Genomic DNA, 282,547 nt, shown 5'->3' with positions numbered 1-282,547 from the left:
TGGGGTCTTAAATGGGGTCTGGGAGAGGTGGAGCCAGACTCCACCCCTTCTGGTCACACAGGTGCATTACCTTCACCTGTGCTGCTGCGGCTGACTCAGTGCTCACCTCAGGTGATCGATCAGTGGTTCAGGCCCTGATTCAACAGTTCCCGTACAGAAGGAGATCTTGACAGTCTTCTCCCTGAAGGCTTCATGGTTTGCCCTGTCAGGAATTTGAGGGATCTTAAATTCAGCACAGGAAAGCTGCAGCGTGGAAGACTGTGTTTTCAGTTGTGATGTGGGGTTCAATCAATTTTAACAAGATTTAGGGTGCAGAATTGGATGCCACCTAGGCTTAATAGTGTTTCAGGCTGTCAGTGGTCTGGCCCAGATGCCCTCTGCTTGCACGATGCAGCTTCTGCTGTGCTTAATCCTGCACACAGCATGCAGCAGTTACTGGCTCACCGCAGGTTTAACAAGAACCACAGACTTCTTCAAGTCTCTTTGATAAAACCATATTGAACTATGCTGGTTTACCACAAATAAGCAGGAAGGATAGGCACTGGTGGCAGGGATGTGGGAGGCAATGCATATAAATCGGGATGAGAGCATAAACAAGGTGTGTGGCAAGCTGGGTGCCTGTGCTTCTTTTTAAACTGTTAGTTTACAAACAAATGGAAGGATCAGGTCAGCTGTGTGCCCCTCTCCTCTCGGTGTGCTCACAGGGAGCTCTGGGCTGCCTGAGGTCTGCTAGGAGCTCATCTGTGGTGATGGTGCCCACCCAGGTTGCAGCTGCATTGCTGTTCTCAGCCTTACAGCGAAGGGGAGAGGACAGCTTGGGAGCAGCTGATGCAGTTTGCTGAGTCTCTGTGGGCAGGGCAAGCCACTAATACAGGGAGTGGACACTTGAATCCCAGCCAGGGCAATACCTGAGCTGTTTCTGCAGGCACACTTGCTTCCTCATCTGTGTTGTGAGCCAGCTTTGTTCAGAGAGCATGGTTGGGATTATGCTGCTCCAAGACTGAGCTTGCAGAGGCTGCTAGTGAGTGGGTGTGCAAGGCTGCTGCTGGATGGCAGTGACTGCTTCACCATGGGTGAAGCCTGATGCACTAACTGCAGCTCTGTGGTGCACAGCTGGCTTGCCCGTGTGCTCAGAGTACAGCTTACATCATGGTGCATCCAGAGGCAGCCCTTCTGGAGCAGCTCCTTAGCCTGCAGCCATCTGAGTGCCTGGGCTGTGCACAGCACTCTGAGAGGGACAGTTGGCCCGGCTGGGACTCATGAGAAAATCTGCAGTGAACGAGTGCTGTGCTGTCCTGCATAGCTGAATGCACAGTGAGGATCACAGGCAGCACTGCAGCAGCAAGACTTCCTCCTTCGTGTAAAACAACACAGAGGCCAGGAATTAAAGGAATAATAAATAGCAGAAAGTGTGAACCTGAAACAATAACTGTCAACTCCCATGTGAGCTCTAAGATGCAGGTTCTGCCTGAACTCTGGCTGGCTGTGCTGTGAAAACCACTCATGTGAGAACCAAACAGTGCTCCTGAGAAAGGCTGCAGATACCCCTCTGTCGCTCTCCTGTTTGCACTTGGAAAGTAAGTGAAACTCATTGGGTGCAAAACTGAATTTGTTGTGGAGGTGGTGAACTCCTGTGGTGCTGCAGTGTCACGGAAGGGCCAAACCTCTGTCTGCAGGGCCTCTGTGTTGGTCAGATGCTGTGGGGCTGAGATTGCAGCTCCAGCCGTGCAATGGGGAGGGGAGCCCAGGGACTGTGTCAGTGAGGTGGTCCTTCTGGCTATGGCTGCCCACCTCCCCATTATGTCTAGGTTTTAAATCAATGTCTTCTCAGTTCCATGATGCAACATACCCTCTGAACTCCAAGTTACACTCTAAGATAATTTTTTTGCCCTGTTTTCCCTGCACTAGCAAACTTTTCACCCAGCTACAACAACAGTGCCCACTGCCTGGCCCCAGCGCTCTGGGAGAGGAGGCCTTTCTCCAGAGGGAACAGACAGGCCTTTGTCTCCTTGGCAGCAGGAAGAAGCCTCAGTGTTGGTAGACACGTTCTCCATCCCCACCAGGCAGCACTGAGTCACTGATTTCCTTTGCAGCCAGAAGGCCTTTATTCCATGCATGCCTGTGGGCCACTTCTGCTGAGTGGGAGAGGCAAACTGTCCCACCACACTGCCAGGCCTCGGGGTCAGCGTGACAGGGGGCTCTTGGGGAATTTTGCTACTACACTTGGCAAAACACAATGGCATATTCTCTAAAAATGCTAAAGCTGTGATGATGAGATGTTGCCAGCTAGCAGAGGTTGGGTCAGGTCTGCAAATATCATCTGCAAGTCTGTGCTGGATCCTCCAGCCTTGGGCTGCTCCTTGTCTTTCTGAGTTAACAGAAAAACATGGTGATCTAGCTGTGGTCACTAGATGCCACTGTTGCTCCATACAACCCCTGTTCTGCTGCCTGAAATCTGCAATGAGGGAAGGAACTGCTGACACAGTTTGGTTGGGAGATTGTTCCCATCTTCGTTCCTGGAGCGTTTACCAACTCACTCACCCTTGTTTTCCTGCTGCATCCTCCCTGCTCTGTGTGACTTCTCAGTAAGCCTGCTAACCTGGAGCAGTGAGCCCAGGGCACAGCCTGAGAGTATATTTGGAAATAGTGTCCATAGCAAAACAGCAAAATACTTACAGGCTTTCTCATTTAATGGCATAATAGAGATTAATAAAATAAAGGATTTTTTGTTAATTTTCAGTGATAACAAAGCATGCCTAAACTAACAATATCCCTTCCTTAGATGCTCACTGTCATGCCTTGGAGACCTTTCTTTTCCAACCCCCAAACATTTTCACATTTTGAAGACAGCCCATGTTTGTGTCTCTTACCTGTGGATCCTGTGCCTTGAGAATTACTTCCCCCACTGTCCTCCTGCAGTCCACCTGCCTGTCACCAGCAATTATTACTTCCTCTGGTCCAGCTGTGCCCCAGTCAGGACCCTTGCCAGCTTCCTAGCAAAATGAGAGGATGCTTTGATTTACAGTTGAATTTTTCATGAGCTTGCACTGCAAGTATTAGTGAACAGGCATAGGCAGAGTCATGTGGGCTTGACACAGGCTTACCACACACATACTGTCTAGTACACTGCTAGGAAAAAAAGCACCAGTGAAATGCAGGTAAGGCAAACATCCTCGATCCATTTAGGGATTTAGGCTCTTAAAGCAGGACAGCATGTTATTAAGATACTTAAAAGGAAATGCGACCTTCGCTCAGCTGCTGCACAGCAACATAGATGCAGACACTCTGCAGGTTCCCTTTTTGGCTCAAGCACTCCTGGAGCATCCAGCACTCTGCCTTCCCTTACGACATCTGTGTCCTCTGGCAAATCTGTTTGTGAGCAAAAATGTAGTCAAGCTGAAAAACTGACTCTGAAAAACTGACTCTAACTCTGAGATATGCCTGGGACACCTCAAGCTGTTACTCACCATCCACTAATGAATCCCAAAACAGAGTGAATCGTGATGTGGCTGAACAAAGCCAAAAACTGATGGATTTTGGTCATTAAATCAAAGTGTGCTGAAGAGTGCGGTCATTTCTAGATCTGAGTGCAGTTAGTCCAAAAATGTCTGGAGAAATCCAGCCATTTGAGGTTTTTAACCTCTGTTTGGAAATGTGCTTCAAAGAAAGAAATCACTTCCAAAATTTCTTTTATGCTCAGAAAACATTTTTTCCCTTATCCACCCAATGATGTCCTAGATTGGTGTCTGCAAGCTTGAGCAGTTGCCATCCTGATAAGCAGTGTCTTAACTGTTGAGCATTGTCTATTTCAGGGTACCACGACTGTTTTCTGTGCCTTCTGTTGAGGTGGCACTGCTGCAAACATACAGCCGAGATCCACAGTATGGGCACACGGCTGTGTGCCAACTGTGGGGTTCATGAGGGTGAAGGGGAACACCCTGCTCACTTCTAAAATGGCAGACAATAGTCTTACTGTTTAAAAAGACAGAGATAGAGGGGTCTGCGCATCCACTGGAAGGGCTCAGAGCAAGGAGCAGTGAAAAGGCTCTCTCAGACAGATTCGTCCACTCGGGCAGCAGAGGGAGACCTGGGCCCCAGCACCTGCATGTGTATAGATGTTACAGTAAGTGGTGATTATACGAAAAGAGGACAGAACTCCTCTGCAGGGAACAGCCTTCGTGTGGGGCTTATTTCTTTAGATTAACGGAAAAAAGGTTGAAAGATGACAATGACGTAACTTAAATACGCATTCTGCGTTGAGACCCTAATAAATCTCCTGGATTACTGCCTGCCCTGCCTCCCGGTCATGCAGGTTTGGGAGGAGCCCAGGTGCACTCTTCACATTTGCTTACAAGTAAGAAACTCAGAAACCTTTGTTCATGCCCAAATAGGTCAACCTGTGCGCCGCATCTGGCGAGGAACAGAGCTGCTTCTGACAAAACTACGAACCAGATTCATGTCTGTTTTTCTGCCAATCCAATCTGTTGGCCTTCCCTCTACATTTCATGCTTTTGCAGTTAGATGATCTGTCAAAAACCCCAAACTTCAGTTGAAGGCTTGTCTGTTAGTATCACATCTACGTAGCTGTATCTGCTAGATCAGAGAATAGAGTTTGGAATATTTCTCACTGCTGTTGAGAGCTAAATGGAAAAACATAACGAAAATCATTTTATCTGCAAGTCATAGAACTCTGAGCAGGAAAGCTGAAGAACTACACAGAGGAAGTTCTCTGCAAGGCAGCAAAGAACTTTAATACTTGTGAAAAACAGGAGCTGGCAGAATGATTTTGAGCACTGCCTACTGGCCCATTACCCACTAATAGATTTTATGTGTATAAAAGTGTAGTGCTGAATGAAATTCGATCGATTTGACCCTGAAAGAGTGTATAGATCTAATAGGAAAAGTGGACTATTATTTCATGAGGAATGTGATTGAAACATTCTGGATGGATTTTGCTTGATACAGTAAAACTGAAATAAAGGTTAAAAAAAAATCTAACTGTGTTGACAGCTCACACTCACTTGTTTTATTAAACGTTGTGATTTTTAGTTTCTATTTTTACAGTGCTTATGTTATGTGGTCTAACTCAAATCATTTGTTACATATTAAACAAACAAAAAACCTTACCAGTTGACTTGGAACTTCCCAATGCTTTGGCATTTTAATTTTCAAAGAAGTGTTGGGGTTTTCTGCTCCCAGAACTTCATTGTTGAAGAAGAGAGGAGGAATTTGTCCTTCCCTCCACTTGGCAAGCAATGCACGTGTTCCTTTCTGTAAACAGCAGATTAATTTGAGCAGTAAGCAGCCCCCACTGGCTTCTGGCTTTTACTAACTGGAGGCTGAGGGCTCAGTGCAACAAAAACTTGAGTTGCCCACAGAATAGCTACTCTGATTCAGCTGAAAGCTGAGGAGGACTTTGGTCTTTCTTAGAAAATAATGATGCTTTTTTGTTGATTATTCTTGTTCCCAACAAAGACAGAACTGAACTAATCTCCCAGGTTGGGATGCTCATAGATGTCCAAAGTGAGATGGGATTGGCAAGAATACAATGCACAGATAAATAATGAAGTCATTAAGGGATAGAGAAGCTCTGAAGTGATGGAGTGGTTTTTAGGTTGAAGAAAAATAGGTACATAAGATCTCATTTTGCTTTAAATGTTACCCTTCTTTTCTTCAGTAAGCCGTAAGTCAACTGCTTGCTGTGACTTCAGCAGAAAACAATCTCTGTCTTTTCTTTCCTGCTCATAGTCATCTTGGGCTCAATAGAAAGCTTTCTGACTTGGATCCAACTGTTTGTTCAGTTTAGAGGAAATTTCTGATGCCATTCACTATTTCACAATGGCACCAAAAGCAAATTTGTCAGCACAGGAACTCAATTAACAAGTTGACAGAAACACTCCTGAAACTGAAGAGGAGAAGGGCTCTTGCAAGGCACAGCTGGCATGTCAGTGGGTGAGGTGAAGAAAGATTAAGCCAGAGAAGTTGTCCTGCAACATGGGAATAAGAAAAATGGATAGACAGCATCTGAAGAATAACAGAACAAAGCAACACAACAAAACCAAATTACTCAGTTTTTCCACCCATTTCCACTGTCTTACTTGCCTGTTGTTTACAGCCCAGCACCTGGACTCAGTGCAAGCTAATCCAGAGATTCAGATTGTCTTTGTTACCTGAATAGGTTTTCTTTTATGCCTGGTGTTCTTTGACACAGGCACGTATGTACCTAAATGAGTATATATAAGGGATGCTCTGAAAGTACTTCTTCCAATTTACTGTGTTGGTCCACCATGTCAGAGGCAGATGTTGGTGGTAGGACAGTAGAGGCTGAACTTTCCCATCCATACTCCATTACATTTTGATACCATATGACAGATGGCAGCAGAGGGGTAGTCTAACAGAATGGTGTCTGACATGGACGTGTGCACAAAGTAAAGTTGTAAAATGTTACTTCCACTGGTACAGATTTTTACAAGCACAGCACAAAGGCTCTTGCTCATTGCTGGCAAATATGCATAGCTGATGGTGGTGACTACATAAAAAAGCAGTGTTTTGTAACAGAATTTGCTCTAATCAAACGGTGTTATTGTGCTTTATGTATTTGTTGTTGTTTCCTTGGGAAAAGGTATGAGGCATTACTTTTGGAGCTATCTATGTATATCTAGGACAGACATGTATCTCCAAATGGTCCAAGGAAAAATATTCCCCTTTACCATTGTCTTGGGTAGCAGTAGCTTCCTGTTACATGGCTTGAAGCTATGCTATTGCAGAGCTTCTCTCTCTATCTACTCTAGAATGATTGCCTTGTTCCTGAGTACCCTGAAACAACAGATGATGATATATGTTCCAGAAAGCAGACTTGAAAGTTGTTTCATACTTAGGTCCTGGGAATTTAACTGCAATGAGCCATTGTAAGGCGCTAGACCTGAGGTTCCCACCCTGTGGTCACAGAAAAGCTGGCAGATCACATGGTAAACAGTAAGGCCTATGGTACATTGCTTTAAGCTGCCTCCAAGCCTTTGTATGGCATCACATCACATACATCTTCAGGTGTCAAGTAATGGCTGGAAGATAATTCAGTGCAACTTTGTTTTCCACTCTTCTTTTTCTAAGCACTAGTCCAGATAAATAAGAAAGCCCTTGGATTTTCTTTAAGTAACTCCTGCCATAATAGCTGCAGTGTCCTGGTTACACAAGACTAAACAGAAAGGGGTTTTTTTTGTTTGTTTGTTTTTGGGTTGTTTTTTTGGTTTTTTTTTTTTGAGGGACTTATAGATGGTCTCCTATTTCCTAAAAAGACATCATGCTTTTTGAATTTCATGTAAAACTGTGCCAAAGCTCTGAGAAGAAAGACTGGGGGACAACGCATCAAGGAAGTGGGGTTTTATCTGCATTCCCTTGGGACATTTCTTATCAGTACGGGATTTGCACTTGACTCTTTTGAGTACCAAGAAGGCTTTCTATATCTCTCACGAGAGAAGGATCAGCACACTGACCAATGAGCATAACACATCTCACTCATATGTTCTCTATTAGATTAATCTTTTCAGACACCAAAGGCTCCCTTAACTTTACATCAAAAGGTCTCGTGTTTCATACAGTGAAGAAACTGATACAGAGCAGTAGATATAGCAGTTGTTTTTTGTCAGTGCTCTGGGAACGAGTTCCTGATGTGTTCTGCATTGTTCATGTTGCACGTGGGAGCCATGCCAGGTGGACAGGTGCAGAGGGCTTGTAAGCTCAGGGAGCATCTTCTGGGGATCATCATTAAAGAAATTTGATCCAGTTACAAGGGTGGCAAAAACAGTTCCATCCAAAACACGTCCTTCTGAATTTCATGTCAAATATTCTCCTAGCTCCTTCTAAATTTCAGTCCTCTCTGTGCTATTGCTTTGCCTGGACACTTTCCTCTATAACATTTGTCCCTAAAAAACATTTCTATCCCTTTCTCCTCCAGTGTTCGTAAGGCACCAATATCCATGCAGAGAGGCAGAGAAGCATTTTGTTTCCTGCAAAACAAGTGATTATTCTGGGCACTGTGACTCAAGAAAACCATGTTAGGTGGTGCTGGTTTTAGATTCCCATTCTAGTTCTCATTGTGTATGTTTGCTTCAGAAATTCAGATAAAATCTTACCGTTTCTATCCCTCACAAACAGGTATGTACTGAAAGTTTTATTTTTTGGAGTACAATCTTGTTAAAATGTCTATACCAGAGTTAGTAGGTAGGCTGGAGATTTGCCTTGAAATCTACTGATCACCTGGACAATGCAGTAGGGAAATGTCACTGTGCGTGTCCCATTCTTACACTCTTTCCTAGACATCTCTGGTCACTGACTGGCTAGCAGAACTCTTCAGTTAATCCAATACATCTGTTACTACAAATTAGTGTTCTGTCATTAAATCTCTTCCCTCTGACCCAGAATCATTAAAGAAGTATACATTTTTACACTCCTTTTCTCCTTCTCTTTCTTCTGTTGCTACTAGGCAAGGTTGGAGGTCTTGTTCTTGGTTGAACCTCTGCAGGTGTTTGCTGCTTTGAAGAATGGAGCTTTCAATTTCATGCTTTCTACCCATGACCTTTCCTCTTGGTCTTCTGTTTCTAATTGTACTCTTCCATTTGCTTCACCATGTATCATTCCTTGGTATTACAATTAATGGTAGCTTTGAGGAGAAACTGTAATTAAATACTTAATTAAATAATGCATAACAATATATAATATAACAATAGACATGACAGAAACAACGAAGGAAATAGCTCCCAAGAGATGGAGGAGGATGACCCAATCTGTTAACACTATTGATTAGTCAGTCTTCCCATTAACAAAGTGCTATTACTAGTCTCTACCAGAGTGTTAGGCTAACTTATTTTAGTCCTCTTATAGGAAGGTATTCCTGGAGTGTTACTTGCTAGACAAGTTGTTCCAGTTTTCTTTTTAATCACTTGCAGTCACCACTAAGTTACTCGTAGTTGTTATATTATGTCAGCTACTCTAAAGGTAAAAGAAATGAAATTAAATGATCTTTTTGTTTACTTGTTTTGTTGTGTTTTGTTTTGTTAAAGGAAGAATTGCACAGCTGGAGAGTGCTCAGATCCCTGCATACCATGGTCACTATCCTTACTGTTGGTGATACCACAGTACGCTAGAAGGATCAACAAAATTGGTATTTGACTATGTCAGGTCGAATATTGATAGCAAATGACATCCAAAGAATTTGCATTACAGTCTGATATTACAAAGATAGAAGGTACTGGAATTTTATCATTTGAGAGATGTGGGCATGGAGAAGTTAATTGACTTGTTCTGTATGTCACAGTGAGCCAAAGCCAACAAGAAGCTGAACCCAGCCGCTGTCATTTCAAGGCTCACATACTAGCATAAAAAACGTTCCTTTGCTACAAAACCAACAAATTCAAAACAAAAAAGATTCCTCTTGGGTATGAGCTGGTAACGTCTAGTGTCCATAACTGGCTCTGTCTTCTAGAGACCTTTACCATTTTGTAATAACTGTGGGATTTTGTTTCGTCCAGTGCTTGATTAATCGTGCATTTTTGTGCTCTGATGCTAAAGCTGGAACTATCAATTTTATAATATGTTTATTTACTTTTTAAAAGCACATAATTTAGTTTACAGTAAGATGTGCCCTATCCCTGAGTTTTCTGCATTCAGTCACGCTTCTGGCATGTCAGTAATAACCTCCTGCTTTTTCACAGCATCTGGATGGTCCTCCATCTTATATGACTAAGCTTATTTCTCTCGAGTCTGTTTTGACATCAGTCTATTGATCTAATCCCTGCCCTTTGAAATCTAAGTTGTACACAAACAGTTTTATTTACTGTGCAATTTTGTAAAAGCACAATGTTACAGGTTTATTACTTTACCAGCTTTAACTGATTTCCCTAAGCTTAGACTGTTTCTCGTCCCCACTGTAAAGTTTGTACTTTTTCTTTAAAATTCAGTTGAAAATCTTCTGTTGGAACAAAGAAAGGTCATTCTTCATGATGGAAAAACTGTGGTCAAGAGAAGACCAAAATATTTGAGGTCTTAAGAGTAAAATTGTCTCTGGTGACTTATCCAGTGGAGGATACAGATTTTGGCTCGAGTTTTTGATTATGCCTCTTTTGAGGCAGACATCCCCTGCTGATTTCACACAGAGATTCAGGCACGGTGAAAAAGTACTTGAGTAGGGATCACCATCTGAAATTAATAAAATATTTTTTCTTCATGTTTCCTAAGTCCTTGGAACTATGTAAATGATGCCAATGTCATAAATGAGGTATTCTTTACTCTTTGTTTAAAATTAATGAGCGTTATGCAGTCATTACTTGTCCACTTAAGTAAGTCCATCTGTAAAGTGAAAAGAGAGAAGTCAGGCTTAGCCATGGGGCTTACCGACCAACTTCTGTTATGCTTCATCAATAAGATTTACAAAAAAACAGACAGATTTTCCACTCTTTGAGGAGGGAGAACGTATGTTGGATTGAGTGATAGTTCTGAGGGTGTCAGAAGTGTAGGATGCCATTATAAATCTTTTTGCCTGTGAAGAAAATTATACATCAGTGACTATGTACCTGATAAGCTCCTTCTTAGAGAAGGTCTTTTCTGGTATATGCAGAACTTATTGTGTCCACATATTTCTGGAGTGATGCTTACCATTTTCCCAGATTTTGACATTGTTAGTGATACGAATGATTTAGATTTTATCTATGGGCTGTGGTTTCGTGAGTTTAAAACAGTGGCCACTCTTTGTATTTAATCCAGATTAACTAAACCCCTTTACTGACATGAAAACGTAAATAATTACCTTGTCTGGATAGTTCTCCTTCCATTTTTCCATCCAGCATTTCAGAAATGCACACTTAATCATTTAGTGATTTACAAACCCAACTTTGAGAACTGAAAAGGAGGCAGACAGCAGAGTTCTTTACCTTTTATGATACCCTGGGCCTACTCAGTTTCCTGTTCAATTTAATCTAAACTCAAGAATAATATTCTATTCATCTGCTCCTTCCAAATTTCAGAGCTTTAACAACAACAACAACAAAATGAAGGGCACTGCCTTTGGTATATGAAGCCAGAGTGAGAATGGCTGGGAAATGTGAGAAGACAGAGGAATACTTCTGAGTGCAAACTACACAGGAACCAGAAAAGTCTTCTGAAATGTGATACGAGAAGTTCAATGTAGGGAGTTATTTCAGTGTTAAGAAAGGCTATGTGAGTAGTTTGTTATTCTGCACCATAAATGATAAACTAGGAAATAACAATGATAATCTTGTCTGAGTCCCTGTCTAACACATCCACACATACTCCCACTCTGAAGTGCAACAGACCACATGAGGGAAATCCACCCAGCTTTGTTTTCCTGTGAAGCCTGATTTCAAGGGATAGGCAATGCCCTTCAGATGGTGGCAGTTCCAATGGCTAAGTGTCTCTGCTAATTGCATGGTATGCTTTACCTTCTGTGTTTATCTAAATGGAAATCCAGCAGAGGCTCAGAGAAGCTCTTTCCAATACCAGATGTACTTAGCAAGTACATAGCTAAGATTGCAGCTTCCCATGTATTTAACTGTCTATTTTTACAACTTATCTCTGAATTTCCAGGTTTTCAGTGCTGACCAAGCAAATATGTAACTAATTTAGGCAAATAGAAATAATTTCAACAATAGAGGCTGAGAGAAGCCCACATCAGACTGTGCACCTGTTGTAGGGTATGATACTGTAACATGGAAGAAATTGGCTTAGACCGTGCTCTTCACCAAGGGAGCATGAAAAGCCCTGCAGCTGGGCTCTGCAGGAGGCCCAGTAAATGCCAAACAGACATTATTTCTTCTCATCTGCCCTGTGAACTGTGCTGCACCATGTAAATGAGGAATTTGGGGTTTAGGTGATTTGAAAACCTGCATTTCCACAGGAAGGAATGTTATCCACTGTACTAACTGGCAGCTTAGATAAGATCTGGTGACTGCCCACAGGACTCAGATAATGTTTCCTGGTGTCTGTGGCTGCTAAGGCTCACAGTCTTATGTTCTCCTTCCTTTAGTCATCACTGAAAAACTGTTGACTGGAGCAGGGCTGCACAACCTTGCAGTACTAGAGTGAGATTTTTCTATCTTTATTTATGTCTAATTGATCCAGTTTCTAGTTCAGCTATGCCACACAGTGGTCCTTTGGCACTGTTGCTACACTGGTTGTCAGTAAAGCAAAGCAATCCAGTGGTTTGCAGCCTTGGGATCTGCCTTCTGTTAGCCTATGTGGATCAGTATTATACTACCTTCTCCCAGGGGATGGTCTGCTTCCCACATGGTCAAGGAAAGGACAAATGGATCTGCAGGACTCAATTGTCCCTCTGAGTGTCTCAATCAGCTGGGCAAGAAATGGTGTCAGCTTACACTTGCCAAAGGCTTAGCTTTCCTTCAGAAGGATGCAGAGTTAACTCAGCTGAGTCTTCTGGAACTGTTTAAGGCAAAGCTTTGTGTTTTGCTTTCCTGTTGCATGAGCTCAACTTGTGGTACAGGTGAGGAGATATGAGCTGTCTGGCAGAGGTGGAGGTGCAGTCACCATCATAGAACAGACATGAAGAACGGAGAGGTTGAGTGCTCTGTGTCACCACCTGCTTCTCCTGAGAGGCTGGGAAAAACTGTCTTCTTGCAACCTAAAACCACGATGCTCTCTGCGTCGCCCAGGTGTGAGCCTGCTGGGTGCTCTGTCAGACTCAGAGATGTGATTAACTGGCAGCCTATGACACGAGACTGGGACAGAAAAGGGACAACAACTGAGCATGGCTGCTTAAGGGAAGAAAAGAGAAAACAGAGACAAGAAAAGATATGGGAGGATTAAAAGCTAAATATTGGAGTTTTTAAATCTTCAAGGTCAAACATATTTTTAAAGTGGTTTGGAAACAGTTCCCCTCCACAGCATTCTTCCCAAGTTCAGGATAAAATACTGTCCTCTAAGACAGCAATGCCATCATTTCTCTTCAGTAATTAAATAGCACCAATATTAGGCTTCTTCTCTGTTTTGCTCTATTAAGGAAAGTCCTTTTCTGCTCTCAGACATGTCAGACATAAAATTCTACCTTTGTGTTGTTGTTTTGTTGTTGTTTTTCTCTTATTATTTTTTACAGCTCTTATTTCCTAATCTGTATTCAGTGTTATCAATTTATCCTTTCATTCATTTCTTCTCTTAAAAAATGTTCTTAGCTTCTTTTGCTTTCCTTCCAAGTCAGGTTTTGTAACAAGCACAGCCTTTTTTCCCAGTTGTGGTATTGTGGCTTTCTTAGCATCTAGTGAAATACTCTTAAATACCTCCTAATTACCAGCTTTCTTTTTAGAGTCATCTCCCAGCTGACTTCAGTCAATTGTTTTCAGTTTAGTAGAAAGTTGACCCTTTTCAGGCCCTGAGGACATGTTTACTGCTTTGGACTCTTATTTTATTTACACAGAACAAAGGTAATCAAATCATAATCTCTGACTGCTAATCTACCACCACCTCCTACTTATGTGAATGGCCTCTGTGTCAACAGAGGGCTAAATGCTTCCCACGTTGGATATAGTATTTGAACTTGTGTGTTGTCTGATTTTCCTAAATAAGAATGGGCTTGTTAGGGAAGTGAAAGCTGGGGGCAGATTGGGAAGTAGCAATCACAAGATGGTGTACTTCAAGATCTTGAGTGGAAGAAGCAAACCAAAAATCAGGATTGCTAGAGGAGGGAAGGGGGGGGGAGGGGAGGGGAGGAGAAAGAGAAGAAAGTCTCATAAGAGAGAAATAAGAGAATATCTCATATTTGAATATCTCATATTTTCATAGGAATAAGAGAAAATCTCATATTTGCAGCATGAGCTCCTTGAAACATATATTTCTTCCTTCCTGAATAGTGCAGATAGGTCCTGAAGGAGTCAATTGCCATTCAAACCTCTGACCTTAACATGAATTCTATGGCCATGGAAACAATATAAAACTTTTCTAACCACTCACACTTTGTGATTATTTTTTTCAACATCCAGCAAAACTCATACACTTTTGTAGGTCTCTGGAATTGCTTATACAAAGCAGAGCATTCTATACAAAAAGAGATTGACCTTTAGGATCTCTAATTGTCAGAAATCCTCTGAAGTTACTGAAAGAAGAATTTCAGTGCTACTGGTAGGTAGAAACCTCTATGGATACAGCATCTAGCCACGAGCTCTAAGTCTGTTTTGAAATCTTTAACACAAATTATGAATAAGCCTTCCTTTATACTCATGATCACCAACTTCCCATATCCAGCAGAATATTTGGGATTTTTTATTCTCTTTTATTTGAAAATCATGAGCCTTTCCATTCCCATCAGGTAAATAACTGCAACTCTGTCTCTCCAGTTAAGCCTTCTTGGCAGCATTTTTGCAGCTCCTGGCTGTCTGGAAGCAGCTTTGTAGTAAAGGTCTTGGGAGTTCTGGTAGATACCACGCTGAACATGAGCCAGCAATGGCGTCCTGGACTGCATTAGAAGAGTGTTGCCAGCAGATTGAGGGAGATGACCCTTCCTCTCTAATGAGAAAGGATGAGGCCACACCTGGAGTGCTGGGTGCAAGTTTGAGCTCCCAGAACAAGAGAGAAATGGACATGCTGGGTAGATTCCAGTGAAGGTCCACGGAGAATATTAGAGCATGTTTCCTATGAGGAAAGGCCAAGAGAGCCTTAGCCGTAGTCGATCTGGATGGGAAAGAGGTAATTTTTTTCACAGCAGCGCATGTGGTGAGGTGTTTTGTTGTTGTGACTAAATCACTGAATGTGATTTTGTGACTTGGGTTTGTGAATAAATTAATAACACAGCAGTGGTTTGACTTTTGCTGAGTACTGCCTGCAAAATGTTGTGGCTTTCTCATTCTTTGTCTCTGCCCCCACAGCTGTAGGTCGGCAAGAAGTTGGAGGGTACATTGCCAGGACAGTTGACCAAGATTGGCCCAAGGAATATTCCCTGTCATACATCATACTCAGAACTAAGAGCTCAAGGAAAGGAGGAGGAAGTGAGCATGCTTGTGGTCATGGCATATACATTCCCAAATAACTGTCTACTTAAGAAGAAGGAACTAAATATTGGCCTGCTGATAGGAAGCAATGAGTAAGTTCTTTATTTTGCTTTGCTTGTGAACAGAGCTCTTGCTTCACTTATTGTTCTGTCTTGATCCATAAAGTCTGGAAGAAGACTTGAGTTTCTCATGTGGTAGTGAAGTCTGAGCTTCTAGACCTTCTCTTCTCATAGAAATTAGCAGAGAACAGAAAAGCTTTAACTTTCTTAATGTTAAACACTGAAGTTAAAAACACTGAAGTCCCCAAACGAACTGTTATGTCTCGGTGATTGAAAGAGCACTGAAGTATCAGTGCAAGGCTGGTATCAGTGTTTGGGTTCCACCTACTGACCCGTGCTTTGAGTTCAATCAAATGTGTTTTATCTGTTGCTGTTTCCACAAAGCTGAAGCTGAGTGCTCTCTCTGCAAGCACCACTCCACTTCACTGGCTCCTTGGTTATGGACCCAAATATTGTTCACTCACCCTTTATGTCTGACTTATTTTATCTTTTGCAAAATATTAGAGGATATGAAGAGTTTGTTTTATAATTACTTGTATATATCTGTGGTTTTAGTAGTGGGAACTGAAGAACTTACTGAAGGACTTGCTTTCTAGCTCTCTTTGTTTCTATCACAACAGTTGCTAAAGCACCAGCTGAACACTGCTAGCGCATATAGCTTTTCTACTTAAAAGCCAAAATGACTGATTCACTTTGAGGCAGTGAGTTGTGATTGTTTTTCATTTTAACTCTATTTGCTGCTGAAGGATATGTTTGTGTGTTCTAGTGAAACTCTATCTGGACTTATAACATGCATTTTAAAGAGGAAGGTATCTGTTCCCTAGGCATGTGTGTGGTTGGTACAGTCTTCCTGAATTTCTGCAACTGAAGTTATTACTTCCTAGGCTGTGAAACACTGCTCAGCACACAAAGGTTGTTGTGAACTTCAGTTATGATAGAAATGTGTACTTAAGTCTCTCCTGGAGATGCAAAAGGATATTTTTGCTTTGCCTCATGTGCTCTTCCAAAATGGGGTCTCCACTTCAGAGACCTGTTATAATGAAGTATTTTCTAATATCCCATGTAAATATCAGCCCTTATTCATGGATGTAAAAATAAATGTAGCCTAAAGACTGCAACATCCTTGGGAACATGCTAGAGATGAGTTTTCTGGGACTCTGTTCTTCATGTCTATGCTGTTGTGATGCCTCAGTGTGCTGTGCTGCCTTCTGGAGCACAGCATGGGAGTCAGTGTTAGACACATACCACTGTTACCCAGCGCTGTGGTAGGTCCTGTAGGCACTGGCAGAACAGATAACTTACCTACCCATGCCTCTCCTGCCCAGGGATACACAAGACTGCTTTTTCTCTAAGAGATCCATGTTTCTCCCCTGGAGGTAGGAGCTGTGTGTGTTTTGCTGCATAAAAGAGGTAAATTTTAAGATAAACATGGGACCATTCAGATATAGTTGAAACTGGCTCAGGATTAGCTGAGATTTATCTTAGATTTGGGATGTCCCTGCATCTGGGAACAATGACAAACAATCCTGATAACCCATTTGCCCTCCTTTGGCAGTCCACCACAAAAGTCAACTTGCCCTTCTACTACAGACTTCTGCAAACTGTCCTGCTTCTTCCCCCAGAAAAAAAAATGCCCCATTGGCTTCTGTAAAGAAATGTCTCTTTTTCCCTGGGTTTCCCAGTCTTCAAAAAAAAGTTCAGTACAAGAAGTTCACCTAAATGATAAAGCTGAATCCATTTCTGAATGTGTTAAACATGCTGCATTAAGAACCCCTTTACCAACCCTCTTGCAAAGGCCTTGGGAGAGAAGAGGAGCACAGTGTCCCTTCTTGATATGTAAATAATGTTGGATGTTTGTCTGAAGTACTCTGTTCCCTGTAATTGCAGTTTTGACTTTAGGACTAAAGACAGTTTGTTTACTTTAGTTTTCTAATCTTGTTCATTCTGTTATGGAATTGTGCACATTATTCCAGTTGTAGCAAAGCAGTCCATAGCTTCTTTACATACCATGTAGCCAGTCCAAACTTTTGGAAATCCAAGGCTTGGGGCTTATTTTGTTTACTTTGCTTCTTTTAAAAGGATACTTTCCAAACAAAATGCCAAACAAATTTTCCTGTGGCCTTCCTAGATTTGTTCTGCTTCAGTTAAAGAAAGAGGTAGGGCAAGCTAAAGTCTGTTAAGAAACAATGGGAAAAAAAAAAAAAAACAGAATAATCCACTTTTTCTGAGTTTAAGAGCTCCCTAAACAAAAGCAGCAACCTCTTAGGGTTTGAATCTGGATGTCCTTGAAATCTGTGTCTGACCTCACCTCCCAGAACAATGAATCCCCTCACAAAGCAAGTGCCAACTATTAGCTGAGTGTTCATTTGAACTTCCTCCAGCTCGAGAAGAAAGGGAAGCAAGAAATTCCTCTTAAGATGCCAGCGGGTCTCCTGTGTGTGACTGGCAGCTCTGAGGGATTCCAGATGGTTTAAGCCCTTCTTCTGAACATATCTTTTGATCTCACTTAAATTTCCTCCTGATTTCACCTGCTCTGTGTTTACCAACTGGAGAATATACAGGTGAATGTATTAATTCCACCACAGAGTACAAATGGATTAAAGGGAATTGATGTGCAAGATGGTGTTTGTGTAGTAAAGCTAATACAGCTCCCGCTCTACTCTGTGACTCAGAAACCACAGTATAATTTTAACAGACAACACAAACAAATGAAAAACCTTCTTCATCCTGTGTGTGTTTTCTAAATGATACAACGTTTACTCTTCAATCTGGTGGTCACCTAGAAAGTCAAGCAAGTCCAAGAAGCATTTTTAGAATTAACTTTTGTGATGGCGTATTTTATCCCATTCCTTGTTTACATATTTGCAGTTCTCTCTGTTCATAAATGCAGACAAAGCCATCCTTCAAGCTTTCAAGCTATGCTTAGCTGTTGGACTTTTTCCATAAGGAGTAGTAACAAATAACAGCATTTGTCCTTATGACATTAGTCTTATTACATTAAAGTTGTAGTTGAGCCCACACTCGGTGGAAGGACATGGAGTGAGGATCATGCTCGGTATGGCCCGGATGCAAGAAGACCTCAGAATCAAACAGATGGACAACACTGATGAGCTGGGTCCTCACAAAAGAGCTCAGTCTGCAGAGACAAAGGCCTTCACTGTCTGAGACAATGTGCACCTTCATCTGAGAAAGGATATTCTTGCTCCATTGAAACTGTATTGTAGATTGCCTCTTAACTTCAGGGTAGGTAGGCTCCCCATCTCCCTGTCACCTGTGTCGTGTGGTCTCTGTGGAGTACGTAAGTTCAGAGAAAGATGTTTCACCTTTCTGCCTCAGTCATGGAGGCGTTCTTGGAGTATGTGTTTGTACATCACTTAACATAGTCTAAGTCCACAGCACTGCAGTTTAAAATAGATACTTAAAGCTACCGTGGACTCAGATAACTGTCTGTCAGAACTGGGCAAGATACTAGCACAAGTGCACTGACACAAATGGGAATGGCAGTCAGAGAAAATTAACCTCATCCCAGCTCAAACCAGGACAAGTATATTGCAGGATAATTTCACCTAATTGTTAGCAGTGCCCAGTCTTGAAGATGCACACAGCCCCTACATTGTGTTACAACTTCAGACTTTCTCTGACTTCAATGGGAATTGTGGTTACGGAAAGAACAGCCACTCAAGGCTCAGGTCTTGATCTTAAAAAATACTTGCAACTGCAAATATGAGATTTGTAGTTTTTCTGATGACAATAGGAAGATCTCAAGTTTTAGAATAATCAAAAACCTCTGGAAAGGAGTACAATGGATGACACTACTCATAGAAAATAGCTCTGAAAAACCTGTGTAGATAAGGTTTGTATATACTGTACCTCTGTGGTCTAGAAGAATAGAGCTAAAACAAAACAAATTGAGTTTATCCAGCAACATCTCTGGATATGCCCTATTTTTTCCTCCTGTTTTGTTGCATTTTTCTGGAGCTTCTCTTTCCCCCACTCATAGTCTCCTTCCACAATGCATTGCTCAAAGACCTCATCATCAAGCAGTACACTTAACCATTAGTCTCATCTTAACATTTCAAAGTGGAATAACAGGGGCTCCCTGCCCTCGTCTGAATGCATTCTGCTTCCTCAGCTAGTGTGCACACATGCAACTCCCATGCCTGCTTTTCCACCAGCCTTCTTGCCCTAATTTCACATCTGCTCCACTGCTTGCATGCATCACTTGGTGTCTGCTTTGGAGGATGGGATGGTCAGATCAAACGATATGGCAGACTAGCCAAAGAATACACAATGCTTAATGACTCTTTTGTTTCTTAAGTAAAACCCCATTTGTGTTGTGTTTCAGAAAGATGCAAGCCTTCTCCGACCACATGATTCATACCTGCTGGAAAAATACTGTTGATTTTCTAACCAAGTAACCCAAACACTCTGAGCTTGCCCTGTCTGACCATTTGCTTCAGAAGAGTCTAGTCAGAGCAGAGTAGATGTTTGTAGCTGACAGTCTTCCTGACGCCAAATCTAATTAAAGGAGAGAAACAGACACTTCTACAGCCTGATTTTCCCATCCTAAACAAACAAACAGAGAAGTCATCCCAGCAAACAGGGGTGACTGGAGAGGGATCATGTGGCAACCAACATCTAACTCCCTGCCCAACATCAAGTGAGATGAGACCTACCATTTGTTGATGGCAGTCACACTTGCTCCTTGTCCTGACCCAGGGGGATGTCAGTGAGGATGCCACTGTTTCCTTATTTTTACCTAATGTGGTGCCCAAACCGGCTTGGTGAGAGGCAGCTGGTGGCAGAGAGCTGGGCCTGCAGCCATTCCTGTGGCTTGAGCTGGAAAGGCCTCCCTGGCTGTGGCATTCACTCACCCATTCACAGTTCTGCTGAGTGAAGTGAGGCACCTCCTCTTGCTCCCTTGGGTGCTGAACAAAATGCTTTTCCAACATTTCCAGCTCACACTGCTCCAGCTGCTGAGGGTTTCTCCTCTGAAGAGAACCTCTTCTTTGTCCCAATGCACCAAAACAGCCTGAATATGTGAAACCTGTAATGGTCAGTAAAGGGGACAAGTAACATTCTCACAAAGTGATTCACCAGAACTTTGTGCTTTTTTTCCCTTCTTCCTTTTCCATTTAAAGCTGCACTTACACCACAATTACACCAGCTAGACAGCTCCAGGTTCTCTTGACCTAATTATGAGAAGGCTACACAATTATATGAAATATGACATTTGATTATGCAGACATCCACTTCTTTGGTTTTCACACAAACAACATGGTGACAACATCCTTCCTGCACAGACCCTCAGTGGAGGCTTTGGCCTGCAGCTGGTGGATGATGTCAGTTTTCAGCCTTAGTCAAGTCTAGCAGCAAGTATTGCTCACCATTTTGTTATGGTAAATATTCCAAATGTTACACGCAATATGGAACAGTTTAAAGATCAGGAATTTTGAAGCATAGACATAAAAACGAAGCACTGTTATTTACACTGTGTGGTAGACCTATCTCCCAGCTTTGGAGTGCGTTGGTAGTAAAGCCACATGGGCCTTCACACATGCTCCAGAAAAATGCTCATATGTTGAGTTTATGGGCTTGAACATTCTGCATGGCATGGAACTCCTTTCATTACCCAGTATTCAAAATATTTTCTTAGAAGAAAAGTGGGAAAATAAATGTCTGAGAAGAATAAGCAGATGTCTGCTGTTAAAGGTCAGTATGTTATACAATCAAGTTTACAATAACTACTTTTAAATATAAACTAACTTCTGACCAGGATTTTCCAACATACTTTGAAATCTGCTTGTCATTCCCTTTGTAATTTACAAGTAAACACCATTGGAGTGTTTTATAATTTGAGAAATATGAGAAAGGCTTTGTTCATGAGAGACCACTTTGATAAAACTATGTGCCAGAAGATTTTTGTTTCTCTTGATGAGACTGAGCAAACTGTTCTGCAGCTTGACCACTCTGATCTCATTGCTTAAACGTATTGCAAACAGCTATTTGAGTGTAGTGTCTTTTTTTTTTTCCCCTTTAACATGGCATAGCTTTGCTAGCCTCTGAACAGAGTGGATGTTGCAGGCAGGCTTCAGCAGAAAGGAAAGATCTCTTTACTCCTGACAAGCCTACAAAACTTACTTCAATCACTTAGAACACTCTCCCTCGCATCTGTGAACCTATTTCTCCCACGGCTTAATCACAAAGTCAGAGCAGGACCTTGGTTCCCCTGGCTTCAAAGTTTGAAATAATTTTATAGAATAGTTTCCTCTCATAAATAAATGGCTTTTTTAAAGTTGACAAATGATAGTGGTTATTGCTATGTTCTCCTCTGAGAATGGGATTAGTTTGGATATAGCTCACTGAAGTGAGAAGTCCTGCCCATTGCATGGTACTCCAGGAGTGACACCTCTTCTGTCCATCTGTCTGTCCCCCCAAACATGGTTGCCTGCAGACTTCTGACTGCTTCCCAGTCTTGTCCAGCTCAGGGACAAGACCTCTTCAGCTGAGTGCACCAGCTCAAAATGGTCACAAGGAGGCAACATCAAGACTTCCTCATCTCAAACCCATACAGGCAGAGGAGGGCAGAATCTGCTCTACAGCTTTTGTAGGCTTTTGTAAACTCATTTATTTTTGAATGGCCATATTCCAAAACATTTTTGCTGTAGGAGAGGGGGCAACAGTAAACCCTGGGCACTGCTAGTGTTTAAGAGGATAATAGTAATGAATGAAGTCTTGATAAAGCTGCTTGGTTGTCAAATTGGACCTGGCTGGGCCAGGTGGCCCTTTGGAAGGCAGTTGTCAGGAAGTAGCTGACAGAACGTGGACCAATTGGGATGCCATAGAGACCAAGTAGAAGTCTCAGCGTTTTCTCATTCTGTGAGTGAATAATTGGGATAGATTGGGACAGGCAGGGAGAGATGGAAGAAAAACACTACATGCAAGGCTTTCTTCTTCAGAGAGAAACTCCACCAAATTGTAGCAAAATTTTGTGTTAGATCATGTCCCATTGGATTTTAGTTTTAAATGGGAGATAAAAGTAAACTTGTTAATGTTCTGTGAAAAGATCGCTGAAAGAGTGATTTAAGAGGAAGGAAAGCTAAGCCCTTTTCCCCAGCCATCTATATGTTTATCATATGCACATGTGAGTAGACAGGGAGTCCTCACCCTGGGGAAAAAACTGAAATACAGGAGAAATTCCCAGAGATTTGGAAAAAAGATGGAGCTTCTGATCTTTCTTTTCTAGAAGCTCTATTCTCATGGATCCCCAGACAGACACAAAAAGGAAAAGACAAATTATGTGGTGGAACAACAGCTGAGTTTCAAAAGCAGTGTTCGGCTTAGAGGACTTCATGTTGGATCCCTCCCTGGGAACCTGCTGGGACTTCCAGCCCAGCTCCAGGCACTTCTGGTTGTATGACTAAGTTCATGAGCAAAGTGAAGCTTTGATCTAAACATCTAGAAAGGGGGTTATCCTCAGGTATTTGTGTATTTAACAGGAAACCCTCAGTGCTAGCAGAATGGTGCCAGGCAGGCTACTGGACCTGGAGCCTTACCGAACCTGGTGCTCACAAAGTAAAAAAGTAGAGTCAGGACCCTGAACTTCAGGAGAGCAAAATTCTGGCTGCTCAAGTAACTGCTGGATGGGATCTCCTGGGAAACTGTCCTTAAGGACACAGGTACAGAACAGAGCTGGCAGCTCTTTATGGACACCTTTCTGTGAGCACAAGAGCTCTCCATCCCCCAGAAGAAGAAATCAAGCAGAGGAGGCAGGCGACTGTCGTGGCTGAGCAAGGACCTGCAGCTTAAACTGAGGGAAAAGACAGAGATGTACAGGAAGTGGAAGCAGGGTTGTGTAGCCTGGGATGAATATAGGGATATTATCTGCATGTGCAGAGACAAGGTCAGGAAGGCCAAGGCACAGATGGAGCTGAACTTAGCAAGGGATGTGAAAAATAACAAGAAGGGGTACATAGTAAGGTACATAGCAAGAAGAGACAGACCAAGGAGAATGTTCCCCCTCGGACAAATGAGGACAGAGAACTGGCTTCCTTAGACATGGAAAAAGCTGAGGTGCTCAGTAAGTGCTTTGCCTCAGTCTTCACTGGTGGTCAGGCTCCCTGTGTCTGTCAGGACATGAATCCTCTAGGTGTAGGTGAGAGGAGCTGATTCTGTCCCACTGTAACAGTGGAGCAAGTCTGAGACCTCATGCAACCGAATTTATCTAAGTCCATGGGGCCAGATGATATGCATCCTAGGGTTCTAAAAGAGATGGCTGATGTGTCTGCTGAGCTGCTCTCCATCATATTTGAAAAATCATGGTTGTTGGGTGAAATCCATGGTGACAGGAAAAAGGGAAACACTATTCCCATTTTTAAGAAAGGGAGAAAGGATGACCTGGGGAAAAACAAGCCAGTGAGCCTCACCTCTATGCCTGGGAGCAGACACTCCTGGTTACCGTGCTAAGGCACATATGAGACAAAGAGGTGATCTGAGACAGCCAGCATGGCTTCACCAAGGACAGATCTTGCTTGACCAATCTGGTGGCCTTCTATGATGAAGTGATGGCACTGGTGGACAGGGGAAGAGCGACGGACGTCATCTACCTGGACTTCTGCTAAGCCTTTGACATGGTCCCTCACTACATCCTTCTCTCTAAATTGGAGAGATATGAATTTGAAAAATGGACTGTCTGATGGATTAAGATCTGGTTGGCTGGTTGCAGCCAAAGGGTTGTGATCAATGGTTCTATGTCTGGGTGAAGGCTGGTCACAACTCTTGGGACCAGCGCTCTTCAACATCTCCATCAATGACATAGACAATGAAATTGAGTGCACCCTCAGTAAGTCTGCAGACAAAACCAAGCTGAGCGGAGCAGTCAATATACTGGAGGGAAGGGAAGCCATCCAGAGGGACCTGGGCAGGCTGGAGAAGTGGGTCTGTGTGATCCTAATGAGGTTCAACGCCAAGTGCAAGGCGCACTTTGGCTGGGACAATCCCAGGTATTTATACAGACTGTGGAAGAACTCCTGGAGAGCAGCCCTGTGGAGAAGGACATGGGGGTCCTGGCAGATGAGAAGCTGGACATGAGCCAGCAGTGAATGTTTGCAGCCTGGAGGGTCAGCTGTATCCTGGGTTGCATTAGCCAGGGGGTGGCCATCAGGGACAGGGAGGTGACTGTCCCCTCTACTCAGATCTTGTGGGGCCCCATCTGGAGTCCTGCATCCAGGCCTGGGGCTGCCGGTGCTAGAAAGACACAGAGCTCTTGGAACAGGTCCAGAGGAGGGGCACTAAAATGATCAGAGAGCCGGAGCACCTCTCCTGTGAGGAAAGGTTGAGAGAACTGGGCTTGTTTAACTTGGAGAAGAGAAGGCTCCAGGGAGACCTCACTGTGGCATTCCAATACTTGAAGGGAGCATATAAACAGTAGGGGGAATGATTCTTTACAAAGATTGACAGTGATAGGACAAGGGGGAATGGTTTTAAACTAAGATAGGAGATTTAGGTTAGATGCTAGGAGGAAGTTCTTCACTCAGAGGGTGATAATGGACTGGAACAGGTTGCCCAGAGAGGCTGTGGATGGCCCATCCCTGGAAGCATTCAAGGCAAGGCTGGGTGTGGCTCTGGGCAGCCTGCTATAGTGGTTGGTGACCCTGCCCATGGCAGGGGGATTGAAATTAGATGATTTTTGAGGTTGAAACAGACCCTGAGTTTGATTTGCTTTCCCGATAAGAGTCCCAAACAACCCAAATGTTCCTTCAAGCATTTATGACTCACCTGGGGATCGTTAAAGCCTCTCCCCTTGTCCTTCTGATACTCTGAGGCTTAGATTTGAAAAGGATATGTAGCTACTTGACTGTTGGGTGCCAAATGCAGTATTCACTTCATAGATTCCGCACCAAACCTGTTATGCATCGAGGCATTAATCCCAAATTTCAGTGCTTAGTTACACTCCCTTTCCAGCAACTGACATAAAATGCCTCGTCCAGTGAAGTTCAGTCCCACAGCTGTTGGTGTGGCATTAAGCATTCACCAGCACTCATTTCATGTGCTGTTACGCTCCAGGCATGGCTTGAGCACTGGCCACCACTCCTCTCTCACAGTTAGAAGCATTTTCCTTAGACCTTACAGTCTCCTTCTGGATCTGAGAGCGCTGAGCAGCTTTGAGGCTGTACCCAACCACAATACCATGACTGCTTTGCAGGTGCCAGTGAGGAAACCTAAATATTTCATGGGACTTGTAGCTGTGGAAAGAATATTGCACATGAATCTGAAGCTGACAAAGGCTCTTCCAAGACCAATGCAGTTATCCAAGGCCCTTGAAAAGTCTCCTCAAATAATCTGAGATCTAAAAATGGGTGTTTCTGAGTACTTTCATAGCCACAAAACATTTTTAGCATCTTGTTAATTGCATGTTTTGCAGGAACATTTACTTTTGGCTCAGGAAGAGACCACAAGATGCACTATTTGTTACTGAAGTGGTAGCCTTTTTGCCCTAGGCACCTTACTTCAGAGGAAAGATGCTTCTCAAAACAGTTTTCAGTCACTGATCTTTCAGTTGTGTCGTACATAGGTGTGTTTATGACTACCCTTATGCAGGATGTCATAGGTAGGCTTTAAAGATTTGCTCACTCAAGGGCAAATGGACAAGTCTAAGTGTGTGACAGATAATTATTAACTTTATTTACTATATAGTAAATGTGAAGATTTATTGAGTTTACTAATTAAAATTTCAGTGCATGGCTAAGTCAACACAAACTGCACAACACTGCTTGCTTGTGTTAGAATGAACTCAGTTTAATAAATTAACTTACGTGGTGCCTCTTCATTTAGGAGAAAAAGTATGAGGTTACGGAAAGAAACCACCTACTTCAGGAATTATTCAGGTAACAAGGTATGCAAATAATGTCATGTTTTGTTTCTTTTTTAATAACTGCAAGAAAAGGATTCCCTGAATGGGGACTGAACTGGACAGAAATGCCACTTAACGCTCTAAAGAACAGGAGGAGGCCAGGTTACTAAGCAGTCACACTCGGTCTGTGAGCTTGGCTTGCCTGGTTTAACTTGAAAACAATAATGCACACAAATAAGAACCTGAACTCCTTCCTGTAGGGTTTCCTGCCCTGATCTCTTGCTTGAAGAGACAATTCATGTTTTTCCTCTCTCAAAACAAATTAGGCCCACATGCCAACATGACTTAGTGATTATGTAGTAATTACCTTGAATATTTATGCAGGATTTCAGCAGATAAGCTCAGAGTGAGTCAGCGGAAGGGTTTGATTCTCCTGCACAGTTCAGTCCTTAACTCCTTAAAAACATAGTTTGGCTTCTACTTAAACACTTTCTGCTTGGCTTCAATTTCACCAAGGCTTCTATGCCATCTGTGTTATTGTTGTTATTGCAAGTGACAATTTTACGAGCAATTCAGTGTTTGAATACTTCTGCTTGCCCTGGTGAAGACTATTTCAACTGAGAGCCACAGACTTTGTCTTGATGTGTTTGAATGTGGACGTTAAATCAGAGACAATAAAAAGAGATAAGATTTGAATTAGAAGAAAGAGTAAACCAGAGTTTAAAAGTAAAATGCATGCTTTGCATAACTCTCATGTGAAGGCAACCAGAATATTTGTATCAAATTATTTTGCTTCAGTTTCTCTGACATGATTGCACTTCATTTTTGTTGTTGTTGTTTTTGTTTTCAGAAGGCACAAGAGCAGATTTGCATCTTCTAAATCCTGCTTTTGTGTCTCTTGAAATGAATAAAAATCTGTAGTTGTTCCAGATTGCTTTTTTTTTCTTAATTTTCTGTTAATGTAGAGTTTTTCTTCTCTCAGTTCTACTCTGATCTATCAAATAAGGATCTGAGATGACTTAGTTTCCAACACTGACAGTGAAATGAACATTTTATTACAGCTCGTGGCATCCTTTCATAACTTTTAAGCATGCAAAAAGCCTGCTTTTGTGCAGTGAAAAACTTCTGTTTCTCCAGAGTATGATTGCCACATACCTGCAAATGAATTGTATACATCTCCTTGCAGCTCCGTAGTGCTGTCACAGTGCACTTCTTCTTCCTAAACTGAGTCTTACTGTCTGTCGGGTTTGTGTGACAGTTGCACGTGAAGCACACAGGGCCAGGTGCCACATGGCAACAGCTTTCTCTTCCGGCTGTGCTGAGGAGCTCTCAGCTCCTGCACTCACACCTGTAAGTACTTAACATAAGAAACGGAGATTTCGCGTGCTTCGTTGCGGCAGCAGAAGCCTGAATTGGCTGCTTTCAAATGCTGCAAGTGTGTGGTTCAGCCTGTGCCCTAGTGAGCTCAGCTGTGCAACTGCTCAAAAGAACTATTTTTGACCTGTCTGTTCTGGTTTGGCATTTTTTTCCCCCTCAATATCTTTGTTTTTACACATCTATTTTTTCTGTTTTCTGTGCTTGCTTTCTGTGCCCTTACATTTCTTTAATCTATTTTTCTCGGTTTTTTTCTTGTCCTATTCAGTAATATTTTTTCTTGTCCTATTCAGTAATATCTCTCCTTTTCTCTCACTTTTTCTATCCCTCCTGCATTGCTCTTGCCGTTCCCCCAAATCTGCCCTGTTCTGGCTTTTTTACTCTCATACCTACTTCTATCCTGCTCTTCTGCCATAGCTGGCAAACAATTTCTGTCAGGCAGCCCAGCCAAAACTGCAGCTAAAGGTAGGCATTTTTTTTCTTTTTCTTCCTTTTCTCTCCTCCCCTCTCCTCTCCTTTTTTAAACCAACTGGATTAGTAATAATTGCAGTTTGTCGCACATTCTCAATGGGAAAAGTTTTGAGAGTAAATCTCAGTCAATCATCCTCTGGCACGGGAATAAGCACCTTGTTTAGTCTAGGGGCACTACATAAATTAGCCTTACATCTTTGCTTTCAAGCTGTACTTGAGCTCTGTTTGGTAATTGCCATTTGCATGCCAGAGGGATTGCGTAGGGGTGCTACCCGGATCAAAGTTGCATTCATCCAGGATTGGGTGTATTAGCTGTAATTAGTAATGTAATTTTAGGAGACAATGCCACATTTAGAAGATGAACTGAAACGGCAGCAGCACTTCAGCAGAAAAGCAGTGATGGTGCAGCCTGTTCATCTCCCGGCAGCAGACGCTAATTGCAGTGGGAGGTATTCATGTTATACAACCAAAAAACCTGATGTATTTCTGAACTAACATGAAATACTGTCTGAATTGTAGGTATTTTGACTCTTACCAGATGGAAAGATAGTACTGCAGGGAGTGGATATTTTCTTTGCATTAACAGGGAAACAGTGGCCAGCGGTCAGAGGAAAGCAATGGGATTTGAGTGGTGTTTCAGGTACCTGTGGTCCTTATGTCAGCTTGCTGCTCTTCCCCTTCCAAAGGTGGTCATGCTTGGATAGTTCCTTCTGTGCTCAGGGAAAAAAATACCAAGCCAACATCCCTAGATTTCACCTGACACTTTTATTTTTTATTTTTTATTTTTTAATGAATTGAGTGTTATAGTAGGCATTTTTTTTTGCCCTACAAGGTCACCTCGCTCTCCTCTCCATTCACTTCCCTGCTCTGACCCCATGTCCAGTGCAGAGGGTGGCAACAGACCCTGAGGAGTCTGTAGGGTTATGGACATTGTAAAGCCCAGCTTTACAATGCAAACCACGCAAAGTGGTTCACTAAGGATAGGTGGGATTGTGACTACTGCAGAATATGGCCAATCATGGTCAATTTGTGTCTCAATTCACCGTGGGCCCTACAAATGCAAAGGTATCCAAAAAAGTGTGTCTTTTGGACGTGCATGTCCAAGGGACTAAATTGTTTTCAATTCTGAGTGTTTTCAGGTACAGATATGGAGCAGAAGTTTGGATCTGAAGTTCCATACAATCAGGCAGAAGAACATCTTTGCCGTGAGGGTGGCAGAGCACTGGTACAGGCTGTCCAGAGAGGTTGTGGGGTCTCCTTCTATGGAGATATTCAAGACCCACCCAGCTGGATGCTTTTCTGTGTACCCTGCAGTAGAGAACAGAGATTCATTCCATCCCCTTAAATTTCTGTGATTCTGGGCACCACAAATTCTAAAGCACCACAGATGATGCTTGTACTTCCCAAGATTTGAATGGAGCAGTTCTGTATTTTTAAAAATCAAAACAAGTCTGAGGGAATTGCTCCCAGTCAGACTTGTCTGACGTGGGTGATGCTTTATGTTTCCTCAAACCCACCTGCACACACTGAGCAGAACTAGCGCACTGACAGCAGATACAGTTGATACCTGCCTGTGCTTTATTATAGATCAACAAGTCTGTGTCCTGTCATTATGAGCCATTGCAGCAGCTCGTGTGGAGGTACCTCTGGGGATCACCAGGTCCAAACCCCAGCACAGAGCAGGGCCTCCTGGAGCTGCAGAGGGCCATGTCTGTGGCCCCCCAGGGATGGGGAATCCCTGACCTTCTTCTCAGTGTTCTTGCAACAGACCAGAGTGAGAGATGGTGGAGGTGTTTGGTCCAACTAGATGTCACTATGATCAGTCAGAGGGAAGGGGAAGTTGCATGGGCTTCACAAAGTGCAGTTTTTAAAATGGATTTATTTAGTTAGTGCAGATGTTCTTGTGGATTGGGGTTTTGTTCTCCCCTGACTGGGGCAAACATAATATGAAGACAGAAATATATGAGGCTGATGTTCTTCCCTTAATATGCAATAAAATATAGGAAAAAAGAACTAAGAAAAATGACTGTTAGATTCTCTGAGAAATAAAAAATTACAAGTTATTACTTCTGTGCACAGATGAATCACTACAGAAGTGTGAAACTAATTAATTTAATTGCAATAACATTTTAATGTACTTATTGTTTTGGAATTTGTATTGACAATTGAAGTGTTCAATTCAAAAGTCCGACACTTGGCTTTTTTAGTGCACTGCATCACGCGATTGTCACTCTGTAAGGATTACTACTCAATTATAGATGTTTTCCTTTAGCACGGGCTCACTGGTGGTGGAGGCATTTATGTAACCCAGGCAATTTGGAACTTTCTTGGAGTCTGCAGTAAAATGCTCAGCCAAATGGTTTTGATAGTAAAAGGAACCTCTTTTATTTTCTTTCTTTTTTTTTTTTTAATGGGTAGATCACAATGGTGGCTGAGAAATCTTTGTTGCTCCCTTTTCTCCCGTCAGCAACACTCATATCCAGGCTGAATAAATCCTTCAACGGCATTCTTTGCTCGTGGCCGTTTGATGTGGTTCCAGCAGCTTCAAACACGGGAGACATCCAAACTGCTTAGTGCCAAAAAAGCTGAAACTGCACTACCATGGGAGCCTGAATGGCAGAAGGGCCACCTGGCATTGCCCTGCAGGACCCAAGGTGCTCACCCATCCAGTAGGCAAGAAGCTTCCTTAGTCCTTCTGCTCTGTGGCACCTGGACTGCCTTTCCTAGCTCAGATTGTACCGCTCCAAAGCAACAAGCCAGGCTCCCCACCAGCATTAAACCCCTATGCTGAAAGGAAATAACAAGAGTAAAAGCACTGCACAGCAGAAACACATGAGACAGTGATGAGACTGAGATTGCAGCATGGTCATGTTTGGCTGGTGCTACTGAGATGTTTGTCCAGACCAGTGAAGGAGGCAGTTGGTGGCTGTGAGCACCTCCCCTGAACAGAAAGTGACACCTCTGCTCGGCTCTAGACATTTCTGAATGCCACAGGATACTGGGGAGCCTGGCTTTGCTGGCAGGAGCACAGACATGCTCCAGCATCAGTGCTACCACCTCTGACAAGGTCCTGGCTGGCTGCAGCATGCTGATGTCCTCATAAACCAAGGCTTTCTTTCTGATGGCTGTGCAAACAAGAAGCCGGGTTTAACCGGAGCGTAGAGCTGTTGGTGGCTATAACAAATGATGAACTCTCTTCCCATTTTCCCAGGGCAGTTCAGTGCCCGGGTAAATCAGTGTGTACGTGCTGTTCCTGCTGCCAGCTGGCTGCTCCTGCCTGCAGCTGTGCCTGGTCGCAGCTCTGGGGATATGCCCTGCAACTTTCCCCTTGGCAGCACCTCCTACCTGCCACACTCACTTCCTTCAGTCTTTGCCTTTCTCCCTGCTCTGGTCTCTTTGACTTCAAAACATGACTTTCTGTTTTAGTTCAATTCTATGTTTATACTGGGCCAAACTGACTGGATACTGTCTGAACAGGGTGACCAAGGAGTTTTGAACAAAACAGCTTGTCAAAAATGACTTCTTATTTCCCATAACAGTTTGATTTCTTTTCTTTTTTCTTGACAAAACTGTCAATAGGAACCACTTCTTGAAAGTCAGAAGATGCAAAGCAGACCTCCAAGGAGCAGAGAATTTGAGGATCAGTGTGAAGGGCATCACTGTTCTTTGCTCTTCATCCCAAACTGTCTTCAGCCTCTCTTCCTGCACAATGGGACTGAGGGAAGTGCATGAGATCTATTGCTACCCCTACTGAACTGTGATGTAGATAGACTGTCTTCCTCAGCTAGTGTTCTGTCACCTTTCAAGAGAGAAAAATTCATTTCATAAACAAAAATCCCAAGCAAGAAACCTCAAATAGTTGCAGGAAACCACCAACAGAGGTATACAATATCCAGCGGAAGACCTTGCTGAAAACTGAACAGATTACTCTTGTTATATGTGGTTAAACTGGGTCATTAATGCTAAAACAGTTCAAAGCATAAAATAAATTCTGATTTTCTTCTGTCAAAGTTTGTGGTTCGGTGTTCACACATTCTAGGCTCCAGTTAAATGATTTACTGTACAGTTTAATGCCTTTCAGCTGTCACTTGAATAAAAAGATCCCTTGAACAGTCTGCCAGCAAACGAAGGCAGCACTTGTTCAGGGTGGATTGTGGCCATGGCTGCAGAACCCAACTTACCAAGATATGCAGGAACAATCATATAGGCCACTGTGACCCATGTGTGGTACCCAGCAAAGTGAAGGCCACCTTGCTGCGATCGTATCTGAAAAAACACTTCATTTAAAACATACTGAGACATTCACTTTGCTGTGGAGCTTTTGCAAGCAACTGCCTTTACAACAGTTTGTATCATAAGCATGCTGCTCTTCTTTGTCCTCCTTTTGAACTTTTCTCTGCTCCTGGTCTTCCAGTGGTGTGATTTTTTGAAGTTTTCCTTCACAACAGCTTTTTAAAATCCCAATTCTTACATATCAACATACTGAGGAGAAACTGTTGCCATGGGACAGTGAAAAACATACTTTAGGAGCAAGGAAGGAAATAAAAAGGTACAGCATTTCAGCAATTACACGCTGTAGTGTTTGGCATATCTCCGAGTTCTTTGCTTTGTTTCTAGCTGAAGTGGTACTGTGCCTCTCATGCTCAGTGTGGGCATGCTCAGCAGTGGGTAAAGCTCTCAGCAGTGACCTTGGTCACTGATGGGCTTCAGCCACCACCACAGTGGGGACATGGCAGCGCCCAACACAGTGCCGTGTTCTGCAGAACAGGGAGAGGAGAATATTTGTGTCACCTGAAACTGTGGAGTGCTTAAATGTATAACATCTGGATTTGGCCTTAGTTCTGGAGTTATTTACCATTTTTTATGTTGACAGCCAGAACAAGGAATGGGTGAGCACGGTGTGGAAAGAACCAGAACCTTATCCGGTCTCTGCATCAGGACCCCACATCACTGTTAGCCAGTTGTGTACCTTTTAGTCATGGTTTTAATACTCAAGTGATGCAGAGTCTGCTGTAGTCCAAGGTAAAACCTAATGGTTACAGGTGCATGATTAAAAAACATAACCTTGAATTTAGTCTGAAATTTCCCTAGATTCCATCTTTCAACCCCACTGGGCATTTTTCTGAAAGGGAGTTGATCCAGTGGGTGGCTGGGATGCCTTGTAAAGATCTCCTCGCTTCAGCTGATCTGCTGGGGGGCGGGCTGGGGTAGCTGACCCAGCAGAAAACACGTTTTCCTTGAGGAGGTATGTAGGTGAGGGAGAGGCCTTTCTTCCAGCAGCAGGAGCTATGTGGCTGGCTCTGCTGGTCCTGTTGAATTGTGTTCAAAGCCTCTCAATCCGCCACACTTTTACATGATTCTGAACAGTTCTTGCTGCTTTCTTCTCAATTCTCATAAATTTTCCAAGATCTCTTTTGAAATCCGGATACTGGAAGCAGGCTCTTTTTAAAAAATTTTTTTTTTCTTTTTTTTTCTCCTGGAAATAGTGCAACACTTCTTTAATAACAACATCTGGCTAGGATCTTTAAGTCTGCCTGTCATGGAAGATTAACATCACTGGAAGGTCCTCTTGTGCCCTTTCATGTGAGCACTGATACAGTACTGTATGGAAGGGGAGAGAGCCACTGTCAGATCTCTGCTGCTGCAGCACTCTGTGCTGTGATGGGTGACTCAGCTGGGAGGGCTCCCTCAAACTGGGACAGTGGGCAGGATAACACAGCTTAAGATGCCTGTGACTCTGGGAGGATTTCAAGGGCAGGAGCTAGCAAGTCAGACAAACGTTCATGCATTCAGCTGAAGACACTTCTGGGCTTTGCAAACATCCCATAAAAGAGCCTGGTCAGGTTTGTGCCCTGCAGCTGTGTTTCCAGACTCAAAGGAAAGAGGAAGTGTTTCATAGCAGCTTCAGAGGAAGATTATTTGCCTCTAATAATAACTCCAGAGATGTGAAATAACACTGTTGTATCATTGTCTGTTTGTAAGGGGAAGAAGCCTGAGTTCATTGTTACATGATGGACAGATGGTGGCATTAGTAAAGACAAGGCTGTGATTACTGTAAACAGCTTGCAAGGTTTTATAAGATCCTTCTCCTCATTTCTCTTCCCTTATTTCAAAGACACATTCATTGGCTGTCTTTTAGGGACCTCACTTGTTGAGCTGAGTAACGTGGGCAGTGCACACCTCCCAGTTAGCCACTTTTTCCTTGTAATTAGAATCTCTTTTCTGGGATGCTGACACATACAAAAGAAATGCTTTTTGCTAGGAGAGGAAACAGAGTTCAAGATAAATGTGGGGATTTTGCGTTCCTCTTTCTGTCAAGATGTTGCATGCAGCAGACCGTTTTCTTTTATCTTTAACTCTTCCAGAGCAACCTCTGCAATGTATATGAGAGCACTGCAGCATAGTTAGAGCTGTTGCATGAAGACATGCCAAATCCACTTAAAAACTGAGCAGGAACCTAGATATTTAACTACCTTCCTGGCTCTTTTCAGGTACTTTCTGTACTCAGCAGCTCACCCATTTGATTTAGGTATTTGTGTTACTTATTTGCTTCAGAAAGAATGGTCTCTCTCAAGCAGAACAGACTCGTCTGAGTGATCAAAACCTATTTCAGTCAAAATACAAACCGGCTAACTACTTTCTTATTGTCCCCTAAATCCCCAAGGAAACATCACACTGAAGGCATTCTGCAGGCCACACGGCTGCTGCTCTCTGCTTGTGGGAGGTCCACGAGGTGTTGGGAGCAGCTGTGGTAGGTGGTGCTGCAGGGGGAACTGCAATCACACCCAGTGTTACTGCGGCACTAAGTGGCTTCTCCAAACAGGGCAGGAGTGGGATTTTCTGAACCAAAGCAACTCTCGTGGATTTTCAGTTACGTGGTGTCTCTCTGACTTTTGTTCGTGTTTGTTTGAACTTACGTAGTTTTAACTCACAAGAAAAAAGGGGTGATAGAGGGAGAAAACCTAAATTGAATGCTTTGATATTACTAAATGACGCACTGTCAAGATGTTCATGCACAGCTGCAGAGGCCCACAGGGATTATGGTGATCCCAGTTCAGGCTCCTTGGTGGTGACAAACCACATCAGCTCCCAGAGCACTAGCCCAGCCACCTCCCTGGGGCTGCTGCCCTTAGCCAGCACGATCGGCAGGACTCCATGGACTCTGGGAAGTTCTTGCTCCCACTGATCTCAAAAGAATCCCGAAATGGGGATCCTGGAAAGCCCTCAATCTCTTTTCCAAATGTATCAGTATAACTGATGACATCTGAAACGCTGGTAATTTTGGTGGGGAGAAAGTGTAAAACTAGGGCAGCATTTCCATGCATTTCCAAGACAGTTCATTCCTTGTAGGAATATGCATTGGAACTGGAACTGTCTCCAGTGAATCACTATCTTACACGTGATAAATAAAGTAAAGCAGTACAGAGTCAGTAGTAAGTTTCCAGTCCAGAGAACACTCCCTTTTCTGTGGAGAATGGAACTTTATTCCTTCATGTAATGAAGTGGCTTAAAAAACTGAGTTGAGTTGTGCTAAGCATGAACTTCTTAATGGTGGCACCATCTGGGAGATGTATAGGTGGGGAACTCATTCTCCAGGTAGGGAAGATGAGAGGTTGTACCCACAGCAATTCCACTCTTGCTGAGCAGAGGAACTGTGTACACTGAAAGCAGCCAGGGCTTTAGCTGTGCTTTGATTTTCAGCTGGGCAAACCATGGGCCAGCACACAAGGAGCTAATGTTGTAGCAAAGTTTGTCCAGAAAAGTCTGATAATCAGACTACGAGGAATAGGAAAAATGCCAGGACAGGATCACGGTCGTCTGGGCAAGTTTCCTGGGAGCTGGGTAGCACAGAAAGTTGAAGCGTGGTGCAGTAGGTATAAATGATGTGAGGTGGCCTTTCCCAATGCTCCCTGCTATAAATGGGGTCCCGCTGGTCCTTGGCAAAGTGTGAAGCTTGCTGGGGAAGTGGCACAGCTGTGGTGAATGTTCCAGGAGGGCAGGAAGCAGGTAGGCTGCACAAAGAGGGCTGTGGTGAGGCCTGAGGAGCTGCATTGCCACCAGCACATGGGGAGGGCCTCTGCTGTGGTCTATACCTGCTGCAGGGAGCAGCCATGGGCTGCAGAGCTGGCTGTGCCTGCGTGCTTGGACCACCAGTGTGGGAAGCATGAGGCCAGGGCTGGGATGGAGGTGACAGTCTGGAGCCCACCAGCCATAGCAGTTACACATCTAGGTCAAGAAGACTCCTGTCACAAACCTGAGCTGTGCCCTGTCCCAGAAGGCCACACCATGCTGCTCTTGTTAGTGCCTCAGGTACAATGGGGCTGTTGCCTCCATACTCTCTGTTCCCCACTCACATTTATACTTGAACTGGACCCAGAGGGCAGAAAGATGGTCTTCTGTGGAGCCAGGCTTATGAAGTAGCATCTACAGGCACAGTGCAGGAAATATAATGTAGGAGCAGGCCTTTGAGAGCTGTCCTCCCTCTCTGGCCAAAGTATGCCCTTTTAATTGGCCTCTGGGTTCCTTCTCAAGTATGACTTGCAAGACCAGGCTACTAAAATAGTCTTTTTACTCATTATGATACATTTTGTGCACCAAGTCCAGTGTATTTATTTTTTTAATAATAGGTCTCCCAGATTGTACTACAGCAGTCAGTATCTGTTTGTTGAAATATATATTTTTTTCCACCCCAGAAAGAAGCATCTCCACTGTCCACATCACATTACAAATGTGACTATTAGGACAGAGTGCTCAGACTTCAAAGAGTCTGAGCACACCACGAGATAAGAGCATCACTCTGGAGTAGTATCAGTATGAACAGATGATTTCCTCTTCATCTGTCTTCCAAAGCAGCACCTGAAAGGAAGGCTACAGAGCAAGTGAAAACAGAATCTCTACATCTGGGACTCTGGTTGGGAGTGGAAGGGTTTCACATGGGGACACAGGACAAAACCTTACACTTCAAGCTGTACAATGCCCGGAGCTACCAGCCAGTACTACTACCACAGGGACTAGTGCAGCAGCAGGGAAGTGGGGACAAGAAAAGCGGTCCAACCAACCATTGGTTTATGCAGAGAAGACATTGCCCAACCCAGTGCTGGTGAGAGTGGAGCAGGTCACACAGAGCAGTACTCAAAAAACTAAAGCAGCATCTTTATTTTATACATAACCGTCAGTACAAAAAGTTTATTATATAAGAGCTGTTTTGTTTACAATATATTATATTGCTTCAAGCCAATGCAAAAAGTTCATACGTTACAGTTCTACTTTGTTTAAAATATATTATATTGCTTAATTGGCACCACTGCAGTGTATTTTTAATACACAGAACTTTGCGACATTTTAAGGCCAAAAATAATGCTGAGTTGAGTAGTTCAGTTTTTAAATTAGGTAACATTCATTTATTTTCCTTTGGGAAAAATCTAAATACATAACAAAACTGTAAAAGACACCTTTCCATTGTCTTAAGCAAACTAAAATCTGCAATCATTGAAATGATTCAGGTTAGCATCTAGGAAATTTTCTGCTTGAATCTCTTAATTTTTGGAAAATGTTATATTGCAGATATGCAATAAAAAACAATGAAATTAAAACATAACCAGAATATAGTACAAAACACCATCCAAAGCACTGAAAGAAGAAGCCTATATAATCATGCTACAGAAGTATTTATAAAACTTAAAAGGAATAGTAAATATCAGCTCAGTGGTTTATAATGAAGCTAATAAAATTCCAGCCAGTAATCTAAACTGCAGTAAACAGCGTTTTAACATCCCATCCATGAAAGGTTAATGAAGGCTATGAACTTTGTGTAACGCGAACCATTTCAGATGCTGGTGCTCACCAGATATAATTGGATTCGGGTGGAGCATGTCTCTCGTCCGCCTTCTTGGGTGAAGGCGTGTACTGCCTGTGCTTGGTGCTGGCTGGCCTCAGGGCACTCAGACCGCCGGCTCCGTACCCTGGAAAATTACCCAGCTCAAAGGAACAGAAACCACAGTGGCAGCCTCATGATGCGCTGCTAATATTTCAAGTGGAGACAGTCCCCCAGCTTGAACAAAGGCTTCTAATGCACCTCACATGCATGCGGTCTCTTCCCCATCCTCTCCCTGGTCTTGGAAGAGCAGGATGCTGTTGGGTGGACTTAGCCCAAAAAGATCAGGATCATCAGGCAAGCTTAGCACCAAAAGGCTGGGACAGTCAGCCCACTTGGGCTGCCACATGGTGCAGGTTCACATCTGCACAGCCCATGCCAGTGTGTACAGTAGGTGTGAGCCCAGCAAGCGTTAAGAGGTGCCTTGAGCAGCCCTTTGGGGGACCCAACATTAGTGGGGTGAGCTGTGTTCTGCTTTACAGAGGGATGCAAAGAGAAAGAGCAGCGACAACAAGTCGTCTGAAAGTAGTTTGAAAAAGGCTTAGCAGAGCTGCTTTGTTGTTGCAAATAAAAATGAAACACAGAACTCGAAGTCTTGTTTTGACAGTATTTATAGTCTCGTTTACCCATCTCACTCTGTAAAGCCCATGGAAATAACTTTAAAAAATTAAGCCCAAAGTTTAGTGCTTTAACAACTTCTTTTTAAGAAAATAGTTTCCCTGAGGAGCCATTCATACAAACTTTCTAAGATAGTCCTCCTAAACTGTGATGTTAATGGCTATCAGATAGAATTTGGTATGAACTTGTTCAGCCTGGAAAAGGCTCCATGGAAACTTCATTGTGGCCTTTCAATATTTAAAGGGAGCTTATAAATACATGAGAGACTGTTTTTACATGGTCTGATAGTGTCAGGACAAGGGGGAACTGTTTTAAAGTAAACGGTGGTCTTTGAGGTCCATTCCAACACAAGCAATTCTATGATTCTATGACTCTTTGACTCTATGATTCTAAGATTTATTTGCAAAGCCTTATCACACGTGAAATGTAAAATTAAGTCTGAATTTGTTACTGGATATATCCAGTTGTATTTCAAATAATTTTATAATGCTACAGTAGCATAACATAAACTCATTTTAAAGACATAAACTTTGCTTTGAGACAGTATAATTTATATTCTGTGAAACATTGGCGAGGAAGAGAAGAAAACATGAAAGTTGTTAGGCACAGATTCTGTATAAGCTTTCAAATTTTCTCCCAAGTTTCTACAGAGCAATTCAGTTTTCGTTAAGTTTTAATCATGTTTATAACCTGGCAGAACTTTATGTGTAAAAATGCCAGTCTGACACTCGAAGGCCAGCTGACTTTACTGGGGAGTGCTGTGGGACTTACAATCCACTCCACTCTGCAGGTGGAAGACACACAAGGTCACCCCAGCGGCCTGGGTGACCCCAGCTCTAGACCTTGTGATACAAACAGAAAGGAAGTAAAAGAATTTTAAATAATTCAGAGGTTTTTTTAGAAGTAGTTATCATTATGGAGAATATAAGATCTTTGTTTTATTGTTTAGATTAATGAAGAAAAAATGGAGTGTGGTATCAGTGATGGTGGTAGAAAGGCTCTTGAAGCCATCGTGTTCTTATAGCACCTATAAGTGGCCCCATCACACACCCAGGGATTATTTTTCACTTACTTTTATTGCAGTGCCTCCCATGCCAGCCTTCTTTGCAGTGGCACTTGTTGGGCTCAGCACAGGTCCCATACAGTCCACAGCCAGGCTCACAGACAGCTGCAACAAAGCAGGCACACACATTGGACTTGGTGGCATTTCTCTAGGAGCATCTGCAATTGCTAAACCAACATGTTGCCACTGACACAGGAACCTAGGATGCAGGCCAGACTGGAGGGAGGCATTTATAAGATGTCTGGTCTTATCATTCTTTGCAGCCTGGTATATGTTGTATGCCCAGGAAGCCAATCCACCTGAAGTACTCTGACAACAGGCAGCTAGTGCTCTTAGCATGAGAGAGGTCCCACATGAGTCTACTGCTCATCTGAGGATGTTGATACTTACGTTTTGAACAAAGATCTCCTTGGTAGCCTTTGGAGCACTTGCATTTATTCTTACCCATGCATTTTCCTCCATTTCGACAGGGCTGATGGCATTTACCTAGAAATTAAAAGAATAGAAACAATCGCCTTAGACTCCAGCACCTACACATGACAGCTGTCTGAGAAGCCTGCCCCATGCCCAAAAATTCATCAAGCTGTGGGCTCAGTGTGCTCTGTGGATCTAGGGGAAGGCTCTTCTGCCAGTACACAGTGAGCACAAGCAGAATGCAACCTGGTGGCGTAAGAGATGTGTTTTAAGTAAAGGGAAGCTTGGGAGCTGACAGAGGGCAGCCTATTGCAGAGAAGCAGATCATCTGGGCCAGGCAGCCTGTGACCAGAGGCTGTAAAGCACCACAGTGCTGTGGGTAGTGCCGTGAGGACTGTTTCACGCCTCAGCTCAAAAACTAAAGGCACATTACAAAAACATGCCCTTCTTTTCCATTTGCACAGAACAGAGCATCTTTGATGACAGTAATTAGAACTGGCAGACATTTTTCAAGGCTTTTTGTCCAGAGATTATTTTCCCTCACATTCACATGTTGCCAGAAGAAGCAGCTGGTTCTGACAACATATGATGGTTTGCTTGGCCCTGACTCGCCAAGTGACAGGAGTTCCACAGTGATGGGGCAGAGCCACATTTGAGTTCTGTTGGGCCGAATTCTTACCAAGAAGCCTCTGAGGACTTCAAGACCAGGGACTTGTGTTAGATTTGTCTGTATTCTTTACCTAATAAAATCTCCACTGTCTGCAGGAACACAGCCCTCACAAACTCAGCCATCCCCAGTGCAGGGGGACAGTGGCTTCACTTCAGTGGCTACAGCTACAACTGCTGTTTTCTCACTGTCCTCCAATGCCTTTCTAATGATATTAACAGAGAGATGCACTTGATAATACGAGCATCAGCACTTCTCCTTTCCACTACTTGGTGTGCTGAAAAGTGTGAGTGCACTCATCTCACAGTGCCAGAGTGCCCCCTTGGGAACTACACATCCTGATAGTGCTGCTCTGCTCAGCCCCACCAGGCTTCTGTGATACACGTGTGCCTTGTCAATATAAAAGAAACACTTGTTCCCAATGTGCATAATTGTTTTAATAGCCCTGAAGCAAGTTCATAACCAGCCAGAAGAACAAGCTGTGCTAAGGAGAGTTTCTGCAGAAGCACAGTTTCCCCACAGAAGGCTCTGGAGAGGGAATCTGTGGGTATTCTAATTTGCAGGCAATTAGACCTGGAGTAATTAATGAGTGAAAGGAGCAATGCTAAGATAATCCAGGAATTTTACATGATCTTGAAGTAAATCTGGAGAATGTGGGTCAAAGCGTGTGGTACAGACTTCCACAGAGCTGTGTTCTGCAAACACTTGTCTCAGCACAGCTCAGTTCGATTGAGACTCAAATGTCTCCACAGAACAGAGGAAACCTTCTGCTATTAACTGAGAAATGGAAAAAGCAACAAAAGTGTTGGTGACAAATGGAGGAGGAATCCAAAAGGAAATAAGTGTTTGAATCAAACTGCAACACTAATTAGAGATGATGCATGACTATATCTAGAAAAAAATTCTGGAAGATAACGAATGCTTGCTAGTAAAGTAGGCTTGTCCCAGTGTCTTAGAAGATGATTCAACTATCAGATGAACACTCCAAATCTTTAAACAAGAATAGGAAGAAAACAACCCAACTGCTCAGTTTTTGGAAGATGACTCTATGCCTGTTGAGAGGTTTTTTCCTCTTGTTATTTCAAGACTCCCATGACTGAATGTAGCTGGTCCTGGGTCTAAGAAAGAGCTGAGTTTCTCCTCCAGTGTTCCTAAGTCTCATCCAGCACTTCTTGCAGTCCTCCACTGCTGAGCTAGTGCTAGGGCAGTGCCCAGAGGTGGTAGCAGCCATCCACCCTCCACAAACAACTGCTGTCCAGCTTCACAAAGGCCAAAAGAAGAGCATAGCTTTTCTTGTTGTCACCAATAGATTCCTGGTTTAGCTATGCATTCTCTGATCCTAAATATTATTCTTTGTTCTTTGTTTTTCTAAATATTATTCTTGGGTTAATATTTGTGTATTAGCTAATTGAATTTGATTTGCACTGGTAAGCCTTTGCAAGAAGCCAAAGTCATTTGCACCTGTTTCAAGTAACAGTAGACATTAATGAACTGCAGAGCCTCTGGGACAGCCCAGTTAAATGGAGTACACTAAATTATACATTCTGCAGTATCAGTTCTAAGAATTTGACTAAAAAAACCCAACAACACTGGCATAAAATAATCTAGACCTTGAGCTTTGAACTTATAATAAATAATGTGAGAAGTATCAGAAAAGTTGACTTCTGGGGGAAGAAAGAAAGAAGAGAGATTCTGTCAGAGGGCTGAATTTGAACTTGGTGGAAACAAAGGAAAATTAAATGGAAAGCCACTCTGTTGTTCTTCATGTCCCATGATCTGAATTTATATCAGGGTGCTATCCCAGTCAAGTAATTTAATAATAATATACCTTTACTGCTTCCATTTGGCTCAAATTTTGTTTAGTTGAAAAGGATATGTGAAATTCCTCGTAATGCATAGACATATGGTGAAACATTCATCTTCTTCTACACTTAAATACTCTGCAAAATGTAGGTCCCAAGTTATCTGTGTCCTTTTCTTGCACAGTAACTCATTGATCATTGACACTGGCTGACAGTATGTTATGAGTTTATTTCCATGTGTTTACGAGGATTTGCTGCTATACATTTCATGGCCGTGAGAAGAGCCTGTCCCTAGTGATGCATGCAAAGCAATCACCTTTCAGACATCCCAGGCCAAATGCTGCTGTCTGTGCTCCTGCGAAGACTCCCTGAAAGCCAGTGGGAATATTTACAGCAGAAAGGTCGGGTACAGTGGAAGCTTTAATCCCAGGAAGAACGATGTGGGTGTATGTTCCCCAAACCAAAAAGCTCATACATCATTCAAGTGTGAGAAACTATAGAATTAATCCAGTTTATCAGAGCTGTGAGAAAACTCTTCAGAGAGATCAAATGCCTGACAGCTGACCTCCCAGGTCTGCTCCAGCGTGGCCACACGCACCCCCAGCTTTACACAGCACAGTACACTTAGATCAACAGGGAGCTAAAATATTTTCAATGGCTTTGATGCTAACCTTCTGAAAATAGCAAGTCTTTTGATGTTTGCAAGGCGGATTTTCAAGTTGCTGTGTGAATGCAACTTAATACATTAATTGAAAGCTCCCAGCTTTTACAGTTCAGAGCTCTCTTCAGCACAAACTCCTCTGCTTCCAGCTTAGAGCAGCCCTATTGGAAGTACGGGCTCAAACCTAACCTGCTGTGCACTACAACAAATTGCAGCAACTTCCACATGGACTGGGCACAGAGCACTGTTTGCATACTTCTGGATGAAGGCTGCTGCCAAGCCCAATTACTAGTGACAACAAAATAAGGTTGGGGTGGAAAGGGCCAGCAGCGACTCAGACTTATCAGTAATGGTCTCACTGGAGCACCTGTCCCTCTGACGTGCCAGCCAGGAGAACTGGGTCACAGTGTATCTTTTAAACACCAACAACAGAATAAGTTGATGTAAAGGAAGGCAAGCACACAGAGATGCTACTCACTGATTTCACATTGGTCTCCTTCAAATCCTGAGGGACAAATGCATTTTCCCAGATAGAAACAAGTTCCTCCATTGAAACAGGTTGTTGTGCAGTTTGCTGTAAAAGATAAAGCAGACATGAACTAAATTGCTTATATCGACTCCCTCTGGCTTGCCCTGCAGCTTAACCCAAATAAACATTGCAGTTTCATTTGCAACAAACAAATAAGCAGTGCAGCAAAGAGATCCCCAAGGACTGGTTGTGTTACATCTTCATCAGTCCTCAAGCATTGCAGCTTGTTGAAGGACCACATCATTCCTGCTACTGAAGCTGGTTGTGTGTGGTACAAAGGGCATAGTCCAGGACTGGAAGTTACTTCAACAAGCAGCCACTTCAGCACAGCTCTTAATTAAAGCTTTGGGAGACTGGAGGTTTAACAGGAGGTAAACATGTAAGTTATTGCTGTGTGGTGACAGAGATGCTAGTGCTGCGTCTCTCACCTGTTAAACTGCCCACATTGTGCTAGATGTGACTTTTCACCAGCCACCAGGGATTCACATTAATCTCACGGTTCTTGTCCTTTGGGACACTGGGAACATCACGCTACAGAGCACTTCTGAAACGTTTTCAAAATGTAGTAGAGGTCTTATCAAGAACTATGTTCACGTCAGAAGGGATTTTACTCCAGCACTTCCTCAGGCATTCCTCAGGGCCTAGAGAGGTTCCCATTATTTTTCAGGAAAGCACACTAGGACCTTTTGCATTTACTGTCTACTTCATGTTGTGAAGCAACAAAAGCAACACGATTATAGCATCATTTGGGTTGGATGAAACTCTTAAAGTTCACCTAGTCCAACTCCCTGCAATGAACAGGGACACCGGCAGCTACATCAGGCCCTGCAGCCTGACCTTGAGTACCTCTGCATGCTCCCTGCAGCTCCCAGCCTGTGCCAGAGACTAGCCAGGAGGAATCACAGCACTGTGTCCTGCAAACCTTCCTTCACCACCTGCTTGGCTTTCCTAGAGGGGAATTAATATATGGGCATACAGAGTGCCTGCAGGACTGAGGGTTTCACAGCTGTTACCTTTGTCACAGTTGATGCCATAGAAGCCAGGGGGGCAGATGCAGAGGCCAGGGGTGATGCAGAGCCCTCCATTCATGCAGCGAGGAGCACATAGTGCTGAGCAGCAGGGAGAAAAGGAAAATAGTCACTGGCACGACAGCAGCTGGCTATTAAATGCTCAGTGTGCTGTCTCCTTAAGCTGCTTTTCCTTCTGTTGAATGAAACTTCACCTTTGCAAAGCACTTTCGTTAATGGTTACATCAAGACAGCTCTGCTTTCTACCTGTCAATCTGTATGCAGCATTACTAACATTGAAGATTGAGTCTGATTCCATATGTAAGCAGAAATTGCTTCTTGCATACTTCAGTTCCAAGCTGGGGACAGCAAAGTGCCTACCTTTACCCTCTGGATACATGAAGTCCCACGATACCAGTACTCTCTATAACTGCATTCTGGTGCTTAGCTGGTGCCTCAATGCTGCAAACAGGACTGTTTCTCCCTGGGGTGTACTCAGAGTAATGCAAGTGTCAGTGTCAGTAACTTAGTGGGCCTCTCAGGCAGAGTCTGTGATGAACCATCCTTCCGCCACTGCCTACCTAGCCATCAGCACAGCTGCCTGATTTTGTGGAAGGGAGCCTCTAATGCAGCCAAAGTATGCTGAACACTCCCCCAGGGAGGGTCCCTTTCCAGAGCCCCTGTGCTCTCCCAGGGCTCCACTGCAGTTGTGGCCAGCCCATGAGGCTCTATGTCAAGGAGCCAATGTTTCATTTGGTAGCTACCCAAAACTGGTACAAGCAGCAAGGCTGCATCTGTACTGACGGGTTTGACAGCACCTGGACAGAGTCAGCCAGGGGCACAGGATCACTAATGCTGTGAAACTCATTGCTGGTGTGGCTTTGTCCTCAGACTGCCAGGGCACAGTCACAGGGCAAGCCAAGGGTTTGGCTTTAGAAGGCAGGAGAGTTTATTAACATAAAAATGCAAACTGCCTCATGCCAGATGTCCTCCAGGGAATGAACAGTCCCTGCTCCTTTGTATTTAATATTCTGGATGTAGTCAAAGTGTCTAGGACCTGAATGAAGGATGGCATTGAAGTAGGATGCCCACGGGGGTTCTTTGCTCCACCCTGGGCTGCCACAGGGAGGGACTCACACTGGGAAGGGAGGGAGGAAGAGATAGGAAGAAAATGTGTTTTCTCGCCTATCCATGCCAATTTCCTGCTCCCTTGGTCCTGGAAATGTTATTTGGTGGTATTAGTCAGTAATGGAAGGAAAAAGAGAACTCTTTCCTTCATCTTCCTATCTTCTTTTTCAGTCTGCCTTCAAATTAAATCTTATCTCCATATAAACTGGTGCAGAACAGAAGATTCCATGCTTGGTTTTCCAGCTAGTCCTCACTAGCAGAGGAACTTTATTTAATCTTTTTGCCAGATAGATGCTCTGTGATTAAGGACCTACTAACTATTGTGTCAGTTTTTATTAAAAGCAATCCCTTAGAGAGAAAACATCTTTCTGTAAGCAGCTAAATTTTCCATTGCAATATGCACCATGACAGTAATTCACTTAGAGGTGTAGACCCAAAATATGCAACTTTAGAAAAGGCCATTTATATTTTTAGGAGTACAGCAGCTACAGTTTTGTTGAGATTACGGTAAAGAGAGTCGAGAGGATTTTACCTTTCTCACAGTGAGGGCCATAGAATCCATCCGGACATTCACATACGTGTCTCTCGTTGCAAAACCCTCCATTTCTGCATCCTCCTGGACACTCCGCTTCATAAAACATAATGACAGTCTTAATTGGTGATTACATAGTTCAGCTGTCACTTGTCTTTCAGTAGGACCGATAGATTCCTTTGATAAAACAATATCAGACGGGCAAATGCTGGCAGTAGTGAAGTTCAGCTAAGACTTTCTAAAGAGAAATTGTGTCAATCTCCAAATACAGGTTTGAGCTCATGTGCAAGAAAATGAGTGATCTGCTGGATGCTAGATCATGCACACCTACTGCTCTGCTGTTTTGCTCATGAATAAGTAATGTGGACACTGCACGCTCCAGTGCTGACTTCCCCACAAGGAAATGAGCAGGAAGCTGGTGCAGGACCTGCACTGCTGGTCAGACCTGCCCTTGGTGTGTGAGACCACTTTGAAATTCCACAGCCTTAAGTGGACTGCACTGCAACTTGCATTGCATTAATTACTACATCTGTTGCTACTGAGGTGACAAAGTGATGAAATCTGTCTTCAAATGAAAGAGACAGCTTTGAGGATAGATGAAAGGAAGCCAGAAAGGGAGATGAAAGCATTCCTGTGTAGTGATCCTGTATCATCATCCAACTCTTATTCACATCTCAACTATTGATCAAACACTGGTTAAAGCGTTTGGCAACACTGGCTGGATTACACAAGGATGAGAAATACATCTGTGTATGATCACCATCCTCAAAACATCGGAGCCCATCAAGCAAGAGGCAAAACAAATTGAATCCAGTGGAACCCCACAAAAGCACTACTTCCAGGCAGCGATTCCTTAACAGTGCCTTCTCAGGTCTCTCACAGGCAAGAAGAGAGAGGCAGGAGAGGCTGAAATGCAACGAGTTGTGATCTGTGGTACCAGTGCCACAAAGCAGCTCTACAGAGTAGGCATGACCTCCTCATATGGATGCTATGCTGTGTGACACCCTGAATGATGAGGTTAAAAATACTCTGCAGTAGACCAACACTCAGACAGCAATCTTACTGCAGCCTTCTCAGCTCAAACTTGAAGATCATCCTTTAGACAGCAGTTAACTGCAGTATAGGCCCCATGCTTTTTTTGCCTTTGGTCCCCAGTGCTGTAAGTATACATGGCTGATAACACCTGCCGACATTATCCTCATCTATTCTCCACTGGCTTTTCACCTGCTTCCACCAAGAAAAGGTGGCACCCACCACCCAGAGATTGTACAGATGTGCCATTGATTCATGTCATTTCCAAACCGAACAATACCTGAGTTCAAATTTAAGCAGTTAACAGCCTTTAAAGTGCCCTTGATTAAAGTGACAAGGAATATCAGAATGTATATTCAAGTGGTTCAGGTTCCCTAAGACATTTTCACAGTCCACAAAGAATCTTTAAACTAACTCCTCCTATTAATGCAAGGGGAAATATAACCCTAAACTTAAATGCATTTGAATGCTTTTCCCTCATTCTTTGTCAGGTGACAGATTCTTTATATTTATTCACAAACAAACTTAATTTCTTGAAAATTTGTCTAATAGCTGATTAGAGCCACAGGAAGCCATGGCAGCTCAGTATTGCTTTCCTGCTGCACTCATGGAGTATCTCTCTACCGACTGAAATACTAAAGGTAACTACAAGATGAAGCAAGAGGTAAAAAAATCTGAGGTACCAGGCTGGAGGCTGGATGTTGTGTGCAAACAAATGAAGGAGAGAGGATAAAATCTTTGATTTTAAAATGCTCTTCTACCTAAGGTTGTAGGTAAATGGGAAAGAAAAAACAAAAAAGCGTAACTTTAAAAATAATGCTGTTTGCAGCGGTAGTAATAGCAGGAAAGGCTCTTGTCTCATTTGTTCTAACAGTATACTCTAGGACTTATTGGAAATGTTTCTCTTCTTGTAGCTGAATGCAGAGCTGCAATTCATTATGGAAAATGCATGCCATTTCAAACAGAAAAATAAGAAAACACAGTATTTTGTGTGGTCACCTCTTTGCCACAACAAAGTCTCTTCACTGCCACAAAATCGTTCCCTCTTTCTGCTCACTTCCTCTGTGGGGGCTCCTCTGGCTGCCCACAAGAGACTGGAAACAGCGACCCGGGGCCCAGGCAGGAGGAATCCAAGCTGCTCACCACAAGCAGCAGCTCTCTGAGGGAGGATACCTACCCTACACTAATACAAACCAGTGAGGACATCCTCGTCCTTCGCAGTGTCTGTCCCCAAGTGTCATGGCGTGCTCCCCACTGAACAGAAGGCAGCAGTGGGAGCCACACCGACAGGCACAGGCAGAGGTAGGTGTGACGGCTCCTCTGCCCACCTCTGCAGCTTCAGGACTGGGCCAGTCATCACCCTCAGCTTTCCTGAGTTATATGCTACAGTACTCCTAAATTTTTAAGTATTTTTCAGATTAAAATAGTAATAACAATAATAACGAATGGCACAGAATCTGTAGCTTAGACAGAAGCTAGGAAGAAACTGAGTGTGGATGCCTTCCAGGATTAGATGCATTTTTTCCACAGTACAGACCCGTAACTGCTGCACCAATTAGTTGACCTCAATGTTATTTCCAAAGTTTATTAAGGTCAATATCTTTGAATTGAACTGGAAATGAAAAGGTATGAAACATTAGGTGTTGTGCTTACATCAGACACAAATTCATGCACAAGATCTGATTGATTTTGCTTCCGTTCAGCTCCCTCCTTCCTTCTTCTTCCTCTCCCCACTTCTTCTCTCCCTCCTCCTCTTTTCCCAGGCTAACTGGGAGCAGCAGGGCTTCAAAGCAGGCAGAAATTTGGCCATTTATTTAGGCGCAGTGAAGGTTCAAAGAACACAAAGCTCCTGCTCCCGTTTCTGCTCTTTGAAGCCACCCTCTGGCCAGTGTGAAGAAGAAAGTGTGGGACTGGGAGCTGACATTTCATAGGAGAAGAATAAAAATCCTGCTCTTTGTACATCATGGGTTGATTTGACACAATTGCACATGGCGTGGGATGGCTGCCTGATCTTAGATACTGAGTTTTTCAATTTCCACAGCCTCAGTTCAAAGTGATAATTACAGCTGTTCTTGGTGTGTCAAATTAATAAAGAAAGTCCTATCCTATTACATAGCGTTTATAGTTCATAGATTGGCTGAGTAGACAGGTTCTCTGTTCCCTGCTTTCCAAGTAAACACAGTGATAATTTCATAATGCCCTTCCTCTGTCAGTGCTTCCTGTGTGTACTTCATGACAGCCAGGACCAGCTTCTGACACCTGCTTTGAGTGCTGCTTTAGTGTGCAAACAATTCTACCAAAATCAAACCAACAACATGCATGCTGAAGTGTTAACAAGAGAAGAAGGAATGCTCTCATTGGCTGTAATGTCTCAGCAACTTTGTAAATGTCAGAACAGCAATATATGCTGCTGAACAGTGCTGCATCCAAACCCAAACGGTTGTCATCCTGAGCTCCAGAGGAGGGAAGCTAACTATTGAAAAATATTCCAATTTGTGCTTTTTGGATTAACTTGGGTTATGCAAGTTCAGATGTAAAGAACTGCTGAACTATGACACCAAACAGCATTAAGTGAAGACTGTGTCAACACTACAGATCACAGAATTCAGTTCTCTACATTACATGTCGTGTCTGAAAACATGAGCCACAGCATGTTAGACACTGTAGTGACTCTCCTCTAAATGCTTCAAAACATTTGCTCACATTTGCTTCTCATATGATGTATCTCTATCAACATCCCTGATATGATGAACTGTGAACAGGAGGAGGAATGCCTCCAACCCAGTCTGCTAAGTGAGATATTGTTTGCAGCAAGAAAAAGCTTAGTAAACACATTGAAAATGAGCAGCAAATGCAAACGAACAATGAATCTTTGTAAGAGAGCCAGAACATCCTGGAGTTGAAAGCCTTTGCTGCACATTGCGTGACCACAATATTCTGTAGCCATTATCCCTAAGGAAACAGAAGAAAGTTAGGTGACCCAGTCTGACAGTCTTGCCATGTCCTCATTAGCATTACCTTGCTGACAAGTTTTAAAGAAGATGGCGTTCTGAGGGGTCTGGAGAATAATGTTGCCTTCCGCGTTCATTATGATCACGTTCACTTCAAATGCAGCCACTCCATCTTGTTTTCCAAGGCAAGGAAACCCAACCTGAACCACTTAAAGGAGAGCAATAACAATAATATTTTGTGTTTACTTGCATATAGATAAAGCGACGCATAGGAATACTAAAAATAAAGATAATAAGTGTTTACGTTTCAGCCTTAGAGCACCACCACTGATGAAGAGGTGTCATACAGGGGTATGCAAGTCACCGTATTCACAAACAACAGCAGCAGCACGGGAGGTGAGCCTGGGCTCACTGACTGACACAGCCTCAGTGTTGGCAGCACAGACAGGAATCCTAACAAACACACTTCTGCCTGCAGACAGCAATTACCCACGCGGAGGTATCTAAGGATACAGTTTTCAAAACCTCCAAAGGGAGCTGTAAGCCTACATTTAATTTTCTAGGCTGCCTCAATCCTTCTGAATCTCGCTTGCATGGGTCTCATGTGACTTTTGCAAGAAGATCACACTCATTTTAGAGAAATAGTTGCTTTGGGTATGTTTTGATGCTTGGGATCTTGCAGTTAATACTTAAGTAAAACACTGATTTAATCAAAACTTTCTCCATAAAGTGCCGGCAAGATACTGCAGTTAAATAAGATCATGGTTGCTAATACTTGAAAAAATTACAGACTCCCATCACTGTGACAGAACTTGTCAAGTGTGGTGATATTTGGAGATTGCCTTTCCAGGAAAAGTATTCAAACACTTTTGAACTACAAAGAGTCCAAGTAAATAATTAAGGCCAGTAAATCTGGAGTATTTTAATGAGGAAGCGGGCTGAGAGCTCAGAGCTCTGGAATGCTCCTCCGTGATTGTCTCATGTGATCTCACGTAATCTTCAGATGAAATGATTGTCTCTTTTCTTCAAGACTGGCTCTTCCTAGTTCCTTTATAAATTAGATCCAGCTAATAGTAATTGTTTATTCATCTCTTCTGAAACTGGCCTGGGATTTTTGAACAAAATATTGACCTAACAGCCTTACATTTGGTTTGTTTTAAATTGCTTGTTATAAAAAGTGTTGCAAATCATAATTGGGTAATTTTTGTTATTTGCTGCATTGGTACAATACAGAATAATTTATTGCTGAAACACATTCTGCTCCTGGTCAGTTCTGTTGCAGTTTTCATCATAAAACAATTTACTTGTTGAGGCACTTTTACATCAATTTTTTAAAAGACATTTACAAAGAAGCATGTAACCATGTGGTAGGAAGAAAAACTTACAGCAAATAGAAAGCGGTTTAAATGGTTCTTAAACTGTACTAACCTTCCTACCACTCAAGTGCAGGAATTAATTTAGTGCATAAATGAAGCTGTGTGTGACTTAGCTGAACAAATCACTGTGGGGAGTAAGATGTGGCAGAAATTAAACAATGGCACTGCATCAATTCCTAGACTTCACTGCATTGTTAGCAAGCTCCATCTCTGTTGAATGAGCAGAGATGTTGCTGCACCTGAAGAAGGCATCAGATGTGCCAGTTGATGTAGAGCTACCTTGCCACCAGCACACACCAGGGGAGGGGGAGGAGGAGGGAGAGGAGAGAAGAGCTAATCAGCCTCTGCTGTAGAGCTGTAAGCTCCAGTGGATAGCTCAGAGTGTGCAGCCAAGGGGAAAACAGTAAATGATAAGATCCTAAACCAGAGCTTGTGTTTTTGAGCCTGAATGCCTGAGAACAGCAGCTGATGCCAGCTTAAAGTAAAATGCCCACAAACTGAAGCCTCTGAGAAACAGAATAATTGGATAACTATTCCTTACAGCAGTCAAAGATTTTGTTCTCCAATAGTTGCACAACTTAACCAATAATAAAGTTTTACGTAAATGAATGTTATGCAACAATTTGCACAATTTTCTGCTGATTTCTCTACAGATAAAAGCTTCATGTGACTTGGCTCAGACAAAATACACCGCTGTAGTCAAGCAAGGCACTCACAAACTGTTCAGTGTCAAGCACCACGCAGGCATTTCTTTAGTGATAAGGTTCAAAACTGCAGCTCAAATCAAGACACATAGACTTTGCTGGATGTGAGATGTTTGTAAAGGAACACCGACTATAATATTAACAGAACAAACCTGATGGTTTATGAGGAACCATTCCAAGCAGAGGTATATTTACAGTTGGATCAGCCATGATGCCTTTATCCAAAGAGCGCAAGGACAGGAATTCGTAGAAGTACTCAGCCTATGACAAAATGCACGAGAAATTGCTAGGTATTATAATGGCATTCGTGTAAGCAAATAATTTAGCAGAAGCTACAGCAAAAAAATATTACCACTTTTTATTATGCCATTCACTGGATTTGTTTCCATTACTTCCATTACTTACTTACCTAAGCATAATTTTTTGTTAATTTCTTCTTATTTCAGGAACTGCAAGTGACCATACAGTAAACAGCATACTTGTATAATAGGAAGGAAAAAACACATGCAGTGAACTGAGGTTATATACAGAATATGTTTTTTTTACAGCCCACCCTTCTTATCTGACCACAAAGGAAAAAAAAAGGGAAAAAAAAAAAAAGAAATGAAAAAAAGAACATTGGACTAATTCTTACAGCTGCTTTTTTGGGCAGAACTGACTGGTGAGCCTGGAAAACTTGCCTGCACCATGAACACACCTTAAAGGACATGCCCACGAGCATGATGCAGCTGTGGTGTGAGAATATCCAAATTTGCCTTTTGCAGATCTGCACAGTACAGTGCATTGCCCTGGGGAAATGGTGCTGAGCGATGAATGAGATGTTACAGGAGTGCTGTGCTGGGACACATACATTGCTTACAGCTCCAGCACTGCCTGGTTCAGTCTCAGCTCATTGAGTTGTTCCAAGGGTGGAGCTGAGAGCTCTTCTACAGAGCAGGCTGTGTGTCACTCAATATTAACTCTAACATACATGATTTCTTCTCACAATCCCCAAAAGCTGCTGGCATGACTGAAAGCCACTTCCCACCACCTTCACATTACTCCCTATAAGCACCTGTGCAATTGAGCAAATTGTAGCCCTTGCCACTTTCTTCCAAGGGAGCCCAGCCTCTCTGTTGAGTCACCTACTCAGCATTTCTTCATATTTGATGCAAAGTAAGATTCCTCTTGTCTAATGCCATGCACCTGCAGCACGCGTAGATGAACACCAAGTGCATCTGAGATGCATGCACCTCAGCAAGTCACTGCTGTGAACAGACATGGGCACTCCTAAGCTACAGCCGCAGGTGCTGCAGTTGTGGAAATGAGCCCTTTCCCCAAAGTCTGCCTTCTCATTTACCCTGAAACATGTAAACAATTACAGGTAATTTTATCTTCTCCTCTCAAAAAAGCAGCTGAGGCCTTAGCATGGGCACGGGTAAAAATAAATTTTCATGTAGCAACTCACTGACGATATATGGTATGGTTAAGCCTCCTTTTTAGCTAGGTATGTGAAGAGAGATGAAAACTAAATTTTTGCAAGAACTCTGAGCCAATAAATGGCAGTTAGTTCATGTCTGTGAGGTGGCAGTCAATGTCTTTATCTAGAAGATTGTCATTTTTAGGTCATAATCAGTTTATGTCTTATGGCATGAGATCGGTGATCAGCCACAAAGATGATTAAGGGACTGAAGCACCTTGGAAGAGGCTGAGAGATCTAGGAATGTTCAGCCTGGGAAGGAGAAAGATCAGGTAGGTCAGGTGAATCTTATCTGTCCATAGCAGTAAAGATGGAAGCAGGTTCTTCTCAGTGGTGATCAGTGATGGGACAGGAGGCAATGGGCTCATCAAGAAACACTTTGTGTTACTGTAGAGTGGTTGAACACTGTCACGTGTTTCTCAGAGAGGCTGCAGAAACTCCATCTGTGGAGATATCTGAAACTCAGCTGATATGGTCCTGGGCATCCTGCTCTAGGTATCCTGCTTGAGCAGGAGGACAGGTTGCTTGATCTCAAGATCTTCTCATTTCAGATCAGCCTCAGCCTTTCTGTGATTGTGTACTTGAACAGAAGCTCTAACAGCTTGTGAGGGACTAGAGCCGTATAGCTCCTGGTGGCACCAGCAAAGCTTTCCAAAAATGGATAGAAAGATTGTTGCGGAATTCCTCATCAGCACTGGCAGCACATCCACTTGCTTTGTGGAGACAACAAAGTGACCCCACTTTGTGGGGGCTGTGCTCTGCCCAAAGGTTATTATGTAGGCATGGAGGCCTCAGAGGAGGCCTCACCAAACAACAATAGGGAAGGAAGTTATGGAAGTTGTTCAGGGTGGCTTAAACACATGAAGCATATGTGGGAGGGAGACAGGACATGGAGAGAAGTAGTAAAATAGGAGATGAAACTTCAAGTCTGGGGTAATATTCAAAAGGCTGCTTTTAATTAAAGAATTTTCTTTTCCAATACAATATACCATGCCAAAATATGAAAACAAGCCATAAAGTCTTAGATTGTGAACATTTTTGTTTTCAAATAAAACTTTGGTTCAGAAAAATAATTACATGTCTCCACACAACTATAGAATACTACAGTGACTGAGTCAATGCTGTACTGTCTGTTTCTCATTGGTTAGCTTTGATGTTTGGTTATATCTAAACCAGGTCATAATGGGCTGGGATATTAAAACATTATGTTCTTACTATTTTAGTAAACAACAACTGGTAACTAAACCAAATAGCTTCGTTCCCTTATTTCCACTCTAGCCAGGCTGCTGTAGCAGGTCAGTTTGTGAACCAAAGCCCTTATGTGTAGAAAATGGACTGGAATTTTATTTTCTGGAGTTAAATGATGCCTAAGGACAAAGACAAAAAGTTAGGTGTGGGAAAGGCGACTGATGGTGCCATGAGTCACAACGCTTACTGCCTTTCAAGAAAGGAATTCTTTTAACCAGGACAGAGGTGCAGCAGAGATTAATGCCTAAGGCAGGAGATAAGTTCTGCTCACACATTAAAAAGATGGGAAGAGATGCTGTACAAGCAACAGGTTTCTCAGAAGAAAAGTGAGTCTGCATTAGGGAAAGATTTAGGGTAGTACGGTTAGGTCATGGTTAGACTCGATGATCTTTAAGGTCTTTTCCAACCTGAGTGATTCTAGGATTCTAGGATTCTGTGATTCTATCACTCTCTCACCATTTCTGTGCATCTGCTTAGTTTTCAAAAACTGACCTTCTTGACATGGTGTTATCAAAAAAATTATGGAACATTGCAAGTAGACCCAGCTAGAATGATTATGAAGTTAAGAAACCATGTGCTACAGGGTGCATTTGCAAATCACAAGTGTTGGGACTACTTCGGTCAAATTTTAACTTAAAGAATACTATACAAAATCAGTCTAGAGAGACTGCACAGTGAAGGAGAGTAGTTCAGCTCCTCAAACCTGTCAATCTGAAGTTTGTCTGCCATAAATCCTACCAGTTTTGAAGCAATCTATCTTGACACAATCTCCATATCCAGTCTCCAGTATTGTCCTGGTGTAATTTGAGTTGATTGCCAATTAACTTGCATTAATCAGCATGACTGAAAAGCAAACAACACATCCTCAGTAAATATTTACCATGCTTCAGCCTAGCATGAAATTTAATCATGATGTTTAATTGAAGAGATAGGCCTGTGCAATTAAAATCTGAACATTTGGGTATTGTATAGTGACTACCACAATTCATACTGTAAGTGGTCTTTGTGAGTGACCTGGTAGTGCAAACAAAACTTCTTTGGATATTGCTGAGAGATAATGGGAAAAAAAATACAACCTAGAATCCATTTTCCTTTATAGAAACATTCTCGTGACTTTGTGTCTGAAGCCAGTCTGTGTACTGTCTGGTATTTGAAGGGCAAAATCTGGTACTAAGGCTAAATAATGCTGTTATAAGAGGTGATGGAGGAAATCGGGTTTGCAATAAGGTGTTGATCTTTGACATGAATGGGAGAGATTTTGGTTTTGACCTGACTTCTGCATGAACCCAAGGAAGAATACTCTTTTCCAGTGCATGAACACTTTGTATGGGACCCTCAGAAAGGGAGGCAGGGTGATCTGCAGACCCCACGTGCGCAGTCTGGTGACTTGGTGCCTCCAGAAGCAGGTAGCCCCACATGGCCACCTCACAGCCACTTCCCATGTGGGCAGAACCCTAACAGAGGGAGGAAATTTCATTTTAGGCAAATAATTCCACGGGCAGGATTAACTTTTATGGACTTTCAGTGGATGCTTTCTATAAATCAGAGGAATCTAAAAGGTTATAAAAATAATGAAGCCCTCTTAACAAGTCAACATCTGTCGGCAGTTTGGTTTTACACTTAAAATTCCTACAGAACTCATTTCTTCAGGGCAAGATCTACTGCATTATAATTTTCTCATCACTTAAATGCCATGTTGTGCCTACTTTGTTTTTGTTTCATATTTAATCAAAGCATTCACAGGAATGTGCTTTACGTTCTCTTCATTTTACATGAAAGTTGGAGGATTAGAAGTAATGGTTGTACATTAAAGTGAAGCAGGGTAGCTTAAACTGCTGTATGCCACAGCTCAAGAGCCTAATGAAATCTGCAGCCTTTCCAACAAAGAAAACAGAAGGTGTGTTAGCTTTGCAACAAGAGGTAAGAAATGAACCGTATTTCCTTCTCATTATTTTAAAGAGATTTTTGCTGAGCATTCTGTTCTGCTGTCCATTAAATGGCAAATATACCCTAATGCCAATTTTCTTCATTTAAGAAAAGAAACTCATGAAAAGAAGTTCTTTTATATCCCAGATCCATAGAAATTTCTGGCTATGTACATCTTAGAAGATTCTAGCATGCCTTATACATAGCAGATGCTCACAGCTGCATATGCCATACATAAAATCACAGTGAGGCAACGTATGTGTTTTTTAGGTGTTTACAGCATGGACCATTGCTTCTCCAAGATAGTAACTGCATTAGGTCAGAGAAGTGTGTCTTCTGTGTTCCAAGATGAAACACGAAGCAAATGAGATGAATTTCAGCAAAGAGGGGAGGCTCTAGCTGCACTGTGCATATGGGGCTATTGAAGGAGTTTGGCCGCAGTTATGAGTATGTCATCAGCACATTTTGTTATTGCAGTGCAGTCTAGACACTGCTGTAATGAACAACATAATGATCCTCCTTAGACAGCAAATAAACCATCTGCCTACAAGGTTTTGTTTTTCTGCCAGAGGAGGCAGCTTGGCCTTACCTGCTACATCATCCCCTCCTGGAAGGTGGAACTGAAGGAGCAGGATTAACAAAAAGAGAAATGCACACAGAGAGGAAAAATAGAGATATTTTTGTTTTTCTAAAGAAGTACCCATATTAGAATTCGACAAAATATCTCAAAGATAAGTACAGTATGTTACAATGTTCATTACACACTGATGTACTGAAATGTACAGCTCTGTGGAGTCTATCTTGTGCTGTCTTTCTCACATTAAGAAAACTTAAGGACTGAGGAAAGTCCAGGCATGAGGATCAAGACATTTTAAACAATGGAGTGAACCCCTACATGCAACTTCCAGCAATAATCATTTGTGGTTCTAATGGTTTTATATTTCATGAGAGGAATGGTACAACAATGGTGGAGTCACCATCCCTGAAGGTGTTTAAGGAAAGGGTAGATGTAGTACTATATTGGGCAATACTGGAGGTGGTTAAATGTTTGGATTTTATGATCTTAGAGGTCTTTTCCAACCTCTATGATACTATGATTCTAAAACCTCTCTGATTTTGTCCATGGAATATTTAACTGACGCTTAATGTCTTCTGTGGCACATCATTGTGGATGGCAGATCACACCCTTCAACGGAACGATTTAGAAAGCTGGAAAATAAATGTTACCTGATTAGTACCAAAAGGAGCTCCACATTTTGGAAGATGATGTCATGGGGTTCCAAGAATACTCTGTACAGAAGAGATAGACAGAAAACTGTGCAGAACATATTGGCTATTCCTCCAAAAAATGAGACAAGATGTTCTTCAAAGTGAAGTAATATGAAGCTTGGTGAGGCCACAAAGTAACAGATTTAGATTATGTTTAGCAATTAGGCTTCTAGCAGTTGTCTACTCTTCGGATGATATGGAAAACAGGAGAATACTTGGTCATTTTGAGCTGATAAACTCTTGTTAAACTCTGAGCTCTGGAAGTTCTCTAGCATGTGAAGAAGTCATGGAAAACCCACCCAGGACTGGAATTAGACTTGGCAGAAAGAGTGGGACTCTAGAGGGACACCAGTGAAAAACAAAGACCCAAATACGTCAGGATGGCTTTGAAATTCATCTTCACATGCAGCAAAAGCAGACTGCCTGAGATGCACTGCCAAAGAAATGCCTATTACTCCTGCCATAGAATCAAAGGATAGGATATCCCAAGTTGAAGGGCCCCACAAGGATCGCTGAGTCCAACTCCAGGACCACCCAGCACTCAAATCATATTTCTGACCATTAATCCACAGCTAGACTGCTAATGAAATACAGCACTGGTGCAGGTTGGAGCCAACCCATTGATGCAGGAACAGCATGGGACTGAGGCTCAGAGTGCAGGGGCATACTCCCCAGGGCTGGTGCCTCAAAAAGCAGCACACAGACAAACAGATTCAATTCCAAGCAATTCACAGGTAAGTATGAGTACACTGCTGCAAAGGTATGAAGTTACATTACACTGACAGCTATTCATTGCGGGAAGATCAGATCTTCCTTAATCATTCTCAATCTTGCTTTACTCAGAAGCAAATGAGAAAGGGAGAGAGTGCAACAGGTTTGGTTCTCCCTTTTAACAGGTTTCCTGTAACACATTTTATTCCTGCTTCACTAATTACTTTCTAAACAATTAAAGAGACCAGGTTTTGAGAAATATGTACAGCTAATAACATCTTGTAAGTCTTTAGCAAGGAATGACATTTTTCAGCATGAACCAGGCTGGAATGCACACATATGCCCTTCAGATCATTTTCTACCATATCTTATGGATGAAAATAAAATCTCTCTTCAATGGGGAAGAGGAGAGAAGCAAGCAGCACACAGAAAGAAGAAACAGTATTTAGAGCTCTGATTTAAAAAACAAAAGATGCATAACCCTACATTATTTTCAGATATTTGAGGACATACAGTGCTCCAGTATCCAGAGAATTAGTGAAAATTCTTCTGATGAACAGTTATTTATTATTTTGGCATAATCAGGGCTAATTCATTCTTTAATCACCGGGTGAAAGATCAGTGCTGTCTGCAGAGGGGATTTCATGATCAGATATGTTCAAAATGCCAATTTCCTAGTGCTAATGAAAAAGAGGGAAATTAGGAAATTATTACAATTATTACTGCTCCCTAGAAGAAAAAAAGAATATACATATATATATACACACACAAACATACATACTATCTAATCACATTAGATCCTAACAGAGCAACAATGTACAAGTCTGCTGTCTAAAACTGTGACGGATCTGCACAGCTCAGTCTACACTGAGAATACAATCTGAGTTTACTTTCTTCCCCTCACAGCTTGAAAGATAAATGAGGACCTGGGCTGGCTGGTCCTGGGGCTGCATTTCTATGTAGATTACAGACAGTTTACAGTTTCAGGCTATGGATAAATTTTTTTTGTAACTAATAAATTAGCCTCATTCCTTTCAGATAATGTAAAATAATTTCAATAAATCCTCTACAATTAGGGAAATGATTGCACTAACAAGTATTTAGACTAGTTTTGATGGAGATCTGAGCAAATATTACATTTCATTAAACAGAATCTTTTCAGAAAGCACAAATGTAAACCTTAGAGATGGTGGCTCATCCGATGTGATGGGAGAAAGTTCACAGTTGGAGAATAGGCTAATCCGCCTCTTGCACAGTGGTAAACATGGATAATGCGCACAGATTCATTCTGGCTGGGCTTCAAACTCTCAACTCTTTGTTCTTAAGCCTCCCAGGACAGCTTTGAAGTGGAGGATAAAGCTCCTCTAGCACACCATTACCAAAGAACAATCTTCTGATTATGATCTCATGAAAGTGTAATCAATAACTTACACAAGTTAAAAGCATGGCAAACAGCAAAGGTCACTTAATTGGACCATTATTGAGTCCATGTGTTTCAGTCTTGGCTTTAACTGGCACTCCTGTATCATAAATATCTCTCTCCAAAACATAAGCAATGATCTGTCTTGAAAATTATGAAATCTCACAGCAGCTTCTGTCAGACTGGACTCCTTCCAAAGTCTCAAAGTGTGATGCTTCCACTTGCATGTGTCTCAGAGAAAGGAAGCTTGCAGCACCTCAGGAGGTGAGGTTTTGTTGACTGCTCAGCAGATAATGGCCTTTGCTTGTATTCCAAGCAAGTGTGTAAAAGTTAGGGTGAATGGGTTTTGGAAAAAAATCAGCTCTTTTCATCCTGGTTCTTAGACTTTCCTGACATTGCTCTTTGAATGTCTTTAGCATGGGTTTTAAATGCCTCTTTTTGTGAAGATTCATTTTGCTCTTATCTTATAAGCTGCCATTCACCAAAGGAAATTCTAGATGCTACCGTGAAAGAACTAAAATCATTATTTAAATCAAACCTTTGATCAACAAATAAAAACAAACAAAATCCTGTGTGTGTTTACTGTGTACCTGAGATGACACTGATTTGCTTACTGAGAAAAGACCTCAGTCTGTGGACATATATTAGTGTAATATTTCCATGTGCCACACAGGCCCCCATATAGTTACAGCCTCTGCAATTACACTTGGAGTTCATCAATGCAAGATGAGCTTATCTTCACCATAACGTGGGACAGTATCGCCTTACCCCAGTTTCTGGTCAGGAGTTGAACTGTCCCTGCACACAGCTTTTCTGTCATTCCAACTATTACATAGGCAGAGTCTGTACAGCTCCTGGCTGCAGGCAGGGCTGCCATGATCAGGGCAATCCTTCACTCGAGGATAAGACAAAAACTGGCAGGAGTGATATCAGACAGGATAAAGCTGAGCTCACGGACAAATTTTTCACACAAACGTGCAGGAACAAACCCTACTCCAAAGCACGTGAAGTTCATTTTGTGAAAGTGACATCCTGCTAGGTGTTTTCACTCTGAATAACATGACCTATAAAAACAGCGTAAATCCCAACAGGGAGGGCCAGCAGCTGGGAGCTCAATGGGAGAATGCTTTGCAGAGGCCCTAGGCCTGTTTTTTGTTAGAGAACAAGCTATTGGGACAGAGCAACTGAAAAACCAAACACAGTTCGGTTACAGCAGAAATCCATACTTTACTTTGAGGTAACTCTCTGCACCTGGGATTAAAGAGTTTCCCCAGGATTAAGAGCTGCAGCTCATTCCTTGGCAAAAAGCTGTGGTGAATCTGGTCTACTGCCGCAGGCTGGGGCAAACTGTCCTTCTTGTCGCTCAGCAAGTTCCTGATGTGCTGACAATCCACCACCTCTGCCACAGTCAGAGGATGTTGGAGGCTCTCCAAATCCCCCCAGACAGCCCTTATTGACTAAATGAAGTAGGCGGCTCTGGGCTGAGTGTGGTCCAAGTGCTTTCAAGAACACCAGGGTAGAGCAATGTGCTGCGAACACCGCTGAGCTGTGAGGTCTGCTCTCCAAATCCATACTGCATTGCTGCAGCCCTTCCCTCCTCACATATGGCTGTGAGCTGAGCTGCCCAAGATGAACAGGGCGACAATCAGTCACTTCTCTCTGTAGGGTTAGTCTTCCAGACCAGCTTCCTGAGTGGCCACATCTTCAGTGGCATGAGAAAGGATAGGACGGGATGGGATGGGACAGGATGGGATGAAAAAGAAAATGGGGTGGTATCAGCTGATGGCCTGGGTGAAACCACAATGTAACCATGCTGGAAGGGAGGCAAAACTTGTCAAATGTTCTTATCATACCCTCAGATTTCATTATTGTAGAAAGGGAAAAAAACAATGCTGAGAACCATCAGCTACAAGGTTTCTCCAATCCAGTGCTGAAATCGACAGAACGTGTCCCAGATAAGACATGCACATTCCCAATAGTACTGTAGGCACAATGAAAACATGAACAATCCATACATGTGATTCTACCCTCATAAATATGAACTTGTTACTGTTCATCAAGGTTGTACACTGGGGATAGTTCAAGTCGACTCGGATTTGTCATACTTCTAACCTCAAGGCAGTGTTTATTAACAGGGTTCTTCAGGGCAGCAGTACTGGATTCCAAAGATGTTCCCAAAATGTGGTCCAGGAGCTGTACTCTGGGCTGAACACAGCACACCCCCTCAGCAAAGTGACAAACAGCCTGGGTTGCTGTAGAAAAGAGAGGACAAGTACACCAGACCAGGCGATCATGAGGGTATGTCACCTGCCAGGTGTGCTGAACCACCTTCCCAGCGCAGTGCCGGAGCAGTGGCACAGCTGCACAGAGAGGTGGTGGAGTCTCCTTCTCTGGAGACGTTCCAGACCCGCCTGGACGCCTACCTGTGCAACCTGGGCTAGGGAGCTGCTCTGGCAGGGGGTTGGACTCCGTGATCTCTGGAGGTCCCTTCCAACCCCTACAGGTCTGTGGTTCTGATCACGCAGGCTGTGACCTCTGTCAGCCGCAGGTGATGCTGGGCTGGGTACAAAGGTGAGGCCCAGGCTCCGCTTGCTGCTTCTGCCCCCGAGGTGCCGAGGCGATGCAGACCGGGCGCTGGGATCCGCGCTCGGGAGAGCTCCCCCGGAGAAGCGCCTCGGGCGGTGCGCACAGCATAGGGGCTCCCTCGTGCGGATCTCCCTGGAGGCAGCCGGCAGGCACCGGGCACCGGGAGCACCGCTCGGCTGGGGAAAGGAGCAGCACCGGGCAGAGCCCAGCGAGCGCTGCCGGCGCGAAAGGAAGGGGAATGCCACGGCTCGCCGACCGCGGGAGTCCTTAGAAAGGTTTTTAGGGAAATGTATACGGAAGAAAGCTCTCACACCCAAACCACGCTGATCATACGCTAATACCCATCCTCATTTTCAAAGGCGGATTTTTAAATGAGTAGAAATCTATTTTCAGGCTGTGAACGTGTCCCATCATTTTCACAGAAATGCAATGGTTGTTCCTTTCTTCCTATCATTCAGCCAGCTCACTGTCTGCTTCCCACTGCTCGTGAGTCTGCTGGCCTGGGGATATGCCTGGGTATGCAAGCAGCAGCATGGCACCAACTACACAAATGATGAACATCACCTGACTGCAACTGTTTGGCAGCACAGTTTAAAAGGGCCCTTTATGTAAAGAGGATATTCGCACTGGCATGACCCAAACCTGAGCTCTTATCAGTGGGCAGAGTAGCGTGCATGTCATCTCTTGCCTGTGACTAGAGGCCCAGATATCTGTTTTTCAGCTCTCCCTCCTCTGGGACGGATCCCAGCGTGCTGTGTGCAACCCAGAGTCTGCTGTCTCTGAAGACGGAGGTCCCTGCCTCAAATCCTGCAGGCACGGAGCAGAGCTGTCAGCAGCTACACGATGTACATGTGGCTTCATAAGGCAAAAGTGAATTTGGTCCAACCTGGTCACTCCATGGACTCTGTTTCAAAAGTTCAATTTATGTCTCAGAACCTCCACAAGAAAGAGAACTGGCTAAAGCTCAAACCTGGAAAAATGAAAGCAGTGTTTAATGAAGTTTAAAGGAACAGACTGAAGGTGGTACTTGTGCTGAAGCTGCTCAGTGGAGGTGATTATTTGCCTGTGTGGTTTTTAGTCTCAAATTCCCATTGACTATATCAATATTCACACATTTACAAGTTCAGAGTGAGTAAATAACATTTCATGTACAGCCTATCTCCTCCTGCTCATCTCACCACACTTACCTCATGCTCTCAGGAAAAAAAAAAAACAACATTCATAATGGCAGCACTGAAAGCCCTGACCTGGTTCTAATGGCCAGGATGGCCCAAGACCTGCTGCCTCTCCCCAGCAGCCATTGCTACAAGGGCTGCCTCTGCTGCTCTGCTACTGGGTCCTCTGCTCGGGCACCCAGAGCTGGTGACAGGTCTTCTCATTAGTGGGCTGCTGTTTAGGGAATTTGTTTTCCCTGGTGCTGGGCCAAAACCTGCGGCTGAGAGATTGCCAGGTTTGATGTCAGGCATATTTATTTCCCTTAGCATCAGTTGGGTTTTGCTAGCTGTTTACCCAGGCTAAGGGGTAACTTCAGAGGATTTGTGGGACCAGTTCTGAAAGCAGTGTTTGGTCTCTAAGTTACTAATGGAAGTAGCTGGCTGTGATGGCAGCAAGTGTTGGAGCAGCTGGAAGTTAATTGCCCACTTCTCCTTGTATGGCCAAAGAAGCTGGATTCCATCAGCTGGTAACAAAACAAAGCACACTTTCATACATAGAGGGAAAAAAAAAGTCAGGATTTTTCTTGCTTGGTTGAAACAAATCCATCTCAAATCTCTGTAAATCTTTACTAAGGCATTCCTATGCCACAAGTTTCTCTTCTCCAAGTCAGACGGACTTGTCAGGCCAACTCCACAGAATTTCTGTGCAGCTGAGTGGTCTCCTATGGATGGACTTTAAATGAGCAAATACTGTATTGGATTTCAGGTATCATAAATCTATAAAGACTTCTCAGTGCCTCCGTACAGCAGCATTACTATCTTTGCTATATTTGTAATACTTTTTCTGAGGCAGACTTTGGTTTGCTGCTTTGCTGTGATTGTACAAGCCAGACTCAGATTATAAGTTCATAAGTTCATAACTCAGATTAGTGCTACAGCCCAGCTTGTTCTGTGTTAACAATGAGAGGAAAGAGAGGAGAGCAGTTTATCTTGACTTTAGGAAGGCTTTCAGCACTTCCTTCCAAAGTCTTCACAGAAAAAGTGAGAAAGTGGAACTGATGTTACATGGACAGTGATAGGGCAGCTCCTTGCCTGGCTTTTAATGGGCTGTGATAAACAGCATGAAGTCCAACTGGAGACCAGTCAGTAGTGGTGTACCTCAAGGGTTCACACCAGCTCCCACACTGTTTAGCATCTTCATTGATGACCAGGATGTTGTGACAGAGTACGCACTCAGCAAGTCTGCAGATGTGATACATAACTGGGAGGGAATGCCTGAGGATTGTGTTCCATTCAGAGAGACCTCACCAGGTTGCCGAAATGGGCTGACAGGAACCTCATGAAGTTCAGCCAGGGAAAATACAAATCCCTACATGAGAGGAGGAACAACCCCATGCATCAGTACATACTGGAGGACCCCCAGCTACAAGACAGATGGAAGAAAAGAAGCTGTGGGTGCTGATGATCACCAAGAAGACCAAGAGCCAGCAACATATCTGTGTGGCAAAGAAGGCCAACACCTCCTGGGCTGCATTTGGAAGAATTCTGCCAGCAATTCAGAGGCTGATTCTTCTCCTCTGTTCAGTCTTGGTGAAACGCTCCTGGAGCACTGGGTTCAGGTGTGGGCTAGCCAGTACAAGAGAGGCCTGGATCTACTGAAGGAAGTCCAGCAAAAGGGCATGAAGGAATAGATGCCAGACAGAATTTTGAAGGCTTTTCAGATTTTGTCTATTTTAGCTCTTACTTCTATAAAGTAAGCGTAAAGAAAGAGGTTAATCTTCTACAGGTTCTTCTACAATCTAACAGCTCTCATTAGAGATCTGTAGGGCCAGCGTCACAGCCAGAAGCCCCATAGGACTGCCAGCCCACCCAGAACAGCTGCCAGGATGCCACCCATGGGGAAAATGACTCTGAACTCAATGCATGCATGCTTTCTGAACTGGACTTATGCTGCTTTACACAATTGGCTCATCTCAAATTGCCACAGATAGTCCAGATGCTTTTGGGGCATGGGTCTGAACAATATTTTATATGAGAAGAGCTAGTCTTTCATCATATTATTACATGTATTTTATTGCAATCACAGTTTACTATAACCAAGCTCTCAAAATGTCAGTCTCCATCAACAAAACAGCAGGGGAAAAATGTGAAGTTAACCACACATTCAGCAGCTTTTACAAAATATGACTGATTTTATGTTTCTTCAATCTACCTTCCAATAATAATAAGTCATTTACATAACAAAAAATGCCAATAAAACTGTCTTCCTGTATCCCCAGATGGCAACTGAACTTTATACACATCAAATATACTGCAAAGAACACTGTATGTTTTGTTATGGAAAGAATAAGGGTTTCAATACTACCAACTTTTTGTTCTTCACTGTGCATTTCGGGTGATTGTATTTTCCATTACATTTAGGTTGCATTCTGATGTAATAAGGAGTTTGGCCACAAATAAACACTTACAGTTCCCTGAACCTTAAAAAGGAAACAAACAAACAAAGAACTAAACAACAACAACAACGAAAACCGATACGGTTTAGCAGCAGAATAAAAAATAAATAAAAGCATACTTTAAAAAACGGATGAAAATGAAAAAAAGGAGATAAAGAAAGAAAAAAACCTTGGCAAGCTAAATGTAAAGCCACAATAAGATAAATCAAATAATGATTTGTGATAGATTTTCTTGAAAGCTGCCAAAATATTAGTACATTTTTCGTTAAATTCTTCAGAGCAAACAGCTGTCAAGTCAACGGGGCTAACAGCTGAAAAGATGCAAAGAAAAACCCATAGAAAAAGACAGGAAAGGACAAAAAAGGTGAATAAAAGTTTTGCATATATGTTTATGAATGAAATGTGTGGTAAATGGCTACACCAGAGCTTCACTTTATGAAGCTTAAGGAGATGTTTCAAATTGCAGCTTCCTGGAGTTGAGGGAAAGGGTGGGGAATAATAACCAAATGCATGAACCTGATGGTGTACCCAAAGGGTTTCGAGGTACTCAATACTATACTGCAGAGAGCCCAGCTGTGGGGGTAAAACTTACTCAACCAGCCTTGGTATCAGAGGAACATGGCAAGAATAATGCCAATTTTTGCATAATGCTCCAGTAAGGACTTGGAAAGCTAATACTGAAATCTCTCCTGAGGAAAAGTAGACACAGAGCTAACACAGCATCCAGAGAAGAGACAGCAATGTATTTTCAGGGACCAGTCAGAGCTCACCAAGTAGAAAATAATGACCTGGTCAGTACTGCTGAGTTTCTAGAGTGCTTATGACAACACCTCGGACTAAAGCCCCCAAAAGGTGTAACGGGATAAGGAGGTCCTCTGGTGGGTTTATCCCTGGTGACAACTGGACAGTGGGTCATCAACACTAGTAGTGAAAAGAGTTGACCAAAGCATCCCCAAGACAGCTGCACTGTTCAAAATACTGATCACAAATGTACAAGAGAGGATTTATAATGAGTTAGCAAAGTTTCTTGACTTAGGGAGCTCACAGCAAAAACCATCTGTGAAGAGGTTATTATGATACCTAATGGCAGGTTGGTAGGATCACAGAGGAGAATCAGTGTTGATAAACAAGAAGTGACACAAAGAGGGGAAAAAAATGTGAAACATAATCACTCATTTTAAATCCACTATTAGTATTACCCAGGGAAGAATGCCTTGATGATTATGGCTGGCTCCTTGGTGAGATCAACTTAGTGATCAGTATGGTCAACGGGGGAAATGGATTATGAGCATCTTTTAGGAATGCTCTAGAGAACAAAATGGAAAGCCTTCTTATGCCTTTACAAGTGTAGTCGTAAAAGGCTCACATCCTGAATACTGAGTTTGAGAAGCCTTCCTTAAAAAAAAAAAGAAAACAACAACATAGGTGATACAGAAATATGACTAGGGAAGATTCAGAGAAGGGTAAGAAAAAGAGTCAGGAGAATGGAGTGACCTGTAAAACAAAAGACTGAGTTTTGGACACCTCAGATGGGTACTGGAAACCCTTTGACATTGAAATAGATTATCACATTCAAAGCAAACAGAAAAGCAGTGTTTCACACAGCACATACAAAGTCATACAAGGTCCTTGTTTCTGCACCCATATCCTCCCAGCCAGGCCACAATATGGTAGGTACAAAACCCTACACCCAAACCTGCCTCCAGTTTCCATGCTGAAGGTTCTTCCTGTACTCTCTTCCGTATTTCCAGACACAGGATAGATGGTTGTGGATTGACCCGCAGAGTACTGTCTAGCTTTGGACATCCACTTCCCAAAACATAACCTTTTAAAAATTAACTTAGTCATCACATTGTGGATAATACCCATTCCTCACCATGTTCATTCCATAAGACCGTGAAGAACGAACAATTCAGGAGAGAACAGTATCAGTCAGAAAACATTAGAAAGCTGATCTTAATGTTGCCTTTGTGGTATCTCAAACAAGTATGCTGAATGTAAGAGTGGACTCCTTCCGTGGATCAGAAAACACAATTCTGGCCTCTTAAAAGGCTGCACATCCTCAACTTCCAACATTAAATCCTATAAATGTCAGGAGCTTTACCAATACTGTGGGAAATCATGCATTGCAGAATGACTCTCTGAAGACTCAAAGAGCTAAGATGATCAGTATAAAAGTGGAACCACTATCACCAGCTGGCATAAAAAGTAAAAGGGATAATAATCTTCCAGATTTACTTAAAATGTCTGTCTTGAATATTTAGGCCACGGTTTCCAAACTTCTGAAACAGGGAAAGTAGATTTTAAGTACTTGAAAATTAAAACTCAGAGAACTTTGGGAACTCACTGCTCCAAGCTTAGGTGCACAGTACCTACTACCATGCCTTGAAAGCTCTGAACTGCACCACATTCCTCACATCTGTGCATGGCCTAAGAAGAAGAATATGGTTTGGGGTATTTGTTTTATACGAAGATACAAACAAGTCATTCATAGCAGATCCAAAGTCTAGCTGTACCAAAACACTCTGTGGGAAGCCTGATACCAATAGAAGTAGTTAAACACATTTAGAAATTCTTCCAGGTAGCTCTCATTATCGTTAGTTTGTTCTTTTTCTTCTATGGCATTAGTTGTATTGGCATTAACTTCAGGTCACTACAACATTCTCCAGAAATTATCTGTAAACAGTTGATGTTGATGGAACACATCTTCTATTTGAAGAAGAGGACAGCAAAGCATGAAAACCTGTCAGCAATGTGTGGAGACAAATCTGAATTTATTCACAGCATAGAGCCTTGAATCATAGAATCATAGGGGTTGAAAGGGACCTCAAGAGATCATCGAGTCCAACCCCCTGCCAAAGAAGGTTCCCTACACCAGGTGCCCTGTTACTTCCAGTGCCTTTCAACTGTTAACGTTGTATGGTGCAACAACTTCTGCAGAAGTGGTGAAAATATTTTATTTCTTAATCTTTTTTTGTTAAAAATATGTTAGGATATTTATAGAAAGGACAAACAATGAAAATCTTGAGGAATGGTTTATTTAACACAGCTTTAGACTGCTGCGTACAGAGAATAATTGTGTAGTTTACACATATACCATGTAAATTACTATGGAAACCAGATGTCGCTTACACGACAAGGTGCCTTGTAACTCATCTCTGCTGAGCAATAAATTCCCTTTTTACTTCTTGGCAAAACTCTGAGAAACGTTCCTGCTGTTTTCTATCAGCAGATACAACAGATGGTTGGCACATGCCTGCTCTGCTAAGTGAAGTGGGATCTCTACAGCATTACTTTGATCCCTGGTGGCATGTCTACAACACTGAGATGCAAAATACCACAGCTGAACAGAATCTAAATATTAAAGGTTTGGAGTTGTGTGCTCGATACATGAGCCCCCTGTCTGAAAATCATGCTCACAGTGTGTAAACATCTTCACATTCCTCATTGGAATTTTGGTACAGAGGTCAGAAAACAAAGTATTTCCTCTGTTTGGTGACATGAAACCGCAGTGAAGGTACTACTGTAAGTCCCAGGAGTGCAGGTTTATGTGATTGCCTTGACCCAATTTCCAGAACAGCCCTACTTTTATTAGGAAAATAAATGAATTGCAAGTATAACGCATTTTCTAAGCTGAAAAGGATCACTGGAATCAGTGGGTATGAATAAGATTTTTATGAAAAGTTTGGCAGTTGCTCTGAAAAAAGTTTCCTTTGAAGAAATGTATGTTTTGAAATTCACCATTCTTTGTTTTCTTTTCATTAACCAAGCAAATAATAACGTTTGAAGGAAGCGAAGTTTTGTAACACTGCTGCCTTAAAATCTGTGGTTTATTAGCTTTCCTTAGGACAGGGCAACAAAACTCCTGGCATCGTTGGTGTTCCATTTGATCTTCACGATCAGGCTGTGCCTCAGTAAAATAAGGTAATTTCAGAGATGTCATGGAGTTATTTGGAGTTGATAGTCACATTGCTGAGACCAGCACTGGCCTTCAAGAGTTGGAATTATCTAAATTCCTCGAGCTCCACTTCAAAATACAGAAAGGATGCTAAGAACATACTGGTGATATCTATCCTCTCTCCTAAAGATTTTTGCTTTGCTCATTGCTAACTTTTGCTCATTGCTAGCTTTTTGCACAGAAGTGACCCAGCATTTCCCACAGGGACAGGTCCCCCTTATCTCCTGATGTCCACACTCTGGTGGTCAGAGGTACTCCCAGACTGAAGGCATTCCTCCAGCACCCAATCCCTGGTACACACATGCACACCTCCTGTCTGAAGGCAGGGCCACTCCTGCCCCACCACAAGAAGCATGCATCCGGCATCACACAGGTGAAAACATATAGTGCTTAAGAATGCAATTCTGCAATACTCTCAGCTTCTCATAACTTGCAGGTTACCTTGACTTCACAGAATAAGCAGTGATTCAGCATATGGAGACACATTTTGTTGGTTGGTTTATTTTTCCCTAGTATTTCCTAATATTTCATTGGTACTAATGAATTAAGGCAGAAGGCAACTGATGATTTACTCTGATAAACATTTTCTGATGAAAACAGCTTTAACTCTTTATGCAGTTTTTTCTACTGCATTGTACAGAACGCAGCTCTAATCCAGCCTTGAACATGTTACATTCAACATACATTTCTGAACTGGAATATGGACATAAACAGCAGAGCAGGACAGAAGTGTAGTGCCACTCTCTGGGTTGGATTATTTACCAGCCTACAGTTTGCATCACTAATTATCCCAGGACCAGGAAGGTGCAACCTGCCCACAGGACATTTACACCTGCTTTGCACAGGTGCAAGCAGGGAAACGAGGCAGAAGGGGCTCAGCCCCACGCAGCTGGAGCAGCCACTGCTGTCCTCCACCCACCTTCCCGTGCATCACTGCTATCAGGGCTGGGAACTGAGTCATGGTATAAATATAAATGTGTTCAAAGCCAGGTTGGATGGGGCCCTGTGCAGCCTGAGCTGGTGGGTGGCAGCACTGAGCACAGCAGGGAGTTGGAACTGGGCGGGCTTTAAGGTCTCTTGTGATCAAAGCCATAGTCAGAAGTCTGCTATGTGCAGACCCAAAAGGGCTCTGGCTGTTGACAGAGAACATAGCTTCTCTGAAAGAAATGCCTCCTATTTTGTTATGTTGGCCCACGCTGTCAGAGGTGGGTGTTGGTGGTATGGCAGTACAGGGTGAATCTTCCCACCAACATCCCATTACATGTTGTCACCCTATGACAGATGGCAGCAGAGGGGCACTCTGACACAAGGGCATCTAACATGGAAGTGTGGATGAAGCAAAGCTGTGGCACTGAATTCTTCCATGCAGAAAAAATGGCACCCACTGTCATTCACTGACACTTGCTGAATGTTCATGGAGACCAAAGAGTGGATGTGAGCAAAGAGAGGCACTGGGTGGTGACTTTCAGCAGTGACTACAACAACAGCAGGGCACCACCGCTGGTGTCAATTTTTATGAGAGTGGCATGCAGGCTCTCATTCACCACTGGCAAAAATGCACAGCTAATGGTGGTAGCTATGTTGAAAAATAATGTTCTGTAGCTGAGAATTTCCTCCATCAAAAAGTGTTATTGTGCTCTTTGTACCTCTTGTAGTTTCCAGGGAAATCAATAGGAGGCATTACTTTTGGAGTGACCCACTGCTGCAAGCCCCAGAAGCCTTGGAGCCCTAAAGAGATATATTCAAATCTCCCACGGGCTGCAGCAGTGAGAGATGACAGGACACAAGACACAGGACTCTCAGAAGAAAAGGTTTAAGTTCTACCAAACAGACGGTAACTGTATGGCAGGTAATGGCTGCTTTATAGGAAGCAGTGTAGTATTTTGGTGCCTTGTATGCCTTTATTCTGCCACAGACTACTTGTGGTTTTGCTTTTTCTTTCCCTTTCTGTCCTCTCCTTATCTTGTCTTCCCCTTCCCCCATCCTTTCCCAGATCCCAGACAGAGGTGTTCCACCAGAATAAATGTGACACCTTCCTGAATGCTGGGGAACGTCTAAGTACCTTTATACTTAAAAACTAAACAGCACTGAAACCTATTAGCACCTACAGTCTCACGTCTTCTCTATATGAAATACAGGAAATTCTGGAGAAGTTATATTCTTTTTGCCACAAGTAACTTCTACCATGTACTACTTGCAATACTGCCGTGAGAACTTTCCAACTAAGATGCATAGAAATGATATCTTGATGAATGCTTTTGCCCCATGAGCTGCAAAACCACACATCTGCTCATGTCCCTCCTCATCAGGTACAGGCTTGGGCAGCATGGGGGCAATGAGGATCTGCTTTCCACAGAAGATCAGGAGAACAGGGGGTAACAGACAACTGTACTCGAATGCCTCTAAGGGACTGCAAAATCCAGCAGGTTTGTGCTGCTGAAAAGTAGATGTTTTGTCTGGGATGTGAAGTCTATCCCTTTCTAACCCAGCTCCTCAAATCCCTGCAGGATGGAGCTCCTCCCATAGCTCAGGCCACTGCCTGAAATCCGGCTCTTCACCTGCAGAGGTGTGTAAATAACCACGGCCATAGGACCAGAGTGCCAAAGCTTGTAGTGAGTATACACACAAACTGACTTGTTTAAATGGGATTATAAACTCTGCAATGCGAAGTTTCTCAGTTTTAATGCCTCTTAGGTCCATAAATATCCACAGGACATCATGCTGTTGTAGGAACAGAATTGTCAATGATGTTACCTTGTCCGTGTACATATTTACTTGCTAACTGTCTTTGGTCTCACAGGAACACCTTAATTCAGCAGAGGGGTTGGCTGAACAGCTTTGCTGCAGCTCAGAGGGGTTTCACCCCACGGGCTGCAGAAGGAAAACTCATCTCTGTGCAGTCCATGACCCTTCACAGTGAGGGCAGTGACACATCTCTACCTCCTGAGCTGCCTGCAGGTGTCCCAACGGGTAGCAGAGCGCAGGGAGGGAGAGGAGGGAAGGGCTCAGCCTCACATCTCAACATCCTTCCCAGAACGGGGTATTTTGCTTGTGGCTGATAGAGAAACAGAGTGATAAACATATTCCTGAATTGCACAGATTATTTCTGTGATGTAAATTCCATCCCCTGGTGTACAAACTTGCTCTCTCTGCAGAGTTGGACGGAGATCCAACTACGCTGAGCAACTCCCTCGTTTTCTACAACATGGGTTGTTTCCAGAACCCCCAACCAAATCCCAGGGGCCTCAGACAATAGGGCAGAGCCAGGCAGGTCTGTCACCAGGAAGGGTGCTTTCACACAGCCAGAAACACAGCCACGGTGGTGAAGCTGCTGAATCGCACATTCAGGTGTTATTACTTGAAGACACACATTGTTTCACCTTTATCAAGCTCATAATAATACGTGATATGTAATAAAATATAACAGCAACGTTCAAGCCTTGGAAAAACGAATCATTTCACCCACGGGTTTTTTCTGCCAGCAGCCCAGCTACCTGCGTGAGCTCGCCAAAACGCATCGCGCTCATCCTCGCTACTTCAACAAAAGAATCCGCACGGAGACGCGTTGCTCTAACCCCGCAATTTCGCGATGCAAACCGGCAGCGAGAGAGTAGCGTGTACGTACCGGCACCCCCGCGCTCGGCGCGCACCGCGAGCGAGAGGACAGCGGCGGGCGGCCGCACGCAGACGGAAGGTGCCTACGGCCGCCCCGTCGGTGCGGCGGCTCCGGGGCCGTCCCCGCCTGGCAGTGCCCCGTCGGGTCGCACCGCGCGGCCCCGGGCTCGTCGCTGGAGGCTCCCCCGCCCGCACCTACCCGTCCCGTAGCTTGCCAGCTGAAGTTCATGGCGTGGATGCCGACGGGGATGGCCGGCATCCTCTGCTGAGCTTTCCTGAAGTCGTGAGTGAACGGGGCCATCTTCCCCTCGGACACGATCAGGATGTCCTCCTCGAAGCCTGCGGAGGGTAGAGGGTGCGATGCACGGCGCCGCGCGGCTGCGGGAGCCCCGCCGCCCTCCTTCCCTCCCGCTTACCGATGAGCACGCGGGCTTGCTGCGCGTCGATCCACAGGTAGAGCGTGTCGGGCTGCCGCGCCGCGGCCCGCACCCCGCACAGGCTGAGTGCCCCGCACAGCAGCGCCGCGCACAGCCGCCCCACCGCGCCCATGCTCCGCTCCCAGCCCCGGCCCGCTCCGCTCCGCCGCCCTCCACCGCTGCGCGCCGCCACCCGTGGGCGGGCGGGGACGGGCGGGGCGGGGCGGGGACCCCGCCCGCGGGAGTGCCCCTTCTTGTATTCCTTTTTTTGTTCTTGGCCAAGTCCTTACTTCGGTTTTACTTTATTTTATTTTAGCCGAGCTGTTAACAACGATCCCCCCCCCACCCGTCCTTCCCTCCAAGGACACGAGAAACACGCACGCTCCCCTGGGCACCACCGCTCTGCTCAGCACCACCGCCGCACCCGCACCGCCCCACGGGCCGCCCCCGGCTCCCGGTGGCTCCCGGGACGATGCTGCCCTCTGGCGGCCGCCATCCCCCGGCCGGGCCGCTAACACTCACTCGCACCGTGGCCCTTCCGTGGGGTCCGAGCGGCAGCGCTGTTCGATGGAGCGCATTCTCAGCTACAAAACACCGCTTTTTAACGCAGTCGCCAACATTAGCTGCGCGTTTTCACCGGCGATGAACGTGAGCCTCCATGCCGCGCTCGCAAACGTCTGCCCCAAGGGGCAGCACGCATCGCTTTATCCGGTGAGGGCTGCATCTCGGCCATTTGAGAACTCACATCACCTGCTCCATGGACTGTGGTTTTGACTCCAGCTCATAGTGGTGACACCACATGTTGTCACCGGTAATGATGCGATTCAGGAAACTCACTTCCATCCTCGTGTTGGTCCATAGCTCCCAACAAATGTGCGTAAGGGGTTCTTTGTGTTCCTACGTGAGTACGCATGGGACCCATCTGGTACAAATTTTGCCACTATCATTTCCAATGCATCGAAGCCGATATTCAGCTCCGTACACCTGTTTGAGATGCTCGTCACTTCGTGGTGTGGTTGCAGTTGTCATTCTTTTAATAGATTGTGGTGAAGTTAGACTTCAACGTCTTCATTCTTTTATCGATTCGTGATCAGACGAACCATTGCTGTCAGCCCGAAGGCATCAATTCCCCCTCATCCTCTTGCTGACACCTCTTCAGCCTCTGCCCCAGGGCAGCACTGAGCTGTGAAATAAACCTGGAAATAAAGGAAGTTCTTACTGAAATACAAGCATAGAAAACCATTCCCTCGAGTGTCTCGCAGCTCCGGCACATATGGGGCTGTGCAGTGCCTCCCAGTGGGCGCAGCTGATGCTGGATTTCCATGCGTTCTGATGGTGAAGTACAGGTCTCTGGGAGTATCTCATAGCAAGCAGTGCAGTGGAAAAAAAGACATCCTCTGTGCTGTCTGTGGCAGGAAGTGCAGCCTGTTCTCATGCACTGATGAATATCAGAAGCATTACATGGAGAAGAGATCACAGAGACCTCCCCAAATGCAGGCAAAACTTCAGTCAAAGACTGCACCGTAGGCAGAGCTGCCACCCACCAGCTCAGGCTGCCCAGGTTCCTGTCCAACCTGGCCTTGAGCACCTCCAGGGATGGGGCATCCACAGCTTCTCTGGGCATTGTGCCACAGCTTCACCACACTCTGAGTAAAGAATTTCTTCCTAACTTCTAACCTAATGTCTCCTTTGCAAAATTACTGCCATACTGCACTAAAGTGGAAAAAAAAAGTCTGTTTTACGCAAGTTGCTTTACTTACTACATCAACTTCAGAGGGTTAAACATCTACATATACTGGAGGAGCTAATGGGCAGATTTGATAATTATTGATCTCTGAAAAGGAGTGAAATGTGTGAGAGCTGTGTGATTTGTGGCTGAATGTGGCTGCCCAAAAGTCCCCAGTGCTCATCTCATACACAGAAGAGTAAGAGCTCAGCTTCAGCAGCCCTGAGATCATGCAAGTTTCATTGGTCTGTGACTTGCTTTGCTAGAAAGCTTTATTTGCTTGCAAAGTCGAGGTTAAAACTAATCACATAGTTAACATTTCTCAGAGAGAGAATCAAAAAGCATACTGAAAGCTTCTAGGAGCATTCTCAGAAAACTGTAGCCAACGTCTGAAAAGTCTGTCACGATAATATGGCCTTGGGAGCAGAACACGATTTACACTGTCCACCTATGATAAGGAAGGACAGGCACGGGGAGGGTTACAGATGCCACAGCCTCCAATCATGCCTTGCATATGGAAGAGCATGTGTGAACAGCAAAGTAGGAAAAGATCACCTGAGGTCATATGTTCCCCTCTGGCATCAAATGCACAAGTGAAGGAAGTAATCCCAAAATCAGGCGTTTCTGAAACTGCTTTGGGCAGTGCTAAGGGAAGAGCTGTGCAGCCCCATTCACTTCTTTGTCACACCTTCCACGCTGTGCAAGGCAGCAGGGCAGACAGCTGCAGGGGCTTGGCACAGAGCTGCAGCTGCACACGAGCCAGGAGTGGGGATGCTGTCCAGTCCTCAGTGAGGGCAGTGGTAAAGCCAGCATTGCCAAACAGGCCAGCCTGCCTGTCTCACTGCTTATCCTGTTGACACAGGATGCAGGAGCTGCTGAGACCATGTCCCAGGCACTTCCCAACCAAACCAGAGAGTGGCAGAACATCAAATGTGGAGTGGGGCTGCCTGTCTCCTGGATTTGTGCGGGTTTGGGGTGGTTCATATGGCACTGGGAGAGCTGCTGATTTCTTTGCTGCTCCTTTCCTGCCATGTTATATTTTCTTCTATTTTTTTCTCTGTAATTCTGCAGTGTGGAGAATCCAGCTGCCTTTATCCCTGCAACAAAACTCTCAGGTTCCTTAGTTTTGCTGCTTTTTTTCACTGTGCAGCCAGAGAGATAGAAATGCATGAATGAGACATCTTCAAGGAGTGTTTTTTAGGAGTTCCAGTCAACATCCATGTGCTGAAGTAGATCTGGAACACTGTGTATGCCTGGGGCCCACAGCACAAATAGAACATGGAGCTGCTGGAGTTGATCCAGAGGGACACGAAGATGATCAGAGGGCTGGAGCACCTCTCTTATGAAGAAAGACTGAGAGAGCTGGGCTTGTTTAGCTTGGCGAAGAGAAGGATCCAGGGAGACCTCCTTGCAGCTTTCCAGTACTTGAAGGTAGCTTATGAACAGGAGGGGTATCAACTTTTTACATGGTCTGAGAGGACAAGGGAGAATGGCTTTAAATTAAAAGAGAGAATGTTAAGGTCAGATGTTAGGTGGAAATTCTTTATTTCTTTATTTATTTCTTTATTCAGAGGGCGATGAGGCACTAGCATAGGCTGCCCAGAATAGCTGTGCATGCCTCATCATCTGGAGGTGCTCAAGGCCAGATTGAGTGGGATTCTGGGCAGCCTGAGCTGGTGGGTGGCAACCAGCCCATAGCAGGGGCTTGAAACAGCCTTACAACCTAAGCCATTCTGTGACTGTATGATACACTGAGCTACAGACAAAGCTAGATGGAGGAAAAAAATAACACAATGAAGTCATCTGAACCAGCAGAGAATTATGCCATGAAAATAATGAACTCGTAATTAGGGCCTATTACATTCCTAACTGTGGAATATTCCTCCTCCAGCAAATTATTTTCTTCCACAGAAGTTTTAATTTCTGTTCCTTGGGCATTCAAGTCTCAGTCTTTGTTTTCTATCTCATTGCACTTCTTGAACTTGCTAAGCTTAATTTCCCCCACAGGACAGAATGCGTCGCTCAGTGACTTTCTGCTGCAGCATTACTTGGAGAGGAGCAGACCAAGAAGAGGTTTTCATGTGGGAGGAGGCACAGAGAACCAAAATATCTGTACTGAAGGCAAAGGCTTTTCAATTCTTTGGGGATGAAGGGTGAAGAACTGGAGAATCAAATGCCAAGGGCTTTGATCCTGACATTCAGGGAAGAAAGCCAGGGGAAGAAAAGCAGTGCCAGATGCAGGAGAACAGGGTGTCAGCAAGTTCAAAAAGCACAAAAGGATCAAATCAGCAAAAGAATAGGATGTGCTTGGCATCAAATACAATAGCTACAACACTTTTTAATCACATTAACCTTCTTCCATATTTATTCAATGACACGTCTGAAAATTATCCAACCAAAACTGGGTATTCTCAGAAAAGAATAGACTACTGAATCTCTGCAAGGTCTGGCACTGCTTTCTGCTGAAGTCAGTGGATATAGCAGGAGACTTTGGGGCAGAGATTGCAGCAGACAGTGAGAGCAGGTGCATGAGTGATGCATAAAAGGACTTGCACATCTCAGAGAGCTGAGCACTGTTTTTTTTCCCCATTTTAATTCCTGGAGAAGGTCTGTGCAGTAGCCAAGACTCAGGAACATTGTTACACTATGCAGAGAGCAAGCAAGAGCCTTGTGTCCAGTTCTGGGCTTCCCGGTACAAAGAAGACAGGGATCACCTGGAAAGAGTCCAGTGGAGGGCTACAAAGATGACAAAGGACATGGAACACCTCCCTTATGAGGAAAGGCTGAGAGACCTGGAGCTGTTCAGTCTTGAGAAAAGAAAGCTCAGAGGGGATCTGAGCCACGTCCATAAATATCTAAGGAGCAGGAGGCAAAGGGACAAGGCTGGACTCTTCTCAGCAGTGGGTGGTGATAAGATGAGGGGAAACGGCCACAAACTGAAGCATAGGAAGTTCTGCACAAATGAGAGGTGGTGGAGTCTCCTTCTCTGGAGACGCCTACCTGTGCAACCTGGTATAAGGAGCTGCTTTGGCAGGGGGTTGGACTCGATGATCTAGGGGTCCCTTCCAACCCCTACAATTCTGTGATTCTGTGATTCTTTGATTTTTGGGTCCAAACTACACAGGCAGCACCTGAAGTGAGCACAGCAATCTCTGAGTATGTTTATTAATGTGTTGATGCTGTCCTTCACATACAGCATGGTGCTGACTTGCGAAGTTCTTCTTGCGCTCAGTACCCCCAGTGAGGGCTGTGGCTTTACCAAACAGGCTGAGCAGAGTGGGGAGTCAGATAACTCCAGTGAAGAAACCCAGTGAAGACTCAGTGAAGGGGATGATGGAGGAAATGGAATTTGTATGTGTTTTTGACAACCGACTCATTGTATCAGATACAGTTCTACAGCATTACCAGGTGTCAAAAGGGGAAGAAATAATGTCAGATTGTGGAGCAGCAGGAAGTTAAAACTAAATTTTGAGAGCAATGGGTGGATATAGAAACTGTTAATATATATACATGTCTGTAATGGTATTTAGTGACTTTTGTCTGGGATGAGTTTTTCGAAAGACTGTGACAACTGCAATAGATTTAAAAAAGGCCTGGATTAAAAGGGCCCAGACTTCCACAGTTAGCAGAAGGATGAGGAAACTTGTACAGCCAACACAGTGTCAGTATGAATGATGTAAAATGATGCAAAAAGTGCTGAACTGTGCATAGTAAATCAGTTCCTAAGGGAAGGACTAAGGATTAATACATCCTAAAGCATGGCTTTAATAAATGGTAATTAAAATAGGAAATGCTCCAGAGTCAGTAACATAAACCATGGAAAGCAAAGATGTGTTATAAAAGAAAGAATCCCAAACCAAATTACAAGACTATGATACAATATACGCATCAATGTCATGTAAAAGATATGGAAGCAATTGAAGTGCTTATGGTTTTCACAGAACAATTCTGCTTCCTTCGTGTATTTATTTTCTTTCACCAGATCAAAGTAGGTCCAGATGTATCTAAGAATGGGCATGTGGTTGTCCTTGAGCTGAGGATCCATAAAGGAGTGTGGAAATTGTGCCTGGGTAAGAGAAGAAATGAAGTTATGTTTAAGACCTATTGGATATTGTTTTCACTGAGATGACACAGTATTCTCACTGCCAGAGAGTTTAAAATATCTTATAAATATGATTGGAGTATTTTTTTAAACGTTACATGCTAATTTACATATGTAATATGTAGATTTTACCATTAATTCAAAGGTGCCATTTTGAAGGCTGGCTGGCTAAGATACAGCTGCCTAGTTGGACATTTATGGATATAATTTTGGATATAACAGCAAATGTACACTAAGATGAAAATGTGCATGTAAGATTTTGAAAATTTGCATGTGAGTAATTAATAATAGTTGTTACAATTTTTAGCTGGAAAGATTTCCACCCTGTATCTTTTTGGAAGAATTTTCAATTAATTTCAGTTGGATTTGTGATTAGAGTTTCTAGGAAGTGGTCTTCTATGCATCTTGAACATTTTGAACATCATGGACACACTGCAAAGGGCTCATTGGAAAGCTTGACTTGCACATCTTCTCTGAGCTACTATCTGAATTTGTCAAGGAATTAATTCAGTTTTCATGGCCACAAACCCACAATACAAGGCCTGTACTCTCATTTTTCCTCTTCTTGTCTTCTTATCTTACTTCAACCGTTAGATGTTTTTTGCTGTTAACAAGGTTATTCGCTCTAAAAATCTTCCTTTCGCGATCTAACACTTTCCCATTCAGCTCTTCTGTCTGTGCCTGTTTCAGCACATCTCTAAGGGTCTAATTATATCTACCCACTTTATTTCAGATTACGTTATGACAACTTTTTAAATTACATGGTTACATACTGTTGTTTTTTTTCCTCTGGATTGAGTAGTCAACTAGCATTTTATTTTTTGGTTGACTGACTCTGCAACGCAGAATGTTCTCTTTTGGTACATCTTTCATTTGTTTATAGCATATAATAGTAGTTATCTTGCATTTAATTTCATATAATTTTCAATTTTATTGTCTCTAACAAGAATACCATTCACAGTAACCAAGGTATCATTCTCCAAAATATTCAGCAAGTCAAGGAGCAAGAATGTGCTGGGAAAGCACTGGAATGGAACTGCTACTCTACTCTTCTATTACATTTTCCATCTTCATTCTTAAAGTACTTTCATAAAGATGAATCATTATTTCCATTTGCCTGTAGGAGAAACTGAGTCACCTGAAGAGGAAGTGATCTGCCACACAGCAAGGCAGTGCAGTGCCAGGAGCAAAGTGCAGGTCTCTGCTTCCCCTCTGGTGCCCTTGTGGCATGAGCTCAGTTCACAGCTGTCTTTATGACCCCAGGTGAGTCATTTGGGTCCTTTATTCTGCTAACACTGGAGTGCTTTCTTAATTTAAGCATTTTTAAAAGGTTACTCATAGAACTTATGACAAAGAAGAAACAGAAATGTGTAAGAAGTTTGCATCTTGCCCTGTGTCTTAGTTCTCTATCTGTAAAACTGTAGCATTAATATGTCTCTTATTCCACTGCTAGATTGCTTTGACTATTTTTGGATTGAGAGGGCAGAAAGCTATTTTGTTCTCATTTCTCACACAGCTCAGAACAGAACTCTCTGAATGCCTTCCACTTGTACATTGTCCACACATAGGGGTGGTTCATTTTTTTCTCACTGGTTCTTGGCAGGGGAGGTTTGCTTGTTCAGAGCACTGTTACATTAGGCGACATTTTATTTTTTTATACTGTATTTACTTTTTTTTTCCTGGAAAATTTTCACAAATAGTAATTTTAACTGGGGAAGCCTTTGTCTGTAGCTGATAAAAGGTAGTAAGTTAGATGAGCTTCAATCCTGTTACCCGCAGTGCACATTACCTGATTTGCTACTGGTCCCCAATTCTTCCGTTATGCAAGTGTTGTTTTCCTTTTCCATGGACATCTGATGCACAACTACTTGCAGTATGAATGGAGCTGTGAGAGGAGAGTTCATCCCTTCACCTACCACTCCTGACACAGTGGAGATAGAGAGGAGAATCACAGCTTTTTTCCCCTGCCCTGTCTCACTCCAGCTGCACAGCGAGCTCCTCCAACCATGTCCTCCAGATTTGCTTGTAAGAACAGCTCTGCACTGTCCTGCAGAGCCTCTTCTGTTACACAGCAGCCACTTCAGTTGTTACCTTCTAACTTATTATTTTGCTATTGCTATTCTGCTGTCCTCTGTTCCTTTTATCTTCTTTCTTTTTTATACTTTTTTATTTCCGATATTTTTATTGCCCATATTTCTACTGTTTCATATTTGTTTCATTTCTGTATTTTGTTTTTTTTTAGTTTCTTGTATATTTTTATGCTCCTTCCCAAAAGAAAAGAGATTTGTTCCACTCTGTCCCAATGTCAGTCTCATGAAGGTGAGCTTGAGATAAGACACAAAGCGTCGGCATTGCTTCTATCTGGCTATGCAGGGAGAGGACTAGGGCTTTGCTGCTCTGTGGATTTCCCAGAAGTAATGCTGGAGCTGATCCAACAATTTACAGTAAAAGGACTGCAGTTCTAATGCAAGTTCAATAAGGTTTTTCAGGTCACCTACAATAACCTAAATGGCTCATCAGATGTGTCTCTGGTCTGAAAAAATTACATAAAATCTTTGGCTAGGATGCCACATGGCACACAGTCCTGTTCAGGACGCTTGTTGCAAGGGTCCCTTGGGACTCGCTCCTGAGGGGTAAAGAGGTCCAGGAAGCCTGGATGCTCCTCAAGATGGAAATCTTAAAGGCACAGGAGCAGGCTGTCCCGGAGTCCCGTAAGTCGAGCTGGAGGAGAAAAAGACCAGTGTGGATGAACCGGGAACTTTTGTTGAGACTGGAACTGAACTTTTGTTGCGAGACAGGCCTGTCAGACTGACCTCGGTATCAGGGAAAGTTATGGAGCAGATGATCTTGAGGGAGATCACACGACACGTGCATGGCAACAAGGGGATCAGACCCAGCCAGCATGGGTTCACAAAGGGCAGGTCGTTCTTGTCCAACCTCATCTCTTTCTATGACTGGGTGACCAGACTGGTAGATGAGGGAAAGGCTGTTGATGTAGTCTACCTGGACTTCAGCAAGGCCTTCGACACGGTCTCCCACAGTATTCTCCTGAGGAAACTGGCAGCCCGTGGTGTGGACAGGTTCACTCTTCTCTGGGTGGAGAACCTTGCCCAGAGGGTAGTGGTTAATGGAGTTAAGTCCAGCTGGGGTCCTGTTACAAGTGGTGTCCCCCAAGGGTCAGTTTTGGGGCCCATCTTGTTTAATATCTTTATTGATGACCTAGACGAGGGAATTGAATGCACCCTCAGTAAGTTTGCAGATGACACCAAGTTGGGAGGATGTGTCAAACTGCCTGAGGGTAGGGAGGCCCTTCAGAGGGATTTGGATAGGCTGAACAGCTGGGCTGAGCTCAATGGGATGAGGTTCAATAAGGCCAAGTGCCGGGTCCTGCACTTTGGCCACAATAACCCCATGCAATGCTATAGGCTTGGGGCAGAATGGCTTGAAGAATGTAGAGAGGAAAAGGACCTGGGGGTGTTGGTTGATGCTCGGCTTAACATGAGCCGGCAGTGTGCCCAGGTGGCCAAGAAGGCCAACAGCATCCTGGCCTGTATTAGAAATAGTGTAGCCAGCAGGAGCAGGGAGGTAATCATCCCCCTGTACTCAGCTCTGGTGTGGCTGCACCTCGAGTACTGTGTTCAGTTTTGGGCCCCTCACTACAAGAAGGACATTGAGGCCCTGGAGCGTGTTCAGAGAAGGGCAACAAAACTGGTGAGGGGTCTTGAGCACAAGTCTTATGAGGAGCGGCTGAGGGAGCTGGGATTGTTTAGTCTGGAGAAGAGGAGGCTCAGAGGAGACCTTATTGCACTCTACCACTTCCTGAAGGGGGGTTGTGGTGAGGAGGGGGTGGGCCTCTTCTCCCTGATAAATAATGACAGGACGAGAGGGAATGGCCAGAAGTTGCGCCGGGGAAGATTTAGATTAGACCCGAGGAAACATTTTTTTTTCTGAAAGAGTGGTCAGGCACTGGAATGGCCTGCCTAGGGAGGTGGTTGAGGCACCATCCCTAGCGCTGTTCAAGAAGCATTTAGATGAGGTGCTAAGGGATTTGATTTAGTACTTGGGTAGGGATAGTGATAGGAGGATGGTTGGACTAGATGATCTTGTAGGTCCTTTCCAACCTTATGAACCTATGAATCTATGAACCTATGAACAGTGGACTTGAAGGACCTGGCCTTCACATGCAACCTAACACAAAGGGAAAAGGGAGACCTTTGGCCTGCAGAGTTAAGAACAAAAGAGCCCATAACTGGAGGACATCCCTCTATAACTGGAGCCCAGCGCTTCAGTTTCTGGGCATCCTTAGCTCCATTCTTCAACCAAGACACTCAACTGTGTTGACAAAGGAGCCCAGCTCTGATGAAAGCTTTATTTTGCTTACTTTTCTGTCAATCTGAAGCTAGTAGTAGAGGGAGAACGTTAGGGTTACAGCCACCTTTTCCTAAACAGAGGCCACGCATCTCGTATGACTTCCAGAATGATGAAACCTAATCCTCTTTGCCATGCAGTGCCCAAACACTAGGCCAACAGAGCAGGCATATAGAGTTCAGCAGTGCAAAGGATGAATGTGGCCTATACTTGAGCAAGCTGACCAAGAGTATTGTATTCGCATCCCATAAGCTGAAGGGTAAGCAGTGATGAAGTAAAACCTCCAATGCACCATTCTCATAGATGGGAATCGAGTACAATGTTGTTGTCTATACGTGGCAGAGAAACAGAATGTTCAGTGCATGCTGGAGACTCCTATGACGTGGCATAGAAGCTCTGGCTCATGTAGAACCAATCTGCCTTTAGAATGGAGATGCACATAACTTACCCGTAGGCCAAAATCAGCTTCTGTGAGCACTAAGTGCTCTTAATTTTTATGAGAAAAAACAAAATCATACAAATGCAGCATGTATTTGGAGTAGGAATGGTAGTCCTTAGAGCCAGTGGAACTTCACTCCCATTGCCTATGAGTCATTCTTAAGGAAGTTCTTTATCCCTCTATGGGAGAAATTTTCTATGCGTGTGGAATTATTGACAGAGAAAATTGCACAGCTTAAGGAAGTCTTCTAAATATGCAAGGCCCACACCACTAAGCACTAGCAACAAAAGAATTGATTCAATATTCAATAAAAAGCTGAAAGCAGGAGAGACTGCTATGTTTGTGGCAGTCTGCTGCTGAGATGAAAAGAGGTCCCATAGAAACATGGGTTCTGCTAAGGACTGCTGGCTTCCTGCCTGCATATCTTGCACGCATTTCTGATGGGTGGTCATGGAGGCAAGTGTGCACTTAAGAGACAGGTAATATCTCCTTCTGTGTTTTTAAGGGTGTAAGAGAGCAACTAACTGGGTGAAGTCTCTGCCTACAGTAATGCTAATAGATATTCAGAACACACTGAATTTAGTGCTTTGCTTACTCATTGAATAAAGTGAAATCTGAGCCTTTTGGAACAAGAATTGCATTACACAATTAGCCTTAAAATGAAAATGTAAAAAGGAAACTTCATTCATTCTGTTCCATGAACGATAGCTCTTCTTTTAAAGATTATTATATGAATGAAATAAATATAAGCTTTCAAGACATTAGCATTGGATCAAAGTCATGGATGGGACTGTAAACAGTGAGTTCCTTGTGGCTATGACTACATTGCTCTTCACACTGCTGCCAAACACTATCAAAGTCCCAGGGGAATGTGCCGTGTCTGCCCTTATATTAAAGACTGTTCAGGACATCTTCAAAGTATCTCCTCAGGTTTATGCAACATATCTGCATCCCACAGGGTACTGAGAGAGTAAGAAAGGTTCAAGAGCGTAGGAAATTAGGCATCTCTAAGTGCTCATAGTTCTGTCAATTTCAGGGTGATGGGATCCCTTCCCAGTATCCTCCAGTGGTTAAGGATGCCTCTCTAGCTTTTACGTTTCCCCAGTCCTTGAAAGCAAGTTTTTGCAAGAGGTACACAACAGAAGGAAAGTAAATGCTCACAACCCAGAAGAATGTATTGCCAGGACTTTTGGCCATGACTGTGTTAGCAAGGCATGATATATGTGCAAATAACCCTGCTGATTCCGAGTCACAGATAGGTGTTACACCTTACCAGAGTTTCAGAGAAGTCAAACAATATGAAAAATATGCTGTCTGATCACCAAGATCAGCTTCATCTTTTCTTTTTCAATTTTAATTGAAATACTCTGGAGGTAGTGATTTAGGGAACGAATGGCACAAACCATTTGTCATCCACTTCAAATGTGTGTTACAGAATCATCCAGTAGTCTTCTAGCAACGATTACTTTGAGACACAACAGGGCAAGAAAGCTTTAGGGGCCAGCAGCTGAGTGACATTTTGATACTGCAAGAAATTTATTCTCTCTTTGTGAATAGCTCTGAGGTGTCTTACAATAGCTGGTGTTCTTCAGCCTCCGTTCCTGGGGAGATGGACAGTTCAGCTTCAAATTTTAAAATAAATACACATAGCTGTTCTGCTTCCTGAGAAAAATACTGAACATACAAAACAAATTTTATTAAAAAGTTCAAATGTAAATAAAGTCCCATTTTGAACATAAATATATATTTTTAAGCCATTCTTAAGAGTGGTCAGTTGTGGTTTTTTTTTTCAATGCAGAGTCAGCAGTAGTACCTCCAGCAGACCCATTAAAATGAACACGATCAGGGATCGTCCTGATCACGGATGAATATCTAATTCAGAACATGTTATTCTACAAATCAGTACAGGTTATATGAAAGGCAAAGTACTGACTGCAGGAGGGGATTCTGTTGCCTAATAAGTGCTCAGACTTGACTGTTCACTTTTAGAAACAAGAGGTGCACAGCCATAGCAAGTTAACACACACTTTGTGGGAGCTGAACTGCTATGAGACTGCTATCTGGAGACAAACGGCCTCTTTCTGACATAATGGTATCTAACATGCTGTGCTCACACAGAGAAAGCAGTCCAGCACCAAGTGGGAAGTACGAACATTAGACTCTGTGTGGGTGCCCTTATCTTACCCACAAACCAGCAGCAATCCAAAGGCAAGTGATGGCATAAGTCTTTTGAACATTAATAGGGTGCCCTCAGGAAGGAAAAGCATATCAGCAAAAGATATATCAGCAAAACACAAGGTTACAGTAAGAGGCATGCTAATCCTAGAAAGGCAAACTGTCATTCAGAGAGTCTGAATACTTACAAAAATTCATAGATGTCACACAAACTTGAAATCAGGAAAGAAAGATAAAAGCAGTATTAAGATACTATTTCAAATCCCAGGTTTAATGAGTTTGGTAGGAACCTGACTGCTGACTTGCACAAGAACACAATTTCACGAGAAGGAAGAACCAGAGATTTCCTTAGAACATCAATCCTTAAAAAGACAGGGGGAGAATACAAAACATCTTGCTCGAAAACTGACAGACATATTTTTCCTGAAGAACAATCTCCACAGTCCCCTGCAGTCGTTATCTTAAAAAGATTATCTTTGTTTGGCATCTGCTGAAAAAATCTGCTACCTGGAGATACTGACACAAATCTATAGTAATAAACAAACACGGAGATCCGGGATTGGTGGTATCCCTACTTCAGTATCAACCAGAAGACATGTTTTTGAAACATTTCAAAATATTTTGGCACACATTTTAAAGCACGACTTGGAATATACAGACGTCTCAGTCAGCTGCTCTGTGTTATCTGCACTTTCAGGATGCAGTTCTGCAGGAGGTGATTAATTTATTGACAATTTATAGTATTTACTGCCCTCCTGCTGCCAAGTAAACAGGTCTATAAACTAATTAATGCCCTTACTGTAATAAGAAATGGGAACATATGAGTAATATTGGTAAAATCAAGGGATCTACACTTCTAGGACAGCACACACTTGTCTCATCAAAGGAGGGTGTCAGCACAAGTGCACTTGTCTCACTGTTATTAGACCTGGGACTGACTGCAGGTGCTCTGGGCAGTGTCGCAGGCATCAGGAGGTGAGCACGGAGTGTGGGGACATACTCAGCAGTGTAGCTCAAAGAGATGCTGGAAGGCTTGGGCTTCTCACTGTGGAGTGGAATGTTGAAAGCATTTCTCATGGCATTTGGAATATCAGATAGCCGTTTTCAGGTGGGGAGCTAAGTCAGTGAGTGTATGTATGTTAGTGGTTTAATGTACAGTAGAGCTGATTTGTGTGTTGGTACACACTGAGCTCAGTGTGTTGCTCCAAAGCAAGTCACTGCATGTGAAATGGTTCCCCTGCACATGGAACACAGCAGCACCACACAGCACCCCAGTAACCCAGACCCCTCAGCTTCAGAAAAGTTATGTTAAAGGTGGCTGAGAACAGATGGTTGGCTTTGTGCTTCCAGGTGTGGTTGGTCAGCAATTAAGGGTGGAGTACAGCAGTTAATCATCACAATTCATCATCATTATGAAGGATGGTTTCATGATACTCTCCTACCTCAGCCTTCAGCACATAGCTCCAGCACAGTTGTCTGAACTCCCGCTCTGCAAACGTTCCTCCATGACTGAGGTTAGCAACTTCAGTTCTGACATTAGCAGGCCACATCTCTCAATGGAGCAGACCAAGAGTGGAAAAAGTGCAACTGATCTTACTGCCAGATCCTGCTTCTGGACCACTGCGTGCGCATTGCTACAAGGCCAGTTGTAGTCCTACTGAAACAGAAACAGTGCTGCATTTATGTTGTGCTCATCAGCAGGTAGGCTGAAAGTTTGTCATTTGGAATGGACAGACAGAGGCTCATGGGTGAGAAGGGGACTTTGCAGCCTCCACTTCAAGGCCTGCATGCAAAGGGGCAAGCAGGAGGGCTGGCACACGCCTCACGCTGAGAAATGCCAGTTGGCACAACCATTCTGACAAACACACATCTGACAAACACACGTTGACATATGTTGTTAGCTTTCACGGTTCTGTATTTGAGCGTATTTTCCTAAAGAAAGCAACATGTCTCCAGGCAATGGTAGCCCTAACGAGGGCGATGCTCAGAGCGCAGTTTCCACGAGCGCTCATTTCTGAGCATATCACAGCAAAACCTCTCCTGGCAGCGCTGCCCGTCCTTCTACAAGAGGAGAGCTCAGCGAGGAGCGGGAAGAAGCAGGCAGCCCACGCGAGCCGCGCAGGTGGACTCTGTGTATTAAGTGCTGTGAGCGGCTGTAGGAGACGTTCAGTGCATGATGCGAGCGAGGTGCGCCCAAGTTTCGCCCTGCAGCACTTTTCAGGGGTCCGTCCTGCAGCGCAACCAGTTCCTGCCCCCGGCCTCCTGCTACACCGTCCGCTGACGGGAACCGGCCCAGCCTCTCCCCGGCCGCAGGGCAGGCAGGGCAGGGCCGCTCGCGGGGCGCCGGAGACACAGCCGGGCCGAGGCCGGGGCCGGGCGGCGCCTGGGGGTGACGGGCGGGTCTAGGCCACAGCCGAGTGCGCACGCGTCAGTTCCGGCGGGGAGCGCGGCGCGTGGGTAGGAAACGGCGCGGCGGCGGGGGAGCGGAAAATGGCGGCGGCCGCGCAGCTCACGGATGAGGAGCTCTTCTCGGAGCTGAGGCGCTTCGGCTTCTCTCCGGGGCCGGTCACCGAGAGCACCCGGCCCGTCTACCTGAAGAAGCTGAAGAAGCTGCGCGAGGAGGAGCGGGCCGGAGCCCGCGGCGGCGCCAACAAGACCCGGAACAGCAACAACAATAACACGGCGGCTGGAGGCGGCGGCGCCGGGAGTGCGGGCGCGGGCGGGCGGCTGGCGGGCGCCGAGCACCCCTACCTCCCCGGGGCCGACGGCGGCGGGCGGAGCCGCGCAGCACCCCCTGCCGGGAGCGGCAAAGTGCTGCTGGGCTTCAGCTCGGACGAGTCGGACGCGGAGGCCGGCCCCCGCGGCCAGGCCGGCGGCAGGAGGGAGCGGGCTTCGCCCCTCTTCCGCGGCGCGAGGCCCGGCAGCGGCGGCGGCGGCCCGGCCCCCCCGGAGGAGGTGGCCCGGCGGAAGCACAGCGCCTGGTGGGGGGCGGCGGCCGCCCGCAGAGCAGCTGCGGGCGCCTGGGAGCGCGGGGACGGCGGCGAGGAGGAGGAGGACGGCGGCGGCGACGAGAGGGAGGAGGAGGAGAAGGGCGAGCAGCGGCGGTGGAAGAACCGGACCGTGAACGGCAGCCGGCTGCTCGCCTGCGGCGGGGACAAGTATTCCGACTCGGAGGAGGAGGAGGCTACTACCCGGCAGCAGGTACCGAGGGAGGAGCCGGCGGCCCGCCGGCCCAGACGGAGCCTCGGCAAGTCCGCTCCGTTCATAGCGAGCAAATGCGCCGCGACCGGCGCGATGGAGGCGGGCCGGGAGAGGGCCGGCGGGGGCTGTGATTCCGGCGCGGCCGTCGCGAGTGACGGGGCGGCCGCTGCCGGGAGCCGCGAGGAAGCGGCGGCCGCGGCGGGGGGAAGATACGAGAGTCCGGAGCCGGGTCCCGCCGGCCCCCGGTACCGCCTCGGCCCGTCCAGGAGGGCCCCTGCCGCGCCGTCCCGGGAGGCGGACGGCGGAGACGGCGCCGAGCCCCCGGGCGCCGCCAGGAAGGCCACCAACAACCACGTCCTCGGCGGGGCCGTCGGCAGCTACGGCGCCGAGTCCAGGATCTATTCCGCTACCAACAGTCTCTCCCCGGGCGGGAGCGCCTCCCTCAGACTCAACCACTCCAATCATACGGGTTCAAATCACACCTACCTGAAAAACACCTACAAGAAGAATCTCTCCGAGCCCGAGGAGGAGCTTCTCCAGCAGTTCAAAAGAGAGGAGGTATCCACCACTGGAGGCTTCAGTGCACATTACCTGTCCATGTTCCTCTTAACTGCTGCATGCTTGTTCTTTCTGATACTGGGATTCACATACCTGAGAATGAGAGGTTCTGGAGTAGCTGAGGATGTGGGAGCCAACAGTAAGTATTAGGTCAAGGGGAAGGGCAGTTTCTTTCTGCAATGGGGTGTACTGCTGCTAATCCAACTCTGCGTTCTCAGGCAGTCTGTGTTGTACAGTTTGTGGTTCTGCTGTTGTATGAACTTCCCACTTAAGATGGAGTGCACAGAAACAGTCTGGCCTTCCCAAAGTGATGTAGTGAAGCTTGTTAGACGTCTGGGGATAAACCCATATCCCGACTATTCTCTTCTATAATCTGTTGATACCTTGTTTTCTAGCATGTTTTCTTTACAAAGCAGTTTCATGTTTTGTTCAATCTAGAAGATGCATGGTTAATAGACAGTCGACGAGGTAAGGCTTTTACCTGTTTCAAAGAAGATGAATGCTTGGATACCTGGGATTCATGCAGGGCAATTGTTTGGCTGTAGCTGTTAAGTAAATAAGCAGGTTGCCTTTGTGTGTGTCTGTTGAGGCTTGGGGAGGATGCTAGGCTGGGTTGTTTTTTCAACACTGCAACAGACTGTGCAGGCTTTGGACCTGATATATATTATTTTCTAATGTGTGCTTTTCTTATATATTTAGAATGAGAATGTGATTATACATTAAATACTGTTTTGTAGTTTGATTTTCACAGCATTTTTTAATCTCGTACTACCTGGGGGGCATCCTTAATACAAGGAAGCAACTTTTTGGAATGGATTTAGGAACTACCATTTTCTGTTCACAGAACATATGAAGGTGGAAGTGTACCATTTCCACCTGAGAAGGCTCTAATATCAGAATGAAAGATCGTACCATTGCTCATGGGGAGCAATGAAAAATTGTGCCAAAAGCTAGTTTTGCACTGCGAGACCATTAGAAGGTTTTTGGAGGTTGTGTTCTTGCAGTCATTGAGGAGAAATGTGTGGGGTGTATGCATGCACGTGAAATATTTCTTAATATTTTGTTGTGTAGATAGTAGGGCATGTGTATAACCATGCGTGAGCATGGTTACAAGTGCTTTGCATAGGATGATCCTGCTGCTGGTTTGGGATCTGCTAGACGTTCAGGGCAGAAAGAGCAGTGTGGTTTGTTTGTTTATTCATTTTGTCTTTCAGACATTATTTATTACATTGCAATAGCTATAATAGCAGAATAGTTTTTTATTTTTATACTTTTTGTGGGAGGAGTGGAGGCAAAGAATTTAGTGTATAGCAAAGTCAGTAGCAGCAAAGACTAGAACATGTGCTGTATAGTTCCTTTGACTGTCCATGCAGCTCTTCGTAACTGCCGTTCAGCCCTGTTTCTGGGAAGGTCATGAACATGTGTGGGCTAAGATTTGTTGTAACTGTTGGGAGTGTCCATACTCCTGTTCTGTGGTTAACTTCTGACCGAAACCTGCATAAATGGTTTTCTGTACTGATAAGCTGTGCAAATCCAGAAACGTGCTTAATTATTTTTCCTGTCCCAGTTTTAAGTTATTGAAATCTGATGATTTTAATATAGAAGATATTCTAGCCTGCTAGGGTAAACTCAACTGTGATACTCGGTGGTTAAAACTTGCCCTGTCATGCTGATTGGTGGAGCTGAATGTCTCAGCTATGTAGGCAGCAGTAATACTGAGAAAATAAATGTACTCTGAGCTCCTTGTCTTGGAAAAAAACCCTACCGTTTTAATGTGTGAGCTCTTCTACAGAAATCTGGGATCGCTCTCTTGAGTATATTGTTCTTAGGTTGATGTGAATGGAACTAGGATGTGGGGAATGTTCTTCTTTGCTTTGGTTTGGCTGCCCAGCCAAAGGTCTGGTGGTTCAGGCTTGCCTCAGGAGTTCAGTTAAGCCAGTCCTTGGCCTGCTTCTGTTTGTTCTATTTTCAGAGAACTCTAGAAAGCAGCTTTTCTGAGGAAGTGTTCTGGCACTCACATTTCTTCTGTCTTCCTTCCTTGCAGCGCTGGGCTTGAGGGTTAGGGCCCATTGGAGGAAGAAAACAGCAATTCTTGTGGCTTTTTTTCAATGTGGGAATGTGCAGGGAGTTACCTTGCACATGTGCTCAGGACACACTGAATGAATTCCTACTTCTGGAATGTATTTGTGTGGGGAGAACACAGTAGGTCCATAGAATGGATGAGAAAGACAAGACGAGCCAAAAAAGCACATCCCTACTGGGAAAAGGGAAGGAAACCAGTCTTATTTGGAGTGGTTCCCTAAGCTTAGTTTAACATCGTCTCAGTTAGTCCTTTAATTCTTATGCTTATGTGGGTATATTGTGTTTTCTTCATAGAGGTCGAATTGATTCATGCATTTATTATTAAAAATAATAGTGTAGCACATGAAACACCTTCTCAGCTAGATAATTAGATACTGTTTTTTCTGTCTTTTATTTGGCTTTTGGTGAGATTCCATTGGTTGCAAGTGGTTTCATTATGGTAAAACTTATTTTCAACTTGAGAATATTATAGTAAAAAAATTCAGGATTCGGTCCTGTTGGACTATCCATGCCTCCAGAACTATCACAGTTACCATGAGAATGTAAGAAGATAGGTGTTCATATATTTGAGCTGCTTTCTTTTTTTTCTTCTTGTAGGGAGTGGTACCTGACAAACTTTGAGTTGGTTGTCTTGTTCCTTTTCTGACATGAAGTTCTGTCAAAATAAGCTGTTATTCTGTGTGACACACTGAAAAACATTCATCACCAACTGCAACCAGTATTAAACCTGCCTTAAAATACGATGGGATTGTATGAACATCTTGCAGAGCCAGCATAATAATTTGTAAGGAAAATGGTCAGTTTGACTTTGATTTCCCAGAGCTCCTTAAACTCTGAAGAATTCATAATCTCTTCCTGTTCCATTTGTTTAATTTTGTGGTGTTATTTGGAGCCTTGCAAATGGCTGTTGGTGCTTCTGGGAGTTTGTTATGAAGTTAATTTTCAAGGAAAATTGATGCTAAGATCAGTGGGTGTTACTTTGAGGTCTGGTATACTTTCTGAAAGGTGAGATTGTAACTGTAGGTGCTGTTTTTTAAGCAGTAATATCAAATGTATGGCAGTTAATGTTACTTTCATGTTTTCTGCTCCAGATCCTTCGGGTAGGGAATGGTTGATGTAGCAGAGAAAAAAAAAAATCTTCTGTTTGAAATGTTATTTTGTATTGTCTTAGGTTTTTAAAGGAGAGGCTATTGAAAGTGGGGCCTCTTGTTGGTGTTTCTGATCTTTTCACATAACTTGGTATAAAATAACTGCTGGCTAAGTCCATTTGCTTCAACTTGTATTTTTAAATATTTAATTCTGTTCCATTGACATTCCTTTTTTTCTGGCTTCTAAGTATCTCATAACAAGCTTGAGTATGAAAGGCAAGAGGTGAACTATTATGTGCACAGGTCTGCAAATTACTACTGAAGTGGTGTGGCATTTCACAAATGGCTGTTGAAACTTGCCTTCTGAGATTGCTCTCTGAGTCTTCTTCAGTGGGAGAAGATGCATTTTAAATAAGAAATGCTTATGGAAGAGAATATAGTAAAAAGAGGAAGCGAAATTAAAAGATTTGGAGGGTTCCTGTGCAGTGTGGATATTCATGTTGCTCATGCACTACAAACGGTAGTGCGTATACACAACAACTTCTTCTGTTGGTGTATTAACATATAGTTTTACTTCACTTAGTGTATGTTGCTTTTAACTAGTTAGCAAATGTGTGTTCTGGGTGATACAAAAGGAAATCTTGAAGTGCACCTTAAAGAGTAATCTCTCTTGTAGCCAATGTCAGTGTCCTCTACGGTTGCTAACTTCTAGTTCATGGTCAGTACACTTAAAACGCTGGGCTGCCTTCATAAGGAAAAGTCAGACAGAATAATGAACTTTCTTCAGGGTTCTTGATGTTTTTTAACTCTGGAGTTCTTTTTACCGTGTCTGAAACAGCTGGGGGGACGGGACGGGACAAATGTGGTCAAAACATGAGAAAGAATGTACCAAAAGAGCACGAGTAACTGTTAGATAGTTCAGAATAGTTTGTCTTAGCTGGCAACTCAAGATCTTTCCTAAAGGTTAGAAAACAATCTTTATGCTGCGAAGGTCTATCTGAAGTGTAAAGCACAAATATGAAAAATCACATTTGGAACAAGAATGATGCAATTTCATGATGTCTGTATTTTAAAGAGATAGCTGTTTGATACTTCCTGTGGAACATGTAGAACTACCTTTGGAATATGGGAGAACTAACTTGGTGTGCAAAACTTAAAGAGTACTGTTTGCAGATGTGCACAAGGCTTTCCTTTTGCCATGATTTCAGATGTTCTTTAAATGTACTTTCAACATTACTGTCATGGGCTGTGTTTTTTTTTTCTTTTTTTGTGGAGTGATGAGAAATTATAACTGAAACTACCCTCTTGGGGAGTGGGTGTCCTGAAGAGCTCTAACAGGATCTGATAGCACAAGCTGTCAGTATCTGATTGAAAGTTTGCATTCAATGACATAATGTGTGGTAGTTTTAACAAAAGAATGTTTGGTTTCTGATGCGAGAGAGCTAAGGGCAATCTAGGATATGAAAGATCTGCAACCTTTTTGTGTTAATGGAGCGCTGCAGACAAGACGGAAGTGGGAAAGCAAACAGCAAACTTGAGTTTCTTCTGTAACAGCAGCAGTGGTTACAGTGGAAGTCTTTTAAGGAGGAGCCAGTGATACCCAAGGTCATACATTTATTGTAGCATTGTAGGAACTCTACTTTGCACTTTTCTGTAGCGTGCCAGTAGGAGAGGAGAATGGTAGCTGCAGTTTTTCTGTTGGTGGGGTCCACTGATGTTTCTTAAAAATCATATACGCTTAACATATGTTGACATGTGCTTCGTGTGGGAGTACTAGGTTGCAAAACTTTGGCTTAATGCTTACTCATCTGAGCTGTCAGGAGTGCTGGGGCTGTACCAAGCTGATCCCTGTCAGGCTTCTTGCCTTGTGCTTCAGAAATAGTATGAACACGTGAGCAGCAGGGCAAAGCTGCTGTTTGGCGGTCTTATTTGCTCACTTAACAAACAAGTAAATTAAGCAAGTACCTCCATTTTTGTTAATGAAAGTACTGTTCGAGTGCTGTGGAGAAGGACAAAGTCCTTTGTAATCATCAGGCATATTTCCCAGCTTCCCAGGTTCCTTATGTGTCAAAATCTCCCATGAGTATCTCTGTTCATTGGTCAACCAAAACACAAGTACTTTTACCAAGGGGAGTGAGTTGACGAGTCAAGATACGTTAAGAAGAAAAAGTGATTTTCAGGGGATTTCTGTTCTCTAAGAAATTTCATAGCTGTCTCTTTGTCCTGACTGTTCTTTGCTTGGCTCCTTCTGTTTTTGCTGTGAGGTTTAGAATTGCAAGAAAAGGTGACAAAACCTTTACCATAATTATAATAAATGAGGATACAGTTAACTATGCCTCTGGTCAAAGTAACCATCACGTCTTGTTTCACGGTTACTGACGAGTTTGGATTGAGCAAAATTTGGAAAGGATCAGTGTACTGGTGCAGAGAAACATACTGATGGGTGCAAGTACAGATGGGAGTACCACTGCACAACTTGCAGCAGACCTCCTATAGGTTCCTTCTGTGTAAAGGGTTTGCTTCGTTTTATAATGTTTGCTGTTGAGCCCTCTTATAAACAAAAAATGGTGAAATTCTTGAGTGAAACTGATGATGTAAAGACTTTGTAGTTGATGTCAGAGTGCAGTCTGTTCCTGGAAAATATGGAATTGCAAAACAAACTGGATGCTTTGACTCTCTGCAGGTATGGCTTCTTTGCACAGCTGGTAAGACAGCACCTTGATGTCGTCTCATTATTTCTACAGTTTCTGTCCAGGCAAGTAAATGGCTTGCACTCTCACAAACCTAGTCTGAGATACTGCTGATATTCTTCCCTAGAAACTTGTCAGTTCTGTAAGTTCAGCCCAGGTGGAGGAATTGAAGATATGTTGGTAATGGAGATGGAAGACTGAATCAAATATTTTTGGATAACGTGAGGATACTGTATGATGAGTAAGATATTTGCTTACTCTTTGTAATGAGGAAATATATTAGGGATGAGGAAACCAAGGCCCCAACCTCCTGTACTTTGCTTATGGTCATTTTCAGTGACATTGTTATCATTGTCTGCTTTTTCCCTGCTGCTGTGCTGTACTTCCACCCAAACATTTTAGTGTCATTTCTCATTTCCACTGTGTTTCCAGTGTACTGTGGAGAATGAAAGGATAAAGGAGTGAGTGAATGTCATATGTGCTAAGCATGCAGCTGGGGAACTCAACATGGTTTGTTGGAGGAAAATTATTGTAACATCTGATGTTTTGCAGAGAAAAGTCAAGTTTTCTGCTCATCTTGTAATGTGTATATCTTGCAAACAAGTGCCTTTTTGGAGTCTTAAATCCCATTAACTCTTTGAAGTGAACTGAGTTACACTCTGAATTGATGTAGAAGGTTGTCTAATATGGAGAGGGGAAGAGCTGGTAGGGAGGTTAAAAGGAGTTTAACATTGAATTAAGTGGCATTAAAGCCTACTAAGTAGATCAGTTGGATTTCAGTAATGATGTGGTAGATAAGTAAGAAGCATGACTCTTCATAAAGGAATGATTGTTTACTAATTCCTAAGCCCATTTGTCTCTGTTGTAGAAATAGAGGTCATTTACTTAATGGGAAGTCGGAAGACAGCATCTTAGATTGTATGTAAAGCAATTGTTTTCTAAGACTTCTTTTATATTGCATTTATTCACTTCAGATTTAATGCAGCGTTTATATTCAGGACACATCTTAACCTTTATTGAAAAGGTGCGGGAGCCTTTGTATTTGGACAGCGTCTTGGTTAAAGCCTCGCGAGTCTACCCTTGTTAATGCACTGAGTAAGGCTATTTCAAGAGGACTGTAGGGATGAATTGCACAAAACAGGCTTGTTTCTAAGGCAACATCTGAATCTTAATGTTCATTTTCTCCACAGAACACTTTCTGTGAAGGTCAGTTGAGTATGTGAATTGCTTAGCGAAGAACTTAGACTTTTCCATTATACCTTTGTTAATGCTGTTGGTTTCTGGATGTTCTCAGTAGACGGTGTTTCAGAACCACTCACCTTGACCATCAGTCTCCTCAGTAGCTTTGTCATTCTGTAGTTACATCACAGAACATTCCTCACTGCAGACTCATTTTGTGAGCCCTCTTCAGTGTTGTTGGGCTGCACAACAGGGACATCTCAGGTCCAGTGTTCCCAAATGTCACATCACATCTCTAACAAACTCAGCTTTATCTGAATGTGTTGGTTGAGCAGAAATGTAGCTAAACCTGATGAAAACCTGTTGGTAGAAATTGAGCAATGGAGCCTTTACTGCAAGTGAGAGATTCCAAATAACAGAGGGCACATTTTTGTTACTGTTGCTTTAAAATGCTCTTGGTTGTGATATATACATATATTTTCAATTCACAATATGTTTTCAGGGAAATGGAGAAACATTAGTTATGACATTTTCCGATCATCTCTGATGCTTGACCTATGTCTAGAAGTTTAGTGGGCCGTTTGTTCTTGTTCAAACAGTATTATTCAGACAACTACAGAGGGTATTTGTTAACTTTCCTGTGGCAGACTGAGTGGTGCATGTGTGATTAAACCCCTGCGAGGCCTCTTTTAGGCTTGGAAATCCTGTCAAAGAGTTACTGGGGAAGAGCCAGTCTGGCTGTCCTATTTGGGCTGTTCCTCACTCTTACAAATTCCTTGGAAGGAGTTTAGTATTACTTTGTAAATAAGAGAAAATGATTAATGAAATTCCTCAGTGTGATATTGAAGAGCAAAGTGTGATGTCAAGTTCATCCCTCTGTTTCTGTATTGGTTTGGACCTCATGTGTGATCCAGGGAAGTTTCTGGAGGTGGGAAGTGTTGTGTGATGTGTTTTGTTGTTTTTTTTAAATTTAATTTAATTTAATTTTCAAAGGAAGCTTATACTGCTCAGGGCGGAGTTTGCCCAGCTAAGAAAATGCAGGTTTCCTTCTGGACAAGAACCTATTCTCAATTCTTATTTTTGACTTTTTCTTTAAGCCTGTGAAGTAATGCTTATCCAGGAGCAGCTCTAGATAAAGGTCTTTTTCTCCTGAGTCACTGTGGGAAATGGGTAGTCTGAGCTGTATCTAAAAGATATTTCATGTTTGCATACTTCATATTTTGTAGAGAAGACGACAAACATTTGTTCATTCTGATTAAACGCTTAGAAAAACCTGAAGCACCGTTGAGAACATCTAAGAGAGCCCTAGTGCTGTATTGTCTGTACAGGTTTTTTTTTTTTGAGCTATTCGTTTTTTCTTTTCACACTGAAAACCAGAAATACCAGCCTGTTAAGTGCTCTTGAGAGCTCAGCCATTCAGAATGGGCAGATGTGTATGCACAGTCTGACTTGGTGATCCTTGGTGTATTGTGACCAGACTCTTTAAGGCGTAGACTTTTTTTTACTTTGTTCACCTTGAGCAAAGATGTGCTTGCATACTGTGGAACTGGACGAAGGAGCTGCTAATGTTTTCTCATTTATAACTTGAAATACTGTTTTTCCCTTGACCATCAGCTGGTGCTGTTTATGAAGAAACAACAGTTGCACAGAGTTTGTAGGTGACACTTGAAAGAGAAAAAAAATACTGAGATTTTAAACCAGATTTGTGCTATATGTGGTGTTTAGCACTAAAGTCATTGGTTTGTGGGGGGACCAAACTGGAAAAAATTGCACGAAAATACCAGGGCGTCTAGTTTTCAGGGCTGTTGATTTTTGAGGTCCAAAGTCCAAATAGGGTCCACCTGCCCTTTTGTAAGGGAACGAATTGGCATGTTGTGTTTTTTGATATTCAGAAGATGGAACTGTGCAGAGCTTCTTACCCAAATTTTGGCATCATACTAGTAGCTATTACCAGCTTTCACATACCAGGTTAAGCATCTTAATCCACAAGCACCTCCTTAGGCATAACCTTTTTAATTTAAAGAAGAAAACAACAACGAAACAACAACCACAAACCAATTATGATAACAAAGTTGGAGGCCTCAGTTCAAACAGACTCTTGGGCTGAGAACAGGAGGTAAAGGTAAGCCTTAAGTATAAGAACAGCTGTGATGTATGGCTGTGGTAGTCCACTTGTTCCCCTCAGATAATCAGTTTGATTTGAACCTGCCAGTTAAGCTATCAGCCTGGTGCATGTGGTGGTGGAGGCATTGTGCAAGGTTACCCCTTAGACTTGCTTCAGCTGAGGTTAAACGAAAGTTGCTGAATATCACCTACTTTTATTTCTTTTTCAGTTAGATGTTAGTGAGCTCATCCTGGTTTTGAGCTGTGCAAACTTCCGTATGTACTGGGCAGCTTCTCTGCGGTTCATGTGGGTACTTTGGTAGCCTGTCTGTTGCTTCTCCAAAAGCTCATCTTTGTGGTATCAAGAAGCACTAGCAGCTAGATCTCCTGCACTATGGAGAGAAAGCTCCTTTTTCTCCCTAGGGTACACCGGGGTACTATTCTCAGAGGCTTGCAACCCTTCTCAGACTTTGTATAGGGTGTGGGCCGTTGTTCATCAGTTCTGCTACTTGTCTCAGTGGAAGTGCTGATGGCCAGACCAGTCTGAGTAGTTAAAAGGACAAAGGCACAGCGGAACACCGGTTTTGAAAAGAAAAGAATCCCAATGTGATCTTTATCTTGAATTTGTTAATGGCTTTGCTCTCATGATAGAGGGTCTTCTTAGGATTCTTCTGTCAGTGCGTTCTGTTTGAATGTTATCTTTGGATGCTGTAAGCTGCTCATAGTTCTGTAGAGTGATACTAATTCTTTGTAACTGAGGTCTGTTGAAGAAGAGGTTGACTGTATTTATGTTGGGATCTCTTCAAGACCGGAATCCTTCCTGCTTGCGCAAGGTGAGGAGGAGTGCTTCTATGCAGATTGGCCCCTTGGGGGAATGACAATGCATATAATATTTAATTGCAACTTCCCAATAATTGTTAAACCTTCTGTGTTTTAATAACACTTGCATAACCAGTTTGCTCTCCAGCTTAAACTTCGGAGCTTGAGGAAAGCCAGGCAGCTTCCTAATCTGATGCTTGAGCTGCCTGCGCTGCAGTGATTTCAGGGAGGCATTTCACAGCTTCTCAATGCGTTTTCCATTTCAGTGTTCATTTATTAAATCCTTGGATTTTTTTTGACCTTATAATGTATAGGGAGCTAAAATATTTTGGAGGAAGCAGAGAAGAAAGAAGAGTTAACACAGAGCCTTGTTGTGGTTCTCTTGCAGGCGAAGGTGTTCTTCACCTGCTGTAAAGTTCTGGGGGGTGTCTGAAGTGTGATGTTTTTCCTGGTAATATTTTGCAGCTGCTAATAAAAGCAGCCTTAGTGTTTTTCCTTTTCTCCTATATAAAACACTAGCCCATAGTGGAGACCATTTGTATATATGTATGCAAGGAATGCAATACTAACAGATTTTTACAGTGCATTGCAAACGCACTTCCGAGCTATTTTTTTCTAATAGAACACAGACAAGTGTTTCCTCATTGAAACCCAGTGTGTTTTGTAATGTGATGTAAAATAACGTGTGTGCAAATTCTGTTGCTATAAAACATCTATGCACACTGGTAGAAATAAAACTGGAAAAGAAGTCTGTAATGAGCATTGTTTTGTTTGGCCTTCCTCCATGAATGTAGATGGTGAGAAGTATTTTGTAAATAGTGTAGCAGCTTTAACGTGCTCTTGTCCGAATTGCTCTTTACTGAGTGTGCTCCACTGAGATTAATGTAGGCATAGGAGATACAGTATTAGGTATGAAGACCAGTTTCTGGGTGGGTGTGGCAATTGGAAATACTGAGTTAAGCATTCAGTGACTAGCATTTGGTGCTTTTATCATAGCTGACCTGCAGTTGTGTACAAGGTACAGAGCAGTCTTATCTGCCTTGGTTTCTCATCTTTTGAGGGAATTAGGCACTTACATTAGTGTTATTTATTTGGTTATTTAATAGAAAGAAAAAGTCAAGTGAAGTTCTTAAGAACTGACAACCTGCTCTTCTGTTTTACTTTCCCAGTGCCGGAATATTTATAGACATTACACAGATCAAAGTAATGTATCTTTTAAGTACAAAGCTTAAAATTTCTAGTTTTTATAAATAATGAAGGCATTAAAAATGAAAGTATTGTTTTTATTCAGGTTAAATTAAATCATAGAATCGTAGAATGGATTGAGTTGGAAGATCATCAGAGATCATCTAGTTCCAATCCCTTGTGGTAGGCAGGATTGCCAGTGACTAGATCAGGCTGCCCATGAGCCCATCGAGCCTGGCTTTCAATGCGTCCAGGGGTGGGGTATCCACAGCTTCTCTGGGCAGCCTGTGCTGGTGCCTCACCACCCTCTAAGTGAAGGATGTCTTCCAAATGTGTAACAAGAACATCCTCTCTTTCAGTTTATATCTGTTTCCCCCTTGTCTTGTCAGTGTCTACCTGCGTAAAAAGTCTGTTTCCCTCCTGCTTATAACTCCTTTCAAGTTGTGGAAGATCAAAATGAGGTTTCTCTGGAGCTTTCTTTTCTTCAGGCTAAACAGTCCCAACTCCCTCAACCTTTCATCGTAGGAGAGGTGCTCCAGCCCTCAAATCTGATGAGAAGCTCTCTCAAAATGGTAGTCACCTTAAAAATAGAATGAATTGCTGTGATTCTGTTTACAGAATCTCTCACTGTTCAGGTCTATGTTAATCAGTATTTAAATAGGCGAGAATGTGTTTGAATGTTCCTAGGTAGGGTGATGTAGCTGAAATATGGAGAGTTCACCTTTGACACCCCTTAAAAAGCAGCAAAGAACTTAAAAAACAAACAAAACCCTTCAGCTTTTTTACCTAAAATGAGGGCTTTGCTGCTACTAGGGCAGAGAGAATATCTGGAAGTCTGTCACAAAAAGATAACTTTCATTCCTAGAGTGGAGAGTTTTGTCAGCAAAAGAAGTAATAATGAAGTAATTGGGTTGTATCATCAACCCTTATCTTGCCTATTCGCATGTGGAATTAATTCAGATGGTATTGGAGAAAGTTATTAATGAAAGTTCTCTTAACTGACTGAGATGCTTGAAAAACTGACTTGAGCTCCATCATTCTAACGTGCTTTTCAAATTCTCCAATCTTTTTGGAGTGATTGTGCTACCGTTCAAAAAAGAGCATGGCGAAGGTGTGGTCAAACTGCTGTGGTCCAGCAGGTTGTTCTCATCTTAGGTGTTTACTGATCTAGAAGTACAAAAACCTTTTCTGAAGCAAAGATTATCTGTAATGGAGGAATTGCTTGGCTTTCTATGCAACTTGTGTCATCTTATAAAAGCACATGTTTGATCTGCTCATTCAAAGTGGATTCCTCCTGAATTTGAACAATCTGGAGATGGAGATCATAGAAATCTGAGGATTGAATAATTGCAGAGAGGAAAATAAAGGTAGGATTATTTTGGTTAAGCTGTCTGAAAAATGGAGCTCTAGAGTCACAAGGGGGCTGACATGTTTACTTTAAGTGGGAGGTACTTGTATTAAAGCATCCTCTTGGGCTTTTAAAATGAGTTCCTTGCGTGTTACAGAAAGTATGTAGACATCCTGTTATTATGTGTATCTTAGGACCTGTTATAACTTTTGTTCCTCCTTCCAAACTTAAAGGTTTAGAAGCATTGAGACAGCATACTAGGGACCGTGTGACATGTACATGATATGTTACTAGGTGAGATCAGTACTTGACCTGAGTTACCAAAATAGAAAACAGAGTCTTTTGTTGATGTTGAAAGTACTTGAACTATAAAGTTATTGACAGCTTGTTTCATTATCCATGCTTTTATTTCATTCTTTTTCTGATGAAGAGAAAGCTAATGGAAAGCCTTAGCCTATCTGCTTACTGAGTACAAGCCTTCTTTTCCAGGACAAGTTTTGGGAAAAAAAATAAGATTAATACTTTGGAGTTAGTTTGTGTGTGTCTTAATATATGAGAGAGAAAAGTAATTTTCTCTTTGAAGGGAAAATGTGCTTATTTCTCTGGGAAGCTACTGGCTTGGAACTGTGCACTGCAGTAGATAATGTCTGTATCCTTGTGTAGACAGCATTTAGTACTTCCTGAATTGTCACATTGAGAAGTTATTCTGACAGGTTAATTGGGATCATTCTTATTTCTGCAAATGTGACTTTACAGCTGTTTAAAGCTGCATTGAAAAGTTGCTTTTGGTTTATCAAATCATTGTTCTTTGAGAAGTTGGTTATGGGGCTACAGCAGCGGTTCTGTGAAAAAATGGTAACTTGATTTTCAGTAGTGATCAAGAAGCAAACAATGGTAGGAGTTTTGAGGAAGGGAATTGAGAACATAGTGTATTTAGGATTATATATTTTAGAACATCCATAGTGCTCCTTTATTTTTGAGTAGTGTCTTCCTCTGGTTTCCAACCTTGGAAAAGATGAAGTAAATAGAAAAGTAGAGCTGAAAAAAATGTTTGTAGAATCGTACTGTGGTCAAAGGCACATCGGCCTCATTGCGAGGAGGAGTCATCAGTGTGGAAGAGTAAGGACTTGGGAATGAAATAAGGGAATGAATATTATGGAGGAGCTGGATGTAGTGTGATTACTCACTGCTTCCTGTAATATGAGGGGGAATTTCTCAAGTTGGCAAATTCTATAAAAGCAAAGAAAGTGATTTTTCACATATTCATGTTTAATTTGTGGAACTCTGTCACCTTATGTTGCTGAAGCTAAGAGCTTGCTTAGGTTAATGTGGGACTAGACAAACTGGTGGGGAAAGGTGCACTGGTACTGATGCATATAGGAAAAATTTCTGTGTGACTCAGGAAATTTGAGGTGAAGATTTGTTGATGGCTAGGAGAATATTCTGATGAAGTATCAATATTCCTATGCTTAGATGATTGCTTTTGCTTGTGTTCTCTTGATTTCTCTGTCTAGTTAAGGTGAGAAGAGCAAAACCTTTCTGACATTGCTCATGAGTCCTTGGGTTGTCCCACTGTGACCATTTCTTCATGTGTCACTTTTGATATCATCTGTTGAAGTGTTGAATGCTGTGGTGGCAAGAATGATAATGCTGTTCAGGACATGGCCTCTAAGAGGTGCCTGCTGTGGAAGGTTTGACTTTTTTGTCATCCAACTTTAGCGACTGGGGTTCCCTTATTTTTGTACTGCATTACTGGTACATACCTATCTTAAAAAATACACTTGCTTAAGACATTGATGTATATCTTGCTAGGTGTGACTGCCTGTGGGGCTGTGTCAGTCTGTGGAACTTGGCCCATTAAGGCTCTGTAAGAGCTGACTTGTGCATTCACAAATGTCTGCAGCTAGGCTACGGCTTCGTGTCTGTTAAAGCATGCATTGACAAAGAGGAGAAATCCCACTTTGTGCTCTCTGTTTGTCCTTGTGGAAAAACTGAAGGATTTCTTTGTAAACACTGTTTGCAATTGTTACCGATGTGTTAGGCAGGAAACTGGGGCCAGTGAGTGGTTTTATTGTTCCTTTTAAGATGACAGCTGCTGTATTCCCTTGGAAATTAACCTTGTATGTTGACATTGACCACATTTGTATTCCTAAAGTTGAGTATCTCTGTGATACTTGGTGTGTGCGTTTGTGCTGACAGCTTTGGCTGTGACCCCCAGAGTGATGACTTTTTGTTATTTGAGATCAAGCAGTTCTGCCACTGTAAGTCATCATTTACAGCTTGACCCAACAAAGATACATATAAAACGTGTAGAATAAGATTCTAAAGGTTATTGGTTGTCTTTTCAGGTAAGCTGAGCAACATTTATGTGCTGCTTATATTTATTTCACAGGCTTTTCGATAATCTTGTCTTATTTTTTATTAAGTAGCTTTTAAAAAAGATCACTTATTCAAGTGCAATTTAAATAGAATATCCCTTCCTGTTCAGGTATGTTAATATTCTTTCTTCTTATTTTCTCCTGACTCAGATTAAATAATCCTGTTATCAGCAAAGGGAAAGCCTTGCTGGGAATAAAGCTCTTCTTCCAGAATATCAAACCTCCACGCAGGATACTCAGCTAGTCCACTTGTTTTGGAGGAGTAGCTCTTTGAAGCCTATAAACATTTGAGCTTGATAGATAAGCCACTTTGAAGTCTCTTAGTTGTTGCTGTATGATTGAGATCTTGAACCTCCTTTGAGAAGCCTTGGAAGTATATGCTCGCATAAGAAAGTTTTCTATTAGTAAGTTAATACTTGTTTTGGTAGAACAAGAACTTATTACTGTTTAAGGTAAACTTGTATGTTTTAAGAACCGTGAAAAATAAACTTTTTGCACCAATAATGTGGATGCAGTGCTTTGAAGTAACTGAGATCTTGCATCAGTGGCTGTGGCAGGTGGGATGGTTTGGTAAGAGTCTTGATTGTGGACAAAACTGGAGAAAATGAAATAAAAATAGTTGAGGATGGGCCTTATTGATTCTAGTTAATCATGTTTAAGTGGTGAATAGATTGAGATTTGTTAACAGTGGTCAGTTGCACACATAGGTGATGAGTTGCTGCAGTAGCATTTTGCATGCTTGCCTCTTTAAGGCATTGGCTGTCCTAAGATATGTTAACATCTTGCATGAAGTGTATCTCTTATTGGTTAACTGTCCATAAAATCACAAATTTAAGAAATCCCACTGTGTGAGTTGTAATGAGTTACAAGGATTAATTAAATCGTGTGATAGATAATTTTGGAGGGAAGTGTTTTTTTTGTTATCTTGTGTTTGTGAAGGAGTGGCAAACATTGAAACATTGATGTATCTCATCTATATGCTTCATAAAGATCTTTTAATTTATGCAAATATGAAGTTGTTCGCCTGTGGGACTGACTTCACACTGAGACTGGGGAGGCTGTGAACGCAGGAACACCACTGCCTTTGCTTTGTTGCAGTACATGGCACTGCAGCTGGCAGCTTTCAGTTTGCATCTTTGCAGTTGTGCTCCTACTGTATTTGTTCCATGGCTCTCGTCGCAGCTGAAACGTGTTTGTCAGACATATGGAAATCTACATACTATTCTGTCTTGTGGGCCTCCCCTGCATTTAAAACCATGCGGTTAAGTTTTCATACGTGCACAATAAGGTTGACTTTGGGAAAAGCCCATTGTTTCCCTATCTGGATAAGTAACCATTAAATTGAGATGTTGGCAGTCGTCTAGAGCCTTGGCTGTGTCTCTAATTCCATTTCAGGCTATTGAGATTAAAAATTGTGTGTGCTGGAAATATTCTACTAAGGTAATGAATGAAATGCGTAGGGGCTTTGTAAAGTTGGTAGCTTGATAGCCTGGTAGCCAATCTCTGAGAATTTGCACTAAACAAAGTCAAAGTACTAGTCAGAATGCTTGATTTGAGCATCCTCTGCTTCTGTTAGTATTTATTAATCTGATATCTGAATTGAGTGTTCATATCTATAAAAACCAGACCCTGTGTTGGGCTGTGGGCTGGTTTTTTGTTGGCTTTTTTTTTCCCTTCTGCAACGTCAGAGGAAGTGAACTTGTTTATTGCTTTGGGCAAGTGACATGTTTCTGAGCCTACACACAAGAGCAGCCTCTTGTTTGCAGAGTTTCAAAGGGTCAGGCTTTTTCCTTTATTCAGAAAACATTTTTGATGCCCCACGTGGTTTGTTGGCTCTAATTGTTCCTTATCGCTGCTACATATAGGAGCAATAAAACCGTAATCTTTCTCACTTCTGCTTGTTTTTCAAAATTAAGGTGAAGTGGGTCAACATCTGTCTCCTGGCAGAAGTGCTGTGGAAGTTTTTGCAGGTAATGTAAGTTGTGTTGTTTTACAAAAGCTGTGATTTGTTCAGTTACATGTCCAAATAATATTACATATAGTAAAAGTCAGGGAACTGCTGTTTTATGAGTTGGTCCTTCAATTGCTTTGTACCCTCCATTTCCCCTACGTGAGAAATCCTGCTTCAAATTTAAAGAAATGTGATGTCTCTACCTTTATCTTGTTTATTCAATTTATGGCTAAACTAATTGATCAGCTTAATCATTCTGGTTATAGTTTGGGAGTTGAAATGCTGTCAGGCAGCTGGCAGCCGGTGATGTATTGTGAAGACCTTTATGGGAGGGGGGGCTTTGCGTAGGTCAGGTTTGTTTCAGAGGCTGTTGCTGGGTGCCTTGAGGTGCAACCAGGAATGCAGTGGAAACAACTGATACCTTGGGAGCGAAGGCTAACCATGTTTTGTAAATGGAGTTAACTTATTTTGGACTCCAGATGAGATAGTACTTTTATTTTACTGTGCTTCACCTGGAAGATTGAACTGCAGAAATACATGAAACAGTGTGTCCTGTGTGCATGCCCATTTTTGCCATGCTTTCACCATCAATATGGTGGCACTTACTCCACACCTTTAAGACTGTAGCAGATTTCCCAAGACGCTTTCTTTACCAAGCACAAATACGAACACGATAATCTAAGGCCAGTAAAAATTTCATTTCCCATTTGAGTAGGGCACAGAACTGCTCACTTCTGCGTGAGCTCAGTCTCCAAGTGGCTGAGTGTGCAGCTTAGAGAGGCAAGACACTGTACTTTAATGGTGATTGCTTCCTGCCTCCGTAGATTTTTCAGTTAGCAGGCAGTCATGCTTGAGTGTAAGTGTAGGACAAATGATGTGACTAGCTTCAGTTTCTCTTGCTTGAGGAATTTACTGTTGTAGCCAAGAGGAATGTGATAGATAAATGTATGCTTTGGGGAGCTGTGCACTGGTCTGTTCGGAAAGGAGTGGTCATTTTAGGCACACTGCACTCCTTGCCTAAGCGCTCAGTGTTTCATCTCTTACTCCCATCAATGCTGAAGTGCTGTGTAGTTGTACAGCTCTGTTATATGGGTTATTGCTTAGTAATAAAAAACAAGTAGTTATACTCCTTTTTAAATAAATACCTGAAGTATATAAACCCTCAAATTATGATTTTAATGCAGTTGAGTCATTAAGGCAAGGGTTTGACAGATGACAAGCATGTTTTTGTTTGCCCGCAAACTGCTGTGAAAGATGCAGATAAACAGGATACTGGTTTAATCTAAATGCTGCCATAGCATGATATAAAATATAGAGCTTATGTCAAATGCTAATAGCTGCCTAATTGTTATTTCTTGTGTTATAGACTTGTTTGTTTTCATCTAAACAGTACAGCATTGTTATAAAATTGGAGTGATGGTGTTCTAGTTTTTACTGTTTTCAGACTATAGAATGAATTCTTTTTTCTTTTTTTTTTTGATAGTCAAGAATCCCTTCAGCGGAGAGCTACAAAATATAGAAGTAAGTAAAAACATTTAATTTTGAGATTTCAGTGTGTCAAGTGGTTCTATTAAAGCCATAGTGATCTTATCAGAATGTTGTTGTTTCAGAATGTTTTGCATGAGATTTGTCCATTTCTTGTTATTTGAATATTAAGTTTTTGTTTTTCATTTTGGGCAATATAAGTAGGATTATGAGACTTGGCTGTCTCATGCCTGTTGCTTTATATACCAAGAAAATGCTACCTAATTTGTGTTTTCAACCTATGAGGGAAAAATATGTTCTAAGATTTTGTGTCGTTTATGGTCTTTTGTAGTGCTGTGGTAGAGCAAGGGCTAGTCTCCTGTAGAAAATGGATTTGAAAATTTGTCTCTTTCAGTCTCTTTCACTTTGACTCTATGCTACTGCTAGTTCCCATATTTGCTCTCTCATCTGGGATACCAGGATAACCTATTTTGAGATGTTGTCATGGAAAGTATCTGGGTTAGTCTCAGTTCTGCAGCATGCATTTTGGTGGTTCTCTCTGGGGGCCTCCAGTCTTTTTGGCTGGCCTGTAAACAGTGATCTGCTTTTCATTGGCACATACATGAAAGTTTCACAAGATACTTTTTCGGGTGTGTCTGGCATTGAGCTCTCCAAAAGAGTTGCTTATTTTCAGTGGATAGTTTTGGCTAGTTTTTGTGAAGAAACTTTTACTGAGTCTTCTGAACAAATTAAATTTAGTGTAGTAGCTTCTGAGGTGCCAACAGGCAAATAAGCTGAGCTTAGAGCACTGCTGCTAGTGTGCATTTGTGTTAGAGGGTTGACTTCCCTCTGCAGTCATACCTGATACTTTTCATTTTGGAAATGGGTAACAAGGTTGGTTAACTTCCTGGGTAGTACCAACTGCAATACTAATTTAATCTCAGTGGTGGATTTGTAGAAGCAGAATATAAGAGGCAGTTTTTGCTATTGTCTTTTGGGGATTAATCCATCAAATTTTTGATCAGTGAAAAGGGCTTTCTGTGTGCTCAGTGTATATAATTGTTTCTTCATATTTTGAGTAACTTCTTCCAGTATAAAAGGATTCTGAATTAATTTCAATATAATTGCTCAATAATGATAAAGTTTAAATTTGTTGTAAATTAACATTTCTATGATGTTCATATAATGGCAAACAGACCTTCTATAGTAGCCTATGCAGGAAGCCTTAAAAAGATGATATCAACTGTGGCTTTTCTTAAAAAAGAAAGAATTACAGTAGCTTGGAGATAGACAGCAAAAACCTAATTTTGCTTTGAGTCTTACATGGGGAATATGGCTGTATGATACTCCAGTGTTGCCTATGTGTAGTGTCACCACCCACTTTTAAGAGTAAAGCTCACTTTTATTTTTACATAGTAGCTTCAGAAAGGCCACCTGAATTCTTCAGGGTCACAGAACTGTAGGTGTTGGAAGGGACCTCTGGAGACTGTCTAATTCAACTCCCTGCTAAAGCAGGTTCCCTACCATAGGTCATTGCACTTCTCTCTCAACAGTATTAAAATAACCTTCTGAGCTGTTCTTATTGGCTGAGCAAACAGATTCCAGGCCGCAATTTCAGTCAAGATCTGAAAAATTGGCATTGTAAATACTCATTTCAAAATCTCAACTTATTGTTGGCGTGTGAAACATTATAGCCTTCTACCTGTGTGTATATACAAACAAAACTCATTTTTCCCAATAATGTATAAAAATTTTCTTTTAAATGTAAGAAAATACTCTGCTAGTAATGCTATTTGAATATTAATGCATTCTTTTTTTTATATAATTCTAGGAAGATGAAATAAGTCTCATGATGAACAGCTTATATGCACTTCATGATAAATTGGCACAAGTAGCAGGTAACACTTCAACAATATTGTGACTAATAGTATATTATGGTAACAGCTACAGAGATGTCTGTACTCAGACAGTGATCTGCAACAACTGGTATTCTGAGGCCTTGATTATCTTTAGAGCTCTGTTTTGGGAAACTAAAAGTCCCATTTCTATGTCATATACACTGCCTTTTTCACCAGTGTACTGTCTTTCATTGCAACTTTTTTGAGTTAATGTGGAAGACTGAATATTTTGGTCTTGGGATTTTTTTTATCTAATGCCTGAATGCTTTATTAATCTGATTTTATTAGAAGGTTTAAACATGCTGTATGTGGTGAGGCAAAGGTGCTTATTTCACTCTAATGGAAAACTGTTCAAAACTATTGTACAGCAAGCAAAAATGTTTAGTGGTTAAACAAGATGGCCTTGTTTGACAAATTAGTTTAAATAAGCTAATGACATACTATACATAGAAGGTTCCATTAGTATTATGTCAGAGGTGGTGTTAATAATTATTGAATATTCAAAATCACTGAGCTTATGTCTAGAGTCACAATTAAGACAGCTTTAAAATGAATGGATATTTGCACATCATAATTGGGAAACGGTAAAATTAAGACTATTGTATAACTTTATCTAGTGTAAATGATTTACAGGAGAAACTATTGTGATTACTAAGCCATTTGTTCAGCGTCCTTGCTTGTTTAATCTATATAGTATTTCAGAGGCAGTGATTTGGTTTTTCTGTAACTGTTCTTTGTGACAACTGTTTTGCAACAGCAAGTACCATTGAGAAGCCTTCTCAGTGTATTTGCTTTCTCTATATTCAGACTCACTGCTGTCAGGTACTTCATGTATTTCTCCAAGGGTGGAAATGGTGGAACAGCTGTGAGGCTGACAATTTATGTCTGGGACCGTATAGGAAATGTGTGAGAAATCTGATCAGTTCTGTAATACCTTTAAATTACAAGAGTGTTCTTCCTGCAGAAGCTTTTGTTTCCGGAATGTTTTCAGTATTTACAGTGAATAAAATAAATGTTGGGACAAACCCATCAAAATTTTTCTGTGTTTACAGTATGCTTTAAATGCAAGATAGTGAAGGAATGTTTAACCTGAATGTGTTCAGGATACTATTTTTTTTTGTTTTGTTTTAAATATATTGCATTCTGACTGTGAATGCTTTGTAGCATTGAACTTGTTTGGTTTGATTACATCTTGATATTTTTATTTGTTTCAGTCATTTCATATGTTACAGATGGTAGTTCATAGTTCTGTGCTATCTGTCATTGAGGCCAAAAGATTTCTTACCTGCAAAGTAGCTAACCTGTGGTGTGCAGGAGTACCTTTTGAGACCTGCAGCTGTGTGCAGCAAAGCACCAAGTGGTGTGAAGTGGAAGTAATGAACTATATTCTTTCTTCAAAAGAGAAATATAACAGTCTGCCCTTTCCTTGGTGTTATCTGGCCCTCCAGTGGCTGTATGGTAAATGATGTATTTGCATGGATAAAAATGTTCAGCACTTTATTTCTGCATCTGTGAAGGAAAGTGAGTTATATTCATTAATTGGGGCTTATTTATGTGGATGAACACTTAATATGCATTTAGCAGTCTGCCTTACAAGAGGAAAATATATATTCCAAGATGACCTACTGCTTTCTTCCCTAGATCTCAAAGGTGTGTTCATCCCTGTTGGTCTACTTTTGGACAGGAGTCTCTTCAATGCTTATATTCAGAAAATGTGACTATACTTTCTTATAGGATAGTTCTCAGATTGTAACCATATTGCAAGGTTACCTGTTGCTCAGCAAAGTACCTTTCATGTGATCTGAATTAATTCATTGATACTCAGACAAAAGTTACCCTCACTGCCAGCTGTCTGTAAGATATGAGAGGAAGAGGTCTGCCATCCACTTTTTCATTCCTGTGATGATGTTGGCCTGGCACAACAGGTGGAAGCTGTTTGAAGGTCACCTAACACAGGAAGCTGCTAGAGAGATGCAGGGTTTAAAAGCGTTGGTCTTATACATAGCAAAGCACTTCAAAAGAGTGAAGTAACAGAAGACAGTTTTAGTAAAAATGGTTCTCTTCAGGTCTGTTGCATACTTGGAAAAGTTTCATTTCATACTTGGCTATGAATCATTTGTTTATGTTATTGTCAACGGTTTACGGGCAGGTTCGGCCCGGTTCCGTGACGATTGGTGCGGGGGACCCACGGACCCACACCCCAGGAAAGGGGAAGGGGGAAAGGGAGAAGGGAAAAGGGAGATGGGCCTAGGAACAAAACAGCGGCAACGATCTGAGGAGGAAAGCTGATTTACTAAATAAGATATCAGAAAGCAAAATAACACAATATAATACAATATAATTGGAATTAAAGCTAATAAATCAAATAAAATGAGCAAGAGAGAGTCCGATAAACCGAAGGCCTTACGCTAACGCTGAAGGCGGACGGCAGCGAGCACCCACTGCTGAGTCGATCCCAAAGGAAAGAGAGAGTGTCCCGTGACCGCAGACAGTTTTTATCTTTCCCTCTGAGCGTAAACACGTAAGAACGCAAAGCATCGCAAAGTCCTCTGGGGAATGTAGTTCTTCTTCTCTTCTGAGACAGGTATACCTGGAACTATCAATGATCTGTGGAGCTGGAGCATTAACTCTTTAACTCTAAATGCACTACATGATGTTATGATGTGGAATACCAGTACCAAAAATCATAAAACCATGACATTCCACCCCTTATTCCACATCACTACATCATGTCTGATATATATGTATAGAAGAACAATGATTAACATGCATTAAGTACATACACAACACATATATGTATATACATGGAATTACCGACTGCACTCCCCCAACATCAAATTCCCTTGTGGTACACACTGAACATCCCCATTCTTCTGCATCACCCACCAAGTGGACCCAGGTCCCTGAGCAAAAACAGTTCCACGGAGAGGTTTACCCTTTCCAGAAGCTGGAAGGACCCAAACTGCTTTTCCCAACATGTTCTTTACATGTACTACAGGGACCTTATCTCCCTCTACAGTAGGTAGAGATCTGGATTGGGCAGGACCATCGCGATTGATGGATCCTCGAGTGTTGACCAGCCAGGTGGCTTCTGCCAAATGCTTCTCCCAGTGCTTAAATGTTCCGCCACCCATTGCTTTCAATGTGGTTTTTAACAACCCATTGTACCTTTCAATTTTACCAGAAGCTTGTGCGTGATAGGGGATATGATAAATCCACTCAATGCCATGATCTTTGGCCCAAGTATTTACAAGAGAATTTTTGAAATGAGTCCCATTATCGGACTCAATTCTCTCTGGAGTGCCATGTCGCCATAGGACTTGTTTCTCGAGCCCTAAGATAGTGTTTCGGGCAGTAGCATGGGGTACTGCATATGTTTCAAGCCACCCAGTGGTTGCTTCCACCATGGTGAGCACATAACGCTTACCACTGCGAGATCGTGGCAAGGTGATATAATCAACCTGCCATGCCTCCCCATATTTATACTTTTGCCATCGCCCTTCCCCCCAAAGAGGTTTCATTCTCTTAGCTTGTTTAATTGTGGCGCATGTATCACAGTCATGGATAACCTGTGCAATAGCATCCATAGTTAAGTCCACCCCTCGGTCTCTAGCCCATTTATATGTTGCATCTCTTCCTTGATGGCCAGAGGTCTCATGGGCCCATCGAGCTAAAAATAATTCACTCTTGTGTTGCCAGTCCAAGTCTGCTTGAGCCACCTTAACTTTGGCAGCTCGATCTACCTGATGGTTATTTTGTTGTTCCTCAGTTGCCCGGCTCTTAGGAACATGAGCATCTACATGGCGCACCTTTACAGCCATATTCTTTATTCGGGCAGCAATGTCTCTCCACAGTTCAGCAGCCCAAATAGGTTTACCCCTCCGTTGCCAACCATTTTGTTCCCATTGCTGTAACCACCCCCATAAAGCATTTGCCACCATCCATGAGTCAGTGTAAAGATAAAGCACTGGCCACCTCTCTCGTTCAGCAATATCTAAGGCCAGCTGGACAGCCTTTACCTCTGCAAATTGGCTTGATTCTCCTTTTCCTTCAGTGGCCTCTGCAACTCGTCGTGTGGGGCTCCACACAGCAGATTTCCATCTGCGGTGCTTACCCACAGTGCGACAGGATCCATCTGTGAACAGGGCATATCTCTTTTCATTGTCTGGTAGTTCATTATATGGTGGGGCCTCTTTGGCACGTGATACCTCCTCTGCTGGTGTTGTTCCAAACTTTTTACCTTCAGGCCAGTCCATGATCACTTCTAGGATTCCTGGATGACTGAGGTTCCCCATCCGAGCTCGCTGTGTAATTAGCGCAATCCACTTGCTCCAAGTGGCATCAGTAGCATGATGGGTGGAGGGAACCTTTCACTTGAACATCCAGTTCAGCACTGGCAATCGAGGTGCCAGGAGGAGCTGCGTTTCAGTACCGATTACTTCGGAAGCAGCTTGAACCCCCTCGTACGCGGCTAAGATCTCCTTCTCAGTTGGAGTGTAGCGCTCCTCAGACCCCCTGTACGCCCGACTCCAGAATCCAAGGGGTCGGCCTCGGGTCTCTCCAGGAGCTCTTTGCCACAAACTCCAAGTGGGACCTTCCTTTCCAGCAGCAGTGTAGAGGATGTTCTTTACATCCTGTCCCGTCCGCACTGGCCCCAGGGCCACAGCACGGGCTATCTCCTGCTTAATTTGCTCAAAAGCCTGCTGCTGCTCAGGGCCCCACACAAAATCATTCTTCTTCCGCGTCACCCGATAGAGAGGGCTCACAATGAGACTGTAGTTTGGAACATGCATTCTCCAAAAGCCCACTACACCCAAAAAAGCTTGGGTCTCCGTCTTACTAGTGGGTGGAGACATGGCAGTGATTTTGTTAATCACATCTGTAGGGATGTGACGACGTCCATCTTGCCACTTTATACCTAGGAACTGAATTTCCTGTGCAGGCCCTTTCACTTTGCTTCGCTTGATAGCAAAGCCAGCTTGCAGAAGGATCTGGATTATTCTCTCTCCTTTCTCAAAAACTTCTCCTGCTGTATTGCCCCACACAATGATATCATCAATGTATTGTAAGTGCTCAGGAGCACCGCCCTGTTCCAATGCAGTTTGGACCAATCCATGACAAATGGTTGGGCTGTGCTTCCACCCCTGGGGCAAACGGTTCCAGGTGTATTGAACACCCCTCCAGGTGAAAGCAAACTGTGGCCTGCATTCTGTGGCCAATGGAATTGAGAAGAAGGCATTAGCAATGTCAATGGTGGCATACCACTTGGCTGCTTTTGACTCCAGTTCGTACTGGAGTTGTAGCATGTCCGGCACAGCAGCACTCAGTGGGGGTGTGACTTCATTCAGGCCACGGTAATCTACCGTCAGCCTCCATTCTCCACTGGCTTTACGCACCGGCCATGTGGGGCTGTTAAAAGGTGAGTGAGTTTTGCTGATCACTCCCTGGCTCTCTAGCTGACGAATCAGGTTATGAATGGGGAGCAAGGAATCCCTGTTGGTTCGGTACTGCCGTCTGTGCACCGTTTTTGTAGCAATCGGTACCTGTTGCTCCTCCACTTGGAGCAACCGCACAACAGATGGATCTTCTGATAGGCCAGGCAAAGCAGACAGCTGCTTAACATTGTCTGCGTCCACAGCAGCTATTCCAAAGGCCCATCGATACCCTTTGGGATCCTTAAAATATCCCCTTTTGAGGTAATCAATACCAAGTATACATGGAGCCCCTGGGCCAGTCACAATAGGATGTTTTTGCCAGTCTTTACCAGTGAGGCTTATTTCAGCCTCCAACATGGTTAACTCTTGGGAACCCCCAGTCACCCCAGAAATATAGATTAAGTCTGTCCCTTGGTGACTCGAGGGCATTAGAGTGCACTGTGCACCAGTGTCCACCAGGGCCTTATATTTCTGTGGTTCTGATGTGCCAGGCCATCGAATCCACACAGTCCAATACACTCTATTATCCCTTTCCCCCCCCTGGCTGGGGGGCAGGGGCTATTGTGGCTGGTAGGTACCTCGCCCAGTTCTGAAGGAGTACCGTTCAAATAGGAGGGTGTCTCGCTCAAACTGGAGGGTGTCTCTTTCAGGTTGGAGGGCGCCTCTCTCGGTCTGGAGGGCTTCTTGTTGAGACTGGAGGGTGTCTTTCTCAGTCTGGAGGGCGTCTTGTTGAGACTGGAGGGTGTCTCTCTCGGATTGGAGGGTGTCTTGTTGAGACTGGAGGGTGTCTCTCTCGGATTGGAGGGCATCTCTCTCGGATTGGAGGGCATCTTGTTGAGACTGGAGGGTGTCTCTCTCGGATTGGAGAGCTCCTTGTTGAGACTGGTGGGCATCTTTCTCAGTCTGGAGGGCGTTTTTCTCGGTCTGGAGGGCGTCTCTCTCAATCTGGAGCGCGTCTCTCTCGGCCTGGAGGGCGTCTCTCTCAATCTGGAGCGCGTCTCTCTCGGCCTGGAGGGTGTCTCTCTCAATCTATTTCAGAAACTCTATGCCTCTCTGGGATAGTATTGAATAAGGCCCGGTAAGCATAAGCCAGACCCCAAATAATTTGGGCCTCCTCAGATCTGTTTGAGCCGCAACATCCCTGTCTCAAATATCTGCTTAAGTTCTCAGGATCTTGCAGGTGTTCAGGAGAAAAGTTCCATGACACCGGTGATGCCCATTTCTCTAAAGTCTCTCCTAAGTCCCTCCAAACTCCCTGCCAGTCAGTATTCTCTGGCTCTGGGGAGGGTTTTCTCAAAATATTATAAATACAAATACTGAGTAAAAGTACATTCAGGGAGACTGATACCACAGTCATAACAAGCATTGGATGGGCTTTCAGAAAACGCATAATGAATTCAAAGGAGAGGCCAGGAGTCTGTTTAAAAATCACAAGTTCCATAGAGTTAGCAACTTCATCTGGAGTTACTCCCTCTGGAACTGAATGCCACATCGTATACAAAAGCCAGGTAGGTATTTCCATCAGTGTTTTTAGTTTATCATACAGAGACCAAGCTCCATGGATCAGACTGGCAAACTTAATTAAGTCCCAGTACGTTCTGAGCATTACAAGGGAAAAACCAATGAAATGCAGTCCCTTTAAGACCAGTTTAAAAAGAGAAAGCATTTTTTTTTTTCTTTTCTAAAACTAGCTGGCAGTACCCAAAAAGTTTACAAATATCCCAGGACAACTGGCAGTACGCCCAGACTTCAAGGTCGTGTTTTGCCGTACAGCACCTGCAGTACAGATAAGCCTGCTAAAGAGAGACAGAGATTCACTCTAAAAGTATGTCTCTGCTCGGCTAAGGCAGCTGGTTTTGCCCCACGTTGGGCGCCAAAAATGTCAACGGTTTACGGGCAGGTTCGGCCCGGTTCCGTGACGATTGGTGCGGGGGACCCACGGACCCACACCCCAGGAAAGGGGAAGGGGGAAAGGGAGAAGGGAAAAGGGAGATGGGCCTAGGAACAAAACAGCGGCAACGATCTGAGGAGGAAAGCTGATTTACTAAATAAGATATCAGAAAGCAAAATAACACAATATAATACAATATAATTGGAATTAAAGCTAATAAATCAAATAAAATGAGCAAGAGAGAGTCCGATAAACCGAAGGCCTTACGCTAACGCTGAAGGCGGACGGCAGCGAGCACCCACTGCTGAGTCGATCCCAAAGGAAAGAGAGAGTGTCCCGTGACCGCAGACAGTTTTTATCTTTCCCTCTGAGCGTAAACACGTAAGAACGCAAAGCATCGCAAAGTCCTCTGGGGAATGTAGTTCTTCTTCTCTTCTGAGACAGGTATACCTGGAACTATCAATGATCTGTGGAGCTGGAGCATTAACTCTTTAACTCTAAATGCACTACATGATGTTATGATGTGGAATACCAGTACCAAAAATCATAAAACCATGACAGTTATTACTGTTAAAAAAGTGAGATAGAAACTGCACTAGTGTCTTCTGTTAAGCTTTAGTCAGTGTTCTAATTGCGGTGGAGATGATCACTTCAGAATTTAGTTCCTAGCCTTCTGTTTAATTAAGCTTCTTATATTTTTTTATTGACCTAGTGTTTCCTGCTTTGTCAACTTAAATTGGAGAGCAAATGGTAGGGCTTTAAAACAAATTTCAATGCATCATCTTTTATATTTAAGTAACAAAGAGTCATGGTAATGCTTCATTATTTTTATTTGACTTAGTATACTGTGTTCCAGCTGTAGATGCCTATTCTATTCTGTGGTGCTCTGATATTATGTAAAATAATTTAATTATCTCCTATAAAAATAGATTGCCTTTAATGCAACACTGTTCTCAGAATTATTAATGTGCTAAATCTGTGGTGAGTAATGCCTACCTCAGAAGAAACCAGAGGGAGAAGCAGAATCTCTTCATTCAGTTCTGAGTTGGATTTTGTGTTCTTGTTTGTGTTCTTGCATTCTGCCTTTGTTAAAAAGGATAAGATATTGTGTAGTTTAGTGCCTGATGCCTTTATTCTAAAACAAAATCTGTTTTATTTAAATTAGGCTTCCTTCTAGCATATATATATGAATTACTGGATGTTTATCTTTCATGGAGAGACTTCCAATAGTTGGATCCATTTTTAGTCGGATTTACAAAATGGACAAGCCTAGTCATCATCCTCCAAAGAAGCATCTCCTGATAGATGTGGCTATTTCCTTGTACACAAAGAATTTTTTACTTAATAAGATGCATCTTCGGCTTGGCATTCTCCACAGAGGGGTCTATGAGATTTAGGTTGTTTCATTCTGCACTGAAGGATAGCACAGATCCTTGACGTGTGATGTGAACTCAATTTCCATGTGGAGTGAGACTCACTGGTAAAGCCAAGGCTGGAGGAAAGGCCGGGCAAAACACTAGCTGTTCCTTAATGTGACGTGTTAGCTACTGTTATCTGATAGCTCTCTCTGTTCTATCATACTCCCTAACCTTTAGTTCTTCAGATAACTGATTTTTCTTTTTAAGGGTGATTTAAAAGCTATTTAACAATTTCTGGTTTCCCATGTTGTTAAACAGTAGAATTCCCATTCGAGAGATCAGGCATTCATACTTACTCTCACAGCATTTGTTCTGCTCTTACATTGCTTCGATTATTCACTTCTCTGAGCATCAGACTGACTTTCCGAGCAAAGCGGTTAATAACTGCACCAAACTAATTCAAAGTAAGCCTTCATTTGCAGAACACTAGCTAAAACAGTGGCTGAAATGGCATATAGGAATATCTTGCTGCTTGTAGTAGAACGGACACTTACCTGACTTGCAAATTTCCCAACTTCCTGCAAGCTTTCAGATTCTCAGCAACAGATTAGTTAGAGTGAGTAGCTGCATCTCCAACAGCTTTTTTGCACAGCATTGAAGCTACATGATTGATAAGCTTGCTGATTTCAGGAGTAGGAGGCAAGATGGAAATAGTTTTTATTTATTCTCTTCTGGGATCGTATGAGTGTAATTTGAAGTGATGGGCCTTAGATACTGTCAGTGCCTGAGCACCAAAAGCATTTTTAAGTGGTACATTTTCTCAGTTAGGAAAAATAATAGTAGTAATAGCTAGGTGCAGTGTAGTGAAGAAACTATAAATGCAGTGAAGAAACTGTCTTCTGGCTTTATTTTTAATGAGGCAAGAAACTGTCAAGTTGGCGTGTTGGCTGCATGCTGCATAAATGTCAATGTTGTTCCTGGAAGGAGGCAACTAAGATTAGAATTTTACAATGCTAAGTACTCTAGTCTGCATCTAAAGGAGCTTTTGTCCTCGTGTAAGTTGTAGCACTGCGCTCTTCTACAATACTGAATAGTGTTGTCAGTCAAGATATTTGAGAGATGGAGTAATTTAGAAAGACTATCAAGATCGCAAAGAGACAATTGATAATAAGGGAAATGCTCACCTGTCTCCAAAGATCAAGGATTACAGAGGGGAACTCCACAAAGGAGGGATCTCCAACAAGAGATCCTTCCTTGGTTGTGGTCAGCCCTAAAATGGGGTCTGGGAGAGGGTGGAGCCAGACTCCACCCCTTCTGATCACACAGGTGCATTGCCTTCACCTGTGCTGCTGCAGCTGACTCGGTGCTCACCTCACGTGATCAATCAGTGGCTCAGGCCCTGATTCAACAGTTCCCATAGAGAGAATATAAACAAAAGTTTAAGAACCTCACATACATATAAAATATAAACTTCCTTAGCTTTGCTATAGCTTTGGGAATTATTGTTAGGTATGGGTGCAGGAGGTTAAGGACTCACCTTGTGTTAGTGGTAGGCTGGATTAGTTGTTTTTTCCTTTTTTTTTTTATACTGTTTTGTTGTGTTTATAGGTACCAATATTTTTTATTATTTTTTTAGAAAGGTCAAGGAAGAAATGGTTTGTTACCCTCTTCCAGTTCTTCAGAAATAATAAAACTGGTGATATTTTGCTTTCGTGTGTGTATTGGCCTGACTGTCACTTATCTATTTTTGGATAAATTGGATTCCTTCAGTTTTGTAAAATAAATGATAAAGAAGGTGGCATGTGGCTGTGAACCAACTGTGCCTTATTTCCTGGCTGCTTCTGTGCAGTTTTCAAAAGAATTAGGAAGATGGTGAAACCAGCGGCTTGGGGGCATGTTGGAATGTTGTATGCCTGCAGGAAGGTTGGGAAGTACTGCAGTAACGTGGAGCAACCTGTAATGTGGTAACCTTGTAGTGCCAGAAATACTGCAGCAGATACAATAGAACAAGAACTGACTGTCTCTATAAAAGCGAGCACCTGTTTCAGAGTAAACAAAAATTATTTGGAAGATGTTGAATCAGGGTGTAGCAAATCTGTCATGGTAATGTTCTTCATACTACCTTTTTCCAATTTCTTATATTTAATAAATATTGAGGTATGCTCTTTGATCATCATGCGAAGTTGTATTGCTGTTATCTGTACATATTATTAGTTGTGACAGTCTTTTGTCTTTTGAAATTTCATTGTGATATATTTTTAAGAGAATTATTTGGCTACTCCTGTTTGTATAGATTACATTAACCATACAATTGTGTTTAAGTGGTTTTATTTTACACAATGAGCTAATACGTATGATCAAAATAAATCTAATTTCACCAGGGAAACATGAATGTGGCAGCTCTATTCAGAGAAACCTTACCGTCCAGGAGGCAGCTGCATATTTGAAAGTAAGTAATTGTGATATTTTTCATTGGTTCTAACTTAAGATCTGTGTCAGCAAAAAATTTAAGGTCTGTTTTTGTTTTAGTGTGATTTAATTTCAATGTAGTGACTAATATTTGGATTAGAATTGAGTGTTAATTGGAATGTGTGGAATTAACACCTTTAACACATACTATTCTTGTTATTTAGGGAGGTAGAGAGATTTTGGGGGAGGGGAACAGCAAATAGAAAAAAGCAGTGAGGGCAGAGAAGTGATGCTAGATGATGAGTGGACTTACATTTCTATTATATTAAAAGAATGATGGTTATTCTACAACTGTTCTAGCTCTAAGCTCAAAGTTTGTATGAAAAGCTGTCACTTCATACAAAAGTCTACACAGTGCCTCATTTTGGGACTATAAATGTAACCCCTTTGCAGAATTTCAGTGTTCAGTGGTAAACTTTTTTTGTTCTTGAAGTGAAAATAAGTTAGATACTGTTCCTCTTTTTTTCTTAAAGGCTTATCTTTTGGTCTAAGACCCAAAGGAAAAGTGGAGATAAACATTTTTGGACAGTTTCAGTTCAAATAGTATATTAACTTCCATTGTTCTGTTTTCTTTTGTCTGCAAAAGGACATGTAAGGTGAACTGTGAAGACTTGTCTTTGCTTAAATTGCCGTGCATGTCCTCCTAGGATGATTGATATCAACTAACTTAACTACATGGGAATTTGTATATTGTTCTTGAACTACAAACAGATGATTTGCAGAATATCAGTTAAGGTGCTTGGAGAAAATGACTTAGAAGAACAAATAAAAAACACCTCTCTGATGTTTTTTATACGACCAATTTTCAGCTAGGTTTGTAACTAGTGTGTTTTATTTCAGACAGCTTTTCAGCGAGCACCGCCTAGTGGCTGGATTTGCTTTTGCCGTGTAGGTTAGAATCGTTAATAAACGGTGATGGTGACTTGACTTTTTCTATTGTCCTTTATTTGAGGAATATTAGCAAGTCCCATAACTGCTTGTAGCATGTATGAATTCACTTTGCCAGTGTGAGAAGCTGTGTAAAACCTGAAAATTCAAGATCAAAGTCATTTAATTTTGATTACTGCTGCAAATTGCTTGATTTGTGACATGATAACTTCCTGGTTACGTAGAAAGTTTCTCATTCATGTTTGTCTTTTGACAGAATATAGATCCAGAATATGAAGGTGTATTTAACACAGCACTACAGTGGATATTGAATAGTGGGGAAGATGTTGGCATAAGGTAAGTGATCTTTATTTCATAGCAGTGCGTTCTGATGGGATGTATTCTTTTTTGTAAATGTGTTACATGTTTTAATAGGTGTCTTGGCAATGACCCTAATGATATGGATGTCACTAATGTGACAGATGTGAAATACCTGGAATCCACTAGTCCAAAGATGTCTTTCAGGTGTCGTTTTCGCCGTGCATTTATTAGTGTAACTCATAGATTATCAATACCGCTTTTAGGTAAGTTTTCAAATCTGTTTTTTTTATTATAACTTTACCCCTTATACTTACATAAACAGGAGAAAGCAGCATATTTACTAAGTGTTTGTTCAGACATACATCCTAGAATTTCAGTCGATATCCTGGTGACAACATAGTCTGCTTTACGCTTTTGAACCTACTGTGTTTTTGCATTACTTGCTATCATCTGCTGCTGTAGTCAGCTAAACAGATCCCTTCCTTCAAACTGTGACATTTTCCCAGCCAAAGCAACACTTTGTGTTTCAAAAAATCCAGATTGGCTGGATTGGAGAAAAAAGACATTATGGCCTTTATTTTGAGACTATTTTGCTGTTATTCTAGGAACTTGAGGAAGATCATCTTTTTATAGTTACATTTCCATTTCTAGGAAAAGTTTCACGTACTCTCAAGTTTATCTAATTCTTACCCATACTGAAAGTGGTGCAGAATAATAATAAGGACCAACCGAATATAGACATTTCAGTATTTCTAACCAGGCACATGGAAAGAGCTAAAGATGTGCAATTCATGTCATGCACATATTGAAGATTCAGGAGGTCGTTTATCTCAGTATCTTAACAATTTCATAGAGTCCTTCACTGGCCTTCTAACAAACTGAATCCAAGGCAAGCTGTCCCAGATGGCTGTCTTTCTGATAAAAGTGGGTATGAGGATTGGATTGGAAGATGAAGGCAAAACTCAGTGTACAGGTGAACAACAGCTCTCAGTCATGCTGAGCAAAAACCCTAGTGTTACAACTCATCTGTATTTGCGATCAATATGAAGCACCTTTTCAGAAATTAACCATCATGTAAAAGTTGGATGTGTTGTCATCAATACCCATTATGGTTTAAAGTGGTGGTGTCCCTCAGTTTCTGCTTCTATCAGTTAATGTTGCTTTATGATCACTGGTTCCTGAAGCTAACTAACTTCATGATGACAGTTTGTATATGTGTTCTTCTTCATGTTAAGAGACCATGGGTGTATTGGTGCCCTCAGTTTGAGATGGAAGAAACAAGACTCTGTTGTTTTTGTTCTCAGCTTACACAGTTGGCCTACTTAACTGGATTGTCCTTTTTGGGAATGGTCTAGAAGATGATACAAAAAGAACATGTTGTACATCGTGCATCATGTCAAGAAATACAAATCTTCAGCTGTTCAAGTTGATTAGTTTCCACCTGTATATCTAAATTATCCTTAAATTAGTAAATATTATGCATTTTAACATCTTAACGTGTTCTAAATTGTGGGTTTATGCATTTTTATGATAATTTCAGATTTTTCTGAGATAATTATTTTACTGCTCTCTTCTCACAAATGGGTTAAATTTCAGATGCCAGTAGTGGCAATTGGGTACCAGGCCATTATTAAGACAATAAAACATTCTCTTAAAAGCATCTACTCAAAGGTTAAAAGTTAATGTTGCTATGTTAGTAAAATATAAAGATACTGACAGCAAGTGCAGTGTAATTCACTAGCTTTGAAATGTGAATTTAAAATGTTAGGTCATTCAAGCAACTTCTTAGATATATGGTGTAAAGTTAAATAATTTCTTCATACTGTTTAAAGAGTATTAAACATCTTAATGCAGGTGTAGCAGTGGTTTGGGGAGTCTTGCACTACATGAAATATCGTTGGGCAAAAGAAGAAGAGGAAACGAGGCAGATGTATGATATGGTGGTAAAAATCATAGGTATGTTTTCTTGAGTCTTAGATCTGATGTATGTGTATCAACTCCGCATAAGCTTTCAAACTTCTGGCCATAATTCAGTCAGTTATGTTTTCTGTCTGTTTAGTTATTGTCATTGTGTCACAGTTTTCTGGAAAAAAAAAAAAAAAAGCCTGTGTTGTGTTTTTTGTTTGTTTGTTTGCTTTTATAGATATGTATTTTTAAATTGCACTTAAACGTTGTAGAAGTTTTTGTTAAGGAGCTTTAAATTTCTGTAGTGCATCATCATGGATATAATAAATTCATATTGTCAAGGCAGTATTTTATCTACTTTGGAAAACAGTATGCTTACGGTGTTCATTGACAAGATATATGGTGAAATAGCTTTCTGCATCTTTGTTTTTCAACTGTCTTTATCCATAACACCTAAATGTGTTAGCTACCATTTCTGCCCTTTTTGGTTTATAATAGAAAATGCAACCTCTTAATTAGTTGACATGAGCAAAATTGCGTTACCAAAACAGAATGTGCGTTCGTATTCTGAAATCCTGCCTTTCTGCTTCATCATGCCATATTACTTGCCAGTCAGGTTTTGTTGGGGTGGGGGGAAAGCACTTTTGTTTCCAAAAGTGGCTACTTTTGCTAGCAATTAAAAGTAGTAGTCAAGTGAGAGCTCTTTTTCCCTTATTCCACAGTTCTTTGAGGTACTTGGAAGCACTGTGCACAATTTTCTTGATTTGCCGTTAGGAGTAAAAATGCTTCAAAACTCCAAAGCCTCAAACCTTTTTTTTAAATTACTGAAATTGGAAAGGGATTTCAGAGTAGCTGTTCGTAGCCAGGATTGATATTTTTCTTTGTGTTTATATGAACTACACATTTACCTGTTTTTTTTTTTTTCTATGGTGTTGTAGATGTTCTAAGAAGTCACAGTGAGGCATGTTCTGAAAATAAAGACTTGCAGCCTTATATGCCTATTTTGCATGTGCACGATTCTTTAATACCAGCTCAGGACAGGTATGTACTCACTGTATGTACTTCATTTTGTTACATGGAATAAAGCCTATGACTCAGTAATTATAAATGGGCTGAGTAACTAATTAAGTAGCAGTAGATTACCCAGAATGATATTCTTGGAGATTCTTATCAGTAAGGGTAGAGAAAAAACCTGAAAATTAGTTCCTCCTATGATTCTCTCCTGCGATTGATGACAGCTATGAAGGTTATTATAATGCTAACTTTGTAATTATTCTTTTTTTTTTTTTTTAAGGAGGAAGATGAGGAAAGTCTGGAGTAGAGCCGTTGACTTTCTAGCAGCAAATGAATCTAGAGTTCGCACAGAGACACGAAGAATAGGTGGTGCCGAGTTCTTGGTTTGGAAATGGATGCAACCTTCAGCAGCATGTGACAAAGTTTTAGTAATACCATCAAAAGTGTGGCAAGGCCAAGGTATTACAGATACAATTGTTTTATTTCTGCTTCTAACTTCTAAGTGGTATTTTGTCACTTGAGAATTGAAGACTTGCTTTCTCTCACCTTTTAAGTATTTTTACGAGATCTGCACAGTTTTTCTGTCATCTCATTCTGTAGATTTACTTATTCAAAGTTTTCAAACCAAATAAGCTTTTTTGTTGTACCTCAGGGCATACAGCCAAAATGGGTTACTTGTTCCTTTCCTTGAATTTAAACAAACAAACAAAGAATCATAGAATCTTTAAAAGTCACCTTGTCCAACTCCTCTGCAATGAGCAGGGACATGCACAACTAGGTCAGATTGCCTGGGGTGTGATTTAACCTCTCCTTGAGTTTTCAGGGATGGAGCATCCATCACATCTCTGGGCAACCTGTTCCAGTGCCTCACCACTCTCACTGTAAAAGGCTTTTTCCTTACATCCAACCTAAATTTACCTTCTTTAAGCTTGAAGCCATTTCCCCTTGTTCTGTCACTACAGACTGCTAAAGAGTCTATCTTTTTTCCTGTAGCTCCCCTTTAGATATTGAAAGGCTGCTATCACTTCACAGCCTTCACTTCTTCAGGCTGAACAGCCCCAGCTCTCTCATCAGTGTCAACTGCACCCTATGGCTTGATGTTATCAGTAAACTTGTAAGGGTGAACTCAGCCCCACTGTCATCGTCACCAATGAAGATGTTAAAGAGTATTGGTCCCAGCACTGACCCCTGAGGAGTGCCACTTGTCACTGATCTCCATCCAAACACTGAGCCATTGACCACCACTCTCTAGACTTGATCCTGTAGCCAATTCTTTGTCCATTGTACAGTCCACTCATCAAATGTGTATCTTTCTAATTTGGGGAGAAGGGTGTTGTGTGGTACTGTGTCAAAGGCCTTACTGTAGTCCAGACAGATGACATCTGTGGCTCATCCTGTGTTCATTGATGCAGTGACACCATAATAAATGGCCAATAGGTGAGTGAAGCAGGATTTGCCCTTGGTGAAGCCATGCTGATTCTCCTGTGTCACCTTCCTGTCATCCACGTGCCTTAGCTTTGCTTCCAGGAGGATCTGTTCCATCATCTTTCCTGGCACAGCTATGAGACTGACAAAGGTCATCCTTCTTACACTTCTTAAAAATGAGTGTAATGTTGCTTTTTTCCAAACACTGAAGTCTTTACCTGATTGCCACATCTTTTCAAATGTCATTGAGAATGGCTTAATGACTACATCAACTAATTCCTTCAAAGGAAAAAGTGCTCCTTTAGTTGGCTGAATTCTCACGTTCCTTACACTTGCTGGAATTAATGCAGATGTTTCTATCTGAGAGCCCATAAAGGAGAGCTTCTAGACCTTGAATGTCTTGTTGTTATTAATCACCTTAAATCAGGGTTTGGAGGAAGAGCTACGTGCTTATTTTGAAGGGGGATCTGCTGGGATAGAAGTCTTCTCAATTGGCAGTGTGTGGATTTGGGGCATCTGGTGGTGTTTCCTTTGCGTCATAAATGTCTTTCTACACTGTGCATTCATACTTTTAAGATCTCTGATGCAGCAAAGTATTTGCTTTAATAGAGGAGGCTGTTGATGTATGTGACTTCTTGAGCAGTCTGGCACTTTTGTCTTGGAGCCAAGTGGCAGGAAATCCATTGGATCTGCCAGTGGTCATCATCTCATTGCTCTTCTATTCTTGATAAGCTTCATTTTTTTCAGTTTTAGACAAAGGAAAATATGAGCCTTAAGTCTTGAATTTTTGAACTACAGCATAAGTAGTTGTTCTGATCAAAATTGAAGTGATAAAGGCAAACATAATATGAAATCTTTTCCAGTTGTTTAAATCTTGAGACTCTTTAAAAGTGTGTCCTTCGTTGTGTTCTTCTAGAATGTTGTATTCTTTCACCAGTGTGGCTGTAAACTCTACAGAATCCTAGTTTATCAGATGGTAATATGGCTTATTTTGCTGGTGAAGGAAGAGGAAACTGCCGCCTCTCTAGTTTTTAGTTCAGCTTTCTTTTGTTAGTCGGATGTTACTGAGGTTGAGACACACTTCAAACTAGATGTTGAAAGAATCTTCGTTAAAAACCAAATTGATTTACTTCCCTTCTTGATCCCACGTAGGTGAACAAAAGTAATTCCTACTAACAAGCAGTTATGTTCTCACATGCTTATCCAGAGCATGCTTATTTTGGTCTTAGTTTCACTAATGCAAATAGTAATTGGCTTGTATTAATTTATGTTTATTGATAGATACTCTTACTTGTAAGAAAATATTCCTATTGTTCCTTACGTATAGAGGATATAGTTTTAAGTGTTGCTTTTCCCCACATGATTATTTCCTTTCCAGACAGAGGGGCTTCTTTGTGGCCTGGCACACTTAACTGTAACAGGCTTCATTGCCTGAATAAAACAAGCGCTGACATCTTGATTTTGTCCTAGCTAGTGCATGTGTGTGCCTTCAACCCTTGAGGCTTAAGTTTTGCTTTTTTAAGTTCAAAGGAAAACCAAGCAGTTTTCTCTGTAATTAAAGCCAAGTAGATTTGCATGTTACTTGATGCGGGTCTTTGTGGTCAGGGGATCCAATTCTTGCTTGTCTGCGTGCTACATTATGTTGGGATATAATAATATACTTTGCAAAGTTATGCCATTTGTTTTAGCATTATGCTTTTCATTTTTAATCATTCACTGGAAATGAGCTATTGTTTCTTCTGATTTTGTCAGTACTGCAGGCTTAAGGTCCTGCAGTCAGTGTCATGAAGTAGTGGTAACATAATATTCTGTGACAACTACATTACATTATTTCAGTTTCTCAAAATGATGTGAAAATGTCAAGATGTGAATAGTAACTTTATGAGAATTGCACACCTTCCTCCCCGCTCTGAAGTCCTGTAGGAATGTGTGAGTGCTTTAGGTGAAGTTGCAGCAGTGGCGAACGTTACAGCTGTCCGTTCCGTTCTCTGTAATACTGTCATGACTGAGTTTCAGGTATTTATAAGTTTATAAGGTTGGAAAGGACCTACAAGATCATCTAGTCCAACCATCCTCCTATCACTATCCCTACCCAACTACTAAATCAAATCCCTTAGCACCTCATCTAAACGCTTCTTGAACAGCGCTAGGGATGGTGCCTCAACCACCTCCCTAGGCAGGCCATTCCAGTGCCTGACCACTCTTTCAGAGAAAAAATGTTTCCTCAGGTCTAATCTAAATCTTCCCTGGCGCAACTTCTGGCCATTCCCCCTCGTCCTGTCATTATTTATTTAAATTTAAATAATTTTAATAATTATAATTTATAATTTAAATAATTTAAATAATAATAATTTAAATTGAATGTGGCTTCTGCAGGCTACCTGTGCTACAGTACTGAATCTTCTGTGTATTCTTCGATACAGGCTGTGAAACACGACACTCAAGTTCAGGCAGTTCTCATTTACCACTCATTTGTTCACAGCTTTTCTTCTTAGGTTTGACCTCAGTATGAATAACTTGATAATGGTATGTCCTATACAGGAAATCAGTATGTTTTTTCTTTCATGTTTCTTAGTTGTGATAGCTCAGGTGTTGTTTTGCTATATGAAATACTCATTTAAGACTCCAGCAGATTTGTGGCTTCCGAAACTTTTCTGAAAACTTCAGTGGTAATTTCTGGTAGGTACCATGAAAATTTGAGCATCTAAAATTGACTTCATACTGTAGATGTTTTCTGCTTGTAAGTTGTGGCTTTTAGCCTCATTCATGTTGCCCAGAATATCTGCTTGGTAGGGTTCACTCCACACCTTTTATTACTGCATAGGATATATTAACAGCTATCCCATTATGTATCTTTCAACAGCTATTCTCCTGGTTCATGTTACGTTTGTAGTTCAGCAAAGATATTTGAAATATTGAAATGGTATACTTCAGCTATAAGGGAAGAGCTTGGGAGCTGTTGAAGTAACGAAGTTGTTTGGGTTCTGTAGATTTTAGTACAAAGAGTTAGCAGACAATTTTCATATTTGTCGTTTTTTTTCCCCTGATATTGACAATTATGTCACTGCCTTTGTTTCTGGAAATACAAAAAACATTGAGTAAGTTTGTGCCTGTGTTCCAAAATTTCATGACAGGTGTTCATAATCAGACTGGAGACTATTTTAAATGCTCTTTGGGTCGGTAAATCCTCAACAGACTCAATACATACAGAAGCAGAATGAATTCTGGATTTGAAATCTTGTACAACAGTTCAACACCACATGTTATTTTTTTTAAATTTTGAAAACTGAGTACAGAAATCTGGTAGCAGAATTCAGTACCTAGAGTACGTGCACTTGAAATCCTTTTGACTCATCAATGCATAGTAGTAGGTTATTGGTGTATGACAGTGTGAATTTAAATATGGCACCTGTAGTGTGTGTGAAAATCTAGGTTCTGTTTTATCTGTCCAGGCATCCAGAGTTCAAGTGCTGAGACATGTTGTTCAATCCTGCAGGATGCAGCCTGCACTTCAACAGGCAGTAGTTAGGGATTTTTTTAATTGTGTCAAAATCAAATCTGGTGGACTTACTTTGGGGTATCATCGAATGGAAAAATGGTTGATGTATCTGTCAGAAGAAGAGTGGGGTAGGTAAACTCAATGAGAATAATGAGCGCGATACTGTCAGTTCAAAAATAATCTTGTTCAGGTCTAAGTATAATCTAATAAAAGGCGAGATAATATTTTTTTTTAGTGTTCAGCTTGCTTTGAGATGCTATTGTCTTGTTGTGTCTTCAGAAACTAGATCTGTAGGGGAAAATATGTACGATGAGCTCCAAAGAAGCTAAACTAACAGTGGTAGCTAATGTTCCCTTAAAGCTCTGAAGATAAGAAGGCTTTCTGAAGTACCATGTCTGGGATGATATTTCATCCCACAGCCTGCAAGCTAATCTGTTATGTTGAGTGACTGATAGCCCTCCTTCCCCATTTCCAAGAATTCAATCCTTTCTCCAAGTTGAAGAGGCTCACATAAGAACTGCAAGAAAACTGGAAAATATTCTTTACTTATGGTAAAATGCAGTCTCCATCACATTAGCTTCATACTATTAAAAGCCAAGTTGACCCAATCCTCCTATCTTGTTAGCATTTTGTAGTATTTTGACTTCAGTATATTTTCTGTCTGCTGATAAACTTTGTGTGTTGTGTGACAGTGCTTAATTTAGAATTTCAATGGAGCACTTTCTTTTTTCTCCCACTTTGATAAGAAAGGCTAGTACTTGATAAATTAGTTAAATGTGGCTTAACGTGTATTTCTGACAGGCAGATTTATTCAGTGACTATGAAGCATTTTTAGAAAAAGGAGAATTCATCTTCATTTCCATGTACCACGCAGCTCTGAGCACACCTGTTCTACTACTATGAGCTTACATAAAGTTGGCAGCAGATCAGTTTTGCACCAGTGCTGGTGTTCTGCTCTGGCTGAAGTCATCTTTGCAAGGCCTGAAATTCTCTTGAGCTTTTGATTGAAACATTATTAGAAATTGGAGCAGGCAGAGATCGTTACTTTGCACAGCTTGCTGGTGTAGCTGCTTTCTTAAATTACTGTGGTTGGTTTTTTTTAGTTCAGAAATAGCTTTTTAGAAATGTTGATCCTGTGTGCCTACAGTTTCTGCAGGTAATCTCACCATTTTTTGTCACTGGAATAAAAGGCTGTGCTGAGTAAACCTAGCTATTAACAATCAGCACATAATTTCCTCAACCCCACACCTTTTCAGGTCCGGGTCCAGACTAGGCCACCCCAGATCACCTTCTCCAGTATGGTCTGGTGCCCCAGTGTACAATATGCTGGTGACATTTCACCCTCCCTTGATCTGCTGGAGCCGACCTACACAAGTAAGGTAAGTCCATTTATTTTTTCAATGTTGCTTAGTTCTGTAAAGTTTTATTGTATACCCTATGTATGATTTTTAACCTGGGGCAAAAAACTTTACAAAACCATGAGCTATTGAAAAAAGGACTTGTCCTTAAACTGTAGGCAGCTCAGAGAAGGATGCAGTGTCACCAGCACCGTTAGAAATCTTTTCCCAGGAGAAACTGTACAGTTGTTTAAGCTGTTGGTGACTTGGGCAACGTGCTTGAATGTTCTTATTAGAACATAGAAGTTTTAATTATTGAAGAAATAAGTTTTAATTATTTGAGGAACTTGTGGTAGGTTTGACGTTAGATTGAGGCAACTTCTTGTAACTTAGTTTGGTAACTTTTTTTTTCTTTTTAACCTTGAATGTCTCTAAGAACTGTTTATGCTGTGTCTGCAGGCTACTTTCTCATGTTTAGTGCTTTTCTTTCATCTGCAGTACTTCTGTGTGACTGACAACAAGGTTTTGTTTTGATGAGTTACAGGAAAACAGTGATGTTGATACATTGTGGATAAGATTTTGTTTTAAACTGCTGCCCAGAACTCAGACTGGTGTTGCTTGGAATGTAGCATCTTGAATCTACAAAGTAGAGATTGAAAAGGAGAAGCAGTAGCCTCAGCTTGGAACATCATTTTGTCTCGTGGAGAGTTCTGACCTTTAAACTCTTACATCTACTCATCTCCAGATCTTCGACGTGATACTTCTTTCAGGCGCTGGAAGTTGTTTTGCCAGGATACACACACACATCATTGGCCCTTTTCATGATGTGGGATGGCCTTAATTGAATCTAGAGGGCTCTTATTTATTCTTTTTCTCATTATACAGTCTTCTGTTGTGATCCCCAAATGGAGAATTTGGGAACTTTAGAAAGAAGACAATTATTTTAGAAGTTCACATAAATATTTAATGGAACTGTTCATCTCTGAAAGAATTGCTCTTGTTATTTTTAATTTCTATTTGTCTTGCGTCTGTTATGTCTTCTGGCATATTTCATTTTATTTTTTTCCCCCAAGTTTCTCATTACAGGTGTAGAGCTTCTGGGCTTCAAAAGCTCCATCCTTGGCAGTTGTTACTGTAACACAAATGGGTGTTTTGCTCTCCCTGTTTCTTAGTCAGATGGACAGCTGGCTGCCCCAAAAGTGGAAGGGGACGTTAATTTGTTAGGTATTTGAAACTGAGTGTTAACCTATAGCTCTAAAAACTTGATTCAGGTTCTAAGACGATATATCTTTTCAGAGGCACAATACCAACACTTTGTTTTCAACTGTATAGTATTTTTAAGTACTTCTAATTTCTTCCATTACTACGGCCTGAACATGAGAGAATGCATTATCTCTTTAAATCTAGCAGTTCTGTATCTAAAAGACAGCTGTTAGGTATGATACATTTTCCTTCCTGCAGTAAAAGACTGGAGAAAGTTAATTTGTGTGAAGCCTTCTCATACGTGGGTGAAAGTATTCTGTTTTTAATCTGTAGAGTGGTTAACTATTTAATATTGTGCATGTGGATGAATACTATTACATTTATTTTTTAGCATTTCATCTAGATAGAAGAAATTCACCGCCAAACAGCTTGACACCATGTCTAAAGATTCGCAATATGTTTGACCCTGTCATGTAAGTAAAAACTATTTGTATTTCTGTATTCGTTCAAAAGTGTCTACTTCCTTCTTGTGAGAAGGGTTTAGAAGTGAGTAAACGTGCATACCTTGAGAGAAGCAAACCAGTTGTACAAGATCTGTCTCCAGCATCTATGAGAAGACATAATTTTACTGTCTGTCTATTGTCCTTCATTGTCTTGTTTTTGTGTCTTTGGGTCTTGAATAAGAGTGTGGTGTTTAATAATGCTGTTTGGAGCATTGTTCTTATAATCCAACTTATTCTTCTCCATTAATTGATTCTTCAGATGTTCAATCCTATCAACTGACAGGGAAGACTTCTGGGGCCCAGTCCTAAAACACTGCAGATTTCTCAAGTATTAGGTGTTCTGAAACATTTAGGTTGTGATAGAAGTTGCATGGTTTGTATTTGGAATGCTCAGTTAAAAGCATTCACCACCTTATGGTAATATGACTGTTTAACTAATCACATTTTTTTAAAGGTTTTAAAGCAAATTATTGCAAAATACTGTATTCTAATGCTCAGATATTTATATATCTGAGTATCAATAAGTGCCAAACTTAGTCACGTGCCAAGAGTTAAAGCAGGATAATAAATGTTTGTAGTCTTTTAAAGCTTTATCTATTGTCCTTGATGAGGACTAGGTTGTATTAGAGGATGGGGACTTGTACAAGGAATGGAGATGTTGGTTCTGTCAGTTATGTCTTTCTAATCTTTGTTGGGTGCGGAGCAAGGACTTAAGTAACCTCTTTTGAAGTAACTTTTACCCTGATGCAATTACATGCAGGAAAGATAGAGATGTGCTGCTTTAGGGAAAAAGTGAGATGTTAATTGAGATTGAAGCATATGAAGAGGAGAGCGGAGCATAGAAGTGGTTGCTAATTTCATATCTGTTCAGTTTTGTTTCACCTTTAGCTATTCTTCATTACTTTAGTTTCTCGTCTTACTAACTAGAAAGCTGTTACCTAGTGTAGCTGAGGACAGTGTTATTCCTAGCATAAGAATTTAGACTAAAAACTGTTGTATTTAAGGCCAGATGATCGTAATGGACAGAGAACCCAGCTGTTGTTTCTTTCATAGTTGCAGTAAGACTGAACATGTAGGCATTGTTCTTGAGGCAGATTGATCGATCCTTTTCTAGGAGGATGGAACAAAAGATGAGATTTGCTGTGATTTTGAGTGCGATCAGTGTCCTTACTGTCCTTGTTCTGAAGGACACTGTGATTGATTGGTCCCAGTAGCACTGAGGTCTCCTCCTGAAGCTTCTGTGTAAGGTTTAGTGTTATATTGTATTAGTTGCTATACTGATAATGGAACTAGTAACTTGGATGTTACTTTGTTGGAAACAGCCTTCTCATATAGGGATACATTTGTTGTAGACTTGTTTCCAGTACTGACTCAGTCACCAAGTGTGTTTAAGCTGTTTTATAAAGTAGCATCTGTGTCCATTCAGCTACTTGGCTACTGTAACTGTCTAATACATTCTTTTTTGTTGTTCGTTTGTTTTGTTTGGTTTTAGAACTTCTTTCTTTTCATTCCAGTGTTGTCTTTTATTACAGAAACGATCGTTTCTGTAATAAAAAAAAATCATTTTTTATCTTCCAGCCCATTCCATTTCCATTAACTGTCTTGCAGAGGACTGTTCCTTAAGGGAGTATGTTTTTCACACCCTTGGAGTGACTTAAGAAACCCTCAGTGCAAGAAGAAATACTTCGATTCAACTGCTCACATCATCAGAGAAAGGAGGGCAGTGTTCTTATTCTGGTCTGGAAGAGCTGAATGCCTTCAGACCAACTGAAACACAGAATATACCTGTGTGTGTGTGTGTGGTTAGGTTTGCAATTATTTTTTGATTCCAGATGAGACATTTACGAAGAGTACAAGATATGTTTAAGAGAATAAGTTTTTAGCTGCTCTTTAAGTCATGCTATTAGATGCTAACTGTAAGTGACTTGAGTATGGTTCAGCAGTATGCCAGTAGCTGGTAGAAGAAGCCATCCGTAGTAGTAGTCTTCTGTCCTGATCTGAGAACCATCTGGAAAATATGCTGGTTAATTTGTATTTTCAGTGCTCATAGAGTCAGTAATTATCTTTTCACTGTCTAAAGTAAAAAAAAAACTTACCTGGACATTGTGAGCCTTCAGACCACAGCAGCTGACTTGAGATTATTATTTGATTTGACTATATGTCCTGAGCATTTACTGTGCCAGATGCTGAATTGGCCTTGGAAATAGCAGTCTAGACATCATTTGAATAAACAATTTTTCTGCATCTGCCACTAAAACAGTGATGAGAAAGGATCATAAAATATATGTAGAGTTCCTGCAAAACTTATGTTGATACTGAGGGGGGCACATGCAGGATTGTGGAAGGGACAGTCATTCTTTTTGTGAGCGGCTTGTTTCATTTTGGTAACTCCAAGTTAGCTGACAGCTGTTAATGTTTTGTGTCCCAGGTCTACAAAACTTCGTAAGCAAAATACATTAACAATATACTTACATTTCTAAATAGGAAATGGGCACTTCAGAGTACTGCAGTACAGCACTACAGAGTGATTTGCATTATTTGGGAAAAAGAATGTTTGGTTTACAGCAGACGAGCAGGAAGGATGATTGCCTACTTGTAACAGTATGGTCTCTCCTTGTGGTAGCTGCCTTTCTGCTGATAACAGCATGCTGCAGAAAAATCTGACCCCTTGGGCATGAGTCCTGAGCTGGGAGGGAGTGCACCCAAGGCAAGATTTCCAGGATTCTTAACTTTAAATTACTTCTACTTCCCTAACATTCTGAGCACAGCATGTTATTATTTAGAAAATAATGTTCAAACCTCTATCAAAGGGAAAGGAGACCTGTATATTCCCTTCATTTTCAGTAAGTAAAAAGAAAATGCTTTGTCTTTCAATCTGAGTAGGATGCGTCTTCTCCTAACTTCTGCAGGGTTTTAAGTTGTATGTGTTCTTTGATTTTTATTCTACATAAGAAAGGAGGAAGAGATTTAACAGTTTAGGCCTTATTTAGGGAAAACTACTCAAAACCTTTGATAGTATTACTGATAGAGTAGATTCATTGTTTGTTGCAAAGGCCATTCAGGTAGGTTTGAGGATGTATTAAGGCTGTTGAAATTGTTTTCCCTCTGCTTAGATTGATCTTATTAAAGCAAGATAGCCTGCAGCACCTTCAGGAAAAAAAATACTTGCATTGCTGAGAACACAAAACGCATGTAAAGATCAGTTACTCTTAACAATGAAATACTTTCTCATGAAAAGCCTGCCAAAATTTGAATCAGATTTTAATAACTCCCATTTCTGGAGCTCGGTCGGCGTGTTCTGTCGGTGCATTATGGGGCAAGTACAAATTGATGCTTTGTTTGGGAAAGGCAACAGCCATTTCAGTGATGAATGGTGTCTGAGTAGCTAAGAAACTACTTCAGCTTGCTGAAGCCCAGCATTTAATATTGCTCTGTGATTGCTGGTAGACATGGCAAAGTGGCAGAGGTCTGTACACTTGTTGTCTTCCCTTATTCTTCTGCTGAGGTAGGAATAGCTGAAGAGTGTCCTTCATGGAATACCAGCCAGCCTGTCTGAGTGGGACAATGAATTTGTGACTGCAGCTTCAGATAGGAAGGTGGTGATAGCAGGCTGTGACACCCAAGTATGGATTGTTCCTTTTGGTTCATAGGATTGAACTTTCTGAAGCAGGCCATTGGACCCAATCTTCTCGACCATTTGATAGCTTGAGATACTCAATCTGTCTCAAATGCCAGAAGATTGTATCGAGTCCTAAAGAAACCACTCAACTGGCAAGGGTGAGATTGTAGTGAGTGTGACAGGAGGATGTTTACTCTTCGTGGACTTGAATATGAGTAGACTTCATGTTGGCCTTCAGATAAATAGTTCTGTGCAAGTAACTCCAAAAAAGTTGGGAAATGGTGATTGGAAGTGACAGGAGGAACTGTTAAGAAAAAAAGCTTTCAGGGTTGATTCTGCTTCTGCGTGATCTTAACGCCTTCCTGTAGCTTCAAGTCGTTTCTTTAATTGGGAGCAATATAAAATGTTTTACTTTTGCCTTTCATCTTAGAGGAGAAAGATGAGTAATAGAACTAAAACTTGTGCGGCTGTTGACACAGTAGATGCTCAGTAGCTCTCTAAATTTGGTACTCCTTTCTAAAGATACTTACCATGCATGTGCACATAGAGAATTTGGCCTTAAGGGTTTTTGAACTTCCTTTGTTTTCTGAAGGGTTTTCCAAGTGTCACATTGAGTTCTTGTATGTCATGTAATGGAGCAATTTTTGGTTTTGAGTGGATAAAGTTGAAAACTTCAATTTTTATTCCAAGTGTGTTGCAAGTAGGTATGTCTTAAAATGTAGTTCTGTACTCTTTCCAAGTTTTTGATCTCAGCTCTAAGCAAGCAATCAAAAATGTACAGAGGGTTTGTCCAAGTAGCGTAGCGCAAGAGGGGAACATCTGTAGAGAAAAATAAAGGATGGTAAAGGCCTGGTAGTATGCTGTATGCAATTCAAGACTTAGGCTTTAAACTGCTGTAATCAGATCCGATGGACTAAGTACCTGTTGGCAGCTGGAGTGCATTAAATGCCCTCTTGAGTGTATCTTTCAGATAAATCCCAAAATAGTTTACTTGGTGTACTCTAAGATGTTTTGCTGATGCAAACCAAAGCATAGAACGTGGGGGTGAGGGAAAACATGCGTTTTTATAAATACTACTGAGTCATAATCTATATGCTTCATTCTAGTGTCCTTTCACGTTGCTAGAGCTGTGAATGCTTTTGTTCCTATGTCATCTCTTGTAACGTCTTAAAAGTAGACATGTCTAATTAAATCTTTTATGATTTGCTTAGGGAAATAGGTGATCACTGGCATCTAGCAATTCAGGAAGCAATCTTGGAGAAATGCAGCGATAACGATGGAATTGTTCATATTGCTGTGGACAAAAATTCACGTGAGGTGGGTGTCCTTCCAGTGATATCTTGATAATGTATTTCTCCTTGTCAGCTGGACTTTAACAAAAACTCTTTCTTAATGCAGGGTTGTGTATATGTCAAGTGTCTGTCTCCGGAGTACGCGGGGAAGGCTTTTAAGGCATTACATGGCTCTTGGTTTGATGGTAAGAGATGGGGGTTTGTGACAAAATGTGGGTAGAAATGGCAGAAGTTGGTTGCGGTTCGGAGTCCTTTTAAGTGGCCAAATGTTCTATTACAGCTCAATACTTTTATATACAAGAGTTGTCCCTTTAGTAGCCCTTATCACCTGTGAAGCTAATTGCAGCGTAATGAAAAACGCTTGGGTTTGTTTGCTGCATCCTGAGGCAAAATGTAATGATGGTAAACTGGAGGACTTTTGTTTTTGCATTTCTTTGCCTTACAGGGAAGCTGGTAACAGTAAAATACCTGCGGCTAGATCGCTACCATCATCGTTTTCCCCAGGCTCTTACCTGCAACACTCCACTAAAGCCATCAAACAAACACATGAACTCTATGTCACATCTCCGTCTTCGGACAGGCACAACTAATTCTCAGGGAAGTTCCTGAGGAGACTTTCTACAACCGCTAGGACTGTTACTTGCAACAGGAATATTCCTGTTTGGCTGCCGTCTTCCTTTTTTAGTGCTTTTTGTATGTAATACTTTAATGATTTAAATAAAAGTTGGAACGTTCCAGAAATCTTGTTTCCAAAGGGACTTAGCAGCGAGGCAGTAATACTGAGCTGACAGGAAAAAGAAATGGCTTCAGGAAGTTTTGCGGGGCTGTGTTAAAGCAATGCATTTAAGTTTTGCATGTGGAATACCGGATTCATTAAACATTTTCAGATGTGGTGACTGTATTTTTTTTATTTTTTTATTTTTTTGCACCAAGAAGTGTTTTTGGTAATACAAAAGCATGGAGAAAAGCAGACTTCCTGTATATCCATAGTTTCCTGTGAAATAATCTTGTGGGTATTTTATAACAAACAACCTACGGTTCCTGATGGTGAATAAGTTTAAAAAAAAAAAAAGAAAAAAAATATATTTTTTTCATTCAATATTAGTTTTTTTTTTTTTTCTTCCGTAAAATAATAATTTTCTGCAGCTAGGGTATGGGGAAAGTTAATCTGGCATTAGTGGTTGCATATAAGTGTGATGGAAAACGAACTGAATGCGGACGTACTGGGTTTTGTATATAAATGTAAATGCTGGTGGTGGCAAAACTGGTTTTGTTCTGTGAGGATGTCTGCGTCGAAGCAGTGAATAAGCTTCCTATTTTATTCAAAACCTAATGTTTTATATGGGTTTGGCTGCACCATGACGAGAGGCCAAATACCTTAAAGTGTTAGATACAGGTTAAATATCTTTTATAGGTTTTATATTAAAATACCTTATGATTTTGTGTGAGAGGTCTGATACCAATTGTAACGAATTCAAATTTGTGAGCAATAAAGACACAATTGGCAGATACTGGAAAAGCATTTTGTGAAAAGCTGTATTTATTATTACAATGGTCAGGGCTGTGGCAAAAGACCGTTTGGGATTAAGGGATGAACCAGTTACCTTCTAAACTGTTACAAGGTGCTCGCTTCCCTGCAGTGGTTTTGGCTGACACCAGCTGGAAGCATGGCTCACAGTAAATCTTGTGATTGTGAGTTTGTAAACCTGGCAGAAATTTGCCTAGAAGTGCAGAACTGTCACTGAGAAGCCTAAGTTGCAAATGTGAGATTATTGGCTCCTTCAATCCCCGCTCCTACGTGATTTTATCTGAGTTCCTGAGTGAGCACCCCGCAGGGGCTGGGACTGGAAGTGCACCGGCCCAAAGAGATGACTGAACTCACTTTACTTTGTAGATAACGATGGATTTGCAGTATGGACTTGCACAAATAATGCACGTTTTTCTTACGGTTAAGTAAACATGATGCACACTGTTCTGCAAGAGAAACCCTACTGTGCCTTACCTTCGTGCTTTTGTGGGCACCATGTTTATTATCGGGGAGTTTGTTAACCGAGACGTTTTAAATCCTCAGTTTTATGTCTCAGATGCTAATGAATGAGTATATATAATATATAATTCCACTTACCGAGGACAAGTACATATTTTTGATGGGTAAGTGGATTGTGCCAGGTCTGGTAGATTTCAACGAGTTTTACTATAGACATATATGTATAATATACATGTATATGTACTATATATATGTATATAAACTAACGGCGTTGTATCGATGTGCATCAGTGACTCGTGAAGCTGACCTTAGTGACCCATCTTGTGACCCGTTGCAAGAGTGAATGTAAAAATAGTTGTGGCATTTTCAAAGGTCGCCTCTCGATGCAGCCGCATCCATCTTGCTTCTGAAATATACTTCTTGTAAACACTGTACATTATTATTGTAATATGTACTACTACGCGGCTTCTTTTACCTTAATCTGTTCAGTTGAGCGATGTCCCTTCCTCCACGAGGGGGACGTGTATAATGCCGAACGCTTGAGAGGATGTTCGCTGTAATTTGTCACCCTGTCCTGTAAAAACCAACGCTACGCGCACCACACTCGAATTAAAGGTCTATTAGGGCGTTTTCTTTTTTACACGCGTCTGCCGTCGTGCATCCGCGGTCGCCTCTCTCCCCGGCGGGCCGGCTCTCGGCCGGGGGCTCCGCGCTGCGGGGCCGGGCCGCCCGCGCCGTGCTCTTATTTGGCGTCGGCCGCCGGTGCCCAGGAATTTCCCGTCATGCCTCCCTGGGCGGCGGGCCCGTCCCCGCCATCCCGGGGGGCGGAGGGGGGGCGGTGTGGGGTGGGGAGGGGAGCCGCGGCCGCCGCTCCCTCGGGCCTCCCCTCATGCGCGCTGCGCCGCCGCCGCTCCTCGCCTCACTCGTCCTGGCGCTGGCGGCCGCCGCAGGAGCCGCAGGTAGGAACCGCCGCGCACCGCCGCGGGGAGGGCGGGCCGGGGGGCTGCGGCCGGGGGAGGGGCGGCGGGGCCGCGGGCCGGGGCCGGGCCGCACCTGCTGGGGGAGGGGCGGGGCGGGGGCGCCTGCGAGGAGCGGGGGGCGGCGGGAGGGCCGCGGGGCCGCGTTGGGAGCCCGGAGGGAATTGGCCCGCGTGGTGCTCTTCCCCCGCCGAAGCGACGCAGCTCAGTCCTGCTCCCCGGCTCCTAGCTGCGCCGCAGCTGCGTGCCTTAGCGCTTCGTCACTGCTCCCCGTCTGCCACACTTGGTCGGTAGCGGTGCCCTTTGCGCCCGCCGTCCTCATCCGACGCCCGCTCGGAGCCGCTCGCACGGCGCGGCTTCATTTAGGACAGCGTTTCTTAATTGTCGTTTAGAGTTTGCGCCGGGAATGAGCTACGGGGAATGGCTTAACCGGAGGTACTGTAGCGCTCAGATGAGAGAAGCTTTGGTTTGGATGGAGTTCTGCGGCGATTTCCCCAAACCACCGGGCTTGGTGGAGTTGGGCCGTAGCTCAGCTGCAGACTGCGGTTGGTTGCTCATTTTCCTGCCTGACGTTTCTTGGGTATCTATAATACACATCCGAGAAGGCCTTTTAGGAGGAAAAAATAGAACTCTTCTAACGCTGTCCTTAAAAATAGCGCCTTTGTGTGTGGGGTAGCGTCGCTATATTTGGTGACAAAGCCATATAAAGCAGTTGATCCTCGACAAAAATAAAATCTTTTGACGGAACGACCTTGTTGATTTTTCCAAGCGGGGCTGCTCTGCCCTCTCGCTGGGGTTGGGTTAGTGCACTTTTTCCGCCTGCGTGTACCCTAAGGATTCCTCACGGCTCTGTGCTAAAGGAAACTCGCACATGAGGAAAGCACTTGGTGTTTTGCCCTGTAGTTATGAAGGCATGGCAGGATTTTGTTTGCCTGCTTGCATTCAGGCTACTTTGTAAGACAATACCTGTTTGTGTCACTGAAAGCCTAGCCTGTTCAGTGCATGAACGATACTAGAAAACAACGTTTCCCTTTTAGGTATATTGTAAAGGGTTCCTTCATTACGTTGTTGGCTGTATTGTAAGGGAGTGGAGAGCAGGAGGGAGACGGGGGAGAAGAGATCTATCTGTTAAGGATTTAATCTTCTCAGCCAGAGGTTAAGAAGTCTGCTGTCTGCATCCATTGGCATCGCTACAAGTGCAGGACAGCCATCCAGTTGTCACACAGCTTCGTTGGGTTGTGTCATTTGAGTGTCCTCGTTACAGATCAACATTTAAGCAATGTGCATCTTCAATCATAGGTAGGGAATAGGATCTGTTTATTTTTATTTTTTCTACTTTTCTTGCTCCAGTTTTGGCAGCACCCACAGTACTGACGTCTGTTCACTGCAGGGAGCACAGCTGATGGCAAAGCAGGATAAGCTGTAACCTCACTGTAGCTCTGTCCAGCCCTGAACTGCTTACAGGTTTCTTCAGCCAACAGACCCCAGGAAAACTGAGCCTTGCATTTCTGGTGTTTGCACAATGGTGTTCATTAGAATTTATTCTGAATAAAGCCAGGCAAGAATTTTAGCTTACCCTGAGTCATGGGGTGTCATGCTTGTTTTGGAGCAGGCTCCAAGGCTGGAGGGAAACTGGGTGTCTCTTGCTCTGGAGTACTTGTGTCCTTACATGGATTTATTTAGAGGCAACTTTCTCTCCATGAACTAGAGAGCTTTGAAACATGAAAACAAAACCAGAATAACCTGCCAGCCTTTAGGGTGTTCATTCTCTAACATCTGGTAGAGCAAGAAGTGGCTGCAGGTGGACTCTCCCTTCCCTTGCTCTTTCCACTTCTGCAGGACTGCATTATGATCTTCCAGATGCTTTGCTTGCCTTGGGAAGATGTTAGGTTCTCATCCAAGTACTGGAGGTAGGAGCTTAAACAGAAGCACAAAACTGAGCACTCCAGTCCTCCTCTGTGTAATTCTGTGGATATGTAACAAACTAACGGTGATCTGAAATAACTTCCAGTCTTCCACTTAGGAAAGGACAGAGAGCACGTGTTACAGCATCAGCTTCTGCCACAGGGTGAAGAGTGGCATTCTGGGTTTTAGAGGGGACTTTGTCCTTCACCTGTGGGGATGGGATCTTTAGGTTTTGTCTGAAAATAGGCTATGAGAATTCTTTGGGAAATCCATTCACCATGAGGCAATTGGAAATTATAATTTGTTTCCTTTGCTTCAGCCTTCTGGTTCTCATGTAACAGCTCCGTTCCAGTGGCATTATCTGACAGCCACACAATCCAGCACTGTTCCTGGGCATAAAGAGGCTTTTCTCAGTAAGGGCTTTAGGACCTGAGGAGCTCAAACAATGCTAGCCCAAACCCAGCAAGGGCAGTGCTTAAACATACATGGCGCTCACTCATTTACACTGTTTCTACAGGCTTCCCTTTTAGCATCCTGTGACATGATTAATGGTACAAGTGCTTCTTTATTTATAGGGAGCACTGGCAGTGATGTTTTCAGTAAGTTTTATATTGAAACACGATTCAGCTTTTGACTGTTTAGACAAAGTCTGAAGATGGGACTTCTGCCCAACTCCCTGGCTTGTGCTTTCTGCTCAGTAGCTTCTGAACATGGAGGATGAATGATATCTTTGAAACACAGACATCAGCGTGGCAAAGTGCACAGAGCGTGCTCGTGTATTGTGTTGTAGGGAAGTGTAGTCATGTCCAAGAACTCCAAGAGCGACTCCGTGTGCAGCGCTTGGAATTGTGTCCCTGGGGAGCCTTGTAACTCCATGTTCCTCCAAACAGAGACAACGCCTTCGCCTTCCACCTGATGGAAAACAAAGCCCGGCTGCCAGGAAACAATAGCACTGGGGAAGGGACTGCCAAATGCCATCAGTTTCACTTGGGCTGCACAATGTGAGTGGGAAAAAGAAATCAACCCAGGGCATCTCAGCAGCTTCCTGAGGAAGCGATCCACGCCAGTCAGTGCCAGAAGAAAGCAGTCCCGAAACATGCTCTGCCTAGATAAACGTTGCCCTGTTCTTGACGAGCTCTGTTCCTCAGCACCTTGTTCTCGACTGTGCCATGCCTCCAAATGCAGGCAGGGAAGGTGTGGGTGATTTACACCACTGCTCTGCTGAAGGGCTCTGTGCAGCTGGTTGCCTGGGGTCGAGTTCACATGGGTGTTGTTCTCAGTCCACGTGATGGTGTTTGACAGCACAATGCGCCTGGCCTTTGGATTCCTGTGCGTGCTTCCAGAGCACAGAGCCAAGATAGAGCAAGCATCGATCTGACATGGAGTTGCTGCACCTGCCAGTGGTGATCCTGAGAGCAGGGCTGGAAGAGTAGCTGGTGAGGCTCAGTTCCTGTGCCTGTGGGGTGGGAGAGCTGGGAGCAAGGAGGGAGCAGGCACACTGCTGTGGGCTTGGGAAGGGCAGAAGGATCAAGGGGAGCCAGGCAGCCCTGTGGCCTGAGGGCCTGAAATGCATAGCAGAAACTTCCAAGAGGAAGGATTTCTTGGGTATCTTAGTTTTGTTTTGTAGTTCAATCATCTCTGCTTTCTGAAGGCTGCAGGAAAAGTAAGTCAGCAGCGTTGGGCAGAGAGCCTTAGTCTTTGACTGCTTGCTGTGAGAACTGCACTTTTGGACTGTATCCTTAGTTCCTTCTATTTTTTACAGGATTAGAATCAGTGAAAGGATACTCCATGCTGATAGCATATCTTATTAAAGCCTATTTCCACAAGAGAAATGTGGGGGACGTGCTTTGCCCTGGCTCCTGCAGGCAATTAGCGGCTGGCTCCGAGGGAGGCACTGGGCGCCGCTGGTTTTCAGTCCTGCACAGAGCTTGGCACTCTGCATGCAAAAGCTCAAGGCAGCTTTGCTGCTTGCCTCTGAACTTCAGAGAGGTGCTGAGCTGCACCGAGCTGTTGGAGCGCTGGTGAAACCATGCTGCGTGGGGCTGCTGTGCAAGATCTTCAGACTGCCTCTGAAGTCCTTTAATATGTGAAATGCAGAGCTGTCTGGGGGAGGGGGGTAGCTTCTTGGTGTGTTACTGTTTAGGAAGAGAGACATTTTCAGAGTGTTGTTGCAGGACCACAGTCGCTCTTGTGGATAAACAAAGTTCTTCCCAGGTCTTTGCAGAGGTTAGATTTTCTGAATCACTTTCTTTCCCTCTTTTGAACTCTTCCTGATTTCTTCTGTCTTATGCCCCAAGCTGGCACGAAATTCCAGGTGGTACCTCATTGCTGCTGAGTAGAGCAGGTTCCCTCCCCAGCTCCTGCTGTTAGGTATTACACTTCTCTTTTTGATAAACTCCAAATTGTCACTTGCCTTTTTTTTGCAGCAGTTATCACAGCGGTGGCTCAGTTAATGGACACTGTAACCTTGACATCCTTTTCTGCAGTACTGCTGCTCATCTTGTAGTTTCCATTTTGGTTTTGTGCGTTTGAGTGCTTTTGTGGTTTGTTTGTTTGTTTTTAAAGACCAAATGCATTTCTTTGTACTTGGCCGTACTGAATCTCATTTACTGTTTTTTGACCATTTTCCCCTTCCTGAGGATCACGCTGAGTTCTGCTCAGCCTTTGGGGTGCTGCATGCTCCTTCCAGGTCAGTGTCTGCAGTGCTTTTAGATCCCAGCACGAGAGGTGCTGATCAGAGCTGTGCCCTTGGCAGTCATTGGGGTGTTCTCCCAGCCTGGCAGCCCACTGTGTTCTCAAGCTGTGGTGCCATGATCCAGAAGGAAGATGCTTTTCCAGTTTATTTATAAAAATACCACTAGGAGCTCTAGAAAAAAAGTGTATGATATTTGAGATCTCTTGGATGTGCTGCTTTACTCCTGCTTGTAGAAAAGAATACAAATCCATCTTGGCTGTTTGTTGCTTTGTTACTTTTCAATTGCCTATTCATGTTTGGTTTTCTTTTGTTTTTCAATTTGTTAAAAAGCTTTCTGATGTTGGAGGTATGCTCACAGACATCAGTGTGACTGGTTTGGCATGCACAGTCTCCAAAGCTGTGTCGAGAAAGGAAAAGAGACAAAAGTATGAGAGATAATGGACAGTCAGGAATACACTTTGTGTTGATAGAGAAGTAATGCTGAGAAGAACATGATTATTACCCCCAAGTTTTTCATGGGATTTGTGTAATGGACCCTTCCTGAGCAGTAGGACACAAATGGTATTTTGGTAGTGTGTTTTGGGTGATCTTGGAGGAGAAATAGGAAGTTATTACTCAGCTTCTGAGAGACAGTCATTTCCAGCACTGTTAACATCCCTTGACATCCTGACTGCAGGAAGAGAAGGTTTAGCCAGGCTGCCATTTACCTTTGATCAAGACATGAAATCAATACAGGTGAAGTCCTGCTGGTGATTAACCAGCTCTGTGACACTGCAATGGGAGAGCTTGGAGTAGAGAGTGCTACTCATAGTTTTTGTGTTCCGAACTTCTGCCCGTCCTGCCTTGCTCAGCCCAAATAAGGGATTGTTTGTGCCATGGGCTGAGATGCCCTTGAGCTGCCTCAGCAGAGCCAACCTCAGACCTGCAAACGTGCATGGCAGTGCTAGGAACGTTTCCAGTGGTCATAGCGGAAACATCCTGAAACCAAGTGCTGCCACCATCCTGAGCACTGGGTCTTTGAGTTATCATCAGTCAGGGGGTTGGAATTACCCACTTCCCTCTGCTCCTTTTTCTTTCTCTCTGCTCATGTCATTTACTGCCTGGGACTGGGACTTGTTCCTGCAGCATTTACCTCCGAGCGAACACACAATTTGTGGTGCTCACTGGATGCTCCGTGGCTCTCAATTGAAATGAAGCTGTGCAGATTCTAGCAGAAGACTAACACAGGCCCTGCAGAATTGTGTTTGCAATTACTGCACAGCAAACAGCTGTGATTCTAGTATATCCCCCATTTCATCAAATAGCTTTGTTCTGGGGACGGATACAGAATGCCAGCATTTGTGGCGGTGTTCTGTAAGCTGACAAAGCGTTGTGAGGGCTGCTCGTGAACCCAGTGTGAGCTGTGTGACGTGGGGACAGACCCCTCCCCATCCCTCCTGGCAGTGGGCACACAGCCGAGACCTGTGAATGCCTTCATAGCTGAAGCTTAAAAACACCTCAACTTGCTCGTTTCAATTTCTGGCATTTCTGCAGGCAGAAGTGAGAGCCCACAGAAGTTACAAAACTTTCTGCACGTTTATACAAGTGCTGTAAAAGTAATAACGCTGAATAAATACAAGGACTGCTCCTATTTTATTGTGTTGGCCCACGCTGTCAGAGGCGGATGGTGGTGGTATGGCAGTAGAGGCTGAACCTTCCCACCAATATCCCATTACATGTTGTCACCCCGTGACAGATGGCAGCAGAGGGGCACTCTGACACAAGGGTGTCTGAAATGGAAGTGCGTCTGAAGTGAAGGTATGAAATTGAATTCCTCCATGTGGAAAACATTGCTCCCACTGACATTAATCGATGCTTGCTGAACATTTATGGAGACCAAAGAGTGGACGTGAGCACAGAGGGACAGAGGGTGGTGCGTTTCAGCAGTGGAAACAGTGACAGTGGGGCACCTCTGCTGGTGCAGATTTTGACAAGCACAGCATGCAGGCTTTTGTTCATTGCTGGTAGAAAATGCACAGCTAACGGTGCTGGCTGTGTTGAAATAGTTTGTAGCTGACGATTTTCTCCATCAAATAGTGTTATTTTGCTCTTTCTATCTGTTGTCATTTCTATGGGAATTAATAGGAGGTATTACTTTTGGAGCAGCAGTAGACTTGTGACCGACAATTGTGTCTTTTTAAACCCTCGAAGTGGACACAAACTTGGTACATCCATAGTGTAGAGTAAATAACTCCTAATGACGATACTCCACCAGGGAATAGTATAGAAGATGGTATATTTCAAGTAGTTCTATACAAACAGTTATACAGGTAATACAAAAGAGAAGATGGCTCACCTTTAAGATGACAAGGCTCGCAGAGGACTCCACATGGGAGGGATCTCCAAGAAGAGATCCTTTCCTGGTGGTGGTCAGCCCTTAAATGGGGTTTGAGAGAGGAGGAACTAGGCTCCACCCCTTCCACCCACACAGGTATATCACCTTCACCTGTGCCCCCATGGCTGACTTGGTGCTCACCTCAGGTGACCAATCAGTGGTTCAGGCCGTGATTCAGCAGTTCCCATACACTCCACCCCTTCACGACATGAACCACTGATCAAGTAACCATAAGGTGAGTTCCCCTTGATACAGAGACCCAATACATCGCGACGCTTACATAATTGCCCGTCGCAACGCATGCTGATGTAATCTGATATGAGTGATGATCGGCGCATCCGTCGAACTCTTCTTTGGGCCAGTGCTCGGTGGTATCTACTGGAAGCATGTAATCATACAGTGCAGGTCCATCTTACGTGTCATCAGTCCCAGTTAGACCATCACCAGATGCTTCACATGGTCTTATAACAACTCTGGAACACTGCAGTATTGTTTTGATTCCTTCTGGTGATTCATAGACTTATGGGGAGTAATACAAGTGTTTTAGAGGTACCAAGAGGGGAAGATCCGCTTTCCAGGGCAAGATACAGGCCGTATTCCTGTCTTGGGTTAACACTTCAGCTTGTACAGGGGCACGCCCTGGTCGCCTGTACCAGACCCTTTGACCCGATGTCTGTGGCTGTACGACTATATCAGGCACCAAAGGGGGTGTCCTGATCTGCCACAGAGACATAATAGGGGTCCCCTTAGCAATGAAGACTGGAGTGTTAACCATTATTTCAGTAGGCCATGTACCTATAACCGGAGGAGCTACCGAACCCCCCACCTCCAATAATCTCCCCCAAGGTGCAAGTAGGCCGCACCATCGTGGTCCTACCTGCACCTTCCAGGGCCATTTTATTCTATTGGTACCTGGTTCTAGGTCCTCAGGGGCAGGGAGCAGAAGGTTGTTCTCATTGCCAATCTGAGGTTTCACTTCATTATCGGTGCCCGTAATTTGGATCCTAAGTGGGGAGGCCCATATTGTTTGTAACATTTTCAAGGCACTGGGTCTGCCATCTCTAGGTCTTTCATTCAGGTCCCGCAGGGTCTCATGGAGTCTCTTTGTCCACCCCTGCAGGGACTGAGAGTCTGTCTTCAGGGCAGCCTTGAGAATACCATTGTAACGTTCGATAAGGCCTGCCCCCGTTGGATTATATGGCAGGTGGAATCGCCACTCAATATTATTTTCTTCTGCCCAGCGTTGTATCACTGCACCCGTGAAATGACTTCCTTGGTCGCTCTCGATGACTTGCGGTGTCCCGTAGGCAGCCATCAACCTTGTGAGTGCCTTTATAGTGTATGCCTGGTTGGCTTTTGGTACTGGATAGGCCTGCATTAGCCCACTCGCGGTGTCGACACAGGTTAGGGCATATCTCGCCCCCTCAGACCGAGGGAGAGGCCCAATATAATCAACCTGCCACCTCTGTAGAGGATTGTGTCCTCTAGCAAGATGGGCTGTAGTTTCAGGCAACGACCTCGGTCTTATCTTAGAGCAGGCGTCACAGTCTCGGCATGCTTGAGCGATGTCCGATAGTTGTACGGGCAGTCCCCACGCTTTAGCGGCTGCCCACATGGTCTTCTGCCCAGCATGCCGCAGCTTTTGATGTAGCCAGTAAGCGATATTCTCAGATGGAGAGTTCTCAACCCATCTAACTCGGGCCAGTGTGTCGGCTTCATCATTTCCTGGTGACTGTAGGGGTTGATGACCAGAAACATGGTAGACACACACAGTTCTGTGTTTGACTGTATTCCATATGTCTAACCACATATCTTTGCCCCAGATCGGTCGGGAGTGGATAGTCCAATCCTGGGTGGCCCACTGTGCGATCCAAAGAGTGAGCCCCCGATACACAGCCCAACTATCTGTGCAAATATTCAGGATACCATCACCAGGTTCTTTGGTTATAACCATCCACACCGCCCGCAGCTCTGCCCACTGGCTGCTTTGACCATCCCCCTCTTCGAACCAGATTGTGTCTGTGGCAGGATGGTACGCTACTGCTCTCCACTTACTTGGGTTGCCCTTGCTGGACCCATCCGTGTACCAGGCATCTTCAGGAATAGGATATTTTCCTTCCTGGACGGGACTCTTCTGTGGTGGAGCAACCGAAGTTTGTTTTGGTGCATCACTATGATACGTTACTGGGCCAAGAATCTTCTGAAGCTCTTCTTTCAACGGTGAGGAAGATAGACTACTCCTCTGACTGAGATAGGCAACCCATCGTGCCACCGTCTGCGCCTGGGCCACCCCCGTCTTAGGAAGGTGGGTCAGATCTCTTACCCACCCCTGGATTGGCAATGTAGTCTTGACTATAACTTCGGCCGTTTGGGTTATTGGCTCTACCGCTTGTAATGCAGAATAGGCAGCCAATAACTGTTTTTCAATCATACTATATCTTTCCTCTGCTCCATGCCACACCTGAGACCAAAATCCAATGGGGGTCCGAACAGAACTCTGACGTTGCCACAGGCCCCAGCCAAAGCCATCTTGAGTTACGTGAACATCTAGCTCAGCTGGAAGGGTAGGATCAAATATACCCAGTGCCTGGGCTTGTTTAACTGCCTGTTTCGCCTGTTGAAAAGCATCCTGTTCTGTTCTCCCCCAGTCCCATAATTGGCCCTTTTTGGTAAGTCTATATAAAGGTCTCAGCAGCTGCGCCAAATGAGGTATAAAGGAACGCCAATATCCCAATATACCCAGGAATTCCTGCAGCTGCTTTGGTGTTGTAGGGACTGGAAATGCCTGAACCTTATCTATGACGGCATCAGGTAATACTTTGGTCTTTCCTGACCAGACTACCCCTAGAAATTTTACGGACAGTCCTGGACCTTGCACTTTTTGAGGATTGATAGCCCATCCTCTTTCACTTAGGTAGGCAGTTAATGAATCTGCTGCCTCCCCTACTGCTTCCAGTGAGTCGGATGTTAACAGGAGGTCATCAATATAGTGGTATAGGTTCACACTGTTTGGTTTCCTCCAATCAGCCAGGTCACGTGCCACCAAATTATGACAGTATGTTGGTGAGTGCACGTACCCCTGTGGCAAGACCTGAAAGGTCCACTGCCTGCCTCCCCACGTAAATGCAAATTGATCTTGTGATTCTTTAGCAATAGGTATGCTAAAAAACGCATTCGCTAAATCCAGGACACAATGGTAGGTTTTAATTTCCCTACTAAGAGTGTCCATTAAGGAGGCAATATTGGGTACGGCCGCATGGATGGGCGGCGTGACCTTATTCAGTTCCCTATAATCCACCGTCATTCTCCATGTTCCATCCGACTTCCGTACTGGCCATATGGGGGAATTATATGGGCTGTGTGCAGGCCTTATAATACCTACTTTCTCTAATTCCTGCACTGTTTTTGATATTTCTTCTTGTCCACCCGGGAGTCTGTACTGTCTTACATTAGTAATCCGGCGTGGTTTTGGCAAACAAATGGGCTCATGTTTCGCATGGCCCCTCAATATTGTCCGTATTGCCCGGATACTAATGTACCTCTGCCGTAGTCTGAACTCTCCCACAGTTGTCTGGAGAGCCAGACCCCATAGAATGTCTATGCCCAAGATATATTCTGGAATTGGGGCAATCGACACCTTATACTCCCGGGGCGGGAGACGCCCAACCCCCAGTTTCAACCACGTCTGGGTGACTGGAATAGTCTGTCCCCCAAACCCACCAATCATCACTCTATTACCCTTAAATTTCGTTGGGTCTCCATATATAATCGATGTTTCTGCGCCAGTATCCACTAGAGCCATCACCTTCTGCACATTTGTCCTGGACCAGAATATTGTTAGTTCTACATAGGGCCTCCGGTCACAGCTAGAGGCCCTATGGGGACCAGAATTTTCCGTTAATCCATGAATTTTGCCAGATCTAAATCTTTTGCCACAGGTGGCTCAGGCACTGTAGCCTGTGACACCTGCGGATATTTTTTCCTTCTGTTCGGTATTATAAAGTCAGCCAAATTCCAGGTTGTTGTTGGTGTTTTTTCTATAATTCGTACTCCCGATTTTCTGGGAGCACTCTGAAATTTCTGATCATTTCTAAGCTGTTTCCACAGCTGTAACAAAACATGGTTGGGTTGCCCATCAATTTTGGTAAATGCAACCCCAGCCCGTATGAGATCATTAAACATAGTCCTCCGGGATACCCGTACGGGGCCTGATCGGGGCATCCGTGGAGCAGGCTTTTTAGTTCTAATAGGGAAGGCCTCAGCATCTTCCACTATACGAACATTACGCCTGGTTCTTACGCGCTCCGTCTCCCCTAAGTCTGCTACTAACTGGGCTGCCTGCTGTACGATGGCTTCTGATGCCACCAACGGATTTAATATGGAAACCAACATCCCATATAGGTGGGAGGGGGCCTGCTGTAGTATTAGATCTCTCATGCCCGCTGTAAATTTTTCCGTATCGGGGCTTTCAAAAGTGTCCGCATACAGAGCCTCCCTCATACCCAGTTCTCTGATATAGGTCTGGAGGTCCTCCATAGAGGACCACAAACCAGTATTAAGAGGGATATCGGTTTTATTGGGCCATGTTAAGCGGCATGCAGCCATCAACCAATCTATAATAGAATGGTTTTCCTCATTATAATGGACAGCTGCATATAATCTTTGTCTTAATGCCGGGTTTATCGTTATAGATGCTAATTTTGACATTTCTGTTCCATTTACTAAAACACTTTCAGCTCCTGCATCCCATAACCTTAGGAGCCATGATGGTATGCTTTCTCTTGGTTTCTGATGGAACCGTTGTACTAGGTCCATCAACTCATTGGCTGTATATGGACGAGCGGTCACATGGAGGCAGGTTTCTGCAGGGGGCCATTGGTCAGGAGGCACCCCTGCTGGTCTATCCTGTACCTTCTTTGTTTTTTGAGTTATAATAGGCCGAATCTCGAATGGGTCCATCATAGATGGAGTTTCGAGATCTGCCTTAGAGATCTTTTCCCCTGTCATATCAGAGTCTTCTTCCTCTGATTTTGGGGTGTCTTCTACCAATATATTCCTTATTTGTCTTGTGGGGACATTTAGGCCAGGCTTTTTGGTTGTTAACGTACCCAGCTGTTGTTCCAGTTTCTCAATACGGTCTCGTAATAGCTGATTTTCAGTTTCCATATTAACATTTGCGACATCTAACTTGAGTATGGCCATTACTAATGGCCAGGCTACTGCAGAGGCAGCTAACCGCCGCTCCTTGGTAATAAGTATGTCTTTATCTAATCCTACAAAGTAGTCAGTCAAATAAGATGGAGAAGGAGCGGCAGTCCCTGGAACCCGCATGGGTCCCCATTTCTCAATAACGGATGCCAATCCATAGTAGGGTGACCCCATGAATCCTGGAATTAGACCAGGGATTATCTGTTCTAGGGGGGTAACGTTCTCCCCCTTGGCCCATTTAAATATACTCCAAATAAACGACATTATGGATTTAGTTAGAGCTGCCTGGCTCGCCAAATGTAGAGTAAATAACTCCTAATGACGATACTCCACCAGGGAATAGTATAGAAGATGGTATATTTCAAGTAGTTCTATACAAACAGTTATACAGGTAATACAAAAGAGAAGATGGCTCACCTTTAAGATGACAAGGCTCACAGAGGACTCCACATGGGAGGGATCTCCAAGAAGAGATCCTTTCCTGGTGGTGGTCAGCCCTTAAATGGGGTTTGAGAGAGGAGGAACTAGGCTCCACCCCTTCCACCCACACAGGTATATCACCTTCACCTGTGCCCCCATGGCTGACTTGGTGCTCACCTCAGGTGACCAATCAGTGGTTCAGGCCGTGATTCAGCAGTTCCCATACACATAGTCACTCATTTTGCTCATGGGTGCTGGTGTCCTGTGTGCCTAGAGTGGGGCTGTGCCACAGGGGGCTTCTGAGGGGGTAGGGGAGCACCCAGGCACTGCAGCTCCACTTGAGTTGGTGTGAGATGGCAGGGCCAAGGGGAGACGAAATGACACATGGGGTTTTAATGGCAGCGCTCCCTTTTTGTGGAGCAGGACTCCAAGTAGGACAGCAGCAAGCAGCATTTTGAGGCAAGGCTTAATTAAGTGTGGTGCTGCAGGGAGGGAGCTGCGGGCACGCGCTGGGCCCTGTCTGTGCCGAACCATCTGGGGCAGATGTCACTTTTCAGAACAGCCTCATGTTTAAAGAACTTCAGCACTGTGAAATAAATACTCCTTTTTGTCCTGCCCTATTTGTTGTCGTGTCTGCTCAGAGCTTTAGTGCTCCTTACAACTAGAAGAACCTCTGTGATGAGGGGAGACTGAAGAATTCCTGTTTTACTTAAAGGAACGTCTTTGCGGTATGGATTGGATGTGTTTTTAATTTTATTTTTTTAACTGCTTAAAGGTTCCTTGTTTTCAGGATGGTTAACGTTACTGTTACAGGTCGTGAGCAGTTCTTTTCCATTTGTGCAGTACTCCAATTTCTTTATGCTAATTTTTATAACCTATTTTTTTGGATAAAAGGCCGAGGTCTTCTTGTGTATTCATAAAGCTGTTCTAAATACCATGACACGATGGCTGTGATCAAAGGTACATTTTTAAAGGCCGCTTCCATTCTGTCGACATCTGCATAGACTTCTGCGTGCCGAGGCTGTTTCTCGGGGTAAGGAGGGATAAGTTCCTGGCACTGTGCAAACTTAGGAAGGCGGACGGCTCCTCTCGGTGGTGAGCAGCGGTATCGGTTTCACACAACGGCTCCGTAGAAAATTTCCATGTAAGGGAGACTGCCGGCAGAGACTCTGGTCTGGCAGCTCTGGAGGCTTTCACTCGAAATGCTGTTCCAGGAGCTGGCATGGCAAAAAAAGAAACGACAGACCCAAATCGGTGTGACGTGCAGTCATGCCACCTAACCCCGACAGCAGGACACAGTTCACAAAGCTTTCTAAATTCTTCTTTTTCTCCTCTCCTTTCCCTCTCCTCTCCCTCTCCTCATACACTGTTTCAAATGACTCCAATTCCAAAGTCTATCTTGAGAATGTCTGTTTTTTTTTTCTTTATTATTATTCCTCAAAGAATGATATGAAGTTGTTTCGGGAAAGTAGAATAGAAAATCCTATTGAAGGGCTTCTGTTCCCTGCTAAGAAAAGAAAGTTGTTTCACCTCGTGGTAAATGATGCATGGGATCTGTCAGGAATTAAAAATAGAGAGATGAGAAAACCTGTTAGTTCCACTGTGCTGGTAAGTTTGACATGGGAAGTACTGATGGAGGGGGAAGGCATGCCTCCCCAAAGCTGGGTGGCAATAAAAGAAGGCACCATGCCCCCAGTGCTGGCTGCCTCTGGGGAAAAGCTCCATGCATGGCAGTAGCCCACGACTCAGAGGGAGTTAAAACCTTTTATCTCTTCGTACTGACAGTGAATATTTCACTGGTGAGCAAAGCAAAAAGCTTTCAGGCTTAGCCAGTAGGAACTGTTAAATTAAAAGGTTATTTCCAGAACACTTGTATCTCATCCTGTGAGCACCAGAAGCAATTAATCCTTTACCAGTGCACTGGAAAGGACTGCCTGGAATGGAAAAGATTAGATATTTTTCAAGATGTTGAAAAGATGATGATTCTCAGAAAAGACCCATTTACGAATAGTTTATGACTGCCATGGTTATAAACTCGCTGCCATACAAGGAATGTGCTGAGTGCTGGCAGGCGAACAAGGCAGGGAAACTGAAAGTGCAGCAGAGCAGAGCGATGCTATTTTAGTGCATCAGATCTGGGAGGAAGAGGAAGAGATGGGAGAAAATCCCAGCCAACCTATGTTGGCTCTCCTTTGGGAAGTATTCCCAGCAGGAGCTGTTGGTAGGGAGTCTGGCAATGGAAGGTGTGGGAACGCATGTGGGGCTCGGGGGCTCCCAGCACTGCCTTTATCAGAACAGGCCCTCTCCCCTCCTAGTTTTTGGGGTTCCCCCTCTTCCTCTGATTCAGTGTGCTTTTCCCCTCTTGTTTCTTTTGCAATTGTACATTCAAAAAAGCAAAATTCAAAATTCAAATTGCACATTCAAAAAAGCCTTTGCTTCGACTATCTCTTCTTGTCTCCTGCCTTCTTCCTGGCCCCTGGACACAGCTCTGGGGCTTCTGTTACTGTGGCACACTAGCACGTTACTGCCAGACTGGTTGGTTTTTCACGAGCCAGAGATGGGAGCTGGGATGTGTTGTGGTTCAGCCAACAAGGCACATTCCTGTAAGGCACTGGGAGCTTCCCGTCTTTGGCTGCTGCCATCACTAAGAATGTTAGATCCATTCAGGAATTAAATGAAAAATTAAATATAGCTCTTCATTCTCTGCTGAGATGTAACATTTTCCTCTTACAAAGCACTTTTCTGGATAACTGTTCTATTATGAGTGCAAACTCTCAGACATACAAAGTACTGCCTCCTTACTTAGCAAGTTTTCAGGCCTTTTCAGCTTGAAATCAGTGAGATTACACTGAACTGAGCAGGGGTTTCAGAATCTGGATTACCTGGATGAAAAGATGATCATTTTAGTCTGTACGAGGATCTCAAACTGTTAGCGGAAGTCTCATCTCCGGAATGGCACTGTTAAAATAATGAATATTGACGTATATAAATGATACATCAATAGCATTGCTAGGTTGAGTCATGTCTTCCTATTTCATGAGAGAGGGAGCTGGCCAGGGGGCACAGTGCTGGGAGCTGCGGGGAAACCCTCTGTGGTGTAGATGCAGCCCTGCTTTGCCTGAGGGGACACTGCATGTTGCTTTCTGTCATGAACTTCTCTGCTTCCTCTGCTAAAGACCTTTTGTGTTGGTAAGAGCTGCTGAAGCTGGAAGGTAGCACTCGTAGATGGGTCTGGCAGTATCCCAAAGCGTGTGTTGTCCCAACTGATATGTGAAAATCGCTCATGTGTTAAGGTCGTAGGTTCTGGATTGTACAAAGGTGTGTAACTTAGGTTTAATTTCAGTTGCAAGCACACTCAGTATTCCAGGGTATCAAACAAAATCCAGCGTGAGAGAATATGTAAAATTGAAGAAAGGAAAAAGGTTTTGAACTTCATCGCTTAGGCTCCTTTCTAATAGTAGTAGTAACTTCAAGTTTAAAGCTTGACATTTCCTGGTTTTTCACTCAGGTATTATGGGATGTGGCAGTAATGACCTCTTTTATCAGGGCGCGGTGTAAACTTCCTAAATCTAGACTGGATTGACATTTAGTTTGCACATTCCAGCACAAACAGCTACGGAGAACATGCTTTAATTGAGAGTGTTAAAAGTGATGTGGGAATTCAAGCCGAATACTTCTGACTTGTGTGGCTTTAATTGAGAAGCTTGTGTTTTATGAGGAGGAGGAAAAAATAAAATACACAAGCACACAAATTAAATGCTACGCTTCTTTTGCATACCTGGAAAGCTAACAGTATTAGTTTCTTCTAAAACGTTTTATGCCGCTTTAGTTGGCCTCTGAGAAGGTCATATTTGTAATGAACTTTATGATGTTTTGCTGCATATTGTTAGCTGCTAATGGCTGAAATATTTTATGCTAATCGGTGAGCTTTTGCAACATATTAATAGCTAAGCAGAAGCTTATGGAGACACTGACAGTGCAATGGAAGGAGCAGGAGAGACCACAGGCCTTCAGCATTTGCAGTGAATGTATTAAAGGAAAGTGGTGAGGGGCTACACAACTGTTTAGATGCAGAAATCCATGATATGCTGAGATGTTTGTGGTTCTCTCAGAGCTGTGCTCCTTGCTTTCGCAGTGATGGCGCTCTCCTGTCTGCTGAGTCTGCCCGGCAGCAGCTTTAGGTAACCAAAAGCCAAATTAGAAAAAAATGGTTTAAATGCTAAGACTGGAATAAATGTATGTATTAAATATTCCACTACATTTTATCCATGAAACATTTGCTTATAGTTGACGTATGTCAAAACCAAACAAAAATGTCAGCAAACAAAACCTTTCCAAAGCAACTGCTTGACTGGAGTAACTTAGCAAAATAAACACAAATTAACATTACAGTTTTACTGTAACACTTGACTGTAGAAAATTTACAGGCTTTTGCTTTGTCTTCTGACTCCCTGTTGGTAGTGTTTCTGCTCCTTTGCTTTGTCCAGTGACTCTGAAATTCCTGACATAGGAGCCTGGCTCTCTGGCGAGCATGTAGGGATCTGTAATTGCTTCCTGTCCTCAGAGTGGGGCCAGAGACATGGGACTGGGGGGGGGGGGAGGGGGTGGAAATTGGGCAACAAGTCGAAGTCTCACATTATTGAGGTCTCATTATTGGTGCAAGAAAAAAAGATTGTTCCCTCGAGAATTGGTGTCCAGTTGCTTTACTGCTAATTTTTAATTTACTACTAAAGCTTCACGTGTTGCTTGTAAGAGCTATGGTTCTCAGGTAATTTTAGGAATTCTGGACAGGGGAAACATGAAATATGGAAAAAGGTAAGACAACAGTTTTATCGGTTCCTGAGACCCTTGGTGTTCCTCTTGCAGCTCTTAAAAGCAAGATGTGATCATACCAAAATTTTCTCTCTCAACTTGTCCCTCTCACAGAGCAATTTCTTTATTTGCAGGCAGAGGCTGACAAAGCACAACTCCCTTCAGTATTTTCTAACAGTTAGGGTTATGTGTTTCTTTATGTGTTGACAAGGCATAATGCTGTGCCAGCGCTGCTGGCTACCCAAGGGCTGGGGCTGGTGCCTTCGGCAGTGGTGTAGGGCCCTTGTTGGGCCTTGAGGAGATCCAAGTGGTCATAGCACCTGAAGTTAAACACCAGCAACAATACTTCAGGGTGGTGCTTTGTTCCTGTATTTGTTGAGCTCTGTTGGTTTCTGTCTAATAGAGCTGAAATACAAACCCAGTTCCTAAACCTGCTGAAGCACATAGCCAGGTTTGCTGAAAGAGCAGAGGAAAGGTCTTACCTGGCAAGATTACATCACTGTTGTTCATCAAACTGATCTTGGTGCCCTGAGAATCAGTAGGCAAGGCTATAAAGCACCTTCACACCAAATGCATCAAAATGAATGGTCTTGTCTTTATTCTCTTTCCTAATTCTTTACAAGCTGTTTTTAATCTTGCACTCTAAGTACCCTGCAACAGGGTTGTTTTTGGTGTATATGCAGTTCATAACACCAGGAGGTCCCAATCCTACTTGGAACTACTGGGCACTGCTGTAATGTACAGAGTAAGTAAAAATAGCAATCAAAACACCGGTGATAAAAGAATAAAATACGTTAACTGCAATAAAATACTTTAATGAATGCTCAGTTATGTTTTATTGGGCTTTCAGGACTTATATATCGTCCAAGTCTTTACAAATAGTTGAGACTAAATAACATTTTGGTGAACGCTGAAATATTTGACATTTTCAAGAGGTCAAGATCTATTTTCTAATCCTTGGTAAATTTCCTCTTGCACTTGAGGGAGTTATGATTCTGTTTACTTCTCACAAAGGGGTGGAAGAGAATGGTTTTGGTCTGGAGAGGTAAGTGCAGTAGCACAAAGAAGTGGGTTTCATAGGCTTGAAGGTGCGTGCATGAGGACAGATGAACCACAGAGCTATGATGGTGCCTTTGTGTTCCCTCTGTGCCCACAGGCTATGTCAGATGGCCATGCCCATTTGTGCGGGGAGATGTTTCATAGATAGGTGCAAGGCTTCCCTGTGAGAAGCTGCTGGGAGAGGCATAAGTCTGGCTACCTTTTGGCATTCTGACCTCCAACACAGGGGAGAACGCTCCTGGTTTGAAGCAGTGGGCACAGAAGATTTCTGTGCCACAGGGTTTGGCTGTGCTGAGCTGTCAGGAAGCTGCCTGCTGAGCTCTGCCGACACACAGTCCCTGCAGAAGCAGCTAGTGGTCTGTAACCCAGCAGTGAGTGCAGGGCTGTGACGCTACATAAACGTCAGCCTTGGGCACCAGATGTCCTTCCCATGCTTGTAGTCAGGACTTTGCTGAGCACATGCCCGCAGCCTGTTGCATGCAGCCTGCACACAGGCAGGACACGGTGCAACTTTCAGCACCCTGAGGCTCTTCCCCACCACCCACCTTCACCTCTACAGCCCAGGAGGCCTCAGGGTGATGCCAGGCCATGGGATGGCCAAACAGCTGGCACATCTCCTTGGCCTGAGCTCTGACACAGCCACGTGGAGATGAGGAGCCCTACTGGCCCGGCTCAGGGATGCGTGAACGGTGGTCCAAAGGCCATGCCTCCCTTCTCAAGGCCTTCTCTTGGCAGCAACCGCTAGATGGGGCCGGCCTATCTCAATAGGAGCGGAATCGACGCAGCCATAAATCACCCCACTGGCGGGCCGAGGGCCCCGCTGCTGGGGCACCCCAGCTTTTGAAGGGCAGAATGCGCCTTTGTTCCCCGGCTGACCCGCGCGGTGACTTCAGCGCTGCGCTTCCCGCCGGCCTCGCCGGCACTGACACAAGCCAGATGGCCGCGGCCGGCAGGCCCGCGCTGCCGGGCAGGGTGGGAAGGTTTTATGGCCGGCTGCAGGAGCGCGGCGAGGCTGCAGCCCGCACGGATAATTACGCTTTCACTGCGCACCTCATTCCTGGCAGCGAAGGTCGCTGGGAAAAAAAAAAAAAGAAAGAAAGTCACATTTTTATTTGTAGTGTTCGTTGCGGACAGACCTTTGATCTTTTATTGGTCAGTAGTCTGCTCTGGAGGAATTTTTTTTTCCTTTTTCTTTTTATTTTATTTTATTATTATTTTTTTAAACCGGTCCTGCAGTCACTCGTGAAAATGACATGTTTATTTATGCTTAATGGCTCTCTCAGGCTGTTCATTGTGCCGCACTTACCTTCCCCCTCCTCTCTGCCTCCATTTAGTAACACAAAAATGTTTTGGTTTTGCAGCAAGTTTAGTTTGGAGAAGTCAGAGTTCAGGCATGTTAATACAAGCAGTTTTCCCTCAGATATACTCCAGAGCGATGCGGTAACATACATCACCGTGCGCTGTGCGTTCGCTTGCTCGGGGGTCGGAAGAGGCAGTGATCGCCTTCCCCCTCCCTCAGGAAATGCCCGCCATCAAACCGTGCCCGGAGTGGGTCGGGTGCTGAGGCCCACGTGGAGGGGAGGCCCTCTCAGGGAGCCATGCTTGTGCCTCACCACTGGCCTGGTCCTGCTCCTCGAGCATCACTGATGGCTGTGCTGCTGCCTCGCAAGGCCGGCTCGCATCCCAGTGTCACATCCTGCTGCAGCCGTGCTGCTGGGCAGCTGCGTGTCCTCCCTCCCATCACGGGGAAATGAAATACTTGCCGTCCAATCCCAAAGAAAGCCTTGCGTGTGCCGTCTCTCTCTGTTTTCTATATTTAAACTGGCCAGAAGATTGTTTAAATATATCTCACGGGCGGTTTACCATGCAAATTATTTCCTGCTTTTAAAAAGAGAAGCCGTGGGTCTGGGATATCTGGCAAGTTTGTTGCAGTAAGATGTCACGTTCCTCAGACAAGTCATCAAAAGAACAATTTTTAGCAGTGACTGGCTTCTTGCACTCACCATTCAGAAATGTGGAGTTTGGTTTTTTAAATAAAACAAAAAGGAGAACCCTGCCCATTGGCTCTGTCCCACGTATGGGATGGTGAAAGCAGGAGTCCTGCCATCCAGCTTGGGCCACGAGCGCTACCCTTCAGGGTCTCCCCGCTTGTGACCGCTCAAGTTGCTGTCCTGCACTGCTCAGTGTTTGTGGTCTTAAGCATCCACCATAGAGGCCCCCAATAAAGACGTCCCCTCCCTCACGTGTGGCACAGAAAGCTGCTCTGCAGAAGGCTGAGTAATATGTACTAAACCTCAAAGGGAGGGGGGGGTGGAAGCAGAAGAAACCTACCAGGAAAGTTGCATTTAGGATGTGATGTTCTTGAATAAAACTGTAAGCATTGTTTTTTCTGTGAATGTATCTTAACATTTTTGATGTTTTAATTTATTCTCATCTTTTTTTTTCTTTTTTTTTTCTTTTTTTTTTTTTCTTCCCTACTCAGCTCTTGCCCCTGTTCTTTGCCTCTGGTTTTGTTGGTGAGGATATCACAGTGATGTCTGCATTCAACCTGCTGCATTTGGTGACAAAGAGCCAGCCAGTGGCCCTGCGAGCCTGTGGGCTTCCCTCAGGTTGAATGGGTGCTGCTTGTCGTGTCATGCATAACAAAGGCCCGTTAGCAATGGGTGTCTCTGCTGCAGGAAACGCTGTGCTATGGGTTGCTCTGCTTTGTTTAAATTTGCCTTGGAACCAGAGTTTGTTTGCTTTTCTTTTAAAATCACTGGCTTGGCTGAGGGTTTCCATAACCTAGATTTTAGGCTGCTTGGCACTGCTGTCCAGCTTCCTTATCCCGCAAATTCTTAATTGAATTTTTTATTGTTCTCCTCATTGTTGGAAAAGCAGTGGAATTAAACAAGATCGGTTGTGTTCAACTCTGTCTATAATATTTTCTTTAAGATACTTACTGGAATTTAGCATTGAATTGCAGCTGAATCTGATAACAGCCTTTTCAAAATCTTTAGAAGCGCACTATGGTTGCATTGAATGTTTCCCTTTTTAAAGTTTCAATATAACTTAAATATCTTTCACTGAGAATTATGTACAAAAAGTGTTTGAAATTTAAAATGTAATTCTTTTTTTTTTCCTCTGACAGCATATTTAGTGTCTTGAGGCTTCTGCAAGTAAATAAATAACTGAATGGAAGCATGCAACCTAATGGTTGAGTGCAGCTGCGCTTGTCCAAGGCCTGCTGCTAGGTCTGTGAGGGCTGCCTTAAGATCCATCCTATGTGATTTGTACCTCAAACCCAAAAGTACTTTGTATTTCACTGAAACAACAGTGTTTGTAATGTCTGCCTAATAATGCCAGTGTACATGCTTATGGGAAGAAAAATAAAAGCTGCGGAGTCAATTTTGACTGTTACTAGGATTTTCCTTGACACTTAGACAAAAAAAAAAAAAAAAAAAAAGATAGAATCCTGGCTGACCAGTGTTTGAAACATCAAATAAGAACCAGTGTGGGTGTGTGTACGACACTCATGACTGTTTCATAAGGGTACAGAATGTTATAAGCACTTTTTTCTAGAGCAGTTTTTAACAAGCATATGGAGGTGATGTTCTAAAGATTTTTTCAGTGATAAGACATCGGTTTTCAAGCTGATGGACTCTCTAAAGCTGATTACACTCTATTTGAACTAAATCTGAGTCCAATTTTTGCAGCATTTGTGTTCCGTTTCCCCCCACATGTGCACAGAACTCCCATTAACCTAGATAGGAGCTACAAACACATACTGAGGAAGAGAGAGAATAGCCCACATTGTGTCAGCCTGACCTTTGTTTCCTGTTCTATTTGCTGCCGAGCCAGATTTTAAATCCTAAAAATACAGGATAAGCAAATTTCCTTAGCCCTCTTGATGCACCTTTTGATGTGCACTCACATGGCCGGTGCCTGCCATAACACAGGGGCAGTCACTATGCCGGCTATTTTGTCCCTGCTCTGCAAAGGGGATGTCATGTTGGTGTGCTGGGAACACTGATGTCATGTTGGTGAGCTGGGAACACTGTCTGCAGGAGGCTGTGCTACCTCTTGGTGAAGCATTGCACTGGCAGTTTTGTCCAATCCTTTTTTCTGCCATAATCCAGTAGTCAAATTTTGGAATAAAAAGTTGATAACGCTACTATTTATTCCTGTCCATTTGCTCTGTAGCTGTGCAAACATCAATACATCGAGTTCCACCCACTGACTACTTACATATATTTTTTAAACCAAAATTCATCTGCTAACAGTGGAATAATATACAATCACATATCTCACATATTTTAAGAGTAATCTAAATTCCCCAGATGCTTATAAATTAACGTAGACTTGCTTTGCCTTTGGTTTGTTTTTTTGTGTGTGGTGAACCGAGGGGGTTACAAGTAAATGGTGTAGCATGTATCAAATTAAACATGGGAATGAGTTCTGGAGGCAACATCTGTTTAAATGCCACAATCCACTGTGACTTTGTTTCCGAATATACAGAAAACGCCCCAAGTTCTCATGACTTTTTTCCACCATTACACCGTACTGGTGCTTTTCCCACCAGCCCTTTCTGTGTGAATTGCAGCTCTGCAACTGTATCACTTCAGGCCGAGGATCCTGCAAGTCTCAAATGGTGCAGAGCTTGTTCTGCTTCCAACTGGAGGGCAGATTTCGGACGATGGAGAGACTGTCTTCTGCAACCCCTGTCCACTCAGTGCAGGGGAACCAAGTGCTGGCACGGGTTTTGGCTCAGCTACCAAGGCAAAGGCTCTGGCTCAGACCAATACTGTCTTAGCTGTGAGCTGCACTTCCCAGCGCTGTTCTGAGTTGCAGGCAGTTTAACATTTGCAGGACGAGGACTTCAGTGTGAAAGCATGATTTCACTTCTGTGCTCTGTCCATCGTCCTTCATGGCACAAAACAGTGCCACGTAACGTGTACTTTGTACTTAATACAAAGTCACACAGGCAGATCAGAAGCAAGCTAAATGAATGACACAATGCTCAGAATTACCTGAGAACAAGGGGGACTTTTCTTTTCTTTGAGACGCTGTTTTGCAAACATGTGCAAGTTACGCTGGATTATTGGTAAACCGAATTAATCCCAGTGCCAGAGGTGCCTTTATACATTCTCTTTCCCCATTTGTATATTAGCACCTGCAGTGTGAGTGCACACTTCCAAACGGTCTTTTACAAATATTTTTTTTTTCTGAAGCTAGGACTAAATGTTTCAATGTGTGCAAATCCATCGTGCAGCTCGCCCTCAGCGGGCTGCTTTCTGTGCACAGCATTGCAGAGCCAGGCCCTAGCCCAGCAGCCCCAGTAGATGGCACTAAGCATATACTGTCCCACACACCCTATGCTATATGAAAAGCTTCCCGTTTAGCGGTCATTCACACATAAAGTGCACATCGAGACCTTAGGAATATTTAATAGTATTTTAGTAAATGCACGGCCGTTGAGAAAACCACATAAATCTGTGCACGTACCCAGACTGAACCATGTCAGTTCAAGATTTCATTTCCAGCGAAGTACAGCTCCATTGTACTTCTGTGTGATTTAGAGATGCTGTTTCTTGAGCCTGCCCTGTTAAGGTCGAATGCTCTAAACTTCCAAAGAAATGTAGGATGCACTCTGCACCTGCTGGGATTTAGTTCACAGAAATTAAATCCCCCCTTTTTTCAATTTTTTTTTTTTTTGAAAACACACGCACACACACACACACACACACACAAAACCCAAACTTTTAATGCATAAGGTATTTTAGCTGCTCTAGTGCATGCAGTGAGTAACCAATAGAAATAATGGTTATGCAGATTCCATGTACATGTTTTCTGTAGCAGACCACCAAGATACAAAGTAAAAAGCTATCTTACTTTGCTTTGCTGTGTCTTTTAATTAGTATGGGTTCTCGTTTCTTAAAAAAAAAATCCCTTTAACACTTTGAATGTTGTGCTGCTTACATCACATTTGTTGCATGAGATAATTTGGCTTTTCCTCCCCTGTAGATCAAAGAAAATCATGCGTTTGTAAAATTAAGTGAAAGGAATGATGAAGAAATGATAGGAGTAGAGTTGGCATTGTTTTCCAGGACGTGTGTGAAATAACAAAGTTCTAGATGATATTGAAGTGTCGTGAATTGTTCAATTACTAAAATTAGTTACTACTACTAGTAGGAAACTGTGCTTTTCTAGGCTTAGATTAAGATACAATACATCTGTATGAAGATGGTGCTGGGCATATGGTGTAAGTCTTTATTAAACAAATATCTGTAGCTCATTTCTCACTTGTTTTATTAAATGTTTGTTAATCTCAGTTTCAGTAAAAACTTGTCTTTCCATAAGATTGAAATGAATAGCCAGCGAGCACAAAGTTACTGGGTCTCCAAACTGAGCTTTTAACAGTAATCTGTTAACAGAAAGGATGATTTGAGGAGCAGATCTTGCAAACAGTTACATACAGGAGTTATTCCTGTGCGTTTGTCCCTGTGAACTCTTGAGCTGCTCGTGTCAGCGAAATGATCTGCACTCGCAGCGTTTGCCACATCTGCCCTCAACAGTGCAGGCCTAGAAAAGACCTTGGTCTCATGTGTTCAAGGTATGTTGGCTGCTTTTAGCCTTGGTGTTCAGTGAATAGATGTGAAAATGTTGTATACTGTATGTTTGTATGTTCAGACGTGTAACTTCTATAATTTATGTTTTAACTTCCCCTTAGCTTTCCATAGCACGTATCACCAAAGATGTATGATTACAGGTGGCTCTTCATGCGTCCTGAAAGAGAATAAAAGTGAGACTGAGTTGCTGTATAACAATACTTGCTAGTACGGCTACGGTTAAATGCCTGTCAGTGTTTTCATTATAAATCCCTATTTTCTGGGGTTTATAACTTGAATGTAAAAATTTGCTCTGGGCTTACATGTGTCATGCAAGGTCTCAGCTGGATGTTCTTGCTCCTCAGAGCTGGTTGGGGGGCAAAAGTTAAAACTTACTTCTCTGAAGTTAAATTGAGTTAAAACAAAACAAAATGAAACAAATATCAATTTGAAAAAAAAAAAAAGTTTTGTTTTTCACTTCAGTGCAGTCTTACAAATTACCTAGTTCATTGCCTCCCAGTGATGAGGAGAACTGTCCGCTGGACATTTGCACTGTGTGAGCACAGCAGCAAGCTGCACGTGAAGCTGTCCGTGTGCCGTTAATATACAAATGTGTTTGTATGTCTGTTTTGCTTTCTCAGTGATAGTGATGATAATAGAATGCTGCATTGTGATAATAGAGCATAAAGTTGTTGTTTTTATTTTGAATGGCTTGAAACTTGTTTAAAAAATTAGTCCGTTAAACTGTCTTAATGGAAGTATATTTCATGTTGTTTTTGCTTAAAAAGTTATCCTGTGTTTATGAATGTTTATTTTGTACAACACGGTTGAGTTTAGAATGTCTAATTTAATACAGTTTAAGATGTAATTTATCTGTAGATATCTCACTGGTAGTGATACCCTTATGATGCCTGATGCTTGCAAAACTTGGGATGACACGGAAGACCAGAAGTCCTTTGTTAAAGCACCTTATTTTGTACCCAGGCTGAGTACTTTTTTTACCCCTCTCCTTGTTCTCTCTGTACCAGGAGGCTGCTGGCAGAGGCTGCTCAGGGCTCTATGCTGCTGAGGGCCGTGGGAGGAGGAGATCCTTGTGCCCCCAGCACAGTGCACAGAGCCAGTTCCTCAGAGCATTGCCTGAAGGATCTTTTAAAGGCATTTGCTTTCCCTTCCTGCTCCCATAAAGGACCCACCACAAGCCATTTTTACCTTTCTCACAAGAATGTTTTAATCTTGAGAGCTCATAAATTCCCTGCTTTCCATTGCTGTGCCCAGTGCAGCTTGGGCTTACTGCATTTCTACTGAAACGTAATGCAACAATGGGTGTAAAAGGTGAAGTTTGGACGCTAACTGTGTTTCGGTGTTTTAAAAGCTCCAGTGCAAAGCTGTTCTTTTAGTTACAAGGCTGTCTGAGTGTGACGGGAGGTCTGAGGACGCCTTTAAGGGCCGCCTTCACTCTTTCCCCTTCAATTAAAAGCAACTCCCAGCCTCAGCCTTTGTCTGAGGAGTACATAAGAAGAGAGGAATGTGATGTGAAGGAGAGATGACAGAACACAGAGGGGAAGGAGATGTTATCTGTTGTGCAGCTGAGGGAGGGCAGGCAAGAAAAGGTGCAGCTCAGGAGGAAGGATAGGATGTAAACCCTCAAGTCAGTAAGAATGTGTTTGCAAGTGGTGGAGGAGATGATCCAGTGGTTCCCTCATCCAGGGGATGCACATATTGGAATTGGATGTCACGCTGAAAGGGTCTGGAGGCACCACAGCCAAGCTGCTGGGTTAACCATGGCTTGCTCACTGGAGGTCATCATTCTGGGGGAAAAAGTGGAGTGGAGAGAAACTGCAACCCAGGGAGGGAGGCAAGCTGCCAATTGCCAACCTTTTCGTCCTGATACAGGTTGAGAGTGGAGGGGGCTACCGTGTTGATTTCTATTGTGACCATCGCACCTTCCTGCTGGCCCTGCCCTCCTACTGGGCTGGGAGCTGCAGGGTAGCAGGCCAGGGCAGGCAGGATCTGTGCTGAGGATTCAGGGTTAGCTTGGGGTTGTTTGGAATTGGAGAGCAGCAAAGACCTCCCCCAGCTCCTTTGCTCTACCCCCAGCCCAGGCACTCACTGCACCTCGGTTCTTGAAACACAGTGCTCATTTCGCAGGCCACACATCACTATTGTGGAGGAAGCAGCAGGAGGATTTAGCAACAGCCTAAATGCTACAATAAGCTACACAGCGCTGCGGTAACTGCTGGCAAATGCTGACTTTTTAATTGTTTCCGCTGCAGGGTTAGACCTTTATTAAAGCCGTGTGAATCAACTTATTTTGATGGCTCACTGAAATATTTTAAATGCAAAAGGTAGCATAAAGCGCTTTTATTAAATTCAGCTTAATTCTACTGTTAATAAAATGCCTTTCCAGATGTTGTGCACCTTTTTATTGATCCTGACAGAAACCTACTGATCAGATATGGAGTGCTCTCGTCTTTCTTGAAGAGCCTCTGCCTTGCTTGCATTTAATTTAAACAAATGCAGTGCCCATGAAAGGTTCTGGGATCGTATCGGCAAAACAAAAGTCTTTTTATCTATTAGGAGGGAGAGGAAGAGAAATCCATCATTATAAATGCACTCTCCCCCCTGCTGTACCCATGGATCTTAATCTTGCCTTGCTTGGTTTGCACCCAAGAGCAAGACAGGTGGGCCAGCTGCCCTGTGCCCATCCTTGGCTATTTTGGGCTGACAGGAATGGCAGTGATAATGCAAGGAGCTCTGCTTCACATTGCATGAGGTGCTTCTGCCCACCAGCCTATCTGTGACACGGATTTCATTAATATGAGATAAGGAAGTAGAGTAGACAAATGGAGCTGCTTTTCTTTCCTCCTTTCCCGCTATGCAAAACACTTCCATCCCCTGCTGAATGTTTTTTACATTCGCAGGGAGGACAGGCAGCTTTGGATTCCTTTTGCAGGGAACAAAGTCTCCTTGGCTGGCGCATCACCGGCTGCCTCGGCCACGTAACCACAGCACAGGCACTCGTAGCTCAGGGCAAGCAGCAGGGCAGCTCCTGCCCCATAACATCTGCCCCTGCTGTGACCGCAGCGGGTTTATTCGGTTTTTAGTGCTCAGGAAGCTGGTGTTCTTGCATAGAAGATCTTCGCTGGTGACTCAGTATGTAGGTGTGTACAAAACAGGAGTTGTGCTGGTCAGGTGAAAGAAAGAAATATGGCAGCTCTGTTATTTGGTTGTGTGGGAAGCTTGTGAACGTGCGAAGAGCTGGCCTGCCCTTCCTTTGTAGCTGTGCGACCCTCCTGACTACTGAGTAAGCCAGTTTTGTTGAGACAGATATTTTTGGTGTTGTTCTTGATCCCAAATTGTGGCTGTTGTCCCAGTACCTGGCTTTTGGATTTTCAACGCACAACATAGTGGAAATGGGCTTCACTCCATTACTCCTAATGTTTGCATGAAACTGCAAATGGTATTTCAGCAGCAGATGGGAGGTAGCTACCTACAACAAGAAAGCAAAGGAGCCATCAGAGAAGAACCACAAATCTGTTTTTCAACGTGTAAAACGTTTACAGGGTTTTCTTAATGTCAAAGTTTGGGTTTTGCTTAAACTTGACCTCCCAGTTTTCAGAGTTCTTTTGTACAATCTCTCCTAGGCAGCCACATGCTGAGGTGGTTTAAAATGGCTTGTGATGGGATTATATAAAGACATATGACATCAATTACTGTGCTTTGTAAAACTTTTTTTTTTTTTCAAGTTTACAAGCTAACAGACCTGTTTGCATTAATTTGTGTTTCTGAGAGTTGTCTTCTTTTTAATTTTTGTTAACTAGATCAACAGTTCCACCCCTACACACACCACCCTTTTTTTTCCCTGTAGGGTACAGACTAAAGGTGCGTGGGACAGAATAACCACGGGTGAGACAGAGCTGTCTGTTTCTTCCTTAGTGTAGAGAGATGCAAATCTGCAAACAAGTGACATAAACTGTTCAATCAACATTTGAAAGAGTAAAACCAAGAGATTGTTGGTGATAATATTCACAGGGAGATTAATTTAGAAACATGTACATGTAGAAATATTTTTTAGTCTTGCGGGATCCCTTTTAGCTTCACTGTGAGATAATTCACCATGGATGAGTGAGGTAGGACCCAGCTGTGAAGGGGCTTTGGGAAGCAGGAGATGCTCAAAGCCACGTCCCACAAGCTGCTCTGCCTTCACAGACCCTTCTCCAGTTACTGGAGCTGTGCACATTCTCAGGGGTCTGCCCACACACATCTGTCCCCATTGGGACTGTGGTGGTATAGGTATAATAGAATGTGCTGGAATGGCCCTCAGAATGCTTGGGTACATTAAAAGAAATAGTACTGAAAACTGGAAGCCCAAGTGATTATATGGCTGTGGTCTGCTGGAACGTTTGATCTTGCAGTATTTAATTCAGGAAGCCTTAATGGTATGCGTTCAGTGCATGACTGTAATGTCCATTAATGCTAGTGGAAGCATATGCAGAAGGAGGAAAGCGTTCTCTGTCTTCCATAAAGCTGAAATGCTGAGTTAATTTTGCAGTGATGGGAAGCAACAAGACATAAGAGAAAATCATTAGAACAGTTCAAAAGGGGATGTAAAGGAGGAAAGGCATCAGGCACAGCGCCAGGGTATTTCAGGGCATGCCAGACACTGCTCGACACCATCCAGCAATGGCAGAACAGGTGAAGGGCTGAGTGGTGAGGAGTAATGGTCTGCGAACTCATGTCAGCCTGTCTGGATGTATCTTGTTGCTGGTTTCCTTGTGATTGGTTATATTGAAGGAAATGGCATTTGTTCGCCTGTGTTATGAACCACAGGCTTGAAAAGGTCAACTGAAATTGGAATTTATATGTGAGGTGAGATGCTTAATGTTTTCATTATCAGGTCAACACCCAGAAAGTACTTTCTGTTCACTTCATTTTTATACAGAAGGCCTACACACACCAGGGCTGAACTCAAAAATGCACACAGTCTGCAGGTAAAGAGTAAATTGCAGCACCCTTTGCATTTCTTTTCATAAAAGCCATTCCTAAGCACAGGGATGCTATGAAGGGTCCGGAAGTTTTTCTGGTTTTGTTTGTTTCACCCTCTTGAGCTTTATTTTTTTATATTTACACTTGAAAATTTGTGGGACTGGCCTTTCCTTCACGGAGCTTCCCATCCTGTTCCAAGATCCCAGCAACTTTTAGCACTACTGGAAAAGACAGAAGAGGGCAGGCAGCCTGAAGTGTCATTGTCAGAGCTGGGTGTGGAATGGTGGTGTGCACTGCTCCCCTAAGGAGCACTGAGGAGGATGAAGGCACCATGCTGCGCTGTCAGGAAAGCTTGTGCTTGGTCTCAGACCCTGCAGCAGAATCTGTGCGTGTGTTGTAGAAGATGTCTGCCAAAGCTCTTGGAGGCCTGTCTTCACTGCTCCTGGTAGGGCCTGGTGGAGCAGCTGTGTCAGGGCAGAGCTGTCTGTGGCTCTTCTAAAGGCACTGCTGGGAGCATCACCTCTGGATAACGCCAGATCCCACTTGGAGTCCAAAGACAGTGTGAACCCAACCTTGGTTATCTTCACCGTGTATTTAGTCTAAACATACTGTTAAGAGTTATCACAAGGATGCCATGCTACGAGTGCAACTGATGGCCTTGTAGCTCTTCTGCTGGGAGCTGCATCCATTTGTAAGGGAACAGCGGGGCCTTACTTTGCACCTGAGTTGCCCAGGAAGGTTTTGCAGTTTTGTTGATGATTAAGATCCCTTCCCACAGCTTGCAGGTGGTACCTTGCACAGGGAACCACAGTGAGGAGGGAGGCTCCTCTTTAACAACCATTGCTTGTCAGTCTCCCTCGGATTGGCAGGCTGATGGTGTACTGCAGGCTGAATGTTTTTGTCCACTTGTGTGGTAGCTCCTTCCCAGATGGAGGACTCCACTCCTAGGATCTCGTCCTGCTATCTTCCTGAGGCTTGTAAACAGGGCGTGATTCAGATAATGCATCCTCACACCCTTTGGTCACGGCTGAGCCTTGCATTGCCTCCCTGGCCTTGCAGCAATGTGTGAATAGTGCAATCAATTCCCCAAGCCTTTTGTTGTTGCTGCTTGCAGTTAACTAGCGAGTGCAGCTACCTGAATAAGGCTGTTCCTCAGTGCTGAGGGCTGGACCAAGAGATTGCCTCTGTGATTTGTAGTGCAACCACAGCTTTCTACTGCTGTGTGCTCTATTAACTTGGAAACCTGGGAAGTCCTTTGTTGGGTCAGGTTGTAGTTTACCCCAGTGCAGATTAGCAAGATTCCCCTGCAGACATAAATACTTGTCTGTATTGTAAACCAGGCGGTTAATTATTAAAAGCGGTGGGGGAAAATCTTTTGTAACATGCTCCCTACTTCTGATCTATGTCATGGATCAAGTGGCATATAGAAATTTCCTAGTGAGTAGCAGCGAGCCTGCTGGTTGAAGAACACCGCGTATCTGAGAGAGAAATTACTCAAGGAGAGCAAAGAGGGAATGCTGGCTATTCTGCAAAACACTCCATATTTTCCATGACTTTTTTCAAAGTGAAGCTATCCTTAGTTTGCTTTTCTGAAACAACTGAAGAGCATATGGAATTTCTGGAAAAAAAAAAAAAAGCGGGAGATATTTTTAAAAGTGAGGTATTGGTCTGCAGGATTCTTTCTGCTCTCTAGACCAATTTTTTGATGCTGCAATATCAGACGAGGGACCAGCTCTCATTTTCCTTCTGAGCAGCATAGTGCAACACAACAATAGTTATTTATGTGATGCGTGTGCTTCCTTTCCCTGCTAGCTCTCCTTTGAAAGGCTCACTAGTCCTAGAGCCCAGCACGTTGTGAGAATAAAATCCTCCAAAGTTTGACATCTTTAAATAAGCAACCAAACGTTATAAAGAACAAACCTCACTTACAGTTAGGAAACAATATTTACATTTAAGGTTGAAAAGCCAGGATGTAGGAAAATTTTGCTAATTTGGAAGGTGACCTTTAAGTGCACCAAAACCAAATAATTTGTAAGCTATGGCACAGGGCACATTCCTGCAAAATTTGTGTGAATACTGCTTTAGTGGTTCGTGAAAGACAAACAAAGAGACCTGGAATGAAATCTTTATCCCTCTCCCAAATAAGATTGGAGCTAACAAAGGCGTACAGCAGCACTCTTTCAAAGCTTGCCATTAAAACGCGGGCTCTGCAGCACGGCTAATGAGAGGGCTCAGAGTGGAAAACAGTCTGTTTTTAAGAATGTTTAGATCAAAAGTAATTTCTAATTTATGAAATAAAGTCGCTTTTCAATACCTTTCTTTCACTAGTAAAGCTTTTTATGTTTGCACTATTTACTTCAATCAGATGTTTTCAATTTTACTTTTTTCTTCCTGAAAATACTTCCTAGGGTTACTCAGTACTGACCAACAGCATTATTCTTTTTCTCTCTCCCCTACTCACCCACCCCCACACATTAAAAAAAAATGAGAAAAGAAGAGGGGGAGGAAGAAAGAAACATCTTTTCTTAAATGATTTGCAAGCATCTGTGCTTTAAGCTACTTTTTATGAACACTCCTTAGTAATGACTCAAGGTAAAAAAGCAGAAAAGCATCCAATGTTAGGAAATTGCAATCCAATACCATGTAATTTAAACCTGCCATTGCCTCTCCTGTACTAAATGACATACAGATGGGTAGCTCTGTTCCCTCTACTTTGGGAACACAATTGGTCTTTTTATGAGTGTATATACATTGCTAGCAAAAAATATTTTTGTCGGGACTGTTTATTTCTAATTGTATCATATTTTAATTACTGTCGTTAGAGCGCTTTTTTCCTGCTGGACTTTGTCGGCTCGTTTTTGCAAGTGATTATCCAAGTTATTTTAGTATTTGGCAATTTCCCTTATTACTTTGGGAGTTTTCATTCAAAAGCAGCTTTATTGTTGTTTCTCTTCCTCGATGTGATGTGCATTTTTGTACTATAGAAATGTTTTTTACGGCAATCCCTATGTACTCCTTGGATGTTTTGTGCCAGTTAAGCAAAATATGAGATTCTCAGAGATGGGTAATTCCAACAGCAACCCTAATTTTTAAGGAAACTTTGTTGTTGAACCTGACACATCCTACTGCATAAAGAAATGACCTGCTGTTCGGGGCTTCTATTCGTGCTTCAACAGGGAAAAATACAACTGCTACCATTATAGAGTAAAAGGACTAAGATGCTACTAAACCTGAAATCAACCGGATTGGAATTCTAAAGATTTATAATTATTTTAAGCTAGTGTTTGAAATTGTTGGACGCTGTGGCTGAACATCATATGCCCATTACCATAAGTCTCCAATATAGATGTCTTGTAAAGAACATTTCAGCTGTAGTTTTATATATATATGTTTATATATATATATATATATAATATTTTTTGGCAGCTTTCTTTCTTTCTTTCTTTTTAAATGGCTGGAAAACATAATGTTCTTGTGAATGATTTTGTGTGCAACAGTTTAGTGTATAACACACGGAAGGGCTTTGGCTGTAGCACGCTGTCACTGCTCCAGTGGAATCACCTGGCTCTCAGGCAAAATTCTTTTTAAACTTGGATTTGAAAAAATAATCAGCTGCAGTTCAGCTGAGCCATTCTTCGTGCATTAGGGACCGGTCTGGTCATTGACAAGCGAATGCAGAAGCTATGCTGTGGCCGTCTGCCAAAGCAATTATTCAGGATTTAAGCTAAAAAGGCTCCTTCTCCCATATCCTCTCCCTTTGCAGGGTCATGTAGGGATAAAAAAGACTGTAAGGTGGTCTTTTCCCAGGAGGAGCTGAGGAAGCGGCTGACACCCTTGCAGTACCATGTCACTCAGGAGAAGGGGACGGAAAGGTAAGGCAGGGTGAGGGGAATGCAGCCCTCGAAACGCAGGCATCCTTCTTGTCTCCCTTTCCTCTCGCTAGCGCTTCCTCATCCTCCCCGGCAACTTTTCTTCCAGGAATTCTGCACTTGTTTACTAACCCCTACAAATTAACACCACCGAAAGACAAGCATCTGCAGCATGGAGGCCACGGCCAGGGGTCTTGTGTGACTTATAATGAACACTGTATGTCTTATAAAGTTGCAGGGCTTATGTTTAGAGTCTGTTTTTAGTTTACTACAAAATGTGTGGAAGTAATAGTGGTCTAGGTACACTTCTTGGAAGACATCACAGTAAGCAGAACCACGAGGGAAATGGCCCCGTGCCAGGATGCTGAAGTTTTGAAGGTGGTCATTGTAAGTATAGACATTTTGGCTGCAGAAAGAAGGTAGCATAATTTAGTTCTTTTCCACCCCGCTCCAATTTCTTTTTGAAGCACATGTGGAGAAGGTATTTATTGGCTCATTTGTGGTTGGAATGTCAAAAATTTTCAATAACTGCCCTCACATGGCTTTAGTCGCTGGAAGCCAGCCCTGAATCCTGCAGGAAAAAGGGGACTTGCTTCCAAGACTGTTTTTAGTGAATAAAGTCTCTCTCAGCTGATTCCAGCACGAAGGTAACTTGCCAAGGCCTAGCCATTTTTGTTGTCTAATTTATACCGTTGAGCTTGGCATAAGGCCCCGACTTTACCTCCGATCCAAATGTACTAATGATGTAACTGCTTGTTTTCATTCATGACCTGAAAGGGCTCTTCACCACACATAGGGTCCCGCTTAATAGGTGCACGACAGCGTGCCCTTTGCTGGACAGGAGTGAGCTGATCCCCCTGCTCCCATCCCTTCAGCCCCCTGCTGCCCAGGCTGGCCAGGGGATGGGGCCAGCAGCCCCTGCTGCAAGGCTTTCCTGCCCCACGTCCATCCCTCTTGTGTACGGGACCAGCAACGTGATTTAATGTGCACAAACAATTGGAGATAAGGTCATTCTTAAAAATCCTGTTTATGAAAAAAAAAAAATTGGACCTCATAAAAAGGGTGAAAGGATAATAAAAACAAGCTGCGGAGCACATAGGCTTTTTGTTGGACTAGCACAGCTGATTCGTATTAGATGAATGACCTTCTAGCCTTTTAGATTGTTAACTTAGAAAAATATTCCCTTAAAGCTGTAATATTGCTTTTCAGCTACAAATATAAGGCGCATGCAGTTTGAAATCATGGAGCAATTATTTCATTTTCAGCGACAATACTTCTGTTGCCCTGGCAGCCCATCTTGGACACACCAAACACCGAGCCTTCATTATCATCTCAGTGGCAGACACCCAGGAGCTTTACACCTCTCGCTCAGCATCTGAACTCATTGCTAAAACATTTCCTAAAGGCGATCCCTCCTATGTAGAAGCACATAGGACGAAGCTAAATTTCAAACCATCCATGATTACAAAATGTACATTTCACTTATCAAATATGGGGAGATTCCAGTTTTTTCTCCTTTTTGTTGTTCTGTCCTTTGAGCTGTGCAACAATTTGCTTTCTCTTGCATGACACGTAACACCTGAAGCAAACTAATGAGGACATTCCCCTTTTCCTCTGCCTGCTTTATTTGCTTGGTTTAATAAAAAACAACTGCGAACTTTTAATTGTTTCTTTTTTGTTCTGCAATATTTTTCTAAAGCCCTACATTAATAATTTTTTTTTAAATCCTCTATTTATTTTTAAAATGTAGTGTTATTGTTTTCCCAGTGCCTTTGAGGGGGAGTACACACATCATAAAGCTCAAGGAATATACAAATGTGTTGTTTGTGGAACTCCTTTATTCAAGTGAGTATACTAAATGTAGTTTTGAGATTACTGTCTCTTAGTTTACGTGCTGTGTTCCAGTATAATCTTGCATATATTCCAGTATTTATGTAGTTGTATAAGAATGTCAGTCATTCAACTTGATAAGGAGTACAAGAGAAGCAATGTAATTAATGATGTTATAGTAAAGTAATAAATACATAAAAATAGTAAATAAGATAGCAAATTTCATAGTAAGATAACACTATATTAGGATAGTCGTTTTGACTAAAATGTATATATATATTTCTTTTTTTTCCATATGCAACCATGCCAAGTTTTATAATACAGTATTTTACTGCTCTGATAGAGCCGAGTTCTGGCTGTTAGCATTACTAGCAGGCAGCTTCAAGATCTGGAGCCTGTGTGGCAGGGCTGCAGCCATGCTACAGCATTGTGTCCAAGAATGGAGAAATAAGTAGATGCTTTTCTAGAATTCAAACAGACAGGAAAACAAAACGCAGGAAAATGGCATCACTTACTGGATTTTCATCCGTCCCAATTAACGTGCACAGAGAGCCGAGTTGGAAACTGAGGCAAGGATTAAGAAAGACTTAATAAATGTTGTGTCTTGCATGAAAAATACTCTTTAGAGGTACTGTGGGAATTACAGCTCTAAATTTGGTGATAGAGGCAGTGCTGATTGAATTTTCTCAATCACTGCATTGTTCTGCCCCTTTTCTGTTGTGTATTTTTTGCTATTTTTGGCCACTTATCTCCATTCAGATGAAGAATTTCATTTCTTGCTTGTTTTTCCCTCAGTTCACATTGTCTCAGCCCTCTCACTTGGAGAGACACCATCACAGCAGCATGAAGCAGGATGGTCAGGGTAGCATAAGGAAAACTGAGTCAGTAATAGGTTACAAAGGAAAATAAAATTGATGTAGCTCCAGAATCACAAGATGTGGCGGTGATAGTTTTTCTCAAGAGACCGTAAAGATGAGAAAAGCACTTCATCTCTGTTAAGTTTGATTTCTCTGTTAGATGACCTGCAGAAACTTCAGTAATAATGTGAATCTTTTGAGTTGGAAAACTGATCATTATGAGCTCAGCCAAGGCAATATTCTCATGTCATGTGTTATTGTGGTGCTTGGCTTGGGGGTACACATGGGGATCTAAGGGCTCCAAAACCTGTTTTTCTACTCTGCCACTTAGACATTCCCCTGCTTGCTATAGCTAAATCTTTGTAGGGGAAATCCTGGCTTCGTTGAAGTCAATTCAGGTTTGGCAAACTAATACAATGGAGCCAGGATTTCACCTTGTGCCTTCAAGACTGGCTTCCTTTCCATCGTCTACTGGAGAAAGAGTAATTTTTTTGTAAGGTGAGATTTGGACAGCAGTAGTTCACATAAACGAATGTGAGTTACTTTCCAGTTGCTTTCACAATCCATTTCATATGGGAAAAAAACTGCAACAGGAGACTTACTTGTGATTATCTGAAAAGTGCAGTATGCTTTGGCATGGTCGGCTTTTTAAAGTTAAAGGTAATGAGTTGGATTTCCCTGAGTGAAAAGACCTATATGGAAATGTCCCTGTTTTCAGATTCTCTTTGAGGCTCCCCATGGATTTTATGGGAGGAGAGAGGAGGAAAGAGGGAAGTTGTTTTTTATTTTTAATAACTCCCAGCCCAGTGGGCACCTGAAAAAGCCTTCCTCATTGTGTCCCAAGGCTGGCCCTAGCCCAGTCTTCCCAAGCCTTTGTGTCACTTTATGGCACTGAGCTCTCACCACCTCTGATCCACACCGAATCCTGCCAGTTCTGCTGATATGAGTGGCTGAGGTGCGAACAAATGGAGAGCGCTATAGGGACCCATCTGTTCTGACTGTGAGGCCGGGTACAGCCGTGGAGTTGAGGTGTGATGGGTGCTTTCACTATAAGTACAGTCACTGCAGTATCAGCAGGAGCTCTCCTAATCTACCCTTTCACCTGCAAGAGGTGTGGAGGACGTTATGCTCAGCACCAACAGAACTGGTTTAAGCACTGTGAAGACAATTTTGTCTTCTCTTGAGTGGTGTAAGTCATCACCCTCAGTACACTATTGATCTGCGCAGCAAAGATATGAAGGCAGGATACACAAATGCAATTATTGCACACTTCTCTTGGTACATTGGGATTAATAGCAAAAACAGACATAAAAATAATAATTTCAGTGTCATCGTGCAGTGGAATCCATTTAGTTTGCAACAGTCCCAGGAGCAGGCAGGCCACGGTCTTTGGTTTACTGACCCCAGAATTTCAGTATATGTATTTTTCAGCTAGGGAAGATACATTCCTGTATCCAGGTGCCTCCTTCAGCCCAGCCAGCTGAAGAAGCAAGAAGGAATCATAAATAAGAGAATGCAAACTGAATGTTGTTTACTGAATTTCCCCCACAAAGTATAAATCACCAGAATATTTTCTTTGGAGTAAGGAGGTAGGACAATACAAAGAAAGGCCGTTGCCCTAGTTAAAATGCATGCAAGTGGTTTTTGGTTTTATCTTTTTCCTTTTCTTTCTTTTTAATTTCCAGATAGTCATCTGAAACTCGTATTTCCATTTGGTTCTCATTGGGTGTCCATTAATTTTTTTCTTCATGTCGTTGTAATCTGTAAATATATATATTTGGACAATGGACCTGTCAGTTTAACCGGGAAAGAGACTGAAGCTTCAGCAGTAATATTAACAAACTTCAACTTTTAACATTTCTGATTTACGTTGTTTCATTACCATGTGACATACGAGGTCAGGGAACACATGAATTTTACACTCCAGATGAAAGACCTGGTTTTTGGTACGCCTTTAAAACAGAACTCTGTCTCTATCACAGGAAAGATAAAAGAAACAATTAGGAATTTAACATCTCTTCATCTACCTACTTGTACTAGTGTTATGAGAAACCTCCCAAGCTTTATGGAGAACATGCTTTAACTTTTTCCACAATCAAAGGTGGCTCATGCATAAAATCCATAATCTTGCCATTGAATCTAATTACTCCATCTCTGAACTTTCACGCCAGACAGTCTCCTACATCCCAGTACAGCTGCCCAAAGAAAGCAATAAATGAGAGAGACAATAAACTAATCTCAAGTATCTCCTTTTCTGCAAGCCAGCCTGTGTGCAGTTTTATGTTACACTGTGTTACACCCCAGTCTAGCAGCAGGCTTATGCTGAAGGCAGCGGCTCAGCCTCCCACCTTCCTCTGGGTTGTTCTTCATGGCTTCCCCTTCACTGCACATTGTTCCAAGAGAAAACTGGGCTCCCAGGATAAAAACTCTGTACCTGTGAGCTGTACTCTCCGGTGTTCATTCTTTGTGTGCCACGTTTATGGCTGGATAGCCTCTGCAGCAGTAGTGCCCATTTCCACATCAGTTTGCAGAGAGCCACGGATGGCACTGGTATATTCAAAGAATTACAGAATCACAGAATTGTAGTGATTGGAAGGGACCTCTAGAGATCATTGAGTCCAACCCCCTGCCAGTACTTTCTAAAGGCTGATGATTTTTAAGGATAGCACATACTTTTTTTTTTGTTCAAGGAATTCTCTTGTATTCTTTGCTTAAATGTCATTCTGCCCACTGCCATGGCAAGCAGAGGTTAGAGGGGGACTGTGTGAAACCTGTAGCTCACACTATTGCCATAGGAGAGCAATATTCCATATTTAATAAGCTACAGTCATGTCCCTCACCATATGCAAGACCGTGTGAGAAAGGCATGGAATATGTGGCTTGAACTGGGAAGTTGAGGAGAATGACTTCCCTTTTAAAAAAGAAATATTATTGTTGTGTCAGTTTCCAATTTTTAGGGCCAAAGGAAGAATTGCCAAGTCTTAATAAATCACCCACCACTGCCTTTATTGCTTCCTGGAAGGAACTCTCGGTAATGGTGTTGGCTATTCTGAACACGTGCTAGGAGAAACAGGAACACCCGTATTCATGTCGTGTTTTCATTTGGTTTTCAATGAACTGTATCTGGTCTTCTCACCATCTCTTGGGCATCTAAAAGCAAATCAAGAGAGAAACAAAGCTCGGTTGTGTGATGCCACGATGCCATTAGAATGATATCCCTCCATAACATAAGGGAGGATTTCAGATGTTAGACTAGATCTGTAGCTTTCTTTACACTATTTGGGTAGACCAAATGACAAATCAGCACTGGCCATCTAGCAAGGAAAGCCCATATGAAATACTTGCTGTAGCATATCTGACAAGATATAATAAATCTAATAGACCTACTGAAGCAACTTCATCCATCCAGACTGACTCTTAGTTTTCTTCTTTCAAGTACAGTGGATTGTTATGGATTATGAATACAGAAGTGTAGATATCTATATTTACATATTTTTAACTCTTATTTTAAAGCAAGCTCTGGACAGAACTCACCCACTGAGTTCACACTGACTAACATGATGTTTTTGAAGAGCGTTTTACTAGTGTGCAGAACAGAAATTCTCACAACTTGCATCAGCAGTGAATCGGTCTTTCATTTTTCTGTAGCCTAGGAAAGCATCATTAAAAATCCATCAGTAACCATGCTTCCTAGGGAAATGTGGCTTACAGGATCCTGCTGTCTGTGTGTCAATCCTTTCCCAATAACAAAACCTTATTATTTAATCTACTTGCCAATTTCAGCCAAATTTGACAAGGGAGTAGATATTAAACCTCAATGATATTAAGTTCTTAAATCTTTTGTGAAATCAGGAGAGAGATCACATTCATGACCTCTCTGAGGAGAGACCTGAGCAAGAGTTCACCTACATTATTAGATTATTCCAGATAATATTATTATAAATAATATATATATATTATTGTATTATACCAGAGAATCCACATGAGGATGGAAGAGAGAGAGGCATTATGCATGTTCAGAACTGGGAAGTGCCTGTGAGGAGTCTCACCTTATTAGGCACTTCGGTACCTGTCCCCTGGCCATAACATGGCTGAAGCCCAGCTTTGCTTCTGCTGCTGCCCCAGGAGTGACTTGGTCTTTAACACCCGTCAGATTCCCTGATGATGGGGGTCTTGTAAATTCCTAGGTAGTTGCATCAGACATTTATTTTTAAATTGGAACACTTCTCTGGTCCTAAAGGCAGGTGTCAAGACATGGCTGGTGTCTGTTAGCCTAAGTTCTCTTCTGCTGCCCTGGCCTTCTTTAACATAGCAGCAATGCTATAGCCAAGAAAGTTGATGTTCCTACTTAGTATTTTCTGTACTATTGGGTGCAAACAACCAAGAGACAAATGATTTTATTCTGCTTCATGACCTGGGCAAGGACACTGGTTGGCTTGCATTATAACCTGCTAGATCCCTGTCTCTTCAGCTAACTGCCAATGCTAGTATGGAATAAGGTGCTTCGTGAACGAAGTTGTACCAGAGCTGTGACTGTCATCTTTAAAATTGCAGAAGAGGTTTATTCAAACTCTTATCAGAGGGGAGTAGTATTTTCAGTGTCTAACCCTCTCCATGCTGTGCTTAACAAACTTGAAGCGAAACTTTGCAAAGGAACTAACTGGAATAAAATGTTAATGCAAAGGGGTAAGAAAGCCAAGAAGATCCAGTGACTACCTCACTGTCACAAAGAAAGGAATTGTAACAAGGATCAGAACTACAGAGGCTTAATTGAATGCTTTCTGATAGAGCTGTGTTGCTTTCTAAGGCTGGTCTCAATGCTCATGGATCTTCAACCAAACCTTAATAAACCTGATGAAAGCTTCAACAAAAAGGGTGAAAGAAAAGGCTAGTTTTAATGCAATAGTGAGTCCACTTTCCCCTCTCTTTGCCACAAGCCCACTTTCACTCTCTCTCTTTCTTACTACTTGTCATCTAGAGCATCAGGTTTACGATGCCTTTTAAAAGACCTAGGTCTAAATCCTTCACCTCTTCATAGTACAGACAAGTAATTGTCTTTGTATTTTGTTGTTTGTGATGGATTTAATCATCTATGAGGTACTTAAAAGTATTGTGGCACCTTGTCCTTAGCTAATCCTTTCCAGTAGCTTCCCATTTCCTTGTCTATTGAGTTTTGGTAGTTGAGCTACTTAGCAGTTGTATCTCCATGTGTTGTATGTACCTAAGTCATATCACAGTTGGAAATGGAAAGCGCTTCATGAATGTCCCACAAAAATGTTCTTTTTATTCACATAGATTCCTTCCTGAAGATATTTCTGAATGATTCCCTCACTTTCAGTGCACTTCTATGGAGCAAAAGCACAGAAAATATGCACAAGTACAGTCTTTGACCTTCTTGTGTAACAAATGATAAAAAAACATTTGTAAAGTGCCTGGCTCTGTAGAATGCATCTTATCTGGTGACATGTTTAGGTTGGATATCAGAACATGTACCGTGGTAACAGAAAATGCGCAGAATTTTTTTTCTTCTAGCTGTTGTGCTATTGAAAGTATAAAGGAATCACAGTGAATATTTTTGTCAGTAGTTGAACATGCCTTTGGGACTTACAGCATTTAACTATGTTTTATTTATTGGCCTTTTTTTTTTAGTTGCATATTTTAAACACCTATGTGCAGCTAGTTTCTGATACACTTGCCTAGTGTGCTCTAAAGGGAATGATGCAAAGTGCCAGAAGATGTAGAGGCGAAGTGCTGCTTCCACTGAAGCTGCAGGAAGCTTTACCATGCCTTCAAAGATTTGGAGATTAGTTCATGTTTTTGCAGAGTGCTTCTCTCTCATCTGCCAGTCGTTGCTTACTTGCAGTGCCAAATACTTTTATTATCTTTTCCCACTTTTCTGTGCATTTTTTAACATCTAATCATTTCTATAACGCTACGTCTTAAATTTTGTGTTGTTTTCCCATGGTGACATGATGGCCATGACAAAAGTTAAGGCTATCAGTGGCTCCTAGTGCTACCTCCCATGTTGTATTTTCTCTCATAGTCATTCTGCCAGACAAAGTTCTATTCATTTATCTCCCCGTATTGGTTTCCTGATTTGCTGTCCAGTAATTTATGACTGCGTGGAGCTTTGGTGCTCATTACGCTGCCTGGTGACCCTTGTGACCCCCCCCCTCCCACCTACTCTCTGCCATCTTAGCCCCTGGGCTAGTTGTTACTGCTGCAAGATGGAGGGCCTCTGACCATGCCAAAATGAATAAAAGGTCACCAGCCCCATCCTGCACAGCTTTCAACATGTGACATCATGGGACAGTGCCACATCATGAAAGCTACTTCAGCAGAAATAAAAATATGCAGCAGAAGGCATGTATTACTAAAGATCGAGCAACCTGTCAGGATAGAATCACAGAATCATTAAGGTTGGAAAAGACCTCTAGGATCATCAAGTCTAGCCATCAACCCATCACTGCCATGTTCCCACGGGATGCCAGCCAAGAGGTCAGCATGCTTTGCTGGTGGCCCCCCAGCCCTGCTGCAGCGATGAAACAGGATTCCCCCTGGCCCTTTTTGGCTTTTTTTCCGGGTATCATGTCTGCTGCCAAAAATTTAACAGATAAATTAAAAGAAATACACAAGTAATTCACCCTTTATTGGTTTGCTAGGGGAGTAAATTACAGGTCAGTTAAAAGCCCATGAGGGCCTGTTTGGGAGCTTACTGTAGAAAACTGGAAATGAACTGATCATCTGGTGGCTGACACTTAAATAGAGCTCTGATGGAAACTTTCCTCGCCTGAACAAAATTGAAATGTCAGTATTTCTTTCATTCTGCATCAATAGTTGTTGAAGGCTTTTGTGCTGGGCCGAGGCCTGCAGAGGCGTGAGCAGGGTGTGTGAAGTGTTGCCAACATCTTCATCAGCAGAGCGTTCAGGTACAAGGCACCACTCGCCTGACACGCACCTTTTGTAGGGTCAGAACTTCATTCCGTGCATAAATAGAAACTGAAATATGTTACCAGACGAGAGCATGACTGGCAGCTGGGCAGTTGTTGCTGGTGGTATTTTGAAAGGTATTTCAGCATCAGTGCCTTTGATGGTTCTCAATCAGGAAGTTAAGCTATGATTTTTCCCTTCCATCTTTTCATCACCTGAGCTATACTTAAGAGTATAAAAGACTGAGTGCTGGGGGGAAGGTGGAGAATAAGCAGGAAGAGGGAGGGAAGTTCTTTTCTTTTTGGTGGCTTTAACTGTTCACACCATTAGTGCAGATTGATCCACTTTTTCCTCAGGATTGTTTTGATTGTAATGTTTTGCTGTAGTGTAGATCCTTAGTATGGGCATTATGATGCCAGTTACTCAAAATGTGTAGAATGTGTAAAAGATATCTACAGGTCACATGCACGAGCTTACAAACTGTTGGTTTTGTTGTCGTTATTTGTTTGTTTTTTAAAAGAGGTCTGTAACTTCCAAGAATACTCCCTGATGTAACGTACAAAGATGCCTTTAGATAGTTCCCCCTTGGAGCTCATGGGGAAATGCATTTTCCTGCCGACATCATGTCCTTTAACACGACTCCTGCAGGTTGGACCTGGTGTCCCGCTGTGACAGCCACAACCGTGTGTACTGCTGATTGTGAGGGGGCAATATGAAGCCGATTGGAACATGCCCACTAATTGGTTTGAGAGCAAGATATAGACAATGCTGTCTTATAGCAGATTGTGTAGATAGGCCTAGTCAGAGGGTTAATTCTGCTTGACAGCACATCAGCAGCATCTTGAGAGTAATTACCCAACTTAAGTTTTCCCACAGTTGAATTGAGATCTTCAAAGGCTTCTACATTTACAAGTATTATTAACCTATATCTGAAACATGGTGTTCCCACAAGGGCTAATTTTTTCTTCCTTTTATTAAATATACAGGTTATAGGGTTCATTTGCTAAGTGCTAAGCCCTTAGAAGAAAACACTGCTTGTTAGAGAGAGAGAAATCTGTAGTGCACGGCCAAAGCTAATGATGCATAATGCACACATCATTGTCTTTTTGCAAAGACTTTAAAACAAGTTAAAATTTGGGTCTGGCTCCCTTCCTCTCTCCCTCTCTTCCACCCCCTGCTTTCCACTTTTAGGAAAATCAAACCACTTATTCCTATGTGCAGAGTGAGTAAATTGAAGACACGCACAAACAAAACCCTCCTAGGATGTTGTTCAATTAAGTGCAGATCATTGGATACAATACATATGACATTAATGAAATGGTATCTGCTTCAAAAATAGATTGGAAACATTCATGAATAAATTAAATCCCGTTAATGACTTTTTAAAAATGAAAATGAATGAAAACAATATTTACTTGTTAGGAACAACAGTACGTCGTGAATAACGGCATATAATTTAATCCTGTTTTAAATTTATGTTCTATTTTCTGCATTCATTTTGTGATTTGTCTTCTAAAATGTCTTTTTTGTAACAGTTCATTATAAAAGCCCAAAATATTATGGGTCTTATTTATCTTTTGGGTTCAAATGCCATTGAATGCATTAAATATTAACACAAACAGGCAGACAGCCTTGTTAAATATAATATTTGCTGGGAGGGTATCAGTCTGTCAAAAGGCTTTCATGGCATGAAGCAGATCTTGTAACTTGTGATCTTTTTATTTTCTTTTGCAGGTCAGAAACGAAGTTTGACTCCAATTCAGGTATGTTTAGATTCACGGTGTTTTGCTGAATGTACACTACTCAGGTTAATCTCAAAAGAGTAGTTTATCAGTTCAAGTTCAGTTTAGTTTTAAACAAACTGGGGTAGGTCAGTCTTAAAAAGGATCTTCATTTCTCACCCTCTAAAAACAGCATAATTACTGTGAAACATTTGCTTTCGCTTCTTTCATTATATCCCTTCTTTTTACATTTTCCCAAAAGATGATCAGGAAGATGTATCTCCTGACAGACTTTAATTGATCCAGAAAAATTATAGAACAAATAAATGATAATGCAGACTAAAGCAAATGGAGGCCCAAAGTGAAGTTTTGAAAATGATCGCTGTTTTAAAGGCAAATGTTTTTCTTCCCGGTGGACAAAGACATTTCATGGGAATTTGAAGTCAGTACAGCCTATCTGTCAGGAAACAGATGATTTGTCATCAAATTTTCGTGACAGATGCATGTACACAATGCATGCCAGACCAGTCTGTAGGGCTCTCTCTAGGAGGTTTACCAAAAGGCAATCTCTCTCAAGTTGTCGTTTTAAAGAATTTTAATGTGTTGTAGGGATTGAGAGGGAAGTGAAGGTCAGTCTAACAGGTTAATGTGTATCTAACGAGACAAAAAACACAGGACAGCAAACAGAAGAAAAGCTGGGAGAAAAACAGAGCTCCTAATAGCAGAGTGTTACTACTCAGTTAACTATTGGGTGTTCCTTAACGTTAAATAAAGGTAGATCAAGAATTGGCTGTCTTCTTGAAACTAGCTGAAATGCCCATTTCCTGAAATGTTTGCTAAAAATATATCTTTTGTTAGGATGGAAAAGATTTTTAAACCGAAAGCCTGATACTATAGCAATCTTGTGTTTAGGCCAACCTTGTGTTTAAGTTATCTTCTATATGAATTGCTTAATGCGGTGGTTGTAATTGCTTATAATGACATGAATTTTACAATATATATTACTCGGATTATTTATGAAATAGCATGTTTCCTTTTATCCCAGCTGCAGCATGATCTGGGTTTGAAATGTGAGGTATTACTTTGCTTTCTCTTTCCGCACTAGATTTTATCTTTGGAACTGTATGGGAGTGAAATCTACAGCAGGAAGCATTTATATAGCTAATTCCTACATCTTGTATACTTGAGTCATCTTGCTTCTATTACGATTTTAGTCTGAGAGTTCAAGGTTACTTGAATGAACTATATATGCTAAGATTGCTTCTTAGATCTTGGCAAAACAGTTTTACATGGGAGAATAGCTTCACACATTTTGTGCTGTCACCTCCTTTCCTTATTAATAAAGACACCAAGACTATGGTGTGAAGCAGGATGTCAAATGTCTCACTTTTCTCTTAAGGAGAAAATGCTGTCTGTGGAACTTTGATTTGCTCAGTGAGTTAAGCTACAAACACTTTTCTGACGTTTTCTTTGAAGCAGCACTCCCAGCATGTGCTGCTGCCCTTGGCCATGAGGGTGGGGCTGTGATGTCTCCTTGGGAGCTCAGAGTACCCATGCACTTTTGGCACCATCACAGGTATGGCAAACGCCTGCTCATGAGATGTCACCTCTCCTTCTGGGCTCTGTAGGCTGAATGTGAGCTCTTAAATGTCTCTTCTTCATCTCTGTGGGCCCCACAGGCTTTCTTTCCTTGTTTATGGGCTCATATTCTGATCACAAGCTATCTTTTACCATTGCTTACGCAAGGGTGCTGGAAAGCCTGGTTGCCCAAGGACTGGCTAGCAAGCACTGCTCTGCCTCGCTGCTCTTCTGAGCAAGCATTGCTTGTACAAGGCCAGATGCTGCTCCTAAATATTCCCTGGACTTGCACCAGAATTCTCTGCAGCAGGTGGTCAGCTAACTTTGTTTTGCTGAGTGTTAACAGGCACCATGGATGTCACCAGGAGTTTAAGGCCTTGTGCTGTGTTGCTTTCCACTTCCAGTGCTTTGGATGCTTATCATTAGGGATGCAGCACAGGAACATCCAGGGCTGAGGAACTTCTTAGATTTATTCCTCCTCCTTCTGCAGTGCCTCACTTTCACATTATGCTTGTGATTCTTTCCCCTAAGCCCCTGAGGAAGATGTTGGTCAGAATAGTTTCAGGCAGTCCTACCATGGGACGCCAGCCAGCTGCCCAAGGTTTGAAGGCTTCTGTCCCCATGCTTGGCCATATAGATGGCTTCTAGCCCAGGCTGGGCTCTGGCTGTCATTCTATTCTTCACCACAAGTGTTATCCTTGGAACTGAGAATTGTAGACATTTAATGACTTGGTCTTATCAGTGCTGCCTCTTTTGGTGTCACATCCAAAGATAGTTGTTAGAAGATAATAGAAAAAGCAGATTAAGCCAACAATTAAAATGGAATTTTAAGAGAAAAGAAATCACAGAAAGTTCATAACCTTAAAGTGCATTTCATAGCTGGAAACATCAAGACTGAAAAAACCTTTATCTCTGTGAAAAGTACAGCAGCCTGCCCTTGGAGTTCATAAGTTCATAAGTTCATAAGTTCATAAGGTTGGAAAGGACCTATAAGATCATCTAGTCCAACCATCCTCCTATCACTATCTCTACCCAACTACTAAATTAAGTCCTTAAGCACCTCATCTAAACGCTTCTTGAACAGCGCTAGGGATGGTGCCTCAACCACCTCCCTAGGCAGGCCATTCCAGTGCCTGACCACTCTTTCAGAAAAGAAATGCTTCCTGAGGTCTAATCTAAATCTTCCCTGGCGCAACTTGTGGCCATTCCCTCTCGTCCTGTCATTACTTATCAGGGAGAAGAGGCCTACCCCCTCCTCACCACAACCCCCCTTCAGGAAGTGGTAGAGTGCTATAAGGTCTCCTCTGAGCCTCCTCTTCTCCAGACTAAACAATCCCAGCTCCCTCAGCCGCTCCTCATAAGACTTGTGCTCCAGGCCCCTCACCAGTTTTGTTGCCCTTCTCTGAACACGCTCCAGGGCCTCAATGTCCTTCTTGTAGTGAGGGGCCCAAAACTGAACACAGTACTCGAGGTGCGGCCGCACCAGAGCTGAGTACAGGGGGATGATCACCTCCCTGCTCCTGCTGGCTACACTATTTCTAATACAGGCCAGGATGCTGTTGGCCTTCTTAGCCACCTGTGCACACTGCCGGCTCATGTTGAGCCGAGCATCAACCAACACCCCCAGGTCCTTTTCCTCTCTACATTCTTCAAGCCATTCTGCCCCAAGCCTATAGCATTGCATGGGGTTATTGTGGCCAAAGTGCAGGACCCGGCACTTGGTCTTATTGAACCTCATCCCATTTTGCTCAGCCCAGCTGTTCAGCCTATCCAAATCCCTCTGAAGGGCCTCCCTACCCTCAGGCAGTTTGACACATCCTCCCAGCTTTGTGTCATCTGCAAACTTACTGAGGGTACACTCAATTCCCTCATCTAGGTCATCAATAAAGATATTAAACAAGATGGGCCCCAAAACTGACCCTTGGGGGACACCACTCGTTACAGGACGCCAGCTGGACTTAACTCCATTAACCACTACCCTCTGGGCACGGCCCTCCAGCCAGTTCTCCACCCAGAGAAGAGTGAACCTGTCCACACCACGGGCTGCCAGTTTCCTTAGGAGAATACTGTGGGAGACCGTGTCAAAGGCCTTGCTGAAGTCCAGGTAGACTACATCAACAGCCCTTCCCTCATCTACCTGTCTGGTCACCCAGTCATAGAAGGAGATGAGGTTGGACAAGCACGACCTGCCCCTGGTGAACCCGTGCTGGCTGGGTCTGATCCCTTTATTGCCATGCACGTGTCGTGTGATCTCCCTCAATATCATCTGTTCCATAACTTTCCCTGATACCGAGGTCAGGCTGACAGGCCTGTAGTTCCCCGGGTCTTCCTTACGGCCTTTCTTGAAGATGGGAGTCACATCGGCAAGCCTCCAATCTTGTGGGACCTCTCCAGATAACCAGGAATGCTGATAGATGGCAGAAAGTGGCTCGGCAATCACCTCTGCTAGCTCCCTCAGCACCCTTGGGTGGATCCCATCTGGCCCCATGGACTTGTGGCAGTTCAGATGGAGGAGAAGATCTCTGACCGTCTCTGCTTGAATCACAGGGGGTGCATTATGCACCCCGTCCCGGACTTCCAGGTCAGGGCAAGTACCATGTGGACAACTGTCCTGTCTATTAAAGACAGATGTGAAGAAGGCATTGAGAACCTCAGCCTTTTCCTTATCATCTGTGGTTATATTGCCTGCCTCGTTGAGTAAAGGAGGGAAATTTTCCTTAGTTTTTCTCCTGCTGTTAATATATTTGTAAAAGGGTTTCCTGTTCTCCTTTACAGCAGTAGCCAGCCTAATTTCAAGCTGGGCTTTAGCATTTCTAATTTTCTGCCTGCAGATCTTGGCCAGTTCTCTGTAGTCACCCCAAGTAGCCTGACCCATCTTCCAGAGAGAATGGTGCTCAGTTCTTCCACAGAGCTGTTCTTGATGGTTAGATAATATAAGCACTTAGAGTTTATCTTTTGTTGCCAGAAAGTGAAAGAAGCAGAGAAATGGAGACACTGAGGTCAAGTCAACATGTATCACCCAAATAAAACATCACTGTTTTTATTTCTCCACTGAACTGTTTGCCATCTCATTCCACAAAGCAGACGTTAAGCTCAAACATCCTGATGCCTCTGGGCAATACTGAGAGTCAAGGCAGAGAGAGGAGGGGATGCATTGATGGTGTCAGAGGAGCTTCTTTGCAAAAAAAATCTTTCTCCTATGAGGGGATGTGATGCCCTGTGTGGCACCATGTTCTGCATAACGCATGCCTTCGAAATGTGTAAATGTGACATTGCTTTGAAAAGGGTTGCTGCCATTTGAAACCAACGACTCTACATTTACATGACCTTGAGTTCCTCAGAGACACCTTATGGTACTTTCATGTCCCTCATTTCATTTTGAATTCCCCAGACTGTGATTCCTGAGCAAAGCAACAATCCTGCAAACGGACACAAACATGCTTTGTATGAGCGTATCTCATGTTACTCAAAACAGCTCAAGTGTTGAACCTGAGAATGAGATAATTTTACTCTAGAATGACTATTTTCCTGTAGGGAGCTGTTCTACAACCTGCCGCATGCTCTAAATTAACCTTAATGTTAATTCCAGTTAACTTGCAAGACTAGATGTGCCCCCGTTAACCATTTATCAATGCTTATTGTACTTCTCCTTCCTAGAAATATGTGTGAAGTATAGAAGAGCTGAAAGAAGTCTTTCTAAAGCAAGTACGGAGTCTGGGATACAGCTTTAAAAGTGCCCAGTAGGCTCACTGTAAATGAAACCTTGGAAATATTGTTCAACACTGAAATATTAGGCAAACATTGTCAAAAGAAGATTAATTCGAACTTGAGAATTAACTTAAAAGAAGGCTGTAGAATTCCTATAGTGATGATCGGGATTTATCATATAAATAGCTATAACATCTGTAGGGGACGCACATTCTTCATATCAAGACTAACAGTTCCATCTGAGAACCTTTTTTCTCTGCTGACTTTATAAGTCTAGCTGGCAGAGTTTCTGTCTCAGAGACCAGGGGATTAGCTTCATGCTGTTAGAAGATCTTATGAAATGAAACAATTTTGCTTTCCTGTCATAATATGATGGATTTCCCCGGTACCGAAAATAGATTTTCCTAAAAAAGTACTTGAAAGCAAGAAAGGTTGTAAAAAAAAAAAAGAAGGTTTTTCTCAAAATTTGTGAAGGAACAAAGCAAACCACAAAAAGCACAGCTGAATCAATTTTGTTCCAATTATGAGTATTTTGGGAGTGTCTAAAATGCTTGTAGCGTTATGTACTTGGTTAGCAAATTTTAAAGGCTCCCATTTTCTTTTGGTACAGAGCAATGCAAGACTGATAAGAGTGGATTTAAAAATAAAAGAAATATCTTGGAATAGTTAAGGAATGCTTTTGTTTTTGTTTTTAATTAAATAGAGGTTTTTTATGGTGTTTGATAGCAGGGAGAACTTGTAGATCTCAAAAGTTGTCACTGAATGCTGTTAATCCTACTTAGTAATAGAAAACTAAGCACAGAAAATTCAGACAACCGGCTCAACGTGTCCTCTGCTTGCCAGTGAATGGTAGCAGTGAGTTTCCTACTGCCTGCAGGGAGGGCTGGAGTTTTCGTGGGGCAGCCCCTGAAACATTTGGTGTATCCTGCATATCACTGTGGCTGCCAGCCATGTGATATTCATGTGATAGTGTTGGCAGTGAAACTGTGAAGGGGAAGAAATATGAGTTCTGTGTAAAAAAGAAGGGACAAATCCTTGGACAATGCACTCAGACTCCAGTGGAGTCTCTGTTATGTACATGTCACTCACATGGCTGAACAGAGGAAGTCAAGGCGAGCAGAGTGTGGTGAATGGCAATGATGAAATCCCTGTGCTGTAGAGGTGCCTCGGTTCACTGGCAGGAGAGAGAGGTGTGCCCAGGAGTGCAGGCTGCCTTCAGCTGTGTTCTTCATGGCTTCCTGTGCCAGCTGGCACTCTTCTCAAAAGAAATGTGCACTGAGATGTGCATCTCCAACAAACAGTTCTCTCTCCCTGCTGGATTGAATTGCACATCTATACAGGTGAAGCAAAATGTACAGACTATCTGTGTGATTCTGCATCTCCATTTGCCTAAAATCCATTAGCATCAGGAATTAAGCTATCATAGCTGCCCATGTAGCTAGAGGCTGTCCCACACACCAGCTTTTGTTAGAGTCTTGCCACCCCAGCAATCAAATACAAAGCAAGCTGAAGAGATCCTGTCAGTTTCTGGAATTTCCTTGTCTGGAATCATAGCGTCTACTCATGACTCTGTAGTTTTTTCTCCTCTCTGCATATTGTTTTTCTCCACTAGAAAGAGTGTATCCCTGTGTCTTCAGCTCTGCACAGTGCCGTCACCCTTTTGTTCCCATAAAAGTTGCCATCCTTTCCTCTGCCACCTCTATATTTACTGCTATAGTTCCCTTAATAAGGCAAGACAATGTACTGTCTTGCCAGGCTACATGATTCAGTGCAGGTGTTAGAAAACAGTCAAAGAAAATTATAAGGTTGAGGTGATCAGATATTTTCCTCTCACAAATTCCTCTCAGCTACACTTCCAGATGCTCAGCAGTAAACCTTCCAAACTCTATTAGCTCTGATTTCCCTTAGTCTCTTATCAGTCCCACTGTATGAAAGCCATCAGTACAACTATTAAGAGTACAAGAAGATCTTCTTCTGAGTAAGAAAGAAATGAAAACTGAGACATCTTGAAAGTGAGCATTCCTTTCTAATCTTTGCTACTGGGGAAACCTAAAAGACACTTAAACTCTCCTGAAACCTTAAGTCTCTGTAGCAGCTAGTAATGTCATCCATCTATCAGCTGGAGGGTAGATCTAAGTACAGATTACAGTCTCAATTTCTAAGGTTTATTGATGTCAACTTCTTCATCCAGAAACTGCATCCAGATTGTTAGAGTTGTTCTTAATTTCTTTTTAACAAGGATGAGGGCTTCCAGGAGCTGGGGGAGAAAGACCTTTGGTGTTCATAACAAAATCGTATCAAGTTCATTCATTGGTCAATCTATGACTGAGGAATTTGATTTAAAAACATAAACGGATTACTGTCAGGGACTGTAACAGGGAAAGTGGCAAAAATGGGCAGGGATACTGAAGAGCTGGGGTGCTGCACAGCAATCTGGATGAGGCAAACCTTCTCTCTAGAGTCTCCTTCTCAATGAAGAGTTATTTCCTTCTCTTTGGCCACCACAATTGTATGGATCCTTGAAAGGGTACGTGAGCTGGCACAGTGAGGCAGTGGGAGAGAGCAGCTGCCTAAGCAGACAGCAGCTCAGATAATCTTACTCGTCACTAGTTTATAGCAATGTTTTACTCTTGGCATTGACATCTTTACAAGCAGATCATTATGGATGCAGTGGCTGGAAAGCATGGTCTGTTATATTTGATCAGCAGTGGGATGAGTTGTTAGATCCAGATGCAAATGGAACCATCTGCTGAATACTTTCAGGGCCACACTACAGTGTGATCTGGAAGATGGATGGCTGGGACACGTAAGTGATGCGTTCCACCAAGTTACGTGCAAGTAACAGTGCAGACCTGTGTTATATGACTGTCATCCTATTCTATCTCTTGTAAAGTACAGCAAAGGATGGTCAAATTATTTCAACATGTGGAACAGTGTTTTAATCAGTGAAGGGCTGATTAAGAATGTAAGCATGTAGGAAAGCTCGCTTGTCTAGGTTTTTTGAAGAAGGCTGTCGTCTGTGAGAGGATTCCAGCTCTGCACCTTTACAAATTCTATTGCTGGGTTTCCCATTGTAGTTTTTTGTGTTTGTTTTTTTTCTTCTAGTTTTTAAGTTCATCTTTGTGTCTAAGCTTTGCTATTGCTTGCTGTCAGGGAGGTGATTCTTCTCAGCAGTTGAAGAATTATCAATAGGTAGCCTGTTGATTTTGGGAAGCTAGGTCTGTGAATCTCCAACTGAAGGCCAGTGGCCTTTATCATGCTCACAACTGACTTCAATCTTTTTGTGTGATTTGTGTGATTTCTATTTTGCATTTTTTGAATGATACGTGCCTCCCTCTAATAAGTCCTGTTTGTGTTCTCATTAATAGGGCAGCTACTAAAGAATGCTCTGCCCTTGTGAGCTAGCACACATGCTCACTGTGCCGCCCCCACATGAAGCACTTTTTTGGCATGTGATAAGAGTTGTGCATTAAAAGGCCTTGCTCAAGGAGCCAGGAATATAATATCAACAAAGGCAAATACAATTTTCTATTTCTGTCTTAAATACACTTCAATAATCATTGCTGTTTCTTTCTTGCCTTGCTCTGAGGATCTTGCTGGGAAGCTTGCAATGTGTTTAAATTGGCCCTGTAATGAAAATATTTAGATTTAGGTTTTCCATTTTAATATTGTTCATGTAAGCAAATTCATCAGATCTATTTAGGAGGAATTTTTTTACCCCGTTTTTTTCTACGTACCAAAGTTGACCTTTATTTTTGGAGAAAGTAGTCAGAAGACATGAGTGATATCATGGTTTTATTACATGGAATTGAAACTACAGTACTCTGTTAATCGTGTAGATCATCTGAGCATTTTTTATGGATCATGTGTGTACTTTCTTCATGTAGCTTTGATCTACGAGACAATTATTTTTGCTAGTTGAGAAATTTCCAGTTAGCAAAATTCAGCAGTGTAACATCCTTGCTGTCCTGGAGGGCTGGGCTTCCTAAACACGGAAATGTGTTTCTTGCTGTTAATTGTTAATTATTAACCTATTAATTGTTGTGCAGTTTCTTACTGAGCAAGGCTACCTAATTACTTTTCAAGAGCTACTTGCATTGTTGCAGTCTTGTTCAGTGCACATAGAGGATTTCTGGTGATACTCTTAAATTATCCTATACTTGCAAACTTCACCAAGAGTATAAGGACTTTTTCTGTGCTTTTTAGATGAAAATTCATTCAGTCACATTATCTCTGTTAAAGAATAACTGTGATAATTAAACTTTACCATAGTCCCATTTAATTAGCCAAAAATGGAGTGTGTTTAAGAGAATCCCCAAGAATGGACAAGCAGGGAGGTTTCTGATCACAGCTGTGGCTCATAGAGATTGTTATATAGCTCAAATGCAGTTTACCCACACCATGTACAGTTTGAGTCAGTTGTATTGTTTTGTTGCCTTATTAGTACTCTATTCATTTAACCGAGAAATGGGGAAGGAAATTGCTTGTCTGTTTTGTAATTTGGAAGATGAACATTTGGAAGATGATTCATTTCTAAGTGAAGTATTATGGCACTGTGCATCACAAATATGCTTCTGAAGAGATTTTGAAGAATGGCAAAATGGGATGCTGTTTAGTTCACTGCGTGACCCCAGCAAATGGTAATTCTGTAGGTTACAAGAATTCTTCACACCTCCACTCTTTTCCGGTGCAGAAGCTACCAGCATCCATTTGGGTGTTTGTAGGTGGCTGGAGTGCATAGGTTTGGATGTAATTTGGCTCTTTGTATTTTTAATGTTGTATGGGTATCAACAGAGTCTGTACCCTGTTCCACCATGGCTGACAGCTCAGTGACCTTTGGTAAAATCCTTTTTTCCCTTTGCCTTTTTCCTCCTGCCCATCATCTGTTGAGTTTGTTTACACTACAAGACTTTCAAGGGAGAGAGCTGTCTCTTGCTGTTGATCATATTCAAGACCCAGTGCAACGGAAAGGTTTTCTCACTCAAGATCACCTCCAAAGTCCACCACAAATCAAATCACTGGTGGCCTTTGCAAAGTATCTTGTTTTAGACTGAGGAAGTGAAGTTTGAGCAAATGAAAGAGTGTCTGAAAAGTAATATAAAAAGCAGCATTGTAAGCAGCATTGTAACATTTCTAGTCTAAAAAAAAATTAGATTTTTATGTGATTATCTTAGGATAATTCACACACATTAATTTCTGAAAACCACAACAACATGCAAACCAGTGTTGTGTTTGCAAACATAAATGATACATAATGTGATGGGAACTGGAAGAAGATGAATGTTTATGTCAGTGACAATTCATGCAATGAGTTTTAATCTTGCAAGATGTTGAACAAGTTAAAGAAGCTCCACACTCATCATGGATCAGTCCACCAGTGTTTTCTACTACGGTGGAAATTATACAAATTTTGAAGGGAAAAGCAGGGGAAATCAGAAAGGTGGTGCCTCGTTAACACTGAAGAGTTCCTACTAAGTTGATTTTAAATATATTCTGTATTCAGTACAATCTGATAGCATTCTCAAACACATTGATTTTTCCTCCTTAAGTTGTCACTTTTTAAGCTGTACTTCCCTCCCAGTACGTTTGAATTTACAATTAATCAGTAAATTCATCAGTTTCTATTCCACCCTTCAGGAAAGGCAACAAAAAATATCTTAAGTACTTCCATTCCCTTTCCATTCACTCCTGCTCACCTGAGAATTTCTCTTACTCTCCTTCCTAGTGACTAATGGAAAGTTTCATCATTTATTTGGCTGGAGACCAAGCAGCTGAGAAGGTTGGGTTGCAGGCCTTCCTTGATTTAAAGAGTGACTATGGCTGTGCTGGGAAATCAAATGTTGACTCAGTAGTTCCTAGATCCTTCTTTGGGTAGACCACTGCATAAGTCATCCTATAAAGGGTATCCCTTGTTCCTCATCGTGCTTGTTGTTATGTCTCCTTGAAAATAGATAAGGTCAAAAGAGAACAGAGAGCAAAGTGGCAAGATGGCCTCTGAAATACTAAATTTCACTTTATTTAGCTCCTCATGGAGTAAGGAACCTCTTCTGTTCATCTGATACCTTGCTGAAATCAGAGGAAAAACATGAAAAACCTGGTTCCTCAGCTGAGTCTTCCCACCTTTTCATCCACAGAGCCTAGCAGCTGCTGCTTGTTGGCTGCTCACTTCCATGGTAAAACCAACCAGACCCAATCCCATAATTTTGGCTAGGGAGAAGGAGAGTTGCTTTGGATGTCAGCTGCCTTGGCTCTCCCTTTCCATTCTGGGAGGAATCCCTATGTCAGTAATGGTAGTAGCTACTTCAGAAAGCAGTGGACTCATTTGAGCTGTGATCCTCTGGAGGTACCTGGCCTGAGTTCAGCCTGGAGGAGAGCTGGGGCTATGTATAAGAAGCAGGATGAGCACACTGCTACCAGCCGTGTGTCATTGCAGTCTCTGGCGCAGAGGAGACAGCAAGGCTGTTGAGGGAGAGATGCTGTGTGTGCACCCCTCCAACACCATTCCCAGCATGTCAGATGGCTTCTTTGATTTCATGAGCTTGTCATATATGGGCCGTAGATGGGCCAGCTGCATCCAGACACTGGGCACAGAGGACCACTGAGGTGTTTTTTGCCTGTGTGCCTTGATTAACACAATAGGACAGACTGGTTATGGTCTACGTGTATTATATCTTTTTGAATTATTTTCTCACCACCATAAAGCATGTTTTCTTTTTTGGGAGGTTTTAGGCAATGTCTCACTAAACACGGTATCTTTTATGCCTGAGTGCATGTTGTCCAAAATTGCACATCTTGTGTTTTGATTAGTATGATTTATGGGGTCATGAATTTGAATAAGAAAAAAGAGAAAGCTTTTTTTACTTCTTCCCTCTGGGTTTGTCAGAGAGGAAAAAAACCCTTAACCTTAACATATTTCCTATGTAAGATGATGAAAACAACTAACATTAGTTAAAAGAGGAAAAGGTCTGTTATTTGAAGAAAAAAAGTTTCATGTCATTAGATTCTATGAACTAGCCAAGTGATAATGATTAATGACAAAAGTTCCAATGAGGATTAAAATGTTTCATGTTTTTCTTTCATTGATAGAGAGTTGTAAATTTATGACCAATAAGAAACCACATGAAAAATCTGTCAGCTTTTATTATCTCACATTTTGGTTTCTTATCAAAACTGATTTCAGGTTTTATAGTACTAAAGTAAAAGGAAAAACACAAGCTGCTTTTAATCAAACTGGAATGTTCAGTGATCACCTTTAAAATCTTTACAGGGTTGATCTGAGTATGAAGTAAAGAACGTTAATTTGTCTTCTGTTGACTTAATTTAGTGGCAACCACAGTGTTTAAGATGTAATGGTAGACAAGTTTGTGTCACACCACTGCAACTGCCACTGTACATGTGGACGCCCATCTGCTTGGAATTAAGTGCTAAGTCAAAACACCAATGAAGCCTACTTGCTGCCAGTTTAAGTCAGACACAATTTGCACCAATTTTTATGCGAGTAAGGACAGCGTAATCGGGTCTTAAGACAGATGACAGTGAATTACGAAGACTGAAAGCATGTCTGCAGGGAAGGAAATGCATCCCTGTGTGATCTGATAGAAGTCCTGGCAACTTTGTCTCCTGTTAGAGGGGCTGAATTACCATTTGGTATGCTGCTATAATTCCCTCCCACTGCTCTACACCTACAGAGCAGGTGGTCCCAGTCTTTTCATCAGTCATGGCCAAAGCATCTGAATGGTCTTGAAACTCTTCTCCAAATACCATGCCTATGAGTGCCACAAAATCCGTATTTGAAGTGTTTGATTCTAAGCGGTTCTCTTGGAGAAGTCTGCCTAGGGTGCATTAAGTAACACTTCTAAGTACCCATTCTTGATCGTTAACTTTAACTGGGCATTCAATTTGGATGGGTAAATTTAAGAGAGATTATGCCTGTCTACATTGGATGTGCAGAGAGCTGAGGGTGAGTGCAGGAGGTCCTCAAGTTACTTCACTTAACTGGTGTTGCTGTGGAGAAGTAGTAGAAAAAAAATTTAAGAGGCGAACAGCCCAATCACTCCTGAGTTGTGCTAGATGCCACTGAACTACCTGTACATGCAGCCTGGGAACAGCGTGTTTACAGGAAGGATCATAGAGTCATAGAATCACCAAGGTTGGAAAGACTTCCATGGTCAGTCCATCTGCCACCAATATTTCCCATTCCAGGCAGCCTGTTCCAGTCCCTGGCCACTCTTGGAGAATAAATTTTTCATAATGTCCAACCTGAACATCCCCTGGCAGAACTTGAGGCCATTCCCTCTTGTCCTATTGCAAGTTATGCAGGAGAAAAGGCCAACCCCCACTCAGAACAGCCTTCTTTCAGGAAGTTGTAGAGAGCAATAAGATTTCCTCTGAGCATCCTCCTCTCCAGACTGAACAATCCCAGTTCCCTCAGCTGTTCCCCAAAACACTTGTGCTCCAGACCCAGCTTCATTGTCCTTCTCTGAATGCACTCTGAGGCTTTGATGTCTTTCTAGTAGTGAGGGGCCCAAAACTGAACACAGTACTCAAGGTGTGGCCTCACCAGAGCTGTGTACATGGGGACAATCACCTCCCCTCTCCTGCTGGCAACACTATTTCTGATGCAAGCCAAGATGCCATTGGCTTTCTTGGCCACCTGGGTACACTCCTGGGTCATGTTTAGCCAAGTGTAGACCAATACCCCCAGGTCCATTTCTTCCATGCTGTCTTCCAGCCACTCTGCCCCAAGCCTGTAGTGTTGTCTGAGGTTGTTGTGGCCAAAATGCAGGATCCAGTGCTTGGTCTTGTTGAACTTCATCATGTTGACCTCAGCCCATTGATCCAGCATGTCCAGATCCTTCTGAAGTGCCTTTCTACCCTAAGATAGATCAACATTTCCTCCCATCTTGGTGTCATATGCAAACTTACTGAGGGCGCACTCGATCCCCTTGTCCAGATCAGTGCTAAAGATGCTAAACAGGATAGGCCCCAGTACCCTAGTAACCCCTGGGGAATACCACTCATGACTGGCCTTGAGTTCATCTGATCTTGGATGAATCTATTTTAGTTGTTTCTGTTTTCATTTCCCTTTTCTTTACTTTTCTTGAAAAAAAAATCTATATGTATCTAATTATAATTTCCCCAGAGAACTGCCGAAATTTTATTTTGTTTCTCTTGAACTAATAATGAGTAAGAATCATCAGATGAGTAAAAGCTGGCAAAATGTGTTTTGTCAATGCATCATTCACCACTGTTGATGCATTCTTGGGCAGGAAGAGAAAAACGTAATTGAAAGAAAGACTAAGGGTAATGAGAATGAATCAAAAGTATTGTAAATGTATTACACTTAATTTCAATCAGGACTAAAATATTAAGGTGACCTCTGGCATTCTTTAGAAAGCAGGTAAACATTTCCAGAAGTTTACTTCGCAGAAATGTTGCTGATTTTATGCTGCTTACAGTTAACCTTTAGGAAGTCAAAGTCTTGTAGTCTATGCTGACCATTTCAACAAAGCTGAGGACACATGACACAATAAATGCAGTTGTGAAAACTGAAAGGTGCCTTCTTAAAACATTCAGATTTAAAAACAGAAGTGTTCTGTTTCTGCATGTTGCATTTCAAAGCAATGGTCAGGAGAACAGAATCTGCCTGTTTGTATTCTCATTGAAAAAATGTTTAACCATTAGCTTTTTTTGAACGTATGCATAGGCTCGCTTCCATGCTATTATCTCACCTTGACTCAATGATTTTTTTCCTGCCACACACTCCATATTTAAGGGATTTTAAAAGAGTCCAAGGAATATGGATTTGCAGTAGGGTGGGATTTGGAACATCAACCGCCAGCACTGATAGATGGACTATCTGGAAACTGATGAAGACATATTTAGGCTGGAGAGTGATGGAAAAAATGTGCTAGTAAATAAAAAGTCTGCTGCATAAATACTGTATTGAGGGCTCTGGAAACAAGTTTAAGAGACAACAGGGGAAGATATAGCATTTCCCTGAAATTTTACCCCTTCCTGCATTAAAGGATAGGAGGAAATCCCTGACTGAAAGAGAACTGACAAAGCTGGATATTAGGTCAGGAGTTAGTGTCAGGGTTAGGCTATGGCAAACTGAAATTACGTTGATCATCCCTCACCCAGTTAACAGGTGTTGCTGGAAATGAGAAGTACAGGATCTCTTTAATCTGTTCTGCTTTCTGCAATTCAGAGACTCTGCTGTTACTCCACAACAACTATACACCTCAGCCATACCTGGACCTGTGCTGTGGTAGCAGTATGATTAACAGGGCTGCATCTCAGTGGTGAGGAACGCTGCTGCTGGAACCCACACCAGCAGCTGCTTTTACTCCACTAGTTCCGGGCATCACAGCGTAGGCTGTATAAAAGGTCCCACTCCTAAAAACCCAGAGAAATGAACAGAGCAGAACTGTAATCCTAACTCCCTTGTTCTAGTCTCTGTAAAAGTAATTTCTTTAATTAACATAAATTTTCATGTTCACACAAGGAAGATCAGTGCCCCAAGGACCCGCTCCAGGCCGGGAAGTGCAGGACACCAGGAGTTCCTTGTAGGACTGCTCTTCCTGGGCTCCTCTTTCAGAGGGAAGGGAGTATGGGACCATCTCCCACCTCCTGTAAGATCCATGTCTGAGATTCATGGCAAGGCAACTTGCCTGCATCTGGGTGGGAGTGAGGACACAGATTTTCATCCAGCACCCTTGGCCCTGAGTGGATCTGACCTTCATCAGATCACAAAAGAGATGAACGATGGCGGGACTTTGTCCATCCCCCACCATCTTTCCCATAGTGAGTAGGGTTATTGGGAAACTTCAGGAGCTGAAACTCATGAGATTTCCACTGGCAATTTGCCTCTGAGAATGTTTTTACTCATCCACAAATGATTGAGCTTTAATGAGTTTCTCATAATTTGTACAAGCACAACAGTATTTTTCTTTCCTTCCTTTGCCATATTTTTTTGCAATTTTCATAAAGCATTGGCCAGTGCCAGGCTTAAACCTTGCACAGATGGATGTAGACAAGAACATTAAAATGCATAAGTAATCAAATGTATTACAGCCTGTGGTTCTGCTTTACCTTTTGGACAGCAGTGTATTACTTCATGCTTTAAAAAAAAAGTGGTCTGTTGAAGAACCTAAAAGAATGATGCACAGCGTTCTTCAAATGCAAAGATTAATGAACTAAGGGCATTCAGTGTCATCTTCAGTGCAGTTTAAAGAATAAAATTACCAAAGTCATGCAGACATGCTATCTTTAATTCAGGCTCTATTTGCGTAAACTTCCTTCTCAGTTCAACACTGCTTTATTTGTGCAAGTCTGTTTTAAAACTATTGAATGACGAGGAATTAGAGAATTAAGAGCAATGATAGTATGTGTCTTAGAAACAATCAAATCATGAATGAAGACAGTAAAATCCTACACTCTCAGGAAGCCAGCTGATACTTACTGGAGCCCATGCAGATGTTTCAACGATCTAATACAGATCAGTGAAGAAGAAGAAAAAAAAAATAATAATAGTGTGATGGGCATAGGGAGGGAGATGGTTAAGTACAGGGATAGCAGAAAGATACACTGGTATAAAGCTGAAAATAAAATTATTGTTTGCTCTGATCACTCGTTTTTGGATAGATGTGTTGTCATTGCTGTACGTTTTACTGTGTAAAGAGGCAAAATGTTCAAGCAGAGGTAACTAAAGGTAGTCTCAGAGACCGTGGCAGCCAAAACAGGAGGTTGTGTGCACAGTTTGATTTATTTTTTTTAATTTGAGGATCAAACCTGTCCTTGGAAACAAGGCTGGGGACTTGTGTGTGCAAAATAGTTTGCTTTAAGTTGGCAAGCAGAAACAAAAGATTTGTTTCTTTAGTGTCTTGAACTAGGCTGGGGTGTATAGATCCTTCAGATTTTCTTAACATACATTGATATTGGAAAGGGAACATTTCAGACAAAGACTTACACTATGTGCTTTAAAAATGAAAAGTGGAAAATAGTTGAGCTTATTGAATTTTCTCCAAATACTCCAGTATTTCCAGCCAACATTTTCTACAAAATTAGAGAAATTTACAGAAATTTTTCTAGAACTCTAAGGAGTGTGGTTCGAGGAAATTTAATGATTCAGAAAGAAACTAAAACTAAGTTCCCAAACCTGCTGTCAACTCAAAATCAGGCCCCATTTAATTGGATTTTTAATTAGTGGCAGCCATGGGCTGTTTTCCGGGATGGTGTGTCTGGCCAGCTGTTACAGCCTTTCTCCTCAGTGATGTCCTGGCACAATGCAACTGTGACCCCTGGGAACACCAATAATGGGGACAGTCCGTCCCTGCACACAGAGAATTGACCCCCTCAGATCAGATCTTGCTAGAAAACAATTCCTAATTTTGCAAGGATTTTTGGCTAAACATTTCTTAGGGTGCAGATTAAAAATGCTTTTTCACTTGAGTAACATTATGAAGCAAATATGGCAGCTCATGATAGTACTGGACACTGAAGTAAAGATACTGAACATTGAAAATTTTGCCTTGACTGCAATAGAGTAGGAATCCTCTCCCCGCTCCCACTCTCTCCCTGCCAAAAATACACCGAATCAATAGGACGGCGTTCAGTGCAAGTGAAGAGCCCCAGTGTTTCATGTCAAAATGTACAAAATGTTTTAATCTGGTGGAAGGTGGGGCTCTGACACTGACGTCAGACATGGCCAGCACTGAAACCTGGCAGATCATTAAGCTGCCTGCAGGGGAGGGAAGTGCACTGTAAGGTCCACTTTGGAATGCGTGCTGGAGGTCCCCAGGTCCTCCAGTCCTTGCTGTAAAGCCAGGAGCTGCAGGGCGTGTTTGGACTTTCTGTGAGATGCTTTATGGGCTGTTGCTTGTGGCATGGGAACTGAATCATTTTTCACAAACTGATTGTGCTATTGGCTCTGCTCTTTTCCTGCAGAGACCTGGACTGTGTTTTACCTCTTTAGTTGTTTTATAGGGAAGAATCCTATTGAGAACACCTGGAGCGATACAATTACAGCACAAACATTTAAAACCGTTGGTATGCCTTAGCTTTCTGGGAAGCTAGGGAGAAGGTAAAGGAGGCACAAAGATTTTTAGTTTGACTACAAACCTTTCGGGTAGTAGATGCTGATGGTCTTTCAGCGGAGGTTTAAGCTTGGAACTGCTCCCTTTTTCCATCTGCAGGCAGAGCTTTTCTGTTGTGCCTAAGAGTGCTCAGCAGTCAGCATGTGTGCCGTTTGGGTTGCAATCTGATGAACACGTGAAGGGCAGGGGAGGGAAGGCCAACAGCCTCTTGCATTCCATTCCTTCCCCACCCCTGCAACTTCCATTGTTTCAGTGCTGCTAAATCCACTTCGCCTGCTCAGAACTTAAGCACACAGACATTGTGCTTATGTGGAGTTACACAGCATTTGAGAAAGGTCTGAGGTTGTTGAATAGAGCAGGATTGGCACTGGGGTATCTTGGTGTCAAAGGTTAGGTTTGTTATATCCAAGACAGGGTTGGGAACTGGCATACTGTAGCTTTTCTTTGATCAATTTATATATTCCAAAGCTGGTCAGTCCCTTTCCTGGAAAATGCACCCTCTGCTCCCTGTTCTCTGAGGAAAGAGTTACCCCCAATAATAACTTGAGTAATTTATTTTAAATTCTGAATCTGCATATTTTGCCTTTTCTAATGCTATGATAGAGGTGATCTTTGGTACAGGCATAGGGAGCCTTGAGGAAGAGATCTCCTGAGATCTGTACCTATTGTGCAATTTGGGCTGCAGCAAACGAGGAAGCATGACCCATGGGACCCAGCCTAAGACCAGTCTACTGAGGAGTCCTTTAAACCAGGAATAACCTGTTGGTAACCCAGACAGAGAGGCAGGGCTTGGCTGTGTAATTCTGTGGGTGGTTTGTCCCAACAACGATGTGGTTTGCTGAGTGCTATGGGAAGGGAGTCTCAAGGATCCCTCATTACGGTAAACTGAGAGCTTTGGAAGGGGAGAAAGGGAGATGTTATAGTGAGAGCTGTCATTGGAAACAGAAACATCTTGGTTCCTGTGTGAGTTCTGGAACCGAGCGCAAGGCACAAAGCAGTGCTGAGCTGTGCACCATCATGCATTTGCCCTGCTTTAGCATCACCCCTCAAGGAGAGGTTTAATGAGGTGGCTGAGTCAATTTAACACCTTGCTGGCACAGGAACTGTATTTCTGTTTTTCTTCCTCCCCTTGCCCTGTATTATTTTGCCTTGCCTTGCCTCCAGCAATTGGTTGACCTCTCAGTTAACTGATACAGCTGGCTCAGAAAACACAGCTGAATAATTTTCTACTGGTTTTAAGTGTTAGATTTTCTGCCTCCAAACTGGTACACACCAGAACCAGGGAGTAGTCAGGGAGCAGCAGGATCCAGGGCTGACGGTTGGACTGGATGACCTTAAGAGTTTTTTGCCAACCAACATGATTATGAGATTCTAACTGGGAGTTAGCTGCTGCTCTGGGCACAATGGGGCTTTGCAACCCAGACATCCCTTCGAAAATGTTTGTTTTCAGCAAGTAAGCATTTTGCCTTTCTTTTGTTCTTATGGAAGATTTCCTACTGAGCCCTTGTAAAGTTTTTGTATTCTGCCTTCTCTGGCAAAAGTCTCGGAAAGACTTTGCATTTAATATAAACCATAAACTTGTTCTTCATACCCAAACAACATCTCTGTATGGCTCCTTCCAAAATCCGGTCTAACCAAAGATGGCTCTTTGACTTCATGCTCCCAAGCGCAGACTGCCCAAGAGAGCTCGCAAACCCATGCTGCTACACGTTCGAGTAAAAAGGAAAAGGAATATTTCCTGTAATGTAAGGAAAAACTAATGAAATGGAGGAGAGTGGAAAAGCTGAGGATGAAAAGTTGGACGCATCAGGTGTAAAAAACATTAAATTAATTTCAATTTAAAATCTGGACCCACCACTGCTTCCCAGCTGGGCCTACAGCTGGGGCTGGCAATGCTCCTGCAGGTCAAGCCCCCTTTTGCCCAGCCCCACCTGCCCCAACCCACCTGGTCCCTGCCAGAGCTCAGGGCTGAGCTTAGTGGTGAGCACCCAAACCAAAGGCAGTGGGTATGAAGGGTGGGAGTCAGCTGCTTTGCTGAGCTGGGAATAACCTGCAGGCTTGTGGGGCACTATTTATGCTAGGTTTCAGCAGAGTTTACTTTTGAAGTAAATATTAAAGTGAAGTGAGGGACAGCACTGTCTTTGACCACAGAGCATTATTTTATACCTCATTACGTCCATTTTTTCCTACTAATGCACCAGTGGCAATTGGACAAGGAACAGACTGAGGGGATGAACAGAAGAGTTGCTCCTTTCCCGAGTGTGCCAAAGCTGTTCTGTAAATGTGGCACTGAAACAAAAAAAGGCCTCAAACCCCAACGCAGAAGTGAGGCCTTCCCAGGAAACCTGCACTGCAGCACTTTGCTTCCCTTTATTTCATGTTTCATACGTTCCTCTCCCCTGCCTTTAGAAGAACCATGTGTCTGTGCGCAGCTGATGTGCTGTTATGCTCCCATTTCCTCAAGGAAATATACAAAATGGCTTAATGGTGGTTGGATTTTTTTTCTGCTTTTGAAAATGTGAAGCTTTTATAGATAATTAAAACAACCTGGTCTTATTACTTTGCAAGGCTTTCGTTAACATTTTGTCATTAACAGCCTTTCTGTGCCACTTAGCCTTACTGTGCCACAGCCCTTCTGGCCCAGCAGGAGCTGTTCCCCTGAGATACCCTGTGGGAGGGAAGTGCCAAGGAGTGGAAACTTCCTCTACTGTTTGCCCCTGCGAGCTACTGACCCCCTCTCCAGGAGACTGAGGAGCATTGCCAGAACCAGTAGGCTCAAGACTCCTTTATAGGGGTGCCATGCAGCGAATGGTGAAGTGATACCTCCCATCAGTGCCTGCACCACAATGCTGGCCTGGGCTAAGAGTGAGCAAACCATCCACAAGCCTGATCTGCTCCATGTACACATGTGCACAGCTTTCACATATGCACCACTACTGTAGATTTAGTGATGCTCAATTTTGACCTAATGTTGAGAATGTTTTTGTATGCCTTTCTTCTTTGCTTTGCTGTGCTACCCCTTCACTATCCCTTTCCCTGGTTTTTCTTCCCTGAAAGGGGAAGATACAGCTGCTGATAGAGGATTCTAAAAGGCTAGAGGGTAATGGAGGGAATTAAACATTCTTCTTCCAGCTGCTGCTGTTCACAACACTTTTGACAGTTAAAATACATCACACATTCTCTTGTCTGTTTAATATAAACAATCAGTATTTTAAGTGGAGTCCAGAATCAACCCCAAATAGGAGGATCCAGACAGGCCATTCAGATAGGAAACTAAGCAGTGCCCTAAATTTATGTAGAAGTGGTCTGCAGGCAGTTCAGCCTCTGCCTGACACGCTGCCTACTGCAGCACATTAGGCCATGGGAGTGGAGAGAGCAGTGTTTGTCTTTTTGGAAAGAAAGTTTCATTTTTCATACGAAAATGATTTTAGCACAATTATTTTATCTGAAATTTTTAGTACGTAATATAAAATGAAGGGAAAAAATCAAAGTTAAAATATTTTGTTTCCAGTATAACTGTTGTTTTTGTTTTTTTTTAATTTTCTATTTATTTATTTATGCATTGTGAAACATCTTAATTAAGAGTTTTGAAAGAAAGCTTGTTAAATCAGTTTCTTTCTTTCTTTTTTTTTTCTTTCTTTCTTTCTTTCTTTCTTTCTTTCTTTCTTTCTTTCTTTCTTTCTTTCTTTCTTTCTTTCTTTCTTTCTTTCTTTCTTTCTTTCTTTCTTTCTTTCTTTCTTTCTTCCTTTCTTCCTTTCTTCCTTTCTTCCTTTCTTCCTTTCTTCCTTTCTTCCTTTCTTCCTTTCTTCCTTTCTTCCTTTCTTCCTTTCTTCCTTTCTTCCTTTCTTCCTTTCTTCCTTTCTTCCTTTCTTCCTTTCTTCCTTTCTTTTCTTCCTTTCTTTTCTTCCTTTCTTCCTTTTTTTTCATTCTGGAATGAAGATATTTGAATTCATAAATATCATTTAAAAAAAAAAATATCTGGCTTCCCTGTAGGTTTACTTCCTTCAAGCTAAAGTAAAACTGAAATAACAGAAGGGCTTTAATGCAACCGTCATTTGATTTTGGAAGCAGCATTGTGAGAATAGTAGCAATCCTCACAGTTTTAAGCATCCCTAGCTTGCTCTGTGCACAGTGCAAATTGGTAATCTTTATATCCTAAATGAGTGAATTTGTAATAAAAAGGCTATAAAGTGGAAAAATTCCCCTCTCCTTAGAAAAGGTATTCAAGATGCAACGCTAAGCATAGATAAAACTCTTCCTTTTTGCGTCTAGACTGTGGCAGCATTCAGCAGAGTATTACTGCACACAGAGGTGGTCTTGAAATTCTCTGTGCCTAAAGGCGAGGGCTTTGTGGATGTGAGAACTTTTCCATGCCAACAGTAAACCCTGTGCCCAGCTACAAAGCTGGACCTGATCTGTCTCTGTCACTGGGGGCCGAACCCTCAATGGGTGAAATCCTGGAGAGAATTTAGCCTCGCTTCTGCTTGACAGGAAAGAAGCTACGTGTTAGATTATAAACTTTACATCAAAGACTTTTTTATCCCTGTGTTCCTTTTGCAGTGATTAGTGGGCTTGATTGCACTGGGGCCTGTGGGGTCTACAATAGTGCAAATAATGAATCATAAATAAACGACTTCCCAACCTTGCAAAAGGAAGCCAGGCAATTCGTTTATTTTAAATTGAGACCTCATCTCAGTGAAAAATGGTCCCCTCAGACTGGCTCGGCAGCTTCTGCAGCTGTCAGCTTGGTTTGCACCTTTAAAGAAAAAAAGGAGCAGGGCACAGGGAGTAAAAATGGAAACAGATTCAGGTTGTTCAATTTCCTGTTTGTTTAAATTTGTCCTTCACGACACGCAGATTCATCAAACTCCCTTCCCAGTGACTACTTCATTAGATTAGTTTAGTTAGGTATTCAGAGGGATTTTTATCCTCTGACTCATAAAATTCCTGTATTCCCCTAAGAATTTCCTGTGTCTGACTGGAATTTTATGTCTTTGTACTTTTAGTTGGACTCTTTGAAGGAGTTGCTTTCTAAATGACTCTGCTGTTGAGGTCTCCCAAAAGTGTCTGAGGAGCCAGCTCAGAGACTGATTTCTGCTTTTCAAGAAAACCGATCTATGCCAGCACTTTACCTCTTAATGTTTTAATCAGCTATTTTCCTGGCTTTTTTAAACTCTTCCTTCCTGACACTATTTCCCCTGGCTGCCCATGCCCTTTCCAGGTGTCCACTTAAGAATATTTTTGTCCAATTCTGAAAATGTACCCCAGTGGCTCAGTGTTAGAGTGTAGTTTGCAAGCCTGTCCCATCAGGTTTTCATCACTCACTTGCTATAAAGCAGAGAGCTAAGGTTACGAGTATATTGGACCATTTAGCAGCTGATGAGAAATGCCTTTGTATATCCCTTCCCTGTCTTTTTTTAGTCTTTTCTGAAGAGGGTGAAAGCCAGGTTAGGCCGGAATTCCAGAGCCCTGGTGTGTTCATTTTTGAAAGGCTCAGTGAGTTGAGGATGATGCTTTTTGACATGTGAGTTCCAGAAATTTATGGAGTGATTGTAGCGCAAACTGGCCTGCTTACACAAGAGCTTCGTTGGCGTTTGTTTCTGTCCATGCGTAGCACGATGCTGCCTAGCTGCCATCCGGTATTGGGGTCAGGCAGCACGTCTGGATGTCTTTGAGCAAGTGGAGCTGAGTTGGAAACCCGGTGGGGTTTCGCTGTGAGCTCAGATTTATTTGTCGAGGTGAAAGCTGTGAGGAAGCCTCACCACTCTGTGCTTTGGGTGGTGAGGTATAACAGCCCAGGACTGGAAAAGGAAAAGAAGGAAAGGGAGGAGAAGGAAGGAAGCTCCTGCTGCTTGAGCTCTGGCTATAGACTCCTGGTGTGCCCCAACAGTTTGTGGTCTTTCCCTGCGCCCAGCGAGCCAAGCAGGCTCACTGCTCACTGTCTGGTCTGTGGGCCTGTACCGTAGCGCAGCCCTTTGGCAGCAAGGCAGTGAGGGGCCTGGTCTCGGATTTTTAACAGTCAATTTCTCAAAATTATTATTTTGGTATTTCTTAATGAGTGCAGGGGTCTGTGCTTCTGAAGGGAAAAACTGATTATAGCAGGTTGCTGTATTCTTTATTCAGAGATCCAAATAGCAAGTTAACGACACAGGAAAGGGACAAAGCCAATATACAGTATATCATCAGCTGTACACTGTATAGGGGCATACTCATATTTGAGTACCATGGAGGGAAGCCAGACAGCATCATGGTACTGTTCTTCTTTCCCAAAAGCTGGGGTGAAAAAGCAGAAAGAAATTGCTCACCAGTTCTATTTTCACCACCATTCCATCCACGCACCTCTCCCAAATGACAGTTTGACTGAAGGCTGAGCTTACACATCTCCTGAAAGCACGGCTGGAAAACAGCTGGCAAGTGCACCCGTGCCGCGGGTACGCTCACTGTGCAGGCAGCAGGTGGAGACACGACCAAAGCTAAAGTGCTCTGGGATCCTCTGACTGCGCAGCCTCTCCTGGTGGCACTGGCAGGGAACCGGTGGGACCCCCCCGGGGCTGCCACCCCCGAGCTGGAGTGAGGAGGCCGGCTGGGGGCTGCTGGCAGCCATCCAGCCCTGGGACAACACATCTCCCACTCGGGGTGGGGATGCCTACGGTTCTGCTGCTCCAGAATCCAGAGTCAGTGGGATATTTTTTACACGGTGTTTTCTGACTTCTGGCACAAACTGCGCTTTCTTGGACAGTTGGAAACAGGGGGGAACGGCAGGAGCATCTTCAGCAGCTGTTACACATCAGCTTTTTCCTCAAGAAATGATGGTCTGCATGCATTTTCTTTGCTTTTCTTCTTGCTCTTTCCGGCATAACACGGTCTATCTCATTTCAGCTGAAACAAAGCTCTTTCCCTTGTCACTTTTTGGATGTGTGGAGCAGCTCTTTGGTGGAGCTGATCTGTGTGTTTGGTGATCTTTGTGACCTCACCAGGAACAGAAGTTCCTTTTTTTTCCCTTATTTCCCATGAATCTATTGAGTGGATACACTGTGTCTAGCGACGTGAAGAAAACAGTGGCACTACAAACTGCCTGATGGTAGGTGGGAGGGTGTCTATGAAGCAAATCTGGATCATCAAAGTGTTAGTAATTCATAGGAGGTAATTCTCGTAAGGGGCTTCAGTGTTTTCACTTGGAGGACAGACCCTTGTGTTGTCCGGAGTGTCCCAGCATCGGACACATCTGATGGCTGACCTGTGTATCAAACTCACTGTGTGAGGCCAGTGGCCTTAGTGTGACCTATATAAAGTGGCCCCATACAGTCTGTGGCCATATGGGGCATTCTGAGTGTGAGCAGTCTGTGCTGGTCTGTGTGTGAGCCATGAACGGGTCTGACTTGTGGGACATCTGAAAGGCCCAGAGGAGAGAGAAAGGAAAAAAAAAGAGAGCGAAAAAAAGCCCAAGGAAGCAGAAATTCATAGCACCACTCTGTATTATGGAAGAGAGAATCCTAAAAGTGTCCAGGAGCTGTCAGTGTGCATTACAGTGTGGAACGTGCTGTATAATGGAGAAGACGGGGAGAAATCCTCCCAAGTGAGGTACCTGAATGCGTCTCTTGAAAGACCAACTTCCTGCTCCAGCATCTTGCCTCTTTCAATCTCCTCCCAGACATTGACCCATTTCTTTTTCACTGATTCTCTCTAAAACTTCATTTATAAAACTTGCTTATTGCATCCTATTTCTTTTCATTCCTTTTTAAGTGTATTTTACGATAGCGTAAGAAAAAACAAGACCCTGAAGTGAGCTGGATATTCAGAAACCAGTATTATTTGTAAAAACACATAGTGAGCATAACTGACTTCCACTGTGACCATCTGTCCTTTACCTCATTACAAATGCTCTTAGCTTAGGTTGAAAATGAATTTCATATCTTCATCATTTATATACAGTTATGTTTGAATTGTTTTATTTTTTTATTCAAGCCAAAAATACAGTAGAATCTGTTAAAAAAAAATAAGATCAAGGATGCAATCACATAGAGAATAGCATGTATAAATGTGAGTGGCCTGTGTGGAGCTTGGTCCATGCCCAGGTGTTTCCACAGGCATGCTGGGCTTCCCCCAGCAGAGCATTAAGGAGAAACGCCCCTTATGAGTTACGTTTTAATCAGTTTTTCCAGGCTGCTTCTCTCCTTGGTCCGTGTCGCAGAGTATGGCCATGAAAAGTTTTCCTTTGAAATCTTTCCTGAAAGAAAATACCAGCTTAAGCACAAAGGGCATGCTTTGCTTCAGGAACCGTAACAGAAAGCAAAGCAGAAGGTGAACGTTATAATCTGAAATATGAACTTTTCCATTGCAGTAGTTTCAGTTTTCAGGAGTTTTCAAAGAGCAGCTGAAGTTTTCCATAGAAATCTTAAAAGAAAAAGGGATGTGTGGGGGTGTGCATGTGCATGTATATTGTTTTTGTCAGGCTTTTCAGTGGAGAAAGGTCTTTATTTTCGAGTCAACATTATTGCCTACCTCCTTTTGTTTACACAAGAGGTTGTTAAAAAGATTTAAACCTCCCCCCAAGCCAACACTAACTCCGAACAAACTAACCCCACAAATCATTCCCTTTTTCTTCTTTTAGGACTTTGTGCAGTGCCTATTGCTGTTGCATCCTTTGGTGCAGCATGCAGGCACGCGTTGGACAGACCAGGCCACAACAGAGGGTATGGTCACGCTCGCTGGGCCTGGGTGTGAGGCAGCCCTCAGTGTGGTGACCCATCACCTCACAGTGCCATCAGAAGGAGCCTACCCCACCTCTTGTTCCAATACCAAAGCCCTTTGTGGCACAGCTGGCATTTGTAGCTGCGCCTTCACCCTGCTGCTCCATGCACCCTGAGCAGACCTTGGCTGCTGCCAGCTGCCCCCCATCTTAATCCAGACAAAGATTTCCCTGCTGGCTGAGAGTACGATGCCCTTCCTCAGTTATTTGTGACCAAGTTCCCTTACCAAGGCATCTCATTCAACATCTAAAGTAAACAGAAGAAAGGGGGCCTTCGTCTTTTTTAGTTTTTAACCAGTTCAATAACTCTTCCCCTTGTTTCAGCACTTAAGAACTGCAGTGAGGTCCTCTTTGTCCTGCTGTAATGAGGAGGGCTCGTCTGCTGCAGCATGTGTTGATGTGCTCAGCAGAAGGAGTATCACTCCAAAAGGAAGACAATGCAGGCTGTAGCTTTTTTTCTTTATCCTGTTTTTTGTTGTTTTGTTTTGTTTTTTCATTAAAACAGATTTTCTGTCAGAAATCAACCTCTGTAGTCATAGCTTTGCTATGTCACTGAGCTCTGGCTGTTCTTCACAAACTTCATTACCCAGACTTGCAGTAATGCGATAGGAAAATATTTCAGCGGGTCTAACAACAAATTGAGGATGTTCATTACTTGAAACACCCCATGACAAATTTTTTAAATATGTACTTCATCTGCAACTGCTGCTCATTTTAGTGCCGGATGCTGATTATTTCAGGGTTACATTTACTGTTCTGTTTTGTTTTGTTTGTTTGTTTGTTTTTGTTTTTACTTTCTCTGTGAATGTACTTCATGAGGATTGCGATTTCTTTCTACTGGAAAGCTTGCCTTCTCCACTATTATCCTGATTTACTCATCTTGCTTGAAAGCTTCTGTTATTTTAGTGAATTGTGCAGATAACTCATAAGAATAGAGTTTGCAAGATACTTTGCAATACATACATTTGTTGAAAGGAAAATAGCATTTATTGGAAGTTGAATGTTTTGGACTGAGGTTACTAGGTCAACAGTAAATTTTAGAAACTATTTGAGACATTTCTTAGTGGCATTTTAAAATTATAGCTTAAGGTTATGCTGCCTTACATGATTCTGCTTGGCTCCTTTGATGCTGAAGATCTACAACTGACTTATGTGTAAGATATATTTTTAAAAACATTAGCCATGATTTAAAGTAACAAGAGACACTGTTCAGATGAGGGGAGAAAGCCATCCTCTGGGAGGAAGTGAGTTAGGTTCAGTAGTTTTGTTGAACCTGAACCAAGAAAGAAACGATTAGTAACTCAACCTTTGCAGAAAGACTTGAGGAAGATCACAGCTTCTGCCTACCTGTTGTTTTTATCAGCAGCCCAGATGCTGGAGATGTCAAAAGTGGTTCAGAGGAAGGCTCTGAAACAGCCAATTTGTATTTTGCAGTATTTTAGAACACAGGGAGAGGTCTAAGGAAGCAGTTATGGCAGTAGCTTTATTGGGATACATTTATTAATCGCCGAAGTGTGCACGCACCGTGCTTTCATTGCTCAAGAAATGCCTGGGTCACTCTCATTCTGAAAAATTCGAATGTCAAATGAAATTCTAGATGTGAAGTTTCAGATCTCCCCTAACAGTCTCTTAAACAAATCTAACCTTCTCCCACTAACAAAGAAGTGGATCTAGACTGCATGTACTGTTTCACAGAAAGTGAAAAAGACAAAATTTATTTGTGGTTGCCAATTCTTTCTTTCCCATGTGAGAAGCGCTTACTAAAATACAACAACAACAAAAATCCACCTGGATTATGATTGTTTGGTAAAAGATGTCCTTAGGAATTCAACCGTTCTGTAAAAATTCCCTTTGCACTCTGTTCTGTCAGAGTGATACTTACTTGTAATACTTACCTGTCACGCTAGTCCGCTTTCCTGGTAGGAGACAGACTGTGTGCTAATCTTTATCTTTATTTTTCTTTCCAAAATTAAGATGCTTTTTGTCTTTGCCTCCCCCCCCAAACCTAACTATCACTCCAGTGCTCTGCATGTTCTGCTGAAAACCAGTACCATGCTGTCCTTCTTAAGCCTTGATGGTGCTGGGAAGGACCCATGTTTTCTTTCTAGTGAAATATGTACCGAATGTGCAGCAATTTGCTGGTGAACATGAATGTTTCTGTGCCTGAGCCTGTTTCTACCTACGCTTGGGTAAATTAAGTGGACCTCTACTGAAAGCAGTGTTACCTGACAGTAAAACATTTGTAAGTACATATATTTATTATGCATTCATCATCATGGAGATATTATGAAAAATAACCCAGCATATTATGAAAAATAACCCTGTATTTGCAGAGGCATTCTACATAATAGGGATATGTCACTTTGTAGTTCTACATTAAACTTGTATGTGAGAAGTTACAGCTGTGGATGCCTGCGTCTTTCAGATTCGTTTTCAATAAACCTGTGAGAAAGAAGAAAGTGAAGGCCCCTCAACTTTACAGCAATTTCAAAGCAGAAGCTTTATTGCCTCTTTTTTTTTTTTTTAGTCCTATATGCTTCATGTTTTTACACAGACATAGCTTTCTCAGTGAAGATAAATGATGATACTCTACCTTAAAAAGCCTTTGGGTTTTCATCAATCCACATTAGGTTAAAAGGGAATCAGAATTCTAAAAATACAGCACATCAGAGAAACGAGGTATTTTTCAGGTCAAGGTCCCCTTTTCCATCTGGTGCCATTTGGTAGTTCTAACATCTTCCATCTCCCCCTGCTTCTCCATCTGTAAATAACTCACTGAAGTAAATGCTTGGAATAATTACAGTAAAGAATGATAAAATACAGGTTGAACTTTGGGTCCCTTTGGGTTCTAAAATGAAAAACATAACTACTGACATCACAGTTATTAAAAGACTGTGGAGGTCTCCAGTCAGCAGGTGTATGAAATGGGAATAATGTCAGACTGCTAGATGCTTTGAGATCACAATTGTACTGTTCAAAAAAAATGTCAAAAGGAATATTGGTTCATGAGAGGGGGGAACATAGCCTAGCAGGGCTGATTTTCAAAAGCAGACTGCCGTTTTGCTTCTGCAAGTAATTATAGGCTCATATTTTAACAGTTAGATGTCTAAGTGCTTGCATCCATTTATTAGGGAGCTGGAGATCTAAGTACAGTAAAATGTGTGCAAACATGCAAAATTGGAAGGATGACTGAGATGCTTCTAAAATTGATCAATCAATCAACAGCTAGACTGTTCCAAATGTTTACAGGAACAAAATGTCTTTCTGAGGTCAGCACTGTCCTGGAGAAACCAACGACACAAAGGTGCTGTAGCATTTCCTGTGTTAACATGAATGAGACAATCTGCTCCGGCTGGGACTTCATTCCTCTGCCAGAAGGAATGGAAGAGGCTGTATGCTAGGCACACAGTACACTGTAGTTGTCTTAGGCAGTTTAAGGAGATGATCTGCTCAGTTTGTCATCTGTCTGGGACTGCCCATGTCGCCATGATACTCACCTTGTGCCAGCTGCCCATAATGTGCCCACCTTAGGTGGCTCAATGGCAGTACTGACTCAGTCAGGTACCTTGAATGAGTCTGACCATGAGAAAAGATGACTCTTTCAAACAGTTTGAAACCCTGTCACCAGGGCTGCAAAAGTAACATCCATCATAGGCTACCAGAACAATTCTCTTCCTTCTTATTCTTCACTTCTGCTGCCTGAGGCAGTATCACATCATTTCTACTTTGAAGAAAATATTCTTTGATGACGAAGCAAGAATGGCTGTCTCCTCTTTGCCAGAACAGAGCCCATTATGAAGAACAAAAGATACAGTTTTGGTGAGGTGGTGTAGGGTGAACTTTATGAACGCAGCACAGCTTTTATGAAACATTTGGGGAATGTACCAAAATGAGAAAAATTGGGATGTGATGCCCTGCAGCATGAGATTCCTTCTATTACTCATGCAGGATGGAGTGGGAAAGTTCTGTATGTGATGTTCAGTTTCCACATGGTTTGCACTTGACAGAATAAGATATCATTCCTTTATTTGGTGTATTTTAGGTCTCATAAAGCATACCTGCTATATATCTGAATAACTATTGATCTGCATGTCTAGCTTAATGCACCAGAAACTGGTCCTTAGGACATAGTGGTCTGATTCCCACATAAAGGGTCACTAGAATGAACACAAACACAAGAGACTCTTATTTTATATTACCAGTGTGATGTAAAATGATTGTGAAAATAAGAATGATCCCATTCTAAATATCTATAATGTGATGGAAATTGCTGACCATTCTAGTGCTGTACGTTCCTTCGGACTAAACTTTACGTTCAGGGATAAATGCATGCACAAAGCCGAGCTGCTCTTCACAAGAGAAATTGTGCAAATGTCATTTGAAGTTGTTCACTCAGCTGGGAGATCCCCCCTCCGCCCCATCCTGTCTCCTGCAATTACCCTTTGCCCCTTTCTTCCTGCAGCTATTTCTTCCTAGCTGTCACAGTTTACCATCCTTCAAATGGCAAAGTGCTCCCACTCCTGCTGTCCATCAGACATGCTGAGCCAGATCTGACATCACTTGGTATTGCCTGACGTACTGGCAAGCAGAGTGCTTCCACAGCTTGATCATGGCAGCTTTTATAGTAGAGGAGAGGGCTGGAGAAGGCTTAGCAAACTATCAAATAGGTTGTCTACTTCAGCTCTGAAGAGGGGAAATGAGACAGCAGAGGGGGACTGATTTTCCTAGTGAGTTTGAGGCCCAATTATTTGTTTGTCCTCCCTTCAGGGGTGACTGACAAAAGTGTTTTGCAGTGCCCTCAAGAGCTCTTCTGTCCCAAGGTTTGCTCAGGTTTCAGTCAGCCCTCGCAGAGTTTGTCCCAGTGCCTAATGACCCTGGTGCCTAAGCTGCGGTGGCATTCAAACATCCTGACTGAGAATTGAAGGTTTGGAGTGTGGAGGCATAGGCTGCTTCCTAGTCCTTCCCTCGGGGAACACATGTGGCAATGGTAGAGGCTCTGGAACACGTGTCATGTGTAGAATGAAGCTGAAGTCACTCCAGTTGGGTCCAAAGGCTTCTTTAGGAGGATCTTGACGATTTATATGGGTTTCAGATGACTTCATTTTTTAAAAGCGCATGGAATGCATCCAAAGCAAATAATTTTTTTTTTTTCTGAGCTGAATGAGAAGACCAAAAGGAAAAGCCTGGAGAAAGGAGGATGGATGGTCTTTCTTTAATGTCAAAGCTGACATAAACACATCTCCTCCAAACCCTTCTCGCAAGATAATTTTCTCAGCAAGACACAGATTGCTTCAATCTCTGCGTAGCAGCCTTTGAAGCTTCCCCCTTGTTGCCGTTATGGAGGAGGGAGGGTTGCCTCTGAGAATTTCTGCAGCACTGCAGCGTTCCTCCTCCGAATGCTTTCACACGATGAGAGAGCTGGTTGCTCCAAGCGGTTCCGTCTTTAGAAATTCTCCGCCATCACGCAAGGGCAAACTGAAAAGTAGCTGATGCAAAATATGATGCTGTTTGCAAAATATTTAAATTTCAAGAACTAAAGTGTTTCATTAAAAATATTCTGACCGGTTCTCTGTAAAACCTCAATTTTCATTAGACAGAGGCCCAGCTAAGGAGATGATGAATGATGTTGGAGAGGTGCCACCAATTAGGAGACATCAATTTTTCTGTCAACAGGATAAGCCCTTCTGCAAAACTTGTCATATGTTTATTCCTTTTCTGTTTGTGAAGGTATTTGTTTGGCAGGGATATTTTGCATGAGGGGAGGAACTTATAAATTGTTTTTTTACGGTTGTCATTGCTGCATTGAGTTCCTGTCTTGTGGGATATTTTCCCTGTTCAGAATTCTTGCACTTCGGTCTGTCGACTGTCTGCTACTCTTCCATCTGCAATACTTTTGGGAAAAAAATGACTCTACTTCTGCAGTGAGTTCTGGGAGGGGAAACACTTGTGATATTAGTAGACTCCTGGGGAGCATAGGACTTGGGACCTGCAACGCCTTCAGGCTGCGGGCTCAGGAATGCTGCTGTGTGTGTGCAGAGGTTCCCAAAAGGGAGAGAAATGAACTTCTGAGCATTTCTTTCTTAAAAAATGTATGCCTACTTTGTTTGCATCCTAGTAAGTGTTCCTCTGTATTTGATGGCTTAGGATACAACTGAAGACACACAGTTTTCTTTTTCAGTTTATACACTTTCCTTACCCATGTTCAGATAGCTTCCACATATTCTTTTACTGAATAGGAAATTTTACTTCTATTACTTGTGGAAAGCTGTATACATCCTTTACTCATCTGCATGCAGTGATTCACAGCTGCTGCTATTTGTTAATAGCTTATTGCAAGTCATTCTATGAAATCATCTGTAGCAAATGCTTAGCAGATACTAGAAGAACAAACAAGGAAGTTCCCTCTGCATAAGCATATGTGTAATACACAGAGAGCAAGAGTTATCTGTGTGTGTTGCAATATTTGGCAGGAGACCGGATGAGAGGGATGCATATGTGGTGGGATTTCAGATGGGCCCTGGTGGATGTTGTCATGACCTTAAGGCCTATCAGGTCCTTATGTGTGAACTTGGCTTCAGGAAATGGTGCATATGATGATATTTTCCAAGGCGGTCAGCACCACTGCAGCCACATTCTGAAGAGAAGCAAGGGATCACCATGTGAGAGGAAGTTAGAAAAACTGAGAAGCCAGGGTGAGGAGAGGGCTGTCCAGAGTCCCCGGTCCTCTCAAGAGTGGGGATGGGGGCAGGAGCAGTGGCATAACATGCAGAGGAGATCACTAAAGAGGTTAAGACTGAAAGCAATGTGAACCATAGTAAACATGCCCTGGCTGAGTTTGTGATCTTGAGGAATATGGTTCTGGCAAAGAATGGTCTCAGGATCCTGAACATCAGGAGAGCAAAATTCTGGATGTTTAAGGAATTACTGGATTAGATCTCCTGGGAAACTGTCCTTAGGGACATAGATCAGGAGAGTTAGAACTAGATTATCTTTCAGGTCCCTTCCAACCCAAGCCATTCTATGATTCTATGACCAGCTTTTGAGGAGTGGCTGAAAAGCTGTACCTGTATGATGTGTATCTACTGGAATATAGTTGCTTTTTAGTCGTGGTTTGTGTTGATGATGAGGCTGAATCTGGCTTACCTGAACCACTTTTCTGTCTGAGCTAAGTGACATGTGAGAGTCTCTGCTGAGATGCAAGATGGGCACCTAGGGTCAGCTTAATAAAGAATTTTGTATTTAGGGAAAAATTTTCCAAAATGCTTATGTGGTTTGTGACCCAAAATCTCCATTTATCTAGGCTCTGGAATGAAATAAAAGTTTTTCAAAGTGTGAATATCTCTCTGCTTTTTAGAATGCCATCTTCTTCCAAATAGACACTGACTTTTCTTATTTACCTTGTTCCTCTTCTCCAGGTTGGCCTTCCTTCTATGATGTGATCAGTCCCGATACAATTACTTTCACTGACGATTTTTCCTATGGGATGCATCGGATTGAAATATCCTGCAGTCAGGTTAGTTTATAGCACACAAAGACCATTCTGATGGCAAAGGCTGCAAAAATCATTACAGCGTGCTGTATTTTCTCTAAGATTTGCAAACCTTTCAGTTCCATTAAATAGTAATCATTGTAAGAGAGCACAATGGGTCGTAGGTATAACAGCTGGGTGGAATGAGCCGAAGGCACAAAGGGCTTGTTGGAGTGCACGTTGTTGTCTGGTGTGAGATTTAACAGAGCAGATGTAAATGGCCAGGCTTGGTGCTGAGTCTACAGAAATTGTCTTCCTGAAGAGGGTCCCTTCAAAGGAGCTCCTGTGCCTGGCCGACCTCCTCCACATGTGAGCAGCTGGGATGGAAGCTGGAAACGGCGGAGCAACTGCCCGTGTGCTGATTCCATCACTGCACATTACCGTGCAGCAGCACAAACTCAGCCCCAGTGCTCATTCCCAGCGCGGTCCTCATGGCTGCCTCAAACAATCCTGTCTGCCATAATAATGAAGTCAGTAGTCATTCACGTCATGCCCAAATTTTCCGTTATCTGTCTTGTTCTGCTTGCTCTCACCCTTTGTACTGCTCTGCAAAGAGAACAGCGCAGTCATTGCCTAGCAAAGGCACTAGGCAGATGTACCCAGCAGCTTGCAGCCCGTGCCCCGTGCACCCACATTCCTCCTAAGAGAAGCAGGGCTTCTTCTGGGCCGTGAGAACTTGTGCTCTTTCCAGACAGCAGTGGTGGTGGGAGAACTGATTTCAGAGCTGATGATACTCGTCCTTACGCGTCCATCGGTTCTCATATATAAATGCTCAGAGCAAGTTAAGAAGCTTCCTGAAGAGAGGCAAGATCATCTTTATTTGAAGAATTCACTACCTTCAGTCTGGGTAGAGGCTCTGGCCAAATCAGCATATCCTGTGCACAGTTCTGTGGTTTTTACATTTATGTTATATTTAAGAAGATCTGTATCACTTTTAGAGCATCCATTTCCCTACATCTCCTAGCAAGGTAACAACGGGACTACAAGATGGGAGTCCATTGCTTCATCAGTAATTATTGGAGCAATCCAAACTGTGACGTACTTTCTTCACTTCTGCTTAGGGCTGAACAGTGCTAAAATCAGCGTGCTGCCAGCTTGCTGAACTTGTATCTGCTGACACCCTTCAAGAGGTGGCCACAGCTCCCAGGTTCACTGAAGCAAAGCCCAAGGCAGCCTGTGGTCAGGACACGGAATCTGGGAATGTAATTTGCCTGTTGCCAAACAAAATAGTGTTAGCAGACCCAAGACCAGCAGTATTAGCAGCAGGCATATACAGACACCATAAACTTAGAGCAGAACCCAAAACTGAATGTATAGCGTTAAGAAAACATGCAACCAAAGTCACGATATAATCCACTGTCAACATGTGACCAGTTCTGCCAGCTTCCTGGTGCAATAACCCCACAGATGATCAAGTCACACAGGAAAATAGCTTGAAGAGCAGTGAACTGCTCAGCACAGTTAATACCACCACAATGTGTATCCATAACAAAACCATTTCCTCCCTTCCTCAGAGCCCTCAGAATGTGAATCGCACGTGCAGCTGCAAAGAAAAGCACAACTTTACTGCAGCTTGGAAATACACGGGATTGATATGGCAGGCCTTAGTGAAAGGGGAGGGAAGTGCCCTCTCCCACACCCAAGCCCTTATTAATCTTTTGCAGATGAAAAAACAGTTGCTTTTTCTTTCAAAGAGACATCTTTTAATCTTCTCCATAATAGATAGCGTATAGCAGGGGAAAATGGCTGTAATGTAAAGCAAAGACATCCGTGGGCTTATCCTAGAAATAACTTTTTGGAAACACATTACCCTGGATGTATTTAAAAGGTCAATGATTAGTGGCAGGTGGAAGTTGATTGCAAATGCATTTGAGGAATAATGTAAATCTGTTTGCAGCACTCACTTTCTTCTATCGTGCTCGAGTTCTTTCCCCTGAGGTCTCCCTTGCTATTATTTGTACCTGTAAGAATCAATAAAGTTTTGTAGTCGCAGAAGAGTTGTTTGCACATTGCTAGCTCAGAATGGGTTGTAGCAGCTGACTGCAAGCTGCTCTCTGCAACTCCCGGCAGCATATTAGAACCAGGAGGCAGGAGATCCAAGCATACTGACAGCTAGCAGCAGCCCCCCCTTTCCTGCTCCTAAACACATAGCTCAGATGCTTCCCTCCAACCGTGTCACCATCTCAGTGCATTCTGCCAAGGATATTTGTGCATAGGCTGCAACAGATGATTGTTGCTTTTGGGGAAGCTTTGCAGGCATGCATGTACATCCTAGAAAAATGGTCTGCACCTATGGTGCGTGGGGAGGACAGCAAAATCAATTCATCCTTTGTGCTCTCACCTGAGGACCTGGGTTCTTATGCTGCGATACAAAGGGTTGAATTACATTTCTTTTCAGGGCAGATGAGTTATAGAGTCCTCTACAGAGAGAATCGCCACATAAATTTTTGGTGAGGGGTAATCTCAAAAGGTAACAAATTTTGCAGTAATCCGACCCTGGTGTGATTCTGCCAGCGCAAGAAGGTGTAATGCGACTACCTTGAACTTGAGCACAGCTTTTCAGGTTTTGTGTGGAAAGCCTTTTTGATAGATTGTCTCCCTAGTCTGTATGTTTGTGAGTATATTACTCCTGCAGGCTGTTTCTCTCTATGGTTTCTCTTCTGTTTCTGTCCAATGGAGAGAGAATGATTTATCTTTGGGCAAACGTTAATCTGGAAAAGATCTGTTTAACACTTCTAGGCAGGAGGTTTTGAAGCATTCTTCCTCAAGATGATTTAATTAGGATGCTGAGCATTTAGAAAAATGCTCTCTCTGGGACACTAAGTTTCTTTAGATTTTTTTTCTGAGGTATGGAACAGCTTTCATCAGGTGAAGTGCCTCATTGTGAGAGACTCTGCTTGTAGAAACTCCTCAGGTTTTCTGTCCAAGCTGCCTTAAAAAGGGCCCCCAGCCTAAAGGAAAATGCTGGAGAATGGAAGAAAAGTTTGAAAGACAGTGATCTTCCAGGAACAGTGAGCTTTGTTTTCTGTAATACCCCTGCAACTTTCTTTTGCCTTTGCCTATTTGTCTTGTTTTTAGTTCCCACATTGCAAAGTCCTGCTGGCCTGACCTGTTCCCTCTGCTTGTCTGCGGAAGCTGGGAGCCTGCTCTGGGATGTGGAGGCTGGGGCTGCAGGTCCTGAGGATTTCTGCTGGGCTGCCACTAAGCAGCAGCATTTCTGTCCCTCCTAGATGCCATGAAAGCTTCAGTCTGCTGGGAGAGTATAACCTTAAGCCAAGGCTCTACCTGCTTCTGCAGGCATCCTTCTTACTATTTTGATGAATTAAAAGCAGTAACAGCAGGAGAACATTAGCAGCACGCATTAACTGCAGGGTAGAAAGTTGCCATCACTAACTCATTCACCAGTCAGAGTAATCAGTAGTGCCTCCCTGAAAGTGGGATGCTGTGAATTAATTAAATGTTAAGAATAATTGGCACTCCTTAATTATTGCTGTCTGACTGCGAGACTGCTAACAGCTCTGTGATCTCAGTTACATCGTTCCAGCTCTCACTGAGATCAGCCATTGACTTGAAAGGCGAAGGCTCTTTAGGAAAGCAGCATGACTTTCCTGTCGAAGATAAATATTTCTCCAGTGCAACCTTATTTATTTATTTATTTATTTCTCATGGCAGTCTGTAAAAATGAACTTGTTGAATTTAAGTGACTAATTATAAGGAGTTCATATTACCCTGATACATTGTCAGCCGCAATGTGCAGGGATGGTAATCCTGATTTTGAATGAGGACCAATTGGATCAGCTCCTTCTAAATGTTTACTCTTCTGAAAAGCCTGGGACTGTACCTTTTCCTCAGACAGGAGCAGTCGTGTTTACCCTAAATAACACTGCATGTGTCTGAAGACAGTTCATACAGAACTGAAGTGTCAACAGACTATTTGTGGTTTCATGTTCCTTTCAGAAAGCAAATCTAGCGTCGTTCCTATGTATAAATTACCCCCAGCTAGACAGTATTCATTGAGATATATTTTCCAGGTCTCCCCATGGGTGTTTTTCAGTCATCTGCTAATGCAGAAAGTAGTGTGGGCTGAGTGGTGGTGGGTGAGCTCCATCCCCTCTGTGGGTGGGGAGCAGAGGCGCATTCAGAAGGACTCTGAGGCTCAGAAAAATGGCAGGCTGTAGAAATAAAAAAGAGGAATAGGAGGGCATCCTGCAAGGACTGTCTTCTCTGCTTCAGGTCCTTGCCAGGATCACCAGGGAGCTTTATGTTTCCTCCTGGGGATTCAGCACAGAGTGGCTCAACTGAACAAATGCAGCGACATGACACGAAACGCACAAGAAGTTCGGGCTTTAAATCTGAGGCGCTGGTGGTATCAGCAGATCATTTTCCTGGATGTCTGCCATCCATAAACGTAGGCTGTGGATCCCAGCTGCAAGGGCCACGCAGGCTCCAGTGTGCTTTCTTAGAGGCGGCATCGCGTAACGCTGCTGTGACGCTGTTGAGCTGTGCACAATCGCGGCGACTCTCTGTTGTGTTTTGTTTCAGTGCGGTGCACACCTCGGGCACATTTTTGACGATGGACCTCGTCCAACTGGCAAACGCTACTGCATAAACTCCGCTTCGTTATCCTTCAAACCCGCAGAGAAGAGCGGCGCTGGAGAGGGCAGTGGTAACACACGTCCTGCCCAGAAAGGCAAAGCTGAGCTGTAGGACATGGCAGGCCCACAGAGAGCTGCTCTCGTCCTGCACAGCTCACACGGCATGTTTTCTGAGTTGCCTGCTACCTTATATCCTACCTAAGAATGTGTAAATGTATGAAAGCATTTTGCACCATCCTTTTTCTTCCACTCCTTTCTGGAGCCGAGGCCTTGCCTGCCAGTGCATTTTACTATATAATTGGATTGAAAAGTGCGTTGACTGACTGACTCCACGGGTTTTCTTCTTCTGGTGTTTTTTTGTTTTTTTTTAGAAATTGCTTTTGGGGATCCTTAAATCAGGGGGCTTTGGCACTGTGAGTTAGTATTTTCTTACTGTAGGTCTGAATAATATTCCTTTTTGTGTGGGAGATGGGAATTGTGTTTATCTCCTGTTTATAGGAAATTTCTGGGCATAGGAAATCTTGGATTCCCAGCACGTCTCTGCTTTGTTCTGACTTGTGAGGCACGCAGCCTTTGGTCATATGCATTCAGCCATCTCCCAGTATCAGCCACGCCCTGCAAAGACTTGTATTTATGGCTGTTCCTTCCCAGCTAGAAGAGATGGATAAGATGCAGAGCCCATCCTTTGGCTAACTTACTGCCAAAATTTCAAGGGTGTGGTTGAAAGGGTGTAAACATTGTCTCAGCATCTGTTTTTCTCTTTGGTATTCAAATCAAGGTTCTAACTAGTTAGGCTCACTTATGCAAGCTCCTAATGAGACTTTGTTGTTTTGTGAGGCCCGAATTCTGAGTTAAAGATGAAATCTGCAGGGGACCATTCCATGGGCAAGTGCAGAGATGAAGCTGAGCACTGATAGATAAGGCACGACACCAAGCTCTTTATCTGGTCAGTTGCTTGGCAGTAGGATTCAGAAAGAGGACAGTTCCTGCTAGAAGAGAGCTCAGGAATGCAGCAACCAGAGGGACACCTGAAGTGTCCTGTCCAAAGGTGTGGCCTGGACACATGCTGCCTGCAGGGCTGCGGCCCATGTTTTGTGCAATTGCGATGGAGGACACGAGTGCGGAGTTGGTTTAAGAAAGGAATTGGAAAAAAGGCTATCAAAGCTCCAGCAGTTTTCATGTAGCAAGATTTGCCATCCCAAAAGATGTTTTTCACAGCTGCTTTTAGATTTTGTTGAATAAGTTTGCCTAGAATGGTGCATAATACCGTTCCTTAAGCTATAACATACAGCATTTGCTGACACCGCTTTGCCTTTAAGCATTGAGAGACTTGATGAATACAATATTCACTTTTATTAGCAAACTGTGTGACTAGCATATTTGGATTCAATTTTATTTCCAGGAGGAGCAAAACAACCACTGATTTTTATGGAAGCAGGATTGAGGTTTTTATGTCGGTGATAATAAACACATTTCCTAGAGTACGAACATACTTCAGTTAAATTACAGCAACTGTAAAAGCATGCAGAGTGGCCGGAATCGCCTTTTTGACATGTAACAAATGCATGACAAAAGCATGCGGTACCTTAGCTTAGACTACATGCAAATCAGGTGATAAATGCTTAAAGCTCAAACGTTCGGGCTCTGGGGCAGTGAGCACCTACTCGCATGAGCATTCCCCCAGATGTCACACAAGGATTTGCTCCTAAGAAGGCTGCTGCGGGCTGACCTGTGCTGTTTCAAGGCAGTCAAGTTCCTCCTGGCCCCATCGGTTTTTAGCGATTTCTTAGAGAAGGGCTGCCCCGATCCCTCACTTTTATTTAAAGAGAAGTTGGTTTTCTTGACCACATTTTCTGACATAAACGTAAAAAAGGCAGCATCTATAAAAATGTGGTACATAAATGTGGTTTAATTCCAGATTGCTGTTGGATTTAAGTGTTATCAAATTTCAGTCTATTTCTGCCTTATGTTAGAGAAATATATTGCTTAAACTTCAGTATGCAGTAATGTGTGCTGTCCTACAGGAGATTTATTTTTGCAGGATATGGAGTGCAATGAAATGAGTCAATATGGTGAGGTGTATGTGATCTCTGGGAGTTAGACCATTTAACATAGGAAATGCATTGTTCTCTCTTGCGCGCAAACTGTACCACAGCACAGGGCAAGGTAAGACAGATTTCCTTTTATTGCTTGTAGAAGATGCTAGGAAGGGCTAATGTTGAACCCTCCAAATTTGATTCGGTCTGGTTATGATCATGCTGGAGGAAATTTGGGAATAGAGCACAATGTATAGAACAATAGGAGAATATTTCTGTATCTTTACATTTTGCACTGTCTAGATGCTTATGAAAACTGAATACAAATTGTGTAGAAATAGCAACTATATTTTATAATATCTTTATTGTTACTCAGATGTTTAAATAGCATACCTTAAAATATTGTGTCACACATTATTTATATATACTATATATATATAAAATTGCACATGCTTTTTATATATATATATATATATATGTACACAAACATATACCTATCCAAGTATAATTTTAGCTTCAGTACCTTTTTAATAACTGAAACCTTTCCTTAAACGAGTTCAGTACTTTTAAGAAATCAAATATACGTTTTTCAAATTAAATTTGTTTTCATATACTTGTTGTACACAAATATAAAATAAATTCCTTTATAAATAGTTCCATTCTCCTCCCTCGTTTGTCTGTTTTTGAGGCAGGTTTATGTGCCCCCAGCTGCAGCCCAGGAACTGCTCTTTCTTGCTTTCTCTGAACTGCAAATGTTGTATGGGATCCCTGTATCGGGCAGCTCACTGGTAGGGGCACAGGGCCACAGGGTCCCAGATTTCCTTGCATTACTGGCTGTTGTTGGGGAAGTATCACAAGTATCCACACTTGGTAAACAGGGAAATGTTTAGAAAAGAGCTCAGCTTTCACCTTAGCAAAAGTTTTGGCCGCTTCCAGATGGCTGGCAAGTGGCATGCAAGCTGTAGGCATCCTGCAGTGCCTGGGCTCAGTGTGCAGCCAAGAAATATGGCTGGAAAGTTGGATTTTGGCAAGGCTTTGTCTGTAAGGACACAAGCTGAGAATACATGGTGGTCAGCAGGGTAGTGCCTCCAGCTCAGCGGTGGATCTGGAAAGATAGGAGCAAGGGAGGGGAAGAGCTTGTAGGCTGTTCTCAGACCTGCTTCCATGCTTCTACTCACAGGAACCTGGGAGTTACTGCAAGAGTAATTCAGATGCTGGATGTTTTAGGTCACAATGAAGACTCATTTTACCACCTTAGTATAATGTTCATTAGTCCAGCAATTACTCCCTTCTAACACTGTCTCTCAGCCTGCAGTTCCCTCTCAGACCTGTGATGCTCCCAGTTTGATGGACTATCTGGTACGCAGGACTGGGTGCCCCTGCCCTGCCTTGCATTGCTACACTAAAAAAATACACTTTGTGTATGTAAACTAGTTAACACTGGGGCCTTATCACAGCAGCTTGAGCACACGTGCCCATACGGACAGCAACAGACTGGCATCTGGGGTTACACAGTGAGACACTGCTCCAGGAAGGGAGTGGGAGCTTATGTGAAGAACTGCATCAGCCTCTCATACTTACAGGTAAGTGGTGTCCAAAATTTTTGTCCTCTCTCGTTACAAAGCAAGGTACAGCTGAAGCACCCAGCAGCTGCCCAGTGCAAGACAGAGATCACAGTGGTGCATGGGGTGAGGCCTCCCCAGCATGCTCGTGTGAGGCACAAGGTGTTACTGCCCCCTTTAACAGTGACCAAATTGAAATTTTCTGTAGCCCTGGCTAAGCATCATTTTATTTCCTATCTTCTTCATCCCAAACAATGGCTTTTTCCCTCGGCTCGGTAAGACAACACGCTAAGACAGTGTTTCTGATGAAATGATGCTGAAGAACTCATCATCCCAAACGTGATGCACAGTGGGGACGTTGGTGGTCTATGGGTTGTACTGAAACGTCTCAATCTTGGTTCACTTATCCTTGGTTTGCAATCTTTCAGCCAACTGGATTAGTTAAGCACTGAGCTAAAGTCTTCTCTAAATTAGCATGTGATTTATATTCATTGTTCTTGCTCTGTACATTACAAATGCCTGTGGTTAATGTCCATGCACTGTCAGCAGTTCTCTGCTCTTTCACCTGTTGTCTGTGATGGGAAGTGCAGTCATTGATACAGGTTGCTCTACTGGTCCTGACTCAGAGCTTCATGGTCTCTCTTTGCAACCTTGAAAGATTGTAAGGGTTCAAACAAAACAATGTCCACACTTCCAGCATTGAAATCAGTGCTCACAGTACCTGCTTGTGTAAGGAATGAAATGGCAAGCTGCAAGTGGCACTGGAAGCAAACTCGTCAGCATCCAGATTCAGTAGAGCAAGAGAAAGCATTGCTTAGTCCATTGATAAACTGAACTAATAGTTCTTGGTTTAATGACTATTAAAATGAGGCCACCTACAGGTCCCAAAATAAACCTGCAGAAATGTTTAATCTGGCATGTTTGAATGGTTGCATTTCAGCCTGGCTTCTTGCTCCCTTTTTGTTACAGCAAGAAGTGATACCACAGCACTTGACTACTCCTTTCAGATCACAGCCACAGTAGTACTCAGCAGCTGCGCTGCTTTTAAAGTCAGTTGTTTTTTTTTTATTATTTATTTATTAATAAAAGGCAAGATAATACTACTAAACATACCACAACTTGTGAAGTCACTGAAATGGCCTAACTCTGTGCAGTTTAGGCATGTGAAGTCCTGAAATCCTTGTACAGGCCACCAGTGTAATATTAAAGGCACTAAGAAAAAAGGTCTCCGTTATGTCCACATGTTTTTGGGATCAGGGCCTGCTCGAGCAGCCCAAATTAAGCAGAAATAGTACACGCAGACACCTTCCCCAGAGACCCCCTAGGACTGAGCCAGCTTGCTCAGACCTTTCCCTTAGCCAACATAGGCCAGTAGAAAAGGAGAAGCAGTTCCAGAAAATAAAAGAGAAAAGGCTTCCAGTTTCAAACTCCTGTTTTATTTGCCTCTTATTAGACAGCTTTTGAACACTGGAGACGTTTCCCTCTGCAGATGTCTTAGGCAGGGCATTCTCATTTGGTACTCTTTGTGGTTTCAGTACAGATGATATCGGAGGTCTAATTTCTTCTGGCCAGGGAATTTTACTGCCCTTGTGCAGCAGATCTGTTTCCATCACCTCCCTTTTCACTTGCTGCTGAGATTTTTTTCTCTTTTGTTTTCCAATAGCTGGCGCTTCAGAGAATGATACTGTCTATTTTTTATTTATTTTTTTGTCACTGTAGCCTATAAGCTGTTGTAATTGGGCTCCATATTGTCTCAGACTGTCTGCCCAGGTGCAAGGACTCTGCTCCCCAGAAACAAACAGTCCCTTGCTGGCAAAAGGAGACACTGGTCAAATCTTGTGTGCCCACTTGCAGAGAAAAGTGGTGGTTCTTCAGAAAAGCAAATAGAATACATCTTTATCATCCCATTGAGGTGAACAAGTTGATTTTGTGTGTGGGCTGCTTAGTTTTCATGCTTTCCCAGGCTGCTCCTTCTTGCAGTCTGGGTATTGTCTTCTCTGGTTTACAACTTTATTATTGTATGTTTCATACAAACACAAACATCTGGAGAACATCCTCAGGTATAACTGCTGGGTAGGCCAGAAAATATCTGGCGTGATCTGAAACAGGTTTTGCTTCCCTTGAAAGCGCACTCCTGGGACTGGGAAACTTGGAAGCTCTGTAATGGTGTAGAAAAGCTTTCACCTCCAGAACACCACTTCACATTTGGCCAGGACCTGTAGCAGCTGGCATCCCTGGTGATTTCTTTGCTGTTCACTGTTGTTTTTTTGTGAAATAAGTTGGTGCTGGTTTGCAGAAATCATTGTGGCAGTATCCATATGAGCATCAGTGATGATGTGGCAGAGTTCCTCACTGTAGGAGCAATCCATTTCTGCACAGACAGCAATGAAGAGGGAGCCTGCTTTCGCAAGAGGGTTGGACTTGATGATCTCTAGAGGTTCCTTCCAATCCCTACAATCCTGTGATTCTGTGGAAGGGTAGATGAAGGGTGGGAAGGGGGGAGAGGAATTAGTGCTTTGCTGGCTTGCTGTTTACCCCACCTGCTCAGCTTAAATTCTGAATTTCCACTGTGGTATCGTGAGATCAACCTACCTCGTGACAAATAAAATAACACAAGCTTCTGAAAGCCTATAAAAGTGGGTGCTAATTCTTAACTTCGCTTCAGTATCTGTTTAAGACCACGGCCTTCATCAAAACAAAGGTACTGTAGGCCTAAGAGGATGGAAAGGAGTAAGGCGAACTGGGAAAGAAAGATTCCTCAAGGTACGTGCAAAGAAGTTATTTTCAAGATTCATTTAAAACTTTCCGTGGGAATAGGATGCCTTTGGAACACCCTGCTACTCCGGAGAAGTTGTGCAGAGAACAAGAGTCCTGGAGACAGTGTGCAGAATTTTCAAAGGAAGAGTGCATACCAGCTGAAGCACAGGCACTGCTGTGTTCTCTGATGTCACCCCATCGCATCTCTTCCTGCATCAGTACTGCTCCATTTCCACACCCTCCTTTGCAAGCTTTCAGACACCTTTGCTGCCTCAGCCCCAACAGCTTCTAGGAAAAAGATGTGAACAACTTTTTCCCAAGCTGAAAAATAATTCAAGCACTCTCTTGAATTTGCTGCCACCGTATTGCCAATTTCAGCTTTGCAGACTAGCACCAGTCACAAGCGGCCATGAATTCAGTATTCTCTGTTGATAAATTACAATTTTATCTTTGTTTGGCTAGGGCTTTTAGTGGCTGCCAACTCAAAACCATTGCCTAATATATCATTTGAGGGCAAATATGTTCCTGTGTGTTTCTGTGGCATGTAAGCAGATCCTACCAGAGCCTGGACATTCCAGCATCCTGCTGAGGAAGGAAAGCAGTGCCCCAAATCATTTAGGCTGCAGATTTTCTTTGCAAATCAAATACTTTTTGTTTTTCAAGGTCAGACGCTTGGGGCTGTTCAGGTCACAAGACGCCACGGGCTGTTTACTTTGGAAAACAAGGACAGCAGTGGTGGGAGGTGCTTTTAGCAACACCCAAATCTAACGTTTTAAACCAAACAGTGGTATGGCCAAAGGGCAGCCTCGCTCATCCCTACTGACACCACGACATAGAGGGAGGCCGTCCAAGAGCCGACTGACGTACAGGAACTGAGCAATATTAATAATATTTGGTATTCCCACTCATGAACTCAAATACCTCAAAGCATGTGGGGGATCCTTAAATGAGAGGAATAAATATTTCACATTGACTGCAGTCAGTGTTTGCAGTGGAAAGTGATTTCCTCAAAGGCTGAGACAGTGCCCAGGAGTGGGTTGTGTCTAAAAGCGTTTTGGTCAGAGAGGATCAGTGCTTTTCCTATGCCAAGGTGCCAAGTGGGATGGGAGATTTTCCTCTGCCCTTTGGGTATTTTATTTCTTCTTTCATTTGGGTCAGCCATTCAGGATATGGGGATCTCTATGAGCTAAGCATCCCTCTAAATCATTAGTGGAGGGGGGGAGGGGGTGATAAAAAATAAGTCTCTGAGAAAGTGATACAGAGGAACAAGAACAAGAAGTGTGAGAGGTTCCAACAATTGAGGAGCTTGCATATACAATTTCACTCACCTTTTGAGTTGCTGAGCGTGTGGATGCACAGCTGTGCTTCTCCTTGCTGGCTGCATAAGAGCCCGGGAGCTGTCCCATCTAAGGTCAGCTCAGCTGCAGCAGTGTGGAACCCTGCAGGTTATCAAATCTGCTCTTTGCCTCCAGCCACTTCCATCCCTATCTGGGTGGCCATGCATAAGTTTGTAATGTCGTTTTAAAATGTATGTGTCTTTCTGTACGTGGAATTTTTTTTCGTCCTTGTGTCTTCACCGCAAACCAAAATTGTTGTAGATAACTGTTTTTACTCCATGAAGACATTTGTTTCCTGTTGGCATTTAATTAGCAGATATGTTCTGCAGGTCAAGTTAGAGGGCAGAAGTAAAAGTGAGTTTTAGATGATTCAGCCTGTTCTTAACCATCAAGCTGGTGTTCAGCAATGTTAAACTGAAATAAAAATCCACATCTATGTGAGCTCACCTGGAGTTTCACAACAGCAGTGAGGATAGGGCACAGAGCTTCCTACTTCAAATGTCTTCAAAACGTCCCTTCAAAGAATCTCTATTAGGTGTTAGGAGCGTAGAGGCTGTGGCATCCCGTTACACAGCTCTGACCATTTAAGAGAGGTGAATAAAATAGGGTTGGTTTTAGAAGCATACTGTGAATGGATTACTGTTTTACCCCTGAAAATATGCATTTCTTCCATCAGTATAAAAGTGAGGGGAGCATTTATACTACCAGTGTAGGAAACACACATCTCTTTTCTCCAATGACTAAACTAATGAGAGCTATCAAACTTTCTAATGGTTGAGGGAAAGCCTTTCAGTGCCTCGCACTGTTAAAACATGTTTTCCGTAGAGTTGCTTCCAACTGACACCACTGGGAATGAGGGAAGCTCAGCATCAACACAGCCTGGTGACCCAGGTGCTCCTAATGGCAGCGAGTGGTGACGGAGAAGCAAGCCTGCCAGCCCTGGTTAGCAAACCACAGAAACTGCCAAACACACCTAGCTGACCCTGAGCCTTACCTGGTGGACACATTTCTGAATGAACAGCATTTTAAACCATTATTGTTCCAGGAAAAGGAATACGAACTCTGCTCCTTTGCTGGCTTTCCAAATGCATGTGCTGCCCAGGCTGATGCATCATCTCAGTGTGTTTGTCGTTATGCAGTGACAGATCTGAACTCTGCTGTGTTCCATTCAGGAACTGAAGAGGTAGTCCTCACTGCGGTCTGCGGGCTGGGCAGCCAGCAGCATGAGGGCTATGGAGGAGCAAGCCTGGCACTGGTTACAAGGTGATACCTACTTAGAGATGCCTTCAAATCAGCTGAGGGAAATACCGCTTTTCAAAGGCAGACATTAGCTAAGAATAATTATATTTTGAGAGCAGTAGGATAACTTGGGGCAAAATGCTCCCCTCCTGCTCACCAAGTGTTTCCATACCCAGGATTGTATCAAGATTTAGAGAATTCACAGCATAGTCTCCAGGTTTGTTTGAAGACATCCAAGAAGACTTATATGGTGAAATGTTTCATTCTGGCTGTGAAAAAAGTTAATTCAAAACAACTAAAACGTCAGCCATAAAGATGTACAACATTTTTCAGGAAGCCTTGTCCACCCTGAACAAATGTTTTCATAAAAAACAGCCTGCCCGTAATAATCACTGTTATTGAAAAGACATCCCAAGGTTGCTGTATGGAAATATGTTAAATACGTTCTGAAATTCAATCTAATATAATTTCAACATTAGAGCTCATTCATAATCCAGCATTAAAAGGCTATGCAATTTTCGTGAAATATGTCTGTCTGTGTAATCATGAATGCTGAATATTGTCATGGCTTTCCAGGAATTTTCAACCTCAGTGCAGAGGAAAGAAAATTCTTCCAACTGGACTTTTACACCACTGAGGAGAAATAACAATAACAACTCTACGTTTAAAATAAACATTTCTGGAAAAATACTATCTTTTAAAAGAGGCTGCTGTCTGAATTTCAAGCTACTGGTAATATGATACAGACTTTGAGTGTGCCTATGGCTGTGGCCCTTGGCTTTGTGTGGTACTGAGGACAAACAGCAATCTGTTTACCGACAGCTAGATTTAGGAAAGCATCCCTTTGGATGAAGTTGGCCTAAACCTTGGATATATTTCTGTTTTTGACTCCCAGACTTGTATCTGGGTGTAGTCATTACTGAAGCTGTGAAGCCTTGCCAGTCTTTGCTAATTCCAAAACACAGCACAGCCCTGCAAGTACATGCAGTGCTGTGGAGTGGAAGGGTAAAGAGAACCACTCCAGCCCCACTGTACAGCTGTGATGATCTACAGTAGCTGTTTGCCACAGTTTTCTTTTGTCTGTAGTTGCCTGAAGGAATCAAAGCTTAATAAAGTAGCACTTCCACACATGAAAAAGTGAGTGGGAAAATGTCTGTGTCTCTCTCTAATGCCCCTTCTCACTGATGACTCTTTGACATTTCTTTTATGAGCAACTTTTTTATTATTATTATTAGTGGAATATTGTTAGTTCTGTGGGACGACTTTAAAATGATAGGAAAAGTTATACAACTGGGATCTCAATTATTCAGCACAGCCATTTTAATCTTCCATGTTATTCGATCCAGAACAAGGCAACATATGTCTTACTTCCAATTAGAATACAATTCTCACTATATTCATCATATATCGATGTCTACTTTTCCATTTGCCAGAGATATGAAAGGCTGTGATTCAAAAGGTGCCATTCAGACTGCCCTACTGGTGGACCATTACATAGTGCCAGCAGGCTGCCTGTAGCTGAGTGCTGTGTCACAGGGAGCTGCTAGGCACCTTCTTCCCTGCAGAGCTCCTCAGCAGCTCACTGCATCTTGCAGAAGTGGTTTCTGAGGTGCCTCTGCAGCCCTTGTGTCGTGTGAATGAGCAAAACTGCAGAGCGCATTTGTTCAAGACTGCTCTAATCTATGTGGCAACAAGGTCACCTCCCTTGGCCCTTGCAGTGGTTTGTGACGACTGGGTGCTTTGTGACTCTGCCTCTCTTTCCTCATTTATATGAATGGAGAACAAAGCCTTTCTACCAGGGAGGTGGTGGAGTCAGTGTACCTGGAGGTGTTCAAGAAATGTGTAAACATGGCACAGAGGGCATGGTTAGTGGGCATGGTGGTGGTGGGTTGATGATTGGACTAGATGATCTTAGTGGTCTTTTCCAGCCTATATGATTCTATGATTCTATGTTACCTAATATCTGAAAAATATATCAAAAGATATTGTGAAAGCCTTCAGTGACAGTAACGCTGATATTGACTGTCCCTTCCGTGATATGAAGTAAAAACATGCATTCAAGATTTGTTCTAGCTCTACGTACCCACTAACCGTGATGTGAAAACTCTTTAATATTCCTTTGGCTTCAGCCATTCCTACCCAGATGGTGACACCTGGAGAAGGCTGTGTCACAGAACAGATCCCAAAAGCTGTACCTGGGCAAAGAGTCACTCTGTGAACGTAAGTATGCTATAGCAGTCTGAATCTCTTGAAAAGAAGGCACAGCCGAAAGCTCAGAAGCATTTTTCTCACTGCCACATCCCAGGCTGCAAGAGAGGCTCCCTACACAGCTGCCAAGTGATGGCTGGAAGACAGGTGACATCAGGTGGCAGCAAGACTTCTCTGAAGTGTCCCTACAAGCAGAGGCTGACCCAGTTTTCTTTCTTTCCCTCCCATTATGCAGGTCTCCAACTGTGATTCATGCAGACAGGAGCTGAGAGCAGAGCTCTAGTGCTGCAATGGACTGGTGTTCTCTAGGCCAGTGGGTTGACTAGAGCTAAGGAACCTTCCAGAAGGTGCAACAGTGGCAAACAAAGTCATACAAGCTCCTACCTCTTTGGCTAGTGATAGGTGCATCTGCAGAGAACAGTCTAGAAGTGTGGGAAAGAAACCCACTTTCATCTATCATACTGTTTCCATCTCAAACTTTGCTTCTTTATATAATTCCAAGTATCCTAGCAGGTCACTTGGTTGCTGTAAGATGACTTGGAGGAGATGGATGGGGAACAAATGGTTCACTAATTCTTGTGTTAAGAGAATTCAAAAGGAGCCAGTGAAATTTGCAACAGGAGGTTCAGTGGAAGCAAGGGGCAGCACGTTTCAGTACAGTGCAGTGTTGCTCATCAGTGATCATCAGTGATATCAGTGAAATCAGTGACACAGATGCAAACGTGAGCTCAGGGATATCCTAATCCATTTGCTGCTGGACGGTGTGAATCTATAGTGGAAAGTTTCTCTTCAGTTTTTACAACTTTTCACAAGGAAGCCAGCAGCAGAACTGGGAGAGAGAATACTAAGTGAGATCTTCTCAAGCATCGGTTCTTCAAATGCACATGCTTATGTTGTAGCCTGACAGCTCAACCAGACATCCCATGTGTCTACATACATGTTCAGGTGCACCCCATCCCGAGGCAGGAATAAACATGACAGCAGGGAAGCTCGCATGTGGACAGCTCACCCCACTTTCTGTGGCACAGGGCTGGACCCCTGATCTTGGGGTAGGTGATCTTTTCAGAACTTAGTGAGGGGCACACAGGGCTTGGGGAGAGGAAGGTGATGCTGCAAAGTGACAAGTGTGTCATGTACTCTGCAGCTCTGGCAGACATGCTTCATCCTCTTAAAATCTCGTCTGGACTGTGCTGCAAACTGAAAGGACTAAACACACTGCATTGTGTTTGAACTGGTTTTTGTCAGTGAATGTTTTTACTGCAGGTGGCAAAAATTTGCTCTAATCCACATAGGCAATGCTTTGCAAAGGTGTGTGAGGGTGTACTCCCACAGCACTGAGCTTTTGTGATGATTTTTCAGGGCCTCTTCAAAAACTTTTCCCTTGCTAATCTTGATGATGAGCTCTAAGAGTCATACTAACACTGGAAAATATTTTAATATCCTTGTAGACAACTTCTGGCAAGGGCTTTTACAAGAAGACCAAAAACCAGATATATATATTTTCACATAAATATTTGAAAAGTATTATGCTGAAAATACTATTTTTTACTCTTCTGTGAGGGAAAAGGCTGTAATAGCTGTAGTATCACGTAGCAGTGGCATCCTGAATATGGTGATGAAGGGACAGAGAAAGTCCAGATTCTGGCACCATTAAGTTTTTCCAGATGTGGCTCCACATTTACACAGAGAACACCTGAGATTTAACTTATGGCATCATGACAAGGAACAAGAAATTGATGAAGCCAAGCTACCTGTGCCCTTCTGACAGCTGCAGGAAGCAGCCTCATCATTTCAAAGGTCCTGAAAACGTGAATCCTTCAAAAACCTGTGCCCAGCAGAAAGGCCATGGCAGGAAGCTGTTGAGAAATTGACATTTTGGGAAGGGTGCTAACAAGCACCATGCTAATAAGATCTTCTACATTTTATTTTATTTTATTTTATTTTATTTTATTTTATTTTATTTTATTTTATTTTATTTTATTTTATTTTATTTTATTTTATTTTATTTTATTTTATTTTATTTTATTTTATTTTATTTTATTTTATTTTATTTTATTTTATTTTATTTTATTTTATTTTATTTTATTTTATTTTATTTTATTTTATTTTATTTTATTTTATTTTATTTTATTTTATTTTATTTTATTTTTGCCAAAGTAGGAGCCTGCCCTAAAGATTGCATTGCTTGGTGAATACCCAAGGGAGGGGACTTCAGGTTGGCTTCTGCGGGCTGGGCAGGGAAAGGGGATAGGCACTGGCCAGAGAGAGAGAAATCATCTCCTACAGCATTTGGTATATTCTGTCCGTGGGTCTGCATCCAGTGCTACGTTCACACACCTCTGTGAGGGAAACAGAAAGACTTTTAAACATGCTTCACTCGATTTCATCTAAAAAAATTATAAAATGCAGATGTTCTTGGGTGGTGAGCTATGTCTACAACACTGGGGAGGAATGTATGAAGAAAGAAAAAAAATAAAAGCCACTTAAATGAGAACAGATAGACTCATACAGCTCACACAGGAGAGAATTAAGGAGAAGAGCAGTTATGAACCAGCTCAGGTGAGTCAGTAATTCTGATAGTGAAGAATCCTTAACTCATTGTCCTTACTGTTGTCCCCAGGCACACATGGCCACATGGATCTGAGAACTTACTGTGTCCTCTCACAGGGTCCTAAGTCACTGACTACGATGTGGATGCTATGTTGGGAAGTTAAGGAGAATTGGGTGCTCTCTGCTGCAGTGCTACCAGCAGGAGGGGGAAGGTGCAGTGGGTTTGGGCTTTTTAAGGTGGTTACATATATGTTTGGTGACTGGAATTACCAGAGAGTAACTGTTCCAGAGGGAGCCATCAAATGCTGCTGTCCCCACAGGCTGTGACTGAATAGCAGCAAGTATCCTGCCTGGTAGCACCAAGTACGTATTCAAAGGGTTGAAAAAAGAGCAGTATCTTCTCCATGCAGGCCAACTCAGGCAGGTGGGAGCCTTTCCACCTCCCTGTTCATGGCCTTCCCCCCTGCCTGCTGGGTGTATTTGCACCCAGAGGCATTGGCTGGTCTGTGGGTCACTGGGACAGAGAGGAACACATGTGGTCAGATCCAGAGCTTTCATCACATGAGTATGCGTCAACATGTCACTTTAAAGTAGTTCAAGTAAGAGAGATGGGGGAGCAGATGAGGAGGAGGGAGGCAGGAAACATGTCGTAAATCCACAGTGAGAGGGGCTCTGAAGTAAGAGCATTAAAGACTCTGGAAAACACATAAAAATCTGCCATCAAGAGGGCACTGTCAATGCATTCTGTCAGTACCGTTTGCTTTTTATTTCCTAGTGTGCAATATGATACAAAAAAAGTTCACCTTTACTAGATGATCCATGAAAGCACGTATTTTGCATGAGATTTATTTTTTGTGTGCACAGACCTGGCATTTCCAGACATGGGTGGATATCTGTCACCGTCCCATACAAGGTCATTCCTGTCCCAAGCTGGCAGCACAGTCGACCCTGCTGGGTGCTACCAGCACCTGTGGTCTCCTGGGGACTCTCCCATTTATGTGCTGTTCCCAACATGTGGCCCACTTCTTTTTGTTTCTACTTTTTTCTTAATAGAGCCAAACAGAGGAATGTAAAGTTAAATAAAATATAATGGAGAAAGATCAGACTGGAATAATTTTCCCCCAAAATCCCATTCGTGCAATCATCAGATATGTGAGGCTTTGCACTTTCTCATGTTGCTATTGTAAAAAGACAGAAAATTTGAATCCACTCAAATGTTACAGCGAGTCTCAAGTGCTACAAAGAGTTTCTGTAGGCATACATCCCACTGCAAGGATCTGAATTTACCCCAGCACCCAGAATATTAAGCATCTTGAGGCTTGAGCTTTTAGATAGAGATTTGAGAACTGGGAATATCCTGGCTTGCCTAAAAATGACTAGTGAAAGGAAAAATTGCCAGCACAGCAACCACCAGCCTCTCTGGCAGCCAGCTGTACCTCATTCAGCTCTGGGACTCAACATGTCCAAAGTGGGGAAAAGGCCTCCAGGCTCTGGCTGACAGACTCCATGATGCAAGCAAACCATCCATACTGTGTAACCGAGCCTAGAAAAGATGAAAAGTTATCACCCCACCAGTGCATGAGCTAAGATGTCCCAACTTCTGAGGGGCACATCCTTCTGACTTATCCTACTTGTCTTAACTCCTTGGCTGTCCTGTAGCATTGCAAGGACATGCACCTGTAATTTTGGCAGCAGCTGACTGTGTTGGTTCTGAATCAGCATGTTTCCATATACCGCACACCGTACCTGCAATGTACTCTTACATCTTGAGCATTATGCCATTGGGAGGTAGGAAAAGAAGTCAATTGTACACAGGTGTCCCTTTAGGGCCCAGCCCAGCACACTGCTCCCTTCCTTAACAACCCAGCACACCTCAGTCTTCTACTAGCACAGCCTGAGCGCTTTTTAGACCACATTTTCATTTCTCCAGTGTCATTGCCAGTCCATGCATGATCTATGAGTGATCAGGTGCAGTGCATTTCACTGCTATGGGGCCACCTGTTTGTGAGCCCTTCCAGGTTTGTTATGTATTTCCTTCCCCTTGGTACAAATTCCTACTTTCCTGTCTTTCCTTCATCTCTGTTTTTGCAATGGCTACAGAAGTGCATCTGCTCAGCATCCTCTGGAAAACTGTGCTCCCTCTGTGGGAGAAACACAGGAGCTCTCACGTGCAGCTGGCCACTTCCCAGTGCCTTAGAGCTGCTTAGCCTGAATTTTGCATGGGTTTTGTTTGTTCTGAGTGTAAATGTGGCAGCAGGTTGCTGCAGCACGTGTACTTCAGGAGCACTTTAGCGAGCTCTCAGGGCTGGTTTTTTGGAAGAAGGTTTGAGGATCAGTCTCCGTGGGGTTTCTTTGGTCAAAATGTGTGCTAAACAGCATATGAATGTCCTTGCACGTGTGCCTGGTCCGTGGCTCCAGCACAACCCAGACTGTGGGAAGAAAGTGGGGGTGTATCCCATGTGGCTAGAGCACCCTGCATCCTCAGGGATGGGCTGATGGGGTGGGGGGCAGGAGGAGTGCATTCTCATGTGGGGCTGGGGCAGCTGTGGCCGTGGGTCCCACTGAGAGTCCCATGAGCCTGGTGGTGTTTGCCAGCTTCAGCCCCCAGCCCCTTGGCCTGCAGCCCAGACCCACAAAATATAAACCAAAGAGGCATAAACAGATGATTACATGAAAAATATATCATGATTAGCCAGATAGATCCCAAATGTCTGTTCTGTAAACGGCAACAGGCAGCACAAGTGTTCCCCGCAGCTGCAGTTTCTCATCTTATTTGTGTAAGTGTGCCATTAAGCTTAGACATGGGCAAAATAATCTCTCCTTGATTCTCATTTAGAAATCTGCTTAAAAATGTATATTATATCAATGTTATATCCAACCCTTTTGTGCCTGGTATTATACTGTAAACTGGTTCTCACTCAATAGAAAAGCTGCACGCGTTTTTCTGCTGGCTTACTTCCTTTTTGATCTGAAGTTAGTGAAGTGGTTTGTTTTGTGAATGAGAGCTGGATGCTTTCAGCAAGATGGCAGTAACAATGACCTCTGCCTGTGCACTGCATTCTTGCCCAGTGGGAGGTGAGGTCAGAGGAAGGGGTTGCTTCATTGATGAACCTGCTGCGTCCAGGATGCAAACTTGCCTGGAAAGGGAACCACTCAGAGGGTTTCTTGGAGGAGCCTAATGGAGTAATGCTTCTCTTCTTTTAGTTTATCCATCTGCTGAAAAGATGGGTCTGATTCAATACAGCTTGGCATAGAAAAATTTTACTATAGAAAATGGCAATAAACTGGAGAGGGAGAGGGAGGGTAGACTTTAATTTTCCTATTGCTACTGCCTATATCGTAGGAGACTATTTGAATTTCACAGCATGAAACACTTAGCAAGGACAATGCTAAAAAATCAAAAACAAAGTCTTCCAGCCATTTCCCAAGATAAGCAGCAGGTTTTATACTGTTTGGATTCTAAAAAGCATTCTGGAGGAAGATAACCTGGAAAAGAAAAAATGTGTGAAGCTGATTGTTAACAGCATCTTCCAGCATCTTGCGCCCAAAGGCCATTCAGATGGAGATGTGTCTGCCACTTAAGATGCTAGTGGGCTATAAAAAGATATTGTGTAAAAATAGCAACTTTTCATTTAATCATTTTATCTCTTGAATAAGGTGACAAAACCCATGTCTTTGTTTTCAGAGTTGGAGGGGGCTTGGAGTGCAAGAACCAAGAATTTCAAAGAAACACAGTTGGAAAACACTACCGGGGTTTTTCTCCCTTGTGTCTTCTCAGTCCTTAAAAACCACAGTGATAAGCAGAAAACTAGCTGTGTTTTGCTGCCATTTTTACACCATATACAGATTCATTAGCTAATCCTCTTCCTTATTTTTCTTTTCTCAATTTGGCATCCAGTTTGCTTCATCTGCAGATGGAGGAGCAACCATATTGAAAGTGAAGCAAGACATCCTCAGTCCAAGCCAAACCACAGCCAGAGAAATTGCAAACACAGCATTTTATTTTAGCTCTCATGCCAGTGTCAGCCAGGAAGATATCTATTCAAGTCACTGGAATAACACTGGCACAAAGTTGGTTTCATTGAAATTATGTTCTAACTTCAGCATATATTTTACTTGTAAACTGAGCAGATGGAAGGCACTGGGAGATCATCACATCAGAAAGCAGCAATTTTCATTTCATTTCATTATATTTTATTTTATTTTATTTGTAGTAAAACTGTTCTTTGTTATCCTTACTGGAGTCTACAAGGGCGAGTTGAACTACACTCACCAGCTAAAAGACAACACTTCTTCCCTATAAGGTGAGCATGTTGAATATAGCTTATCAACGTGGTTGTTTCTTTTTCTTTTAATTCACCTCCTGACCTTTTAAAATTACTTTACTCAACAAAGGACAATAGGGCCAATCCAACTCCCATTAAAGTCAGCAGGAGTCCTTTCATTGGCTTCAGCTGATGTTGGACTGGGCCCAATAAGACAGACTTTAAGAATAAAAAATAGTAACTCATATAGACCTTTATCTTGCCCCCTGTGGCTTGATAACTGACCTCCCATCATGTTCTCTGGGACAGGATTGGACCCATAAGGCCAAGTTAATCTCATAACCCAAAGCTTATAAAGTATTTGCATTTCCTCTTTCAAATCACACAGGAATATGTGAGATGTACTCATGACTTTATGAATGGGGAAATGCTTCCAGCTGAGCAGATAGAGTTCATCTTTGGGCTGCTTTGTGCCCCAGGGCCTTCCCTTTCTAAAATGGGAAGATGACAAGGGCAAGAGGCTCAAAGATGACTTCATGCATCTCCTTCACTTTTTCACTTTCCTGCTCCTTTTTCTCACATAAGCACCATTGTGATCCTTTGCCAGCACCATGCCAGGTCACCCTGGCTCCCACCATCTGCACTCATTATAGTCCCACAGGAAAGAGCCATGGGTGTCCCCCGCCGCCTGTCTGGCAGTGAGCAGAGCAGCTGCTGAGTGAGCTCGATGCCAGCAGCTACTGCCAGCAGGGCTGGCCTGGAGCACAGGTGCCTGTTGGCCTGCCGGGAGAAGGCAGGCTGGATTTTGCACTCTGTTACACCTTTGGCCAGGTAGACTAGGCATTTGTTCCCTAAATAACATTTAATATATATATATACCCTCACATGAGGAAATTTCCACCAGCTATACAAACCCTTGGTCTATTTTATGACACAGATTTTCCAGCAGCCCTGCATATGACACAAAGCTGATGTTATTTTCTCCTGGTTTTTCACGATGCTTTTTCCCTTTTCTTTCTAATTAAGATTAGAACAACTCCATGTGGAAGACTCCATCTCCAGCACACCAAATTGAAGCCACCAAGCGAAGAAAGACCATTTGGCAGCTCTTTAAATTGCTGTTAAAATTACCACCTCCTGTAGGTAGTTGTGTGTTTTATTCGGGAGACCCTAGATCACAAATTTTCTTTAGGTTAAAAATAAATCCACTCACTGGCATCTGCAGAGAATATTTTCCAATGTCAGAAAACTACCCTGCAGTCCGAGTAATTTGTAGCAGCCACCCAGGGTAAGGTAGGCTCGATGCTGCAGACACGCTGCAAGACAGGATGCAGCCCCTCTGCAGAGAGGCAGATGCTGTTCCACACTCACCCCGATGTCATGAACCCTTCTTCTTTTTCAACAGAGTCTAAATTTACCCTCTCCTTAAATATAGATATACAACAACGTCTTAGAGCTCTCAGATATCCTCGGCTTCTCCCTCCGCACAAAGGAAGAGCTCCCCTTGATGCCTGACACCATCAGCAGTGGTATTCTGAGCGCTCTCCCAAATGCACTGCAGCATCAACATCAGTCACTTCAAAGAGCTCTTTCATGTACCACATATTTTTTTATCCAGAAAGCACAAGCAAAAGGCAGATCTGGCTGAAACTGGCTTTATTCGGCTCGCCACTTGTGTGGCCCTTCGGAAAGGTCTCTGAAGAGTGAACAAACTTTCCGTGTGAGCAGGTGTAAGATATAAAGCTTTTTCTGTCACCTGTTGTTAGCACTGCAGTGTAATTAATGGCTTTGTATTGCTCTCTGGGGTGTAGGTCCTACTGAGTGCAAGATTCCTCCCCCGCCTGCAGCACAGAGCCGTCCTGTTCCTGGCTGGGACACTGCATGGAGGTGGGCAGTTTCCATTCCTCACTGCTGAGGCTCCCACTCATGTCTCAGGAGAAATCCAACTGGCCATTCCACATCAGGGCCTGCCACGGTGGGACACAAAGCAAGGCCACCTTCATAGCTATCACCTTACCCCTGCAGAAATGTGGGCTGCCCCAAGGCACCCACCTCTTTGAAAGTGATCAGAGCCCTGTGCGACTTCATCACTCAGGGTCAGCTCTCCTAAGAGCGATGCTCTGAGGAGGACAGTCACACACTGCTTCAGGAGCCTGCATGCAGGAAAGCTCAGGGAGATGGTTTTTTGTACCTCTTTTTGGGAAACAGTTCTGATTCTGTGTGTGCCAGACAGAAGGGATGGAACAGGCTCAAAGGAATCTGCCTGCATGCACAACAATGCCCTCATGTTGATCTATCAGATCCTTACTGTTGCTGCATGTTCAATGCTCTCTCTGCCTGGTTCTCACTATCTTTAGGAAACAGAAATCTAATTTAGATCCTTAACCAATGTAAGCATCTCCTGTCATCTAGTTCTCTGCTCGAGGGAGCTTTTGCTCTCTGCTTAGCAGAGGAAACCCACCAGAAAAAGGTATCTGATTTGGGCAGTAAGGTGACTGAAATCAGTTGGGATAAATCCAGTTCACAACCTCAAAAATCACTAATTAAGCATTACCTCAGCTTCCTATCTCCTGTAAACATAATATCTGATTAAAAATAATAATTAACTTTTGCTCCAAAGCAGTAGTATCAAGTAAAATGTTATCAGGAATCTTCTGGTATAGTCATGAGATCTGACAACATTGCTTACTGTTCAAGTGCCACCTAAAGAAACATTTGCTCCTTATGATTTATGAGCATGCAAATATTCTGGCAAGTCCTCTGCTATTGGATCTCAGCAGGGAGAGACAAGCCAGATACTGCACTCTCCTGCTAAGAGGAGCAGGAAGACTCATACCGTATTTACTGCATATACCTTCATTGGCCAAACAAGGCAGGCAGCCAGCATCCCACTCCATGCATCAGCCATGGCTGTGTCATGTTTCTGCAGCCAAATGAGAATGTCTAGGCATATGGTGGAAGGTTATTTTCTGCTTTTTTTTTTTAATTTTATTCCTAATAGAAGATTCGAAGGTGTTTGTTTTTTTTTGTTTTGTTTTGTTTTGTTTACTGATAAAAGAATAGAGACCGAGTCTCTTCAAGCTCTTAATTGCTTGGGTATAACTAGTAAAAAAGTTTGCTTTTCACAGCTAGAAAGCACTTGTCTATAGCCAGTCACACATAAGAGATGTTTGGGATAGTGTTTTTTTCCATGTATCTGTTCTCTGAATATTAAGGAGCAAGTAGAAACTAATCCCCTAGAGGATATAATGTTTTCTGCTGCCATGGACTGTCATGTTCTTACCAAAGACACTGATTTCCTTTGGACCCACAGATACTGCCATTTTTCTGATTGATTGAATGTGGCTGCATATTTCCAAAATACACAAAGGTGAGACAACCACAAATGTATAATTAATGAATTGTTACGGCCCTATTTACTACATAAGTTACCTGAGCCATGGCTGGAAAACACATCCAGCCAACATGACCAAATGCATGCCAACATGTAGTATATTTTTATTAGGTTACATGATATGAATGTTTTTAAGAATCACTGATTTCTCTTGCCTGCCAGAAGTGTTGCCCAAATCCATTCTCTACTTAATCGTGAAGGAATGCTGTTCAAAAGATTTAGGGTCAGAAGTGCTCAATAAATCAATCCAGATACACTCCTAATGAGTGGTGAATTAAACAGCATTTGTTTTAAGATCAGAGGTCCTCTTGGGAGATTATTTTTTATTGCTCACTTGCAGGTATCAAGAAGCTGGGAGTTAAGACCTATTAAGAAGGTTCACAAAAGAATCCGGATCTTTCTTACTGAGAGCATCTGATTATGAACAGACAACAGTGATAAATACGTGAGATTCATCTCTTCCACTGGAATGCTCTATGTGCTGAATTAAGAAGAAAGAAAAAACTGGAGCTTCAGCTAGGAGGAAGCTATTCTTTATCTATAAACCCAGGTATTTGGATAATGTCTATAGATAGCAACATGGCTGCTCACCTTCTGGTTGCTTGGAGCAGGAGGTGGATATCCACAGAGGAAGCTGTCCCTGGTAGCACTGGGCTCCCTCCTCCTCCCTGGCAGGAAGGAGAAGCTGGGACTCTTTGCTGCCTTGCAGGACAGTGTGTAAAATCTCAGTCTACATGTTCATGATACTGCTTGCCTGCAGTGCACTCATGGTTCCTTCTAGCCTTCTAAGTTTTTGAGAAACTGTGTTGTTGTTTTTCAGAGCGTTAGAAAGTAATTCCAGCTTTCTGACCACTCCCTAATATCCCATTGGAAGAAATGGGAACTCCTTGGTCCCATCCTTTCTGGGATCCCCAGAGCTGCCACATGCCCAGCTGTGCAGCAGTGCCTGGGAGCCTTGGTTCTGAGCCAGAGTTGAGCTGCCCATCTGCTACAGCCAGGGGACACCAAGCTCGTGATACTGCCTAACAAGCTCTGGTCTGGGGGCTGATAAAGGTTTCTAGAGTCAAAAATATTTCCATGAAACATATTTGTTTTTATATATCCCCGTTAATCAACTATCAGTTCCTGATTAGTAAGGAATCATACTGGTTTGGTGGGTAAAGTATGTTTTGGGTGTGGGATGCTCATGGTGGCTTCCAAATCTCTAACGAGATCCTATGGATGTATTAATCCAGGGAATGTCACTGCTGGAAGTATGAATGTGCAGCTCATACAGGACAGGAGAAAGGATGAAGATCTAAAACTTTGTCTGGGACAACCACATTAGCATTAAGGTTATTTTGGTTAGGCACCTACATCTTTTCACTGATTTCATTTCCTTTTGAAAACATAATTTAGGCTCATAAGTTATTTTGTCAATTTTAGTCACTTTAGCACAAATTAAAAACTTTCTTCCAGAAGTTACTTTAGTATTTGCACATTCCCTGTTTTACAGGGAAAAATATATACCCTCACATATGTCAGTTCACAAGGACAGGCCATACAGAAAAAGATGTGACTTTATATATAGCAGTGATAGATGGTTTCTTTATAGAAACCACTTGCACATAAGAGAACAACTGTTGTGTGTTAAATACATCTCCTGTATTGAGCATGGAGTTCATACCTGTCGTTGAAGTAAAAATTCAAAGCGGGAGGGAAAGAACTAACAAGCTCATGAGATGGCATGAGATAGCCACAAGAATGCTGAAGAATCCACCATGATTTTTGTTATTCCAGCGAGAGCCAATGGAAGTCACGTTGATGTGGTGCTTGAGAAACTTGGCAAGTAGTTTTGCCAATTCTCACCTGGTGTGCCTGGGACTCTTGATTCCTGTACTGAAGAAGAGGGATGAAAATTCCGGGTACTGAGAAGTTAGTTACTCACAAAGCATTAACAGCTGGAGATGTGCCAAATCGTTATTTATTTTTCTGGAAAGGGTATTAGGTATTATTCAACAAGATAAGATTTTCTTTCCATGTGTCCATACCAGCTCAATTTTGGAAGATGAAACGCATACCTAGAGGATTATGGGCCCAGAAATCACCTTTTCCAGGAAAATGAACTGAGTGAATCACTTCAAACAAAAATGTGCTGAAATGTTAAACAACAGCTCTCTTGATTTAATGTTGTTGTTAATTATAAAAAGACCTCTACGAAAACTGAAACAAGTTAAGACTGATACTGTTATATAGAGCCAGTATTTTTAAGGAAAACTGTGAAACTGACCACATTTATTTATTTATTTATTTTTACCTCAAACAAATCTGAAAAATGGGCAAAAAATATATCAGGAAAAAAAAAAGGTCCTGTATTATTTTCCAGTGATGGAACAGCCAGAATTGAAATAAACCTCTTGATTTGGCCAAGGCCTGCTATCCAAGCCATGGCTTGGTAGACCTTCAGGCAGCAGAGTCATCTTCAACCTTGGTGCCAGATAGAAGCAGGTCTTGAACCTTCCAGACATCATGATTCAGCCATGCCTTCAGAGTGAGACTCTTTCCAAAGCTGAAATCCTTCAGAGTCCTCTGTGGCCTAACAGCCATAAGCTCACAATGCAAGTGAGCTCAGACAACCACAGTGTACTTCACTTAGTTTTTAAAATTATTATTAGTGTCTCACACATGAGGCTTCTTTTTCCTGAATTCTGTGCACATGCAGGAAAATACTCTGCCTCCCTCCCCTTCCACGTGAGTTTCTCCCATGCAGTTATTGTGTAGACATATTCACATGCATAAGCACAAAAATGGGGGCTGAGAGCATTAGAAGGGCAGGAGCCCAGTGCTGGTGGCTGCTAACAGGAGAATAGCTGAGGCTGTAAGGCTCCACACAGACCCCTTCCAGCATTGGAAGAGTGCAAGGAGCTGATTGCACCAACTGAGATTCCTTTCCCAGATACAGCTGCCACTAAAATCTTTAATTTTATTATTTTTTTAAACCCTTGTGTTTTGAAATTGAGAGAAATTGAGTGTTTGTATCCAAGGAAGAGAAGCAAGCTTTGGATTCAGTGAGTGAAGAAAGAGGAGAGAGTTTCTAGGAAGGAATATCTGACCACTTCAATAAGCCTCTAAGTGTCACTGCAACATTTTTGCTCCTTACTTGAAAGAAGTGGAATACTTTGGGACTGTTTTAGATGACAGTGTGGTGGTAGAGCAGAAGTGGTGCAGATGAAGAAGACTGATGGCAACAAGTATCTGGCAAGATTCTGTTAGGCTGAATCTAATAAAAGTGACAGGAAAGGTATCTCAGACCTTTCTGCCAAGCCATAAGGGTGTGATTACTTTGCCTGTAACATGCTGTAATCTTCCCTGAATCCACAAATCATTTTCAGTACACGAGAGCAACCTTTTCCACGAGCCTTCTCAGAGTCTGGGTATAGATTCACCAGGTTTTCCAAGATGTGGCATTATTGCATTTCCCTTCCTAGTTTCATCTATTCTATCAAGTCCCTTTATTTATGTCCTGATGACCCCTTATAAGCAGAGACTTCCTGCTACTTGACATGGAGCATTTAGGTTCCCAAGACTTTGGACATTAGGTCTACATTGCTGTTGTCTGATTTTGCCAGCAGGAAACCTAACCCAGCCCATCAGACTGCCAGGAAGTATTTGGCAAAAGAGTTGCCTGAATATTGAAGTGTATATGGGTATCTTTAACATGCAGTAGTTTAATCCAGGGAAATAAGCCAACAGTGCCACAAGTATGCAAGAGAAGTTTTGGTCTACATGTGCTACATATAGGCTTGTATTTAGAGGGAGAGAGAGAGAGAGGTATGGATGGAGCAAGAGAAGACTCATCCAGGGAAAACCAAATAAGGCAAGCTAGGAAGTGAAAAGCCCTTTAGCACAGGCTTGCTTTGGTCAGCTATATTTCAGGTGGCTTCAGCAGTGGGACAACATGTTAACTTATCACTGAAACCCAAATATGGCACTGTATGCACAACCACATCATGAAATCATTCAATCTGAACCACATTTCCCATGGCCAAGAAGCAGGGCACCACTGTGGCCAGGAGTCTTCCCAAGCATGGCATGTCCTCTCACTCAGGTAGCATCAGCCCTGAGTCCCACGTGACTCTGATTCCTACTTCTGTGCAACCAGCAGCCATCAGCCCCAGCAGCCAATTAGAAAGTCTGTAAAATGCCCATACCACCCAGCTTGGAAGCAACAGGCTCCTGGGAAAGGGCGCTGGAGCCCACACTGGACAAATGCCACCTGTGGACTTCAGAGGCATGCAGGCAAAGTGCAGAGCTGCTGCTTATCACCCAATGCAGGTGAGGGCAGTTTGGTCCATGTGATGCAGAGCTAGCTTATTCTTCTTGTCCTTCCAGCAGGGTTCAGGGCTATATAGAGGAAGAATTGATTTCTGACCAATCTAGTGGGAACCACCTCTATTTCTTGCCCCACAGCCCCTCTTGAGGCATTGAGAAAGGGATGGCAGGAGACACAAAGACCTAGGGTGGGTGAGCAAGTAGGCCTGTGGGGTGGCAGTGAGGTGAAAAAGGCTGGGAGCTTTTGTATTCTCATCTTGCAGTCTTTCCTATTGCAGCTTTATAGCAGGAGAGGGAAAATCTGCTTCCTGGTGAAAACCGACTGAAGCAGAAGAAAAAATGTGATGTGGCACAGTTTGGAAACAGCTCCTTCTCCTCTGCCCTAGGAGAACGTCACACAGGGAGGCAACAGCGCTGAACCCATTTGTTGTTTTATTAATGCCATCATCTCACTTCTATAAAATAAAGCATGGTTAATGGCTATCATTTTGGCTGCCTCATCAGGCTTCAGCAGCCCTGTCCATCTGGGACCAAGAGACTCCTCACTGGCCCTTGAGCTCCAGGACAGGGCTTGCTGCTCCTCCTGCCCCCAGGACTGCCTCAAACATCCTGCTGCAGGATGTTGCTTATCCCATGGAGGAAAAGGATGAGCACTGCTGCAGACACAGAGGCACAGAAGCAAAGCTGCCTAGCTCTGAGCCATACTTGGCAGCATTTGTCTGCTGGAGCCACTACCTGCTGCTCAGAGCAGCTCAGCTTTGGCTCTCTTGAAAAGGTTTAATGTGCTATCCCTGGTTTAGCTGAGCACACAGTGCCTTAACTTTGATTTTTCTTGGTTTGTGCTATGCCTGCGATGTTCTTTACAAAGCCTTTTTTCTTTCTTCGATGAGTGTGTACAGTAGCAATTTATCAGATCAGAAAGGATTTACTTTCTTCTTTCTTTAATATTTTTTAAAAACAAAATGTATCTCTTTTCTTTTCCAGGGTTAACATAAGAGACCCAATCTTATAATAACCATGTTTCCTGGTAATGATGCAGAACAATGGACAGTGGTATGGAATAATTCTTTCCATCCAGGAGTTATAGGCTGTTTTAACTGCTGGTAGAAAATACAGGACTGTAGCAATTATCATAGCTTTAACCACTTCTCCACGGTTTGTGGACTTCTTTCTGATCTGGGATACTGCATGTGTAGCTGGGAAGTTGCAGCTAGCTGCAGGACCTGTCAGTTTGAATTCCAGCCAACAGGTCTTACCAGATTAGTGGTGGCCTGGTAAATTATTCTTTAATGGAATATCTGTAATATTCTGCTCTCAAATACCTCTCAAAAGCCCAAATTTGCCTGCTTTGCTTATCCATAAGCTAGAAGGAGAAAAAGGAGGTGGTCAGTCATCCAAATACTGAAGCTTTCTTTCTTTAGCCTGCCCCTAGTCTTATGAGATTTACCCTCATGTACTGTGTATACTGAGCCATTACAAATTTGGAAGAAACCAAAAAAGTACATCAAACTGACACTGAGGACCTGGTGGCTATCTGCAGCTCAGCTTTCAGCTGGCTGATTGGGAAGAGGTGCACCTGTAAAGGTGATAGATCCTCTTCTCCACATGCTGTGGAATCAGCCAGAGTGCCCAGTGGTCCTGCACTCCTATGCAAGCTGAGGATGACCCTGCCCCATTGCAGGGGAGGAAGCTGCTGGAAAAGTGGGAGATCAGCTTACAACCAGGATGAGATGAACTAGATTCCTCCAGCTAGTTGGCTGTGTAACTTGTCCGAGGTCAGTGTCAGTTAAAATAGAAGCAAGGCATCTTCAGAAATTGGAGCTTGAAGCTCTGGGCTCCTTCAGAAGCAAGTAGGCATCTGGGATCAGGCAAGTGTAGCATTTCATTAAAGCAGCACACTGCCCCACTGCACACCTGGGCTCAAAGGACCATTGGCAAAGGTGACAGTGGCCAGGGGTGGATGTGCTTTTGCTTTTGATTCTTCTCCTATTGACCACACACAACTGGTCAACAAGCACATCCTCCTTTCTGTTTTGTTATGTTTTAACCAGTAAAGCAACAGTAAAATCAACTGTGGTTAAAACAAACTTCATCTTACTGGCAGGGAGAGACAAAGCTTGTCATACTTCATTAATAAACATTGATTGATGAGAAGAGACTAGGTTCCTCTGTCCCACTGCACTGTCCTGACACGCTCTATGAGTTAAAAAGGAGCCCTCCATTTCAGTGCCAGGTTTTTCTCTGGTGGGTATAGAAGACAGGTCCTGTACAGCCATGGGAAAAGCTGGGGATGAGGAGAAAGTTCCCTCAATGTACACTGCAGGAGTGGCACAGGCACTGGCTGCATTCAAGGAATGTGAGAAGGGTTTAACCATAGGACAAGTGGCCTTAAATTGTGTCAGAGGAGGTTCAGGTTAGATATGAGGAAGAATCTCCTCTCAGGAAGAGTGTTAAGGCAGTGGCACAGCTGCCCAGGGAGGTGGTGGAGTCACCGTCCCTGGAGGTGTTCAAGAGCCCTGGAGATGTGGCACTGAGGGACATGGTTAGTGGGCGTGGTGGGGGTGTGTTGATGATTGGACTAACTTAAATGATTCTGTGATGTGTAAGGCAAGACTGAGAGCTGGGTGTGGTCATGGGCATGAGGTCCTGTGGTGTTCCAGGTGTGTGTGTGTGCAAGATGAGCAAGTGTGCAAGGTATGTGCATGAGTGTGAGATGAGAGTGAGGTGTCTGTGTACAAGGGCTGGACATGTGTGTAAGTGCAAGCATGTCAGATGTATGTGCTCAGGGTGGGAGGGTGCAAGATGTCCACATGAGTGTGCAAGCTGTATGAGTGTGTGATATGTGTGCTAGAAATGTGTGTGCACTGAGAAATCAGCCGCAGCTGAAGCTTTGTGTGAAGGTATAGCCACAGAAACTAACAAAATGAATTCTCAGCCAATCTTCCAGAAGCAAATTAGTCAGTTTTAGCCTAGGATATTTTAAAGCAAATCCTTATTGGCTATTCAGCTGGATTTGGTGTTCTCCAGTCATCACCAATTGCTGGAATAAATAATAATTAAAAAAACCTTTAAAGATATGAGTCATGAGAAGATCTGGGATATATCACTAACACATAGTTGACAGTATTTCCTGCATTGGTTCACAAACTGACGGGATGTCCCTGGTGAACTATGCACAGTCCATCGTGCTCACAGGGGGACTGATGTGTGCCATCAGTCATTGGCAGCAAAGCAGGGGAGCCAACAGTGAAATAAAAGCCCCAGTGCACCCAGTGGAGGTTGTAGGATGCTTGAAAACTCCTAAAACAGCTGAAATGTTGCTGCTGAGCAGATAATCCAGAAATAGAATGAGGCACTGGGATATACACGGCTGCCTTATTTGTGTGAAATCCAGGGAAGATGCTCTGCATCCTATGGAAAGGGCTTGTTTGGTAAGAGGAGAAACTGCAGGCTCTTATCAGCATTTGAGATCTATAAACAGAAATTTGAGAGAGAAAAATTCAAGCTAGAATGGATTTCTGGAGGGAGAAGGGAAAAGCTGAATTCTTTAATAGAGCCACAGCAACTGTAGGGAACAGCTTGTCTCCATGATCTGCAAAAGCAAGTTTATTTTTCTGCAGTGATACACAGTGAACATACAGTATGACAGACATTACCTGACAAACAATGGAAGTTGTGTATCATTAGAAATAACATGTTTTTGCATTTTCTTTTAGATTTTAAAAGCTGAGAGAGCTGGCCTTGTTCAGCCTGGGGAACAGAAGGCTTCTCCTTGTGGGCTTCCAGTACCTAAAGGGGACCTACAGGAGAGCTGGGGAGGGACTCTTTGATTCTACAGTGAAGCACTGACACAGGCTGCCCAGAGAAACTGTGCATGCCCCCTCCCTGGAGGTGTTCAAGGCCATGTTGGATGGAGCTCTGGGCAACTTGGTCCAGTGGGAGGTATCCCTGACCTTCACAGGGGAATTGGAATGAGGTGGTCTTTAAAGTCCCTTCCAACCCAAGTCATTCTGTGGTTCTATGATTCTTTCAGCAGAAGAATAATTGTGACAAAGGATGTTTGACCTTGTCTGTGGCTAACCACTTGCTAGTCCAATAGCATCTGCCTGCGTGCTCTCCTGAGGTGCTGTTGTGCTTCTCAAGAGCTTTTGTTCTTTGAATTAACAACATTTGGCCTCCTTGGCCCAGCCATCTTCCAGAATGCACTTGAGCCATTTATCATATGAATCACTACACCACACACTGTGAAGGAGAACCTTTCTCATGACATCCCTTCTATACAAACAAGCAGGACTTTATCTCCAAAGAAATACTGGAGAGAAACTCCACCTTTTTACTCCTAGCAGATATAATAAATGAAATGAGTTAATAAGTTCAAAATATGTTTATAGAAGCTATCCAACGTGGTTCCTTCAAACTCCATCAGTACTGCACATTCTGTGATTCACACTTATGCACACCACAGGTTTTGTTGGGAATATATTGTGCAGTTCCTCTCCATGGCTGTCGTCCTTCTCTGTAGTAAGGTACTGCATAGGTCTTTGCTGATGGAGAGCTTAAAGCACTTGATTCTCCACACAAATAGATGCCAGGCCTTTAAAACTGAGGAAACAAATATGGCCACATCAGTACCAACTGTGCCCCGTGTGAGAGCCCCCGTTGCCTGACTCTGTTGCAAACAGAATTTTATTCATGGGAATGTTCATGGGAAAGTTAACAGGAAAGTTCACTCAGCTCCACCTTTTAAATGAAGACAGATAGCAGATATGAAAATGGTTTTTGTTTTCAATTTCATTCCATATGGTTGTGGAGTGGCTGCAGGATCAAACTATTTGTATCCAAAAGGGAACATTCTCCCTCTAGATATGAAACATCCAAGTGTTTTCAAAACTTAAATTTTAAGAGAAGTGAATAATTCTGCTTTTACTACCTTTTCAGCTGTCCTGGAAATATAGACCATCCTGCACTAATGAATTCCATTGTAGGAGTCTTTTTTGTTTTGAAAAGCAGATGCAGAAGTTCAACCCATACCATTTCCAGATAAGAGAAGGAAGCATGTCTTCATGCAGACAAATATAAGATTCTGCCAATAATTTGCATTTGGAGACTTTGTTTGATAATTATATGCCTGTGTCATCACTTGTGCATTTTGATTTTGGCTATTCAGTACCAAGTTACCACCCATATCCATCTATCTTTGCACTGTGGTGTTATTTTTGTACTTATCCTAACTGGAATCCTATAAATATGATTGTTAAAATTGTATTATATTGAAACAGATTCTGCACTGTAAACTACAAAGCAGTCAGTTCTAGGATGAAACGCTTGGTCCTGTGGAGATGATGAAAAAAAATCCCATCTAAATTAAACTAGTTGAAGCTAAAGATATATCACTAAATTGAATATAACATCCAAAAAACAAAAAGTCACCCCTGTCCAACCATGCTCTTAGCCTCCAGATTCTCCCACCCCTCTCCTCTTTGCCTTGCTCTGCCCACCTTTCCCCCTTGCCCCGCTACTTCTCCACCCAGGGCTAAGGGGAGCTTTCCAAACTCTCATGTCTACTGTGGAAGCTGGTCTTGAACCACCTTGTGGCAGGGGTAGAAAACAGAAAAGCACTGGTGGTAGAGGGTGATAGAAGCTGTTGGACATGACCATGATGCTTAGGGTCCTGGAGTTTGCAGGAAGAGGAGAAGTGGATTGAGGGCCATGAGATGCTGTGAAGCTGAGGACCTGTGTAGAGGCTGGAGTAGGATGCTTGGAGTGAGGCATTGGGAAGAGAAGTTTGGGAAGTTCTCAGGTTAACTCATGCCATAGTGCCTCACTCCCTGCTCACATAGGCAAAAAAGGAGAGAGCAGAATGTACAGTGATGATGAGCATCATGATGAGCAGCTAGACATGGAGGATATATTGGACATTGACTTTCATGGCAGAAGTGTTGGGTGTTAGGACTCAGCTGCAATGTGACACAGGTGAAGCTGGTGGTGATCAATACAGAAGGGAGGCTGTCAGTGACAGAGATCAGTGCCAGCTCCAGGAAGACCTTTCTGTTCTCACCCTTGGTCATCTCTAAATCAAGTGAAAATGTTGACGAACCATATCTGTTCATCTATCGCACAGCCAGAGTCCAGCCCAGCCAGTCTTCTATGTGGCTACATGCATTGGGCCAGCAAGGCATCAGCCCTTGGCAGTAGGGGTGCCCATGAAGAGACATCCATGGCTGCACTGATTCTGGGGTCAGACCCATGCCAGCTCTGCTCCCCTGGCTATCTGCATGGCTGTGTCTCCTTTCCCTTGAGAAGGTCCTTCAGCTGGTCCCAGTGCCTCATTTGAGCAGATAACAGTGTCTGGAAAGACAGCTGGTATCTCTTGTGCCGTCCGGATGCTGGGGCTCCCTTCCTGTCTGGCTGGAGCACAGCCCTACTCCTCCAAGCAGTACTTGACACTGCCTGCACTCAGCCACCAAGAGCCAGACATTGATTCTCATCCTACAGGCTCCCCACAGTGAAGTGCAGTCACCTTTACTTTCTTTGCTTTTTTCTTTTCTGCTTCTTCCTCTTTTTTCCCTCTTTCTGTATTTTTAAAATGAAGTGGCATAAATTCACTATTGTAATACGTGTCAAGTGAAGAACATCTGTGTTACAACGTGTTCTTTACATGAGAGATGGAAATACCTTCAATACGAGGTAAAAGAGAAGATCGATGTCCTCCTCCCATCCCCTTCTCCTCCTGCATCAGTGCTGAGGGCTGGCCCATGCATTCCGTGCACTTGTCCCCTGAGAACAGCACGAGGACGTTTTTGTCAGCAGCATGGCACCCATATGCCATGTCCAGAAAAGACTTCAACCAGCTTGGCGTGTGCACCAAATGAAAAGGCAGAGGTCTTTCTCTTTTTTGAAGAACCACGGTGTTTTGAGAAACGGCACCTTGGAAGTGTCTTATAAGAGCTGATGTTAGCTCTACCACCTCCAAGTACTTCCAATGAACTCCTTATACAGCCTGCATCCACACCAGGAGCCTCCAGCAAGCAGCCCAATCACAGAGCCTAAGGGAATATTTCTTGTACAACCTTAAGTTGTAGATGTCTGGCCAGTAGGAAGTTGTTTGAGCTCCCTGTGCATGAATATTGCAGTGAAAATACTGTTTTCAGAGGTGCTATGACATGTTCTAGGGGGTGGCAAAATCCTGGCTGTAGTCAGTAGATTGGTCACAGGCTTCAGCAGAACCAGGATACCAACAAAACACTGGAAGTGACTTCTTACAGTGCGTGTTTCTTGTGGCACATGGGATACAAGCAGCAAAGGACAGAAAGAAGGGAGTCATGCATACTGCAGAAATACTCATCACTGAATGCGAGTGTGCACTCAAAAATATTGTCATCTGCTCTGTCTGACAGTGCTTCCAGCCACTGCCAGCACTCTTTCCTCTTTGTTTTTACTTGCTTTGGAACATTATTCTTGTAGTGCTGCTTTGTACAGGAACCTCCCTAATCCATTTCAGTCAATGGGTAGCAGCACCCTCTCCCATCCCTCGGTTGCACTAGTTGCTGAGGATTACAAATGAGGGACATCTGTAGCCCCTACTATTTGTGGAGACGAAAAGGAGCTTAACTTAATGTACTTTGGCAGAGTAATAGGGAAACATCAATCACAGGGTGGCGTGTTAGTTCATATGCACCAATAGGCTCATGTTTGTAGCTGAACACATTAAGTGGATCTGTTTCTTTAAAGACAAGTCCATCACTTAGGAACAGGCATTTGGAGCTTGAGCATACAGGACACTTTTAAGAGATACTTGATAAAGAGCTTGAAAATGTGAGTAGTGACATGAAGCTAAACTCTGGCTCATTTTCTTCAGATTCCCTATTAATATGAGCCTCATAAAGTTGAAATTGGGGTCACTTGGACAGATATTTTAGCTAAAACAGATGGAGTTTTGGTGGCTGCTCCTAAAGAAGCAACTTTTACCATAAGTTACCACACACTGTCTCTGGGATAAATATATTTTCCTGTACTACATCATTTGGGATTGTGCGGTAATTGCTGGACCAAAGCTATTTTTTAATGGCAACCATTCTAATAATTTCTGTTAAAAACTATTCTGAGATAGTTTGTTGTAGGGAATTCCTCACAGATGCTAGAATCAAACAGTTTCTTAATTTATTGCAAGAGTATAAAAATTGAGCATCCTCTGAATGACTGTTGCCCCCGTGTAACAAAAAAAATATTCTGCATGAGGAGGGATTATCAGACCACCTGAGCTTCCCTTGCATATAGAGCACAGCTGTGGGAACAATTCATAATGAATAATTTATTGGACGAAGTTCAGCACTCTTTTGACTTGTAAACTGTTTAGGAGCGGCTCGGGACTTCCTCCTCACTGATTGTCATACAAAATGATGAAGAAAAATCGGAGGTAATTCCATCTTCAAATGGTTCGTGAAAAATTCAGTGCCATTGCTTAAGTTCAAAATTCATGTTGTGTTAGGTCAGCAGCGCATGCCAGGTGAGGTGACCTTCTGTCCCTTGAATATGTAAGTATAAATTACTAGTTTGCTCTTATTTTCTGATATCATGATTTCTAAAGAATCAAAATACAGTTTTGTGGAGAATGATAGCTCATATACTTGATTAAGGAACTAATTAGCCAAAGAGCCAAGTTGCTAGTTGTTGTCACTGCTTTTAGCTATGTTGATTGACCTGCAGACCAGGCAGCACCAGGGCTTCACTCCAGGAGGCACAAAGAGGAGGCAGTGGGAAGGCCATTTCCCAAAGAGCTCACAGCAGAAACCAGGACCACTGGTGAGGAGGTGAGGAGGGAATGATAGCAGGAAACATCATGTTAGATCCATGCTATTGTGTTTTGGAAAGGTGGTAACGTAAGAGGGGGATAAGTTATAAAGAGAGAAAAAGAAAGAAGAAAAGGTGCACTGGAGGTGGAAGCACAGAGTAAGAGGACCAGATGTGGAGTGGAGCAAAGGTAAAGAGGTCATGACAAATGGGGAAGAGTGATTTCTCTATTTTTACCTAAGTGTCAGCCATTACTTGCCAAACGTGAACATGCCATGGGAACTGTCTCTTTAAAAGTTGTTTTCATCTGGAGATCAGGAAAGGGAAAACCCAACAGCTCTGAGACTGCCTGGAGCAGACTGGGCAGGTGCTGCGGGAAGTGCCCCACTGCTCTGCTAATGCATCTCAGGCAGCATCCAGAGAGCCCTGCTTCATTAATCCCACAGTTTTTCAAGTGAGGCATGCTATTTGTGCTGAGTAGTGCCAAGTTCTGCAATGAGAAAAAGATGGAGGTTAGTCCAGAAAACGCAAGCTCTCTTTGGTTTAAAGCAGAAACTAAAAGTCTCATTTGTGATTGAAACACAGTCAGCTCTCCATCACCTGGGAGCAGCGCATCCAGGTCGTGGATTAGCTGTGCCACAATAGAAATATTCCCAGCCATCCTTATTTTTTTCCCTCGATGTTCATTCCTCATCGTAACTTCATTTTTCAAAGCTAAATATACTAAATATATTCTTACAGCCCAATTTACATATGTTCTGTATTAGTCTGTTGAGAATAACACTGAGAGTTGACTGGACGTGGAAAAAATGCTGATGACTTCAGTGGACAGTACCAGTGACTTTTTCCTCAGTGCATATGGAGGCAAGGGCTAGCTATAAACCACAACTGATTTCTATTAGCTGGCTGAAAACCAGTGTGAGTGCTTATTAGCCTTCCACATGCACAACTGTCAGCTAAGAAATCACTGCTGGTGGAGGCAGGCTTACAGTGCTGCAACTTCTGAGCCCACCGTAGGAGGATCATGGGATGCACTCACAGCTCATTTCTCTGTGGTTTCCTTCCCAAAGTCCTGTTGCAGTGGGCACAGAGTACAAAGGAGGCAATAGCAGACCTGCATCTGGTGGCCCCCAGGGAGGTGGTGGTGGTGCACTTTGAAGCTACCAAAGGCAAACAACAGCGGAGGAACCTTGCCAGCTGCATGAGCAGTAGCGGTCACAGTTGTCACGTTGCTCTCCCCAGGACACTGAGTCAGGATGAGTGGCACAGTGGGAATCAAAGGGGCAGAGCCAGGTCCCCCTCCTCACTTCTCAGCTCACACATGGAGCCCTGGTAAGGGCCAAGGGTGAGCATCACAGTTGACTACCAGGGGCTGTCAGCATTGGAAAGGCAGCCAAAAACAGCGGGCTGGGGGGAAGACTTTGGAAAAGGAGGCACATCTTTAGCTGACTGTCTGCTTGCAAGGCAAAACCAAACTGTTTTAAATTGACTGAAACACAGCATTTAACAGAAAGTGAATGATCTTAGAAACACACCAGGCACAGATTTTAATCTTTGTAGCAAGGATACATTTTCTAGGTGTAGCATCTCAAGGTCAATCAGAAATCTGTTAAAAAGTCAAGTCTGATAAAAGGTAGTAAAAATGTAGTGGTAGAACATGTCTTTTAATGGCCCATCAAAATATTAGCATTCCTGCCTCTTAAAAAGGAATGTTCTGTTGTTTCTGGAGAAGATCTGGAAGCTCTCTCTGAGTTGGACTGAGATTTAATAACAGAGGTAATGCTGCTTCTGAGATCACAGTGAGGCCGCTGCAATAAAAAGCTGTTGGTTATGAAAGAGGAGGTCATCTGACTTCTGCATGAAGGTCTGATGGTGCACTACGCACTTTGTGACAAGTTTATGAATATCCCCCTCCCAAAAGAATAGCCCCTGCTTTGTTTCACCACCAGTCTTGCAGGGCTGTCCTCCATTAGCACTGCAGTAATGAAGAGTATGATTGACTTTATGTGGGCTCCCAGAAACACAGAGTAATGCTGTGCAGCTCACTTTCTACTGCCTCTTTCTTCCTACTCATCTCTGTGTCTCTCAGCTCATGGCCAGGGCTGGGCAGAGTGCTACGAGGTGATGTCGTGTTCCGGGGCTGCTCACTCTGCTTCCTGCTCCCTTCCTTCCCCTCTTTGACTGGGAGAGCACGTATGCAGTACTGGGGTGACTCCCTCACCCTTTGCATTATGCCAGACTCTGTATTGGACCTGGGGGCTCAGTTGTAAGGTCACGGTTATTTTCAGAGTCTTTTTTAGTTCATTACTTCTTATCAACTCTACAGTGAAGAACTCTACTAATGTGAGATTTACAGGAGGTAGGATAGCTCTGGATTTTTTCCAAAATAGGTATGAGCAACACAAGTGAATGACCATGCCTACTGCCCTCACATATCTCAAATATTAGTCTTAATTTCTTCTGCTAAGTTTTGAAACGATATGATTTACCCAGGGCATGCCATAAGTTGTCTATTGCCGGCAGTTCAGCCAATGTATGGTATCTAAATCACGTCCTTCCTGATGTATCCAGCCTCTCAATGGGAGCCTTTCAGCCCAATGGATTGGTGCCTGATCCAGCAACATTTTTTCTAGACACTATTTCATGAGATAGGATTTTGAGAAGGTGAGAGCGAAAATGGGAGAGGAAGAAGAACGATGAAAAAAGCAAGATGGTATAAGAAGGAAAGACGACCTGTGAGAAATGAGATATAAGTCAAAGGAAAATCTTGGCCCAAGGACATATGGACATTAATGGGTCGTGAAAAATGTAGTCTGGAAATTGGAAGAAGGAAAATTAGAACAGCAGAGAGATGAGGTTCTGAATAGTCCTTTGTAGGAGTAACATGAGTAAATAACCTATCCAGATTTAGGAGGGAATTTATGAAAGGAATGACTTAATGTGATTGCCTGTGATACCGGGAGACCAGATTGGTGAGCCAGGAATCCCTTTTCAGGAGTCTGATGCTTTATGAATGAAACTTGATGGCAAGGAGGAAATAAGAGGACAAAGAGTCAGAAGAAGCATATCGTTCTCTTAGTCGTAAGGATTTACAGCAAGGTCAATGGGACAGCTTTTGCTGGAGGTTAGTGCATATCCCAGTGTTGTCTGTCTGTAGGATCATCATCCCACCTATGGGAGGAACTGAACATAAGTTTTATCTAAACCTTGGACAATTTCAGAAATGCTGGTTATTATTTTTCCTCACTTTCAAAATACAAAGCCCAATTGCACACACTTGGCTCTTATGTTGTGTCCCACCTTTGTCTTCTTACGTGTCCCCCTTCTTGACTGCACTTAAAGATTCAAGGGAAGAAATATTTCTAGGTGGGAGGCTGCTGGACATACTTGAAATTTACTTCTCATCAGTTTTTTTCTTAACGGAAACAAAAAGACAACTTCCCTAGACACTGGCTAAAAATCAGACTTGTCAGTTTGGCTTTACTGAAAAGGGAAGAACTCTGAAACTCCTTTAAGGAATCAAATAGGGAACACTTGGAAAAGCAGAACTTGATTAAAGGCAGGTAACATCAATTCAGGGAAAGGAGATCATGCCTAACTAATTTGTTGGAATTCTTTGAGGAAATTACTGCCCTGGTAAGGAAGGGGAAAGGATATTATAGATTCTGTTTTTCAGAAAGCATTTGACAACATTCTCCACTGTTGGTTAAAATGTCTAAGGTCTGAAGTCATGGAATAGAAGGACAATGAGCATATTGGACTGAAAACTGGCAAAAGATGAGGAAAGAAAGGGTAACTATGAATGGGAGCCTTTCATTTTAAAGAGGGGAATGTAAGAGGGATCAGGGAAGAAACCACATTTTGAGTTTGAAAACAAGATTTCCCAAGGTTACTGAAGACACTCCAGAACCTTGGGAAATACAATTAATAATGAAGAGCTGTGCAGACAGATGGAGAAAGGAATGGTTTGTGTTACTGTGGTATCTTGGAGAGCAGATAGAAAGAGGAAGGCTAAAACATATCTGTCACAGTCTGAGTGATAGTATGTGTTAAATTCCACAGACACAGGAAAAGACACAGAATTCCACAATGCAAAAAACTAAAGGTGGACCACCTTTCCCTTCTTCATGTTCATGATTACTCCTATGCACATTTTTTTTTTAAAGTGACCGTGCAATTGCACATAACTGTTATTCCTTAGGGTCCTGTGATTTTGCTCAGGTTAGTTTTATCTCTTAAATAGCACAGGAAATAGAGCTTTCATTTGAGTCTTTGCTTTGGACAAAAAATGCTGCTGCTGCTTCACACTAAGGGCTTGTCTACAATCATGTAAACCAAAGCTTGTTTTCAAATACATTTTAACCAGTAGACATGATAACCCTGTCCCACGCGATGTAAGCTGAATCATAAAAAGCTGCTCTTCTACTAAATCTGAGTACAAAACCGTACTGAATTTGTGGCACCAGCCAAGGACCAGGCTTCAGCCTGGAGTATTCAAGCAGCTGGGAAAGAGTAGACAACACCTTGTGGACTCCTGTGTCTCAAACCTGTACAGTTCACTAGAAGACACTTGTTAGATTTCTACCTCCCCCTATTCCTGTGTTTATAGAATGGGTCATACCATTGGATCCTCTGTCTACGAAAAGGCAGTCTGGTTCTTGTGTCTGACTGTTGGGCTTGGTCCTCTGAACAAGTTTTCCTCAGACCATTTGAAAGCCATTCTTTCATGCGACACCACTTTTACTACTGGGGTATTACGGGTGGGAGCACTTCACTCTCCTGATCACACTGTGCTTAGAAAGGAAGCAGTAACCTAAGTGGTGTGATTTCAAGACTGGTTTAATGTTCTTGGCAGAAGGTGCATTCTACCAGGGAGAGTGCTATCTCGGACATGTTGTCATGCACAGAGAATAGTGATTGAGACTCATGAGCATCCATTTTTCTCCACAAGTTTATTTAGTGTGTGACCTCAGAACTGACAAGTCTTTCCCTTTTCCTCTTTCCACTTTGAAATACAAAAGACATTAGTGATTTTATTTTTATTTTATTTTTTGTATGTAACCAAAGAGAAGGGAACAGGGTATGGAGCAAGAGCCATCATATCAGGAAAACACATAATTTCATCAGCATGTCTTGCTGTCTGTCTTCTTGGGAAGGTCATCTTCCTGTTGACTGCTGCCCTTTCTTGACTGTCTGTCTGGGGATATTTAAATACCTCTAGGATGGAATTTGCCACTGAAAGAAGTTTAATGTATTTCCCTGCTCTTCCCCTCCTTCCCTGTCTCCATTTCTCACTTGCTTGAAACATTAAGCATCCTTGACATTTAGCTCCAGCACTAGTTGCTGGCGGTGACTGCTGATGAATTTGTATTTTTTGCATTTACTCATTTCCAGAAATACTCCTTCCTTTCTTCTCTCGTTTGAGGCATTATAGACTTCAACAAGCTAGCTGGCTTCTAGCTGGCTAAGCACCAAACAATACAGTTTTCCTCAGTTACTCAGAGCAGAAATAGCAGAAGTCAGTGATGTGACCCTCATGCATCACAATACAGCTTTTTTTACAGTACTGTGGAGCTCTTGATGCTAGTTTGCTTATGAGCCAGGAAAGTATATGGTGTAGGAAATAAATTGCTATGTATGATTTAATAGTATCTGCAAGTAGAAATAACAGTGATACACATCTTAACTCAGCATCTTTTGCTGAAAGGACAAAGGCTGGACTAGAGACATTCTGAACATTAAGCCTGCAACCTTTGGATCACCATCTTTTCTCAGCCTTTCCTCTATATATTCATTTTCTTCCAATGCTTTTTGGCAGACTTTGCAGTATTTTTCCCTCAGATGATACTGTAGCTCAAAGAATCATATAGGGTTGGGAGAGGGAAACCCTTTCAAAGACAATTTTAATCTACTCAAAGCAGATCTCCCTATATTAGTCCTTATTAATTTCTGGTTTGTCAAAAGGTCTCTTCTCCATGCCTTTGGGCTCATTATTAACAGACACAATAACAAATTTATTATTTCACTCATTACTTTTTCTTTCAGGCAAGGGAAAGGGAGAGGGCTGTGTGTTTCTGAACATTAACTGTTGTCTCTCCTCTTATCAGGTTAATTGGGCTGTGGTAATGTCTGACTGGATATCCTGCCTCGAGGTGATTTAAAAACAGCAAATGTCATGTGCTTTTTTTCTGCTTAATGCTGGAATATCAACCTTCCCATATAAATTATGGTGGTTGCTCTTGTCTCAGTGACATAACTATTTCTTTAACATGTGTTCTAGGATAAATACCAACAGAGCTATCAAGAACAAGAGCTGTGTGACTTCACAACAAAGAAAATAATCTATGAGCCTTATCGTTTTGGCCCTGTAAAAGCCCATTGGTAGCCAGCCAGGTTTAAAGATGTCACCATCATGCTCGCTACTTCCACTTAGCTCTACAGAGCTCTGCCTGGCATCTTTTCAAAACAAATCTTGGAAAGCACACAGACAAATGTTTTCCTTCTGGAACCCTCTGGGTCCTCCTAGCTACACAGTGGCTGCCAACTGCCGCTAACAGAGATCTTGCACTTTTTTAAATGTTAATTTCTTTTCTTTTTTAAGCTCATTTTAAGCATAATTTTCCTCACCCAGAAGGACCTGCCTGTGTCCATCCTAAACCCAGCTGGTAGGAGGTAGCACAGGGAGGGGGAGGTGTTGGGACAGGGGCATCAAATGTTGTTCCCACGGCTCAGGGCACTTATTGAGGGATAGTGCCTAAAGTGTTGACAACCCATGAAACTCAAAGTCCTTGAGTGTAAGCAACTTGATAAGCAGTGAACATGGCAAGACTAAATAAGAAAGAAGGAGTAGTGATTGAAGAGGTGAAAAGGCTGCTTTTTGTAATGAGGGTGTCCCAAGAAAGGGAAGAAGTTTCAGCCTGGCAGAAGTCCTTTCCCTGCTGCCTGGAGGGTAGACAGCTGAAGAACTGTTTTCCCCTGGAGCAGCAGCCCTGAAAGGAGTCCTGTACAGGGAAGACCTGTTGGGCAGTGGGTCCATAGCACCTCCATGAACCTGATGTGTGGTCAGCAGCACTTCAGCTTTGCTGGCAAAGGCTCAGGACAGGGTCCCAGGGTCATGGGTCTGTCAGCAGACGGACAGATGATGTTTAAACACTAATAGGCATGTTTCTTTCATTGGAGGTCATTGCAAAATGATTTGGCAACTTCAAATATTGTAACACAGGGAAGCAGTTTGTACACTGCTCATCTGAGTATATCCCATGAGGTTTGTTGTTGCTTTTTTTTTAATCACTTCTTCAGAAACAAAGATCTATGCTTCCTAGTAATGTGGATAAGGACTGGCTTTTATTTCACCTTTTAGAAAGTCTATCAGGAAAAAAATAATGCAGGTCTGAGGGAAATCATGTATGTGGATTTTGCTGAATACAGTGAAAGAGATGAAAATTACTAAAATTAAACCTTTCTGGTCAGTTGCTTGTTCATTCTTGTTTTTCACTGCTTGTTAAGGGATAAAGAAGAGGAAAAAAGCCCTCATTTGGATGGTACAGGTGCCTTGCAGAACAGCTCTTGGCACTGTTAGAGCATCTCATGGCATCTCAGTTTTTTATGGATAGTTTGCTCGTATTTAAGAAACTATGGTTAATGCCGTTTGAATATATACATGGGGATTTGAATACAACAATTTTGGATAGATACAGAGCACTCTCTTTTTCATCAAAGAATCTGAGTACTCTTTGTTACAATTTCAGAGAATTATAGCTTCACAGTTTTTCCCAATGATGCCCAGAGGAACTATTTCCCATAAGCTCAGGGGACAGAAAGATGGCTGCACCTTCCTGTTGCAAAGGCTGGGAGAATGGATGCAGTAACTGGGTGGCTGGGGCTGCCACAAAAATCCCCTTGTTCTCTCCTCTGTGGGCTTTTAGGTGCAGTCGGTTCTAGTAGCAATCACCCTCCAATGCACCCAGGAGATGCCAAATGTACATGAGAGCAATGGCCAAAGCCTGGAAAAAGGTCCCAGGGAGGAACAGGGAAGACTAATATAATGGCAGGAGCTACCATGTTTTGTAACTTTTAAATGAAATGTTTTAAATAAAGAATCCATTTTAATCCTACTGGCCTCTTCCCTGCTTTCTTCATTCAAAATAAAACACACTCTCCAGAAAATGGTTTTACATAGCCCAGCCAAGTTTCTGGTAGAGCACAGACCCAGACATCCATAATTCATGAGCAAGGAAGGGTGTGGATATTTTGTGGGAACTGGACCCTCTGTGAACAAGATCATTTTCATTTGCTGATTATGCTGTGTAAACAATACGCTTTTAGGATTCAGAGGAAGAGAACTGTGCATCTAGCAAAATCAAACTGTTGATCAGCAGGCTGGAAGGAAACTAAGTTAACAACAAAATATTAAAAAGAGGAGGATTTGTTCCTTCAAATTTTACTTTATCAAGGTTTAATTTCTGTTACATCTCTTTTACCTTCTGAAGAATCTAAATGCTATCCAGGACATAAAATACTCGCACTTTTCATGATCTTGGGTTGGATCTGTAATGCCGTGGCAAGGTTGGAGCTTTTGAAGCCATTCAGAATGTTTACGTTTAGAAATGACAATAAGTAAACTGAAATGTCATGCCAATTTATGCTTGATGAAAAGACATCTTTTTTTTTTTTTCCCATCTTGCTTATGGGCTTTGATTCCTGATACTAAAATCTTACCCCTATGATACACCTAAAGTATGATAGATGTTTTACGGCCTGTTCTCAAAACTGTAAACAATTCCCATGTATATCTATCAATAGTGCTGTATTTACTTCTTCAGAGATCTAGCCGTTATATTCTCAGAGGTACTAGAATACAAAAATGCCTAAAACTGTCATGCACTTAAATCTCAAACCATCATTCTCAAAGCCCATTTCTCACCTTTTAGCTACACCTAAATGTGTAATGTCTGTGACCTTGGAAATTCTGCCCTTCATGTCTCCTGCTGCTCTCAGTGGTGTCTGTGATACACACAACTCAAGGAGGGAACATCTCCCCTCAGTCCTTTCCCCAGGAGGTGGGAAGTTGTATCCTGGTCACATCAATTCGCAGAGCTCTCCTTGCAGGTCCTGCTCAGGTCCCACAACCTGCATACTCAATCACCTTGGCAATATTGGTGCCATGCAGATGGCTTCAGGATCATAGGTGAATATCATGCCGTGAATCACAAGACATAGCCATGAAGCAGCAAGCTCCTAGAACATTTCAGAGGCAGAATATTTGCACATCATGTTTCTTAATAGTAGTTTCATTTTATATTTCAGGATATCACCTGTGCTTTCCTTAATAGAGACAAGTCTTTCTAGAGTGGTGATCTTAGGCACTTGGGAATACCCTTATGTCTCTCTAGCTGTACATGGATTTACACTGAGAAACACTGATATTCCACCTGAACCTGCCTCACTGAACAGGAAGGCAAAACCCACTGGCTGGCTCACATCCATTGGCAGAATTTGGCTGTAAACAAATGATCTAATTCTTGTATAAGAAAATGTGACAGGCTGTCATTATTGCCTGTGGAGAGACTGTCAGAGAAGCTCTCAGATCCCAGAGCGTGGTTCTGTTGTTGCTTTCCTCCAGCCTCCAGAAAGATACCATGACAGAGGCTACAAATTTTGTTGGACTTTTACATGTTCAGCTTCCCTGGTAGCCATCCACCCACGGAGATACTGTGAAGAATTTTGTTCAGCTTTTAGCTACACTTGTGAGTGTTTTCCTGAGGATCTTATCCCAACCAGACCAAGGCTTCCCATGTAGCATGGTCCTAAAGGTGACTGTGCATGGAGAGCCACTGCAGAGGCAGAAGCATGGCCATGGAGGTGACATGTGCTGGGCTGCAGAGGATGTGGTGACACACATGGACTGCTGCAGGGACCCTGCCTTCTACAGCAGGAGATTTATGCTTTTTTTCTGTGGTGTTGAAGGCTTCCCTCCTTGTCTGGTGGTAGGACATACGGCAAGCAATAAAAGCTACAAGAACAAAGGAAACCAGAGCACTCAGAGAAATACATTTACAGTGGGACCCTCCCAAGGCCAGAGCTTTTAGAGACAGAAATGCAAAGAGGAATTAAATGAGGACAAACACAGGCATGTATGAAAGGTGGATTATTTATGCAGCAGGCATTAGGAGCTCTGTGGCTGGGAGTTAAGGAGATTACAACCACATGAGAAGGCTAACCTCCTCCTGCGGGAGCCAACTGCTTCTCATTCAGACAGAACAAGAAAATTAGCTTCAGCACTTTCCAGTCTGGAGCTGTTGTATTCACCAGCAAACTCTTAAATGAGGGAGATAAACTGAAACAGAAAAGAGAGAAAGGGAAAAAATCCCTATACCTTACACAGACACGCACATTGAGCGGAGGCCGAAGGGGTGATTCAAATCAGGCTTGGTGCCTGCTGCACCTTATTACACTCTGGCTAATGGAAAGTGAGGAGAGAGAGAAATAAGGTGCCCGGCTCATTTTTCCAGCTGTGGGAAATGGGCTGCCCCACCTGAGGGAACAGCACATTCAATTTTAAGACTGCAGAGGGAATTGTTCTGCTGGTTTTAACCCCACTTGCCTGGGTGTTTAAACTGCTCCTGGGCTAGACATTAAACCTCATATGGAAAACACAAATCTCAGGTTTGCAGACAGTAGACAAGAAGCACCTGAACTTTCACAAGATAGGGACATGGACTGTACCTAAAAATGTATGTGTGCTGGCACCAAGCACTAAAAATGCCCACATAAATGGAAGAATTGTATGGAGTGACCACTTCTGCACTCAGAAGTGTGAGATTTCCAGCCTTCCTCAGTGAAGGTGTGTTTGTAAGCATATAACAGAGGCTTGGGGCCCAGAGCCATGCATTGCATGGTATATGGGGTCGTCAGGAAGAAGCTGGCTCACAGCCCTGGCACCTTGGCCTGGCCAGCATCTCCCTTGGCCCCTGTGGAGCTCAGGATGCCGTCAGCATCCCAAGCCAGCACTCACTGTGTTGCAAAATGGAGCATAGATGCCAGGTGTTGGCCAGGGAGACAGGTTAGAGGCAGCCAGGATACCTGGATCCAACTACCCTAAAGTCTTGTGTCAGTCTTGGCTTTTTCAGCTCTTACTTTTAAATACTTAAAGTCCCTGGACAATATTAACTCCTTCCTTGGCAAAACTGTGATCAAATTAGTGGAAGTATTTATCAAGAGAAATAAATTTAAATGTTGCACCTCAACCACCTGAGGATATATATACATGTTGGTGCTGTTAGGGGGAAAAGGGCACAAAATGCTCACCTAGACCTAGAGATGGTTTGGACACAAGGATGGAGATGCACTTGGTACCAATGTCTACCTGTCCAGCTCAGATCTCCTTTGCAGGTGTTAGCTCTGGGGACAGCCCCTTCCAAAAGCCACTTGCTGACCTTCCTTTATCCATTGGCATCCCCATATCTGGGGATGATCCCAGCCTACAGACCCCACAGAGGCCTCAAAGTGCACTGGGCATGTCTGCATCACCTGAAATGGAGGAGAAACAGAGAGGTTCTCCACTCTCTGAGTTTAAGTACAAACCACATTTCCTCAGGCCAAGCTTGGTTGCTGAAGCAAAGAGGAGCCATTTAAAAGCTGAAATGCTGCATGCAATTAAAATCTTTTTTTTTTTTCAGCCCAGGAGCCAATACTTTCTAAGAAGTGTGTGAATAGCGATGAAACGCGGCCACCTCTATGTGTGGCGCTTCTGAAGGGGTTTGCACCTCCACTAAAAAATGGCTGGGGATTGGCAAACTGCAATGAGGGAAATGAAATCTCCACCTTAAATAGTATGAGGCTGTGCTTCTTGGGAGTGGGTACAAGAAGTGCTTTGTGCATTGAGGTGTGCTCAGGCCAGTCAACAGATCTCCCCATCTGCAGGATTGTGATGTTAGCACTGCTGAGCTGCCTTGAGGGAGTGGGTGGCATTCTCTTTTCTTGGGACAAGCACCCTTTGTTTGTAGGAACCATATTGGGAATGGAGAGCAGAGAGCTTGTCCCACCAGCCTACCACTGTACCTCTATTTTGTCTGTAGGCACGAAGCACAGGACCATGACCCTCTTCGCAGAGATGGACCACTATGTGAATATATCAAGAGATCCATTCCCTCAGGGGAAGCCGAAGAGAGGAAAGGTCTACTGCAGCAGCAGTGCAGTGATCATAAGGCATCCTCACATGCAGACTCACTGGGACAGGAGAAAAAGCAGATGCTTCCATCTTGATCTTACCCACAGCACCTGGGGGTGGCCAGGGCCATCCCATGGCTGTACTGCCAGCAAATATCTTCATGTGGGAATAGCACAGAGACCTCCAGATCATAAATTTCCAGAAGGAAGATCACACTATTTGGCAGCCCAATTTTTGTGTTGCACCTCCCCTGGGGCACTCTGCCTTCACTCACTGCATGCAGCATGTGATGTGGATTTTCATCCAGTGCTGGTTCACTCAGTTCTGTAGCTGTGCAGGATCAGATGCTGCCTGTGGGCCCTCACATCTGGCAGAGGTATAGTGGAGAGGTCTGTGCTGGTCTCACACAGATGCACTCAAGCTCTTGCAGGGTGTGAAACTGCTTTTAAGGACAAGATCACCTTACGAGCCACCTCTTGATCCTATCTGTAATCCCCCAGCCCTCAATATGACAATTGCTTTTCACACTCGTGGCGAAAATAATATGGGGTAATATTGCTGTTCTTATTCTTGCCTTTAATGTGATAGCTGTCTGTGTGTGTGATTGCATCCCCAAGAGTTTCTCTGATCTCAGGGGTCTGCAAACGTTTAAGTTAACAATGAAAATAAAATATTTTCCTTATCAAAAGCTTGCCTTTCTCATGAACTGCTCTGGTGTGTCAAAGGCAGACACAGAAATCCTCGCTTTCTCTGGTTTCTGTCTGGTTTTCACCCTACTCTTTCTGCCAGCCCCCCTCCCCCTCCCTGGCTGCCTGTTCTCACTTCAGTCTCTTGCCTCTTGTCTGGCCTCACATTTCTTTCTCAGAGAAAGTGGAAGGTTGGGTAAAAAATGACTCCTGCACCAAGCTGATCCACGGTCATGGATTCTCCATGTACCATTGTCGGGCAGGCCCCCTCGTGCAAGTACCATGGGTTTTCTCCAACCCTCTGGACAGCAAAACTATCCAGCCCCACCGACAGCTACGAGTTGGGATCAAATGGAAAGAGCAGCATCTCTTTGACAACCTCTGCTTTCACCATCCAGAACTATGGTTCTGGCCCTGTGGCAAAAATCTTCCTCTTTGAGAAAGTAAAAGAAGGCTGGAAAGGTACTTTTGTTAATGATAAGTTCTGGCTTTTCATTTGTCATTCAGAGCTCATGTTTTGAATGCCAAATTATTGTACTCCACAGAAAAACAGGAAAGTTCTGTGCCTTCATCCAGAGGAACTATTAGATACACTTGATTTCTAGGCTCCAGCCTAGAACCTAAACAGCAGGTAAGTTACCAGTGTGTAACCACAATGTATTTCATTTCGCAGAGTTACACAGCTCTATAAGCTATAAGTGCATTCACTCATCCCACTAGGTGAAATGTGGAACTAAAAAGTTGTCACTGACTTTCACTTACAGTTGGCAAAGGTGCTGTTAAGATGCAGCTTGGCCAAGAACTAGTGGGAGAGCACATTCCTCATGGTGAGTGTGATCAATGGAAAGGGATTATGGCACAAAGGGTAGAAGGATTTGTGTCTCACCTACAGGGCTAGCTACCAGATGTGTGAATTTCAGTTTTGTGGTTTAAATGCAAGGGAAAATCATCTACCCTAGCAGTGGGTAAGCCTCATTCTCCAGGACTCTTCACCATCCCAAAGGTGTCCCATTTCCATACTTATATGGAATTCCCTTGGAGGGGCAAACCAAGGAGCCATGTGCTGCCTAGGTGTTGTCTCTCTTCCCCTAGCTCTCAGCTGGCATACTGTGTGCTAACATATTAGTTTCCTTCCACTTTTCTCCCTAGTGAACATTTTATGTGAAATTTATTATCTCTTTCTAGTTATGCACTGGGGCTCCCTTTTCCTGAGGAATTTCTGAGGAAATTTGAGGTAGCATTGATGAATTCCCTTAGCACTTCTCTTCCATGTAGAGACTCTTGGTATCTCAGGCAGGTCAAAGTTGCTGAGGTCTCCTTGCTTCTGATCATATATTTCTGGTGTTATCTGACAGTCTGAAGCTTCCTTCCATCTTTTACAATGGCAAAGTGGGTAGCTGATCTTTGGGGAAATACTTATCAGACTTATTTGGTTCCTTACACTATTAAGTTGTTTTGGCATCTCTGATGGTCAGTAACACAACCTTAGTCTCACTGTTGAGTCCATCTATATTGCAAGCATAGTGCTGCTGTGCCAAGTGTCATTCTAATCTTCCTCAAGTATCTGATTTCTGCTGCAGGATGTCAGCAGTAGAGGACACCTCGGCTTCTGCTCATTCAGAGTTCTTAGAAGACCATGAAAAGGATTGATCCATAAATTGATTGATTGGTGTTGATTATTTATGGGCTTTGAAGCTTGGCCTTTAATACCAGCTTATGTCTCCTGTATTGCAGGGAAATCCAGTTGACAGCAAAAATATGAAGGAAATGACTCTTCAATTCCACAGAACAGTGAAGATCCATCATCAGTGAAGCTTTCCTCAGGAAGACAAAATAGCCCAAAGGGTGGCTGCAAAAGGCAGGTGAGTGCGTTGCTGTGTCTTTATGAGAACTGTCCATTTGCAAACAGAAGTCATATGGGCAGGCAGGAAAAACAGAGCCAGGGCCTCATTTGGTGGAAACTGTCATTACTACACTGATGCCAAGAAAGCTCTTTTGGTTTACATCACCTGGGAAAGATGAAGTAGGTCTTGGAGAAACTACAGGCATGCCTTCTAAAGGGGGAGGACTGTGGGATTAACTCATATCTCAAATTTCCCTAAATTCCACCCACACAAAAAAGTATCTCAGAACTCATTATTTCTTTAATCAGACACTAACGTCCCTGTTTATTTAAAGCTTTGCAGAGATAATTGGTACTAATCTTCATATATAATACAAATAAAGGCATTCCTCCCTTAATAGTAGGAGCAGATCTAAGCCAGTTGTTCTCCAACTGAACTCAGCTGGAGTAAGATGGGTTTTCTGTACATGCAGCGATTGTTATTCTATCACTAAGAGGATAATGGGAGTAGGTGCTCTGTTTTACAAGGCAATAATTTGGTTTGCAACAGAATGAACCATGAAAAATTTGAGTCATTTATCTCAGTGAGGGGAGTAGATCGTTCCAGAAGATAAAGCATGAATTCTGAGGAAGCTATAACATTTATATTATCAATAGAAAATAAAGTCATTCTTTCCTATCATGTCATCCTGGGCCTGATGTCTCCTATACATCCCTCTGGGCTTAACCTGCACATGCTTCCACCCATTATGAAAAATGGGAAGTCTCTCCATGGCTGGCTTAGCCAAAAGTTATACAAATATTCATAGTCTTTCCTTTCTTTTCCCATTATGCTTGTATGTGTCTAAAGCCAAGTTGAGTTGTCTCCTTCAGTGCTGAATGGCTTAGAGTATCTGTGCTACCTGGGAGAAGAATTAATTGCTCAGGACTCCAGGTGACATTCAAACCTGATGCAAAGCATTCTAACTACTGAAGGAGGCAAGGAGAAGGTTATACTGAATGGAGCCAACATTTTAATAAATAAACATGGAAGAAGTCTGATTTGCTGTGTCAGAGATGCGTAAGGGGAAATCTCTGTTTACCAAAGTAGAAGTAGAGAGAGAAATCAAATACCAAGAGGGGATGCTGTCATTTTTACAAATACTGCATTGCTTACAATTCTGAGGTATCATCATGGAAATCGTAGCATTTCAGTTGCACCAACAGAAAACTGAAGTGTATATTTCTAGTAGGTCGGAAAGCTTCCTGTCACAGATCAACGTCAAAGGAAAAAAAGAGCTTTGGTATATAGTTTTGCTCTTTGTGTTGATACACTGGAAATCCTGATTTCCCAGTGCTTCATGAATGCATCATGAGCAGAGCATAGGGAATATCTTTGTTCTCACCATTAGAGCTAAAAGTTCATTTATTCTTTAGAATACTGAAGTGTCAAAAGACACTTGCATTAAAACTTCCAGATTACTATTTACCCATTTCATTCCATTGACTGTAAAGTGGACCTTAAACTGTGTCTTCATCAGATGCTCATTAGGTATGCCTCTAGAGATCCTTTTCTGACTTAGTTTTCATTCAGAAGGAATCCACTCATTGTGCACCCTCTGAGAGGACTCCACAATGCAACATGAGAAAAATGGTGGCAATTAGGATATTTGCTTCAGAAGTGCTACTCAGATTCAGTTTAAGACGCTGACATAGTTTTACCCTAATCTACCTATACGTTAGTCCAGGTAATGAGGTCATTTACAATTAGATGACATGAATTTCATCCTACCTGACTCCAGCACATAACAAAACATCTCAGTAGCAAAACATTTTAGTAGCTTCTTTGTATAGAAGGGCAGTGATCAACTAGTATAAGTGTTTAATAGATTCTAGAAATGGGAACTTCTTCCGCAGTTCTTCTGAACAGAACCTGACAAAACCTCTGAAACTAAGTGTCCATGCACTTATTCCATTCTGGAGAAAGTCCTGAAGAATACAGGGCTTACTCCAGATCACAGCATCCCCAGCTTTCCTTCATTTCAAACAGATCAATATGAAGCCAGTCCAAGCATCTGAATCCCAGCAGTGCAAAATGAAATGGTGATGATTCCATGTTTCTCCTATATCTCCTGTTGCTACTTCTCAGGAGTCATCATTTTTGTAGAGGCAAATTGCCTACATCCTTTGCATAGAGTATCAGTCACTCACCATCCTAGAAATGTCCAAAGACAAGAAAGAGAGCTGTGGGGATCATACTGAGAGATCATATTCCTCTTGCAGTTTTTTCCGTTTCCACAGTACTCTCCATCTAACTTTGCCACCCTCTGGGGAAGTGCTAGGCACCTGCTCCTTCTACCAACTTCCCAGGGAGCTCAAGGTAGGTACTCAAAACCTCTACGCAGTGGATCGTGGACATCAATCAGTGTTGAAGGAACATAGGGACAAACTGAAGGGCTCATGTAAAAGAAACCAAAATTGAGCTTTTCCAACAAATACATGTGCAACCGAGACTCTGGGGATGCTGAAGCATTAAGGAACTCATAGTAGTCCTTGAAATTCACACTATTCTGTTGACATAAAAAAGGTCTATTGCGCATGGATTTTAAGAGACCTGTCTGCTCTCTTTAGAAGCAGAAAAGACACAATGCCCTAAGTAAACATATAAATCAGTTAGAGAACCTAAAGATTAAGGGTTAGGTTCATAAAGCTTTATGTCTCATGTATGGAAAGTGCCAAAAGTTGCTCTTAATGACTTTGGAAAAGGTATGTGCTGTTTCTGTAGCCCTAGCTCTCTTTCCTCTTGTTAGCAAATGGTTTCATTCCACACTCAAAAAGCTCACACGCCAAAAAAAGAGGGGGAAAAAAAGTGAATGGAATTTAACCAAAAAAATAATAAAAGTCATTTGTGGTTCAAGTACTCGGCCTAAGCTATATTTATTCAGTTGACATTTTTTTCCAAAAAGACCAATGCATAAATTAATGTGTACATGGGCAGGTCTGAATTATACCCTGGCCATTTATAGCATGCAAGGTTTTATGTGATTTCTTACTCTCTTGTTCAATAAAACAATAAGTAGTTATGCAGCAGCCAGAGGAGCCAGTGATTCATTTACTTCCACAGGACGCCAAGAACCTTCTTAAGGAAATGCACTCAGCAATAAGTAATGAAAACCTTTTGTACTTCTGTGATGCTTCAAGGATTAATAGAAATTCCAAAGACAAGAGATGAATGAGATACAGTAGCAGGCACAGTAGAGGCCAGGGCTGGCCCAGGGGTGACCACATACAACTCTACCTTCTCTGATGCTTCATAGCTAGTGCTTTGCTCACTCTGTGGTAAAAACAATCAATTGCTGCTTGCCACCAGATGATTCATCCTGCACAGGCTGTTTGCTTCTGCTCATTTGGTTTGTTTTGTCAGTGTTGTAGGAACCATCAAGTAAAAGCCTGCAAATCAACTCTGATACGTTTAATAAAGAGAGCTCTGTGTGAGCCGTGCTTTCTGACAGACTTGAAGTGTCCCTTTGGATCACTTTGAAGGTTCCTTTGAGAATTGCCACAGGGGACGTCAGAGAATGAGGAGCATCACAGTGCTGTTAGACAAATCCCTGCTGAATGTATTATCAATACTGTATCCATCTCAACGGGGGTATACCAGAAAAGGGAATGTCACAACAAAACTCCACACAACAACAAACAGCTTTGGAACAGCAACCATACCAAGACTAAATATACTGAGAATCCTTTACTAGAAAGCAATACAGCTGAAGGAAGACATGAGAGACTTAAAAAAAGGAAGGAGGGCTGTTAATTGTTTCTCCCCACAAACAAAATCCAGGAGGTCTTCAGAGAAATAACAGGCAGAATAAGACTTAAGTCCAGCAAATTTCTTCACATAAGGCATAGTTACATTGTGGAGTTTGCTGCTACAAAGATGCTGTGGAGACTGAGAGTATACATGAGTTACTAACAAGATTAGGACATGTCTGAGGAGCAGAAGTCTGCTGATGGCTAACTGCACAGACGAAGCCTGCAGATCAAGGCATCCCTCATCCATTTCCTGAAACTGCAGAGGTTTAAATCATGTGGTGCCATGAATTTGCTGCCCATTGCCAGAGGAGAGGTTCAGATACTCCTAGACATCAAATGCAGAGCAGGAGAGAGAGAATTTTTGCAGCTGAGTATTCTGAGTTTTTTAGATTAAAGAAGTGATGTAATAACTGATACCCGGTCAGACAATGAAATCTTTGTAATTCAATGAAGAATTCATGAAAACAACAAGGTGTTCATCTGCATAGATATCAAAATGGGGTCTAGTAAATTAATATGAGATTTTTGATGTTGCCGAAGTATTTTCTCTCACTAAACATGGATCTTGGTTGCAGCTGACAATGCTAGGGAAGCACATATATATATGTGCTATATACATATTTGTGGTATAGCATTATACCACCCAAAATCTGAACTGTCTTTGTTTTAAGAGACTAAAAGGGAAATGAGAACAGCTCAGCATGAAGAGCCAATCTACACACCCTGAAGAGCAAGAAAAGCAAACACTGTTTCTTGTAGTAAATGGGAGTCAGAAGGATCACTATGTACTTACTCATCTGTGTGTATCTGTGGACAACACTTACTTGAACTTGGTACCTGTGCAAAAGATGCAGGAGTTGGAGCTGAGGGATCCCTGGCCCTTAGCTCTGCATGCAGGATAGGACAGTTTGCCAGCCTCCTTTTTTGTCATAAATGCTCATTCCTAGTGAAATGAACCCAGAGTTCAGAATTTTCAATGTTTTTGGACTCCACATATTTCCAAATGGACCTGGAAAATAAACCAGCCCTCAGATGACAAATCAAAGATTAATTTAGGTAACAAAACAAAACAAAAAAAATCACCTCCAATCACACATGCAAAAAGTAACATGTTGTACATTAAATTCTCAATGTCAGAAAGTAACTGTCGCAATCCAAGCGTGCTGCATTCCCCTTGGAGAGATGAATGATAAATCTGTGTCTTTTGCAAGAGATGAAGAATTATCATGCCCCAGAGGTTCACTGGCTCTGTTCTCATGAAAGTCAAACAGGGAGCCAGTGACCCTGGAAAAAGTCTTGTACTGGTCATTAACAAACAGACAGTAACATACCTGTAAGACTTGTTTAATGCTTACTGATAAATGCTAATATATATTGCTAGTGAATTCTCTGAAAGGAATCCAGACCTTGAATGGACTGTTTCCTGTAGAGACAGTCTGACTGGGATTTTCATTCATATACCTTTGAGGTTATTCCAATACGTCTGACAGTGCTATACACACCAGAGCTTCATTCTTCCATCTCTTACACCATGTATATCAGAAGTAACTTCCAGACACAAAGAATTCTCACCAAAGTGTTGATAAGTCGGTATGAAAATAACATGGGATTTTTTGTCAAAATTAAGTCTTTTTTTTGCTCAGTCTTCACCTGTTACATATTATTTCTAATGGAAAATGCATTTGCTTAAAAAATGTTTATGCTTTTCATGCTTATGATAAAATATTTTGAAATCAGAATTCTGTCTTCGAGTAAAAAAAATCTATTTGAGAAAATAAGTAAAGTTCAGATGTATTTCTCAAACTTCTGGCAAGGAATCTTGAAATGTCTGAAAATATTAAATTATTTTCTTACTATTTCAACTGATTTTTCAGATTTGCTCCTCAAGTCTGTAAGCTTGAAACGGTATCAGGCAAGCAATGGTCTTACTTCAAATGAAATTCAGATCTATCACTCAAACGAAGAATTCTAAAATTAAATGTTGAATCAACTCAAACATGTTATCATGAGAATTTTTAACAGCTACAAGTAACGTGGTTTCACTGCAGTTACTTTTACACACAATTGGCATTTCACCTTACAATACTGTAGCAGCCCCCATTGTCCCCACTGGTAATTGCAACGAGCAGTCTCACTAAGATGGGAGAGGTGAGTGGACTCACATTTGTCAGAAGTTGCTGTCTTTCAGTGAAAGCAGTGCTTGGTTGTTTTGTGGTGTTCAGTGGTTTTTGTTTTTGTTTGGTTTTTGTTTGTTTGTTTTGTTTTGTTTTGTTTCTTTGTTTGTTTTGGTGATGGGAGAAATCAAAACAGGCAGTTTTACAGGCCAAAGAACTGACAGATCCATTGAAGACATCTTCCTATGATCCCAGGGAGCTGTTAGCAATAGTGTTGGAGAGCAGTCCTTAAGGGATCGGGGGTTGGACTTGATGATCTCTGAAGGTCCCTTCAAACCCCTATAATTCTGTGATTTTAATATAACTTAGATTCCCTATGTGATGACTGGCACCCTGTGAATTTAATGCAAGCCTTGTACTCATATTATTACAGAAAGCATTTGTAGGGCTGTCCATCAGGCTTTGACCCATGGTATGGAGGCCATCTGTTCTGAGATCTTAACTGAAATACCATTTCACTTATAACAAGGCAAATATTCTTCCTTGCACTTAATGCTATTGTAGAGATCTTTCAGACCGCCTTTCAGCATAACAGATCCATCTTATTTTAGTAACTTTTATATTAGGGCAAGTCACAGTACTAAATACTAATTCAGACCAAAATGGATGTCAGCAGATTGCCCAGTCCAACCTTCCACTCAAACCTGGATCAACACTGAAATCAGACTTGGTTGTTCAGGGCTTAGTCCAGCTAGTGCTTGAAAACCTCCAACTATAGGGATTTGGCATCTTC

General features: G+C 42.8%; 3 protein-coding genes across 7 annotated transcripts; 2 read left to right on the top strand and 1 right to left on the bottom strand.

Moving 5' to 3' along the window:
• Positions 1-36,906: 36,906 nt before the first annotated feature.
• WIF1 (WNT inhibitory factor 1) lies at positions 36,907-74,632 on the bottom strand. The gene is made up of 10 exons (XM_065741430.1): positions 74,338-74,632; positions 74,121-74,260; positions 52,272-52,380; positions 50,107-50,247; positions 46,057-46,152; positions 44,403-44,498; positions 43,339-43,434; positions 39,707-39,802; positions 39,326-39,421; positions 36,907-37,723 (listed from the first exon to the last, which is right to left on the bottom strand). The coding sequence occupies exons 1-10, from the start codon at positions 74,468-74,470 to the stop codon at positions 37,602-37,604; spliced, it is 1,125 nt and encodes a 374-aa protein (XP_065597502.1). The 5' UTR covers positions 74,471-74,632; the 3' UTR covers positions 36,907-37,601.
• Positions 74,633-89,588: 14,956 nt separating this feature from the next.
• LEMD3 (LEM domain containing 3) lies at positions 89,589-140,920 on the top strand. Of its 4 annotated transcripts, XM_065743303.1 has the most exons (14): positions 89,589-91,045; positions 107,695-107,748; positions 109,213-109,250; positions 111,025-111,091; positions 122,157-122,224; positions 123,389-123,468; positions 123,547-123,695; positions 125,287-125,388; positions 126,276-126,378; positions 126,632-126,810; positions 134,207-134,288; positions 139,149-139,254; positions 139,336-139,414; positions 139,675-140,920. In XM_065743303.1, the coding sequence occupies exons 1-14, from the start codon at positions 89,638-89,640 to the stop codon at positions 139,836-139,838; spliced, it is 2,679 nt and encodes an 892-aa protein (XP_065599375.1). In that variant the 5' UTR covers positions 89,589-89,637; the 3' UTR covers positions 139,839-140,920. The 4 variants fall into 4 exon arrangements, 2 of the variants coding, with proteins under 2 accessions (XP_065599375.1, XP_065599376.1); XM_065743304.1 differs by lacking the exon at positions 107,695-107,748; XR_010622574.1 differs by lacking the exons at positions 139,149-139,254; positions 139,336-139,414; positions 139,675-140,920 and adding an exon at positions 132,532-132,654 and having other exon boundaries at positions 134,207-134,292.
• Positions 140,921-141,983: 1,063 nt separating this feature from the next.
• MSRB3 (methionine sulfoxide reductase B3) lies at positions 141,984-228,709 on the top strand. 2 transcript variants are annotated; one of them, XM_065743335.1, is made up of 7 exons: positions 141,984-142,175; positions 163,149-163,182; positions 176,003-176,111; positions 177,876-177,953; positions 187,460-187,488; positions 221,994-222,091; positions 226,649-228,709. In XM_065743335.1, the coding sequence occupies exons 1-7, from the start codon at positions 141,999-142,001 to the stop codon at positions 226,811-226,813; spliced, it is 690 nt and encodes a 229-aa protein (XP_065599407.1). In that variant the 5' UTR covers positions 141,984-141,998; the 3' UTR covers positions 226,814-228,709. The 2 variants fall into 2 exon arrangements, with proteins under 2 accessions (XP_065599407.1, XP_065599406.1); XM_065743334.1 differs by having other exon boundaries at positions 163,149-163,275.
• The last annotated feature ends 53,838 nt before the right edge of the window (positions 228,710-282,547 follow it).

The sequence above is a fragment of the Cyrtonyx montezumae genome, unplaced genomic scaffold (assembly GCF_038088225.1).
Source record: "Cyrtonyx montezumae isolate F1298 unplaced genomic scaffold, pur_monq_1.0 scaffold_3, whole genome shotgun sequence".
Taxonomy (NCBI): domain Eukaryota; kingdom Metazoa; phylum Chordata; class Aves; order Galliformes; family Odontophoridae; genus Cyrtonyx; species Cyrtonyx montezumae.
Note: the sequence above shows the minus strand (reverse complement) of the source record. Positions and strands in the feature narration are given on the sequence as shown.

What these genes read in the sequence shown, in the direction of transcription:
- WIF1 (XM_065741430.1), bottom strand. Translation starts at nt 74,470, where the DNA reads ATGGGCGCGGTGGGGCGGCTGTGCGCGGCGCTGCTGTGCGGGGCACTC. An exon ending in GCAAGCCCGCGTGCTCATCG is followed by an intron (nt 74,261 to 74,337) that starts GTAAGCGGGAGG and finishes TACCCTCCGCAG; the next exon opens with GCTTCGAGGAGGACATCCTG. An exon ending in CTTTAAAACTTGTCAGCAAG is followed by an intron (nt 46,153 to 50,106) that starts GTAATGCTAATG and finishes TGTTTTATGAAG; the next exon opens with CGGAGTGTCCAGGAGGATGC.
- LEMD3 (XM_065743303.1), top strand. Translation starts at nt 89,638, where the DNA reads ATGGCGGCGGCCGCGCAGCTCACGGATGAGGAGCTCTTCTCGGAGCTG. An exon ending in TAAATTGGCACAAGTAGCAG is followed by an intron (nt 111,092 to 122,156) that starts GTAACACTTCAA and finishes TAATTTCACCAG; the next exon opens with GGAAACATGAATGTGGCAGC. An exon ending in GGGGAAGATGTTGGCATAAG is followed by an intron (nt 123,469 to 123,546) that starts GTAAGTGATCTT and finishes ATGTTTTAATAG; the next exon opens with GTGTCTTGGCAATGACCCTA.
- MSRB3 (XM_065743334.1), top strand. Translation starts at nt 141,999, where the DNA reads ATGCCTCCCTGGGCGGCGGGCCCGTCCCCGCCATCCCGGGGGGCGGAG. An exon ending in GAAGTTTGACTCCAATTCAG is followed by an intron (nt 187,489 to 221,993) that starts GTATGTTTAGAT and finishes CCTCTTCTCCAG; the next exon opens with GTTGGCCTTCCTTCTATGAT. An exon ending in TTGAAATATCCTGCAGTCAG is followed by an intron (nt 222,092 to 226,648) that starts GTTAGTTTATAG and finishes GTTTTGTTTCAG; the next exon opens with TGCGGTGCACACCTCGGGCA.